At 45.4% G+C, this 288,358-nt stretch overlaps 5 protein-coding genes across 13 annotated transcripts in view; 2 read left to right on the top strand and 3 right to left on the bottom strand.

Annotated features, from left to right (window-relative positions):
- The window catches only part of LOC106573026 (ectonucleotide pyrophosphatase/phosphodiesterase family member 2), a 55,954-nt gene extending 21,440 nt beyond the window's left edge, over positions 1-34,514 (bottom strand). Inside the window, exons 1-20 of one of the 2 annotated variants that reach the window (XM_045719306.1) lie at positions 34,253-34,514; positions 33,926-34,031; positions 30,210-30,365; positions 29,730-29,855; positions 26,319-26,379; positions 26,089-26,186; positions 25,664-25,743; positions 25,409-25,528; positions 23,296-23,351; positions 19,648-19,713; positions 19,339-19,411; positions 17,249-17,357; positions 10,370-10,498; positions 9,579-9,610; positions 8,955-9,082; positions 5,058-5,145; positions 4,883-4,970; positions 4,553-4,722; positions 1,095-1,230; positions 731-870 (exon numbers count right to left, since the gene is read on the bottom strand). In XM_045719306.1, the coding sequence (XP_045575262.1) occupies positions 731-870; positions 1,095-1,230; positions 4,553-4,722; positions 4,883-4,970; positions 5,058-5,145; positions 8,955-9,082; positions 9,579-9,610; positions 10,370-10,498; positions 17,249-17,357; positions 19,339-19,411; positions 19,648-19,713; positions 23,296-23,351; positions 25,409-25,528; positions 25,664-25,743; positions 26,089-26,186; positions 26,319-26,379; positions 29,730-29,855; positions 30,210-30,365; positions 33,926-34,031; positions 34,253-34,282 (1,992 nt within the window). In that variant the 5' untranslated portion in view covers positions 34,283-34,514. The remainder of the gene's footprint in view (positions 1-730; positions 871-1,094; positions 1,231-4,552; positions 4,723-4,882; positions 4,971-5,057; positions 5,146-8,954; positions 9,083-9,578; positions 9,611-10,369; positions 10,499-17,248; positions 17,358-19,338; positions 19,412-19,647; positions 19,714-23,295; positions 23,352-25,408; positions 25,529-25,663; positions 25,744-26,088; positions 26,187-26,318; positions 26,380-29,729; positions 29,856-30,209; positions 30,366-33,925; positions 34,032-34,252) is intronic. The other variant, XM_045719308.1, reaches the window with a different exon arrangement.
- Positions 34,515-45,541: 11,027 nt separating this feature from the next.
- LOC106598295 (transcription initiation factor TFIID subunit 2) lies at positions 45,542-93,482 on the bottom strand. Of its 2 annotated transcripts, XM_045719304.1 has the most exons (27): positions 92,818-93,480; positions 92,621-92,675; positions 91,496-91,656; positions 91,024-91,142; positions 90,581-90,722; positions 89,767-89,998; positions 88,654-88,838; positions 88,145-88,258; positions 85,773-85,872; positions 83,230-83,315; positions 81,794-81,929; positions 79,891-80,045; positions 77,742-77,856; positions 77,438-77,547; positions 76,110-76,175; positions 72,989-73,090; positions 72,453-72,603; positions 63,589-63,729; positions 63,254-63,364; positions 62,859-63,052; positions 61,712-61,851; positions 54,991-55,060; positions 53,529-53,638; positions 50,632-50,864; positions 50,246-50,428; positions 47,599-47,701; positions 45,542-47,431 (listed from the first exon to the last, which is right to left on the bottom strand). In XM_045719304.1, the coding sequence occupies exons 1-27, from the start codon at positions 92,880-92,882 to the stop codon at positions 47,157-47,159; spliced, it is 3,654 nt and encodes a 1,217-aa protein (XP_045575260.1). In that variant the 5' UTR covers positions 92,883-93,480; the 3' UTR covers positions 45,542-47,156. The 2 variants fall into 2 exon arrangements, with proteins under 2 accessions (XP_045575260.1, XP_045575261.1); XM_045719305.1 differs by lacking the exons at positions 45,542-47,431; positions 47,599-47,701 and adding an exon at positions 49,784-49,837 and having other exon boundaries at positions 92,818-93,482.
- Positions 93,483-98,056: 4,574 nt separating this feature from the next.
- Positions 98,057-127,119, bottom strand: LOC106599124 (sister chromatid cohesion protein DCC1). The gene is made up of 9 exons (XM_045719303.1): positions 126,843-127,119; positions 125,837-126,008; positions 121,672-121,806; positions 120,022-120,112; positions 102,303-102,441; positions 99,380-99,432; positions 99,078-99,232; positions 98,463-98,611; positions 98,057-98,269 (listed from the first exon to the last, which is right to left on the bottom strand). The coding sequence occupies exons 1-9, from the start codon at positions 127,013-127,015 to the stop codon at positions 98,158-98,160; spliced, it is 1,179 nt and encodes a 392-aa protein (XP_045575259.1). The 5' UTR covers positions 127,016-127,119; the 3' UTR covers positions 98,057-98,157.
- LOC106572931 (DEP domain-containing mTOR-interacting protein) lies at positions 126,730-187,646 on the top strand. Of its 7 annotated transcripts, none has more exons than XM_045719301.1 (11): positions 126,730-126,748; positions 128,301-128,384; positions 128,810-128,905; positions 134,829-135,007; positions 136,564-136,687; positions 144,120-144,301; positions 154,430-154,612; positions 168,130-168,267; positions 174,935-175,005; positions 178,830-178,934; positions 183,085-187,646. In XM_045719301.1, exons 2-11 carry the CDS (start codon positions 128,371-128,373, stop codon positions 183,211-183,213), a joined length of 1,221 nt encoding a protein of 406 aa, XP_045575257.1. In that variant the 5' UTR covers positions 126,730-126,748; positions 128,301-128,370; the 3' UTR covers positions 183,214-187,646. The 7 variants fall into 7 exon arrangements, with proteins under 7 accessions (XP_045575257.1, XP_045575256.1, XP_045575253.1 ...); XM_045719300.1 differs by lacking the exon at positions 126,730-126,748 and adding an exon at positions 127,239-127,332; XM_045719297.1 differs by lacking the exon at positions 126,730-126,748 and adding an exon at positions 127,760-128,031.
- Positions 187,647-216,503: 28,857 nt separating this feature from the next.
- Positions 216,504-288,358, top strand: part of LOC106597401 (collagen alpha-1(XIV) chain) — a 260,539-nt gene continuing 188,684 nt past the window's right edge. Inside the window, 6 exon segments of the mRNA XM_045719294.1 lie at positions 216,504-216,885; positions 218,801-218,919; positions 231,788-231,904; positions 247,313-247,456; positions 251,582-251,680; positions 287,485-287,637. Of these exon segments, the coding sequence (XP_045575250.1) occupies positions 218,829-218,919; positions 231,788-231,904; positions 247,313-247,456; positions 251,582-251,680; positions 287,485-287,637 (604 nt within the window). The 5' untranslated portion in view covers positions 216,504-216,885; positions 218,801-218,828.

Genomic DNA, 288,358 nt, shown 5'->3' with positions numbered 1-288,358 from the left:
GTCAACGTTAGACCACTGCAGACTGGAGTCAACGTTAGACCACTGCAGACTGGAGTCAACGTTAGACCACTGCAGACTGGAGTCAACGTTAGACCACTGCAGACTGGAGTTAACGTTAGACCACTGCAGACTGGAGTCAACGTTAGACCACTGCAGACTGGAGTCAACGTTAGACCACTGTAGACTGGAGTCAACGTTAGACCACTGTAGACTGGAGTCAACGTTAGACCACTGTAGACTGGAGTCAACGTTAGACCACTGTAGACTGGAGTCAACGTTAGACCACTGTAGACTGTAGACACTGACAATACACTAGACCAGGTCTCTCCAACCCTGTTCCTGGAGAGATAACCTCCTATAGGTTTTAACTCCAACCCTATTCCTGGAGAGATAACCTCCTGTAGGTTTTAACTCCAACCCTGTTCCTGGAGAGTTAACCTCCTGTAGGTTTTAACTCCAACCCTGTTCCTGGAGAGATAACCTCCTGTAGGTTGGGTTGGAGAGCCCCGCTCTAGAGACTATAATTAGACCACTGTTCAAATTAGTAGTGAACATAAAGTACTGACGATGTATGTACCAGTCCATGGGTTTATCTTGAGAGGATTATTGAATGAGCTATTTTCCCTTGTCAAACATCAGTTATAAACTCAGTGTGTACAGTAAATAGCATATAGCTAATATCAAAATAAACCATGTATGAAACTTGTAAGCTGTGTCCTGTATGACATACCTGTTTGGAGACGGTATAGGACGTCCATAGGGGCATAGAGAGGGATTCACTGTACCCACTGATATAGTCACTGTGGTGTAGGATGCTGTATTTAGTACGGAACAGAACTGCAGGTCGACCATGAGGGAGGTTCTTGCTGTCTGGAAGAGAAGACAATAATCCTAAAAGCTGGTAACAAGACTCTGGAGAGGATATTCAACAGTAATATGACAAATAGGACATAATACAACCCTTTACTGACATGTCTATGTAATAACATGTTAATAACAACATTGTTGGTGCAGTAATTAGTGTTATTACACAGGTATCAGCATTACTACTACTGAGGCATAAGACCAACGATATGGACCAGAGAGAGACGTACCATCAACAGCTTGCATCAGTCTCTGATTAAGCTCTTCCACTTTGTTCTGTAAGAGACAGAGCCACAGTGACTCCAGGTTATAGCCTCTTACAACGGGGACTTTCAAAGCTCTCTGCCCCCTATTTTTTGAACGTAACTGCAAAAGATTGAAGGTGAAAATCTCTTGCAAAGACATGTATAATCTCTGCAGAAGCAAGATGACTTCACAGACAGAAATAAGAAGAAGAGGGAATCAAACAAACAAGCATGAGAACGTGTAGCAGCAGCTATGGATTACAGAGACAACAATCAGTGGCAGACACAGAAACCAGTTTAGACACGTAAAATACACAACATGTAGTAATGCCTAGTGCTACAGATGTCAGTCAGGTCATAGATCAAACACACACACAAAACAGATCAATATAATAACAAGTCATCTATTTCTTGAGATGCAGAAATCATTCTGATTTACTTTTTTGAAGCAAATATCAAGTTGATATAAAAACCAAAAGCTTCAATATCCATCTGTCTACGGCTGTGAAAGCCATAAAAATACAATCTCATTCTAGTTCTGTGGTGGGAGCCATAGAGATAAATACAGTTTCTACAGTATCCATCTCTAGAGTGAAACAGTATCCATCTCTACAGTTTCTACAGTATCTATCTCTATAGTAAAACAGTATCAATCTCTACAGTAATACAGTATCAATCTCTATAGTAAAACAGTATCAATCTCTACAGTAATACAGTATCAATCTCTACACTAATACAGTATCAGTCTCTACAGTAATACAGTAATACAGTATGAATCTCTACAGTAATACAGTAATACAGTATCTATCTCTACAGTTTCTACAGTATCAATCTCTACAGTATCTATCTCTACAGTTTCTACAGTATCAATCTCTACAGTTTCTACAGTCTCAATCTCTACAGTATCTACAGTATCAATCTCTACAGTATCTATCTCTACAGTTTCTATCTATATAGTGATACAGTATCTATCTCTACATTTCTACAGTATCTATCTCTACAGTATCTATCTCTACAGTTTCTACAGTATCTATCTCTACATGATGCACTATTGTAAAGTGGTTGTTCCACTGGATATCATAAGGTGAATGCACCAATTTGTAAGTCGCTCTGGATAAGAGCGTCTGCTAAATGACTTAAATGTAATGTAAATGTAATCAGTTTCTACAGTATCTATCTCTACAGTTTCTACAGTATCTATCGCTATAGTGATACAGTATCTATCTCTATAGTGATACAGTATCTGTCTCTATAGTGATACAGTATCTGTCTCTATAGTGATACAGTATCTATATCTACAGTGGGGCAAATAAGTATTTAGTCAGCCACCAATTGTGCAAGTTCTCCCACTTAAAAAGATGAGAGGCCTGTAATTTTCATCATAGGTACACTTCAACTATGACAGACAAAATGAGAAAAGAAAATCCAGAAAATCACATTGTAGGATTTTTTATGAATTTATTAGCAAATTATAGTGGAAAATAAGTATTTGGTCAATAACAAAAGTTTATCTCAATACTTTGTTATATACCCTTTGTTGGCAATGACACAGGTCAAACGTTTTCTGTAAGTCTTCACAAGGTTTTCACACACTGTTGCTGGTATTTTGGCCCATTCCTCCATGCAGATCTCCTCTAGAGCAGTGATGTTTTGTGGCTGTCGCTGGGCAACACGGACATTCAACTCCCTCCAAAGATTTTCTATGGGGTTGAGATCTGGAGACTGGCTAGGCCACTCCAGGACTTTGAAATGCTTCTTACGAAGCCACTCCTTCGTTGCCCGGGCGGTGTGTTTGGGATCATTGTCATGCTGAAAGACCCAGCCACGTTTCATCTTCAATGCCCTTGCTGATGGAAGGAGGTTTTCACTCAAAATCTCATGATACATGGCCCCATTCATTCTTTCCTTTACACGGATCAGTCGTCCTGGTCCCTTTGCAGAAAAACAGCCCCAAAGCATGATGTTTCCACCCCCATGCTTCACAGTAGGTATGGTGTTCTTTGGATGCAACTCAGCATTCTTTGTCCTCCAAACACGACGAGTTGAGTTTTTACCAAAAAGTTATATTTTGGTTTCATCTGACCATATGACATTCTCCCAATCCTCTTCTGGATCATCCAAATGCTCTCTAGCAAACTTCAGACGGGCCTGGACATGTACTGGCTTAAGCAGGGGGACACGTCTGGCACTGCAGGATTTGAGTCCCTGGCGGCGTAGTGTGTTACTGATGGTAGGCTTTGTTACTTTGGTCCCAGCTCTCTGCAGGTCATTCACTAGGTCCCCCCGTGTGCTTCTGGGATTTTTGCTCACCGTTCTTGTGATCATTTTGACCCCACGGGGTGAGATCTTGCGTGGAGCCCCAGATCGAGGGAGATTATCAGTGGTCTTGTATGTCTTCCATTTCCTAATAATTGCTCCCACAGTTGATTTCTTCAAACCAAGCTGCTTACCTATTGCAGATTCAGTCTTCCCAGCCTGGTGCAGGTCTACAATTTTGTTTCTGGTGTCCTTTGACAGCTCTTTGGTCTTGGCCATAGTGGTGTTTGGAGTGTGACTGTTTGAGGTTGTGGACAGGTGTCTTTTATACTGATAACAAGTTCAAACAGGTGCCATTAATACAGGTAACGAGTGGAGGACAGAGGAGCCTCTTAAAGAAGAAGTTACAGGTCTGTGAGAGCCAGAAATCTTGCTTGTTTGTAGGTGACCAAATACTTATTTTCCACCATAATTTGCAAATAAATTCATTAAAAATCCTACAATGTGATTTTCTGGATTTTTTTTCTCATTTTGTCTGTCATAGTTGACGTGTACCTATGATGAAAATTACAGGCCTCTCATCTTTTTAAGTGGGAGAACTTGCACAATTGGTGGCTGACTAAATACTTTTTTGCCCCACTGTATCTCTATAGTGATACAGTATCTATCTCTACTGTGATACAGTATCTGTCTCTATAGTGATACAGTATCTGTCTCTATAGTGATACAGTATCTATCTCTATAGTGATACAGTATCTGTCTCTATAGTGATACAGTATCTATCTCTATAGTGATACAGTATCTATCTCTATAGTGATACAGTATCTATCTCTATAGTGATACAGTATCTATCTCTATAGTGATACAGTATCTATCTCTATAGTGATACAGTATCTATCTCTACTGTGATACAGTATCTATCTCTATAGTGATACAGTATATCTCTATAGTGATACAGTATCTGTCTCTATAGTGATACAGTATCTATCTCTATAGTGATACAGTATCTGTCTCTATAGTGATACAGTATCTATCTCTATAGTGATACAGTATCTATCTCTATAGTGATACAGTATCTATCTCTATAGTGATACAGTATCTATCTCTATAGTGATACAGTATCTATTTCTATAGTGATACAGTATCTATCTCTATGGCTATAAGAGATGTGCTGTTCTGTAGCTGACCTTGTCATCACAGCTGCAGCCTAAGTCATCGGTCAGAGTAACGATGGGACCTGAGATGGTGGGTTTAGACACCTCCTCTGGCATGGTGGGCTTGTGGACCGGGCTTTTCAACAGGTGGTTCAGACTCCCATGAGTCCCGTTGTTAGGGGCAGGCTTCAGGCCAAGCAGATCTGTTCAATGAAGACGGACAATAAAGTATTGACTTGTTCTGATTACAGTAAGATCTCAAGTCAAAATGCAATACAACGTCACTGTCCATAACGTATGAGTATGGGCTGATGAATGCTACTGTATGCCTCCCTCAAATAAAAAATTATGAAGAAGCCTTACCACACATGACATTGTAAAGTTCAATGTTTTCAAAAACTGGCACTTTGGTCTTGAATTTAAACATAGGTCCATATCCAAAGAAAATAGTCTAAAGAACAGGAACAGGATGAGGTAATGATTAATCATTTATGGCAACAAGAACACTTAAATCAAGATGAGGATAAAACGAGCATACCTGCATGCTGTTTATCTTGTTGTCATAACCGTGATCTCCTGCAAAACCACATTTCCCAGGGTGCCTCTTTCCTCCTTCTGGAGACTTTCTGTAACAGACAGCATGAAACCAAAATTCCAACATCAGACAATTCATGGTTTTAATAATATTAACTATCTACAATTCCTCACCGGGATGACGACTATATGCAGCCTAAATAAACAGTCAAGGACATTGTGTCTGATTTTCATAACGTTTGATTTGATTCAAACCAGACCACACAGATTCAGCCCTACATACACAGTAACACACTGAAATCCTTATAGACCCAAGTATTACGGATTCTGTTTTTCCAAGGCCAACCTACACCACCACATTTCCCAGTAAAGCCATGTCATTGGAAAACAGACACTTTTTAATGAAGTTTGCATTAAACACTACAGTCAGTGGTGTCTGTGTAGGGGACAACCCACAAGCACGTAGAGCCTGAAATCACCAACGGCAGGGAAAACGGCAAACATTTCATTTCATTTGGGAATTTAATTTAAAAGACAGTTTTACTCTGCTAGCTGCAAAGCTGCAGAAGGGTAAGAATTTCTCACTCAGAAAGCATTAAGTTCACAACTCATGGTGCCAGCGATTTAAACTAGTCTATATCTTAGCAGGCAGGAGGAGAGATCTCAAAGATCTCTTTCATTGAGCTCTGTGGCCATGCCAACTCAAACAGGGTGACAACCCCATGGAGCAGGCTTATTCTGAACCAGCCCTCGCCTCTCTGTCTTTCAACCATTGATTTATTTTCAGTTGTCGTCCGCAACAGACAGACAGACATTACCTCATGTGTTTACACAGGGAGTGATAACTTTCCACTGGGTCTGACCAACACTGGGACTGATGATGACAAACATACAGAGTCTGTCCAGGTTCATGTTAACAGACACGGCCTTCTCCAGGAACAGGGTAAAATAGGACGACACCACCACCAATAGGACACCACCACCACCACCACCAATAGGACGACACCACCACCACCACCACCACCAATAGGACGACACCACCACCGCCAATAGGACACCACCACCACCACCAATAGGACACACCACCACCGCCAATAGGACACACCACCACCCCCAATAGGACACACCACCACCGCCAATAGGACGACACCACCACCACCAATAGGACACACCACCACCGCCAATAGGACGACACCACCACCACCACCACCAATAGGACACACCACCACCACCAATAGAACGACACCACCACCACCAATAGGACGACACCACCACCGCCAATAGGACACACCACCACCGCCAATAGGACACACCACCACCGCCAATAGGACACACCACCACCACCAATAGGACACACCACCACCACCAATAGGACACACCACCACCACCACCAATAGGACACACCACCACCACCAATAGGACACACCACCACCACCAATAGGACACACCACCACCACCACCAATAGGACACACCACCACCACCAATAGGACACACCACCACCACCACCAATAGGACACACCACCACCCCCAATAGGACACACCACCACCACCACCACCAATAGGACACACCACCACCACCAATAGGACACACCACCACCACCAATAGAACGACACCACCACCACCAATAGGACGACACCACCACCGCCAATAGGACACACCACCACCGCCAATAGGACACACCACCACCGCCAATAGGACACACCACCACCACCAATAGGACACACCACCACCACCAATAGGACACACCACCACCACCACCACCAATAGGACACACCACCACCACCAATAGAACGACACCACCACCACCAATAGAACGACACCACCACCAATAGAACGACACCACCACCAATAGAACGACACCACCACCACCAATAGAACGACACCACCACCAATAGAACGACACCACCACCACCAATAGGACGACACCACCACCGCCAATAGGACACCACCACCACCACCACCAATAGGACACACCACCACCAATAGGACACCACCACCACCAATAGGACACCACCACCACCACCACCACCAATAGGACGACACCACCACCAATAGGACGACACCACCACCACCAATAGGACACACCACCACCACCACCAATAGGACGACACCACCACCAATAGGACGACACCACCACCACCAATAGGACACCACCACCACCACCACCACCAATAGGACGACACCACCACCAATAGGACACACCACCACCACCAATAGGACACACCACCACCCCCAATAGGACACACCACCACCCCCAATAGGACGACACCACCACCACCAATAGGACACACCACCACCACCAATAGGACACACCACCACCCCCAATAGGACACCACCACCACCACCACCACCAATAGGACACACCACCACCACCAATAGGACACACCACCACCACCAATAGGACACACCACCACCACCAATAGGACGACACCACCACCAATAGGACGACACCACCACCACCAATAGGACACCACCACCACCACCACCACCAATAGGACACACCACCACCACCAATAGGACACACCACCACCACCAATAGGACACACCACCACCACCACCACCACCAATAGGACACACCACCACCACCACCACCACCAATAGGACACACCACCACCACCAATAGGACACACCACCACCACCAATAGGACGACACCACCACCAATAGGACGACACCACCACCACCAATAGGACACCACCACCACCACCACCACCAATAGGACACACCACCACCACCAATAGGACACACCACCACCACCAATAGGACACACCACCACCACCACCACCACCAATAGGACACACCACCACCAATAGGACACACCACCACCACCAATAGGACACACCACCACCACCAATAGGACACACCACCACCACCACCACCCCCAATAGGACACACCACCACCAATAGGACACCACCACCACCACCAATAGGACACACCACCACCAATAGGACACCACCACCACCACCACCACCAATAGGACGACACCACCACCAATAGGACGACACCACCACCACCAATAGGACACCACCACCACCACCACCACCAATAGGACACACCACCACCACCAATAGGACACACCACCACCACCAATAGGACACACCACCACCACCAATAGGACACACCACCACCACCACCACCACCAATAGGACACACCACCACCACCAATAGGACACACCACCACCACCACCACCCCCAATAGGACACACCACCACCAATAGGACACACCACCACCACCACCAATAGGACACACCACCACCACCAATAGAACGACACCACCACCAATAGGACACACCACCACCGCCAATAGGACACACCACCACCACCAATAGGACACACCACCACCACCACCACCAATAGGACACACCGTAGCAAAAAATCTGTGGTCTATTTCCGTTTCGAAATGAGAGAGAGAGAGAGAGAGAGAGAGAGAGAGAGAGAGAGAGACACACACAGAGAGAAAGAGAGACACAGAGAGACACAGAGAGAGAGAGAGAGACAGAGAGAGAGAGAGAGAGAGAGAGAGAGAGAGAGAGAGAGAGAGAGACACAGAGAGACACAGAGAGACAGAGAGAGAGAGAGAGAGAGACAGAGAGAGAGAGAGAGAGAGAGAGAGAGAGAGACAGAGAGACAGAGAGAGAGAGAGAACAGAGAGAGAGAGAGAGACACAGAGAGAGAGAGAGAGAGAGAGAGAGAGAGAGAGAGGACAGACATAGAGAGAGAGAGACAGAGAGAGAGAGACAGACATAGAGAGAGAGAGAGACAGAGAGAGAGAGAGAGAGAGAGAGAGAGACAGAGAGGGAGAGACACAGAGAGAGAGAGACAGAGAGAGAGAGAGAGAGAGAGAGACAGAGAGAGACACACAGAGAGAGAGAGAGAGAGAGAGAGAGAGAGAGGTATAACCTTGCAATATGCCACTTTCTCTCCACTAACAGATGGATGTCCTCTATTCTCCTGTTGTTGGCGTAGTGAAGGCGCTTGGGGAGATGCTGCTTCAGATAGGGCTTGAAGTGCTGGTCTGACTTTTTACACTGAGGAGGCAGAAGAACACGATTCCAGGTGCTCTGTAGTACAACTTTGTCACCACTATTTCATAAACTATAATTCTGGATTTTTCACCTTAACCTCTGACACCACAACACAGGTATGAATACTGGTCAGAACAATGACTTAGAGAAGACAATGTGTATGGAAATACAACGTGTATAGAGAAGACAATGTGGAAATACAACGTGTATAGAGAAGACAATGTGTATGGAAATACAACGTGTATAGAGAAGACAATGTATATAGAAATACAACGTGTATAGAGAAGACAATGTATATAGAAATACAACGTGTATAGAGAAGACAATGTATATAGAAATACAACGTGTATAGAGAAGACAATGTATATAGAAATACAACGTGTATAGAGAAGACAATGTATATAGAAATACAACGTGTATAGAGAAGACAATGTATATAGAAATACAACGTGTATAGAGAAGACAATGTATATAGAAATACAACGTGTATAATACTCACTGTAAGATTTGCAACAACAGATTTGGCATCGTCTGAAAAAAGACAAACAGTGTTCTAATTTTCTGTCGACTGTTAGGAAATGTGCCTCGTTCTGCCGTACTGAGGACGCAGTTCATAACTGGATCAGTAGGGACACAACAACCTAGTCTGGGGACGAGGAGGCGTGCTCTTCTGAGCAGAAACATACATGCTAAAGTGATGTTATTGTTTTGGTCTTGACTGACCTGGCCATGTGACCCAGTCAAGGATCAGGCCAGGGTCACTGAGATACAGTACTCTGTCTTCCTCTCCAGACTTTCCAGTAACTGGAGGAATTGGTCTGCCTGTCTAAACGCAGCCTATGAGGACCACAATGGGTCTGCCTGTCTAAACGCAGCCTATGAGGACCACAATGGGTCTGCCTGTCTAAACGCAGCCTATGAGGACCACAATGGGTCTGCCTGTCTAAACGCAGCCTATGAGGACCACAATGGGTCTGCCTGTCTAAACGCAGCCTATGAGGACCACAATGGGTCTGCCTGTCTAAACGCAGCCTATGAGGACCACAATGGGTCTGCCTGTCTAAACGCAGCCTATGAGGACCACAATTGGTCTGCCTGTCTAAACGAAGCCTATGAGGACCACAATGGGTCTGCCTGTCTAAACGAAGCCTATGAGGACCGCAATAGAAATAGGTCTCTGATTTTGTAGTTGGTTAATCCTCAATGATTTTATTAATGCATGGTCTTCAATTCAGTATTGTGTTTTTAAATGATCAATACACCAATCAAACAAACAAACCAAACGCTCACATTTGGGGTTGTTGGGGTACCTGGAGCGGATCCTGCCCAGGGAGCCGGGGATTAGTATGATGTCATCAACAGTGGACGGCATGTATGAGCTGAGGAACTCTGTCCTGTCACAGTGAGCCTCCTCCATACCTGAGGAACACATGTTCAGAACAGACTTTAAATCACTGCAGAATGAATATGAAGAAGGTGACTTGATTGTCCATAGTCAGAGAGAAATGGACATCGTCTAGAGCACGTGTCAAACTCATTCCATGGAGGGCCGAGTGACAGAGGGTTTTCGCTCCTGCTGTCACGTCCTGACCAATATAAGTTGTTATTTTCTATGGTAGAGTGGTCAGGGCGTGACAGGGGGTGTTTCTGTGTCTGATCTATCTTTTCTAGTTCTATGTTTAAATTCTAGTTTTCTATTTCTATGTTGGGATTGTTTGGGGTTGATCTCTAATTGTAGGCAGCTGATCCTCATTGCCTCTGATTAGAGATCATATTTAAGTAGGGGTTTTTCTCATTGTTGCTTGTGGGCTATTGTCTTTTGAGTAGTGTGTTGTCCTCTCTGCGTCACGGTTTGTTGTTTTCCTATTTTCAAGTTATTTGTGTATTGCATTCAGTTTCACTTTTAATAAATATGTGGAACTACGAAAACGCTGCATCTTGGTCCGCTCCTTATAACAGCCGTGACACCTGCCTTGTACTTGATTGATGAATTGGGGTCACTAATTAGTAAAGAACACCCCTCGCCTGGTTGTCTAGGTCTTAAATGAATGGAAAAACCTAAACCTGCAGACACTAGTCCCTCCATGGAACGAGTGACACCCCTGGTCTAGAGGTCTGCGGAGGACGGATTTATTCATCCCGCCCACATCCGCACCCGCCCACACCCGCTGGCTTTCTGTCCGACTCCCACCCACTAACGCAAGAACTGGTCCCGAACCCAACCGCAGTACTGCAATGTTATTTTAGGCGTATGTGACGACTCAGCTCACTTGCCAGCCATGGTCGCAGTAAATTGTGCGCCCTGTAGGAAATATCAAAATGCGCAAAAATAAGCTAAGAAATAGGTTAAATTACCAGAGATTCTCACACGGCCCATTATATTAGGCTATCAGTATCACTGGGCTATATCAGCCAATAGGCTAGATGTACATTGAAGAGACCTGAGTTGGAGATACTTGCCCTTTCTCTAGAGCTCCGTTTTCTGACCTCCCTTTTAGGAGTAGGAAGATTTTCAGACGGAGACTAATATGAGTGATCAATATTTATTTCTAGGCAATGTAGTACACTATAGACTAATGATATTTAGGAAGTACCTTTCCTTGGAAAAATAACTGATTCTCCCACCAGTGTGTGTATTGACTAGGTAGAGTTAGTGTGTATTGACTAGGGTTAGTGTGTATTGACTAGGTAGGGTTAGTGTGTATTGACTAGGGTTAGTGTGTATTGACTAGGTAGAGTTAGTGTGTATTGACTAGGTAGAGTTAGTGTGTATTGACTAGGGTTAGTGTGTATTGACTAGGGTCAGTGTGTATTGACTAGGTAGGGTTAGTGTGTATTGACTAGGTAGGGTTAGTATGTATTGACTAGGGTTAGTGTGTATTGACTAGGTAGGGTTAGTGTGTATTGTCTAGGTAGGGTTAGTGTGTATTGACTAGGGTTAGTGTGTATTGACTAGGGCTAGTGTGTATTGACTAGGTAGGGTTAGTGTGTATTGACTAGGGTTAGTGTGTATTGACTAGGTAGAGTTAGTGTGTATTGACTAGGGTTAGTGTGTATTGACTAGGGTTAGTGTGTATTGACTAGGTAGGGTTAGTGTGTATTGACTAGGGTTAGTGTGTATTGTCTAGGTAGGGTTAGTGTGTATTGACTAGGTAGAGTTAGTGTGTATTGACTAGGGTTAGTGTGTATTGTCTAGGTAGGGTTAGTGTGTATTGACAAGGTAGAGTTAGTGTGTATTGACCAGAGTTAGTGTGTATTGACTAGGTAGGGTTAGTGTGTATTGACTAGGGTTAGTGTGTATTGACTAGGTAGAGTTAGTGTGTATTGACTAGGTAGAGTTAGTGTGTATTGACTAGGGTTAGTGTGTATTGACTAGGGTCAGTGTGTATTGACTAGGTAGGGTTAGTGTGTATTGACTAGGTAGGGTTAGTGTGTATTGACTAGGGTCAGTGTGTATTGACTAGGGTTAGTGTGTATTGACTAGGTAGGGTTAGTGTGTATTGACTAGGTAGGGTTAGTGTGTATTGACTAGGGTTAGTGTGTATTAACTAGGTAGGGTTAGTGTGTATTGACTAGGGTTAGTGTGTATTGACTAGGTAGGGTTAATGTATATTGACTAGGTAGGGTTAGTGTGTATTGACTAGGTAGAGTTAGTGTGTATTGACCAGGGTTATTGTGTATTGACTAGGTAGGGTTAGTGTGTATTGACTAGGTAGGGTTAGTGTGTATTGACTAGGTAGGGTCAGTGTGTATTGACTAGGTAGGGTTAGTGTGTATTGACTAGGTAGGGTTAGTGTGTATTGACTAGGGTCAGTGTGTATTGACTAGTGTTAGTGTGTATTGACTAGGTAGGGTTAGTGTGTATTGACTAGGTAGGGTTAGTGTGTATTGACTAGGGATAGTGTGTATTAACTAGGTAGGGTTAGTGTGTATTGACTAGGGTTAGTGTGTATTGACTAGGTAGGGTTAGTGTATATTGACTAGGTAGGGTTAGTGTGTATTGACTAGGTAGAGTTAGTGTGTATTGACCAGGGTTATTGTGTATTGACTAGGTAGGGTTAGTGTGTATTGACTAGGGTTAGTGTGTATTGACTAGGTAGAGTTAGTGTGTATTGACTAGGGTTAGTGTGTATTGACTAGGGTTAGTGTGTATTGACTAGGGTTAGTGTGTATTGACTAGGGTTAGTGTGTATTGACTAGGTAGAGTTAGTGTGTATTGACCAGGGTTAGTGTGTATTGACTAGGTAGGGTTAGTGTGTATTGACTAGGGTTAGTGTGTATTGACTAGGTAGAGTTAGTGTGTATTGACTAGGGTTAGTGTGTATTGACTAGGGTTAGTGTGTATTGACTAGGTAGGGTTAGTGTGTATTGTCTAGGTAGGGTTAGTGTGTATTGACTAGGTAGAGTTAGTGTGTATTGACTAGGGTTAGTGTGTATTGACTAGGGTCAGTGTGTATTGACTAGGGTTAGTGTGTATTGACTAGGTAGGGTTAGTGTGTATTGACTAGGTAGGGTTAGTGTGTATTGACTAGGTAGGGTTAGTGTGTATTGTCTAGGTAGGGTTAGTGTGTATTGTCTAGGTAGGGTTAGTGTGTATTGACTAGGGTTAGTGTGTATTGACTAGGTAGGGTTAGTGTGTATTGTCTAGGTAGGGTTAGTGTGTATTGACTAGGGTTAGTGTGTATTGACTAGGGCTAGTGTGTATTGACTAGGTAGGGTTAGTGTGTATTGACTAGGGTTAGTGTGTATTGACTAGGTAGAGTTAGTGTGTATTGACTAGGGTTAGTGTGTATTGACTAGGGTTAGTGTGTATTGACTAGGTAGGGTTAGTGTGTATTGACTAGGGTTAGTGTGTATTGACTAGGGTTAGTGTGTATTGACTAGGTAGAGTTAGTGTGTATTGACTAGGGTTAGTGTGTATTGTCTAGGTAGGGTTAGTGTGTATTGACTAGGGTTAGTGTGTATTGACTAGGTAGGGTTAGTGTGTATTGTCTAGGTAGGGTTAGTGTGTATTGACTAGGTAGAGTTAGTGTGTATTGACTAGGGTTAGTGTGTATTGACTAGGGTTAGTGTGTATTGACTAGGTAGGGTTAGTGTGTATTGTCTAGGTAGGGTTAGTGTGTATTGACTAGATAGAGTTAGTGTGTATTGACTAGGGTTAGTGTGTATTGACTAGGGTCAGTGTGTATTGACTAGGGTTAGTGTGTATTGACTAGGTAGGGTTAGTGTGTATTGACTAGGTAGGGTTAGTGTGTATTGACTAGGTAGGGTTAGTGTGTATTGACTAGGTAGGGTTAGTGTGTATTGACTAGGGTTAGTGTGTATTGACTAGGGTTAGTGTGTATTGACTAGGTAGAGTTAGTGTGTATTGACTAGGGTTAGTGTGTATTGACTAGAGTCAGTGTGTATTGACTAGGGTTAGTGTGTATTGACTAGGTAGGGTTAGTGTGTATTGACTAGGTAGGGTTAGTGTGTATTGACTAGGTAGAGTTAGTGTGTATTGACTAGGTAGGGTTAGTGTGTATTGACTAGGGTTAGTGTGTATTGACTAGGGCTAGTGTGTATTGACTAGGTAGAGTTAGTTTGTATTGACTAGGTAGGGTTAGTGTGTATTGACTAGGTAGGGTTAGTGTGTATTGACTAGGGTTAGTGTGTATTGACTAGGTAGGGTTAGTGTGTATTGACTAGGGTTAGTGTGTATTGACTAGGTAGGGTTAGTGTGTATTGACTAGGGTTAGTGTGTATTGACTAGGGTTAGTGTGTATTGACTAGGGTTAGTGTGTATTGACTAGGTAGGGTTAGTGTGTATTGACTAGGGTTAGTGTGTATTGACTAGGTAGGGTTAGTGTGTATTGACTAGGGTTAGTGTGTATTGACTAGGTAGGGTTAGTGTGTATTGACTAGGGTTAGTGTGTATTGACTAGGTAGAGTTAGTGTGTATTGACTAGGGTTAGTGTGTATTGACTAGGGTTAGTGTGTATTGACTAGGTAGGGTTAGTGTGTATTGACTAGGTAGAGTTAGTGTGTATTGACTAGGTAGAGTTAGTGTGTATTGACTAGGTAGAGTTAGTGTGTATTGACTAGGTAGAGTTAGTGTGTATTGACTAGGGTTAGTGTGTATTGACTAGGGTCAGTGTGTATTGACTAGGTTGGGTTAGTGTGTATTGACTAGGTAGGGTTAGTGTGTATTGACTAGGGTTAGTGTGTATTGACTAGGTAGGGTTAGTGTGTATTGACTAGGTAGGGTTAGTGTGTATTGACTAGGTAGGGTTAGTGTGTATTGACTAGGTAGGGTTAGTGTGTATTGACTAGGTAGGGTTAGTGTGTATTGACTAGGTAGGGTTAGTGTGTATTGACTAGGTAGGGTTAGTGTGTATTGACTAGGTAGGGTTAGTGTGTATTGACTAGGTAGAGTTAGTGTGTATTGACTAGGGTTAGTGTGTATTGACTAGGGTTAGTGTGTATTGACTAGGGTTAGTGTGTATTGAATAGGGTTAGTGTGTATTGACTAGGTAGGGTTAGTGTGTATTGACTAGGGTTAGTGTGTATTGACTAGGGTTAGTGTGTATTGACTAGAGTTAGTGTGTATTGACTAGGGTCAGTGTGTATTGACTAGGTAGGGTTAGTGTGTATTGACTAGGGTCAGTGTGTATTGACTAGGTAGGGTTAGTGTGTATTGACTAGGGTTAGTGTGTATTGACTAGGGTTAGTGTGTATTGACTAGGGTTAGTGTGTATTGACTAGGGTTAGTGTGTATTGACTAGGGCTAGTGTGTATTGACTAGGTAGAGTTAGTGTGTATTGACTAGGTAGGGTTAGTGTGTATTGACCAGGGTAGGGTTAGTGTGTATTGACTAGGTAGGGTTAGTGTGTATTGACTAGGGTTAGTGTGTATTGACTAGGGTTAGTGTGTATTGACTAGGTAGGGTTAGTGTGTATTGACTAGGGTTAGTGTGTATTGACTAGGTAGAGTTAGTGTGTATTGACTAGGGTTAGTGTGTATTGACTAGGGTTAGTGTGTATTGACTAGGTAGGGTTAGTGTGTATTGACTAGGGTTAGTGTGTATTGACTAGGTAGAGTTAGTGTGTATTGACTAGGTAGAGTTAGTGTGTATTGACTAGGGTTAGTGTGTAGTGACTAGGGTCAGTGTGTATTGACTAGGTAGGGTTAGTGTGTATTGACTAGGTAGGGTTAGTGTGTATTGACTAGGGCTAGTGTGTATTGACTAGGGTTAGTGTGTATTGACTAGGGTTAGTGTGTATTGACTAGGGTTAGTGTGTATTGACCAGGGTTAGTGTGTATTGACTAGGTAGGGTTAGTGTGTATTGACTAGGTAGGGTTAGTGTGTATTGACTAGGTAGGGTTAGTGTGTATTGACTAGGGTTAGTGTGTATTGACTAGGTAGAGTTAGTGTGTATTGACTAGGTAGGGTTAGTGTGTATTGACTAGGGTTAGTGTGTATTGACTAGGTAGGGTTAGTGTGTATTGACTAGGGTTAGTGTGTATTGACTAGGGTTAGTGTGTATTGACTAGGGTTAGTGTGTATTGACTAGGTAGGGTTAGTGTGTATTGACTAGGGTTAGTGTGTATTGACTAGGTAGGGTTAGTGTGTATTGACTAGGTAGAGTTAGTGTGTATTGACTAGGGTTAGTGTGTATTGACTAGGGTTAGTGTGTATTGACTAGGGTTAGTGTGTATTGACTAGGGTTAGTGTGTATTGACTAGGTAGGGTTAGTGTGTATTGACTAGGGTTAGTGTGTATTGACTAGGGTTAGTGTGTATTGACTAGGGTCAGTGTGTATTGACTAGGTAGGGTTAGTGTGTATTGACTAGGGTTAGTGTGTATTGACTAGGGTTAGTGTGTATCGACTAGGTAGGGTTAGTGTGTATTGACTAGGGTTAGTGTATATTGACTAGGGTTAGTGTGTATTGACTAGGGTTAGTGTGTATTGACTAGGGTTAGTGTGTATTGACTAGGGTTAGTGTGTATTGACTAGGGTTAGTGTGTATTGACTAGAGTTAGTGTGTATTGACTAGGGTTAGTGTGTATTGACTAGGGTCAGTGTGTATTGACTAGGGTTAGTGTGTATTGACTAGGGTTAGTGTGTATTGACTAGGGTTAGTGTGTATTGACTAGGGTCAGGGTTCAAGGTGGTTGTGCAGCAGTACCGTGATCTCCCACCATGATGATGTTGACACATCGGTGGAGTTTCATCTGTTTCAGGCCGTCCATCAGCTGACCAATGATCTTATCAATGTCTTTCAGAGGGTTGTTCAGCTGCAGCACAGAACACACTGATCAATATTCACACAGCAATCACAACCATCAGGGGATATCATAGAACTATTGATCCCTATACAGATCATCAAAATACCTAATCATTATTAGACATTGAACATAACACAATCAGCAGCAGTAAAATGACAATGTGGAGGCTATATACAGGGTGTTACGGTACAGAGTCAATGTGGAGGCTATATACAGGGTGTTACGGTTCAGAGTCAATGTGGAGGCTATATATAGGGTGTTACGGTACAGAGTCAATGTGGAGGCTATATACAGGGGGTACCGGTACAGAGTCAATGTGGAGGCTATATACAGGGTGTTACGGTACAGAGTCAATGTGGAGGCTATATACAGGGGGGCAATGGTACAGAGTCAATGTGGAGGCTATATACAGGGGGTACCGGTACAGAGTCAATGTGGAGGCTATATACAGGGGGTATTGGTACAGAGTCAATGTGGAGGCTATATACAGGGTGTTACGGTACAGAGTCAATGTGGAGGCTATATACAGGGGGTATTGTTACAGAGTCAATGTGGAGGCTATATTCAGGGTGTTACGGTACAGAGTCAATGTGGTGGCTATATACAGGGGGTATTGGTACAGAGTCAATGTGGAGGCTATATACAGGGTGTTACGGTACAGAGTCAATGTGGAGGCTATATACAGGGGGTACCGTGCACAGAGTCAATGTGGAGGCTATATACAGGGGGTACCAGTACAGAGTCAATGTGGAGGCTATATACAGGGTGTTACGGTACAGAGTCAATGTGGAGGCTATATACAGGGGGTACCAGTACAGAGTCAATGTGGAGGCTATATACAGGGGGTACCGGTACAGAGTCAATGTGGAGTCTATATACAGGATGGCAATGGTACAGAGTCAATGTGGAGGCTATATACAGGTGGTACCGGTACAGAGTCAATGTGGAGGCTATATACAGGGTGTTACGGTACAGAGTCAATGTGGAGGCTATATACAGGGGGTATTGGTACAGAGTCAATGTGGAGGCTATATACAGGGTGTTACGGTACAGAGTCAATGTGGAGGCTGTATACAGGGGGTATTGGTACAGAGTCAATGTGGAGGCTATATACAGGGGGTATTGGTGCAGAGCCAATGTGGAGGCTATATACAGGGGGTATTGGTACAGAGCCAATGTGGAGGCTATATACAGGGTGTTATGGTACAGAGTCAATGTGGAGGCTATATACAGGGGGTATTGGTACAGAGACAATGTGGAGGCTATATACAGGGTGTTATGGTACAGAGACAATGTGGAGGCTATATACAGGGTGTTACGGTACAGAGACAATGTGGAGGCTATATACAGGGTGTTACGGTACAGAGTCAATGTGCTGTGCCCACTGCTGCTGTTTAATTATTTGTTACTTTTATTTCTCTATTTTTTACTTATTAACACTTATTTTTCTTAAAACTTCTTAATAAAGCATTGTTGGTTAAGGCCTTGTAAGTAAGCATTTCACTGTAAGGTATGTTGTATTCGGCGCATGTGACAAATACAATTTGATTTGAAATACAAAATCTCTAGAAAATGGTTCATCAATTCCACACTGTACAGGTCATGCATGTACATGTCTGGGTTTGTTTGGGGCCTTGCTATGGCTGGACAGTGTTTATGCTACAGTGTTGTAGATTGTTCTGTATGTAACTAGCTACATCTGGCATGAGTGCTGCTGTAGTGACTGCTGCTTAACACATACTCAGGTCCCGGTAGTCTGAACCACAACCGTCTCTCCCCCAGACCCAACCCAAGCCCTAGGCCCAGCACCTAGACCCAGCACCTAGACCCAGCACCTAGGCCCAGCCCCCAGCCTCCAGCCCCCAGCCTCCAGCCCCCAGCCCCCAGCCTCCAGCCCCCAGCCTCCAGCCCCCAGCCCCCAGCCTCCAGCCCCCAGCCCCCAGCCCCCAGCCTCCAGCCCCCAGCCCTCAGCCCCCAGCCCCCAGCTCACCTCAGTGCTCATGGGCCCCAGCTTGTGGCCAAACGTATCCGGCTGCTCGGAGTGCATGGCGTAAACATACGGCCTGAAACAACAGAGGTAGAAGGGAATCTTAGATTAGCCATGTGTATTCTACACCACCTCCAGGTCTCAAATACAGGGCTAGGATATGGGAGCAAAGTTACTTACTCAAAGTCAGATGGAGATTGCTGCTAAGCATAGAGCGGCCATCTTGGATGCATGTAGAGGATGGGGTTCACTGTTGGTATATCATTGCAGATAGTAACAGCCTAAAGAAGAGGATAAAAGAAGCTGACTTACCTCTCTCCGTCTGGCAGGTGAAGCCACTGTAGCATGGTCAGGACTCTCCTCTCCAACGGGATGGAACTGGAAAGACACATCAGCTGAGTTCATTATATGGAGGACAACATGTAGATCACTAAACAAAATTCTGGGGTGCTGTGTATCAATGTTTTACTGTGTCTGGGACGCTGTGTATCAATGTTTTACTGTGTCTGGGATGCTGTGTATCAATGTTTTACTGTGTCTGGGACGCTGTGTATCAATGTTTTACTGTGTCTGGGATGCTGTGTATCAATGTTTTACTGTGTCTGGGATGCTGTGTATCAATGCTTTACTGTGTCTGGGACGCTGTGTATCAATGCTTTACTGTGTCTGGGATGCTGTGTATCAATGTTTTACTGTGTCTGGGACGCTGTGTATCAATGCTTTACTGTGTCTGGGACACTGTGTATCAATGCTTTACTGTGTCTGGGATGCTGTGTATCAATGTTTTACTGTGTCTGGGACGCTGTGTATCAATGCTTTACTGTGTCTGGGACGCTGTGTATCAATGCTTTACTGTGTCTGGGATGCTGTGTATCAATGTTTTACTGTGTCTGGGATGCTGTGTATCAATGTTTTACTGTGTCTGGGATGCTGTGTATCAATGTTTTACTGTGTCTGGGATGCTGTGTATCAATGTTTTACTGTGTCTGGGATGCTGTGTATCAATGCTTTACTGTGTCTGGGATGCTGTGTATCAATGCTTTACTGTGTCTGGGATGCTGTGTATCAATGTTTTACTGTGTCTGGGATGCTGTGTATCAATGCTTTACTGTGTCTGAGGTGCTGTGTATCAATGCTTTACTGTGTCTGGGATGCTGTGTATCAATGTTTTACTGTGTCTGAGGTGCTGTGTATGTATCAATGTTTTACTGTGTCTGGGATGCTGTGTATCAATGCTTTACTGTGTCTGAGGTGCTGTGTATGCATCAATGTTTTACTGTGTCTGGGATGCTGTGTATCAATGCTTTACTGTGTCTGGGATGCTGTGTATCAATGTTTTACTGTGTCTGGGATGCTGTGTATCAATGCTTTACTGTGTCTGGGATGCTGTGTATCAATGTTTTACTGTGTCTGGGATGCTGTGTATCAATGCTTTACTGTGTCTGGGATGCTGTGTATCAATGCTTTACTGTGTCTGGGATGCTGTGTATCAATGTTTTACTGTGTATTACAACACCACATTTGATCCTTTCTGTTTGCATCCAGGAAAGCTGCCAGATTAGAACAATTAAAGACATTATAACAGGCCTATACAGTCCTGGGATACACCAGATTAGAACCACTAAAGACATTATAACAGGCCTATATAGTCCTGGGATACACCAGATTAGAACCACTACAGACATTATAACAGACCTATATAGTCCTGGGATACACCAGATTAGAACCACTACAGACATTATAACAGGCCTATATAGTCCTGGGATACACCAGATTAGAACCACTACAGACATTATAACAGGCCTATATAGTCCTGGGGTACATCACTCTCCTCCCCCCCTGGAAGCCTTTGAACCTCAAAGCCTCCCCTCCTGTTCCTGTCTTGTAGAGCGAAGGGCCACCAGCAGACCTCCATCCTCCAGCCCACTTGGCACAGCTGCCAACCATCAACCCCAGGGTTTACCTCTCTAACTGGGGCTTGACATGTGGGGAGCTGGGGGGTATGGAAGGGGGTAGACCTTATCCCACTAAATCACTACAGGGGGGCTTCTCTTCTTCTCGACCCCTCTGGTGTTGGTTAAGACCTCCCTGGAGTTGGTCTTAACAGAGACCTCCACAAAGCTACAACCATAACTCCCCGGCATCTCCAGACCTCATTGGTTAAAAAATACAGTCTTATACTGTACTGTAAAGTTAACCCCCCTCCTCCTCCTCCTCCGTGCCCTGGGCCTACCTCAGGAAGTGCACCTTGAAATGCACTTTGTCACTGCTTTTGAAGGAGTCCCCCAGCTGGCCAAGTTCACATGCAGGCATCCCGCTTTATGTTAATAGGCCGATTTGAGTCAAATTGCTCTCAAAACAGTTAGGGCTGTACGCCTCCGAACTGAAGCCTGCCTGAAAGGCCTCTGTGTCTTATGAATGTGTGAGGCATTGTGTTTTTTTAGCAGCCTGCATGCGTTAGGTTAGCCAGAGTACAACTAAACAAGAACACATCCATATAGTTTCCAGACATCTCCAACTGAAATCCACAACGGTGTTATGACAATATAACAGCAACACTTTGTTGTGTTTTGTCTTTGAGAGTAGTGCTGAGCCACTAGTGCTTTTCTAGGTCCATTTCCCTTCTATCATTTAAAAAAATATCACGGTTTTTCGATTTCAGTTTCGATATTATTTTTTTTTTACATTAAATGCATTATGAAATAATGACATTACAAAAAAATGTTTTTAATGGAAATTCCAAAGCCAAAAATAGCAAACATTACATTTCCAAAACATTGAAATATTCCATCGTCTCTATCAGGTCCACATAGGGTAGACATCAATTTAAAAAAAATGAAATTACTATGAAATAAAACAATATTTGTATATTACTTAGTATTTTTCATTCCTTAAAGTCATCATCTCATCTCTGCTAAGGCAGTAGCAACCAAACAGACAGACCACCTAATGTTATCTCTATCTCTCTCGCTCTCGGTGTGTTGTGTACATTCATCTCTCATGCGGTCTGTGTGTATCTAACCTAATGTAGCAGGCATAAAAGAGTATCCATCTCTGCCTGACCCAGAAAAAACAGGTGCAATGGATTATGGTCAATATAGTTAATTACCATGTTTCTGCACTTAACTAGGTTGAATATTTGCTTAATGAAAACTACAACTCCCTTCAACTCAGTGTCCCACATAGTTCTTGACTTGATTTCTCTCGTGAATGATTTTGATTTCTCTCTAGAGAAACAGCGCGTTGGGCTCACAAAACAAATTTACTAAACTGAATTCAAGTAATTGAATCGACGTTGATCAAATTTGTTGTTTAATAACCGAAAAAATTCACGAAATGTCAGTTAATCGCTAAGCACTAGAGAATTCTGAGGAGAATATTGACAGGTGATAAAGTGTGTGGGCACTAGCCCACCCCCTTGTGGCCCCCCTAAATGTGGAGTATGAAAGAATTTTTACATAACTACTTTTTTCTATCGTTCTTTTTTACATCCGTTATTAGACAGTGGCAACGATGATGATTATGAACATGGTCTTTTGCCTGTTAATGCCTACAATGCAGTGAAGAAAACAATATGACAACAATAACGTCTAATGTAACTGGCCCCTCTAACAGTACAACAGGCCCCAGCTTGGCCCCCCCCAGTTGAAATGGTCTAGAACCGCCACTGTAGGTGGGACATAATATCTTTGCATTGAGAAGAGGGGAATATGACACAAATGGCCTTGAACAGACATTTTTCAGATGTGGTGTAGAGAGAGAAAGGGGGTTGGTGGGTAGGGGGAAAGCGAGAGAGAGAGAGAGAGAGAGAGAGAGAGACAGAGGTAGACAGAGAGAGAGAGAGAGAGAGAGAGAGGTAGACAGAGAGAGAGACAGAGAGAGAGACAGAGAGAGAGAGCAAGAGAGGTAGACAGAGAGAGAGAGAGAGAGAGAGAGAGAGGGTGTGGGGGAGAGACTTACACAGGCCAGAAGAAAGTGCCAGCTTTCACCCCCTGCTTCACTGCTGTAATCCAGATCTAGGACAAGAATAAAAGGGAATATAACCACAGTAAATTATCTTTAAACTGTGATATAAGACAATATCATTTATCATGTAATGGCATATAACACCTTCTTTAAGGACAATGGGAAAATTGATTTTCATCAACAAAGGTTCTTCAAAAGCGTTTGTGACCTTAAACCACCGCAGTACATTTGCAAGGCTGACGCCATTTCCAATCCAATGTCTCAACTTGAAATGGACAGTTATTACATTTAAACACCACTCACTAGTTTTACAACATTCATGTTCAAAGCCAAGTTAAACAGTCTCATATGAAAGGAGAGAGAGAGGCAAACCTGGCCAGCTGTAAGTAAGGCCATTACTGTGCAAATAGAACACAGATGCAGACCTTCTAGAATGGAAGGAGGGCCTTCTAGAATGGGAGGAGGGGCTTCTAGAATGGGAGGAGGGGCTTCTAGAATGGGAGGGAGGGCTTCTAGAATGGGAGGGAGGGCTTCTAGAATGGCTTACAGTGCCTTTAGAAAATATTCATATCCCTTAATTTATTCCACATTTTGTTGTGTTACAGCCTGAATTTAAAAAAAAAAGGTCATCAATCTACACACAATATCCCATAATGACAAGTGAAAACAGGTTTTTAGACACTTTATAAAATGTATTGAAAATTAAATACAGGAATATCTAATTTACACAAGTATTCACACCCCTGAGTCAATACACGTTAGAATCACCTTTGGCAGCGATTACAGCTGTGTGTCAATTCTGGGTAAATCTCTAAAAGCTTTTCACACCTGGATTGTACAATATTTGCAGAATATTCAAGCTCTGAAGTTGGTTGTTGAGCATTGCTAAACAGCCATTTTCTTGCCAAGTCTTGCCATAGATTTTCAAGCCGATTTGAGTCAAAACTAGGCCACTCAGGAACATTCAATGTCATCTTGGTGAGCAACTCCAGTGTATATTTTGCCTTGTGTTTTAAGTTACTGTCCTGCTGAAAAGTGAATTTGTCTCCCAGTCTGTTGGAAAGCAGACTGAACCAGGTTTTCCTCTAGGATTTTGCCTGTGCTTAGCTCTATTCCGTTTATTTTTATCCTAAAAAACTCCCTAATCCTTGCCGATGACAAGCATACCCATAACATGATGCAGCCACCACTATGCTTGAAAATATGGAGGTTGGTACTCAGTAATGTGTTGTATTGAATTTGCCCCAAACATAACGCTTTGTATTCAGGATATAGTCAATTTCTTTGCCTCATTTTTTTACTTTAGTATCTTATTGCAAACAGGATGCATGTTTTGGAATATTTGTATTCTATACAGGCGTCCTTCTTTTCACTCTGTCATTTAGGTTAGTATTGTGGAGTAACTACAATGTTGTTGATCCATCCTCAGTTTTCTCCTATCACAGCCATTAAACTCTGTAACTGTTTTAAAGTCACCATTGGCCTCGTGGTGAAATCCCTGAGCGGTTTCCTTCCTCTCCGGCAACTGAGTTAGGAAGGACGCCTGTATCTTTGTAGTGACTGGGTGTATTGATACACCATCCAGAGTGTAATTAACAACTTCAACATGCTCAAAGGGATATTCAATGTCTGCTTTTTATTTTTACCCATCTACCAATAGATGCCCTTCTTTGCGAGGCATTGGAAAACCTCCCTGGTCTTTGTGGTTGAATCTCTTCAACTGAGGGACCTTACAGATAATTGTATGTGTGGGGTACAGAGATGAGGTCATCATTCAAAAATCATGTTAAACACTATTATTGCACACAGTGAGTCCATGCAACTTATTATGTGACTTGTTAAGTAATTTATGCCATAACAAAGGGGTTCAATACTTATTGACTCAAGACCTTTCAGCTTTTCATTTGTAATTCATTTGTAAAAACATAATTCCACTTTGACATTATGGGGTATTGTGTGGAAGGGCTGTGAAACAAAATCTCAATTTAATCCATTTTGAATCCAGACTGTAACACAACTAAATGTGGAACAAGTCAAGGGGTGTGAATCCTTTCTGCAGGCGCTGTATGACTGAACCACAGAACAGAACAGAGAGAGTAGGCCTCACCGGCTGACCTCCCCACCAACGATGATTCAGCTTCTCTCGACCCCGCAGGTTAAAGTTGGCATCAAACACAGGGTCATGCATGGAGTTGCCAACGATGCCATGGGACTCCGGGTACAGGCCCTACAGGAGGTCAGGACTGAGGTGTTAAACCGTCGGGCTGGATGTTACATTACGGCAAAATTGAAGCTAAAATGTTCAGCTGAGTTCAGCAAGGAGGAAGACAGGGAAGAAAAAGGATGATTGACCAGTACGTACCGTTGCAAGAGTATACAGATTGGGGAACGTTTTAGTGGGGTACATGGGTCTCATGTAAGGAGCATGGGTACCACAGGCTCCTAGAGGTAAAAAGGCACAGACAGATATGATGCAATGGTACGGGCTCCCGAGTGGCGCAGCGGTCTAAGACACTGCATCTCAGTGCTAGAGGCTTCACTACAGACATCCTGGTTCGATTCCAGGCTGTACCACAACCAGCCGTGATTGAGAGTCCCATAAGGCGGCACACAATTGTCCCAGCGTCGTCCGGGTTAGGGTTTGGCCGGGGTAGGCCTCCATTGTAAATAAGAATTTGTTCTTAACTGACTTGCCTAGTTAAATAAAGTTAAATAATAAAGTTTAATAAAGTGAATAGATTAAGTAGACCCAGTCAAATGAAGCCTTTTTGATTCATAATATCTTACTGAGTTTCTCGATGTTGGGGATCACTGTGCTTCCTCTCTTCATGTAGGAGGCTCTGAACCCATCCACTGACACCATGATGAGAGGGGGACGGACAAACCTGGGGACAAAACATCATGACACTATCTCTGATGTTCTTACGTTTTTTTTGTGAATCGCTGTGAAATAGTTGTGAAAGGTAAAAAAAAAAAAAATATAAAAAGGTCTTTAGTGTGTGAATATGGTCTCTTACCCAGACGGACATTCATGGCTTCTAATGTCTTCACAGTCATCCTGCAACCAAGTAGTGTCCCCTTCCAAAGAAAGTGGTCCAATTAAGGGTTCAATACAACCAATATGCAGAAACAGTTTGTGATATATTGAAAACCTAAACATAAAATGTACTATATACACAAACATCAGCCACAATATACATATTACTTGTACAACCAATACAATATGAGGGTTCAATACAACCTTCCACTACCACTGTGTAGGATACAGCCAGAGAGGTACACTACCGGTCAAAAGTTTTAGAACACTGACTCATTCAAGGGTTTTTCTTTATTTTTCTATTTTCCACATTACAGAATAATAGTGAAGACACCAAAACTGTGAAATAGCACATATGGAATCATGTAGGAACCAAAGAATTGTTAAACAAATCAAAATATATTTTATATTTGAGATTCTTCAAATAGCCACCCTTTGCCTTGATGACAGCTTTGCACACTCTTGGCATTCTCTCAACCAGCTGCACCTGGAATGCTTTTCCAACAATCTTGAATAAGTTCACACATATGTTGAGCACTTGTTTGCTGCTTTTCCTTCACTCTGCGGTCTGACTCATCCCAAACCATCTCAATTGGGTTGAGGTCGGGTGATTGTAGAGGCCAGGTCATCTGATGCAGCACTCCATCACTCTCCTTCTTGGTTGAATAGACCTTACACAGCCTGGAGGTGTGTTGGGTCATTGTCCTGATGAAAAACAAATGATAGTCCCACTAAGGGCAAACCAGACAGGATGGTGTATCGCTGCAGAAGGCTGTGGTAGCCATGCTGGTTAAGTGTGCCTTGAATTCTAAATAAATCACAGTGTCACCAGCAAAGCACCCCAACACCATAACAACTCCTCCTCAATGCTTTACGGTGGGAAATATACATGCAGAGATCATCCGTTCACCTATTCTGCGTCTCACAAAGACATGGTGGTTGGAACCAAAAATCTCCAACTTGGACTCTAGACCGAAGGACACATTTCCCCCGGTCTAAAGTCCATTGCTCGTGTTTCTTGGCCCAAGCAAGTCTCTTCTTCATATTAGTGTCCTTTAGTAGTGGTTTCTTTGCAGCAGTTCCACCATGAAGGCCTGATTCACGCAGTCTCCTCTGAACAGTTGATGTTGAGATGTGTCTGTTACTTGAACTCTGTGAAGTATTTATTTGGGCTGCAATTTCTGAGGCTGGTAACTCTAATGAACTTATCCTCTCCAGCAGAGGTAACTCTGGGTCTTCCATTCCTGTGGCGGTCCTCATGAGAGACAGTTTCATCATAGCGTTTGATGGTTTTTGCGACTGCAGTTGAAGAAACTTTCAAAGTTGACTGACTTCATGTCTTAACTTTTATGGGCTACGTGGGACGCTAGTGTCCCACCTGGGGGACACACTATTCAACAGCCAGTGAAATAGCATGGCGCGAAATACAAAACAGCAAAAATCTCATAATTTCATTTTCTCAAAAAATCAACTATTTTACACCATTTTAAAGATAAACTTCTCTTTAATCTAACCACATTGTCCGATTTCAAAAAGGCTTTACGGCGAAAGCATAAAATTAGATTATGTTAGGACATAAACTTCACAAGAAAAAAACACAGCCATTTTCCAAGCAAGGACATGCATCACAAAAACCAAAAATACAGCTAAAATATTCACTAACCTTTGATGATCTTCATCAGATGGCACTCATAGGACTTCATGTTACACAATACATGTATGTTTTAAGTCACTCTGGATAAGAGCGTCTGCTAAATGACGTAAATGTAAATGTTTTGCTCGATAAAGTTCATATTTATATCCAAAAACCCCATTTTACATTGGCGCATGATGTTCAGAAAATGTATTCCCACCAAAACTTACGGTGAATGAGCACATCAATTTACAAAAATACTCATCATAAACGTTGATAAAATTTACAACAGTTATTGAAAGAATTATAGATATACTTCTCCTTAATGCAACCGCTGTGTCAGATTTTAAAATAGCTTTATGGAGAAAGCACATTTTTCAATATTCTGAGTACATAGCTCAGCCATCAAAGCAAGCTATACAGATACCCGCCAAGTTCTGGGGTCAACTTAACTCAGAATTAGTATTATAAATATTCTCTTACCTTTGCTGATCTTCGTCAGAATGCACTCCCAGGACTCCTACTTCCACAAGAAATGTTGTTTTTGTTTGAAATACTCCATATTTATGTCCAAATACCTCCGTTTTGTTCGTGCGTTCAGATCACTATCCAAAGGCATAACGCGCGAGCGTAAATCCAGACACGAAAAGTCAAATAGTTCCATTACCGTTCGTAGAAACATGTTAAACGTTGTTTACAACCATCCTTAGGGTCTTTTTTAACATAAAATGTTGATAATATTCCAACCGGACAATAGCGTATTCATTACAGAGGAAAAAGAAAGAGCGGCGCGCCAAATGTGCCCGCACAGTAAACAACTCACTGGTCCCAGGCAGTCCACTCATTGACTGAGCTCCTATTTTCTGCCCAGTAACAGGAGAAGGATGAAACACGTTTCTAAAGGCTGCCAATGGAAGCCTTAGGAAGCCTTAGGAAGTGCAACGTGACCCCACAGACACTGTAGTTTCGATAGGGATTCAAAAGAAGAACTACAATTCTCAGATTTCCCACTTCCTGGTTGGATTTTTCTCAGGTTTTTGCCTGCCATATGAGTTCTGTTATACTCACAGACATCATTCAAACAGTTTTAGAAACTTCATAGTGTTTTCTATCCAAATCTAACAATAATATGCAAATATTTGACTCTGGGCCCGAGTTTTAGGCAGTTTACTCTGGGCACGCTTTTCATCCGAAAATGAAAATACTGCCCCCTATACCTTAAAAAGTTAAAGTAATGGTGGACTGTCGTTTCTCTTTGCTTATTTGAGCCGTTCTTGCCATAATATGGACTTGATCGTTTACCAAATTGGTCTATCGTCTGTATACCACCACTACCTTGTCACAACACAACTGATTGGCTCAAACGCATTAAGAATGAAATCAATTCCACAAATGAACTTTTAAGAGGGCACACCTGTTAATTGAAATGCATTCCAGGTGACTACCTCATGAAGCTGGTTGAGAGAATGCCAAGAGTGTGCAAAGTTGTCATCAAGGCAAAGGGTGGCTATTTGAAGAATCTCAAATATAATATATATTTTCATTTATTTAACACTTTTTTGGTTACTACATGATTCCATATGTGTTATTTCATAGTTTTGATGTCTTCACTATTATTCTACAATGTAGAAAATAGTAAAAATAAAGAAAAACCCTTGAATGAGTCGGTGTTGTCATGACAACAACAGTCAGAAGGGTTGGCTAAAGCACACGCAGCACTAGTATCAGGTTGAGAGACATCTAGTATCAGTGTCTAACCTTTACAGAGTGTTTTGTAGTTGGTACAGCAGTCTCCTTTGGCCAGACAGTCCTCAGAACAGTGACAGGCATGCTGGTCATTCCTGGTCTCTCCACAGCGCTCCTTACTGCACTCAAAACCTCCCTCTGGACACAATCAATCATTTATTCAATCAATGAATGAGAAAGGATGTTACATAGGTAACAACGACCCATTAGAACTGCATCAGGCTGTCCCATTCAACAATGAGTCAAGTTACCATAAGGTCATATACATGAGGTAGAAACTGACAGAGATGGTGATAAAGTAGGAAGTAAAGTGTGTGTTCATTTGGAACCCTACATTGATGCAATACAGCATACTGAACATTGTGGAACATGTACAACTTGGACTGGGGAGAGGGGTTGAACTGAGAGATAAGACCACCATGTTGAGGGAACATGAAAGGGAGTAGGGGGACCACCAACCCAGACAGACAGGCTGGCAGGCTTCAGGCTTACCTGTCCTCAAACAGTGCTCATCAAAATCCTGGCAGCAGCTGTTATAGGTTTTACATAAGTTGTCACAGCGGCAGTTGGGAGGTTCAGCCTCGTCCAATTCAAAGCATCTGTTCTTGCAGGATCCTGACGTGCTGATCCACGGGGAGTCTGAGGGAGCTGGCAGGGAGAGAGAGAGACAACCGTTAACATCTACAGAGGGAGATGGCAGGGAGAGAGAGAGAGAGACAACCGTTAACATCTACAGAGGGAGATGGCAGGGAGAGAGAGAGAGAGACAACCGTTAACATCTACAGAGGGAGATGGCAGGGAGAGAGAGAGACAACCGTTAACATCTACAGAGGGAGATGGCAGGGAGAGAGAGAGACAACCATTAACATCTACAGAGGGAGATGGCAGGGAGAGAGAGAGAGACAACCGTTAACATCTACAGAGGGAGATGGCAGGGAGAGAGAGAGACAACCGTTAACATCTACAGAGGGAGATGGCAGGGAGAGAGAGAGAGAGACAACCGTTAACATCTACAGAGGGAGATGGCAGGGAGAGAGAGAGAGACAACCGTTAACATCTACAGAGGGAGATGGCAGGGAGAGAGAGAGAGACAACCGTTAACATCTACAGAGGGAGATGGCAGGGAGAGAGAGAGAGACAACCGTTAACATCTACAGAGGGAGATGGCAGGGAGAGAGAGACAACCGTTAACATCTACAGAGGGAGATGGCAGGGAGAGAGAGAGAGACAACCGTTAACATCTACAGAGGGAGATGGCAGGGAGAGAGAGAGAGACAAACCGTTAACATCTACAGAGGGAGATGGCAGGGAGAGAGAGAGAGACAACCGTTAACATCTAGAGAGGGAGATGGCAGGGAGAGAGAGAGAGAGAGAGAGAGAGAACCGTTAACATCTACAGAGGGAGATGGCAGGGAGAGAGAGAGAGACAACCGTTAACATCTACAGAGGGAGATGGCAGGGAGAGAGAGAGACAACCGTTAACATCTACAGAGGGAGATGGCAGGGAGAGAGAGAGACAACCGTTAACATCTAGAGAGGGAGATGGCAGGGAGAGAGAGAGAGAGACAACCGTTAACATCTACAGAGGGAGATGGCAGGGAGAGAGAGAGAGACAACCGTTAACATCTACAGAGGGAGATGGCAGGGAGAGAGAGAGACAACCGTTAACATCTACAGAGGGAGATGGCAGGGAGAGAGAGAGAGACAACCGTTAACATCTACAGAGGGAGATGGCAGGGAGAGAGAGAGAGAGACAACCGTTAACATCTACAGAGGGAGATGGCAGGGAGAGAGAGAGAGAGACAACCGTTAACATCTACAGAGGGAGATGGCAGGGAGAGAGAGAGAGAGACAACCGTTAACATCTACAGAGGGAGATGGCAGGGAGAGAGAGAGAGACAACCGTTAACATCTACAGAGGGAGATGGCAGGGAGAGAGAGAGAGACAACCGTTAACATCTACAGAGGGAGATGGCAGGGAGAGAGAGAGAGAACAACCGTTAACATCTACAGAGGGAGATGGCAGGGAGAGAGAGAGAGACAACCGTTAACATCTACAGAGGGAGATGGCAGGGAGAGAGAGAGAGACAACCGTTAACATCTACAGAGGGAGATGGCAGGGAGAGAGAGACACAACCGTTAACATCTACAGAGGGAGATGGCAGGGAGAGAGAGAGAGACAACCGTTAACATCTACAGAGGGAGATGGCAGGGAGAGAGAGAGAACCGTTAACATCTACTGGAGATATACTCTGAGAAAACTAGGTAGCACCTTTTTTTCCTGAGAGAGTATTGCAATAGTAGCTTGGAGTACACTCTGAATCCATGCTCTGTTTCACTATTGAAAATGGATTCAGTCACTATGGATCCGAAGCTGCTACTAAGACAGTTCTATTTGGGTTAAAAAATGTCTCTACTACTCAACACTTCCCTGAGGCTGGGGAGAGGAACACTTCCCTGAGGTTGGGAGGAGGAACACTTCCCTGAGGTTGGGGAAGTGTTCTTCCCTGAGGCGGGGGAGAGGAACACTTCCCTGAGGCTGGGGAGAGGAACACTTCCATGAGGCTGGGGAGAGGAACACTTCCATGAGGCTGGGGAGAGGAACACTTCCATGAGGTTGGGGAGAGGAACACTTCCATGAGGCTGGGGAGAGGAACACTTCCATGAGGCTGGGGAGAGGAACACTTCCATGAGGCTGGGGAGAGGAACACTTCCATGAGGCTGGGGAGAGAGACACTTCCCTGAGGCTTGGGAGAGGAACACTTCCCTGAGGCTGGGGAGAGGAACACTTCCCTGAGGCTGGGGAGAGGAACACTTCCCTGAGGCTGGGGAGAGGAACACTTCCCTGAGGCTGGGGAGAGGAACACTTCCCTGAGGCTGGGGAGAGGAACACTTCCCTGAGGCTGGGGAGAGGAACACTTCCATGAGGCTGGGGAGAGGAACACTTCCATGAGGCTGGGGAGAGGAACACTTCCCTGAGGCTGGGGAGAGAAACTCTTCCCTGAGGCTGGGGAGAGAAACTCTTCCCTGAGGTTGGGGAGAGGAACACTACCCTGAGGCTGGGGAAAGGAACACTTTCCTGCGGCTGGGGAGAGGAACAGAAGGGACCAAGCCAGTGAAACATACAGTACATAATAACATGTTCCTTGTAGATTCTGGAACAAACCTCCAGCAGGAAAACCTGGGCAACGCCAGGAGAAGCACGTGGAACAATTCTGTTAAGATTCAAACTGACTTTACTGCACAGGAATAGCTGTATGAGTTAAGGCATAGAACTAATCATTTACTTCATGTCAAACCCATCCCAGACACAGTGAATGAACTGAATGAAAGGAAACAAACTACCTGAGAAAGAAAGATTACAATGTCCTTTCACAGCTGTGCCGCGAGATCTTTGGCAAGTTTCCCTACAGTATAATTCAAACCTGAGTTTTTACATGCAGACCAGGTCTGAAAATGTGGAGCAGAAACGGTTGAAAAGCTCGCTTGATATTGACACAAGGTAGAGCCGAGCAAACAAACCCCAAATATACACGAACAGACCAATCACTAATGAAAAGGACAACAGTAATAGTTTGTTACATTTAAACACTCTTTGCTTATTAGTTCTGTTTGCACTGGCAGACAGATCTGATAGAAAATGATCTGCAAATAAACTGCATTTTGAATTCCATCGCTACAGTTACCTAAGGGAACAGTAAGTTCCATATCATGTAGGTTACTCATGTTTAAAGATCATTTAGAAGGTAAATGGATTCCATGTTAGTCTACAGACTGTTGAATGATTGATTGCTTTGCCGCTAAGTCAGTTTAAGAGTTAGTTTAATGCCTCTGGAATCAAAGACAGTTTTCTGTCTGACTTGTTTAAAATGGCAAAAGGAAAGTTGGCTTTATATACATTTACAGCCAAAATACATAAAGGCTTTTTCAAAATATACTGTAAAGCTTATTTTGGTAACTAAATTAAAGAGAAAATGATTCTGCTGTGCTTGCAGCATACCATGCATAATGTTAGTGCAGAACACCTTGTCCCAATATGTCATTATACAAAAATACAAATAAATTAACAATGTAATAGACAACAATAATACCCATCAATAATAATACCCATCAACTATTGTCAGAGAGAGAGAGAGAGAGAAAGGGAGAGATGGTGGTCCCCAAAAATATATATATTTCATGCAAAACAGTTGTCCAATCTTGCTTACTGTCGGTCCTTGATGAAGCAGCTTCCTCTACAGACCTTTCAGGACGGTCATAAACATACCCCGAGCAGATATCCGAACCACAGACGATGGAGAGGACACAGAACATCTTTGAAAATGAATGAAACAACAGATAAATGATACAATTCTACAAAAGATTGTCACATAAAATGAAAGGTGAAAGATATGAGGCGTTGACGACAAGTCTCCCACCGTAAATATAGCGGAACACGCCATAACAATCCATCATAACCCAGGTATTCTCTCTTTAACATCCTACATTGTAATATCACAGAGATTCTAAACCATCTTTGGTAATTTCCATCATACCTGTTTAAATGATATCTTATATTTCCCCATTATGTCAGGTCCGTCCTACAGAATTCATGTGTTTATCTCAGTAGTCCCTATTCGGTCCGTTACCGTGCGTCCTGACTGCACCCCGACTATCACCCAGACTGAGCGCAAGAACTGTGGGGTGGCCAAGTTTTATGAACACCTGTTCATGGTGCCAAAGGGAGCTTCCTTCCAGCTCTAAATACAATAAATCAAGTAAAAGTGCTTATGTTGCCGTTTAATTTTACTGCGCGCAGTGCGCGGTAGGATACTAAACAATGAACGCAAGTGGAGACCACCCCGGTGAACGCATAACAATACCCTTTGATACTTTTCAAATCGGTCGCCACTTTGAAATTATCATCATCATCCCCTTGTACTGCAAATGATTTGGAATACAAAAGGAGAGTAAAACCTCCTTGCTGAAAGCCCTGAAAACTTCTGAGAACCAGTAATAAACGCATAATAGTCATGGTAGCCTATACGCAAAACATAAGTTCTCATTGTAAACGGAAAGGGACACATGAGGACACACACGACGCATTTGCATGAATCATGAAACCTAACAGGACCAATTTCCAAAGAACCATGATTCTCTGCTGAGTGCTGCCTGCTCCTAGTCTGCTCCAGACTGGACTGAGTTATACCCTAACTAACCCTGGAGTGAGTTATACCCTAACTAACCCTGGACTGAGTTCTACCCTAACTAACCCTGGAGTGAGTTATACCCTAACTAACCCTGGTGTGAGTTATACCCTAACTAACCCTGGTGTGAGTTATACCCTGGTGTGAGTTATACCCTAACTAACCCTGGAGTGAGTTACACCCTAACTAACCCTGGTGTGAGTTATACCCTAACTAACCCTGGTGTGAGTTATACCCTGACTAACCCTGGTGTGAGTTATACCCTGGTGTGAGTTATACCCTGGTGTGAGTTACACCCTAACTAACCCTGGAGTGAGTTACACCCTAACTAACCCTGGTGTGAGTTATATCCTAACTAACCCTGGAGTGAGTTATACCCTAACTAACCCTGGAGTGAGTTATACCCTAACTAACCCTGGTGTGAGTTATACCCTAACTAACCCTGGTGTGAGTTATACCCTGGTGTGAGTTATACCCTAACTAACCCTGGAGTGAGTTATACCCTAACTAACCCTGGTGTGAGTTATACCCTAACTAACCCTGGAGTGAGTTATACCCTAACTAACCCTGGAGTGAGTTATACCCTGGTGTGAGTTATACCCTGAATAACCCTGGTGTGAGTTATACCCTGGTGTGAGTTATACCCTGAATAACCCTGGTGTGAGTTATACCCTAACTAACCCTGGTGTGAGTTATACCCTAACTAACCCTGGTGTGAGTTATACCCTAACAAACCCTGGTGTGAGTTATACCCTAACTAACCCTGGTGTGAGTTACACCCTAACTAACCCTGGAGTGAGTTATACCCTAACTAACCCTGGTGTGAGTTATACCCTGGTGTGAGTTATACCCTAACTAACCCTGGTGTGAGTTATACCCTGAATAACCCTGGTGTGAGTTATACCCTAACTAACCCTGGAGTGAGTTATACCCTAACTAACCCTGGAGTGAGTTATACCCTAACTAACCCTGGAGTGAATTACACCCTAACTAACCCTGGACTGAGTTATACCCTAACTAACCCTGGTGTGAGTTATACCCTGGAGTGAGTTATACCCTAACTAACCCTGGAGTGAGTTATACCCTGGTGTGAGTTATACCCTGAATAACCCTGGTGTGAGTTATACCCTGGTGTGAGTTATACCCTGAATAACCCTGGTGTGAGTTATACCCTGGTGTGAGTTATACCCTAACTAACCCTGGAGTGAGTTATACCCTGGTGTGAGTTATACCCTGAATAACCCTGGTGTGAGTTATACCCTAACTAACCCTGGAGTGAGTTATACCCTAACTAACCCTGGAGTGAGTTATACCCTGGTGTGAGTTATACCCTAACTAACCCTGGAGTGAGTTATACCCTGGTGTGAGTTATACCCTGAATAACCCTGGTGTGAGTTATACCCTAACTAACCCTGGAGTGAGTTATACCCTAACTAACCCTGGAGTGAGTTATACCCTGGTGTGAGTTATACCCTAACTAACCCTGGAGTGAGTTATACCCTGGTGTGAGTTATACCCTGAATAACCCTGGTGTGAGTTATACCCTAACTAACCCTGGAGTGAGTTATACCCTAACTAACCCTGGTGTGAGTTATACCCTAACTAACCCTGGAGTGAATTACACCCTAACTAACCCTGGACTGAGTTATACCCTAACTAACCCTGGTGTGAGTTATACCCTGGAGTGAGTTATACCCTAACTAACCCTGGAGTGAGTTATACCCTGGTGTGAGTTATACCCTGAATAACCCTGGTGTGAGTTATACCCTGGTGTGAGTTATACCCTGAATAACCCTGGTGTGAGTTATACCCTAACTAACCCTGGTGTGAGTTATACCCTAACTAACCCTGGTGTGAATTATACCCTAACTAACCCTGGTGTGAGTTATACCCTAACTAACCCTGGTGTGAGTTATACCCTAACTAACCCTGGTGTGAGTTATACCCTAACTAACCCTGGTGTGAGTTATACCCTAACTAACCCTGGTGTGAGTTATACCCTGGTGTGAGTTATACCCTAACTAACCCTGGTGTGAGTTATACCCTGAATAACCCTGGTGTGAGTTATACCCTAACTAACCCTGGAGTGAGTTATACCCTAACTAACCCTGGAGTGAGTTATACCCTAACTAACCCTGGAATGAATTACACCCTAACTAACCCTGGACTGAGTTATACCCTAACTAACCCTGGTGTGAGTTATACCCTGGAGTGAGTTATACCCTAACTAACCCTGGAGTGAGTTATACCCTGGTGTGAGTTATACCCTGAATAACCCTGGTGTGAGTTATACCCTGGTGTGAGTTATACCCTGAATAACCCTGGTGTGAGTTATACCCTAACTAACCCTGGTGTGAGTTATACCCTAACTAACCCTGGTGTGAGTTATACCCTAACAAACCCTGGTGTGAGTTATACCCTAACTAACCCTGGTGTGAGTTACACCCTAACTAACCCTGGAGTGAGTTATACCCTAACTAACCCTGGTGTGAGTTATACCCTGGTGTGAGTTATACCCTAACTAACCCTGGTGTGAGTTATACCCTGAATAACCCTGGTGTGAGTTATACCCTAACTAACCCTGGTGTGAGTTATACCCTAACTAACCCTGGAGTGAGTTATACCCTAACTAACCCTGGAGTGAGTTATACCCTAACTAACCCTGGAGTGAATTACACCCTAACTAACCCTGGACTGAGTTATACCCTAACTAACCCTGGTGTGAGTTATACCCTGGAGTGAGTTATACCCTAACTAACCCTGGAGTGAGTTATACCCTGGTGTGAGTTATACCCTGGTGTGAGTTATACCCTAACTAACCCTGGAGTGAGTTATACCCTGGTGTGAGTTATACCCTGAATAACCCTGGTGTGAGTTATACCCTAACTAACCCTGGAGTGAGTTATACCCTAACTAACCCTGGAGTGAGTTATACCCTGGTGTGAGTTATACCCTAACTAACCCTGGAGTGAGTTATACCCTGGTGTGAGTTATACCCTGAATAACCCTGGTGTGAGTTATACCCTAACTAACCCTGGAGTGAGTTATACCCTAACTAACCCTGGAGTGAGTTATACCCTGGTGTGAGTTATACCCTAACTAACCCTGGAGTGAGTTATACCCTGGTGTGAGTTATACCCTGAATAACCCTGGTGTGAGTTATACCCTAACTAACCCTGGAGTGAGTTATACCCTAACTAACCCTGGTGTGAGTTATACCCTAACTAACCCTGGAGTGAATTACACCCTAACTAACCCTGGACTGAGTTATACCCTAACTAACCCTGGTGTGAGTTATACCCTGGAGTGAGTTATACCCTAACTAACCCTGGAGTGAGTTATACCCTGGTGTGAGTTATACCCTGAATAACCCTGGTGTGAGTTATACCCTGGTGTGAGTTATACCCTGAATAACCCTGGTGTGAGTTATACCCTAACTAACCCTGGTGTGAGTTATACCCTAACTAACCCTGGTGTGAATTATACCCTAACTAACCCTGGTGTGAGTTATACCCTAACTAACCCTGGTGTGAGTTATACCCTGGAGTGAGTTATACCCTAACTAACCCTGGAGTGAGTTATACCCTGGTGTGAGTTATACCCTGAATAACCCTGGTGTGAGTTATACCCTGGTGTGAGTTATACCCTGAATAACCCTGGTGTGAGTTATACCCTGGTGTGAGTTATACCCTAACTAACCCTGGAGTGAGTTATACCCTGGTGTGAGTTATAGCCTGAATAACCCTGGTGTGAGTTATACCCTAACTAACCCTGGAGTGAGTTATACCCTAACTAACCCTGGAGTGAGTTATACCCTGGTGTGAGTTATACCCTAACTAACCCTGGAGTGAGTTATACCCTGGTGTGAGTTATACCCTGAATAACCCTGGTGTGAGTTATACCCTAACTAACCCTGGAGTGAGTTATACCCTAACTAACCCTGGAGTGAGTTATACCCTGGTGTGAGTTATACCCTAACTAACCCTGGAGTGAGTTATACCCTGGTGTGAGTTATACCCTGAATAACCCTGGTGTGAGTTATACCCTAACTAACCCTGGAGTGAGTTATACCCTAACTAACCCTGGTGTGAGTTATACCCTAACTAACCCTGGAGTGAATTACACCCTAACTAACCCTGGACTGAGTTATACCCTAACTAACCCTGGTGTGAGTTATACCCTGGAGTGAGTTATACCCTAACTAACCCTGGAGTGAGTTATACCCTGGTGTGAGTTATACCCTGAATAACCCTGGTGTGAGTTATACCCTGGTGTGAGTTATACCCTGAATAACCCTGGTGTGAGTTATACCCTAACTAACCCTGGTGTGAGTTATACCCTAACCAACCCTGGTGTGAGTTATACCCTAACTAACCCTGGTGTGAGTTATACCAAAACTAACCCTGGTGTGAGTTATACCCTAACTAACCCTGGTGTGAGTTATACCCTAACTAACCCTGGTGTGAGTTATACCCTAATTAACCCTGGTGTGAGTTACACCCTAACTAACCCTGGAGTGAGTTATACCCTAACTAACCCTGGTGTGAGTTATACCCTAACTAACCCTGGTGTGAGTTATACCCTAACCAACCCTGGTGTGAGTTATACCCTAACTAACCCTGGTGTGAGTTATACCCTAACTAACCCTGGTGTGAGTTATACCCTAACTAACCCTGGTGTGAGTTATACCCTAACTAACCCTGGTGTGAGTTATACCCTGAATAACCCTGGTGTGAGTTATACCCTAACTAACCCTGGAGTGAGTTATACCCTAACTAACCCTGGAGTGAGTTATACCCTAACTAACCCTGGAATGAATTACACCCTAACTAACCCTGGACTGAGTTATACCCTAACTAACCCTGGTGTGAGTTATACCCTGGAGTGAGTTATACCCTAACTAACCCTGGAGTGAGTTATACCCTGGTGTGAGTTATACCCTGAATAACCCTGGTGTGAGTTATACCCTGGTGTGAGTTATACCCTGAATAACCCTGGTGTGAGTTATACCCTAATTAACCCTGGTGTGAGTTATACCCTAACTAACCCTGGTGTGAGTTATACCCTAACAAACCCTGGTGTGAGTTATACCCTAACTAACCCTGGTGTGAGTTATACCCTAACTAACCCTGGAGTGAGTTATACCCTAACTAACCCTGGAGTGAATTACACCCTAACTAACCCTGGACTGAGTTATACCCTAACTAACCCTGGTGTGAGTTATACCCTGGAGTGAGTTATACCCTAACTAACCCTGGAGTGAGTTATACCCTGGTGTGAGTTATACCCTGAATAACCCTGGTGTGAGTTATACCCTGGTGTGAGTTATACCCTGAATAACCCTGGTGTGAGTTATACCCTGGTGTGAGTTATACCCTAACTAACCCTGGAGTGAGTTATACCCTGGTGTGAGTTATACCCTGAATAACCCTGGTGTGAGTTATACCCTAACTAACCCTGGAGTGAGTTATACCCTAACTAACCCTGGAGTGAGTTATACCCTGGTGTGAGTTATACCCTAACTAACCCTGGAGTGAGTTATACCCTGGTGTGAGTTATACCCTGAATAACCCTGGTGTGAGTTATACCCTAACTAACCCTGGAGTGAGTTATACCCTAACTAACCCTGGAGTGAGTTATACCCTGGTGTGAGTTATACCCTAACTAACCCTGGAGTGAGTTATACCCTGGTGTGAGTTATACCCTGAATAACCCTGGTGTGAGTTATACCCTAACTAACCCTGGAGTGAGTTATACCCTAACTAACCCTGGTGTGAGTTATACCCTAACTAACCCTGGAGTGAATTACACCCTAACTAACCCTGGACTGAGTTATACCCTAACTAACCCTGGTGTGAGTTATACCCTGGAGTGAGTTATACCCTAACTAACCCTGGAGTGAGTTATACCCTGGTGTGAGTTATACCCTGAATAACCCTGGTGTGAGTTATACCCTGGTGTGAGTTATACCCTGAATAACCCTGGTGTGAGTTATACCCTAACTAACCCTGGTGTGAGTTATACCCTAACTAACCCTGGTGTGAATTATACCCTAACTAACCCTGGTGTGAGTTATACCCTAACTAACCATGGTGTGAGTTATACCCTGGAGTGAGTTATACCCTAACTAACCCTGGAGTGAGTTATACCCTGGTGTGAGTTATACCCTGAATAACCCTGGTGTGAGTTATACCCTGGTGTGAGTTATACCCTGAATAACCCTGGTGTGAGTTATACCCTGGTGTGAGTTATACCCTAACTAACCCTGGAGTGAGTTATACCCTGGTGTGAGTTATAGCCTGAATAACCCTGGTGTGAGTTATACCCTAACTAACCCTGGAGTGAGTTATACCCTAACTAACCCTGGAGTGAGTTATACCCTGGTGTGAGTTATACCCTAACTAACCCTGGAGTGAGTTATACCCTGGTGTGAGTTATACCCTGAATAACCCTGGTGTGAGTTATACCCTAACTAACCCTGGAGTGAGTTATACCCTAACTAACCCTGGAGTGAGTTATACCCTGGTGTGAGTTATACCCTAACTAACCCTGGAGTGAGTTATACCCTGGTGTGAGTTATACCCTGAATAACCCTGGTGTGAGTTATACCCTAACTAACCCTGGAGTGAGTTATACCCTAACTAACCCTGGTGTGAGTTATACCCTAACTAACCCTGGAGTGAATTACACCCTAACTAACCCTGGACTGAGTTATACCCTAACTAACCCTGGTGTGAGTTATACCCTGGAGTGAGTTATACCCTAACTAACCCTGGAGTGAGTTATACCCTGGTGTGAGTTATACCCTGAATAACCCTGGTGTGAGTTATACCCTGGTGTGAGTTATACCCTGAATAACCCTGGTGTGAGTTATACCCTAACTAACCCTGGTGTGAGTTATACCCTAACCAACCCTGGTGTGAGTTATACCCTAACCAACCCTGGTGTGAGTTATACCCTAACTAACCCTGGTGTGAGTTATACCCTAACTAACCCTGGTGTGAGTTATACCCTAACTAACCCTGGTGTGAGTTATACCCTAACTAACCCTGGTGTGAGTTATACCCTAATTAACCCTGGTGTGAGTTACACCCTAACTAACCCTGGAGTGAGTTATACCCTAACTAACCCTGGTGTGAGTTATACCCTAACTAACCCTGGTGTGAGTTATACCCTAACCAACCCTGGTGTGAGTTATACCCTAACTAACCCTGGTGTGAGTTATACCCTAACTAACCCTGGTGTGAGTTATACCCTAACTAACCCTGGTGTGAGTTATACCCTGGTGTGAGTTATACCCTAACTAACCCTGGTGTGAGTTATACCCTGAATAACCCTGGTGTGAGTTATACCCTAACTAACCCTGGAGTGAGTTATACCCTAACTAACCCTGGAATGAATTACACCCTAACTAACCCTGGACTGAGTTATACCCTAACTAACCCTGGTGTGAGTTATACCCTGGAGTGAGTTATACCCTAACTAACCCTGGAGTGAGTTATACCCTGGTGTGAGTTATACCCTGAATAACCCTGGTGTGAGTTATACCCTGGTGTGAGTTATACCCTGAATAACCCTGGTGTGAGTTATACCCTAATTAACCCTGGTGTGAGTTATACCCTAACTAACCCTGGTGTGAGTTATACCCTAACAAACCCTGGTGTGAGTTATACCCTAACTAACCCTGGTGTGAGTTACACCCTAACTAACCCTGGAGTGAGTTATACCCTAACTAACCCTGGTGTGAGTTATACCCTGGTGTGAGTTATACCCTAACTAACCCTGGAGTGAGTTATACCCTAACTAACCCTGGAGTGAGTTATACCCTAACTAACCCTGGAGTGAATTACACCCTAACTAACCCTGGACTGAGTTATACCCTAACTAACCCTGGTGTGAGTTATACCCTGGAGTGAGTTATACCCTAACTAACCCTGGAGTGAGTTATACCCTGGTGTGAGTTATACCCTGAATAACCCTGGTGTGAGTTATACCCTGGTGTGAGTTATACCCTGAATAACCCTGGTGTGAGTTATACCCTAACTAACCCTGGTGTGAGTTATACCCTAACTAACCCTGGAGTGAGTTATACCCTAACTAACCCTGGTGTGAGTTATACCCTAACTAACCCTAGTGTGAGTTACACCCTAACTAACCCTGGAGTGAGTTATACCCTAACTAACCCTGGTGTGAGTTATACCCTAACCAACCCTGGTGTGAGTTATACCCTAACTAACCCTGGTGTGATTTATACCCTGGTGTGAGTTATACCCTGACTAACCCTGGTGTGAGTTATACCCTGGTGTGAGTTACACCCTAACTAACCCTGGAGTGAGTTACACCCTAACTAACCCTGGTGTGAGTTATACCCTAACTAACCCTGGAGTGAGTTATACCCTAACTAACCCTGGTGTGAGTTATACCCTAACTAACCCTGGAGTGAGTTATACCCTAACTAACCCTGGAGTGAGTTATACCCTAACTAACCCTGGTTCTAACACTGGACTGAGTTTTTCCCTAACTAACCCTGGTTCTAACACTGGACTGAGTTTTTCCCTAACTAACCCTGGACTGAGTTTTTCCCTAACTAACCCTGGTGCTTTCTGCCTCCAGGACAGACCACAGGATTAGGCAGTCAGTGGTGGACTGGAGCGCCATTGGTTTGTTGCCAATACATATGATTGTTTTGCCATCCAGGGTTTGATGAGGGAAACAATAAAACAAATATAAAAATGTATATTGTTGCAGATATAGGAACATTCCATAGAGTAGATTATGTTCAATCTGGCAATATGATTACTGAGTTCAAATGGAAACGGAGCAAACATGACAAGAAACTCACCAATAGGGACATGAGGAGATTAGGTCAAGAACCAGAGCACTGAAAGATGTTACTGGGCCGGCAGTGAGGAAGTCGTCACTGGGCCGGCAGTGAGGAAGTCGTCACTGGGCCGGCAGTGAGGAAGTCGTCACTGGGCCGGCAGTGAGGAAGTCGTCACTGGGCCGGCAGTGAGGAAGTCGTCACTGGGCCGGCAGTGAGGTAGTCGTCACTGGGCCGGCAGTGAGGAAGTCGTCACTGGGCCGGCAGTGAGGAAGTCGTCACTGGGCCGGCAGTGAGGAAGTCGTCACTGGGCCGGCAGTGAGGTAGTCGTCACTGGGCCGGGCAGTGAGGAAGTCGTCACTGGGCCGGCAGTGAAGAAGTCGTCACTGGGCCGGCAGTGAGGAAGTCGTCACTGGGCCGGCAGTGAGGAAGTCGTCACTGGGCCGGCAGTGAGGAAGTCGTCACTGGGCCGGCAGTGAGGAAGTCGTCACTGGGCCGGCAGTGAGGAAGTCGTCACTGGGCCGGCAGTGAGGAAGTCGTCACTGGGCCGGCAGTGAGGAAGTCGTCACTGGGCCGGCAGTGAGGTAGTCGTCACTGGGCCGGCAGTGAGGAAGTCGTCACTGGGCCGGCAGTGAAGAAGTCGTCACTGGGCCGGCAGTGAGGAAGTCGTCACTGGGCCGGCAGTGAGGAAGTCGTCACTGGGCCGGCAGTGAGGAAGTCGTCACTGGGCCGGCAGTGAGGAAGTCGTCACTGGGCCGGCAGTGAGGAAGTCGTCACTGGGCCGGCAGTGAGGTAGTCGTCACTGGGCCGGCAGTGAGGTAGTCGTCACTGGGCCGGCAGTGAGGTAGTCGTCACTGGGCCGGCAGTGAGGTAGTCGCCCAGTGAGGTAGTCGTCACTGGGCCGGCAGTGAGGAAGCTGTCACTGGGCCGGCAGTGAGGAAGCTGTCACTGGGCCGGCAGTGAGGAAGCTGTCACTGGGCCGGCAGTGAGGAAGTTGTCACTGGGCCGGCAGTGAGGAAGTTGTCACTGGGCCGGCAGTGAGGAAGTTGTCACTGGGCCGGCAGTGAGGTAGTCGCCCAGTGAGGTAGTCGTCACTGGGCCGGCAGTGAGGAAGCTGTCACTGGGCCGGCAGTGAGGAAGCTGTCACTGGGCCGGCAGTGAGGAAGTTGTCACTGGGCCGGCAGTGAGGAAGTTGTCACTGGGCCGGCAGTGAGGTAGTCGCCCAGTGAGGTAGTCGTCACTGGGCCGGCAGTGAGGTAGTCGTCACTGGGCCGGCAGTGAGGAAGCTGTCACTGGGCCGGCAGTGAGGAAGCTGTCACTGGGCCGGCAGTGAGGAAGCTGTCACTGGGCCGGCAGTGAGGAAGTTGTCACTGGGCCGGCAGTGAGGAAGTTGTCACTGGGCCGGCAGTGAGGAAGCTGTCACTGGGCCGGCAGTGAGGAAGTTGTCACTGGGCCGGCAGTGAGGAAGCTGTTACTGGGCCGGCAGTGAGGAAGTTGTCACTGGGCCGGCAGTGAGGAAGTTGTCACTGGGCCGGCAGTGAGGAAGTTGTCACTGGGCCGGCAGTGAGGAAGCTGTTACTGGGCCGGCAGTGAGGAAGTTGTAAGGGTAGAACAAGGATACTGAAGACCACAGCTACACAGCCAGATCCTATCTACATTCTCCTCTGATAAATGTCCATCTGCCTTTTGTGGTGGGTGCAATTATTCAAAGGTTATGCTCTTGGTTACTACATTCTTCATATACAAAATTTCAAAGCGTAATTGCTATTATATATTGAGCGTTATTGAAGAAAAGTTCCAGGATATAAAAACACACATTCTTGACATCAGAAGCTTTATTTTCCAACATCTTCATGATAATGTAGTCCTGTCCTACCTAGAAGAAAAGGTTCCAACACAACTACAGTACATAATGAATATAAAGAACAGTTACTGATTGGGTCAGGGACAAGGAGAACACAATCTAGTTACCGATTGGGTCAGGGACAAGGAGACCACCCACAATCTAGTTACTGATTGGGTGAGGGACAAGGAGAACACAATCTAATGACTTAACAGTAAAAACAAACAGTTAAAACATGCATGGGTAGAAACTGGTATAGAACAACCCAATGACTCTTCACTATGGTCATGTCATACAGGGCAGCAATTAGGCTATTAGTCATGCTACATCCAAAATGGCACCCTATTCCCAATAAAATGCACTACTTTTCACCAGAGCCGTATGGGCCCTGGTCAAACAGAGTGTACTATATAACGAATAGGGTGCGGTTTAGAACGCAAAACAGTCATGGTCTACTGCAGGTCAGCCTAATTATTTATATTATAATTTTTATTTTGCTATAAATTCTACATCCTAAACGTTTAGAAACATCTCATTCTTGATTCTACCACCTTTGAATTGATCGGATCTCTGAATGAGAGTGTAATTTCCCCTCTTAGTTTAATTGCAGGGTTAAAGTAAACCTGTAATTCCCTGTGTCCAGGGCAACATAATAAAACACAGGGAAAGACTTGTGAGGACAGCCACTAACTGAACATGTTGTTGATGATGGTAGGAGACAGACAGGCACAGCCAGAAGTGTGTGTGTGGTGGGTGTGTCTGAGTGTGGTTAAGGTGATTGGAGACTGGGATGCTTTTAAAACCAAAGGGCTCCCTTCTGGAGAGGCACACAGGTCTGCCTCTCAGTGTGGTTAATGAAGACGTCACAGAATGTCGGTTAGGCTACACTCCCCCCCCCACATTGACTGCAAGGCCAGCCGGGAATCCACACTGAATATGGCTCCACTTTCCAAATCCAAACTAAACATAGCTCCGATTTAAACAGTGAAACATATTTAGTATGGATTCCAGGCTAGTTGACATGTAGCAAACCAGTAAGGTCTATTCAGAGGAGTTGAACCACTGACAGTTGGAGTCTAGTCTTGAGGGTGATGTTTCACAGCTCAGTCTCTCTTGCAGATAATATTGTGTTTCATAGCTCTGGACCAACCAGGCGGCAGCGCTGTGTTCTAGTCAGACATGGATGGAGACCTCACGGAGCGTCCACTAGCAGGGCTGTTACTGAAGGACCAACCAGGAGACAGAGCTGTGTTCTAGTCAGACATGGATGGAGACCTCACGGAGCGTCCACTAGCAGGGCTGTTACTGAAGGACCAACCAGGAGACAGAGCTGTGTTCTAGTCAGACATGGATGGAGACCTCACGGAGCGTCCACTAGCAGGGCTGTTACTGAAGGACCAACCAGGAGACAGAGCTGTGTTCTAGTCAGACATGGATGGAGACCTCACGGAGCGTCCACTAGCAGGGCTGTTACTGAAGGACCAACCAGGAGACAGAGCTGTGTTCTAGTCAGACATGGATGGAGACCTCACGGAGCGTCCACTAGCAGGGCTGTTACTGAAGGACCAACCAGGAGACAGAGCTGTGTTCTAGTCAGACATGGATGGAGACCTCACGGAGCGTCCACTAGCAGGGCTGTTACTGAAGGCATGGGAGTCCCTCTCCTTGTCTTTACTCTCATGTTTGTGTTTGTGTTTATGTTTGTGCTTCTTCTTCTTCTTCTTCTTGTGCTCGTGGTGGTGGTGGTGATGGTGGTGGTCACCGCTGTGTTTGGAGGAAGAGGTGGACTCTTTGCTGAAGGAAGAAGGTAAGGGGGTGACAGGCAGGGAGAGGACGGCCTGGTCCACGGCTGGAGGTTCCTTACCTGACGAGGGGAGAGAGGAGACAGGAAGAGACAGATTTAATGTACTGAATACCAATCAGCTAGAAGTGCATCAAGTTCTTCAAAAGAAGGACTAGATTGTCAAAGCATGAATGAAGCCCAGTTGTGAAGCAGTATGATAAGTGCAGGATGTTTGACGGGGTGCTGACCTGGTGTGGATGGCCTCTCCAGGATGTTGAGGTGGTGGTGGATGAACGCCTGGCTGTCATGGGGACTCTCCATGTCAATCTCATCTTCCTCCATGGTGTTGAACTGAAACAACAACATCATCATCATCATCAGTCATAACCATCTGATCTGATCTTCCTCCATGGTGTTGAACTGAAACATCATCATCATCATCATCATCAGTCATAACCATCTGATCTGATCTTCCTCCATGGTGTTGAACTGAAACATCATCATCATCATCAGTCATAACCATCTGATCTGATCTTCCTCCATGGTGTTGAACTGAAACAACAACATCATCATCATCATCAGTCATAACCATCTGATCTGATCTTCCTCCATGGTGTTGAACTGAAACATCATCATCATCATCATCATCAGTCATAACCATCTGATCTGATCTTCCTCCATGGTGTTGAACTGAAACATCATCATCATCATCAGTCATAACCATCTGATCTGATCTTCCTCCACGGTGTTGAACTGAAACATCATCATCATCATCAGTCATAACCATCTGATCTGATCTTCCTCCATGGTGTTGAACTGAAACATCATCATCATCATCAGTCATAACCATCTGATCTGATCTTCCTCCATGGTGTTGAACTGAAACATCATCATCATCATCATCAGTCATAACCATCTGATCTGATCTTCCTCCATGGTGTTGAACTGAAACATCATCATCAGTCATAACCATCTGATCTGATCTTCCTCCATGGTGTTGAACTGAAACATCATCATCATCATCATCATCAGTCATAACCATCTGATCTGATCTTCCTCCATGGTGTTGAACTGAAACATCATCATCATCATCAGTCATAACCATCTGATCTGATCTTCCTCCATGGTGTTGAACTGAAACATCATCATCATCATCATCAGTCATAACCATCTGATCTGATCTTCCTCCACGGTGTTGAACTGAAACATCATCATCATCATCATCATCAGTCATAACCATCTGATCTGATCTTCCTCCATGGTGTTGAACTGAAACAACATCATCATCATCAGTCATAACCATCTGATCTGATCTTCCTCCATGGTGTTGAACTGAAACATCATCATCATCATCATCAGTCATAACCATCTGATCTCATCTTCCTCCACGGTGTTGAACTGAAACATCATCATCATCATCAGTCATAACCATCTGATCTGATCTTCCTCCATGGTGTTGAACTGAAACATCATCATCATCATCATCAGTCATAACCATCTGATCTGATCTTCCTCCATGGTGTTGAACTGAAACATCATCATCATCATCATCATCAGTCATAACCATCTGATCTGATCTTCCTCCACGGTGTTGAACTGAAACATCATCATCATCATCAGTCATAACCATCTGATCTGATCTTCCTCCATGGTGTTGAACTGAAACATCATCATCATCATCAGTCATAACCATCTGATCTGATCTTCCTCCATGGTGTTGAACTGAAACATCATCATCATCATCAGTCATAACCATCTGATCTGATCTTCCTCCACGGTGTTGAACTGAAACATCATCATCATCATCATCATCAGTCATAACCATCTGATCTGATCTTCCTCCATGGTGTTGAACTGAAACATCATCATCATCATCAGTCATAACCATCTGATCTGATCTTCCTCCATGGTGTTGAACTGAAACATCATCATCATCATCAGTCATAACCATCTGATCTGATCTTCCTCCATGGTGTTGAACTGAAACATCATCATCATCATCAGTCATAACCATCTGATCTGATCTTCCTCCATGGTGTTGAACTGAAACATCATCATCATCATCAGTCATAACCATCTGATCTGATCTTCCTCCATGGTGTTGAACTGAAACATCATCATCATCATCATCATCAGTCATAACCATCTGATCTGATCTTCCTCCATGGTGTTGAACTGAAACATCATCATCATCATCAGTCATAACCATCTGATCTGATCTTCCTCCATGGTGTTGAACTGAATCATCATCATCATCAGTCATAACCATCTGATCTGATCTTCCTCCATGGTGTTGAACTGAATCATCATCATCATCAGTCATAACCATCTGATCTGATCTTCCTCCATGGAGTTGAACTGAAACATCATCATCATCATCAGTCATAACCATCTGATCTGATCTTCCTCCATGGTGTTGAACTGAAACATCATCATCATCATCATCAGTCATAACCATCTGATCTGATCTTCCTCCATGGTGTTGAACTGAAACATCATCATCATTCAACACCATCACAAGATTGAGCAATCACAGTGATTCACGTCAAGTCAAATACGATCAGCAATGGGACCGCGCCAGTCCCGACCGTCGACCGCGCCAGTCCCGACCGTCGACCGCGCCAGTCCCGACCGTCGACCGCGCCAGTCCCGACTGTAGACCGCGCCAGTTGGACTGTTGACTGCGCCAGTTCCGACTGTATCAGTTTAAAGGAAAGAGGTAGATTAATCCAGACACAGAGTCCACAGTGGCGCTGCTTCAGTCCTCAGGGGAGCCTGAAATGGTTCACACACACATACTAACACATGGACACACACACACACATTATTGGGTAAAGCCTGTAGTGAAAGCCCAGACAAGTAAAAGCGTCTCCCCACGGCGCTCGAGATCCTTACTCTGATCTTGAATTTTTTACTGGTGTCCTCTTCCTGCAGTACCTGGCCTGGCTCCGGTGGGGACGAGCCCAGCGGACCAACTACACTGTCCAACTTCCTCTTCAGACCCTGAGGGGGCGGGGCCACACCACTGGACATAGACACGCTGGACACTGTCTCCATGGTGATCAGGCCCTCATCCAGCTAGAGAGGGGAGGGGGAGAGAGAGGGACAGAGGGAAGAGATGGAGGGGGAGAAAGGGAAATTATGCTATAACAAAACTCAGATGAGGTTGACGGAAAAGATTTTAGGTGAAGATTTAATAAGATAAGAAGGCCCAAGTCCCCACTAAAATATATTATTATATTAAAAAGGTTAAATCATGAGTATTTCTTTTTTCTTGTTACACTGCTAGTGAAGCCCATGACAGGGATATGAACGCCCATGGTGTTGCCAGTCATCTCTGTGGTGTCTGGTCCCTGTTCAGGCTTGATAGTGGGGTTGAGGACAGCCTTCTTCTCCTTGAGGTTGAGTACCAGGCCCAGCTCGGGCAGGGGCAGGCAGGAGGGACGAGTCAGACCAAACAGAGTGTAGTACAGATTCACCGCGTCACACCGTAAACGCCAGTCATGAGACGTACCTGGGGGAACAGTGACATGGCAGGGTCTGAACACATTCAACTTTACAGCTTCATTCAGCTTCATTCAACTTTACACATTCAACTTTACAGCTTGATTCAACTTTACACATTCAACTTTACAGCTTCATTCAGCTTCATTCAACTTTACACATTCAACTTTACAGCTTCATTCAACTTTACACATTCAACTTTACAGCTTCATTCAGCTTCATTCAACTTTACAGCTTCATTCAACTTTACACATTCAACTTTACAGCTGGACAAAAGTAATGTTCAGATCATTGTAAAGTTTCACTATTGTTTTCTAACCCAAGCCAATGATAGTAATACCATTGGTATGAATGGAATCACTGATACCGTGTCAAGTTAAATCCATTGGTATGAATGGAATCACTGATACCATGTCAAGTTAAATCCATTGGTATGAATGGAATCACTGATACCATGTCAAGTTAAATCCATTGGTATGAATGGAATCACTGATACCGTGTCAAGTTAAATCCATTGGTATGAATGGAATCACTGATACCATGTCAAGTTAAATCCATTGGTATGAATAGAATCACTGATACCGTGTCAAGTTAAATCCATAAAAACCCAGGAAGCGGTTTAGGAATAGGGTCTTATTTTGTCTTAGAAAAGCTTTGAGAAAACTAGAAATGCACATTATGCACAAAACTACAGTAGCTTATTCAGTTTCCAGTCATAGTTTGTGTTATCATGTACATAACATCTGATAAAATAGAGATTAACTGGTATTAACTGGTTTAAATTGAACATAACAGATCCTCAGTTGTTTTCCAAGCCAGGTGATAATAACAGTGGTGTGAATGTAATCACTGACGTTATGGTGCTGGGAATAATAACACAAACGGCAGATTATCAACAGTTTATTACTGCGAGTCATAAACTGGGTTGGCAACGAGAACGACGTTCCACTGCCAACAGTCACAACCAACCTCAGAGCATAGAAGTACATTCAAAACATATGAAATAGTACACTACAATAACAGAACACATCTACAACCCCCCAGCAGTCCAGTAAAATATCCACCTTGTTTCAAAAAGGTGCTTATTCTTCCAAACGTTACGGAAGTCTTTCAAATAACAGATTTCTGTTGGGAAGAGCGCAGTTTACAGCTCTAACTGGTTTGATGCAACAACACATAATAAGTCCATTGGCCACACTGTCTGTCTGTCTGTCTGAGACAACACCCACCAGCTCTGCGTTTCCAGACCCCTCCTGACAGACCGTGTTTGAGCAGGTTAGTGTTCTCCGAGGCTCTCAGCTGTGTTTGACCTCATTAGAACTGTAGCCAGGAGCCCCCCCCCCCCAAGACATGGTCTACATCCCAAAATACACCCCATTCTCTGTATACTGCACTACACAGAGGCCTGGTCATAAGTAGCACACTATATATTTGGAGATTGGATGCCATTTGGGACACAACCCTATTGAGGCCCGTCCCAGCAGGTCCCTATATCCCTCAAGACATGGACAAACCTAGAAACATGATAAAACGTGATCCTTCTCTTCCCTGGGAGAGAAACAGATGTTTTACGACTGTTAAGAGAAAACGTCTCTCTCTTTGAAAAGACATTTCACAACGTTTGGCATCTTTTGAAACAAGGTTTATATAAGCCTGCTGGGGATGTCCATGTAATGTGATGCTGAACATTTGCTCATAGTTTGTTATTGTAATGTAATAATGGGTCAGACTGACAGTTGAAGTTAGGACCATGGACATAATGTAATACAGGGACGTCCAAAAGTATTGGGCCAGTGACACATATTCTGGTTTTAGCTCTGTATTCCAGCACTTTGGATTTGAAATGATACAATGACTACGAGACTATGAGGTTAAAGTGCAAACATCAAATTAGACAGTTGTGCAACTCTTACCATCACAAACATTGATAAATGACTGTTGAGGTTAGCTAATTACACACATGGATTTGATTTGTGAGCAGTAACTGTCTCTGGCACTAACTCCGTCTCTGGCTGGATATCACTCCAGGTTGGGGGTTTGACTAGCCAGGTCTGAGTGGATATCACACCAGCCCCAGGTTGGGGGTTTGACTAGCCAGGCCTGAGTGGATATCACACCAGCCCCAGGTTGGGGGTTTGACTAGCCAGGCCTGAAAGGATATCACACCAGCCCCAGGTTGGGGGTTTGACTAGCCAGGCCTGAGTGGATATCACACCAGCCCCAGGTTGGGGGTTTGACTAGCCAGGCCTGAGTGGATATCACACCAGCCCCAGGTTGGGGGTTTGACTAGCCAGGCCTGAGTGGATATCACACCAGCCCCAGGTGGGGGTTTGACTAGCCAGGCCTGAGTGGATATCACACCAGCCCCAGGTTGGGGGTTTGACTAGCCAGGCCTGGGGGTCTCTGTCTGTACTGCATCTCATCAGGTTTGATTAGTTATGTCTGATCTTAAATGGCACCCTATTTGCTACATAGTACACTCCTTTTGATCCAGAGCCAACAAGCTTTATGTGGGCTCTGGTCAAACATAGTGCACTACATAGGGAATAGGGTCCAATAGGGCTCTGGTCAACAGTGGTGCACTATATAGGGAATAGGGTCCAATAGGGCTCTGGTCAACAGTGGTGCACTATATAGGGAATAGGGTGCCATTTAAGATGTACTAAGGTCTCACCTGAGTTCATGAGTTTCCACAGCTGGTCGACCAGAGCCTCGTTGCAGAGAGGAGACTCGGCTGCTTTGGTGAAGGGAGGGTTTTTACCCAGCATGCTTAAAATCTTGTGTCTGAACGAACAGAGAGAAAGTAAAGGTTAACATCCTGTTACTTCACAGCCACAGACCATCACATAACACCTTTCCCTGACAAACCATCACATAACACCTTTCCCTGACAAACCATCACATAACACATTTCCTGGGACAAACCATCACATAACACCTTTCCCTGACAAACCATCACATAACACATTTCCTGGGACAAATCATCACATAACACCTTTCCTGGGACACACCATCACATAACACCTCTCCTGGGACACACCATCACATAACACCTTTCCTGGGACACACCATCACATAACACCTTACATGGGACAAACCATCACATAACACCTTTCCTGGGACAAATCGTCACATTAACACCTTTCCTGGGACAAATCGTCACATAACACCTTTCCCCGACAAACCGTCACATAACACCTTTCCCTGACAAACCATCACATAACACCTTTCCTGGGACAAACCATCACATAACACCTTTCTTGGGACAAACCATCACATAACACCTTTCCTGGGACAAACCATCACATAACACCTTTCCTGGGACAAACCGTCACATAACACCTTACATGGGACAAACCGTCACATAACACCTTACATGGGACAAACCGTCACATAACACCTTTCCTGGGACAGACCGTCACATAACACCTTTCCTGGGACAAACCGTCACATAACACCTTTCCCTGACAAACCATCACATAACACCTTTCCTGGGACAAACCATCACATAACACCTTTCCTGGGACAAACCATCACATAACACCTTTCCAGGGACAAACCATCACATAACACCTTTCCTGGGACAAACCATCACATAACACCTTTCCTGGGACAAACCGTCACATAACACCTTTCCTGGGACAGACCGTCACATAACACCTTTCCCTGACAAACCATCACATAACACCTTTCCTGGGACAAACCATCACATAACACCTTTCCTGGGACATGGAAAATATCCACTAATAAGGGAAACAATCAGGATGAATATATTTAGATTCAAACGGCCGAGCATTAAGTATCATCAATACATTTCCTCAGACTACAGGTCTAAATGAGTTAATCAGTTGATAAATTCACTGTAACAGTCCTTGTTTTTACACAGCACTAAATAAATAACTACCCTGTTGTCTTGCTGCCTTAAGACAAAATGTCCCCATATTTTGAAGCCAGATAAATACACGATGATGCATCTTTATGTATTAGGCAGCCAACCCCACACACACACACACACACACACACACACACACACACACACACACACACACACACACACACACACACACACACACACACACACACACACACACACACACACACACACACACACACACACACACACACACACACAGTACCTGATGTAATGAGCCGGATCATTCTGGACCATGTTGAGCAGCCACTGCAGTTCCACGGAGCTCCTGTCAACTAGCAATAAACAGCATGTTAAAACAGACCACACACACACCTCTGTCCTGACAGCCAGGTAGGCAGGCAGGGCTGTGAGATTTATAAACATAATTCATCATCAGCAGGGATTGTGTGTGGGAGTCAGAGCGTGTTGGAAAGGGATACTCTCTAGATAGGAGTCAGTGTGATGTTACTACTATAACAAGAAGGGATACTCTCTGGGTAGGAGTCAGTGTGATGTTACTACTATAACAAGAAGGGATACTCTCTAGGTAGGAGTCAGTGTGATGTTACTACTATAACAAGAAGGGATACTCTCTGGGTAGGAGTCAGTGTGATGTTACTACTATAACAAGAAGGGATACTCTCTGGGTAGGAGTCAGTGTGATGTTACTACTATAACAAGAAGGGATACTCTCTGGGTAGGAGTCAGTGTGATGTTACTACTATAACAAGAAGGGATACTCTCTGGGTAGGAGTCAGTGTGATGTTACTACTATAACAAGAAGGGATACTCTCTGGGTAGGAGTCAGTGTGATGTTACTACTATAACAAGAAGGGATACTCTCTGGGTAGGAGTCAGTGTGATGTTACTACTATAACAAGAAGGGATACTCTCTAGGTAGGAGTCAGTGTGATGTTACTACTATAACAAGAAGGGATACTCTCTGGGTAGGAGTCAGTGTGATGTTACTACTATAACAAGAAGGGATACTCTCTGGGTAGGAGTCAGTGTGATGTTACTACTATAACAAGAAGGGATACTCTCTAGATAGGAGTCAGTGTGATGTTACTACTATAACAAGAAGGGATACTCTCTGGGTAGGAGTCAGTGTGATGTTACTACTATAACAAGAAGGGATACTCTCTGGGTAGGAGTCAGTGTGATGTTACTACTATAACAAGAAGGGATACTCTCTGGGTAGGAGTCAGTGTGATGTTACTACTATAACAAGAAGGGATACTCTCTAGATAGGAGTCAGTGTGATGTTACTACTATAACAAGAAGGGATACTCTCTGGGTAGGAGTCAGTGTGATGTTACTACTATAACAAGAAGGGATACTCTCTAGATAGGAGTCAGTGTGATGTTACTACTATAACAAGAAGGGATACTCTCTGGGTAGGAGTCAGTGTGATGTTACTACTATAACAAGAAGGGATACTCTCTGGGTAGGAGTCAGTGTGATGTTACTACTATAACAAGAAGGGATACTCTCTGGGTAGGAGTCAGTGTGATGTTACTACTATAACAAGAAGGGATACTCTCTAGGTAGGAGTCAGTGTGATGTTACTACAATAACAAGAAGGGATACTCTCTAGGTAGGAGTCAGTGTGATGTTACTACTATAACAAGAAGGGATACTCTCTGGGTAGGAGTCAGTGTGATGTTACTACTATAACAAGAAGGGATACTCTCTGGGTAGGAGTCAGTGTGATGTTACTACTATAACAAGAAGGGATACTCTCTGGGTAGGAGTCAGTGTGATGTTACTACTATAACAAGAAGGGATACTCTAGGTAGGAGTCAGTGTGATGTTACTACTATAACAAGAAGGGATACTCTCTGGGTAGGAGTCAGTGTGATGTTACTACTATAACAAGAAGGGATACTCTCTGGGTAGGAGTCAGTGTGATGTTACTACTATAACAGGAACTCTCTACTCTCTCGGTAGACGGAGTGAAACTGTCTGGATGGAGGGAGATGAACATTTAGGGTTAAACCCCAGGATGTGTCCAAAATGGCATTACTTTAGTGCACTACTTCTGTCCAGAGCCTTATCTGAGGACAGCATGGACTGGGAGGTTGATTCATTAAGCAGTAAGACACCTTTGTGGTTTGTGGTATATGGCCAATACCACGGCTAAGGGTTTTTCTTATGCACGACGCATCGCGGAGTGCCTGGATACAGCCCTTAGCCGTGGTGTATAGGCCATACAACACAAACCACAAAGGTGTCTTACTGCTTAATGAATCAACCTCCCAGTCCATGCTGTCCTCAGATAAGATGCCATTCAGTCTGGATGGAGGGATATTTAGGGTCAAGGTGTTCACCCCAGAGATTAAAACAGACTGACTGGTGACAGTCTGGATGGAGGGATATTTAGGGTCAAGGTGTTCACCCCAGAGATTAAAACAGACTGACTGGTGACAGTCTGGATGGAGAGATATTTAGGGTCAAGGTGTTCACCCCAGAGATTAAAACAGACTGACTGGTGACAGTCTGGATGGAGGGATATTTAGGGTCAAGGTGTTCACCCCAGAGATTAAAACAGACTGACTGGTGACAGTCTGGATGGAGGGATATTTAGGGTCAAGGTGTTCACCCCAGAGATTAAAACAGACTGACTGGTGACAGTCTGGATGGAGGGATATTTAGGGTCAAGGTGTTCACCCCAGAGATTAAAACAGACTGACTGGTGACAGTCTGGATGGAGGGATATTTAGGGTCAAGGTGTTCACCCCAGAGATTAAAACAGACTGACTGGTGACAGTCTGGATGGAGGGATATTTAGGGTCAAGGTGTTCACCCCAGAGATTAAAACAGACTGACTGGTGACAGTCTGGATGGATGGATATTTAGGGTCAAGGTGTTCACCCCATAGATTAAAACAGACTGACTGGTGACAGTCTGGATGGAGAGATATTTAGGGTCAAGGTGTTCACCCCAGAGATTAAAACAGACTGACTGGTGACAGTCTGGATGGAGGGATATTTAGGGTCAAGGTGTTCACCCCAGAGATTAAAACAGACTGACTGGTGACAGTCTGGATGGAGAGATATTTAGGGTCAAGGTGTTCACCCCAGAGATTAAAACAGACTGACTGGTGACAGTCTGGATGGAGGGATATTTAGGGTCAAGGTGTTCACCCCAGAGATTAAAACAGACTGACTGGTGACAGTCTGGATGGAGGGATATTTAGGGTCAAGGTGTTCACCCCAGAGATTAAAACAGACTGACTGGTGACAGTCTGGATGGAGAGATATTTAGGGTCAAGGTGTTCACCCCAGAGATTAAAACAGACTGACTGGTGACAGTCTGGATGGAGGGATATTTAGGGTCAAGGTGTTCACCCCAGAGATTAAAACAGACTGACTGGTGACAGTCTGGATGGAGGGATATTTAGGGTCAAGGTGTTCACCCCAGAGATTAAAACAGACTGACTGGTGACAGTCTGGATGGAGAGATATTTAGGGTCAAGGTGTTCACCCCAGAGATTAAAACAGACTGACTGGTGACAGTCTGGATGGAGGGATATTTAGGGTCAAGGTGTTCACCCCAGAGATTAAAACAGACTGACTGGTGACAGTCTGGATGGAGGGATATTTAGGGTCAAGGTGTTCACCCCAGAGATTAAAACAGACTGACTGGTGACAGTCTGGATGGAGGGATATTTAGGGTCAAGGTGTTCACCCCAGAGATTAAAACAGACTGACTGGTGACAGTCTGGATGGAGGGATATTTAGGGTCAAGGTGTTCACCCCAGAGATTAAAACAGACTGACTGGTGACAGTCTGGATGGAGGGATATTTAGGGTCAAGGTGTTCACCCCAGAGATTAAAACAGACTGACTGGTGACAGTCTGGATGGAGGGATATTTAGGGTCAAGGTGTTCACCCCAGAGATTAAAACAGACTGACTGGTGACAGTCTGGATGGAGGGATATTTAGGGTCAAGGTGTTCACCCCAGAGATTAAAACAGACTGACTGGTGACAGTCTGGATGGAGGGATATTTAGGGTCAAGGTGTTCACCCCAGAGATTAAAACAGACTGACTGGTGACAGTCTGGATGGAGGGATATTTAGGGTCAAGGTGTTCACCCCAGAGATTAAAACAGACTGACTGGTGACAGTCTGGATGGAGAGATATTTAGGGTCAAGGTGTTCACCCCAGAGATTAAAACAGACTGACTGGTGACAGTCTGGATGGAGAGATATTTAGGGTCAAGGTGTTCACCCCAGAGATTAAAACAGACTGACTGGTGACAGTCTGGATGGAGGGATATTTAGGGTCAAGGTGTTCACCACAGAGATTAAAACAGACTGACTGGTGACAGTCTGGATGGAGGGATATTTAGGGTCAAGGTGTTCACCCCAGAGATTAAAACAGACTGACTGGTGACAGTCTGGATGGAGGGATATTTAGGGTCAAGGTGTTCACCCCAGAGATTAAAACAGACTGACTGGTGACAGTCTGGATGGAGGGATATTTAGGGTCAAGGTGTTCACCCCAGAGATTAAAACAGACTGACTGGTGACAGTCTGGATGGAGGGATATTTAGGGTCAAGGTGTTCACCCCAGAGATTAAAACAGACTGACTGGTGACAGTCTGGATGGAGGGATATTTAGGGTCAAGGTGTTCACCCCAGAGATTAAAACAGACTGACTGGTGACAGTCTGGATGGAGGGATATTTAGGGTCAAGGTGTTCACCCCAGAGATTAAAACAGACTGACTGGTGACAGTCTGGATGGAGGGATATTTAGGGTCAAGGTGTTCACCCCAGAGATTAAAACAGACTGACTGGTGACAGTCTGGATGGAGGGATATTTAGGGTCAAGGTGTTCACCCCAGAGATTAAAACAGACTGACTGGTGACAGTCTGGATGGAGGGATACTTACGGTCAAGGTGTTCACCCCAGAGATTAAAACAGACTGACTGGTGACAGTCTGGATGGAGGGATATTTAGGGTCAAGGTGTTCACCCCAGAGATTAAAACAGACTGACTGGTGACAGTCTGGATGGAGGGATATTTAGGGTCAAGGTGTTCACACCAGAGATTAAAACAGACTGACTGGTGACAGTCTGGATGGAGGGATATTTAGGGTCAAGGTGTTCACCCCAGAGATTAAAACAGACTGACTGGTGACAGTCTGGATGGAGAGATATTTAGGGTCAAGGTGTTCACCCCAGAGATTAAAACAGACTAACTGGTGACAGTCTGGATGGAGGGATATTTAGGGTCAAGGTGTTCACCCCAGAGATTAAAACAGACTGACTGGTGACAGTCTGGATGGAGGGATATTTAGGGTCAAGGTGTTCACCCCAGAGATTAAAACAGACTGACTGGTGACAGTCTGGATGGAGGGATATTTAGGGTCAAGGTGTTCACACCAGAGATTAAAACAGACTGACTGGTGACAGTCTGGATGGAGGGATATTTAGGGTCAAGGTGTTCACCCCAGAGATTAAAACAGACTGACTGGTGACAGTCTGGATGGAGAGATATTTAGGGTCAAGGTGTTCACCCCAGAGATTAAAACAGACTGACTGGTGACAGTCTGGATGGAGAGATATTTAGGGTCAAGGTGTTCACCCCAGAGATTAAAACAGACTGACTGGTGACAGTCTGGATGGAGGGATATTTAGGGTCAAGGTGTTCACCCCAGAGATTAAAACAGACTGACTGGTGACAGTCTGGATGGAGGGATATTTAGGGTCAAGGTGTTCACCCCAGAGATTAAAACAGACTGACTGGTGACAGTCTGGATGGAGGGATATTTAGGGTCAAGGTGTTCACCCCAGAGATTAAAACAGACTGACTGGTGACAGTCTGGATGGAGGGATACTTAGGGTCAAGGTGTTCACCCCAGAGATTAAAACAGACTGACTGGTGACAGTCTGGATGGAGGGATATTTAGGGTCAAGGTGTTCACCCCAGAGATTAAAACAGACTGACTGGTGACAGTCTGGATGGAGGGATATTTAGGGTCAAGGTGTTCACCCCAGAGATTAAAACAGACTGACTGGTGACAGTCTGGATGGAGGGATATTTAGGGTCAAGGTGTTCACCCCAGAGATTAAAACAGACTGACTGGTGACAGTCTGGATGGAGAGATATTTAGGGTCAAGGTGTTCACCCCAGAGATTAAAACAGACTGACTGGTGACAGTCTGGATGGAGGGATATTTAGGGTCAAGGTGTTCACCCCAGAGAACTAGGCCGTGTCTGAAATGGCACGCTAGTCTCCTTGTAGAGTGCATTCGGAAAGTATTCCTTTCCACATTTTGTTACGTTACAGCCTTATTCTAAAATGGATTAAATACATGTTTTTCCTCAGTCTACACACAATACCTCATAATGACAAAGCAAATAAAGTTTTTGAAACATTATTGCAAGTATTCAGACCCTTTGCTATAAACTCAAAATTGAGCTCAGGTGCATCCTGTTTCCATTGATCATCCTTGATGTTTCTACAACTTGATTGGAGTCCACCTGTGGTAAATTCAATTGATTGGACATGATTTGGAAAGGCACACACCTGTCTAAATAAAGGTCCTACAGTTGACAGTGCATGTCAGAGCAAAAACCAAGCCATGAGGTGGAAGGAATTGTCCGTAGAGCGCCGAGACAGGCTTGTGTCGAGGCACAGATCTGGAGGTGACCAAGAACCTGTTTTTGGTTTGTCATTATGGGATATTGTGTGTAGATTGATGAGAAAAGAAAACAATTTAATCCATTTCAGAATAAGGCTGTAACGTAAAAAAATGTGGGAAAAGTCAAGGGGTCTGAATACTTTCTGAATGCTCTGTAGTCAAGTGCACTACTTCTGGTTAGAGCCCTATGGGACTAATTCTAACCCTATGTTGATCTGGCTAAATGTAGTGCACTACATAGGGAATAGGGTGTGTCCTACCAACTTCACTACTACTAGTTTGATGTATACCTCTTGTGTAGTCCACCACAGCTTCCAGTGCTGCGACACGCACATCCACAAAGTGTCCATATTCTGCATAGGATTTAAACAGAGAGGGGTCACTGGGAATATGACCATTCTTCTGAAGCATCCGGATAGCTCTGAGACAACTGGAGAGAGGGAAGAAAGAGAGGGGGATGGAGGAGAGAGCGAGCGAGAGCGAGAGCGAGAGAGCGAGAGAAATGGAGGCGAGAGAGGGGTCACTCAGCTATAAGCCTAATCATAGTTCCTGATTTCTAACGCACCAATACACTTTAGGGTTAAAAAGATTTGGAGTTCTACAACTGGAAATCAAAGTTGCAGATTGTGCCTTGAAGGCATTTTGATTGATAAGATCATGCAGGTGGGAAAGTTTACCCTGGCACTCAACTAGCTTCCTGTACGGGACGTGTTTGGCAATATTTGGGGAGAGGGTACAAGGGCCAAAAAGCTTCCACACCAGACAGTTCAACAATGACACTTTAGGTCAACCACTATTTGGTCAATCGTTTATCGATCAACACAATGTAAAACCAGCCACTAAAAGCGGCCAATCAAAACACTGACATCAAGCACCCGCATTTACCACCACCACCATTTACCACCACCACTTACCACCACTTACCACCACCACTTACCACCACTTACCACCCACATTCACCACCATCATTTACCACCACCATTTACCACCACCATTTACCACCACCCACAGGTACCACCACTAAAAACCACCATTTACCACCACCATTTATGTTTAGTTTATATAGTATAATGTATAGTGGGTATCTATGGTAGTGATTATCTCTACCTGACAGTGATGGTGTTGTGGTAGCTGGACAGTAGTGATGATCTCCTCCAGGATGTTTAGTTTATATAGTATAATGTATAGTGGGTATCTATGGTAGTGATTATCTCTACCTGACAGTGATGGTGTTGTGGTAGCTGGACAGTAGTGATGATCTCCTCCAGGATGTTTAGTTTATATAGTATAATGTATAGTGGGTATCTATAGTAGTGATTATCTCTACCTGACAGTGATGGTGTTGTGGTAGCTGGACAGTAGTGATGATCTCCTCCAGGATGTTTAGTTTATATAGTATAATGTATAGTGGGTATCTATAGTAGTGATTATCTCTACCTGACAGTGATGGTGTTGCGGTAGCTGGGCAGTAGTTTCTCCATGTTAAGAGACCGTGTGATCTCCTCCAGGATGAGGCGTACGTCTCCGTTGAGGTTGTCCACGGTGCGCACCTCGTTACTGATGCTGATGGCCGGGGTCAGGGAGTTGGTGAGGGCATCAATCAGCTCGGCACGGTAGTAGTTGTCAGAGAACTAGGGGAAAAGAGAAAGACAACAACATTAAAGCCATTAGTGCCGGGTCAGTCTGGCCCAGTGGTCAGCACAGCCAACTCCAGAACACCATACAGGATTACCAACGATGGCGATCCCTGGTCCAACACTCTCTGAACGGTTCATCTCCTTCACCCTGTCCCCTTCTATTCATTGGTCACAACAGAACAAACCCCATCTCACCTTGTTCTTCCTGTTGTCGTTGTACTTGATGAGGTCCAGGATGAAGTTGAGGACGTCTTTGGGACAGAGGTTCTGGATGTCTCTGAGCTGAGCCATGGCTACAGGCATGGTCTAGGTATAGATCAAACACAGCTCATTACACACGCCAAAATACTGGACCACAGTATTACACATTTCTTGCAATTTACAAGGAAACTAATTCAGATTTTGTCCGCCATTGTTTCCTAAAGGTTTAGGTTCTGTGACGAAGTAAAAACCTCTACAGTGTGTAACACGTATCCCATGACTGATAAGATATTTAACAAACAGACAGTCTCGTGATCTACGTTAAATACCTTCTGTAGGAAGTAGCTCTGGAAGCTGATGAAGGTGTTGGTCTTGACGATGTTTGGACAGCTCTTACAGCAGAACATCCTGGTGAACAGAGACTTCATGGCTGGAGGACCGGTCCAGGTGCTCATCATGGAGTTGGCTATCTATGAATATTAAAAACAGGAAATACGTGATACAGCTTCCTCCTCCTCTTCTATTTGAGCTGATGTGTGACAGCTAGCTATCCTGGTGAACAGGCACTTCACAGAAGAGTGGAGTTTCACTATCTAGACACAGAAGACACTAAATAATAGACGTATTAGCTAGTAATCTAACTAGGATGACACATGACACTCTGAAGGTTTCCTAGACAAAACGTTGTGCTACTCATTTGAAAGTTAACTGCAAGGGGACAAGAGAGTGTAACTATGATTAGATTTTCCAGAGTTCAGAACAATTGGCTTCTAGCAGACTGGCTTCTAGCCTGTTACATGAGGAAGTGACAGAGCTGAGGGTCTCCCTGCTCTCTCAGCAGGATATTAGAGAAGGACAGAGCTGAGGGTCTCCCTGCTCTCTCAGCAGGATATTAGAGAAGGACAGAGCTGAGGGTCTCCCTGCTCTCTCTCAGCAGGATATTAGAGAAGAACAGAGCTGAGGGTCTCCCTGCTCTCTCTCAGCAGGATATTAGAGAAGGACAGAGCTGAGGGTCTACCTGCTCTCTCTCAGCAGGATATTAGAGAAGGACAGAGCTGAGGGTCTACCTGCTCTCTCTCAGCAGGATATTAGAGAAGGACAGAGCTGAGGGTCTCCCTGCTCTCTCTCAGCAGGATATTAGAGAAGGACAGAGCTGAGGGTCTCCCTGCTCTCTCTCAGCAGGATATTAGAGAAGAACAGAGCTGAGGGTCTCCCTGCTCTCTCTCAGCAGGATATTAGAGAAGAACAGAGCTGAGGGTCTCCCTGCTCTCTCTCAGCAGGATATTAGAGAAGGGCAGAGCTGAGGGTCTCCCTGCTCTCTCTCAGCAGGATATTAGAGAAGGACAGAGCTGAGGGTCTCCCTGCTCTCTCTCAGCAGGATATTAGAGAAGGACAGAGCTGAGGGTCTCCCTGCTCTCTCAGCAGGATATTAGAGAAGGACAGAGCTGAGGGTCTACCTGCTCTCTCTCAGCAGGATATTAGAGAAGGACAGAGCCGAGGGTCTCCCTGCTCTCTCTCAGCAGGATATTAGAGAAGAACAGAGCCGAGGGTCTCCCTGCTCTCTCTCAGCAGGATATTAGAGAAGGACAGAGCTGAGGGTCTACCTGCTCTCTCTCAGCAGGATATTAGAGAAGGACAGAGCTGAGGGTCTCCCTGCTCTCTCTCAGCAGGATATTAGAGAAGGACAGAGCTGAGGGTCTCCCTGCTCTCTCTCAGCAGGATATTAGAGAAGGACAGAGCTGAGGGTCTACCTGCTCTCTCTCAGCAGGATATTAGAGAAGGACAGAGCTGAGGGTCTCCCTGCTCTCTCTCAGCAGGATATTAGAGAAGGACAGAGCTGAGGGTCTACCTGCTCTCTCTCAGCAGGATATTAGAGAAGGACAGAGCTGAGGGTCTCCCTGCTCTCTCTCAGCAGGATATTAGAGAGAAGGACAGAGCTGAGGGTCTACCTGCTCTCTCTCAGCAGGATATTAGAGAAGGACAGAGCTGAGGGTCTACCTGCTCTCTCTCAGCAGGATATTAGAGAAGGACAGAGCTGAGGGTCTCCCTGCTCTCTCTCAGCAGGATATTACAGAAGGACAGAGCTGAGGGTCTCCCTGCTCTCTCTCAGCAGGATATTAGAGAAGGACAGAGCTGAGGGTCTCCCTGCTCTCTCAGCAGGATATTAGAGAAGGACAGAGCTGAGGGTCTACCTGCTCTCTCTCAGCAGAATATTAGAGAAGGACAGAGCCGAGGGTCTCCCTGCTCTCTCTCAGCAGGATATTAGAGAAGAACAGAGCTGAGGGTCTCCCTGCTCTCTCTCAGCAGGATATTAGAGAAGGACAGAGCTGAGGGTCTACCTGCTCTCTCTCAGCAGGATATTAGAGAAGGACAGAGCTGAGGGTCTCCCTGCTCTCTCTCAGCAGGATATTAGAGAAGGACAGAGCTGAGGGTCTCCCTGCTCTCTCTCAGCAGGATATTAGAGAAGGACAGAGCTGAGGGTCTACCTGCTCTCTCTCAGCAGGATATTAGAGAAGGACAGAGCTGAGGGTCTCCCTGCTCTCTCTCAGCAGGATATTAGAGAAGGACAGAGCTGAGGGTCTCCCTGCTCTCTCTCAGCAGGATATTAGAGAAGGACAGAGCTGAGGGTCTCCCTGCTCTCTCTCAGCAGGATATTAGAGAAGAACAGAGCTGAGGGTCTCCCTGCTCTCTCTCAGCAGGATATTAGAGAAGAACAGAGCTGAGGGTCTCCCTGCTCTCTCTCAGCAGGATATTAGAGAAGGACAGAGCTGAGGGTCTCCCTGCTCTCTCTCAGCAGGATATTAGAGAAGAACAGAGCTGAGGGTCTCCCTGCTCTCTCTCAGCAGGATATTAGAGAAGGACAGAGCTGAGGGTCTCCCTGCTCTCTCTCAGCAGGATATTAGAGAAGGACAGAGCTGAGGGTCTACCTGCTCTCTCTCAGCAGGATATTAGAGAAGGACAGAGCTGAGGGTCTCCCTGCTCTCTCTCAGCAGGATATTAGAGAAGGACAGAGCTGAGGGTCTCCCTGCTCTCTCTCAGCAGGATATTAGAGAAGGACAGAGCTGAGGGTCTCCCTGCTCTCTCTCAGCAGGATATTAGAGAAGGACAGAGCTGAGGGTCTCCCTGCTCTCTCTCAGCAGGATATTAGAGAAGGACAGAGCTGAGGGTCTACCTGCTCGCTCTCAGCAGGATATTAGAGAGAAGAGCTGAGGGTCTCCCTGCTCTCTCTCAGCAGGATATTAGAGAGAAGGACAGAGCTGAGGGTCTACCTGCTCTCTCTCAGCAGGATATTAGAGAAGGACAGAGCTGAGGGTCTCCCTGCTCTCTCTCAGCAGGATATTAGAGAAGAACAGAGCTGAGGGTCTCCCTGCTCTCTCTCAGCAGGATATTAGAGAAGGACAGAGCTGAGGGTCTACCTGCTCTCTCTCAGCAGGATATTAGAGAAGGACAGAGCTGAGGGTCTCCCTGCTCTCTCTCAGCAGGATATTAGAGAGAAGGACAGAGCTGAGGGTCTCCCTGCTCTCTCTCAGCAGGATATTAGAGAAGGACAGAGCTGAGGGTCTCCCTGCTCTCTCTCAGCAGGATATTAGAGAAGGACAGAGCTGAGGGTCTCCCTGCTCTCTCTCAGCAGGATATTAGAGAGAAGGACAGAGCTGAGGGTCTACCTGCTCTCTCTCAGCAGGATATTAGAGAAGGACAGAGCTGAGGGTCTACCTGCTCTCTCTCAGCAGGATATTAGAGAAGGACAAAACTGAGGGTCTCCCTGCTCTCTCTCAGCAGGATATTAGAGAGAAGGACAGAGCTGAGGGTCTCCCTGCTCTCTCTCAGCAGGATATTAGAGAAGGACAGAGCTGAGGGTCTCCCTGCTCTCTCTCAGCAGGATATTAGAGAAGGACAGAGCTGAGGGTCTCCCTGCTCTCTCTCAGCAGGATATTAGAGAGAAGGCCAGAGCTGAGGGTCTCCCTGCTCTCTCTCAGCAGGATATTAGAGAAGGACAGAGCTGAGGGTCTCCCTGCTCTCTCTCAGCAGGATATTAGAGAAGGACAGAGCTGAGGGTCTCCCTGCTCTCTCTCAGCAGGATATTAGAGAGAAGGACAGAGCCGAGGGTCTACCTGCTCTCTCTCAGCAGGATATTACAGAAGGACAGAGCTGAGGGTCTCCCTGCTCTCTCTCAGCAGGATATTAGAGAAGGACAGAGCTGAGGGTCTACCTGCTCTCTCTCAGCAGGATATTAGAGAAGGACAGAGCTGAGGGTCTCCCTGCTCTCTCTCAGCAGGATATTAGAGAAGAACAGAGCTGAGGGTCTCCCTGCTCTCTCTCAGCAGGATATTAGAGAAGGACAGAGCTGAGGGTCTACCTGCTCTCTCTCAGCAGGATATTAGAGAAGGACAGAGCTGAGGGTCTCCCTGCTCTCTCTCAGCAGGATATTAGAGAGAAGGACAGAGCTGAGGGTCTCCCTGCTCTCTCTCAGCAGGATATTAGAGAAGGACAGAGCTGAGGGTCTCCCTGCTCTCTCTCAGCAGGATATTAGAGAGAAGGACAGAGCTGAGGGTCTCCCTGCTCTCTCTCAGCAGGATATTAGAGAGAAGGACAGAGCTGAGGGTCTACCTGCTCTCTCTCAGCAGGATATTAGAGAAGGACAGAGCTGAGGGTCTACCTGCTCTCTCTCAGCAGGATATTAGAGAAGGACAGAGCTGAGGGTCTCCCTGCTCTCTCTCAGCAGGATATTACAGAAGGACAGAGCTGAGGGTCTCCCTGCTCTCTCTCAGCAGGATATTAGAGAAGGACAGAGCTGAGGGTCTACCTGCTCTCTCTCAGCAGGATATTAGAGAAGGACAGAGCTGAGGGTCTCCCTGCTCTCTCTCAGCAGGATATTAGAGAAGGACAGAGCTGAGGGTCTCCCTGCTCTCTCTCAGCAGGATATTAGAGAAGAACAGAGCTGAGGGTCTCCCTGCTCTCTCTCAGCAGGATATTAGAGAAGAACAGAGCTGAGGGTCTCCCTGCTCTCTCTCAGCAGGATTTTAGAGAAGGGCAGAGCTGAGGGTCTCCCTGCTCTCTCTCAGCAGGATATTAGAGAAGGACAGAGCTGAGGGTCTCCCTGCTCTCTCTCAGCAGGATATTAGAGAAGGACAGAGCTGAGGGTCTCCCTGCTCTCTCAGCAGGATATTAGAGAAGGACAGAGCTGAGGGTCTACCTGCTCTCTCCAGCAGAATATTAGAGAAGGACAGAGCCGAGGGTCTCCCTGCTCTCTCTCAGCAGGATATTAGAGAAGAACAGAGCTGAGGGTCTCCCTGCTCTCTCTCAGCAGGATATTAGAGAAGGACAGAGCTGAGGGTCTACCTGCTCTCTCTCAGCAGGATATTAGAGAAGGACAGAGCTGAGGGTCTCCCTGCTCTCTCTCAGCAGGATATTAGAGAAGGACAGAGCTGAGGGTCTCCCTGCTCTCTCTCAGCAGGATATTAGAGAAGGACAGAGCTGAGGGTCTACCTGCTCTCTCTCAGCAGGATATTAGAGAAGGACAGAGCTGAGGGTCTCCCTGCTCTCTCTCAGCAGGATATTAGAGAAGGACAGAGCTGAGGGTCTCCCTGCTCTCTCTCAGCAGGATATTAGAGAAGGACAGAGCTGAGGGTCTCCCTGCTCTCTCTCAGCAGGATATTAGAGAAGAACAGAGCTGAGGGTCTCCCTGCTCTCTCTCAGCAGGATATTAGAGAAGAACAGAGCTGAGGGTCTCCCTGCTCTCTCTCAGCAGGATATTAGAGAAGGACAGAGCTGAGGGTCTCCCTGCTCTCTCTCAGCAGGATATTAGAGAAGAACAGAGCTGAGGGTCTCCCTGCTCTCTCTCAGCAGGATATTAGAGAAGGACAGAGCTGAGGGTCTCCCTGCTCTCTCTCAGCAGGATATTAGAGAAGGACAGAGCTGAGGGTCTATCTGCTCTCTCTCAGCAGGATATTAGAGAAGGACAGAGCTGAGGGTCTCCCTGCTCTCTCTCAGCAGGATATTAGAGAAGGACAGAGCTGAGGGTCTCCCTGCTCTCTCTCAGCAGGATATTAGAGAAGGACAGAGCTGAGGGTCTCCCTGCTCTCTCCAGCAGGATATTAGAGAAGGACAGAGCTGAGGGTCTCCCTGCTCTCTCTCAGCAGGATATTAGAGAAGGACAGAGCTGAGGGTCTACCTGCTCGCTCTCAGCAGGATATTAGAGAGAAGAGCTGAGGGTCTCCCTGCTCTCTCTCAGCAGGATATTAGAGAGAAGGACAGAGCTGAGGGTCTACCTGCTCTCTCTCAGCAGGATATTAGAGAAGGACAGAGCTGAGGGTCTCCCTGCTCTCTCTCAGCAGGATATTAGAGAAGAACAGAGCTGAGGGTCTCCCTGCTCTCTCTCAGCAGGATATTAGAGAAGGACAGAGCTGAGGGTCTACCTGCTCTCTCTCAGCAGGATATTAGAGAAGGACAGAGCTGAGGGTCTCCCTGCTCTCTCTCAGCAGGATATTAGAGAGAAGGACAGAGCTGAGGGTCTCCCTGCTCTCTCTCAGCAGGATATTAGAGAAGGACAGAGCTGAGGGTCTCCCTGCTCTCTCTCAGCAGGATATTAGAGAAGGACAGAGCTGAGGGTCTCCCTGCTCTCTCTCAGCAGGATATTAGAGAGAAGGACAGAGCTGAGGGTCTACCTGCTCTCTCTCAGCAGGATATTAGAGAAGGACAGAGCTGAGGGTCTACCTGCTCTCTCTCAGCAGGATATTAGAGAAGGACAAAACTGAGGGTCTCCCTGCTCTCTCTCAGCAGGATATTAGAGAGAAGGACAGAGCTGAGGGTCTCCCTGCTCTCTCTCAGCAGGATATTAGAGAAGGACAGAGCTGAGGGTCTCCCTGCTCTCTCTCAGCAGGATATTAGAGAAGGACAGAGCTGAGGGTCTCCCTGCTCTCTCTCAGCAGGATATTAGAGAGAAGGCCAGAGCTGAGGGTCTCCCTGCTCTCTCTCAGCAGGATATTAGAGAAGGACAGAGCTGAGGGTCTCCCTGCTCTCTCTCAGCAGGATATTAGAGAAGGACAGAGCTGAGGGTCTCCCTGCTCTCTCTCAGCAGGATATTAGAGAGAAGGACAGAGCCGAGGGTCTACCTGCTCTCTCTCAGCAGGATATTACAGAAGGACAGAGCTGAGGGTCTCCCTGCTCTCTCTCAGCAGGATATTAGAGAAGGACAGAGCTGAGGGTCTACCTGCTCTCTCTCAGCAGGATATTAGAGAAGGACAGAGCTGAGGGTCTCCCTGCTCTCTCTCAGCAGGATATTAGAGAAGGACAGAGCTGAGGGTCTCCCTGCTCTCTCTCAGCAGGATATTAGAGAAGGACAGAGCTGAGGGTCTCCCTGCTCTCTCTCAGCAGGATATTAGAGAAGGACAGAGCTGAGGGTCTCCCTGCTCTCTCTCAGCAGGATATTAGAGAAGGACAGAGCTGAGGGTCTCCCTGCTCTCTCTCAGCAGGATATTAGAGAAGGACAGAGCTGAGGGTCTCCCTGCTCTCTCTCAGCAGGATATTAGAGAAGCACAGAGCTGAGGGTCTCCCTGCTCTCTCTCAGCAGGATATTAGAGAAGGACAGAGCTGAGGGTCTACCTGCTCTCTCTCAGCAGGATATTAGAGAAGGACAGAGCTGAGGGTCTCCCTGCTCCTCTCAGCAGGATATTAGAGAAGGACAGAGCTGAGGGTCTCCCTGCTCTCTCTCAGCAGGATATTAGAGAAGGACAGAGCTGAGGGTCTACCTGCTCTCTCTCAGCAGGATATTAGAGAAGGGCAGAGCTGAGGGTCTCCCTGCTCTCTCTCAGCAGGATATTAGAGAGAAGGACAGAGCTGAGGGTCTACCTGCTCTCTCTCAGCAGGATATTAGAGAAGGACAGAGCTGAGGGTCTCCCTGCTCTCTCTCAGCAGGATATTAGAGAAGGACAGAGCTGAGGGTCTACCTGCTCTCTCTCAGCAGGATATTAGAGAAGGACAGAGCTGAGGGTCTCCCTGCTCTCTCTCAGCAGGATATTAGAGAAGGACAGAGCTGAGGGTCTCCCTGCTCTCTCAGCAGGATATTAGAGAAGGACAGAGCTGAGGGTCTCCCTGCTCTCTCTCAGCAGGATATTAGAGAAGGACAGAGCTGAGGGTCTCCCTGCTCTCTCTCAGCAGGATATTAGAGAAGGACAGAGCTGAGGGTCTACCTGCTCTCTCTCAGCAGGATATTAGAGAGAAGAGCTGAGGGTCTCCCTGCTCTCTCTCAGCAGGATATTAGAGAGAAGGACAGAGCTGAGGGTCTACCTGCTCTCTCTCAGCAGGATATTAGAGAAGGACAGAGCTGAGGGTCTCCCTGCTCTCTCTCAGCAGGATATTAGAGAAGAACAGAGCTGAGGGTCTCCCTGCTCTCTCTCAGCAGGATATTAGAGAAGGACAGAGCTGAGGGTCTACCTGCTCTCTCTCAGCAGGATATTAGAGAAGGACAGAGCTGAGGGTCTCCCTGCTCTCTCTCAGCAGGATATTAGAGAGAAGGACAGAGCTGAGGGTCTCCCTGCTCTCTCTCAGCAGGATATTAGAGAAGGACAGAGCTGAGGGTCTCCCTGCTCTCTCTCAGCAGGATATTAGAGAGAAGGACAGAGCTGAGGGCAAGGTAAACACAAGGCCCTGGGGTGGACGGGTGTGTGTATATGTGAGTGTGTGTATCTAACTGTGGGTGTGGACTCTGCTTGGACTTGCCTTAAGCCTTTCCTGCCGGCTCCCACTCTTTCAACAAAGACAGCCTATCACCGGCCTGCCAAGGCTATCAGGGTTACCCGTTAACATCCTGTGGTCTGAAAGACCATCAACTAGCTAAATTCAATTCTGGAAGCCAATGAAACCTGATGGAACTCCACATCCATTTTTGATTTTAAGGAAATATGGGTTCAGATGAAAATATTATAAATGGAGGAAATCAATCAGATATAGGAGGGGGGTTTGAAGGATAAAGCAAAAAAATCCACAGGATAACGTTCTACAGGGGTTGTGGAATTAGTTTTTAAAAGAAGAACGAAGACTAGGAAGGTTAGTGGCCTAATGGCACAGCAGTCCCCTTGACTTAGAATAAAGGAATGATGTGCTCAACTCTGGATTCATCACACTAAAACCCTACCATGGTTAATGAATCAATGGAGGGATAAAGATGGATGGGTGGGTGAAGTGTACTTCTTACCTTGGCGAGGCAGAAGCAGGCCCCCTGGCGGACCTTGTAGAAACACTGGTCCTGTTCTAGGATGTCAGTGAGGGCCAGACGGGAGGCCGGCGTGGGGAACTTCTCCAGGGCTAAAATAGACTCCTCCTGGGCCACTACGTCCCGTTCGTACCTGAGGAAGATAGTTCTGAACCATGAAGAATACTTCCAGGACAAGCAAACACACCTTTTCTAGTTCGCATTGAACTTCATGTTGAAATGTCAGATCTATAGCTTGTGCAATCATTGCTCTGTGGCGTGATCTGTGGTCACGGCTCTGTGGCGTGATCTGTGGTCACGGCTCTGTGGCGTGATCTGTGGTCACGGCTCTGTGGCGTGATCTGTGGTCACGGCTCTGTGGCGTGATCTGTGGTCACGGCTCTGTGGCGTGATCTGTAGTCATCTTTGTCATGTTTGTAAATAAGGATAGTCTTTTTTAACTTGTGCTCAAGAATACATGAAGAAACAAATCCATGCAACGGCCAGTTAATAAAAGCAAACGGTGAAGAGTCCTGTACCTGAGCTGGTACTGCCACATGAAGTCTGCCTGCTCAAACTCCACCTTACGCAGGATAGACATGTCTGGATCGATCCGGATCCACAGCAAAGGAGAATCCGCACTGCGTGAGAAACAGAGTTGGTTGTTTTAGATTCTTTGTGGAACGGAACGAACGGAACACTTGTCTGTTAAGGAGGGTGGCTTGTCTGAATTCAACTGATTTGACTGAAAGTATGTTGATTATTTTAATGGCGAGATCCTTTATTCCCTCTGAGGCTAGGACGTAAACTACTGAGGCTAGGACGTAAACTACTGAGGCTAGGACGTAAACTACTGAGGCTAGGACGTAAACTACTGAGGCTAGGACGTAAACTACTGAGGGTAGGACGTAAACTACTGAGGGTAGGACGTAAACTACTGAGGCTAGGACGTAAACTACTGAGGCTAGGACGTAAACTACTGAGGCTAGGACGTAAACTACTGAGGGTAGGACGTAAACTACTGAGGGTAGGACGTAAACTACTGAGGCTAGGACGTAAACTACTGAGGCTAGGACGTAAACTACTGAGGCTAGGACGTAAACTACTGAGGCTAGGACGTAAACTACTGAGGCTAGGACGTAAACTACTGAGGCTAGGACGTAAACTACTGAGGCTAGGACGTAAACTACTGAGGCTAGGACGTAAACTACTGAGGGTAGGACGTAAACTACTGAGGGTAGGATATAGACCTGAAATTAAGTTACAGCCTGCGGTTTCCTCTGAGGGTAGGATGGACCAAATCTAAACCAAACAGAAGTGATTGACTGAAGCCAACACCTGCCACTGTTTAAACAGTGGAGAGAGAAGCAGGCAGACGACACAACACCAGAGGGGTTGTTGGAGGACTGCCTGGCTAGAGTGATGTTAAAGGTGCCCAAGACTTGGCAGGAGGGTTGCAGACAGTTGTAACTGCCTGCTGGGTTGTTGGTTAGTTTCTCACTGCTCGGTAACAGCTATAGCTGCTCTCCCCAGCTCTGTAGTATCAGTGCAGCTCTCCCCAGCCCTGTAGTATGTATCAGTGCTGCTCTCCCCAGCTCTGTAGTATGTATCAGTGCTGCTCTCCCCAGCTCTGTAGTATGTATCAGTGCTGCTCTCCCCATCTCTGTAGTATGTATCAGCGCTGCTCTCCCCAGCTCTGTAGTATGTATCAGCGCTGCTCTCCCCAGCTCTGTAGTATGTATCAGCGCTGCTCTCCCCAGCTCTGTAGTATGTATCAGCGCTGCTCTCCCCAGCTCTGTAGTATGTATCAGCGCTACTCTCCCCAGCTCTGTAGTATGCATCAGCGCTGCTCTCCCCAGCTCTGTAGTATGCATCAGCGCTGCTCTCCCCAGCTCTGTAGTATGCATCAGCGCTGCTCTCCCCAGCTCTGTAGTATGTATCAGCGCTGCTCTCCCCAGCTCTGTAGTATGTATCAGCGCTGCTCTCCCCAGCTCTGTAGTATGTATCAGCGCTGCTCTCCCCAGCTCTGTAGTATGCATCAGCGCTGCTCTCCCCAGCTCTGTAGTATGCATCAGCGCTGCTCTCCCCAGCTCTGTAGTATGCATCAGCGCTGCTCTCCCCAGCTCTGTAGTATGCATCAGCGCTGCTCTCCCCAGCTCTGTAGTATGCATCAGCGCTGCTCTCCCCAGCTCTGTAGTATGTATCAGCGCTGCTCTCCCCAGCTCTGTAGTATGTATCAGTGCTGCTCTCCCCATCTCTGTAGTATGTATCAGTGCTGCTCTCCCCAGCTCTGTAGTATGTATCAGTGCTACTCTCCCTAGCTCTGTAGTATGTATCAGTGCTGCTCTCCCTATCTCTGTAGTATGTATCAGTGCTGCTCTCCCTATCTCTGTAGTATGTATCAGTGCTGCTCTCCCTATCTCTGTAGTATGTATCAGTGCTGCTCTCCCCAGCTCTGTAGTATGTATCAGTGCTGCTCTCCCTATCTCTGTAGTATGTATCAGTGCTGCTCTCCCTATCTCTGTAGTATGTATCAGTGCTGCTCTCCCCAGCTCTGTAGTATGTATCAGTGCTGCTCTCCCTATCTCTGTAGTATGTATCAGTGCTGCTCTCCCTATCTCTGTAGTATGTATCAGTGCTGCTCTCCCCAGCTCTGTAGTATGTATCAGTGCTGCTCTCCCTATCTCTGTAGTATGTATCAGTGCTGCTCTCCCCAGCTCTGTAGTATGTATCAGTGCTGCTCTCCCTAGCTCTGTAGTATGTATCAGTGCTGCTCTCCCTAGCTCTGTAGTATGTATCAGTGCTGCTCTCCCTAGCTCTGTAGTATGTATCAGTGCTGCTCTCCCTAGCTCTGTAGTATGTATCAGTGCTGCTCTCCCTATCTCTGTAGTATGTATCAGTGCTGCTCTCCCTAGCTCTGTAGTATGCATCAGTGCTGCTCTCCCTAGCTCTGTAGTATGTATCAGTGCTGCTCTCCCTATCTCTGTAGTATGTATCAGTGCTGCTCTCCCTAGCTCTGTAGTATGTATCAGTGCTGCTCTCCCCAGCTCTGTAGTATGTATCAGTGCTGCTCTCCCTATCTCTGTAGTATGTATCAGTGCTGCTCTCCCCAGCTCTGTAGTATGTATCAGTGCTGCTCTCCCCAGCTCTGTAGTATGTATCAGTGCTGCTCTCCCCAGCTCTGTAGTATGTATCAGTGCTGCTCTCCCGAGCTCTGTAGTATCAGTGCTGCTCTCCCGAGCTCTGTAGTATCAGTACTGCTCTCCCCATCTCTGTAGTATGTATCAGTGCTGCTCTCCCGAGCTCTGTAGTATCAGTGCTGCTCTCCCGAGCTCTGTAGTATCAGTACTGCTGGCCCTGTTCCTGCCTCTACTTCACTGGCCACAGAAAACAAGCTGGAGCAGACAGTCAGTCATCAAACCAGATCAGAGGAGAGCGATCACTTTAGAGTAGACTGAACAGAGGGGTGGTCAGAAGAAAGAGACACCCTGGGCTGGGCAGCCTTGACCACTGGCACCCTGCAGACTGACTTCTGAGGAGATGAGTGAATAAGAATGGGAGCAGTATAAAGTCTTACTCCATAGCAGACAGCAGAGAGAGACAGCAGAGAGAGACAGCAGAGAGAGAGAGAGAGAGAGAGCGAGCAGTATAAAGTCTTACTCCATAGCAGACAGGTCCATGTCAACCTCCTCCCCGTTCATCAAAGGGATCTTCTTCTTCTTGTTTCTGGAGCAGGAAGAAAATAGAAACTCTAAGGAGGTGGAGATAAACTGAGGGACACTTGATCCTCCAAACTACAGCTAAGACGGCATTACATTAGGATTGATCCTCCAAACTACAGCTAAGACGGCATTACATTAGGATTGATCCTCCAAACTACAGCTAAGAAGGCATTACATTAGGATTGATCCTCCAAACTACAGCTAAGAAGGCATTACATTAGGATTGATCCTCCAAACTACAGCTAAGACGGCATTACATTAGGATTGATCCTCCAAACTACAGCTAAGACGGCATTACATTAGGATTGATCCTCCAAACTACAGCTAAGACGGCATTACATTAGGATTGATCCTCCAAACTACAGCTAAGACGGCATTACATTAGGATTGATCCTCCAAACTACAGCTAAGACGGCATTACATTAGGATTGATCCTCCAAACTACAGCTAAGACGGCATTACATTAGGCTTGATCCTCCAAACTACAGCTAAGAAGGCATTACATTAGGATTGATCCTCCAAACTACAGCTAAGAAGGCATTACATTAGGATTGATTCTCCAAACTACAGCTAAGAAGGCATTACATTAGATCCTCCAAACTACAGCTAAGAAGGCATTACATTAGATCCTCCAAACTACAGCTAAGAAGGCATTACATTAGGCTTGATCCTCCAAACTACAGCTAAGAAGGCATTACATTAGGAATGATTCTCCAAACTACAGCTAAGACGGCATTACATTAGATCCTCCAAACTACAGCTAAGACGGCATTACATTAGGCTTGATCCTCCAAACTACAGCTAAGAAGGCATTACATTAGGATTGATCCTCCAAACTACAGCTAAGAAGGCATTACATTAGGCTTGATCCTCCAAACTACAGCTAAGAAGGCATTACATTAGGCTTGATCCTCCAAACTACAGCTAAGAAGGCATTACATTAGGCTTGATCCTCCAAACTACAGCTAAGAAGGCATTACATTAGGATTGATCCTCCAAACTACAGCTAAGAAGGCATTACATTAGATCCTCCAAACTACAGCTAAGAAGGCATTACATTAGGCTTGATCCTCCAAACTACAGCTAAGACGTCATTACATTAGATCCTCCAAATTACAGCTAAGACGTCATTAAATTAGATCCTCCAAACTACAGCTAAGACGGCATTACATTAGATCCTCCAAACTACAGCTAAGACGGCATTACATTGGGCTTATTGAAATGTGTTAGTAATAACAGAAACAGATGCAAGATGCTTGAGTTTACCGTCTGCTCTTGGAGTGGCAGGGGATGTCGTGCTTCAGGCTGTTCTCTTCGATCTGTAGCGTGTGGTTGAAGGATCCATCCAGCTCCTGTACTGTCACCTTGATGGGTCCCTACAGAACAAAGACAGTGATTCACCTTACTACTAAATCTCAGACTTGGGTCAAACACAAAATGTCAAATACTTGCGGTAGCTTGATTTAGCCTTGCTGGTACAATGGAACCAATCAAATAGTCCCAAAAGTGCTAACTGCGCCCATTGCGAACACCAGTAAAGTTAAACCAACTCAGTTCAAAGAGGACCTACCACATATTTCTGTGTTCCAGAGGAGGTGTAGTCCTGTCGGATCTCCAGTTCTAGAACGTTCCGTTTCCTGTTGAAGGCAAAACTGCCAAAGAACTTCACCACCGCACTCTGGTCTCTGTGGGCTTGAATTAAGGCTAATATCTAAACTGAAACAATTCCAGTACAGATCCCAATCAGGGGTACAATGGTAGTTCAACGTAATAACTAGAGCAATCAGTGTAAATCATTAAATTACTGCAGTGTAATAACCACAGGAATGGTTTTGGAAAATGTTGGTGATATGGTATATTAACAGCTGTATAGTGGATATTAAATCATCCAAAGTCTTGATATTACATACAGACTATAAATAGACAAGCAGTGGGTGTGTCCTTTCTGCTGACTGATGATATGTATCAGTTGACAACTCTGGACATTACAGTGAACTTAGATACAAAATCAGTCATCATCTGAAAATGCCAAACGCATATATATGGTTCTTCTGTTGAAGGGTTCAATTATTACACTGCTTAAAGCAGCTTTATAACCAGGCCAGTCGGCCGTGAGCGCTCTAACCAGGCCAGTCGGCCGTGAGCGCTCTAACCAGGCCAGTCGGCCGTGAGCGCTCTAACCAGGCCAGTCGGCCGTGAGCGCTCTAACCAGGCCAGTCGGCCGTTAGCGCTCTAACCAGGCCAGTCGGCCGTTAGCGCTCTAACCAGGCCAGTCGGCCGTGAGCGCTCTAACCAGGCCAGTCGGTCGTTAGCGCTCTAACCAGGCCAGTCGGTCGTTAGCGCTCTAACCAGGCCAGTCGGCCGTTAGCGCTCTAACCAGGCCAGTCGGCCGTGAGCGCTCTAACCAGGCCAGTCTGTCGTGAGCGCTCTAACCAGGCCAGTCGGCCGTTAGCGCTCTAACCAGGCCAGTCGGTCGTTAGCGCTCTAACCAGGCCAGTCGGTCGTTAGCGCTCTAACCAGGCCAGTCGGTCGTTAGCGCTCTAACCAGGCCAGTCGGTCGTTAGCGCTCTAACCAGGCCAGTCGGTCGTTAGCGCTCTAACCAGGCCAGTCGGTCGTTAGTGCTCAAACCAGGCCAGTCGGCCGTGAGCGCTCTAACCAGGCCAGTCAGCTCTTAGTGTTTTGCTAAGCAGGCTGAGTGAGATGAAAGGACACACCCACTGCTTGATGAGGGGTCCTATGTCCTAACTATTAATCTGCTATTAGTGTTATAGTCACGTTACAACCTCTCCCTCCAGTGTTCTGATTGACAGGTTAAAGGATACACCCACTGCTTGATGAGGGGTCCTATGTCCTAACTATTAATCTGCTATTACAGTGTTATAGTCACGCTACAACCTCTCCCTCCAGTGTTCTGATTGACAGGTTAAAGGACACACCCACTGCTTGATGAGGGGTCCTATGTCCTAACTATTAATCTGCTATTACAGTGTTATAGTCACGTTACAACCTCTCCCTCCAGTGTTCTGATTGACAGGTTAAAGGATACACCCACTGCTTGATGAGGGGTCCTATGTCCTAACTATTAATCTGCTATTACAGTGTTATAGTCACGTTACAACCTCTCCCTCCAGTGTTCTGATTGACAGGTTAAAGGATACACCCACTGCTTGATGAGGGGTCCTATGTCCTAACTATTAATCTGCTATTACAGTGTTATAGTCACGTTACAACCTCTCCCTCCAGTGTTCTGATTGACAGGTTAAAGGATACACCCACTGCTTGATGAGGGGTCCTATGTCCTAACTATTAATCTGCTATTACAGTGTTATAGTCACGTTACAACCTCTCCCTCCAGTGTTCTGATTGACAGGTTAAAGGACACACCCACTGCTTGATGAGGGGTCCTATGTCCTAACTATTAATCTGCTATTACAGTGTTATAGTCACGCTACAACCTCTCCCTCCAGTGTTCTGATTGACAGGTTAAAGGATACACCCACTGCTTGATGAGGGGTCCTATGTCCTAACTATTAATCTGCTATTACAGTGTTATAGTCACGCTACAACCTCTCCCTCCAGTGTTCTGATTGACAGGTTAAAGGATACACCCACTGCTTGATGAGGGGTCCTATGTCCTAACTATTAATCTGCTATTACAGTGTTATAGTCACGTTACAACCTCTCCCTCCAGTGTTCTGATTGACAGGTTAAAGGATACACCCACTGCTTGATGAGGGGTCCTATGTCCTTCCCCGACACGTTGGAGATGGACTTGAGGAAGCTGTGGGTGGATACCAGCATCTGACTCCACATATGTGACTGGTACTTCTGTGAGGACGCTGTACTGGCCAGGCTTAGTAACTTGTTGAACACCTAGCAGATAGGAAACAGAATAATCTAGTTCATGTATCTGACTCCACATGCATCTGGTACTTCTGCGAGGACGCAGTACTGGTCAGACTCAGGAGCTGAACAGGGGAAGAGTCAATGTAGTGCTGGGAGGGGCCTGATGTAGTGCTGAGAGGGACCTGATGTAGTGCTGAGAGGGACCTGATGTAGTGCTGAGAGGGACCTGATGTAGTGCTGAGAGGGACCTGATGTAGTGCTGAGAGGGGCCTGATGTAGTGCTGAGAGGGGCCTGATGTAGTGCTGGGAGGGACCTGATGTAGTGCTGGGAGGGACCTGATGTAGTGCTGAGAGGGACCTGATGTAGTGCTGAGAGGGACCTGATGTAGTGCTGGGAGGGACCTGATGTAGTGCTGAGAGGGACCTGATGTAGTGCTGGGAGGGACCTGATGTAGTGCTGGGAGGGACCTGATGTAGTGCTGAGAGGGACCTGATGTAGTGCTGGGAGGGACCTGATGTAGTGCTGAGAGGGACCTGATGTAGTGCTGAGAGGGACCTGATGTAGTGCTGAGAGGGACCTGATGTAGTGCTGGGAGGGACCTGATGTAGCGCTGGGAGGGACCTGATGTAGTGCTGAGAGGGGCCTGATGTAGTGCTGAGAGGGACCTGATGTAGTGCTGAGAGGGACCTGATGTAGTGCTGAGAGGGACCTGATGTAGTGCTGGGACCTGATGTAGTGCTGGGAGGGACCTGATGTAGTGCTGGGACCTGATGTAGTGCTGGGACCTGATGTAGTGCTGAGACCTGATGTAGTGCTGGGAGGGACCTGATGTAGTGCTGGGACCTGATGTAGCGCTGGGAGGGACCTGATGTAGTGCTGGGACCTGATGTAGTGCTGGGAGGGACCTGATGTAGCGCTGAGAGGGACCTGATGTAGTGCTGGGACCTGATGTAGTGCTGGGAGGGACCTGATGTAGTGCTGGGACCTGATGTAGCGCTGAGAGGGACCTGATGTAGTGCTGAGAGGGACCTGATGTAGTGCTGGGAGGGACCTGATGTAGTGCTGAGAGGGACCTGATGTAGCGCTGAGAGGGACCTGATGTAGCGCTGAGAGGGACCTGATGTAGTGCTGGGAGGGACCTGATGTAGTGCTGAGAGGGGCCTGATGTAGTGCTGGGAGGGACCTGATGTAGTGCTGAGAGGGACCTGATGTAGTGCTGGGAGGGACCTGATGTAGTGCTGAGAGGGACCTGATGTAGTGCTGGGAGGGACCTGATGTAGTGCTGAGAGGGACCTGATGTAGTGCTGAGAGGGACCTGATGTAGCGCTGAGAGGGACCTGATGTAGTGCTGGGAGGGACCTGATGTAGCGCTGAGAGGGACCTGATGTAGTGCTGGGAGGGACCTGATGTAGCGCTGGGAGGGGCCTGATGTAGCGCTGGGAGGGACCTGATGTAGCGCTGGGAGGGGCCTGATGTAGCGCTGGGAGGGACCTGATGTAGCGCTGGGAGGGGCCTGATGTAGCGCTGGGAGGGACCTGATGTAGCGCTGAGAGGGACCTGATGTAGTGCTGGGACCTGATGTAGTGCTGAGAGGGACCTGATGTAGTGCTGGGACCTGATGTAGTGCTATGTAGTGTATTAATAAACTGTAGTGTTGAGTGCCTGTAGGTATCAGTGTTTAAACAACTAGACTTGACGTGTAGCCAGATGTTTACCAGAACCAGCGTGCATACTAGATGATGGATGGATTATTGATGGATTAGAAATTGCTGACCTGCAGCATGAACTCCATGCTGATCCTGTTCTCAATGAGCCTCATTACCAGGTGGGCTTTACACTGGAACATCTTGTAGTACTTCCAGGACAGGGTGTGAGGGTGCTTGATGGAGAAGTGGAGGTGAGGGGTAGGGCTAAGAGAGGGAGAGACAGAGATGAGAGGAAGGGAGGGAGGGAGAGAGGGAGGGATGAGGAGAGAGAGATGAGAGGGAGGGGGAGAGGGAGGGATGAGGAGAAAGAGAGAGAAGAGAGAGGGGGAGAGGAGGGAGAAAGAGAGAGAGAAGAGAGGAGGGAGAAAGAGAGAGAGAAGAGAGGGGAGAAAGAGAGAGAGAAGAGAGGGGAGAAAGAGAGAGAGAAGAGAGAGGGGGAGAGGAGGGAGAAAGAGAGAGAAGAGAGAGAGGGAGAAAGAGAGAGAGAAGAGAGAGGGGGAGAGGAGGGAGAAAGAGAGGAGAGATGTGAAGGATGAGGAGAGAGATGAGAGGGGGGAGAAAGAGGAAGAGAGAGGGAGGAAGATTAAAATCAGAAAAGAAAACTACTTCTCAACAACTCACTATCTTCCCTCCTTCTCCTCAACTTGTAAACTGTAGCAACTTTAAGATAAACTACAACGTGGAGTTACTAGCCAAGTCATTGACAGGCAGTACACAGACAGGCGTAAGTGTTGGCATAACGTGTAGATAGCTCTCCAAGCCCACTTCAGGAGAGGAGAGAGAGAGGTCTGATTCATGACAAACACTTGAGATGGTGCCAGCGGTTTATTGGGCTGGAATGAATAAACCCCACTCTTCACTTGTTTTTTACTCTGCAGCAGTGTTGGGAGGTGGAAATCTTCACATGGACATATAGGTTTTTAATTAAAACTAGAACACCACTTCTCTGTGAGACATATAGGCTTGTAGACCAACACCCTCAACAGCAGTAGCAACAGGAATGTCTAACCTGTCATTTACTTGCTACTAGGTGGTTTTAGACTGGTAGAACAGAAAACACATTCATCATCCTCATTGGAGCCACAAATCAAAGTGTGTTGACACTAAAAGTAAGAGGTTGTTTAAGCAATAAGGCACGAGGGGGTGTGGTATACGGCCAATAAACCACGGCTAAGGGCTGTTCTTGACCACGACGTAGCCGTGGTATATTGGCCATATATCATAAACCCCCGAGGTGCCTCACTGCTATTATAAACTGGTTACCAATGTAATTAGAGCAGTAAAAATACATGTTTTGTCATACCAGTGGTATACGGTCTGATATACCACGGCTGTCAGCCAATCAGCATTCAGGGGTCGAACCACCCAGTTTATAACAGAAAACACATTCATCACCCTCATTGGAGCCACATATCAAAGTGTGTTGACACTGAAAGTAGGTGGTTCTCGTGCAATACATCATCCATGTTAAATGACCTTTGAACCAACAGGAAGCTGCTCTCACTTGTCCTTGTCTTTGCCTCCACCGAAGGTCGGGTGTAAGAGAACTCCTCCCATCTTCAGCTCATACTCCACCATCTTGTCCAGTTCCTGAGAGAAAACCACACTTCATATAGTCATGTGTTTATTTGGCAGAGTGGGACCAGCATTACCAATATAGTCATGTGTTTATTTGGCAGAGTGGGACCAGCATAACCAATATAGACATGTGTTTATTTGGCAGAGTGGGACCAGCATAACCAATATAGACATGTGTTTATTTGGCAGAGTGGGACCAGCATAACCAATATAGACATGTGTTTATTTGGCAGAGTGGGACCAGCATAACCAATATAGACATGTGTTTATTTGGCAGAGTGGGACCAGCATAACCAATATAGACATGTGTTTATTTGGCAGAGTGGGACCAGCATAACCAATATAGACATGTGTTTATTTGGCAGAGTGGGACCAGCATAACCAATATAGACATGTGTTTATTTGGCAGAGTGGGACCAGCATAACCAATATAGACATGTGATTATTTGGCAGAGTGGGACCAGCATAACCAATATAGACATGTGATTATTTGGCAGAGTGGGACCAGCATAACCAATATAGACATGTGATTATTTGGCAGAGTGGGACCAGCATAACCAATATAGACATGTGATTATTTGGCAGAGTGGGACCAGCATAACCAATATAGACATGTGATTATTTGGCAGAGTGGGACCAGCATAACCAATATAGACATGTGTTTATTTGGCAGAGTGGGACCAGCATAACCAATATAGACATGTGATTATTTGGCAAAGTGGGACCAGCATAACCAATATAGACATGTGTTTATTTGGCAAAGTGGGACCAGCATAACCAATTCCCTATATTTGTATTTTTTATTTAACTAGGCAAGTCAGTTAAGAACAAATTCTTATTTACAATGACGGCCTACCCTGGCCAAACCCCGACGACGCTGGGCCAATTGTGCGCCGCCCTATGGAACTCCCAATCACGGCCGGATGTGATGCAGCCTGGATTCGAACCAGGGACTGCAGTGACTCCTCTTGCACTGAGATACAGCGTCTTTGATCCAGTGGAGGTACTGGTTCACTCCCTACCTCTCTGATCCAGTGGAGGTACTGGTTCACTCCCTACCTCTCTGATCCAGTGGAGGTACTGGTTCACTCCCTACCTCTTTGATCCAGTGGAGGTACTGGTTCACTCCCTACCTCTTTGATCCAGTGGAGGTACTGGTTCACTCCCTACCTCTCTGATCCAGTGGAGGTACTGGTTCACTCCCTACCTCTTTGATCCAGTGGAGGTACTGGTTCACTCCCTACCTCTTTGATCCAGTGGAGGTACTGGTTCACTCCCTACCTCTCTGATCCAGTGGAGGTACTGGTTCACTCCCTACCTCTTTGATCCAGTGGCGGTACTGGTTCACTCCCTACCTCTCTGATCCAGTGGCGGTACTGGTTCACTCCCCTACCTCTCTGATCCAGTGGAGGTACTGGTTCACTCCCTACCTCTCTGATCCAGTGGAGGTACTGGTTCACTCCCTACCTCTCTGATCCAGTGGAGGTACTGGTTCACTCCCTACCTCTCTGATCCAGTGGAGGTACTGGTTCACTCCCTACCTCTCTGATCCAGTGGAGGTACTGGTTCACCCCCTACCTCTTTGATCCAGTGGCGGTACTGGTTCACTCCCTACCTCTCTGATCCAGTGGAGGTACTGGTTCACTCCCTACCTCTCTGATCCAGTGGAGGTACTGGTTCACTCCCTACCTCTTTGATCCAGTGGCGGTACTGGTTCACTCCCTACCTCTCTGATCCAGTGGCGGTACTGGTTCACTCCCTACCTCTCTGATCCAGTGGAGGTACTGGTTCACTCCCTACCTCTCTGATCCAGTGGAGGTACTGGTTCACTCCCTACCTCTCTGATCCAGTGGAGGTACTGGTTCACTCCCTACCTCTCTGATCCAGTGGAGGTACTGGTTCACTCCCCTACCTCTCTGATCCAGTGGAGGTACTGGTTCACCCCCTACCTCTTTGATCCAGTGGCGGTACTGGTTCACTCCCTACCTCTCTGATCCAGTGGAGGTACTGGTTCACTCCCTACCTCTCTGATCCAGTGGAGGTACTGGTTCACTCCCTACCTCTCTGATCCAGTGGAGGTACTGGTTCACTCCCTACCTCTTTGATCCAGTGGAGGTACTGGTTCACTCCCCTACCTCTCTGATCCAGTGGAGGTACTGGTTCACTCCCTACCTCTTTGATCCAGTGGCGGTACTGGTTCACTCCCTACCTCTCTGATCCAGTGGAGGTACTGGTTCACTCCCCTACCTCTCTGATCCAGTGGAGGTACTGGTTCACTCCCTACCTCTTTGATCCAGTGGCGGTACTGGTTCACTCCCTACCTCTCTGATCCAGTGGAGGTACTGGTTCACTCCCTACCTCTTTGATCCAGTGGAGGTACTGGTTCACTCCCTACCTCTCTGATCCAGTGGAGGTACTGGTTCACTCCCTACCTCTCTGATCCAGTGGAGGTACTGGTTCACTCCCTACCTCTTTGATCCAGTGGCGGTACTGGTTCACTCCAAAGGTCTTCTTCAGGTACAGACCATAGATGTAGCCAGAGATCCCCTTCAGCACCCACTCATCAGCCCTACAGAACACAGACCAGACAGGTAAGGCGACCGGCCGGGCGACAGGCCAGACGACAGGCTTGGAAGTGGAAGAAAAGCAGAACAACAGGCATGCTGGCAGAACAACAATGGAATGATGTCATTTTAACCAGTTTGGCAGACGTTTAAACTTACCTTACCATATATATATATATATATATAAAAAAGAGAGAAACAATGTACTTTATTCAACCATGGTGGTTTTTAACTCACTAATTTAATGAATACTGGCCAGTAGCTTCATGAAGTGAGATGAAATCATGTAACACACAGAAAGTGCTAAACCTCTCTTTACAAGCTGGATACGAGCTCAGTTTCAGAAAACAAGCTGACTTCAATTACAGTCTTGAAAATAAATGAAACCAGGCCTGTTTGATTTCTCTGTGGTCTTACACAACTGTGGTTTTTGATACAAGCCACTTCAATAAGACTAAGTGGAGCTTCCACATCTGACTTAGTTTTAAACACTTAATAAGACAGGGGGTCCATTGTTTGCAGTGATCCTTTGAAGGCGTCGTGAAACCTCAGCCTCCCCAACTGACAGCAGCCGCACTTTTGCCAAGACACACACACCCCCCCTCGGCTGTAGACACATTGCCAAACACATACACAGATTCATCATACTGAGACACTCTCAGCTATGCCAAAGCTTTGTTCAATTTATGCCTGGTACAGAATACGATGATGAAATATCATTTCAATAATCTCTCTGTACTAGACTTCTAGAAATCTGGATAGGAACCCACAGTTACCACACTGTTCTTAGGAAACAACAAATCCAAATAACACCCGACGAGCTCCTAGGTTACCGACGAGCTCCTAGGTTACCGACGAGCCCCTAGGCCACCGACGAGCTCCTAGGTTACCGACGAGCTCCTAGGTTACCGACGAGCTCCTAGGCCACCGACGAGCCCCTAGGCCACCGACGAGCTCCTAGGTTACCGACGAGCCCCTAGGTTAACCGACGAGCCCCTAGGTTAACCGACGAGCTCCTAGGTTACCGACGAGCTCCTAGGCCACCGACGAGCTCCTAGGTTAACCGACGAGCCCCTAGGTTACCGACGAGCCCCTAGGCCACCGACGAGCTCCTAGGTTACCGACGAGCCCCCTAGGCCACCGACGAGCCCCTAGGCCACCGACGAGCTCCCTAGGCCACCGACGAGCTCCTAGGCCACCGACGAGCTCCTAGGTTAACGACGAGCCCCTAGGCCACCGACGAGCCCCTAGGCCACCGACGAGCCCCTAGGCCACCGACGAGCTCCTAGGCCACCGACGAGCCCCTAGGTTACCGACGAGCTCCTAGGTTACCGACGAGCCCCTAGGCCACCGACGAGCTCCTAGGTTAACCGACGAGCTCCTAGGCCACCGACGAGCCCCTAGGCCACCGACGAGCCCCTAGGTTACCGACGAGCTCCTAGGCCACCGACGAGCCCCTAGGCCACCGACGAGCTCCTAGGCCACCGACGAGCTCCTAGGCCACCGACGAGCCCCTAGGTTACCGACGAGCTCCTAGGTTACCGACGAGCTCCTAGGTTACCGACGAGCCCCTAGGCCACCGACGAGCTCCTAGGTTAACCGACGAGCCCCTAGGCCACCGACGAGCTCCTAGGTTAACCGACGAGCCCCTAGGCCACCGACGAGCCCCTAGGCCACCGACGAGCTCCTAGGTTACCGACGAGCTACTAGGTTACCGACGAGCTCCTAGGTTAACCGACGAGCCCCCTAGGCCACCGACGAGCTCCTAGGTTAACCGACGAGCTCCTAGGTTACCGACGAGCTCCTAGGTTACCGACGAGCCCCTAGGTTACCGACGAGCTCCTAGGTTACCGACGAGCTCCTAGGTTAACCGACGAGCTCCTAGGCCACCGACGAGCTCCTAGGCCACCGATGAGCTCCTAGGTTAACCGACGAGCCCCTAGGTTACCGACGAGCTCCTAGGTTAACCGACGAGCTCCTAGGTTAACCGACGAGCTCCTAGGTTAACCGACGAGCTCCTAGGTTAACCGACGAGCCCCTAGGTTACCGACGAGCCCCTAGGTTACCGACGAGCCCCTAGGTTAACCGACGAGCTCCTAGGTTAACCGACGAGCCCCTAGGTTGAACCAGGAGTGCTTCTTACGTTTGACGAGTGTGTGTGAGAGTGTGTGTGTGTGCGTGTGGTTTCTGTAGGCCGCTCCACCATTCCACTATACTCAGTCTGGTAGTACTCAGTCTGGTAGTACTCAGTCTGGTAGTACTCAGTACGTTACTCACCAGGACATCCTGGAGATGAAGCAGCCAAAGAACTGCTGGGCCAGGGCCTGAGCTAAACACTGTCTGGTCAGGGGGGTCTGGTCTATGATCATGGCACTGTGGAGCAGATTAGTACTGAGAGGAGAGAGGAAGAGAGAGGGAAGAGCGAGAGAGAGATGGGCAAGAGATAGAGACAAAACAAGTCAGCATTATGAAAAGTGAAAGTGAGAAATGAATGGATGAGGAGAGCTGTTCTTTGTCACCGAGGGAAACAGCAAAAGCACCTGAGGGGCAGGTCTTAACCGAGTAAATATTGACATAATAAATCAGAATTTAATTGGACCTACCAATCGACCTATTTTCAGTGACAACTCGTGGAAAATGTAAAACTTTAAAACAGCGAGAAGTTTCCACAATAGAATGTGATATCCAAACGTTGTGAAACATTGTTCAAATGTAAAATGTGTTGTTGACGGAGAGTAAAGCCACATAAAGAACGGAATTAGGACGAGACAAGAGACTGTAGCCACCTGAAGATGCTCATCGACGCGTAGGAAGACACCTGGACGTAGGCCTCGTCCACAAACACAGTCTTGAAGCAGGAGTAAGGATATCGACAGGTCAGGATCTCCTCGTAGAACTCAAAGATCTCATGCAGGTAGGACATGGAGTGTTTCAACAGGGGCAGGAGCTGGGGCAAACAGAAGTGGGTCACCTGGGAAAAGGGAAAATATCTTTAAAAGGTGTCAACGCAGCAACATTCCAGAAGTTCCCTCTGGGGGGGAATACACTTATTCTGTATCTGTTGTATTCTATTCTATCAAAACGTATATTAGAAGAGAGCCATCTTGGACAATATGTCAGCATAGCACGCCGGGTTCCTAGACTGATTCACACATCCCTGAAGCGGCTTCAACTTACAGAGTATAATGACTCAATCTCCACCTAGTGGTCGTAGGTGGAAAGGAAATCTGCTTAAATATACACACAGAGGACAAAACATTAGGAACACCGGCTCTTTCTATCACATGCTGACCAGGTGAATTCCAGGTGAAAGCTATGATCCCTTATTGATGTCACTTTGTTAAATCCACTTCAATCAGTGTAGACGAAGGGGAGGAGACAGGTTAAAGAAGGATTTTTAAGCCTTGAGACAATTGAGACATGGATTGTGTATGTGTGTCATTCAGTGGGTGAAAGGGCAAGACAAAATATTTAAGTGCCTTTGAACGGGGTATGGTAGTAGGTGCCAGGCGCACCAGTTTGTGTCAAGAACTGCAACGCTGCTGGGTTTTTCACACACAACAGTTTCCCGTGTGTATCAAGAATGATCCACCACCCAAAGGACATCCAGCCAACTTGACACAACTGTGGGAAGCATTGGTGTCAACATGGGCCAGCATCCCTGTGGAACACTTTCAACACCTTGTAGAGTCCCATGCCCCGTCGAAGGTGTTCCTAATGTTTTGTACACTCAGTGTATATATGTCAACATATTTTACCCTATATGGTTGCCTGCCTCTATTCTCTATGGGCGTCTACTAAATCCATTCTCCTTTCAGAACACCCTACTGGCTTCTACTAAATATATTGTGATGGGTAATGCTGGGTTTCTATGCAATGCTTTTCCACACACACAGTACCTCATGCATGTAGGGGTCAACCAGGATCTCAAAGGGCCCGACAGACAGTGAGATGTTGGAGGCGGCGGTGGGGATGGGGAGGACGTAGTGGAAGGTCTTCTTCCTCATGTCATGGGTGTAGACAGTCTCTACCAAGTCCCCACAGGACACAGCCACCATAGAGGCATCCACTGTGAACTCCAGCTTCCAGGTGCACAGCTCAGAGTACGAGTCCACACAGGGGAACCAGAACCTGGGAGAGGAAGACCGGTGGACAAGAGTGTAGGTAGTCAAGGAGCAAGGAAGGATGAGGCTTGTGACATATCTGATAGTATTACATGGAGGAGAATGAGAGGGAATGAAAGGTTGGATGAGGCTTGTCACAACATATCTGATAGTATTACATGGAGGAGAATGAGAGGGAATGAAAGGAAGGATGAGGCTTGTCACAACATATCTGATAGTATAATATGGAGGAGAATGAGAGGGAATGAAAGGAAGGATGAGGCTTGTCACAACATATCTGATAGAATAACATGGAGGAGAATGAGAGGGAATGAAAGGAAGGATGAGGCTTGTCACAACATATCTGATAGAATAACATGGAGGAGAATGAGAGGGAATGAAAGCGAGAGAGAGTAGAGAGAATGACAGAGAGAAAGGAGAGAGAGAACGACAGAGAGAGACAGAGAACATGGAGAGAGAGAATGAGAACATGGAGAGAGAGAATGACAGAGAAAGAGAAGAGTGAGGAAAAAGAGAGAGAGAATGACAGCCTAGACAGCACAGAGAATAAAAGTCTCAATATGACATCAATCAATGTCTCCCTCCCCACCTTGTGGAGTTCTGGTATCCGAAGGAGAAGACGTGTGCTCCTCTCTCAGCCATGCTCCCCTCTACGTCAGGCACCACAAAGTGAAGGCCTCCTTTAGGCTGGTCCAGAGAGAACTCTATGTACACCTTCAGCACATTCATCTCTGAAGACACAGAAACAGTCAATTATTTAGAGGGCACTAAGTTTAATTGTACATAAACAATACTTTAAAGCTTCTGATGCTATGCATTAAGCTAAGAGCATTGCAGGACATTAGCCTTGTTCCAGGTGTGTTGGTGCTATATAAACAGATCTAGGACCAATCAGGCTTTCAGAATACGCCTTGAACCTTTATATTCAAACCACAGACCCAAGACTCAAGTCAGATGCAACGGAGGTCAGTCATTCACCAAAGGTCATAATATAGATGAACCCAATTCAGAGACAACATTTCACTGTATTACCGTCTCCTTGCTTCCACAGCTCCGAGGGGACTTTGATGACCAGCTCGCCGTGTCCTGCATCAGGGTCCACAGCACTGACTGCTGCTGTGTAGGCACTGGAGAAATAGTTCAGGTTCCTCCTGCAAGGGACAGAGCAGAGAGAGGAAGAGGTGAGGACTTACTGCAAGTCAGTGTTATGAAAGTAGCTGTGGAATTACAGGGGTGAATCTCAAATCTCCTCCATGATTCCTCCTGTCCTCTTCCCCTCCACTTTACATACATTTATGTAATTTAGCAGGAAGTCTTATCCAGAGCAACTTAGTGTGCCTTCCACTAAGGTAGATAAAACATCCACATATCCCAGTCATTGTTTCTTGTGAAAACATCAGAAAGAAGAAAGGAGAATATTGGAGGATAAGATGTAAGATGTTTTCTGTTTCCTTCATGGAGAGTTATGAATACTAGACCATGTGTGTATGAGGACAATACTTACTGCTTGGACTCGTGGTGGCAGACCTCTAGAGTAGGGTCATTGTAAATGAATGGTGCTTCTAGGTCGTTGACTCTAACCCTGTAGATCCTGCACTGCTTGCTGTTGAGTTTGATCCGGTTCAGGTTGACCACAGTTGGGAAGATGGTCAGCTCCACAAAGCCCTGTCAAATAGAGGGGTGTGTCAGTTGACATGGATGAGAAACTAGACTGGTTCTACACGGCCAAATGACTAAGACTACATATACTTCTACTGTTGTTTTCAATGTCTCTCAGTAGAAATATGTTTGGTTCTTAGTCACGTGGCTAGGTTCTACAGATACAACAACAGGGATATATCCTACAGCTAGGTTCTACAGATACAACAGGGATATAGGCTACAGCTAGGTTCTACAGATACAACAGGGATATAGCCTACAGCTAGGTTCTACAGATACAACAGGGATATAGCCTACAGCTAGGTTCTACAGATACAACAACAGGGATATAGCCTACAGCTAGGTCCTACAGATACAACAACAGGAATATAGCCTACAGCTAGGTTCTACAGATACAACAACAGGGATATAGCCTACAGCTAGGTTCTACAGATACAACAGGGATATAGCCTACAGCTAGGTTCTACAGATACAACAACAGGGATATAGCCTACAGCTAGGTTCTACAGATACAACAGGGATATAGGCTACAGCTAGGTCCTACAGATACAACAACAGGAATATAGCCTACAGCTAGGTTCTACAGATACAACAACAGGGATATATCCTACAGCTAGGTTCTACAGATACAACAACAGGGATATATCCTACAGCTAGGTTCTACAGATACAACAACAGGGATATAGCCTACAGCTAGGTTCTACAGATACAACAACAGGGATATATCCTACAGCTAGGTTCTACAGATACAACAACAGGGATATAGCCTACAGCTAGGTTCTACAGATACAACAACAGGGATATATCCTACAGCTAGGTTCTACAGATACAACAGGGATATAGCCTACAGCTAGGTTCTACAGATACAACAACAGGAATATAGTCTAAGTGATTGTGATGAGAAACAGCATTTTATTGCGGGTTCTTGGGGGACTATAGTTAACGAATTTATTTACTACGATATACTTACAATCACAGACTTTCTTTGGAAGTTGATGTTGTTGATGCAGACAACCTGGTGAGTCGTGTAGGAATAAACATAACATATTATAGGTTAACACATTGAGATATAACGTCGCTACAGTATTATATCACGTGCCAAGTAATAACTTAAGGACAAACGTGTGTGCACAGCTAACTAAGCCAAAGGTAATAGAAAATACTTATAATTTAAAAGGCCGCGGGCTCTCAAATCCCTTGTCCTTCTTCCTGTTCATCTTGATTTCATGCATTGATACGGCATATGAATTTGATCATGTTCGTGAACTACGGGTTTGACGCGATGGTCGTGTGGATTGGAAAGTTCTTCCTGTATCCACAACAAAAGCACCAGTGATGCTCAAGGGTTTCCACGCATTAAATATTGTAAGACAACTGTAATAATGTAAGCGGCTAGCAAGCTATATTTCCAGTCCTAATAAATCCCAACGCAATGAGTTCATGCGCAGTGAATGTGACGGTTTAGCTGGTCAGTTGGCTAGTGCTAACGCTAGCTAGTCAGTTGGCTAGTGTTAACGCTAGCTAGTCAGTTGGCTAGTGCTAACGCTAGCTAGTCGGTTGGCTAGTGCTAACGCTAGCTAGTTAACAGCCAACGTTAACACAACACTTCCAGCCATTCTTCCCCGCTGGCTGTCTATGCAATGCTGTCAGTGTCTCAAACGTTTTTTCCACATATGCACGCCACCAAAGCCTATCATTCAGCTATACAAGAATCAATTCGGCTTCAAATGAGCATTTTTGTCAATGTTGAGCTATAAAAACATTCAACTACATCCTCTCCGTCCGTCCGTCCGACCGCCCAAAGTTCTTGTTCATGTTTAATGATTTTAAAATGGCGGTTGACAACCAAAAGGTGCATTACCGCCAGCAACCGGACTGGAGTGTTAATCCATTACACTTTACTGCTCGAAGTGTTGGGATTGTTGAGCGGCCGTCACTAGTTAACTTTTTTATTAATTTTATTTTACCTTTATTTAACCAGGCAAGTCAGTTAAGAACAAATTCTTATTTACAATGACGGCCTAGGAACAGTGGGTTAACTGCCTTGTTCAGGGCAGAACAACAGATTTTGACCTTGTCAGTTCAGTGATTCGATCTAGCAACCTTTCGGTTACTAGTCCAACGCTCTAACCACAAGGTTACTTGTTTCTAACTTTCTTGTTTCTATCATTGCATTGGGCTTAAAATTAACCTAAACCACACTGATAACCTTATACATAACCCTAACCTTAAATTAAGACCAAACATAAATGTTTTGTTTTCATGAATATTAACGATATAGCCATTTTACAAATACAAAAAATAAAACAAATATCTAGCGGGAACCGGTTGTGATTCGGTCAGTGCTATCTTGGTTCCTCGGGATGTCCCTACCCCATTGAATTTGACATTTAAATGGTTAAGGTTAGGTTAGGACTTTTAGAGCCATTTTCGACTTTTTAACATTAAATAGATTTGGGAATGGATGGAAAAATGAGCTTTTGGATGTCACATCCAGGCCTGTGCTTAACCTCAAGGATCATATCACCTCTACCTTACCTGACACCCTAGACCCACTTCAATTTTCTTACCGCCCTAATAGATCCACAGACGATGCAATCGCCACCACACTGCCCTGTCCCATCTGGACAAGTGGCATACCTATGTAAGAATGCTGTTCATTGTCTGTAGCTCAGCATTCAACACCATAGTACCCTCCAAGCTCATCATTAAGCTCGGGGCCCTGGGTCTGAACCTCACCCTGTGCAAATGGGTCCTAGACTTCCTGACGGGCCGCCCCCAGGTGGTGAAGGTAGGAAACAACACCTCCACTTCGCTGATCCTCAACACAGGGGCCACACAGGGGTGCGTGCTCAACCACCTCCTGTACTCCCTTTTCACCCATGACTGCATGGCCATGCACGCCTCCAACTCAATCATCAAGTTCGCAGACGATACAACAGTAGTAGGCCTGATTACCAACAATGACAAGACAGCCTACAGGGAGGAGGTGAGGGCCCTCAGAGTGTGGTGCCAGGAATATAACCTGTCACTAAATGTCAAGAAAACCAAGGAGATGATTGTGGACTTCAGAAAACAGCAGAGGGCGCTGTGACCAATAAAATTTGATTTGACATGAATGTAGTCTTGGACTGGTCATATCTGGGGTGGCAGTGGTTAGAGAATTGGACTAATAACTGAAAGGTTGCAAGTTCAAATCCCCGAGCTGACCAGGTCCAAATCTGTCATTCTGCCCCTGAACAAGGCAGTTCCTAGGCCGGCCCAAGGCAGAACAAGGCACTGTTCCTAGGCCGTCATTGAAAATAGAATTTGTTCTTAACTGACTTGCCTAGTTAAATAAAGGTTAAAAAAATATATATCTAAGTCCAATTTCAAAGTGTACATTCTGTTTGACACTAGAGGGTGCTCCACTCACTCCTCCAGCATATGGTAGGTGTAGGGATGGACTTGGTAAGGGTAAGCTATGGATGTTCTGATTGGCTGAGGAGTCGGGGCGTGTTCTAATATTCTTCACTTTTTCCATATTATGTCCCTTATTCTAAAATGTATTAAATAGTTTCCCCCCCTCAATCTACACACAATACCCCATAATGACAAAGCAAAAATAGGTTTTAGAAATGTTTGCTAATTTATTAAAAATGTAAAACTGATCACATTTACATAAGTATTCAGACCCTTTGTTGAAGCACCTTTGGCAGAGATTACAGCATCGAGTCTTCCTGGGTGTAACGCTAGAAGCTTGGCACACCTGTATTTGGGGAGTTTCTCCCATTCTTCTCTGCAGATCCTCTCAAGCTCTGGATGGGGAGTGTTGCTGTACAGCTATTTTTAGGTCTCTCCAGAGATGTTCGATCGGGTTCTGGCTGGGCCACTCAAGGACATTGAGACTTGTCCAGAAGCCACTCCTGCATTGGAAGGTGAACCATCGCCCCAGTCTGAGGTCCTGAGCAGGTTTTCATCAAGGATCTCAATGTACTTTGCGCCGTTCATCTTTGCCTTGATCCCAGTCCCTGCCGCTGAAAAACATCCCCACAGCATGATGCTGCCACCACCATGATTCACCGTAGGGATGGTGCCAGGTTTCCTCCAGACGTGATGCTTGGCATTCTGGCCAAAGTTCAGTCTTGGTTTCATCAGACCAGAGAATCTTGTTTCTCATGGTCTGATAGTTTGCCTTTTGGCAAACTCCAAGCGGGCTGTCATGTGCCTTTTACTGAGGAGTGGCTTCCGTCTGGCAACTCTACCATAAAGGGCTGATTGGTGGAGTGCTGCAGAGATGGTTGTCCTTCTAAAAGTTTCTCCCATTTCTACATATTAACTTTAGAGCTCTGTCAAAGTGACCATCGGGTTCTTGGTCACCTCCGTGACCAAGGCCCTTCTCCCCTGATTGCTCAGTTTGGCCGGGCAGCCAGCTCTAGAAAGAGCCTTGGTGGTTCCAAATGTCTTCCATTTAAGAATGATGGAGGCCACTTTGTTCTTGGGGACCTTCAATGCTGCAGAAAATGTTTGGTACCCTTCCCCAGATCTGTGCCTCAACACAATCCTGTCTCAGAGCTCTATTGGCAATTCCTTTGACCTGATGGCTTGGTTTTTGTTCTGTCATCCACTATCAACTGTGGGACCTTATATAGACTGTTGTATGCCTTTTCAAATCATGTCCAATCAATTGAACTTACCACAGGTGGACTCCAATCAAGTTGTAAAAACATTGAGGAACAATGGAAACAGGATGCACCTGAGCTCAATTTGAAGTCTCCTAGCAAAAGGTCTGAATACTTAAAGGTATTTCAGTTATTTTTAATACATTTGATAAAATTTCAACAAAAAATGTACTTTGTCATTATGGGGTATTGTGTGTAGATAGCTGAGGATTTTTTAATTTATTTAACCCATTTTAAAAATTAAGGTGTAACAAAATGTGAAAAAAGTCAAGGGGTCTGAATACTGAACAAAATATAAACGCAACATGTAAAGTGTTGGTCCCATGTTTCATGAGCTGAAATAAAAGATTCCAGAAATGTTCCTTACACACAAAAAGCTTCTCTCAATTGTGCATACGTTTGTTTACATCCCTATTGGTGAGCATTTCTCCTTTGCCAAGATAACCTATCCACCTGACAGGTGTGGCATATCAAGATGCTGATTACACAACATGATCATTACACAGATGCACCTTTTGCTGGGGACAATAAAAGGCCACTAAAATGTGCAGTTTTGTCACACAACACAATGCCACAGACGTCTCAAGCGGAGGTAGCGTGCAATTGGCATGCTGACTGCAGGAATGTCCACCAGAGATGTTGCCAGAGAACTGAATGTTAATTTCACTACCTTAATACCATAAGCTGCCTCCAACGGTGTTTTAGAGAATTTGGCAGTACGTCCAACCGGCCTCAAAACCTCAGAACATGTATAACCACGCCAGCCCATGACCTCCGCTTCCGGCTTCTTCACCTGTGGGATCGTCTGAGAAAGGTGGGAGGGGTGCTGATGAGTATTTCTGTATGTAATAAAGCCCTTTTGTGGGGAATAACTTATTCTGATTGGCTGAGCCCCTGCCCAGTCATGTGAAATCCATCGATTAGGGCATAATGTATTTCTATTGACTGATTTCCTATGAACTGTAACTCAGTAAAAAATTTGAAATTGGTGAATTTATATTTTTGTTCCGTATAAATTTAGCCAATGAAATTGTGAGAACGAAACAATTTGTTGTTGCATATTTGACAAACTGGCTTAGATTAATAAAGAGCCCTACAATAATAATAAGAGCTAGTGAGCAGGCAGACTAGTCCCAGTAAACGGCCATCTTGGATGCTGTCTCCAGTTCTTTTATGGTGACTCCACCTTCAGTTGTCACTAGTTACCACAAAGTCAAAATTGTCTAGATCGTAAAAATTAAAAATGGGGGAAAAATAAATAGGTCCTTTATATTTAGACCAAAAAAAGAAAAAGTTATGTTAAGGCTAAGATTATCAGTGTGGTTAATGTAAGATCAGATTTTAAGAAAATACCTTCTAGAAATGGGCTGTGTTAAGTCATAATTAGGACTTTGTGGCTGGGGTAGTGACAACCCGTTTTAACAATGTTTGGCCATTTTATTTAACCATCCTTTGACCCCGGGCCCCTCCCGCACAATTATTTAAAAAATATTTAGGATAAAATCATTTATGGTGCTTTTTATTTATATTTTATCCTAACCTTGTTTCCAACAGTAAAATATTGGGTTGGATAATTTTTTGTGTTCTTTTAGAAATTAAAACAAATTTTCTTTGAAAGCCTTCTTGTCACTGCCCTTCTGCCTCTTGCCACTGGAGGTCACTAAATTATCAAATTGTGACTGTGGTATTATGAATAAAGTAGAAGATATACAGTATAGGTGGGAGGAAAAACACAAAGTCGGTAATAATTACAAAAACATTAGATTTTTATTACAACACTTTAACAAATACAACAATACACTGATTCCAAACAACTTTGCTCGTCAATTAAGATATCCAAGCGTCTTCATGTTGCCACTGGCCTTCTTGAATTGAAGACTTTTATTCCGTTTTGCGTGGACAAACGAGCGTATTTGGTTAGAAGAGCTCCAGTTGTTTGCTTTTCTCCACACAAGTCCCTGCATGAAAATAACAACGATTGGTCCTCAATAATTTAACACAGAAAGCTTTCCAGATTAAGCAAGAACGTTGGACCAACACTACCTAGCTGTGTATCACACCACAAACATCTGGCACACAAGTCTAAATCTCTAATAGTCATTATTGTACAGTACAGAGACAACGGTCATTCTGATGCTCAGTTTTACTCACTGTATGTAAGGGGTGATGTCCTCCTCGGTCCACTTCTCTCTCATGGTGAAGAGATGGGTGAATCTCTCCAGTGTGTCCTCGGGAAGATCTTCCACTCTCAGCAGAGATATGGTCTCTGGTTTGGAGCTGCGGTCCACAAGGGCTAGACTCTGTATAGAAACCCATAACCATCTGGTCATATTACATCTGGATAATCTTGTAATCATGTCTGCCAACAACCATCACGTCTTTAAAATGTGTAATTACCATATTTCTAAAGCTAAAATAAAGCCTAAAACGTAAACATCCATTATGAGATATTTTGCTGTAGAATCTGAGAATAGTCTTGTCCATATGTTAAAAAAAATGTCGGTAAAGACATGCTCTGGAACTTTGACTAGTCAGTATTTTTCAACCTCCCGACTTGGACTGGATGTGTCAATGTGTAGTTCATACATGCATAATCTGCGCCGCAGAAAAACATCCTAACCTCAAATTAGCCACGAAATCCCTAATTTGAAAGCAACTGTTTTCTGGGAGCAATGCGGCGCCATTTTCCCTACATTTTCTGGACCAGGTTTAATCTGGAAAACTGGCCCATCCATCTGTGCACTGCCAGTCTGGCCCCCTCCTCACCTTCAGCTGGTCCAGTCTAGTGCCCATGCCCTCTGGGACACTTTGCTGCCACACCTCCTGGAACTCTGCCAGGTTGAACTTCACTGCGTTCTGCAGCAGCATCTGGGCTGTGGCTCTGCACACCATGTCCTCGTTCAGCGCAAAGAAAACCTCATCTGAAAAATAGGACATTTTCTATTCTGTTCAATATCAATTAAATAGCTATGAAGAGCCAAAATATTGCATGAGGTAGTTGGCTGTGTGTCACTCTACAGCACACCAAAGCATTAAAAATGTACAATAGACAGTACTTTCTTACTTACCGTTGTCCGTGTAGCGCCTTCCATAACAGTTCAAGCTATGCTCTATCATCTCCCTGGGCAGGAGAAGGGGTTTGGATGAGTATTAAAGAAAGACATGAATTCCCTACCCCACACACATGCACACTTCAATGTTGTCATGATGATTACATGCAACAGAACAGAGCTTCTGCACACTTTGGTTCAATGAACATTTAAAGATATTTGTTGTCCTGAGCCTTTAGTCAAATGTGGCCTTTGAACGAGCTTACAACATGATGACTACCTACCTACCTACCTGCTAAGTATTACAACATGATGACTACCTACCTACCTACCTGCTAAGTATTACAACATGATGACTACCTACCTACCTGCTAAGTATTACAACATGATGACTACCTACCTACCTACCTGCTAAGTATTACAACATGATGACTACCTACCTACCTACCTGCTAAGTATTACAACATGATGACTACCTACCTACCTACCTGCTAAGTATTACAACATGATGACTACCTACCTACCTACCTGCTAAGTATTACAACATGATGACTACCTACCTACCTACCTGCTAAGTATTACAACATGATGACTACCTACCCACCTACCTGCTAAGTATTACAACATGATGACTACCACCTACCTACCTGCTAAGTATTACAACATGATGACCACCTACCTACCTACCTGCTAAGTATTACAACATGATGACTACCTACCTACCTACCTGCTAAGTATTACAACATGATGACTACCTACCTACCTACCTACCTGCTAAGTATTACAACATGATGACTCCTACCTACCTACCTGCTAAGTATTACAACATGATGACTACCTACCACCTACCTGCTAAGTATTACAACATGATGACTACCTACCTACCTACCTGCTAAGTATTACAACATGATGACTACCTACCTACCTACCTGCTAAGTATTACAACATGATGACTACCTACCTACCTACCTGCTAAGTATTACAACATGATGACCACCTACCTACCTACCTGCTAAGTATTACAACATGATGACTACCTACCTACCTACCTGCTAAGTATTACAACATGATGACTACCTACCTACCTACCTGCTAAGTATTACAACATGATGACTACCTACCTACCTACCTGCTAAGTATTACAACATGATGACTACCTACCTACCTACCTGCTAAGTATTACAACATGATGACTACCTACCTACCTACCTGCTAAGTATTACAACATGATGACTACCTACCTACCTACCTGCTAAGTATTGCAACATGATGACTACCTACCTACCTACCTGCTAAGTATTACAACATGATGACTACCTACCTACCTACCTGCTAAGTATTACAACATGATGACTACCTACCTACCTACCTGCTAAGTATTACAACATGATGACCACCTACCTACCTGCTAAGTATTACAACATGATGACCACCTACCTACCTACCTGCTAAGTATTACAACATGATGACTACCTACCTACCTGCTAAGTATTACAACATGATGACCACCTACCTACCTGCTAAGTATTACAACATGATGACTACCTACCTACCTGCTAAGTATTACAACATGATGACTACCTACCTACCTACCTGCTAAGTATTACAACATGATGACTACCTACCTACCTACCTGCTAAGTATTACAACATGATGACTACCTACCTACCTACCTGCTAAGTATTACAACATGATGACTACCTACCTACCTACCTGCTAAGTATTACAACATGATGACTACCTACCTACCTACCTGCTAAGTATTACAACATGATGACTACCTACCTACCTACCTGCTAAGTATTACAACATGATGACTACCTACCTACCTACCTGCTAAGTATTACAACATGATGACTACCTACCTACCTACCTGCTAAGTATTACAACATGATGACTACCTACCTACCTGCTAAGTATTACAACATGATGACTACCTACCTACCTACCTGCTAAGTATTACAACATGATGACTACCTACCTACCTGCTAAGTATTACAACATGATGACTACCTACCTACCTGCTAAGTATTACAACATGATGACTACCTACCTACCTGCTAAGTATTACAACATGATGACTACCTACCTACCTACCTGCTAAGTATTACAACATGATGACTACCTACCTACCTACCTGCTAAGTATTACAACATGATGACTACCTACCTACCTACCTGCTAAGTATTACAACATGATGACTACCTACCTACCTACCTGCTAAGTATTACAACATGATGACTACCTACCTACCTACCTGCTAAGTATTACAACATGATGACTACCTACCTACCTACCTGCTAAGTATTACAACATGATGACTACCTACCTACCTACCTGCTAAGTATTACAACATGATGACTACCTACCTACCTGCTAAGTATTACAACATGATGACTACCTACCTACCTACCTGCTAAGTATTACAACATGATGACTACCTACCTACCTGCTAAGTATTACAACATGATGACTACCTACCTACCTGCTAAGTATTACAACATGATGACTACCTACCTACCTGCTAAGTATTACAACATGATGACTACCTACCTACCTACTTGCTAAGTATTACACCATGATGACTACCTACCTACTTGCTAAGTATTACACCATGATGACTACCTACCTACTTGCTAAGTATTACAACATGACTACCTACTTGCTAAGTATTACAACATGATGACTACCTACCTGCTAAGTATTACAACATGATGCCAACCTACCTACCTACTTGCTAAGTATTACAACATGATGACTACCTACCTGCTAAGTATTACAACAAACTACTCTCCACTCTACCATTTTATTTAACTAGGCAAGTCAGTTAACAATACATTCTTATTTAAAATGACGGCCTACACCGGCCAAACCCGGACGACACTGGGCCAATTGTGCGCCGCCCTATGGGACAGCCATAACGTTGACTAACTGCACCTACTGTGGCTCCAGACGTCCTAACTCCTCCAGACTGACACTAAGAGGGACTTTACTGAAGGACCAGGACTCAGAGTCCACCAGCTGAGTGATGTGACCCAGTAGCTTCATCTCATAGTCAAAATCCAACAGCCTCCAGTAGCCTGGAATACACAAGAGGGGAACATGTGAAAATAGCACAGGACAAACAAACACATGTGGATACACCAAGGCCAGCATGTTATTTCCTAAATAGACACAAACCACATACAGTAGATCACATATCTAAATGGAAAGTGTGAGAAAATAAACATTTGGAAGATTTGAGAATCATTCTTACCGTTGACCTCACAGGCATGAATAGTCTGTAGTTGGGCCTCCAGTTCCTCCACACTTGCTTGGATTCTTTCAAGCAGGTCTCCCATAGTGTACTGCCAAAATAAACATTTTATCAAGCAGGTCTCCCATAGTGTACTGCCAAAAGGAAAGGTTTTATCAAGCAGGTCTCCCATAGTGTACTGCCAAAATAAACGTTTTATCAAGCAGGTCTCCCATAGTGTACTGCCAAAAGGAAAGGTTTTATCAAGCAGGTCTCCCATAGTGTACTGCCAAAAGGAAAGGTTTTATCAAGCAGGTCTCCCATAGTGTACTGCCAAAAGGAAAGGTTTTATCAAGCAGGTCTCCCATAGTGTACTGCCAAAAGGAAAGGTTTTATCAAGCAGGTCTCCCATAGTGTACTGCCAAAAGGAAAGGTTTTATCAAGCAGGTCTCCCATAGTGTACTGCCAAAAGGAAAGGTTTTATCAAGCAGGTCTCCCATAGTGTACTGCCAAAAGGAAAGGTTTTATCAAGCAGGTCTCCCATAGTGTACTGCCAAAAGGAAAGGTTTTATCAAGCAGGTCTCCCATAGTGTACTGCCAAAAGGAAAGGTTTTATCAAGCAGGTCTCCCCTAGTGTACTGCCAAAATGAAAGGTTTTATCAAGCAGGTCTCCCCTAGTGTACTGCCAAAAGGAAAGGTTTTATCAAGCAGGTCTCCCCTAGTGTACTGCCAAAAGGAAAGGTTTTATCAAGCAGGTCTCCCATAGTGTACTGCCAAAAGGAAAGGCTTTATCAAGCAGGTCTCCCATAGTGTACTGCCAAAAGGAAAGGTTTTATCAAGCAGGTCTCCCCTAGTGTACTGCCAAAAGGAAAGGTTTTATCAAGCAGGTCTCCCATAGTGTACTGCCAAAAGGAAAGGCTTTATCAAGCAGGTCTCCCATAGTGTACTGCCAAAAGGAAAGGCTTTATCAAGCAGGTCTCCCATAGTGTACTGCCAAAAGGAAAGGTTTTATCAAGCAGGTCTCCCATAGTGTACTGCCAAAAGGAAAGGTTTTATCAAGCAGGTCTCCCATAGTGTACTGCCAAAAGGAAAGGCTTTATCAAGCAGGTCTCCCATAGTGTACTGCCAAAAGGAAAGGCTTTATCAAGCAGGTCTCCCATAGTGTACTGCCAAAAGGAAAGGTTTTATCAAGCAGGTCTCCCATAGTGTACTGCCAAAAGGAAACGTTTTATCAAGCAGGTCTCCCATAGTGTACTGCCAAAAGGAAAGTTTTTATCAAGCAGGTCTCCCATAGTGTACTGCCAAAAGGAAAGGTTTTATCAAGCAGGTCTCCCATAGTGTACTGCCAAAAGGAAAGGTTTTATCAAGCAGGTCTCCCATAGTGTACTGCCAAAAGGAAAGGTTTTATCAAGCAGGTCTCCCATAGTGTACTGCCAAAAGGAAAGGTTTTATCAAGCAGGTCTCCCATAGTGTACTGCCAAAAGGAAAGGTTTTATCAAGCAGGTCTCCCATAGTGTACTGCCAAAAGGAAAGGTTTTATCAAGCAGGTCTCCCATAGTGTACTGCCAAAAGGAAAGGTTTTATCAAGCAGGTCTCCCCTAGTGTACTGCCAAAAGGAAAGGTTTTATCAAGCAGGTCTCCCATAGTGTACTGCCAAAAGGAAAGGTTTTATCAAGCAGGTCTCCCATAGTGTACTGCCAAAAGGAAAGGCTTTATCAAGCAGGTCTCCCCTAGTGTACTGCCAAAAGGAAAGGTTTTATCAAGCAGGTCTCCCATAGTGTACTGCCAAAAGGAAAGGTTTTATCAAGCAGGTCTCCCATAGTGTACTGCCAAAAGGAAAGGTTTTATCAAGCAGCTCTTCCATAGTGTACTGCCAAAAGGAAAGGTTTTATCAAGCAGGTCTCCCATAGTGTACTGCCAAAAGGAAAGGCTTTATCAAGCAGGTCTCCCATAGTGTACTGCCAAAAGGAAAGGTTTTATCAAGCAGGTCTCCCATAGTGTACCGCCAAAAGGAAAGGTTTTATCAAGCAGGTCTCCCATAGTGTACTGCCAAAAGGAAAGGCTTTATCAAGCAGGTCTCCCATAGTGTACTGCCAAAAGGAAAGGTTTTATCAAGCAGGTCTCCCTAGTGTACTGCCAAAAGGAAAGGTTTTATCAAGCAGGTCTCCCATAGTGTACTGCCAAAAGGAAAGGCTTTATCAAGCAGGTCTCCCCATAGTGTACTGCCAAAAGGAAAGGCTTTATCAAGCAGGTCTCCCATAGTGTACTGCCAAAAGGAAAGGTTTTAAAAACAGAGAACTTTGACATGAACAAGAATCCATAGGTTTATTTAGTCAGTGTACAATAGAGGCGATGTTCTAGTGTGTTCTAGCCTGTCACATGTCTTCTCTTAGCGGGACCAACTTTACTGATAGTTGCTTTACCGAGGAAAAAAGTTGTACTTAATATGAATGTGACAGTCTTACCTTAAAATGAATGGACTAATTGTAAGTCTCTCTGGATAAAAGCGTCTGCTAAAATGGCATATAATATAATATAGTACAGTTAGTAAGTACCTTCCCGTCCGTGACGTCCTCCTGCCCACTGATAACTGGGCCCTCGTACGGATTCTCCATCAGAAGTTTCTTCAGCTTCTTTAGTTTGGGATGACGTTTCCTCAACTCCCAGTAACTGTTAGAAAAGCCCCAAATCTGTTAGGAAAAGGGTCATTTCTTAGTCCTGTATACATTTCAGCATATTACTTCACACTACAACATTCTGTAGGTACTGGAGAGCATTATTGGTGTGTAACATTTGGGGAAAGTCGTACAGTATTGAGAACATTGAATGATGTAGGTCAGGTATTCCCAAACTGGGGTAACGCGCAATGCCGTCGGGGGTACGCCAAAATAAAATAAAAATCCTTCACATTTTCAAACAGTACATTTATATTTTCTAAACGGGGCTATACATTTGGGTGAGGTTTTTTCTCGCCCGAGTAGCCTGGTTTCACTGGCTAAAATATAACTAACTATCTAGTGTTCAGCGAAATAACAACACAATGTCAAACACAGGTAGCCTAGTCAAATAATTAACTTCCAATCACATTAACCGGTACTCTCTCGCGCAAAACCGTCACTCTTGCGCAGACATTTAGAAACATGACAATTTGAAAAATAAGCCACGGGAGTTTTTTGAGTGAGAATAAAGACGATTTTCGAGTAGTAAGACATGTATAAAAGCAACAGATACCATTAATATGAAGGGGCTAGAAGAGTCTTATATGGTGAGCTACCGAGTGGCTAGGATAGGCAAGCCCCATACTATTGTGGAGGACTTAATTCTTCCTGCTGCTGCGGATATGGCTGGGACAATGCTTGGGGAAAAGGCCCAAAAAACTATACAGAAAATGCCTTCATCAAACAACTCTGTTTCATGAGAAAATCAGTGACATGGCAGATGTTTCGAATCAATTACTGCTTCTCATACAAGCCAGTGAATTCTATACGTTACAGCTGGATGAGTCAACAGACATGGCGGGCCGTCACAGCTCCTGGTATATGTCTGTTACGTTTATGGGGGTCAATTAAGGAAGACATCCTCTTCTGCAAACCACTGGAAACCAGGACAACAGGAGAGGATATTTTTAAAGTACTGGACAGCTTTGTGACATCAAATGGACTTCGGTGGTCAAGATGTGTTGGTATCTGTACTGATGGTACAAAAGCCATGACAGGGAGACATAGTGGAGTGGTAACGTGTGTGCAAGCAGTTGCTCCTGACACCACATGGGTACACTGCAGCATCCACCAAGAGGCTCTTGCTGCCAAGGGAATGCCCGACGGCTTGAAAGACGTTTTGGACACTACAGTGAAAATGGTTAACTTTGTTAAAGCAAGGCTCCTGAACTCTTGTGTATTTTCTGCATTATGCAATGATATGGGCAGCGACCATGTAACACTTTTACAACATACAGACTTCACTGGTTATCAAGGGGCAAAGTATTGACACGTTTCTTTGATTTGAGAGCTTAAAGTTCTTTACTGACCAAAATGTTCACTTGTCTGACCGCTTGCATGATGACGAGTTTCTCACACGACTGGCCTATCTGGGTGATGTTTTTTCTCACCTGAATGATCTGAATGTAGGATTACAGGGACTCTCCGCAACTATATTCAATGTGCGGGACAAAATTGAGGCTATGATTAAGAAGTTGGAACAAGGACAACACACAGGTCTTTCCATCATTGTATGATTTTTTGTGTGCAAATTAACTCAAGTTTACGGACAATGTCAAATGTGCGAGCTGGCTGCGCAATTACACAGGTACTTTCCCAAAACGGACGACACAAACAACTGGATTCATTATCCCTTTCATGCCCTGCCTCCAGTCCACTTACCGATATCTGAACAAGAGAGCCTCATAGAAATTGCAACAAGCGGTTCTGTGAATAAATTGTATTTAATTGGAAGCCACTGCCAGATTTCTGGATTGGGCTGCACTCAGAGTATCCTGCCTTGACAAATCGCGCTGTTAAGACACTGATGCCATTTGCAACCACATACCTATGTGAGAGTGGATTCTTGGCCCTCGCTAGCATGAAAACTAAATACAGCACAGACCGTGTGTGGAAAATGATTTAAGACAGACTCTCTCCAATACAACCCAACACCGCAGAGTTATGTGCATCCTTTCAAGCACACCCTTCTCATTAACCTGTGGTGAGTTATTCACAATTTTCAATGAACAAATAAGGTTTTATATGTAAGATGGCTAAATAAAAGAGCAAAATTATTGATTATTATTATATTATTATTTGTGCCCTGGTCCTATAAGAGCTCTTTGTCACTTCCCACGAGCCGGGTTGTGACAAAAACTCACTCATTCTTATGTTTAATGAATGTATCGTATAGTGTGTGTGTGTGTGTGGCAGGCTTACAATGATGGCACAAAACAACATTTGAGAGTGCGCTGACCCTGGTGCTTAGAGGGGGTACGTAGCTGGAGGTTGAACGTTTGAAGGGGACGGGACTATAAAAAGTTTGGCAACCACTAATGTAGGTGAACACAGTAAATTAGAAAAATATTTAATACATCACAGTGAACTCACTGTGTAATGTCTATTAGAGGTTGACCGATTAATAGGGCTGATTTCAAGTTTTCATAACAATCGGAAATCGGTATTTTTGGACGCTGATTTGGCCATTTTTTTATTTATTTTTTAGACCTTTATTTAACTAGCAAGTCAGTTAAGAACACATTCTTATTTTCAATGACGGCCTAGGAACGGTGGGTTATCCTGTTGGGTCTAGGGGGCAGCATTTGCACGTCTGGATAAAAAAAATGTACCCGATTTAATCTGGTTACTAATCCTACCCAGTAACTAGAATATGCATATACTTATTATATATGGATAGAAAACACTCTAAAGTTTCCAAAACTGTTTGAATGGTGTCTGTGAGTATAACAGAACTCATTTGGCAGGCAAAACCCTGAGACATTTTCTGACAGGAAGTGGATACCTGATGTGTTGTATTGACTTTAAAGCTATCCCATTGAAAGACACAGGGGTTTAGGAATATTTTGGCACTTCCTATTGCTTCCACTAGATGTCACCAGCCTTTACAAAGTGTTTTGAGTCTTCTGGAGGGAGATCTGACCGAACAAGAGCCATGGAACGGTGATGTCCCATTAGACACCTGGCGCGCTACTTCATGTTGGGTACCCTCGTTCCAATACGTTATAAAAGGCTATGCATTCGGTCCACCTTGAATATTATTCATGTTCTGGTTAAAAAAGGCCCTAATGATTTATGCTATACAACGTTTGACATGTTTGAACGAACGGAAATATATTTTTTCCCCTCGTTCATGACGAAGTCCGGCTGGCTTACATCATGTGCTAACGAGACGGAGATTTTTGGACATAAATGATGAGCTTTTTGAACAAAACTACATTCGTTATGGACCTGTGATACCTGGAAGTGACATCTGATGAAGAGAATCAAAGGTAATGGATTATTTACATAGTATTTTCGATTTTAGATCTCCCCAACATGACGTCTAGTCTGTATCGCAACGCCGTATTTTTCTGGGCACAGTGCTCAGATTATTGCAAAGTGTGATTTCCCAGTAAGGTTATTTTTAAATCTGGCAAGTTGATTGCGTTCAAAAGATGTAAATCTATAATTCTTTAAATGACAATATAATATTTTAACAATGTTTTCTAATTTTAATTATTTAATTTCTGACGCTGACTTGACTGCCGGTTATTGGAGGGAAACGATTTCCTCAACATCAATGCCATAGTAAAACGCTGTTTTTTGTATATAAATATGAACTTGATAGAACTAAAAATGCATGCATTGTCTAACATAATGTCCTAGGAGTGTCATCTGATGGAGATTGTAAAAGGTTAGTGTATCATTTTAGCTGGTTTTATGGTTTTGGTGACCCTGTCTTTGACTTGACAAAACATTACACACAACTCTTGTAAATGTACTGTCCTAACATACTCTAAATTTATGCTTTAGCCGTAAAACCTTTTTGAAATCGTAAAACGTGGTTAGATTAAGGAGATGTTTATCTTTCAAATGGTGTAACATAGTTGTATTTTTGAAAAATTTGAATTTTGACATTTATTTGGATTCAAATTTGCCGCTCTTGAAATGCACCTGCTGTTGATGGAGGCACCACAGGTGGCACGCTAGCGTCCCACCTAGCCCCTGCCTTGTTCAGGGGCAGAACGACAGATTTTTTACCTTGTCAGCCCCTGCCTGCTGGGGTATTTACCACGCGTACTCTACTGCTGGGGTATTGCAACGCGGTGATACTGCCTGCACCTCACTTTAAGTGTTACACGCGGTGATACTCCTCCTGCCTGCTAGTATTGCAAGCGCGGTGATGCCACTGCCTGCCTGCCTGCTAAGTGTTACTGGCAGCGGTGACTACCTGCCTGCCTGCTAAGTGTTACAACATGTTCAGGCCACCCTGCCTGCCTGCTGGGGAGTGTTACAACCTTGGGTACCGCCTGCCTGCCTGCCTTAGCTGGGGTATTGCAACACATGGTGACCACCTGCCTGCCTGCCACTGGGTATTGCAGCCTTGTTGTTTTGCCTGCCTGCCTGCTAGGTATTACCCGCATGATGACTGCCTGCCTGCCTGCTCGTGTTGCAGCATGGTGACTGCCTGCCTGCCTGCTGTAGTCCTATACTACCTACCACCCCTACCTTCTAATATTAGAGAACAACATGGCTACCATAACTACCGGCTGCTAGAAATTATTGCTTTAACATTATGACTCCTGCCTACCCACTACCACTATGCTATATATTACAACATAGATGACTACCTCACCTACCTACCTGCTAAGTATTACAACATGATGGACTACCTACCCCCTACCTCCTAATATTACAACACTTTTTGATGATCTACCATCCCCACCTACCTGCTAGAGTATTAGCAACATGATGACCACCTACCTAACCTACCTGCTAGGTATTACAAACATGATGACTACCAGCCCTACCTGCTAAGTATTACAACATGATGATCTACCCATGCCACCTGCTAAGTATTACAACATGATGACCACCCCATACCTACCTGCTGCAGTGTTACAACATGATGACATACCTACCAACCTCCTAAGTATTACAACATGATGACTCGACCACCACCACCTGCTAAGTATTACAACATGATGACCCACCTACCACTGCTAATATTACAACACATGATGACTACCTACCTACCTGCTAAGTGTTACAACATGTGATGACTACCTACCTGCCACCTGCTAAGTATTACAACATGATGACCAACTACCTCACCTACCGCTAAGTATTACAACATGATGACTACCTACCTACCTGCTAAGTATTACAACATGATGACTACCTACCCGACCTACCTGCTAAGTATTACAACATGATGACTACCTACCTACCTACCTGCTAAGTATTACAACATGACTACCTACCTACCTGCTAAGTATTACAACATGATGACTACCACCACCACCTGCTAAGTATTACAACATGATGACCTACCTACCTACCTGCTAAGTATTACAACATGATGACTACCTACCTACCTGCTAAGTATTACAACATGATGACCACCTACCTACCACCTGCTAAGTATTACAACATGATGACTACCACCTACCTACCTGCTAAGTATTACAACATGATGACTACCTACCTACCTACCTGCTAAGTATTACAACATGATGACTACCTACCTACCGCTAAGTATTACAACATGATGACTACCTACCTACCTACCTGCTAAGTATTACAACATGATGACTACCTACCTACCTACAGCTAATTACAACATGATGACTACCTACCTACCTGCTAAGTATTACAACATGATGACTACCTACCTACCTGCTAAGTATTACAACATGATGACTACCTACCTACCTGCTAAGTATTACAACATGATGACTACCTACCTACCTGCTAAGTATTACAACAGATGACTACCTACCTACCTGCTAAGTATTACAACATGATGACTACCTACCTACCTGCTAAGTATTACAACATGATGACTACCCACCTACCTGCTAAGTATTACAACAGATGACTACCTACCTACCCTAAGTATTACAACATGATGACTACCTACCTACTAAGTATTACAACATGATGACTACCTACCTACCTGCTAAGTATTACAACATGATGACCACCACCCACCTACCTGCTAAGTATTACAACATGATGACCACCTACCTACCTGCTAGATTACAACATAGATGACTACCTACCTACCTACCTGCTAAGTATTACACCACGATGACTACTCCTCACCTACCTGCTAAGTATTACAACATGATGACTACCTACCTACCTGCTAAGTATTACAACATGATGACTCACCTACCTACCTGCTAAGTATTACAACATGATGACCACCACCTACCTGCTAAGTATTACAACATGATGACTACCCCACCTACCTGCTAAGTATTACAACATGATGACTCACCTACCTACCTGCTAAGTATTACAACATGATACCACCTACCTACCTGCTAAGTATTACAACATGATGACTACCTACCTACCTGCTAATATTACAACATGATGACCACCTACCTACCTGCTAAGTATTACAACATGATGACTACCTACCTACCTGCTAAGTATTACAACATGATGACTACCTACCTACCTGCTAAGTATTACAACATGATGACTACCTACCTACCTACCTGCTAAGTATTACAACCATGATGACTACCTACCTACCTCCACCTGCTAAGTATTACAACATGATGACTACCTACCACCTACCTGCTAAGTATTACAACATGATGACTACCTACCACCTACCTGCTAAGTATTACAACATGATGACTCCCCTACCACTACCTGCTAAAGTATTACAACATGATGACCACCTACCTACCTGCCTAAGTATTACAACATGATGACTACCCTACCTACCTGCTAAGTATTGCAACATGATGACTCACCTACCATACCTGCTACGTATTACAACATGATGACTACCTACCTACCTACCTGCTAAGTATTACAACATGATGACTACCCACCACCCTACCTGCTAAGTATTACAACATGATGACTACACCTACCTACCTGCTAAGTATTACACCATGATGACTACCACTACCTACCTGCTAAGTATTACAACATGATGACTACCTACCTACCTAGCTAAGTATTACAACATGATGACTACCTACCTACCTACCTGCTAAGTATTACAACATGATGACTACCACCTACCTACCTGCTAAGTATTACAACATGATGACTACCTACCTACCTGCTAAGTATTACAACATGATGACTACCTACCTACCTCGCTAAGTATTACAACATGATGACTACCCACTACCTGCTAAGTATTACAACATGATGACTACCTACCTACCTACTAAGTATTACAACACGATGACTACCTACCTACCTACCTGCTAAGTATTACAACATGATGACTACCTACCTACCTACCTCTAAGTATTACAACATGATGACTACCTACCTACTGCTAAGTATTACACCATGATGACTACCTACCTACCTGCTAAGTATTACAACATGATGACTACCTACCTACCTGCTAAGTATTACAACATGATGACTACCTACCTACCACCTGCTAAGTATTACAACATGATGACCCCCTACCTACCTGCTAAGTATTACAACATGATGACTACCTACCTACCTGCTAAGTATTACAACATGATGACTACCTACCTGCTAAGTATTACAACATGATGACTACCTACCTACCTGCTAAGTATTACAACATGATGACTACCTACCTACCTGCTAAGTATTACAACATGATGACCACCTACCTACCTGCTAAGTATTACAACACGATGACTACCTCCTACCTGCTAAGTATTACAACATGATGACTACCTACCTACCTACCTGCTAAGTATTACAACATGATGACTACCTACCTACCTGCTAAGTATTACACACTGATGACTACCTACCTACCTGCTAAGTATTACAACATGATGACCACCCACCTACCTGCTAAGTATTACAACATGATGACTACCTACCTACCTACCTGCTAAGTATTACAACATGATGACTACCTCCACCTACCTGCTAAGTATTACAACATGATGACTACCTACCTACCTGCTAAGTATTACAACATGATGACTACCTACCTACCTACCTGCTAAGTATTACAACATGATGACTACCTACCTCACCTGCTAAGTATTACAACATGATGACCACCTACCTGCTAAGTATTACAACATGATGACTACCTACCTACCTACCGCTAAGTATTACAACATGATGATCTACCACCACCTGCTAAGTATTACAACATGATGACTACCTACCTACCTACCTGCTAAGTATTACAACATGATGACCACCTACCTACCTACCTGCTAAGTATTACAACATGATGACTACCCTACCTACCTGCTAAGTATTACAACATGATGACCTACCCACCTACCTGCTAAGTATTACAACATGATGACTACCTGCCACCTGCTAAGTATTACAACATGATGACTACCTACCTACCTGCTAAGTATTACAACATGATGACTACCACCTACCTACCTGCTAAGTATTACAACATGATGACTACCTACCTACCTACCTGCTAAGTATTACAACATGATGACTACCTACCTACCTACCTGCTAAGTATTACAACATGATGACCACCACCTACCTGCTAAGTATTACAACATGATGACCACCTACCTACCTACCTGCTAAGTATTACAACATGATGACTACCTCCACCTACCTGCTAGGTATTACAACATGATGACTACCTACCTACCTGCTAAGTATTACAACATGATGACTACCTACCTACCTGCTAAGTATTACAACATGATGACTACCTACCTACCTGCTAAGTATTACAACATGATGACTACCTCACCTACCTGCCTAAGTATTACAACATGATGACTACCTACCTACCTGCTAAGTATTACAACATGATGACTACCTCCACCTACCTGCTAAGTATTACAACATGATGACTACCTACCTACCTGCTAAGTATTACAACATGATGACTACCACCTACCTACCTGCTAAGTATTACAACATGATGACTACCTACCTACCCACCTGCTAAGTATTACAACATGATGACTACCTACCTACCTACCTGCTAAGTATTACAACACGATGACTACCTACCTACCTACCTGCTAAGTATTACAACATGATGACTACCTACCTACCTACCTGCTAAGTATTACAACATGATGACTACCTACCTACCTGCTAAGTATTACAACATGATGACTACCTACCTACCTACCTGCTAAGTATTACAACATGATGACTACCTACCTACCTGCTAAGTATTACAACATGATGACTACCTACCTACCTACCTGCTAAGTATTACAACATGATGACTACCTACCACCTACCGCTAAGTATTACAACATGATGACTACCTACCTACCTGCTAAGTATTACACCATGATGACTACCTACCCACCTACCTGCTAAGTATTACAACACGATGACTACCTCCACCTACCTGCTAAGTATTACAACATGATGACTACCTACCTACCTGCTAAGTATTACAACATGATGACTACCTACCTACCTGCTAAGTATTACAACATGATGACTACCTACCTACCTGCTAAGTATTACACCATGATGACTACCTACCTACCTACCTGCTAAGTATTACAACATGATGACTACCTACCTACCTGCTAAGTATTACAACATGATGACTACCTACCTACCTACCTGCTAAGTATTACAACATGATGACTACCTACCTACCTACCTGCTAAGTATTACAACATGATGACTACCTACCTACCACCTGCTAAGTATTACAACATGATGACTACCTACCTACCTACCTGCTAAGTATTACAACATGATGACTACCTACCTACCTACCTGCTAAGTATTACAACATGATGACTACCTACCACCTACCTGCTAAGTATTACAACATGATGACTACCACCACCTACCTGCTAAGTATTACAACATGATGACTACCTACCTACCTACCTGCTAAGTATTACACCATGATGACTACCTACCTACCTGCTAAGTATTACAACATGATGACTACCTACCTACCTGCTAAGTATTACAACATGATGACTACCTCACCTACCTACCTGCTAAGTATTACAACATGATGACTACCTACCTACCTACCTGCTAAGTATTACAACATGATGACTACCTACCTACCTACCTGCTAAGTATTACAACATGATGACTACCTACCTACCTGCTAAGTATTACAACATGATGACTACCTACCTACCTACCTGCTAAGTATTACAACATGATGACTACCTACCTACCTGCTAAGTATTACAACATGATGACTACCTACCTACCTACCTGCTAAGTATTACAACATGATGACCCCCTACCTACCCACTGCTAAGTATTACAACATGATGACTACCTACCTACCTACCTGCTAAGTATTACAACATGATGACTACCTACCTACCTGCTAAGTATTACAACATGATGACTACCTCCACCTACCTGCTAAGTATTACAACATGATGACTCCACCTACCTACCTGCTAAGTATTACAACATGATGACTCAACCTACCTACCTACCTGCTAAGTATTACAACATGATGACTACCTACCTACCTGCTAAGTATTACAACATGATGACTACCTACCTACCTGCTAAGTATTACAACATGATGACTACCTACCTACCTGCTAAGTATTACAACATGATGACTACCTACCTACCTACCTGCTAAGTATTACAACATGATGACTACCTACCTACCTGCTAAGTATTACAACATGATGACTACCTACCTACCTGCTAAGTATTACAACATGATGACTACCTACCTACCTGCTAAGTATTACACCATGATGACTACCTACCTACCTACCTGCTAAGTATTACACCATGATGACTACCTACCTACCTACCTGCTAAGTATTACACCATGATGACTACCTACCTACCTACCTGCTAGGTATTACAACATGATGACTACCTACCTACCTGCTAAGTATTACAACATGATGACCCCCTACCTACCTGCTAAGTATTACAACATGATGACTACCTACCTACCTGCTAAGTATTACAACATGATGACTACCTACCTACCTACCTGCTAAGTATTACAACATGATGACCACCTACCTACCACCAGCTAAGTATTACAACATGATGACTACCTACCTACCTACCTGCTAAGTATTACAACATGATGACTACCTACCTACCTGCTAAGTATTACAACATGATGACTACCTACCTACCTGCTAAGTATTACAACATGATGACCACCTACCTACCTGCTAAGTATTACAACATGATGACTACCTACCTACCTGCTAAGTATTACAACATGATGACTACCTACCTACCTGCTAAGTATTACAACATGATGACTACCTACCTACCTGCTAAGTATTACAACATGATGACTACCTACCTACCTACGCTAAGTATTACAACATGATGACTACCTACCACCTACCTGCTAAGTATTACAACATGATGACTACCTACCTACCTACCTGCTAAGTATTACACCATGATGACTACCTACCTGCTAAGTATTACAACATGATGACTACCTACCTACCTACCTGCTAAGTATTACAACATGATGACTACCTACCTACCTACCTGCTAAGTATTACAACATGATGACCTACCTACCTACCTGCTAAGTATTACAACATGATGACTACCTACCTACCTGCTAAGTATTACAACATGATGACTACCTACCTACCTGCTAAGTATTACAACATGATGACTACCTACCTACCTGCTAAGTATTACAACATGATGACTACCTACCTACCTGCTAAGTATTACAACATGATGACTACCTACCTACCTGCTAAGTATTACAACATGATGACTACCTACCTACCTACCTGCTAAGTATTACAACATGATGACTACCTACCTACCTACCTGCTAAGTATTACAACATGATGACTACCTACCTACCTACCTGCTAAGTATTACAACATGATGACTACCTACCTACCTACCTGCTAAGTATTACAACATGATGACCACCTACCTACCTGCTAAGTATTACAACATGATGACCACCTACCTACCTGCTAAGTATTACAACATGAGTGACTACCTACCTACCTACCTGCTAAGTATTACAACATGATGACTACCTACCTACCTACCTGCTAAGTATTACAACATGATGACCACCTACCTACCTGCTAAGTATTACAACATGATGACTACCTACCTACCTGCTAAGTATTACAACATGATGACTACCTACCTACCTGCTAAGTATTACAACATGATGACCACCTACCTGCTAAGTATTACACCATGATGACTACCTACCTACCTACCTGCTAAGTATTACAACATGATGACTACCTACCTACCTACCTGCTAAGTATTACAACATGATGACTACCTACCTACCTACCTGCTAAGTATTACAACATGATGACCCCCCACCTACCTGCTAAGTATTACAACATGATGACTACCTATCTACCTGCTAAGTATTACAACATGATGACTACCTATCTACCTGCTAAGTATTACAACATGATGACTACCTACCTGCTAAGTATTACACCATGATGACTACCTACCTACCTACCTACCTACCTGCTAAGTATTACACCATGATGACTACCTACCTACCTGCTAAGTATTACAACATGATGACTACCTCCATACCTACCTACCTGCTAAGTATTACAACATGATGACTACCTACCTACCTGCTAAGTATTACAACATGATGACTACCTACCTACCTGCTAAGTATTACAACATGATGACTACCTACCTACCTGCTAAGTATTACAACATGATGACTACCTACCTACCTGCTAAGTATTACAACATGATGACTACCTACCTACCTGCTAAGTATTACAACATGATGACTACCTACCTACCTACCTGCTAAGTATTACACCATGATGACTACCTACCTACCTGCTAAGTATTACAACATGATGACTACCTACCTACCTGCTAAGTATTACAACATGATGACTACCTACCTACCTGCTAAGTATTACAACATGATGACTACCTACCTACCTGCTAAGTATTACAACATGATGACTACCTACCTACCTGCTAAGTATTACAACATGATGACTACCTACCTACCTGCTAAGTATTACAACATGATGACTACCTACCTACCTGCTAAGTATTACAACATGATGACCACCTACCTACCTGCTAAGTATTACAACATGATGACCACCTACCACCTACCTGCTAAGTATTACAACATGATGACCACCTACCACCTACCTGCTAAGTATTACAACATGATGACCACCTACCTACCTACCTGCTAAGTATTACAACATGATGACCACCTACCTACCTACCTGCTAAGTATTACAACATGATGACCACCTACCTACCTACCTGCTAAGTATTACAACATGATGACTACCTACCTACCACCACCTGCTAAGTATTACAACATGATGACCACCTACCTACCTACCTGCTAAGTATTACAACATGATGACCACCTACCTACCTACCTGCTAAGTATTACAACATGATGACCACCTACCTACCTACCTGCTAAGTATTACAACATGATGACCACCTACCTACCTACCTGCTAAGTATTACAACATGATGACTACCTACCTACCTGCTAAGTATTACAACATGATGACTACCTACCTACCTACCTGCTAAGTATTACAACATGATGACTACCTACCTACCTGCTAAGTATTACACCATGATGACTACCTACCTACCTGCTAAGTATTACACCATGATGACTACCTACCTACCTGCTAAGTATTACAACATGATGACTACCTACCTACCTGCTAAGTATTACACCATGATGACTACCTACCTACCTGCTAAGTATTACAACATGATGACTACCTACCTACCTACCTGCTAAGTATTACAACATGATGACTACCTACCTACCTGCTAAGTATTACAACATGATGACTACCTACCTACCTACCTGCTAAGTATTACAACATGATGACTACCTACCTACCTACCTGCTAAGTATTACAACATGATGACTACCTACCTACCTACCTGCTAAGTATTACAACATGATGACTACCTACCTACCTGCTAAGTATTACAACATGACTACCTACCTACCTGCTAAGTATTACAACATGACTACCTACCTACCTACTTGCTAAGTATTACACCATGACTACCTACCTACCTACTTGCTAAGTATTACACCATGATGACTACCTACCTGCTAAGTATTACAACATGATGACTACCTACCTGCTAAGTATTACAACATGATGACTACCTACCTACCTGCTAAGTATTACAACATGATGACTACCTACCTGCTAAGTATTACAACATGATGACAACCTACCTACCTACTTGCTAAGTATTACAACATGATGACTACCTACCTGCTAAGTATTACAACAAACTACTCTCCACTCTACCATTTTATTTAACTAGGCAAGTCAGTTAACAATACATTCTTATTTAAAATGACGGCCTACACCGGCCAAACCCGGACGACACTGGGCCAATTGTGCGACGCCCTATGGGACAGCCATAACGTTGACTAACTGCACCTACTGTGGCTCCAGACGTCCCTAACTCCTCCAGACTGACACTAAGAGGGACTTTACTGAAGGACCAGGACTCAGAGTCCACCAGCTGAGTGATGTGACCCAGTAGCTTCATCTCATAGTCAAAATCCAACAGCCTCCAGTAGCCTGGAATACACAAGAGGGGAACATGTGAAAATAGCACAGGACAAACAAACACATCCTCATACATGTGGATACACCAAGGCCAGCATGTTATTTCCTAAATAGACACAAACCACATACAGTAGATCACATATCTAAATGGAAAGTGTGAGAAAATAAACATTTGGAAGATTTGAGAATCATTCTTACCGTTGACCTCACAGGCATGAATAGTCTGTAGTTGGGCCTCCAGTTCCTCCACACTTGCTTGGATTCTTTCAAGCAGGTCTCCCATAGTGTACTGCCAAAATAAACGTTTTATCAAGCAGGTCTCCCATAGTGTACTGCCAAAAGGAAAGGTTTTATCAAGCAGGTCTCCCATAGTGTACTGCCAAAAGGAAAGGTTTTATCAAGCAGGTCTCCCATAGTGTACTGCCAAAAGGAAAGGTTTTATCAAGCAGGTCTCCCATAGTGTACTGCCAAAAGGAAAGGTTTTATCAAGCAGGTCTCCCCTAGTGTACTGCCAAAAGGAAAGGTTTTATCAAGCAGGTCTCCCATAGTGTACTGCCAAAAGGAAAGGTTTTATCAAGCAGGTCTCCCATAGTGTACTGCCAAAAGGAAAGGTTTTATCAAGCAGGTCTCCCATAGTGTACTGCCAAAAGGAAAGGTTTTATCAAGCAGGTCTCCCATAGTGTACTGCCAAAAGGAAAGGTTTTATCAAGCAGGTCTCCCATAGTGTACTGCCAAAAGGAAAGGTTTTATCAAGCAGGTCTCCCATAGTGTACTGCCAAAAGGAAAGGTTTTATCAAGCAGGTCTCCCATAGTGTACTGCCAAAAGGAAAGGTTTTATCAAGCAGGTCTCCCATAGTGTACTGCCAAAAGGAAAGGTTTTATCAAGCAGGTCTCCCATAGTGTACTGCCAAAAGGAAAGGTTTTATCAAGCAGGTCTCCCATAGTGTACTGCCAAAAGGAAAGGTTTTATCAAGCAGGTCTCCCATAGTGTACTGCCAAAAGGAAAGGTTTTATCAAGCAGGTCTCCCATAGTGTACTGCCAAAAGGAAAGGTTTTATCAAGCAGGTCTCCCATAGTGTACTGCCAAAAGGAAAGGTTTTATCAAGCAGGTCTCCCATAGTGTACTGCCAAAAGGAAAGGTTTTATCAAGCAGGTCTCCCATAGTGTACTGCCAAAAGGAAAGGTTTTATCAAGCAGGTCTCCCATAGTGTACTGCCAAAAGGAAAGGTTTTATCAAGCAGGTCTCCCATAGTGTACTGCCAAAAGGAAAGGCTTTATCAAGCAGGTCTCCCATAGTGTACTGCCAAAAGGAAAGGTTTTATCAAGCAGGTCTCCCATAGTGTACTGCCAAAAGGAAAGGTTTTATCAAGCAGGTCTCCCATAGTGTACTGCCAAAAGGAAAGGTTTTATCAAGCAGGTCTCCCATAGTGTACTGCCAAAAGGAAAGGTTTTATCAAGCAGGTCTCCCATAGTGTACTGCCAAAAGGAAAGGTTTTATCAAGCAGGTCTCCCATAGTGTACTGCCAAAAGGAAAGGTTTTATCAAGCAGGTCTCCCATAGTGTACTGCCAAAAGGAAAGGTTTTAAAAACAGAGAACGTTGACATGAACAAGAATCCATAGGTTTATTTAGTCAGTGTACAATAGAGGCGCTGTTCTAGTGTGTTCTAGCCTGTCACATGTCTTCTCTTAGCGGGACCAACTTTACTGATAGTTGCTTTACAGAGGAAAAAAGTTGTACTTACTATGAATGTGACAGTCTTACCTTAAAATGAATGGACTAACTGTAAGTCTCTCTGGATAAAAGCGTCTGCTAAAATGGCATATAATATAGTACAGTTAGTAAGTACCTTCCCGTCCGTGACGTCCTCCTGCCCACTGATAACTGGGCCCTCGTACGGATTCTCCATCAGAAGTTTCTTCAGCTTCTTTAGTTTGGGATGACGTTTCCTCAACTCCCAGTAACTGTTAGAAAAGCCCCAAATCTGTTAGGAAAAGGGTCATTTCTTAGTCCTGTATACATTTCAGCATATTACTTCACACTACAACATTCTGTAGGTACTGGAGAGCATTACTGGTGTGTAATATTTGGGGAAAGTCGTACAGTATTGAGAACATTGAATGATGTAGGTCAGGTATTCCCAAACTGGGGTAACGCGCAATGCCGTCGGGGGGTACGCCAAAATAAAATAAAAATCCTTCACATTTTCAAACAGTACATTTATATTTTCTAAACGGGGCTATACATTTGGGTGAGGTTTTTTTCTCGCCCGAGTAGCCTGGTTTCACTGGCTAAAATATAACTAACTATCTAGTGTTCAGCGAAATAACAACACAATGTCAAACACAGGTAGCCTAGTCAAATAATTAACTTCCAATCACATTAACAATTACTCTCTTGCTGGAAACCTTCACTCTTGCGCAGACATTTAGAAACATGACAATTTGAAAAATAAGCCACGGGAGTTTTTTGAGTGAGAATAAAGACGATTTTCGAGTAGTAAGACATGTATAAAAGCAACAGATACCATTAATAAGAAGGGGCTAGAAGAGTCTTATATGGTGAGCTACCGAGTGGCTAGGACAGGCAAGCCCCATACTATTGTGGAGGACTTAATTCTTCCTGCTGCCGCGGATATGGCTGGGACAATGCTGGGGGAAAAGGCCCAAAAAAACTATACAGACAATGCCTTCATCAAACAACTCTGTTTCATGAGAAAATCAGTGACATGGCAGATGTTTTGAAACAATTACTGCTTCTCATACAAGCCAGTGAATTCTATACGTTACAGCTGGATGAGTCAACAGATGTGGCTGGCCGGCACAGCTCCTGGTATATGTCCGTTACGTTTATGGGGGGTCAATTAAGGAAGACATCCTCTTCTGCAAACCACTGGAAACCAGGACAACATGAGAGGATATTTTTAAAGTACTGGACAGCTTTGTGGCATCAAATGGACTTCGGTGGTCAAGACGTGTTGGTATCTGTACTGATGGTACAAAAGCCATGACAGGGAGACATAGTGGAGTGGTAACGTGTGTGCAAGCAGTTGCTCTTGACGCCACTTGGGTACACTGCAGCATCCACCAAGAGGATCTTGCTGCCAAGGGAATGCCTGACGGCTTGAAAGACGTTTTGGACACTACAGTGAAAATGGTTAACTTTGTTAAAGCAAGGCCCCTGAACTCTTGTGTATTTTCTGCATTATGCAATGATATGGGCAGCGACCATGTAACACTTTTACAACATACAGACTGCACTGGTTATCAAGGGGCAAAGTATTGACACGTTTCTTTGATTTGAGAGACGAGCTTAAAGTTCTTTACTGACCAAAATGTTCACTTGTCTGACCGCTTGCATGATGACGAGTTTCTCACACGACTGGCCTATCTGAGGGATGTTTTTTCTCGCCTGAATGATCTGAATGTAGGATTACAGGGACTCTCCGCAACTATATTCAATGTGCGGGACAAAATTGAGGCTATGATTAAGAAGTGTGAGAGCTCTTCTCTGTCTGCATTAACAAGGACAACACACAGGTCTTTCCATCATTGTATGATTTATTTTGTGTGTAAATGAACTCAAGCTTACGGACAATGTCAAATGAGAAATAGGGAAGCACCTGAGTGAGTTGGGTGCGCAATTACACAGGTACTTTCCTGAAACGGTCGACACAAACAAGTAGATTCATTATCCCTTTCATGCCCTGCCTCCAGTCCACTTACCCATATCTGAACAAGAGAGCCTCATCCAACCCAACACTGCAGTTATGTGCATCCTGTCAAGCACACCCTTCTCATTAACCTGTGGTGAGTTATTCACAATTTTCAATGAACAAATAAGGTTTTATATGTAAGATGGCTAAATAAAAGAGCAAAATTATTGATTATTATTATATTATTATTTGTGCCCTGGTCCTATAAGAGCTCTTTGTCACTTCCCACGAGCCGGGTTGTGACAAAAACTCACTCATTCTTGTTTAATAAATGTATCGTATAGTGTGTGTGTGTGGCAGGCTTACAGTGATGGCACAAAACAACATTTGAGAGTGCGCTGACCCTGGTGTTAGAGGGGGGTACGTAGCTGGAGGTTGAACGTTTGAAGGGGTACGGGACTATAAAAAGTTTGGCAACCACTAATGTAGGTGAACACAGTAAATTAGAAAAATATTTAATACATCACAGTGAACTCACTGTGTAATGTCTAGAGGTTGACCGATTAATAGGGCCGATTTCAAGTTTTCATAACAATCGGAAATCGGTATTTTTGGCCGCTGATTTGGCAATTTTTTTTTTTTTTTTTACCTTTATTTAACCAGGCAAGTCAGTTAAGAACACATTCTTATTTTCAATGACGGCCTAGGAACGGTGGGTTAACTGTCTTGTTCAGGGGCAGAACGACAGATTTTTACCTTGTCAGCTCAGGGATTCAATCTTTCAACCTTACGGTTAACTAGTCCCCCCCTTTAACCTTCACCCACCGGCGTTACCCTCTGCGAATGCAGTAAGAAGCTAAGGTAAGTTGCTAGCTAGCATTAAACTTATCTTATAAAAAACAATCAATCATAATCCCTTGTTGATGGTTGATGATATTACTAGTTTATCTAGCCTGTCCTGCATTGCATATAATCACTTAGGTACACGTTGCTCCAACCATAAACATCAATGCCTTTCTTAAAATCAATACACAAGTATATATTTTTAAACCTGCATATTTAGCTAAAAGAAATCCAGGTTAGCAGGCAATATTAACCAGGTGAAATTGTGTCATTTTGCGTTCATTGCACGCAGAGTCAGTGTATATGCAACAGTTTGGGTCGCCTGGCTCGTTGCGAACTAATTTGCCAGAATTTTACGTAATTATGACATAACATTGAAGATTGTGCAATGTAACAGGAAAAACGTTTCGTTTTCGAGATTATAGTTTCCGGATTCGACCATATTAATGACCTAAGGCTCGTATTTCTGTGTGTTATTATGTTATAATTAAGTCTATGATTTGATAGAGCAGTCTGACTGAGCGGTGGTAGGCAGCAGCAGGCTCGGAAGCATTCATTCAAAATAGCACTTTCGTGCGTTTTGCCAGCAGCTCTTCACAACACTTTAAGCATTGCGCTGTTTATGACTTCAAGCCTGTCAACTCCCGAGATTAGGCTGGTGTAACCGATGTGAAATGGCTAGCTAGTTAGCCGGGTGCGCGCTAATAGCGTTTCAAACGTCACTCGCTCTGAGACTTAGAGTAGTTGTTCTCCTTCCTCTACATGGGTAACGCTGCTTCGAGGGTGGCTGTTGTCGATGTGTTCCTGGTTCGAGCCCAGGTAGGAGCGAGGAGAGGGACGGAAGCTATACTGTTACACTGGCAAGACTAAAGTGCCTATAAGAACATCCAATAGTCAAAGGTATATGAAATACAAATCGTATAGAGAGAAATAGTCCTATAATATCTACAACCTAAAACATCTTACCTGGGAATATTGAAGACTCATGTTAAAAGGAACCACCAGCTTTCATATGTTCTCATGTTCTGAGCAAGGAACTTAAACGTTAGCTTTTTTACATGGCACATATTGCACTTTTACTTTCTTCTCCAACACTTTGTTTTTGCATTATTTAAACCAAATTGAACATGTTTCATTATTTATTTGAGGCTAAATTGATTTTATTGATGTATTATATTAAGTTAAAATAAGTGTTCATTCAGTATTGTTGTAATTGTCATTATTACAAATAAATAAAATCGGACGATTAATCGGTATCAGCTTTTTTTTTTGGGTCCTCCAATAATCGGTATAGCCATCGGCGTTGAAAAATCATAATCAGTCAACCTCTAATGTCTATAGCTATTTAGTGTGCGTGTGTAAGCACGTTAACGTAATGTCTACTGTACAGACATTCAATTCCATATTTTTTTTTTTTTTCCCCAGATCAATTCAGATCAATTCCAGATCAGTGATTTTCAAAATGGCTGTCACACAAGAAACATTCATTGTGTTCAGATAGTTGATAGACTCCTACCTGTGCATGGACCAGCTGAGAGCTGGCCTGGTTGTCAGTAGTCAGCTGATCTGGAGTCAGGCAGCCAGGCACTAACAGCAGGAGGTTTGAGGTGTCGGCTATCTTCAGGTCATAAGTCTTGTCTTCACTGCACAGGACAGCTCTCTCATCCTGGTCTCCTCTGATAACCAGGCTGCAGGTAGAGAACAAGGATAAAGGAGAGAGAATGTTGAGATCGTTGACATGTAGAGACTCAACATTAAAACAGTCTCTCTACACCTCAACGTTAAACAGACTGTTTAACAGTTGACTTGTAGAGAAAGTGGCAGCAGCTGAATGAGTTGTTTTCACCAGGGCTGAACAGCCCTCCTCCTATAGAGGTAGTAGGTGTGTAGCCCTTGACCATCACGCTCAGTTCCATTACATCACACATCAGAGTCATTGGATGAAGGGCTATTCTGAAGGAGGAGTTTAAATAAGAGACACATTAACCCACATCTCTTGCGGTACGGTTTTTTGGATTTTTTTGTTTTATGTGATATGAAAAGTAGAGGGATTTGTTTTTATAACTGTACTGCAATTGTGAATCGATTCACGTTTAGTTTGAGTATTTGGCCGTTTTTGGCTTCCGGAGCCAATTTGCCCTTTAAACAGAACATGTAAGGTCCTTGGACTAAGGAGTAATGGTAGACTCCTTAAACCTTTTGACCCATCCCTGTTTCAGTCCAACACACCTGATTCAGCTTATCAAGGTCCTGATGGGGAAGATCAATCATAGAATCAGGTGTGTTGGAGCAAATACCTGCAGACATCCGGTAACACTTCAGGTGGGTTGACAACCCACACTACATCTCTGAACCCAGAACAAAATCACGCGTAAACCAACCAGTCACCTGTGAATGTTTAGGAGACAACACGCCGCACTTGTCTAACGTAACTAGCTATGTCTATTAACGTAATTGTGTTTAATCTCCTAACTGTGTATTTATATTGAATTAGCTACATTGTAACTATGCAGATACTTTACCTCTTTCCTGCTTCTATGTGTTTACAGAGCGTGTCATCCAGTTCCATCAGGAAGTAGTCTCCGGACGAGACGCTTTCTCCAAAAGTTAAACAGTGAATTGTGTTCTGCAAATCATTCTCTTTTAGTTTGGCGATTTGTATGGTAGCCTGCACCTCTTCTAGTGTTCTCGACATTTGGCCCTAATATATGAGCTAACTATAAATTTAATGAGAAATAATCTCTTTTGTAGTGTATTCCAATCGAATGTGATCCTCGCTAGATTAATTTTCCCGCAATATATACCGGAAGTACGAAGGCATATTTGATTGACAGCGACATAGGCCAATGAAAGTCTCGATGACTTCACGTTGTCCCTCCTCCAGTACAGTGGCTGTATGTCTCCGCAGCACGCTGAGTTCACTCGACATGGGTGCACGGTGATATCACTGGAAATGATCAGATGGAACCCAACCTTCATCTGCGGTCACTGAACCTAACCATAGCGCCAAAGGTGCTGCGCTTGATTTAGGTCGCCCAGCACACCGAGTGAAGTTTGTTGACTTGAGACTAGTCCACTTATCCGATTCTGTAATATTTGCATATATCGCGCCTTCTTGGTCTACTTCCACAGTGCCCACTTGTCTTGAGCGTTTTCAATTTAGCAACTTTGTCACTATATTAAGCGAGTTTTCAGACCCCTCCAGCGACTTTTATTGGTAAAAGTTTTCAGGCTGCCTTTGGGGTTTTGACACAGAGGGTTTCTATGATTTTTGATAGCATTTTGCGACTTTTCCCACTCAATTCTTCCGCAAACAACAGCGGGAGAAGCTGTCTGTGCAACAGAAGTCACAGCAACGACGCACTCACATGCTGCGTTAACGTGCTAGTTGGAACGAGGAAACTTGGACATTTCCTGGTTGCACTCGTGTATAACTACAACCTATTAGCAAGTCGACATTTCCGAGTTTCTTAGTTCTGACTAGCACTTGAACGTGGCAACAATCAGAGAAGCATAACGTGTGGCGGAAGAGGGCGAAAACACGATGTGGGGTCCGCAGTTGTGCCGCATCAAGGCAAATTCGTGATGTGACGTCGTCGCGGAAACGGCAAAACGTAATCCAGCGTCTTTTAGCGACAAATCAAGGAGCCAATAGCAGTAATCACTGAAAAATAGTCGGCAATACTGCACGGTGTCAACGTGCTTTTCATGGTAGGATCGCGTAGTAAACAGGCAGAGGTGCGAGTGGAGCTCATTACTACTGAAGAATTATATGCACATTTCACAAGAAATCGCTGTTCGTTGAATGAAGCTTTACCGACTAGAAAATAATATGCATACATTTAGATGGTTAGCGGACCAGTTTAATTTTCAGAATACAAAAGAAGTTCAACATCAACCTTAGTGTCCCCTCTTGCGCAATAGATAGCGTCTGTCTATTTTTCACTGTGTGAAACTTGTTTTTTTTATGCATTTCTCAGATTATGCTGCTGGTTTGCAAATCTAGGACAACGTGATCTCGAGGAACAATAAATCAGCTTTTTTTTATCCATGGTGTTTGCAAGGTAAATCATTTTTTTAATGTTATGCATTTAAATGTGCAAGTAATGGTGAAATACTACATCACATGTGTGTCAGATGGCCCACAGCACGGTGTTTTACCTGTCATTATGGAGGATATGATTGCACTGTGAGCCAACGTTATTTACACCATCCCGTTTATTTCAATAGATTGTGCTGTTGATATTCTGCAATTTTTTGGGGATATACAAATGGCTGGTTACGTCACAGTTATGACACTAATACAGTATAGCAACAGTCATTAGGACAGAATACAGTGGAGCTATCCAGACGGCTTGTCAATGACATAAGGATAGGCAGCTATATATGGTGTATATATGGTGTACTGTAGCTCGTTTTCACAGGCTATGATGCCTTTGGCTTGTGTACAGTATTTACAGTGGCAGTAATATTTCCGTTATTTTAACAGTTGTAAAGAGATGGATGGTATCGGGAACACAATGCAGAAGAAGGCTGCGGAGCTCGAGCGCATGGCCGAGGTTCTGGTCACCGGAGAGCAGCTGAGGTAGGAGTGGCTGGCTCGAGCTGACAGCTCTGTGTGATGCTGTTCAAACTGTGTTGCGGCTTTTCAAACAAAGGCGTGAATTGTACCCATTCAAACCAACGCACAAATACAATACATTTTCTGCAATGCCAATGTGTATTGCGTTGTACTGCCCAAGTGCACACAATATGATCATTTTAAGTGTCAAAGGTTTTTTGCATCGTGAACTGAAAGCAATTCATTTATTCATTGTGGTGTTAATCCGAAGATCACTGCTGCTTGTTTTAGTGGAGAGAAGTAACACTTGCTATTTGTGGAACAACAGAGCACACACACACACACACCCTTGGCCCATATTAGTGGTGCCTTAAAAAGCAAGATTGAGATAGCAGTGAGTGTCAACATCAGTGAAATGACTCATTATAATTGGCATTGAAACGTTTTATCACCTGTTGGGGGAGTTGCTGTGTGTTTACAGATCTTTAGCTTCATCATGGTCAAATCACATAGGTCAGTCAATAAACTCAATGTCAGTGTTCCCTATCACGGTTAATCTTTGACCCTCTCTAAAATTGTCATTTAACTAGGGCTGTGATAATATCACTATCGCATTTTTTTCTATGGCAAAAATGAAAACAGGAAGCAGGCCAAACTCTTTGGTTCTTTTAAAAACCTGCTGTGTGTAAAATATTGTGTGCTGTAACTTTGAAAATAAATACATGTCTCTGAATAACAACGTAATGTTTTCCTAAAGAAGTTAAATCCGCTTTATGTTTCCTTGCCACAATACTAACAAGTATTCTCCCGGGCCCTACTTTTAACCTGCCACAGCATGGCACAGTACTAGTCTGGTCTAGTTGGCATGTCTTTTAACCTACCACAGCATGGCACAGTACTAGTCTGGTCTATTGCTGTCTTTAACCTGCCACAGCGTGCGCCTGTTATGTTTTTAACCTCCAGTCTAAGTTGGATGCACTCACGCGTCCGAGTACTAGTCTGGTCTAGTTGGCATGTCTTTAACCCCAACGTGCACACTACTAGTCTGGTCTAGTTGGCATGTCTTTTAACCTGCCACACTGCTAGTCTGGTCTAGTTGGCATGTCTTTCTCCCAACAAAGTAATGACCTCATGCTTAATGTAACAACGAACAGGAAGACTTGTCTCTAAATCATATCATTGACTAGAGGTCATCTGGGGACAGGCTGTCTGCCTCCCAAATGGCCCCCTGTTGCCTCTCTAGTGTATGGGAATAAGGTGTCCTGTCTTAGACATGCCGAGACAGATGTTGCTGGCTGCTGGCTAGCACTAGTAGCGCTGCCTGGAATAATTGGTCACAGCTGAACATAGTGCACCTGCCCCCTTTTGGCCCAGTTGAACAAGAGTACAAGACGTGCTGAAGATTAGCTAGTAGCTAATCGGCAGGTAGCCTAGTGGTCAGAAAGGTTGCTAGATCGAATCCCCGAGCTGACAAGGTAAAAATCTTTTGTTCTGCCCCTGAACAAGGCAGTTAACCCACTGTTCCTAGGCCGTCATTGTAAATAAGAATTTGTTCTTAACTGACTTACCTAGCTAAATAAAGGTTAAATAAAATAAACATTATAACAGGACATAAGCCTGCTTCCTTGAATTCTGTAGGGTGGGAATGGGATTTTTGACCCCTGGCTTTATAATTATAGTGAGGAAACCAAGCCATGTGGATTCATGGCAGTTTGCCCTGTGGGTTTAGGTTACTCGCTACATAGTGCACTACTTTGACGAGAGCCCTATAGGGCCTCGAGGCTCGGACTGAGCTGCCAAATCTAATCCAGGAGATGCTAGCCAGTAGTAGATTCTACAGAGACCTCTAATCCAGGAGACGCTAGACAGTAGTAGATTCTAGAGACCTCTAATTCAGGAGACGCTAGCCAGTAGTAGATTCTACAGAGACCTCTAATTCAGGAGACGCTAGCCAGTAGTAGATTCTACAGAGACCTCTAATCCAGGAGATGCTAGCCAGTAGTAGATTCTAGAGACCTCTAATCCAGGAGATGCTAGCCAGTAGTAGATTCTAGAGACCTCTAATCCAGGAGAGACTAGACAGTAGTAGATTCTACAGAGACCTCTAATCCAGGAGAGACTAGACAGTAGTAGATTCTACAGAGACCTCTAATCCAGGAGAGACTAGACAGTAGTAGATTCTACAGAGACCTCTAATCCAGGAGACACTAGACAGTAGTAGATTCTACAGAGACCTCTAATCCAGGAGAGGCTAGACAGTAGTAGATTCTAGAGAGACCCAAAAGAGCCAGAGGAGCAGCTGTAATGAACAATGGCTGTTTTGTTATCTTTCTCCATTTAACATTATAGTGAATCACCCTGATAAACACAAGGGCTATTCAGAACACGTCTTGAGGAACATGCCTTTTATTCCTAGTTGTTCTTTAACTAATCTGCCGTCTAGTGGTTGTAGTGTTGTTCATGGGTCACTCTCACTGACCAGTCCAAGAGGCTACATAACATTTGCATTACTCCGCTATGAACGTGTACTGTAGGTACACTTTGAGACAGTGTCCTTGTTAAGGTTAAAGGATCATTCATTTCGACATCTAGTTTCGCTTTTGTTGGCCAATCAATGAGTTTTGTCTTGTCTGCCTCAACCCCTCCTCTCCTGCTGGATTTAGTTGCACATCTGCTGTCTTTCGTCATCTTCGTACTGAAAGAGGAGCCAGAATACACAAGGAACCCAGAGTGTGTAAAGAGTTCTTGTTCTATCCTGTCTGTCTGCTGAGGCCTGGGACATTTATTCAACTGTGCATTGAATGACCTGGACAGACACTCCAAATCACTCAGCCCTGACTCATTTATATGACATGCACCACCTACATAACAGCCCCTTATACATACTGAGGTATCAGATTCAAAAATGGTTAATCATTCATTTTTTAAAATGTTTCAGTTAGTTAATTTGTAATGAGGACACCTGTCAAATTTTATTGGAAGTGCACCACCTACATAACAGCCCCTTATACATACTAAGGTATCAGATTCAAAAATGGTTAATCCTTCATTTTTTAAAATGTTTCAGTTAGCTAATTTGTAATGAGGCCACCTGTCATTTTATTGGAAGTGCACCACCTACATGAGGACTTCTAAATCTCTTCATCCATCCTCCTCAGACCTGTCTACTTTATCCCTCCCTCCGTCCATCCTCCTCAGACCTGTCTACTTTATCCCTCCCTCCGTCCATCCTCCTCAGACCTGTCTACTTTATCCCTCCCTCCGTCCATCCTCCTCAGACCTGTCTACTTTATCCCTCCCTCCGTCCACCCTCCTCAGACCTGTCTACTTTATCCCTCCCTCCGTCCACCCTCCTCAGACCTGTCTACTTTATCCCTCCCTCCGTCCACCCTCCTCAGACCTGTCTACTTTATCCCTCCCTCCGTCCACCCTCCTCAGACCTGTCTACTTTATCCCTCCCTCCGTCCACCCTCCTCAGACTGTCTACTTATCCCTCCCTCCGTCCACCCTCCTCAGACCTGTCTACTTTAGGGCATACAAACAGTACCAGTCAGAACCAGTACCAGTAGAAAACACCTACTCATTCAAGGGTTTTTTATTTTTACTATTTTCAAGACATCAAAACTATGAAATAACACACATGGAATCGTGTAGTAACGAAAAAAGTGTTTTCTATTGTAGATTCTTCAAAGTAGCGACCCTTTGCCTTCATGACAGCTTTGCACACTCTTGGCATTCTCTTAACCAGCTTCACCTGGAATGCTTTTCCAACAGTCTTGAAGGAGTTCCCACAAATGCTGAGCACTTGTTGGCTGCTTTTCCTTCACTATGCGGTCCGACTCATCCCAAACCATCTCAATTTGGTTGAGGTCGGTTGATTGTGGAGGCCAGGTCATATGATGCAGCACTCCATCACTCTCTCCTCCTTGGTCGAATAGCCCTTACACAGCCTGGAGGTATGTTGAGTCGTTGTCCAATCGAAAAACAAATGATAGTCCCACTAAGCCCAAATCAGATGAGATGGTGTATCACTGCAGAATGCTGTGGTAGCCATGCTGGTTAAGTGTGTCTTGAGTTCTAAATAAATCAGTGTCACCAGCAAAGCACCATCCAACCTCCTCCATGCTTCACGGTGGGAAATGCACATGCAGAGATCATCCGTTCACCTACTCTGCGTCTCATAATGACAGTGGTAGGAACCAGAAATCTCAATTTTGGACTCGGTCTTATGTCCAGTGTTTGTTTCTTGGTCCAAGCAAGTCTCCTCCTTATTGGTGTCCTTTTTAGTATTGATTTCTTTGCAGCAAATCGACCATGAAGGCTTGATTCACACAGTCTCCTCTGAACAGTTGATGTGTCTGTTACTTGAACTCTGAAGCATTTTTTGGGGCTGCAATTTCTGAGGCTGGTAACTCTAATGAACTTATCCTCTGCAACAGAGGTAACTCTGGGTCTTCCTTTCCTGTGGTGGTCCTCATGAGAGCCAGGTTCATCATAGCGCTTGATGTTTTTTGCGACTGCACTTGAAAAAGCTTTCAAAGTTCTTGGAATTGACTGACCTCCATGTCTTAAAGTAATGATGGTCTGTTGTTTCTCTTTGCTTATTTGAGCTGTTCTTGCCATAATATGGACTTGTTCCTTTACCAAATAGGTCTATCTTCTGTATACCACTCCTACTTCGTCACAACACATCTGATTGGCTCAAACGCACTAAGAAGGAAAGAAATTCCAGAAATTAACATAAAAAAGCACACCTGTTAATTGAAATGCATTCCAGGAGAGAATACCTACAGTGCAATGCTGTCATCAAGGCAAAGGGTGGCTAATTTGAAGAATATCAAATATATTTTGATTTGTTTAACACTTTTTTTGGGGGGGTTACTATATACTTCCATATGTGTTATTTCATAGTTTTGATTTCTTCACTATTATTCTACAAATGTAGAAAATAGTAAAAATAAAAAATCCTGACATGAGCAGGTGTATTCAAACTTATGACTAGCACTGTACCTACATAAGGAAACCATAACACAATCCTAATTCATCCATACACATCCTCCTCAGACCTGTCTAACTAACGCAGTACTGACAGATGTTCTACCCGCTAACACTTTATCTGAGGAACAAAACCCACTAGGTTACACAGAGGCTTCATAACACATTGATAATCCATACACACTGCACTCATTAGCAGAATGCTCTGAATATCCTCGTTACATAATTTAAAATGAAGGATATAAAACAAGTGTAACTTATTGACTTGAAAAGTAAAAAACAGCCTATACTGTGAGTCAGCATGCTGTTGTGTAACTGACTATCTAACATAACCACAGCTCAGAGGCCACCAATGTGCACCACACTGTTTGTTGGCACTTCCTCTTGGTGACAACCACCAAGAAACTGGAACATGTGCTACGAATACACAATACATGTACATGCATGTCCTTCCTGAGAGAGTGAACATGGAGTACAGACGAGTGACCGAACATCTAAAGCTATAAGAGACTGTACATACATACAGGGGGGGTGTAGACATAATATGACATTTGTAATGTCTTTATTCTTTTGGAACTTCTGTGTGTAATGTTTACTGTTCATTTTATTGTTTTTCACGTTTGTATATTATCTATTTCACTTGCTTTGGCAATGTTAACATGTTTCCAATGCCAATAAATCCCATTGAATTGAGAGGGAGAGCAGTATGTCACTAGGCTACATAATAACAAGTGTAAATACAGTTACAACACATGACGGAGAGAGAGGAGCTACACTACTGTATGTCAATAGCCTGACATTGTGGTGTTCCACAGACGATGTAAGAATAGCCTACATTACTAGCTGTAGGCCTAATCTTTTCCTGAACAAGTGTACTATAGTTACAGTATATGACGGAGGGGGAGAAGCTACAATTTGTCAATAGCCTGACGTTGTGTTTTTCAAACCACAGGCTGCGTCTCCATGAAGGGAAGGTGGTTAAGGACCGCAGGCATCACCTGAGGACGTATCCCAACTGCTTTGTGGCCAAGGAGCTGATCGACTGGCTGCTGGAGCACAAGGAGGCGTCAGACAGAGACACAGCCATCAAGATCATGCAGAAACTCCTGGATCAAAGCATCATCCATCACGGTAGGGCCTTCTGACATGACCAGACACGTCTGGGCTGTGTTCATTAGGAACCAAATGGAAGGAAACGGGGAGACATTTCCTGGACCTGTCCAATAAGAAACACTCTTTCGTTTTCCATTGCTAAGCGTTTTGTTATGGTGCGCCCTAATTAATACTCCTCTGAGCTTGGGGTTTTCTGGGAACAGCCAGATCCTGCTTCTCTACAGACTTCAAATAAAATTGTATTCATCACATGCGCCGAATACAACAGGTGTATACCTTACAGTGAAATGCTTACTTACGAGCCCCTAACCAACAATGCAGTTTAAAAAAAATACGGATAAGAATAAGAAATAAAAGTAACAAGTAATTAAAGAGCAGCAGTAAAATAACAATAACAAACCTGCTTCTCTACAGCCTTCTGACATGACTTCTATCTGGTTGTCATTCATTAGGACACTCAACAGAAAATGTTTTGCATCAGGTTTTTAGTTTTTCTGTATGCAGATTGTCCCTGCCTGTTTCAAACGTTTTGTTGTTGTTTTGTTTAGTACCTAATGTTCTTCCATTTTAATGTGAAGAGACAAATCCTCTGTCTCTCTCTAGTGCTGTTGGTTGTCTTTCTCTCAGCCAGTTTGGATGTAGCCTAGTACAAAATGTCTTGTTGGAGGTTTATGTATGTATGTATGTATGTATATACGTCAAGGATACACAGTGTATAGCTTCTGTCTGATGACCTATGAGTTTCCAGAAAGCGGAGTAGCTAACATAACACTTTAAATTCAGACCTCACCACTCAAAGATCAGCAAAGTGCTTCATTTGGCAAATTTCGTTCACTTCAGAGGATTGACTGGCACTGGGTTGTCGAGAGAAACGTAATGGCATTATTAACTACGAAGCTTTCGTGTAAACTCGCCTCTGTTTAGTGGGCTGGGATCATTAGCAGTTAGCTACTCAGCTCTGTTTAGTGGGCTGGGAAAAGATGCCATGTAGCTAACTCAGCTCTGTTTAGTGGGCTGGGAAAAGATGATGCCATTAGCAGTTAGCTAACTCAGCTCTTTTAGTGGGCTGGGAAAAATATGCCATTAGCAGTTAGCTAATCAGCTCTGTTTAGTGGGCTGGGAAAAGATGATGCCATTAGCAGTTAGCTAACTCAGCTCTGTTTAGTGGGCTGGAAAGAATGCCATTAGCAGTTAGCTAACTCAGCTCTGTTTAGTGGGCTGGGAAAAGATGATGCCATTAGCAGTGAGCTAGCCCTGTTTAGTGGGCTGGGAAAAGATGATGCCATTAGCAGTGAGCTAGCTCTGTTTAGTGGGCTGTTAGTGTGGGGATAAAGATGCCATTAGCAGTTAGCTAACTCAGCTCTGTTTAGTGGGTTGTTAGTGTGGGGATAAAGATGATGCCATTAGCAGTTAGCTAACTCAGCTCTGTTTAGTGGGCTGTTAGTGTGGGGATAAAGAGGATGCAGTTAGCTAACTCAGCTCTGTTTATTGGGCTGTTAGTGTGGGGGATAAAGATGACACAATTGTCAGTTCACTAAATGTAAACAAACATTGTTCCTCTTTTTGTGTTGCAGTTTGTGACGAGCACAAGGAGTTCAAAGACATGAAGCTGTTCTATCGCTTCAGGAAAGATGACGGGACGTTTCCGCTGGACAACGAAGCCAAGGTCTTCATGAGGGGACAACGGATATATGAAAAGTAGGTTTTCTTTCAAGTGATAATATATTAGTTTATCATTCAATGAACCCAGATTGTCTTTTGATCTGTTGATGGAGAGAGAAATTATATCCAGGGGAAAAACCAAGTAAAAAGCTTTTACTCATTACAGCTTACTCGTTATATACAATCAATGAAATATGTTCTGAACAGTTATTTTTAGGGGGTAGGCATCTTGTTTGTGTTGTTTTTACCAGTCTAGTACATGGTGTTGTTCAGCAGGCAGGCGAGAGTGGTTAGAGCCTAATAGTTTCCATAGAAACCCCCTCCTCAACCAGATAGATCTCATACAGTCACTCTGCCAGCTACAGTCATCTCTCTCTTTCTCTCGCTCTCTCTCTCTCTCATGAGAAAACAAGTTTTGATCAGTCATGGACATAAAAGTGCTGAAAACAAATTGTCTCCCTGTTTAAAAAGAAGATGGAGAACAAGCTATGAAGGATACATACTGGAGTTTTGGTGCAGGTACAGCCAACTAGCATGAAAATAATAGTGTGATATTATCAAAACAATTCGAAACAATATTTCGTCATTAATAATATCACTACATCAAACCCCAGTCGCCAAGAGGGATGAGTGGTCTGGAGTTGGCTTAGTGTGGGGTAGGCCAGTTGAGAACAAGTTCTCATTTACAGCTGCGACCTGGACAAGATAAAGCAAAGCAGTGCGACACAAACAACAACAACACAGAGTTACACATGGAATAAACAAACGTACAGTCAATAACACAATAGAAAAATCTATGTACAGTGTGTGCAAATGTAGTAAGGTTAGGGAGGTAAGGCAATAAATAGGCCATAGTGGCGAAATAATTACAATTGAGCAATTAACACTGGAGTGATGGATGTGCAGATGATGATGTGCAAGTAGAGATACTGGGGTGCAAAAAGTAAATGCTTTGTTACAATGCGTTAACTGACTACTTAAATAGTACACTCCACTCATGACAGAGACAGTTGTTATTGTTATCCCTGTTGCCCAGAGAAAGTGTTTCTGTTGTAGTTCAGTGTGTTGATTAGTTGTGAACATTGTTTGGAAGGCGGTATGTTGAAATTCACCCTCAGGCATCTTGTATTGGCTGCTACTACCTAACTTACTACGCAGTAAGAATGCAAGTGTCTCTCTTTTAGTTTTTTCTTTAAGGCTGGCCTCCCTGCCCCCTCTCCTCAGGCTGGCCTCCCTGCCCCCTCTCCTCAGGCTGGCCTCCCTGCCCCCTCTCCTCAGGCTGGCCTCCCTGCCCCCTCTCCTCAGGCTGGCCTCCCTGCCCCCCTCTCCTCAGGCTGGCCTCCCTGCCCCCTCTCCTCAGGCTGGCCTCCCTGCCCCCTCTCCTCAGGCTGGCCTCCCTGCCCCCTCTCCTCAGGCTGGCCTCCCTTGCAGTTTTACATGCCTGCAGAATGTAGGTCTAGTGCCTCTCTAGTTCAGTAATATTGTCTGTCTGTGTTGTAGCTATCTGCCAGCTCCACAGAAGCCTTCTTTGTGCCAGCTCCTGCTCCAGCTCCAGCTCCTGCTGCAGCTCCAGCCCCTGTGGTGGTTGAGCCATCCTCCCCCTGAGCTGTGTGTGGTGTAACAGGAAGACAGGCAGGGCCAGTGTTAGGGTGTATTTATGTAGTCACCATGGTAGAGGGACACACAGCCTGGTTTAGTGGAAGTATGCAGGCTACACCTCAGTCTTCACACTCACCAGACTAGAGACTGGGGCCACGATTCAAACAAGCACAGCTACAAACAAACTACCTGTGCAGTATGTGTGTGTGTGTGTGTGTGTGTGTGTGTCCTGGAATCCCTGCCCAAGTTCCCAGTACAGGAAGAGCTGTTGTATTGTTGTTGTGCACAGTCTCGAAGCAACGGGGATAAGTCAACGGGGACAATCTCAAGGCGATATTTAACCACCTTGTTTGACTGACTATTGTCTTCCTGCCTGAACAACCAGGGTGAAGATAAACTTTAGTTCCTGGTTGCCTGGTAAATGGGCCTATAGTGTTTAGAGGGTGGTGAACGAACACTTTGGAGAATCAACATTTCCTTCTCACAACAAGCAGGGTGGTCTCAGCCTGGGCGGTGGTAATGGTGGTGACTGCTTCCTCCTTCCTCCTTCACAAGCAGTTTAACCATAATGTTTCCACATGTCTCATTTGAAGGAGTTGGGAAGTCTACAGTGGTAATTAAACGTTGGGAAGTCTACAGTGGTAATTTAACGTTGGGAAGTCTACAGTGGTAATTAAACGTTGGGAAGTCTACAGTGGTAATTTAACGTTGGGAAGTCTACAGTGGTAATTTAACGTTGGGAAGTCTACAGTGGTAATTTAACGTTGGGAAGTCTACAGTGGTAATATAACGTTGGGAAGTCTACAGAGGTATTCATCTGCTTACAGTCGAGCAGGGAAGTCTCCTGTTCCAGGGTATAGTACAGTATCCATGTATCCTGTTATGTGTTGACTCATGGCTGTCACTGTCTAACTGCCCGCTTGGGATGAATAAAGTTTATTGAACGGAACAGACTGGAGTGGGAATGTGGACAGGCTTTTCTGTGGACCATTCAGTAGTGTAATCCTGCTGTGCCTGATTTGTTTTATATCTTGGTACCAGCCGGGTCAAATTCTGCAAACTTTTATTTACTGTTCTGTTGATAAGAAATACAAATAATTGTTTTGAAGGAGTTTTTGAAGGATGGAGCTCAGACCTTGGTGTGATTCAGGCACGTGTTTAATCCTGCTAGTTGGGCTGGCAGGACTAAAGCTGGCAGTCTGACAGTCACAGGAGACAGTGTTGGCACCCTATCCCCTACACAGTGCACTACTTCTGACCAGAGCTCTAAGGGCCCTAGATAGGAGTACACCAAGAGGACAAAACATTAGGAACACCTGAACTTTCCATGACAGACTGACCAGGTGAATCCAGGTGAAAGCTATGATCCCTTATTGATGTTACTTGTTAAATCCACTTCAATCAGTGTAGATGAAGGGGAGGAGACACATTAAAGAAGGATTTTTAAGATAATTGAGACACGGAGTGTGTGTCATTAAGGGTGAATGGGCAAGACAAAAGCTCAAAGTGCCTTTGAACGGGGAGTGGTAGTAGCAGCCAGGCGCGTCAAGAACTTCAATGCTGCTGGGTTTTTAATGTTCAACAGTTTCCCGTGTGTATCAAGAATGGTCCACCACCCAAAGGACATCCAGCCAACTTGACACAACTGTGGGAAGCATTGGAGTCAACATGGAATGCTTTTGACACCTTGTAGAGTCACATGCCCCAACCAATTGAGGCTGTTCTGCGGGCAAAAGGGGGTGCAACACAATATTAGTACGGTGTTCCTAATGTTTTGTAAACTTGGTGTAGGTTGTCATTTGGGACGCAGCTTGTATGTAGGATAGAACAGGTTGTGTGTCCCAGTTAAGTTCAGGACATCCATTACCATGTGATGGCTGTGGTAGCTTAACAGCAGAGCATATTTACTGTACAATCAAGGACAACTATGCCACTTTTAACATGTGGCTTGTTATTGTCAAGTATTTGGTGATGACCTACACAGTTTAGTGTAATTTTATGATTTCATGTCTGTCGACTGTTTAGTGGTGAGCAATACCGGAGATTGTTTCTCTGTGACGTTTTCAAGTAGGATCCCTGAGATGACTAATACAATAAATGATTTTCAGCGACCTATATCACCCGTCTGTAGTTTCCTGATCATCAATCAAATTCTATTGGTCACAGACACATGGTTAATCATATTGGACCTCCCCTACGATATGTTGATCTGGTTGTCTTTGTCTAACACATGGAAATATTTTAAATAGATGCTGAAAAACCTACACTCTTAGAAAAAGGGGTTCCTAAAGGGTTCTTCGGTGTCCCCATAGGAGAACCTTTTTGTTTCCAGGTAGAACTCTTTTTGGGTTCCATATAGAATCTTCCGTGGAAAGAGTTCTACCGGGAACCAAAAAGGGTTCTTCAAAAGCGTCTCCTATGTGGACAGGCAAAGAACTGTTATTGGCTCTAGATAGCAATTTTTTTTTTCTTCCAAAGAATGTATATGATATTTATAGTCAGCTTACTCCAATTTTCTTCTGTTGTTCAAGGCTCAAACTCTGAGTCCATTCGGCAAAACCACTCCCACCATCACCAATGAAGTTGCTGCTCCGGCGGCCATTTTGCCCTTTCCAAATAACCTATGTTTTCGTAGTGAATTGCTTGTAAACTTCATACTTTTTATTTTAAAGTTCCAATAGGCCCACAGTGTTGTTGGATGGATGGTTGCTTGGACATTTACAGAGGCTGTATTTGGCTGTTATCGTTGAAAACACTTTATTTCAGATGCAGCCGGTTTAGCTACTTAGTTAGCTAGCATTGCTAACGTTAGCACCAAAGATGCAGGCTGCGAAACTAGGATTCCATAGTGATTTGCCTGTAAATTTCATAAATGTTGTGTTAGAACAGGCCTACATGTTGTTTAAGACAGTCGCTAAGATGAAACACTGCCTTTATTGTTGCAAATACAATTATTTTGGATGTAGCAGTCGGGCTAGCTTGCATGCTAACTAGATACAGTAACTTATCTAGCATAGTTAGCATTTAAATAAAAATTTTTGTGTAATGCAGTTGATTGGTGATAATGACATGAACATATATTGGGCATGACTTTCATGCAAGCATATATGATTACAACCTAAAAGTAATGTGCAATGCACTCATAACTTATGACACAAGCAATATATTTAGAATAAGCTTTGTCTTGGCTTGCTAGCCAGCTATGCTTACTGCATGCAGCTAACTAAGCAGAGCATTGCATCATGGGAGGAGAATTACAGATCTTTCCAAAATGACAAAAACAAGGAATTGTGCAGTATGGCTAATAAACGCTAAAACATCAATGTGTAGCCAATCTTACAGTAGTGGATGTACACTAACAACATAATAACTGGTTATAAAGTTGCAGAGTTGTCCTGTTTAATGACTGGCCAGACCTGCCTAGGTGGTTTAGATCAGATGTGGATTCATGCTGCATTCTGAAAGGCACACTATTACTTACCTTGGTCAAAAGTAGTGCACTATATAGGGAATAGGGTGCAATTTGGGATGTATCCTGGGTGTGTGGGTCAGAGGTCGACTTGGTAATCTTTCACATGTCAAGCATCCAGACTAAGGTGAGGTTAATGGGTGGGTTAGTTGACTCAGTGATAAGGTGGTGAAACGTCACACGTCATTGCATCTTATGGAAAGAGGAATTAAGCTGTAAAGAAAGAATCAGTGCTCTGCCTTGGAGAAAACAAGCTGTACTGTAGCCTCACCATGATGACGTGGTCTGCCTTTGTCTCAATGCAAGCAGTAACATGTACGTTATAGTTCATACTGTATATTCCCATCATAGCTCCACCTGTTCCCACACGGGTTTGATATTTACCTAGTGTGTGTGTGTGTGTGTGTGTTTGCCAAACATGGCACGTGTATTCTCTGTCTGTTGGGATTCCACCCTTCTTGGGATATTTATCTTGTACCAGGATCACTCAGTAGGAGACTGCTGTGGTTAACTGACATCCATCTTGTACCAGGATCACTCAGTAGGAGACTGCTGTGGTTAACTGAACTTGTTGACCTTAAGTCCTAGTGCTCTTCCTGGAAGTTCAGCTTTATAAATAGTACAGGGGTGGCCAAGCTACCCTTCTCCTTGGGACATGGGAACTACCCATCAGCAAGGTTTTGATTCCAACCCTACGCTAACACACCTGATTTTACTTAGTCATTCATTAGCTAAATCAGGTGTTTTTGGTCGGAGCAAAAGCCTGCACAGATAACTATTTAGAAAGGGGTTGATGGGGAAAAGTCTTATTGTGTTGAATCAGGATGGAAAACAACGTACAACTGATTTACACGTCATATATAGTAGTCTGTATCTAAATCTGTCCTTCTCAACAGACTGATGATGAACACAGAGACGTCCATCCTAGCGACTAGTCTATATAAATCTGTCCTCAACAGACTGATGATGAACACAGAGACGTCCATCCTAGCGACTAGTCTATATAAATCTGTCCTCCGCTAGATCCTAGTCTATATAAATCTGTCCTCAACAGACTGATGAGGAACACAGAGACGTCCATCCTAGTGACTAGTCTATATAAATCTGTCCTCAACAGACTGATGATGAACACAGAGACGTCCATCCTAGTGACTAGTCTATATAAATCTGTCCTCAACAGACTGATGAGGAACACAGAGACGTCCATCCTAGCGACTAGTCTATATAAATCTGTCCTCAACAGACTGATGATGAACACAGACTGATGAGGAACACAGAGACGTCCATCCTAGTGACTAGTCTATATAAATCTGTTCTTCTCAACAGACTGATGAGGAACACAGAGACGTCCATCCTAGTGACTAGTCTATATAAATCTGTTCTTCTCAACAGACTGATGAGGAACACAGAGACGTCCATCCTAGCGACTAGTCTATATAAATCTGTCCTCAACAGACTGATGAGGAACACAGAGACGTCCATCCTAGCGACTAGTCTATATAAATCTGTCCTCAACAGACTGATGATGAACACAGAGACGTCCATCCTAGCGACTAGTCTATATAAATCTGTCCTCAACAGACTGATGATGAACACAGAGACGTCCATCCTAGCGACTAGTCTATATAAATCTGTCCTCAACAGACTGATGAGGAACACAGAGACGTCCATCCTAGCGACTAGTCTATATAAATCTGTCCTCAACAGACTGATGAACACAGAGACGTCCATCCTAGCGACTAGTCTATATAAATCTGTCCTCAACAGACTGATGAGGAACACAGAGACGTCCATCCTAGCGACTAGTCTATATAAATCTGTCCTCAACAGACTGATGATGAACACAGAGACGTCCATCCTAGCGACTAGTCTATATAAATCTGTCCTCAACAGACTGATGATGAACACAGAGACGTCCATCCTAGCGACTAGTCTATATAAATCTGTCCTCAACAGACTGATGATGAACACAGAGACGTCCATCCTAGCGACTAGTCTATATAAATCTGTCCTCAACAGACTGATGATGAACACAGAGACGTCCATCCTAGCGACTAGTCTATATAAATCTGTCCTCAACAGACTGATGAGGAACACAGAGACGTCCATCCTAGCGACTAGTCTATATAAATCTGTCCTTCTCAACAGACTGATGATGAACACAGAGACGTCCATCCTAGCGACTAGTCTATATAAATCTGTCCTCAACAGACTGATGATGAACACAGAGACGTCCATCCTAGCGACTAGTCTATATAAATCTGTCCTCAACAGACTGATGATGAACACAGAGACGTCCATCCTAGCGACTAGTCTATATAAATCTGTCCTCAACAGACTGATGAGGAACACAGAGACGTCCATCCTAGCGACTAGTCTATATAAATCTGTCCTCAACAGACTGATGATGAACACAGAGACGTCCATCCTAGCGACTCGGGAAGAAGAGGGTGAGACGTTTGAACGGACGCTGGTGGCCTCCGAGCTTGTTGATTGGCTGCTGGCGGAGGGAGAGATGGCGACCCGAGAGGAGGCGGAGCATCTTGGACGGAGGCTTCTAGAACACGGGATCATGCAGCATGGTGAGTGGAAGGAGCGTTTTCATCTGTTGGATTTTTTATAATATTTTTTTTTGTTGAGACATCCGAACTAACAAGGTCACGGTCAGTACCCCACCTGTCACACTGATGAAATGACATATCACTGAGTCCTGAGTAAGGTTAGTCCTGCAGTTTGGGAACCACTTCCCTAAGCGAATGTAATTATAGACCATTTTTGAAGAAGCAGTTATGAAAGATGAATCTTTGGCTCATGCTGTACTAGTGTAGTCTACTATTTATCCCTACCTGGTATTCACTGAGGATTTACATGGTAATATGGTCAAATGGTAGTTACACAATAATTACCTATCGTGGTAATAACATTTTGCACTGTTGTCAGTTGCTGCTTTAATTCTATGGCTCTGTAATTTCTAAGTTGACTTTGTTAGGTGAAAGAGGAGACTTGGAGTGTTGATGTTAACACATGGTGGGCAGTCACATTGGGTCCTCTCTTCCAAAGGGCATGCTGTAAGGATCCTATTTTAGTCAGGGAACACAGTGTCTTCTCTGGTCAGACAGGGATCAAGGGCATACTGGTATCATCATCACCCACTTGGATTGGATCTGTCCTGTTTTTATACACACACACACACACACACACACACACACACACACATTTATTTTACTATCCTTGTTGGGACCAAACAATTGATTTCCATTCAAAATCGTATTTTTGATAACCTTAATTCTTAACCCTAATTGTAAACTTAACCCACTAGGCCTAAAATTTCCACACTTGTCCAAATGTTCCTTGTTTTACTGTCCTTGTGAGGATTTCTGGTCCCCACAAGGATGGTAAAACCAAACACACACACACACACACACGTTTGAAAGTTTAGCAGAGACTTTACTTGGCTCCCAGTATTTCAGATTGACAGAAGATTGAGTTAACTTTGGAAATGTTTTCATCGCACAACCAGTTTCATAAAAAAACACGTCACATTTATCTGCGAGAAACGCGTGCTTCGTGCCCCATGATCCTCAAATGACAGACACAGGGCTCTGGTCAAAACTAGTATAGGGAATAAGCTGCCATTTTAGGATGTGCCCTGGTCTGGCTCACATGACTGACTGAAAGGACTTGTGTTGTCACGGTGACATGACTGTTTGGTCACAGTAGATCATTATAGGATGTTAGTCTCTCTTTCGTCAGAGGTCAGCTGTGGTCTGGTTGCCAAGGTCAGGAGTGGGGAGGAACACGGTGAAAGGCTTCTCTTATCAGGCCTGGTGGAATTCCTCTCTGTATAGTAACAGGACAGTCATTGGAATTAGCCCGGTAGAACACTGAGGAGGTGAATCCATCTCCAATAGGCCCTTGACTCCACTAGGAGTTAAAAGGAGGAAGTCCCAGCAGTTACTCATGTACAGGGCATGACCACCTGCATGGCTACAGAGTGAATGTTCTGAGTCTGGTGACAGTAATGTTACTGTACTACTGCAGCTTAGGAGATGTTTTCCAGCTGAGTTTTCCAGCTGAGTTGTGCTGAGAGGTGGTTCCACTACGGGGTGAATCCCTGCTCAGAGACAGATGGACGTCATGCCTCTGGTCCCTGGCCAGGGGGTTCCAGACAGATCAGCTGCTCACCTCTGGACAACGGTGTGTGAACTGACCTACATTCATACATACAGCACACACAATCCTCGACCCAGATACACACACACACACCAATCACACATACAGCACACACACACACCAATCACACATACAGCACACACAATCATCGACCCCGATACACCAATCACACATACAGCACACACAATCATCGACCCAGATACACACACACACACACACACACACACACACACACCAATCACACATACAGCACACACACACACACACACCAATCACACATACAGCACACACAATCATCGACCCAGATACATGCATACATACATGCCCACATGCATGCATGCATACATACACACATACACACACCAATCACACATACAGCACACACAATCCTCGACCCAGATACACACCCACACACACCGGTGGCATGTATTGCACACATGCGCGGCATACCAATGTCACGTGCACACCCACTAGACGCTCTCTGTCCTCCTCTCTGTCCTGCTGCTCTCTGTCCTCTACCCAGGCTGCTGCTGGAACTGGGCTTCCTCTGTGTGACAGAGACAGACTAAAATACAGCAGGGTGTAGAGCTGTTACTGAGCCAGTCAACCTCCTCTTTCTACAGGATCACCTGTCTCTATTACTGAACCAGTCAACCTCCTCTTTCTACAGGATCACCTGTCTCTCTGTCTCTATTACTGAGCCAGTCAACCTCCTCTTTCTACAGGATCACCTGTCTCTATTACTGAGCCAGTCAACCTCCTCTTTCTACAGGATCACCTGTCTCTATTACTGAGCCAGTCAACCTCCTCTTCCTACAGGATCACCTGTCTCTCTGTCTCTATTACTGAGCCAGTCAACCTCCTCTTTCTACAGGATCACCTGTCTCTATTACTGAGCCAGTCAACCTCCTCTTTCTACAGGATCACCTGTCTCTATTACTGAACCAGTCAACCTCCTCTTTCTACAGGATCACCTGTCTCTCTGTCTCTATTACTGAGCCAGTCAACCTCCTCTTTCTACAGGATCACCTGTCTCTCTGTCTCTATTACTGAGCCAGTCAACCTCCTCTTTCTACAGGATCACCTGTCTCTCTGTCTCTATTACTGAGCCAGTCAACCTCCTCTTTCTACAGGATCACCTGTCTCTCTGTCTCTATTACTGAGCCAGTCAACCTCCTCTTTCTACAGGATCACCTGTCTCTCTGTCTCTATTACTGAGCCAGTCAACCTCCTCTTTCTACAGGATCACCTGTCTCTCTGTCTCTATTACTGAGCCAGTCAACCTCCTCTTTCTACAGGATCACCTGTCTCTTATTACTGAGCCAGTCAACCTCCTCTTTCTACAGGATCACCTGTCTCTCTGTCTCTATTACTGAACCAGTCAACCTCCTCTTTCTACAGGATCACCTGTCTCTCTGTTCTATTACTGAGCCAGTCAACCTCCTCTTTCTACAGGATCACCTGTCTCTCTGTCTCTATTACTGAGCCAGTCAACCTCCTCTTTCTACAGGATCACCTGTCTCTCGTCTCTATTACTGAGCCAGTCAACCTCCTCTTTCTACAGGATCACCTGTCTCTCTGTCTCTATTACTGAGCCAGTCAACCTCCTCTTTCTACAGGATCACCTGTCTCTCTGTCTCTATTACTGAGCCAGTCAACCTCCTCTTTCTACAGGATCACCTGTCTCTCTGTCTCTATTACTGAGCCAGTCAACCTCCTCTTTCTACAGGATCACCTGTCTCTCCATTACTGAGCCAGTCAACCTCCTCTTTCTACAGGATCACCTGTCTCTCCATTACTGAGCCAGTCAACCTCCTCTTTCTACAGGATCACCTGTCTCTATTACTGAGCCAGTCAACCTCCTCTTCCTACAGGATCACCTCTCGCTCTCTCCATCTCTCTCTCTCTCCATCTCTCTCTGTGTTTCTGTGTCAATAAATGAATGCAGTGGTAGCTAGAAGGGCCATCTGCCGCACTGATTTAAAGCCTGCTGCCTCCCTTCCTCTCTCCCCCGTCCCGTCTCCTCTCTCCCCCGTCTCCTCTGTCATCCCTCCATCCACTGCTCTAAAGCAACATGAGGCTTCCCTGACCACCCACAGGGTCTCCTCTCTCTCCTCTCTCCCCTCTCCTCTGTCATCCCTCCATCCACTGCTCTAAAGCAACACGAGGCTTCCCTGACCACCCACAGGGTCTCCTCTCTCTCCTCTCTCCCCCTCTCCTCTGTCATCCCTCCATCCACTGCTCTACAGCACTGATCCAGTGTATTAAAGCAGCGTGAGGCTACCCTGACCACCCACAGGGTCGTGGACTCATTACACAGACGGCATCTGTAACAGGAGCTACAGAGTGGAGACATGGGTGATATGTGTACAGTACTTCAGTCCTGCATCCTGCCCACGCACTACTGCAGTAGGGAAGACCAGCATCAACCCTCTTAAGATATTTCATATTTTATGACTTTGAGAGCTTGAGGGCTGTTAGGTTCATACTTCCTTGGTTGACCACAACCTCAACACTATGTCACTGTAGTGGACTGTATGGTAAAAACACAGGGCTTTTCTATGGCTAGTTGGAGAGCTTTTCTCTAGTCAGTCTGAAGGAGTTGTAGATGTATTGCTGTAAAGACTGCAGCCTGTCGTGTAGTCGAAGAGGCTCAACAGAACTTCATCTGAGCGTTCAGACTCTATGTGAAAGAGTCTGAAGGAATTCCTAGGATAGGATAAAGTAATCCTTCTAACCCCCCCTTAAAAGATTTAGATGCACTATTGTAAAGTGGTTGTTCCACTGGATATCATAAGGTGAATGCACCAATTTGTAAGTCGCTCTGGATAAGAGCGTCTGCTAAATGACTTAAATGTAAATGAAGTCGGAGGGAAGCATTTAACAATGCCACCTCCTCTCTGCCCTCCTCTCTGCCCTCCTCTCTGCCCTCCCCTCTGCCCTCCCCTCTGCCCTCCCCTCTGCCCTCCCCTCTGCCTCCCTCTGCCCTCCTCTCTGCCCTCCCTCTGCCCTCCTCTCTGCCCTCCTCTCTGCCCTCCTCTCTGCCCTCCCTCTCTGCCCTCTGCCCTCCTCTCTGCCCTCTGCCCTCCTCTCTGCCCTCCTCTCTGCCCTCCCTCTGCCCTCCTCTCTGCCCTCCTCTCTGCCCTCCTCTCTGCCCTCCCTCTGCCCTCCTCTCTGCCCTCCTCTCTGCCCTCCCCTCTGCCCTCCTCTCTGCCCTCCTCTCTGCCCTCCTCTCTGCCCTCCCCTCTGCCCTCCCCTCTGCCCTCCCCTCTGCCCTCCCCTCTGCCCTCCTCTCTGCCCTCCCCTCTGCCCTCCCCTCTGCCCTCCCCTCTGCCCTCCCCTCTGCCCTCCTCTCTGCCCTCAGCTCTCCTCTCTGCCCTCAGCTCTCCTCTCTGCCTTCCTTTCAGCCCAGGCTCCCCAACCCAGTCTCAGGATCTGTCCCAAGTAGCAACCTAGACATTCCCTTTATAGTGCACTACTTTTGACCAGATCCCCATTGGCCCTGGTCAAAATAAGTGCCCCATAAAGGGAATAGGGTGCCATTTTGGACACAGCCTCAGTGTCTTGTCCTGACTTGAGCTGAACGGTGAACCTGACACTGATTCAGAGGATAATTACTGGTAATTAAATTGTTGACATGGAGAGGAAGATATCATTACGGGGACTTTGAAATGGGAATTTGAAATTAAACTGGTGAACGGCACACTAAACAAATGTACTGTGTGATTCCACTTGCTACAATAGGATGAAAAGTCCCATGTACTGTTCACCTTGTCGTCGTCGTGGTCACCTTGTCGTGGTGGTCACCTTGTCGTGGTGGTCACCTTGTCGTGGTGGTCACCTTGTCGTCGTGGTGGTCACCTTGTCGTGGTGGTCACCTTGTCGTGGTGGTCACCTTGTCGTGGTGGTCACCTTGTCGTCGTGGTCACCTTGTCGTCGTGGTTACGTGTTCAGCACTTTAATATAATCAGCTCTGGTTCTCTTGACTGTGGCACATCAGAATGTTCTCCCATCCAGGCCCAACACTGCTTATCAGTCATCAGAGCCAGCAGCGGGTTGCAGCAGGATGCTAGTGTGTGGGTACTGCTTGCTGCATGCTGGATCAGTACAGGCTCTGAGATACTATCTGTTTCCAGTGTGCTGGGCTGTGTAGTGCAGAGTGTCTGTTTCCAGTGTGCTGAGCTGTGTAGTGCAGAGCATGCGGTGTTTCCAGTGTGCTGGGCTGTGTAGTGCAGAGCGTCTGTTTCCAGTGTGCTAAGCTGTGTAGTGCAGAGTGTCTGTTTCCAGTGTGCTGAGCTGTGTAGTGCAGAAGCGTGCTGTGTTTCCAGTGTGCTGAGCTGTGTAGTGCAGAAGCGGGTCTGTTTCCAGTGTGCTGGGCTGTGTAGTGCAGAAGCGTGTCTGTTTCCAGTGTGCTGGGCTGTGTAGTGCAGAAGCGTGCTGTGTTTCCAGTGTGCTGAGCTGTGTAGTGCAGAAGCGTGCTGTGTTTCCAGTGTGCTGAGCTGTGTAGTGCAGAAGCGTGCTGTGTTTCCAGTGTGCTGGGCTGTGTAGTGCAGAAGCCTGCTGTGTTTCCAGTGTGCTGGGCTGTGTAGTGCAGAAGCGTGCTGTGTTTCCAGTGTGCTGGGCTGTGTAGTGCAGAAGCGTGTCTGTTTCCAGTGTGCTGGGCTGTGTAGTGCAGCAGAGGGTCTGTTTCCAGTGTGCTGAGCTGTGTAGTGCAGAAGCGGGTCTGTTTCCAGTGTGCTGGGCTGTGTAGTGCAGAGCGGGTCTGTTTCCAGTGTGCTGGGCTGTGTAGTGCAGCAGAGTGTCTGTTTCCAGTGTGCTGAGCTGTGTAGTGCAGAAGCGTGTCTGTTTCCAGTGTGCTGAGCTGTGTAATGCAGAAGCGGGTCTGTTTCCAGTGTGCTGAGCTGTGTAGTGCAGAGTGTCTGTTTCCAGTCTGTTCTTCTCGGGGCCTGTGTCTGTGTGACAGCAGGACAATGAGCTAAGCAGGGAGCAGGCAGGCAGGGCTCTAACCCCAGAGAGACTGCATCACCGCTGGGTTCACACTCACCATCCACACCCTGCCTCTGTCTGCATTCCTCTCCTCCGCTGGCACAGAAAATACTGGTACGAAACCAATAAGTAGCCTACTGATGTTGCTGCACTCGTTCATTGTCTTACATCAGATTCCTCCACTGATCTGTCTCGTATCTCGCAAAGGATAATGGGATGGATCAGAAGTAGTCCGGCTACGATGGGCTGCCGTAACATTAGAAAATATTACCTAGGCGACATCGTCTGCTGAACCCCATTCCTGCCTCAAAACTGTCTGAATGAATCTTAGATAAAACAGTAAATATATATATATTTTTTTAAATGTTGTGAGTAAGTCTTAGTAGCCACATTTGACATCTAGCTAATGATTATTGTGCTTAAATGAGCAGTATTTCTGAAGTTTGACTATGGGCACGAAAACTAGCATAAAACAGTCGAGCTAGTCACTAAAATGATCTTTGACTGAAACTATGCTTCTAACCAACCAGCTATCTACTTAGTGCTGCACACACAATGTTGAAATCTTCCAACAAAAGCTAGCTAGCAAGCTACTGTAGCAAGTAATGCTAATGCTAACGTTATTATGAGTTTTCATGAAAGTAGCTGTTTTTCTACCACGAGCCATTGCCGTCGTCTCCCGAGTCATCTGCTGTGCTCAGCTGACCTGAAATGACCACCACGGTGAAACATGCTGATCTATGGACTGATGTTTGATAAGTCAGTTCCTCTTCGTTGTGGGGCTCCCTGTCTACAACGCCAGGGTCATTTAAACAGGCTAAGCAAGCTTTTTATGTCAGTGAAGGAAGAGCTAGCTGACTAGCTAGCTATAACAGTTAGCTACACAGCTGATCAATGTGTGCAGGAGATAGCCACCGGTTTGTTTTAAACTATTAAATCACTGTCAACGTTTGTTATAATTTAGCTACTTAGTTTTTCTGCCTATTTCATGTAGAGTCAGATGAGAGCGCAGTGAGTTTCAAATGTTTTATATATGTTTTCATTTTTTTAATGGTGGTTGCTCTACATTCCAATTTGAGTTCCACGTCCTACAAGACAGAACGGTTGAGGGACAAGCATCGTGGAGGAGTGACGCTGTCTGACGTGAGAAAATGGCACTCGTTATGTCTAGGGGTCTTAGGCCAAGCTACGTGGTCTGTAACCTGACTTTTAAGATGTGCATCTGTGAGAAATCAGCATATGAGGACTGTGTTGTATGTACATGTCCCCAGGAGATGGCAAACTTACCTTCGGTCCAGCTCAGCCCCTTCGGTCCAGGGCCAGCTCAGCCCCTTCGGTCCAGCTCAGCCCCTTCGGTCCAGCTCAGCCCCTTCGGGCCAGCGCCAGCTCAGCCCCTTCGGGCCAGCGCCAGCTCAGCCCCTTCGGGCCAGGGCCAGCTCAGCCCCTTCGGTCCAGCCCTTCGGTCCAGCTCAGCCCCTTCGGTCCAGCCCTTCGGTCCAGCCCTTCGGTCCAGCCCTTCGGTCCAGCCCTTCGGTCCAGCTCAGCCCCTTCGGTCCAGCCCTTCGGTCCAGCCCTTCGGTCCAGCTCAGCCCCTTCGGTCCAGCCCTTCGGTCCAGCCCTTCGGTCCAGCTCAGCCCCTTCGGTCCAGCCCTTCGGTCCAGCTCAGCCCCTTCGGTCCAGCTCAGCCCCTTCGGTCCAGCCCTTCGGTCCAGCCCTTCGGTCCAGCTCAGCCCCTTCGGTCCAGCCCTTCGGTCCAGGGCCAGCTCAGCCCCTTGGTCGGCCAGTCCAAGCAGATTAGTCTTTTGTTCAAAGTGGTGACCCAAAATAAATGTATACACTAAAAAAAACTACAGAGGCGGGCCTGTCTAAAGAGGCGGGCCTGTCTAAAGAGGCGGGCCTGTCTAAAGAGGCGGGCCTGTCTAAAGAGGCGGGCCTGTCTAAAGAGGCGGGCCTGTCTAAAGAGGCGGGCCTGTCTAAAGAAATGAACAAAGACTGAGAGGCTTCTGGCCTCTCAGAATCAACTTGATCACTCGCACCTGAGGAATTATCAAGGCTGCTTGGCAGAACCCAGCAGTGACCCGGTTGGTGCTGCCACCCGGGGTTGGAGTGTGGAAGTGTGCCATGGTAGTGTGTTTGTCAATGTCCTAACACTAACCTTCGCCCACATCATAACAATACACATGCATGCACACGACAGCGTACACACACACACACACACACTGCATACTTTAAATGGCTGAACTGTAGAGCAATAGCAGCCCTGCCTGGATGGATCCACATTGTGGGTTGTTTTGGTTCAGTTGCCCCACACAATCACTGCATTCCTGGTTGATAGACTCACAGAGGGCTGGTGAGTTGATCTTTGTGGCTCAACACCATGTGCAAACGAGTCAATGGGTGGCTGAATAAACATAACCAAGAGTCACTGAACATGTTGTTTGGTTCGATTATATTTCAATTACAGTGAGCTGATATTTAGATGGTTGTGAATCAGCACCATGGCAACAAGCGTTCTGAATACACATAATCGAACCCCTTTAATCCTGATCATCCCCTTTTAGGGCACAAGGTGCCAAAACATGATCAGAAACTGTTTGGTTGTGGACCAGATTATGATTGAATCATTATGAATGTTTTGGATTGCTGATATGTGTGTGTGGCAACTATGTTTTAGACCGGGTAATTGGACTGTCACTACCAATGTAAGGAGAACACTTCCTCCTGGGATTACAAAAAACTGTGGATGAGGAATATTTCCTTACTTCTCATTTAATGACGCCAGACAGGACAATCCATCACTATAAACCACAGAATGAAAAACACTTCATACAGTCACAACAGAAGCTTCATAGCATCACAAGGTGCATCCATAACCAAACCAGGAAGTAGATCAGACCTTCTGGATTTTGAAAGTTCTATATCTTAACTTGTTTGCTGACATGCAAAACATTTTGGGACTATATCAACAATGGACTAATGAAACAAATACCAAAATATAGTTTTTGGGTGGAGTGTTCCTTTAAATCCTGAGTCCTAACCCCTTGGCACAGTTATGCAGGCTTTATGGCTTAGTTACACAAGTGACAGTCAGATTTTGATTCCTGGATGGCTTTAGTCGTATAGTCAGTCAGAGTTGGTTTCATGTCTTTCAAGGGATTTGGAGATTTAAGGGGCATTCAGAGCCCCCCCCCCCGTACTGAGCGTCAGCCAAGTGAGTGTTGGCACAATGACGGCCCAAGCTGAGAGAGGGAGAGTGTGTGTGTCCAACCCTAAGAGACTTAGCTGATTACTGGCATTGGAGGCACTGTCAGAGGTGTTCTGTCTGAGAGGAATAATTGAAGAGTTACAGGATTTGGAACTGAACTACCTCCTATTCTACAGTTACCAGGACTTACAGTCAGTAACTATAGTTACCAGGACTTACAGTCAGTAACTATAGTTACCAGGACTTACAGTCAGTAACTATAGTTACCAGGATATACAGTCAGTTATATGGAACAGTAACTGAATGATCCTAAACAATGGTTTTGTTCTGTGTTTCTCCCTGACAGTGACCAACAAGCACCACTTTGTGGATGGAGGGCTGCTGTACCAGTTCAGACTGAACTTCAGAAGGAGACGGCGTCTGATGGAGCTGCTGAACGAGCGCTGTCGTACCATCCCAGAGAGCCATGACAGCCCCTTCTGTCTCCGCAAACAGAACCCAGACGGAGGCAACACCAGCTTCCTATCTGGTAAACCTCAATGTCTAGCAATCAAATGTCTTTATAAAGCCATTTTTACATCAGGAGTTGTTGTACCCACACTATCTACTGTCACACTGGGGCTGAATCCCACTATAACCCTTAGCCCCTACTCCCTACTCACTATCTACTGTCACACTGGGCCCAAATCCCACTATAACCCTTAGTCCCTACTCCCTATCTACTGTCAGACTGGGGCTGAATCCCACTATAACCCTTAGTTCCTACTCCCTACTCACTATCTACAGTCACACTGGGGCTGAATCCCACTATAACCCTTAGCTCCTACTCCCTACTCCCTATCTACTGTCAGACTGGGGCTGAATCCCACTATAACCCTTAGCCCCTACTCCCTACTCACTATCTACTGTCAGACTGGGGCTGAATTTTACATTTACATTTAAGTCATTTAGCAGACGCTCTTATCCAGAGCGACTTACAAATTGGTGCATTCACCTTATGATATCCAGTGGAACAACCACTTTACGATAGTGCATCTAAATCTTTTAAGGGGGGGGGTTAGAAGGATTACTTTATCCTATCCCAGGTATTCCTTAAAGAGGTGGGGTTTCAGGTGTCTCCGGAAGGTGGTGATTGACTCCGCTGTCCTGGCGTCGTGAGGGAGCTTGTTCCACCATTGGGGTGCCAGAGCAGCGAACAGTTTTGACTGGGCTGAGCGGGAACTGTGCTTCCTCAGAGGTAGGGAGGCGAGCAGGCCAGAGGTGGATGAACGCAGTGCCCTTGTTTTGGGTGTAGGGCCTGATCAGAGCCTGAAGGTACGGAGGTGCCGTTCCCCTCACAGCTCCGTAGGCAAGCACCATGGTCTTGTAGCGGATGCGAGCTTCAACTGGAAGCCAGTGGAGAGAGCGGAGGAGCGGGGTGACATGAGAGAACTTGGGAAGGTTGAACACCAGACGGGCTGCGGCGTTCTGGATGAGTTGTAGGGGTTTAATGGCACAGGCAGGGAGCCCAGCCAACAGCGAGTTGCAGTAATCCAGACGGGAGATGACAAGTGCCTGGATTAGGACCTGCGCCGCTTCCTGTGTGAGGCAGGGTCGTACTCTGCGAATGTTGTAGAGCATGAACTTACAGGATCGGGTCACCGCCTTGATGTTAGTGGAGAATGACAGGGTGTTGTCCAGGGTCACGCCAAGGTTCTTAGCACTCTGGGAGGAGGACACAATGGAGTTGTCAACCGTGATGGCGAGATCATGGAACGGGCAGTCCTTCCCCGGGAGGAAGAGCAGCTCCGTCTTGCCGAGGTTCAGCTTGAGGTGGTGATCCGTCATCCACACCGATATGTCTGCCAGACATGCAGAGATGCGATTCGCCACCTGGTTATCAGAAGGGGGAAAGGAGAAGATTAATTGTGTGTCGTCTGCATAGCAATGATAGGAGAGACCATGTGAGGATATGACAGAGCCAAGTGACTTGGTGTATAGCGAGAATAGGAGAGGGCCTAGAACAGAGCCCTGGGGGACACCAGTGGTGAGAGCACGTGGTGCGGAGACAGATTCTCGCCACGCCACCTGGTAGGAGCGACCTGTCAGGTAGGACGCAATCCAAGCGTGGGCCGCGCCGGAGATGCCCAACTCGGAGAGGGTGGAGAGGAGGATCTGATGGTTCACAGTATCAAAGGCAGCCGATAGGTCTAGAAGGATGAGAGCAGAGGAGAGAGAGTTAGCTTTAGCAGTGCGGAGCGCCTCCGTGACACAGAGAAGAGCAGTCTCAGTTGAATGACCAGTCTTGAAACCTGACTGATTTGGATCAAGAAGGTCATTCTGAGAGAGATAGGAGAGCTGGCCAAGGACGGCACGTTCAAGAGTTTTGGAGAGAAAAGAAAGAAGGGATACTGGTCTGTAGTTGTTGACATCGGCGGGATCGAGTATAGGTTTTTTCAGAAGGGGTGCAACTCTCGCTCTCTTGAAGACGGAAGGGACGTAGCCAGCGGTCAAGGATGAGTTGATGAGCGAGGTGAGGTAAGGGAGAAGGTCTCCGGAAATGGTCTGGAGAAGAGAGGAGGGGATGGGGTCAAGCGGGCAGGTTGTTGGGCGGCCGGCCGTCACAAGACGCGAGATTTCATCTGGAGAGAGAGGGGAGAAAGAGGTCAAAGCACAGGGTAGGGCAGTGTGAGCAGGACCAGCGGTGTCGTTTGACTTAGCAAATGAGGATCGGATGTCGTCGACCTTCTTTTCAAAATGGTTGACGAAGTCATCCGCAGAGAGGGAGGAGGGGGGGGAGGATTCAGGAGGGAGGGGAAGGTGGCAAAGAGCTTCCTAGGGTTAGAGGCAGATGCTTGGAATTTAGAGTGGTAGAAAGTGGCTTTAGCAGCAGAGACAGAAGAGGAAAATGTAGAGAGGAGGGAGTGAAAGGATGCCAGGTCCGCAGGGAGGCGAGTTTTCCTCCATTTCCGCTCGGCTGCCCGGAGCCCTGTTCTGTGAGCTCGCAATGAGTCGTCGAGCCACGGAGCAGGAGGGGAGGACCGAGCCGGCCTGGAGGATAGGGGACATAGAGAATCAAAGGATGCAGAAAGGGAGGAGAGGAGGGTTGAGGAGGCAGAATCAGGAGATAGGTTGGAGAAGGTTTGAGCAGAGGGAAGAGATGATAGGATGGAAGAGGAGAGAGTAGCGGGGGAGAGAGAGTGAAGGTTGGGACGGCGCAATACCATCCGAGTAGGGGAAGAGTGAGAAGTGTTGGATGAGAGTGAGAGGGAAAAGGATGCAAGGTAGTGGTCGGAGACTTGGAGGGGAGTTGCAATGAGATTAGTAGAAGAACAGCATCTAGTGAAGATGAGGTCAAGCGTATTGCCTGCCTTGTGAGTAGGGGGGACGGTGAGAGGGTGAGGTCAAAAGAGGAGAGGAGTGGAAAGAAGGAGGCAGAGAGGAATGAGTCAAAGGTAGACGTGGGGAGGTTAAAGTCACCCAGAACTGTGAGAGGTGAGCCATCCTCAGGAAAGGAACTTATCAAGGCGTCAAGCTCATTGATGAACTCTCCAAGGGAACCTGGAGGGCGATAAATGATAAGGATGTTATGCTTGAAAGGGCTGGTAACTGTGACAGCATGGAATTCAAAGGAGGCGATAGACAGATGGGTCAGGGGAGAAAGAGGGAATGTCCACTTGGGAGAGATGAGGATCCCAGTGCCACCACCCCGCTGACCAGAAGCTCTCGGGGTGTGTGCGAGAACACGTGGGCAGACGAGGAGAGAGCAGTAGGAGTAGCAGTGTTATCTGTGGTAATCCATGTTTCTGTCAGCGCCAAGAAGTCGAGGGACTGGAGGGTAGCATAGGCTGAGATGAACTCTGCCTTGTTGGCCGCAGACCGGCAGTTCCAGAGGCTGCCGGAGACCTGGAACTCCACGTGGGTCGTGCGCGCTGGGACCACCAGGTTAGAGTGACAGCGGCCACGCGGTGTGAAGCGTTTGTGTGGCCTGTGCAGAGGGGAGAGAACAGGGATAGACAGACACATAGTTGACAGGCTACAGAAGAGGCTACGCTAATGCAAAAGAGATTGGAATGACAAGTGGACTACACGTCTCGAATGTTCAGAAAGTTAAGCTTACGTTGCAAAAATCTTATTGACTAAAATGATTAAAATGATACAGTACTGCTGGCTGGTGAAGTAGGCTAGCTAGCAGTGGCTGCGTTGTTGACTTTGTTTGAAAGTGTAGCTGGCTAGGTAACCTCGAACGTTTCAGTACTACACCTTATCATGATACAAAGGCAACTATGTAGCTAGCTAACATAACACTAATCAAGACGTTCCTTTGTAATGTATTTTGTTTCTACAATGCTGCTCGTCGGTAATAGTTGGCTAGGTTTGGAAATGACGTCGCGGGGGACGAAAATAGCTGGCCAGCTAACCTCGATAATTACTCTAAACTACACAATTATCAAACTATGACAAACTATGACAAAGACAACTTATTGACTAAAATGACTAAAATGATACAGTACTGCTGGCTGGTAAAGTAGGCTAGCTAGCAGTGGCTGCGTTGTTGACTTTGTTTGAAAGTGTAGCTGGCTAGGTAACCTCGATAGTTTCAGTGCTACACCTTATCATGATACAGAGGCAACTATGTAGCTAGCTAACACTAGCTAACCTGGCTAGCTAACCTCTAAACTACACAATTATCTTTGATACAAAGACAGCTAAGTAGCTAGCTAAAAAATTGCTCAGATCAAACAAATCAAACCGTTGTAATGTAATGAGATGTAATATTACCTGCGGAGCGGAGTGCAGCACGACTACTCGCTCCAAACTTACAGTAGTAGTGAATCCCACTATAACCCTTAGTCCCTACTCCCTACTCACTATCTACAGTCAGACTGGGGCTGAATCCCACTATAACCCCTAGTCCCTACTCCCTACTCACTATCTACAGTCACACTGGGGCTGAATCCCACTATAACCCTTAGCCCCTACTCCCTACTCACTATCTACTGTCAGACTGGGGCCGAATCCCACTACAACCCTTAGCTCCTACTCCCTACTCACTATCTACAGTCACACTGGGGCTGAATCCCACTATAACCCTTAGCCCCTACTCCCTACTCCCTATCTACAGTCACACTGGGGCTGAATCCCACTATAACCCTTAGTCCCTACTCACTATCTACTGTCACACTGGGGCTGAATGCCACTATAACCCTTAGCCCCTACTCCCTACTCACTATCTACAGTCACACTGGGGCTGAATCCCACTATAACCCTTAGCCCCTACTCCCTACTCCCTATCTACAGTCACACTGGGGCTGAATCCCACTATAACCCTTAGTCCCTACTCACTATCTACTGTCACACTGGGGCTGAATGCCACTATAACCCTTAGCCCCTACTCCCTACTCACTATCTACGGTCAGACTGGGGCTGAATCCCACTATAACCCTTAGCCCCTACTCCCTACTCACTATCTACTGTCACACTGGGGCTGAATCCCACTATAACCCTTAGTCCCTACTCCCTACTCACTATCTACTGTCAGACTGGGGCTGAATCCCACTATAACCCTTAGTCCCTACTCACTATCTACAGGCAGACTGGGGCTGAATCCCACTATAACCCTTAGTCCCTACTCCCTACTCACTATCTACTGTCAGACTGGGGCTGAATCCCACTATAACCCTTAGTCCCTACTCCCTACTCACTATCTACAGTCAGACTGGGGCTGAATCCCACTATAACCCTTAGTCCCTACTCCCTACTCACTATCTACTGTCACACTGGGGCTGAATCCCACTATAACCCTTAGCCCCTACTCACTATCTACAGTCAGACTGGGGCTGAATCCCACTATAACCCTTAGTTCCTACTCCCTACTCACTATCTACTGTCAGACTGGGGCTGAATCCCACTATAACCCTTAGTCCCTACTCCCTACTCACTATCTACTGTCAGACTGGGGCTGAATCCCACTATAACCCTTAGTCCCTACTCCCTAGGCTCCTCTGTATATCTGAGAAGACCGTGAAGGTTTAACCAATGTGATGATTGGTTCTCCTTGCCTTCTAAAGGCCTTGGTGGATGTTTGGCCATATTGCTTACAGACACCTATCCAATCATTGTGGACCTGAGGGAGTGCTGTAGAGTGTACAGTATGTGGATGAAGGCTGTCAGTAGGTTTGTGGACCTGAGGGAGTGCTGTAGCGTGTACAGTATGTGGATGAAGGCTGTCAGTAGGTTTGTGGACCTGAGGGAGTGCTGTAGAGTGTACAGTATGTGGATGAAGGCTGTCAGTAGGTTTGTGGACCTGAGGGAGTGCTGTAGCGTGTACAGTATGTGGATGAAGGCTGTCAGTAGGTTTGTGGACCTGAGGGAGTGCTGTAGCGTGTACAGTATGTGGATGAAGGCTGTCAGTAGGTTTGTGGACCTGAGGGAGTGCTGTAGAGTGTACAGTATGTGGATGAAGGCTGTCAGTAGGTGTGTGGACCTGAGGGAGTGCTGTAGAGTGTACAGTATGTGGATGAAGGCTGTCAGTAGGTTTGTGGACCTGAGGGAGTGCTGTAGAGTGTACAGTATGTGGATGAAGGCTGTCAGTAGGTTTGTGGACCTGAGGGAGTGCTGTAGAGTGTACAGTATGTGGATGAAGGCTGTCAGTAGGTTTGTGGACCTGAGGGAGTGCTGTAGCGTGTACAGTATGTGGATGAAGGCTGTCAGTAGGTTTGTGGACCTGAGGGAGTGCTGTAGAGTGTACAGTATGTGGATGAAGGCTGTCAGTAGGTTTGTGGACCTGAGGGAGTGCTGTAGAGTGTACAGTATGTGGATGAAGGCTGTCAGTAGGTTTGTGGACCTGAGGGAGTGCTGTAGAGTGTACAGTATGTGGATGAAGGCTGTCAGTAGGTTTGTGGACCTGAGGGAGTGCTGTAGAGTGTACAGTATGTGGATGAAGGCTGTCAGTAGGTGTGTGGACCTGAGGGAGTGCTGTAGAGTGTACAGTATGTGGATGAAGGCTGTCAGTAGGTTTGTGGACCTGAGGGAGTGCTGTAGAGTGTACAGTATGTGGATGAAGGCTGTCAGTAGGTTTGTGGACCTGAGGGAGTGCTGTAGAGTGTACAGTATGTGGATGAAGGCTGTCAGTAGGTTTGTGGACCTGAGGGAGTGCTGTAGAGTGTACAGTATGTGGATGAAGGCTGTCAGTAGGTTTGTGGACCTGAGGGAGTGCTGTAGAGTGTACAGTATGTGGATGAAGGCTGTCAGTAGGTTTGTGGACCTGAGGGAGTGCTGTAGAGTGTACAGTATGTGGATGAAGGCTGTCAGTAGGTTTGTGGACCTGAGGGAGTGCTGTAGAGTGTACAGTATGTGGATGAAGGCTGTCAGTAGGTTTGTGGACCTGAGGGAGTGCTGTAGAGTGTACAGTATGTGGATGAAGGCTGTCAGTAGGTTTGTGGACCTGAGGGAGTGCTGTAGAGTGTACAGTATGTGGATGAAGGCTGTCAGTAGGTTTGTGGACCTGAGGGAGTGCTGTAGAGTGTACAGTATGTGGATGAAGGCTGTCAGTAGGTTTGTGGACCTGAGGGAGTGCTGTAGAGTGTACAGTATGTGGATGAAGGCTGTCAGTAGGTTTGTGGACCTGAGGGAGTGCTGTAGAGTGTACAGTATGTGGATGAAGGCTGTCAGTAGGTTTGTGGACCTGAGGGAGTGCTGTAGAGTGTACAGTATGTGGATGAAGGCTGTCAGTAGGTTTGTGGACCTGAGGGAGTGCTGTAGAGTGTACAGTATGTGGATGAAGGCTGTCAGTAGGTTTGTGGACCTGAGGGAGTGCTGTAGAGTGTACAGTATGTGGATGAAGGCTGTCAGTAGGTTTGTGGACCTGAGGGAGTGCTGTAGAGTGTACAGTATGTGGATGAAGGCTGTCAGTAGGTTTGTGGACCTGAGGGAGTGCTGTAGAGTGTACAGTATGTGGATGAAGGCCGTCAGTAGGTTTGTGGACCTGAGGGAGTGCTGTAGAGTGTACAGTATGTGGATGAAGGCTGTCAGTAGGTGTGTGGACCTGAGGGAGTGCTGTAGAGTGTACAGTATGTGGATGAAGGCTGTCAGTAGGTTTGTGGACCTGAGGGAGTGCTGTAGAGTGTACAGTATGTGGATGAAGGCTGTCAGTAGGTTTGTGGACCTGAGGGAGTGCTGTAGAGTGTACAGTATGTGGATGAAGGCTGTCAGTAGGTTTGTGGACCTGAGGGAGTGCTGTAGAGTGTACAGTATGTGGATGAAGGCTGTCAGTAGGTTTGTGGACCTGAGGGAGTGCTGTAGAGTGTACAGTATGTGGATGAAGGCTGTCAGTAGGTTTGTGGACCTGAGGGAGTGCTGTAGAGTGTACAGTATGTGGATGAAGGCTGTCAGTAGGTTTGTGGACCTGAGGGAGTGCTGTAGAGTGTACAGTATGTGGATGAAGGCTGTCAGTAGGTGTGTGGACCTGAGGGAGTGCTGTAGAGTGTACAGTATGTGGATGAAGGCTGTCAGTAGGTTTGTGGACCTGAGGGAGTGCTGTAGAGTGTACAGTATGTGGATGAAGGCTGTCAGTAGGTTTGTGGACCTGAGGGAGTGCTGTAGAGTGTACAGTATGTGGATGAAGGCTGTCAGTAGGTTTGTGGACCTGAGGGAGTGCTGTAGAGTGTACAGTATGTGGATGAAGGCTGTCAGTAGGTTTGTGGACCTGAGGGAGTGCTGTAGAGTGTACAGTATGTGGATGAAGGCTGTCAGTAGGTTTGTGGACCTGAGGGAGTGCTGTAGAGTGTACAGTATGTGGGTGAAGGCTGTCAGTAGGTTTGTGGACCTGAGGGAGTGCTGTAGAGTGTACAGTATGTGGATGAAGGCTGTCAGTAGGTTTGTGGACCTGAGGGAGTGCTGTAGAGTGTACAGTATGTGGATGAAGGCTGTCAGTAGGTTTGTGGACCTGAGGGAGTGCTGTAGAGTGTACAGTATGTGGATGAAGGCTGTCAGTAGGTTTGTGGACCTGAGGGAGTGCTGTAGAGTGTACAGTATGTGGATGAAGGCTGTCAGTAGGTTTGTGGACCTGAGGGAGTGCTGTAGAGTGTACAGTATGTGGATGAAGGCTGTCAGTAGGTTTGTGGACCTGAGGGAGTGCTGTAGAGTGTACAGTATGTGGATGAAGGCTGTCAGTAGGTTTGTGGACCTGAGGGAGTGCTGTAGAGTGTACAGTATGTGGATGAAGGCTGTCAGTAGGTTTGTGGACCTGAGGGAGTGCTGTAGAGTGTACAGTATGTGGATGAAGGCTGTCAGTAGGTTTGTGGACCTGAGGGAGTGCTGTAGCGTGTACAGTATGTGGATGAAGGCTGTCAGTAGGTTTGTGGACCTGAGGGAGTGCTGTAGAGTGTACAGTATGTGGATGAAGGCTGTCAGTAGGTTTGTGGACCTGAGGGAGTGCTGTAGAGTGTACAGTATGTGGATGAAGGCTGTCAGTAGGTTTGTGGACCTGAGGGAGTGCTGTAGAGTGTACAGTATGTGGATGAAGGCCGTCAGTAGGTTTGTGGACCTGAGGGAGTGCTGTAGAGTGTACAGTATGTGGATGAAGGCTGTCAGTAGGTTTGTGGACCTGAGGGAGTGCTGTAGAGTGTACAGTATGTGGATGAAGGCTGTCAGTAGGTTTGTGGACCTGAGGGAGTGCTGTAGAGTGTACAGTATGTGGATGAAGGCTGTCAGTAGGTTTGTGGACCTGAGGGAGTGCTGTAGAGTGTACAGTATGTGGATGAAGGCTGTCAGTAGGTTTGTGGACCTGAGGGAGTGCTGTAGAGTGTACAGTATGTGGATGAAGGCTGTCAGTAGGTTTGTGGACCTGAGGGAGTGCTGTAGAGTGTACAGTATGTGGATGAAGGCTGTCAGTAGGTTTGTGGACCTGAGGGAGTGCTGTAGAGTGTACAGTATGTGGATGAAGGCTGTCAGTAGGTTTGTGGACCTGAGGGAGTGCTGTAGAGTGTACAGTATGTGGATGAAGGCCGTCGGTAGGTTTTAAGCCACATAATGAGAAGCTAATGTCAGCTAAATGAACCACCTCGTCCGCTACATTCCTTTAACATCCCCTTCAGCCGGAGCTAGCAGACAATGCAATTATATCAAACGGTTTTCCGACTCCTAATAAATAGGATCTTCAAGGTTACAGAGGAAAGTGCAGTACTGTGAGTTCCTCTGTGCTCCAGTTAGCTGGTCTCTCTTATCGTTGAGATTCTCTGGAATGAGGAAGGAACGAGGGAACAGCCCCTCCACAACCTACAGATGTATGATACCTGCTGCTGGCTTTGGTTCCTGACAAAGACATCTATGTGAGGGTTTTCTGCTAAACATATATTTTTTAATATAACTTTTATTTAACTAGGCAAGTCAGTTAAGAACAAATTCTTATTTACAATGACGGCCTACCGGGGAACAGTGGGTTAACTGCCTTGTTCAGGGGCAGAACAACAGATTTTTACCTTGTCAGCTCGGGGATTCGATCCAGCAACCTTTCGGGTTACTGACCCAACTCTCTAACCACTAGGCTACCTGCCTGCCCCTACACTCAAACCACTAGGCTACTGTTAAGAGAATTATGTTCTCAATGTTAACTTGAATTAAAATACTCAGTCTGCCATCCAGAATGTGGAAGATTCTGGTGTAATAACACAGACAGAGGACCAGTTTACAAGAATCAGAATGTTTATTCAGGACAACGTTCTACATTTCATTGTACAGAGACATCATTAAATACCAGGCTCCTTATTTACACACATTACACACTACACGAAGGAGAGTTAATTGTTCGTCCCCAGAACTCTCAACACCGTAAATTGTTACCCAGCCGACAGTTTCATATCTCTTAGATTAGGGAAACCTAGAGGGTTCAAGCTAGGTCAGGTCAACCACAGTTTAACAGTTCTTTATGTTTACTTAAACACACAGACCCCCATTCCTCTCCTATTCTAGTCAATCTCATGAGATTTATGCTCAACCCTTTAGTTACTTATGCTACAGGCTATATAGACCATATCCCTAAATTCAGGGTAGAATTATTTAATCATTTACACTCAAGCAGGAATTCCTTTAACAGCTACCTGCCGTCCCTACGCTCTAACCACTAGTCTACCTGCCGCCCCTACACTCTAACCACTAGGCTACTTGCCGCCCCTACACTCTAACCACTAGTCTACCTGCCGCCCCTACACTCTAACCACTAGACTACCTGCCGTCCCTACACTCTAACCACTAGGCTACCTGCCGCCCCTACACTCTAACCACTAGGCTACCTGACATCCCTACACTCTAACCACTAGGCTACCTGCCATCCCTACACTCTAACCACTAGGCTACCTGCCGCCCCTACACTCTAACCACTAGTCTACCTGCCGTCCCTACACTCTAACCACTAGTCTACCTGCCGTCCCTACACTCTAACCACTAGTCTACCTGCCGCCCCTACACTCTAACCACTAGGCTACCTGCCGTCCCGACACTCTAACCACTAGTCTACCTGCCGTCCCTACACTCTAACCACTAGTCTACCTGCCTGTCCCTACACTCTAACCACTAGTCTACCTGCCTGTCCCCACACTCTAACCACTAATCTACCTGCCGTCCCTACACTCTAACCACTAGTCTACCTGCCTTCCCCTACACTCCTAACCACTAGTCTACCTGCCGCCCCTACACTCTAACCACTAGTCTACCTGCCGCCCCTATACTCTAACCACTAGGCTACCTGCCGCCCCTACACTCTAACCACTAGGCTACCTGCCTGCCCCTACACTCTAACCACTAGTCTACCTGCCTCCCTACACTCTAACCACTAGGCTACCTGCCGCCCCTATACTCTAACCACTAGGCTACCTGCCGCTCCTACACTCTAACCACTAGTCTACCTGCCTGCCCCTACACTCTAACCACTAGTCTACCTGCCCCTATACTCTAACCACTAGGCTACCTGCCGCCCCTATACTCTAACCACTAGGCTACCTGCCGTCCCTACACTCTAACCACTAGTCTACCTGCCGTCCCTACACTCTAACCACTAGGCTACCTGCCGTCCCTACGCTCTAACCACTAGTCTACCTGCCGTCCCTACGCTCTAACCACTAGGCTACCTGCCGTCCCTACACTCTAACCACTAGTCTACCTGCCTGTCCCTACACTCTAACCACTAGGCTACCTGCCGCCCCTACACTCTAACCACTAGTCTACCTGCCGTCCCTACACTCTAACCACAAGGCTACCTGCCGTCCCTACACTTTAACCACTAGGCTACCTGCCGTCCCTACACTCTAACCACTAGTCTACCTGCCGCCCCTACACTCTAACCACTAGGCTACCTGCCGTCCCTACACTCTAACCACTAGTCTACCTGCCGCCCCTACACTCTAACCACTAGGCTACCTGCCTGCCCCTACACTCTAACCACTAGGCTACCTGCCGTCCCTACACTCTAACCACTAGGCTACCTGCCGTCCCTACACTCTAACCACTAGTCTACCTGCCGTCCCTACACTCTAACCACTAGTCTACCTGCCGTCCCTACACTCTAACCACTAGGCTACCTGCCGTCCCTACACTCTAACCACTAGTCTACCTGCCGCCCTACACTCTAACCACTAGACTACCTGCCGTCCCTACACTCTAACCACTAGACTACCTGCCGTCCCTACACTCTAACCACTAGTCTACCTGCCGTCCCTACACTCTAACCACTAGACTACCTGCCGTCCCTACACTCTAACCACTAGGCTACCTGCCGTCCCTACACTCTAACCACTAGTCTACCTGCCGTCCCTACACTCTAACCACTAGACTACCTGCCTGTCCCTACACTCTAACCACTAGGCTACCTGCCTGTCCCTACACTCTAACCACTAGTCTACCTGCCTGTCCCTACACTCTAACCACTAGTCTACCTGCCTGTCCCTACACTCTAACCACTAGGCTACCTGCCTGTCCCTACACTCTAACCACTAGTCTACCTGCCGCCCCTACACTCTAACCACTAGGCTACCTGCCGTCCCTACACTCTAACCACTAGTCTACCTGCCGCCCCTACACTCTAACCACTAGGCTACCTGCCGTCCCTACACTCTAACCACTAGTCTACCTGCCGTCCCTACACTCTAACCACTAGTCTACCTGCCGTCCCTACACTCTAACCACTAGGCTACCTGCCTGTCCCTATGATGCTGTTAACACGGTCGGGTTTTAAAGCTGCACGTCACTGTGTCACACTAATACATGGACAACAGGCTCTCTAGTTAAACAACTGTGGCTTTATAGAGGCTTCATAACATGTTCATAAGCACTACACATAGATGCAACTATGTTTTATCCATCTTTCATTTTCTATGTTCAGCAGGATTCAGGGTTCTCTACGTTCTTCAGGGTTCTCTACGTTCTGCAGGATATTGCAGAGCACTGATGCACATTCCACAGTGACATGATTCTTTCGACTTTGCCCAAGCGCCTGCCACAGTCTAGAGGTGTCCTGCTTTATGGAGGCAGTAAAGAGTTTACCTGGAAAGAGTGCTTTCATTATAGACTGATTAGATACACCTACACATCCTTTCACAACTAACAACACAAACCTCTGATGACAGTAATACTGCTTTTACACTGTCCTTTTCCCTTTAGTGCACTACTATTAACTAGGACCCATAAGGGTCTGGTCCCAAGTAGTGCACTGTATAGAGAAAAGGGTTCCATTTGGGACATAATTAGTGTTCGCTCTGAAATGAAACAAACGTTGAATTGAAAAAAAGTCTCTCAGACCTTCAACATTTGTTTTGACAACATCAAGGGGGAAAAATGTGCCAATGAATAAAGGACGTCTCCTCTCTCTCTCTGTCTCCTCTCTCTGTCTCCTCTCTCTGTCTCCTCTCTCTGTCTCCTCTCTCTGTCTCCTCTCTCTGTCTCCTCTCTCTGTCTCCTCTCTCTGTCTCCTCTCTCTGTCTCCTCTCTCTGTCTCCCCTCTCTCTGTCTCCTCTCTCTCTGTCTCCTCTCTCGCTGTCTCCTCTCGCTGTCTCTCTCTGTCTCTTTGTCTCTCAGTGAGTCCCACTAAAGAGATCAAGTTGATAGTGGGTATCCGTCGTAGCAGCATGAGCAGCAGCTGTGGTAGCAGTGGTTACTATAGCAGCAGTCCCACCCTCAGTAGCAGCCCCCCGGTGCTCTGTAACCCAAAGTCAGGTAAGAGGCTCTCCGTTCTCCCAGGGTGACCTTACACACACACACACACACACACACACACCACAGTCAGGTAAGAGTGTGAATAGGAGCCCTGTGCACAGCAGTGTGTCTTCAATGTGCTGGTACCCTCTCCTCCCCAAGACTGATGGTCTGAACTACTGACTATCCAGAACACATGGAAAAACACTTGGAGGGTTTTGGATCCTCACTTTAGGTAACGGTATCATGCAGATAGAACCAGGCTGTTCTGGACTGCTGTCTGTACCAGTGACTAGTGGTCACACGGGCAGAACCAGGCTGTTCTGGACTGCTGTCTGTACCAGTGACTAGTGGTCACACGGGCAGAACCAGGCTGTTCTGGACTGCTGTCTGTACCAGTGACTAGTGGTCACACGGGCAGAACCAGGCTGTTCTGGACTGCTGTCTGTACCAGTGACTAGTGGTCACACGGGCAGAACCAGGCTGTTCTGGACTGCTGTCTGTACCAGTGACTAGTGGTCACACGGGCAGAACCAGGCTGTTCTGGACTGCTGTCTGTACCAGTGACTAGTGGTCACACGGACAGAACCAGGCTGTTCTGGACTGCTGTCTGTACCAGTGACTAGTGGTCACACGGGCAGAACCAGGCTGTTCTGGACTGCTGTCTGTACCAGTGACTAGTGGTCACACGGGCAGAACCAGGCTGTTCTGGACTGCTGTCTGTACTAGTGACTAGTGGTCACGGGCAGAACCAGGCTGTTCTGGACTGCTGTCTGTACTAGTGACTAGTGCCTACAGCTACATGACATCTTGAGTCTTGGAAGAATCACACCACATGTGGTTCAGCCACGGTGCAGTGGAGCATCTCATCATCTGTAAGATGATCTCATGGCTGTATTATCTGAAGTGTACAATCTGTTTAACCCTTTAGTTTTCTATCCTGTGGGTCAGACTTCTAAACCCTTCTCCATTCTGCTGTCTTTTAGCCTAAAGATATCCAGGCTCTAGTCTTGTATAGAAGGCTGTGTTTCAGATATCCAGGCTCTAGTCTTGTGTAGAAGGCTGTGTTTCAGATATCCAGGCTCTAGTCTTGTATAGAAGGCTGTGTTTCAGATATCCAGGCTCTAGTCTTGTGTAGAAGGCTATGTACTCAGAATATTGAAAAATGTGCTTTCTCCGTAAAGCTATTTTAAAATCTGACACAGCGGTTGCATCAAGGAGTAGTGTATCTATAATTCTTTAAATAATTGTTATGTATTTTGTCAACGTTTATGATGAGTATTTTTGTAAATTGATGTGCTCATTCACCGGAAGTTTTTGGTGGGAATACATTTTCTGAACATCACGCGCCAATGTAAAATGCTGTTTTTGGATATAAATATGAACTTTATCGAACAAAACATACATGTATTGTGTAACATGAAGTCCTAGGAGTGTCATCTGATGAAGATCATCAAAGGGTAGTGCTTCATTTAGCTGTATTTTGGGTTTTTGTGACACATCTCCTTGCTTGGAAAATGTCTGTGGTTATTTTTGTCTATGTACTCCCCTAACATAATCTAATGTTTTGCTTTCGCTGTAAAGCCTTTTTGAAATTGGACAATGTGGTTCCATTAAGGAGAAGTGTATCTTTAAAATGGTGTAAAATAGTCGTATGTTTTAGAAATTGAAATTATTAGATTTTTTATGTTTTGTATTTCGCGCCCTGCAGTTCCATTGGATGTTGGCTAGGCTGGTTCCGCTAGCGGAACGTCTGTCCTCAACAGGTGTGTGTAGCTGTGTGTCAATGCTGTCTTCGGGACATTGTGTTCTCCTATTTCTCTGAACGAGAGAGAAGGATGTTGAAAGCGGCTGTTGAAAGTTGTGAGTCTGTGGGTGACAGGGTTTGAGGCCAGGGTTAGGTCAGGGGAAAGTTGTGGGTGACAGGGTTTGAGGCCAGGGTTAGGTCAGGGGAATGTTGTGTGTTTTTGTCTGTGACCGTAAACGTTTCATTAGCTAGTGTGCGAGCGTGCATGGATATTTCAGGTTAGCCACGGGGGAGTCCTGCTATTTCTTCCTGTTGAACTCTCTCCTGACCTCACCTACAACATGAGCTGAGAAATGGAAAGTGTGTGTCTACAGTATGAACCATATGACCCAATAAGGGTTGTTCTAGCAAGAGCTGGAACAGGGGAGTAGCCCTTAGTTGGCAGTCACATACACACACAAATATACACACACAGAGACACTCACTCACTGTGGGGCAGCTGGGGACTTACACCAGCAGACCTGCCTGAGGTGCTGCACTCCCCACTGAGACAGAGGGGGACTGTTTATACCGTCGCACAGCACCGGGACAGAGGGGGACTGTTTATACCGTCGCACAGCACCGGGACAGAGGGGGACTGTTTATACCGTCGCACAGCACCGGGACAGAGGGGGACTGTTTATACCGTCGCACAGCACCGGGACAGAGGGGGACTGTTTATACCGTCGCACAGCACCGGGACAGAGGGGGACTGTTTATACCGTCGCACAGCACCGGGACAGAGGGGGACTGTTTATACCGTCGCACAGCACCGGGACAGAGGGGACTGTTTATACCGTCGCACAGCACCGGGACAGAGGGGGACTGTTTATACCGTCGCACAGCACCGGGACAGAGATGGACTGTTTATACTGTCGCACACAACCCCCCACCCACTATGACAAATCCCAGCAGTCAGCACCATGACAACGGAGCGGGGGGTCTCTGCCGCGGCCATAACGGAGCGGGGGGGTCTCTGCCGCGGCCATAACAGAGCGGGGGGGTCTCTGCCGCGGCCATAACGGAGCGGGGGGGTCTCTGCCGCGGCCATAACGGAGCGGGGGGTCTCGGCCGCGGCCCCAACGGAGCGGGGGGGGGTCTCTGTCGCGGCCCCAACGGAGCGGGGGGGTCTCTGCCGCGGCCCCAACGGAGCGGGGGGGGTCTCTGCCGTGGCCCCAACGGAGCGGGGGGGTCTCTGCCGTGGCCCCAACTGGTTGGAACAGCTGGAATAAAAAGACCTTGTCACTGCCTTACACCGGGACACAGGCTTTGACCCAGAACAATACACTGATTATTCACACTGTTCATTCACAACATGGACGTTTTTAATCATATCTGATTACTCTTTTACAACCAAGTCACACTGGCACATGGAGGGTGGCATGTATATTTAGACTAGCTACTAAAGCTTACTAAAGTGATTACATAAACTAAAGCAGATGTGATTTAGTTTAACTCTGATCCTCTCAACTCCTCAGCCTTCTTGGTGAATTACTAACTTTTCACAATGCAGAGAAAAAGGTTGAGGCCGGTGTTCTCTCTCTCTGTTGTACATTTTTAAAGGAGTTTTAAACGGTCAGCAGCTGTATGGAGGAGAGGAGCTGGAAGGCCAGAGAGAGGCTGTATACAATTGTTCTGGAATACACAGGAAGTCTTTGAATCAGATTCTTGGAAAAGATGGGAAGTGGGTTTTCTCAGTAAGTAAGTCCCAAACACTGGAAGGTGAGGGTGAGCCATGCAGGCAGCTGCTCTCAACTTCCTGCCCCGAGAAGTCTGACAAGAACTGCTATTTTTCCTCTACAGCTATAGATGAGCCTTGGTGATTTAAATAGACGCTGAGGAAATGTATGTGATTAAAGTGTGATTGACAACACTTGACAAAACAAACATACTTTTTGGGGGGGAAATGTACGTACTGTGATATGTGGTTGTCTCACCTAGCTATCTGAAGATGAATGCACTAACTGTACGTCGATCTGGATAAGAGTGTCTGCTAAATGACTCAATGTCATGTAAATGAGTGTTGAGAGGGATCGCGTCTGTTTGGCGAGAGGGATCGCGTCTGTTTGACGAGAGGGATCGCGTCTGTTTGACGAGAGGGATGGCGTCTGTTTGGCGAGAGGGATGGCGTCTGTTTGGCGAGAGGGATCCCGTCTGTTTGGCGAGAGGGATCGCGTAACGTCTGTTTGGCGAGAGTCGTGAGAGGCTTAAGCCTGTAGATTACATTAGTGGTCCCAGATCACTCATCATGGCCTCATTGACTTGAGTAGGGAGGCCGTTCTTGTAATTGTATTTCTATGGCTATGGCCTCCCTGAACACAGCTCTTCTCTTCCTGTATTCCAGCTGTGGGGTGGAAGAGAATCTACATCACTGCAGTGTCCAGGGGTTACCTGAGGTCAATGTTAGTGAGTCACTCTCTAGGAAGAGAGTAACCCTTTCATACTGACTCAGTGCTGCTACCACCAAAACAAGGAATTGTGGGTGGGCAAGAGAACTGGTTTGAGTTTGAAGGCCGGACGTCGGTTATAAGGGTTGAAAGAGTTCATCTATACTCAGTGAACAGTAGCTACCTACAGTGACTTCAGGAAGTATTCAGACCCCTTAACCTTTTCCACATTTTGTTACGTTGCAGCCTTCTTCTAAAATGGATTACATCGTTTTTTTTTCTCTCATCAATCAACATACAATACCCCTTAATGAATTTTTTACAAATGTATTAAAAACAACAGAACTTTTTTACATAAGTTTGCAGACCTTTGCTATGAGACTCAGTTGAGCTCAGGTGCATCCTGTTTCCATTGATCATCCTTGATGTTTCTACAACTTGATTGGAGTCCACCTGTGGTAAATTCAATTGATTGGACATGATTTGGAAAGCCACACACCTGTCTAAATAAAGGTCCTACAGTTGACAGTGCATGTCAGAGCAAAAACCAAGCCATGAGGTCGAAGGAATTGTCCGTAGAGCTCCGAGACAGGATTGTTTCAAGGAACAGATCTGGGGAAGGGTACCAAAACATTTCTGCAGCATTGAAGGTCCCCAAGAACACAGTGGCCTCCATCATTCTTAAATGAAAGAAGTTTGGAACTACCAAGACCCTTCTTAGAGCTGGCCACCTGGCCAAACTGAGCAATCAGGGGAGAAGGGCCTTGGTCAGGGAGGTGACCAAGAACCAGATGGTAACTCTGACAGAGCTCCAGAGTTCCTCTGTGGAGATGGGAGAACCATCTCTGCAGCTCTCCACCAATCAGGCCTTTTATGGTAGAGTGGCTAGACAGAAGCTCTGTCTGTAAAAGGCACATGACAGCCTGCTTGCAGTTAATCTGGTCTGATGAAACCAAGATTGAACTCTTTGGCCTGAATGCCAAGCATCACGTCCGGAGGAAACCTGGAACCATCCCTACGGTGAAGCATGGTGGTGGCAGCATTATGCTGGGGGAATGTTTTTCAGCAGCAGGGACTGGGAGACCAGTCAAGATCAAGGGAAAGATGAACGGATGTACAGAGAGATCCTTGATGAAAACCTGCTCAAGAGCTCAGACTGGGGCGAAGGTTCACCTTCCAACAGGACAACGACCCTAAGCACATAGCCAAAACAAAGCAGGAGTGGATTCGGGACAAGTCTCTGAATGTCCTTGAGTGGCCCAGCCAGAGCCCGGACTTGAACCCGATCGAACATCTCCGGAGAGAACTGAAAATAACTGTGCAGCGACACTCCCCATCCAACCTGACAGAGCTTGAGGATCTGCAGAGAAAAATGGGAGAAACTCCCCAAATACAGGTGTGCCAAGCTTGTAGCGTCATACCCAAGAAGACTCGAGGCTGTAATCACTGCCAAAGGTGCTTCAACAAAGTACTGATTTAAAATGTCTGAATACTGGAAATGTGATATTTACATAATTTTACAAATGGATAAAAATTTCTAAAAACCTGTTTTTGCATTGTCATTATGGGGTATTGTGTGTATATTGATGAGGAAAACAAACAATTTAGAATAAGGCTGTAACGTAACAAAATCCGGAAAAAGGGAAGGTCTAAATACTTTCCAAATGCACTGTACATTCATATCCTCGACAGTACTATACTAAGTATACAGTAGCTACCTGTATTCACATCCTCAACAGTACTATACTAAGTATACAGTAGCTACCTGTATTCACATCCTCAACAGTACTATACTAAGTATACAGTAGCTACCTGTATTCACATCCTCAACAGTACTATACTAAGTATACAGTAGCTACCTGTATTCACATCCTCAACAGTACTATACTAAGTATACAGTAGCTACCTGTATTCATATCCTCAACAGTACTATACTAAGTATACAGTAGCTACCTGTATTCATATCCTCAACAGTACTATACTAAGTATACAGTAGCTACCTGTATTCACATCCTCAACAGTACTATACTAAGTATACAGTAGCTACCTGTATTCACATCCTCAACAGTACTATACTAAGTATACAGTAGCTACCTGTATTCACATCCTCAACAGTACTATACTAAGTATACAGTAGCAACCTGTATTCACATCCTCAACAGTACTATACTACTACACACACACTGAATGTCTTAAAACCAGCTCTAAGAAGCAGGGAAATTGTGTCCCTCGAGGCACAGTCATGTCACTGCATGCTTTTCTCTGTTCCTTTTAAATAAAAGTAGCCATGTTGTCCTCCTCCTGCACACAGGACAACATGAGACTACAGCTACTGCTGCAGGAGGAATGTTCAACAGTAGCCATGTTGTTCTCCTCCTGCACACAGGACAGCATGATGAGACTATAGCTACTGCTGCAGGAGGAATGTTCTGCAGCGTGTGTGTGTGTCTTATTACATTCATTATCCTCCCCAACTCGTGTGTGTGTCAGTACTTACAGTGTGTTTACCTTGCAGTGTTGAAGAGACAAGTGAGTCCTGAGGAGCTGCAGACCCCAGGAGGCCCTTACATAAAGAAGACATTCACAGTACGTCAGACACACACACACACACACACACACACACACACACACACACACACACACACACACACACACACACACGGAGGTGAGGAGGGTAATGAATGTAATGACATGCCATAGACTGTTCTCTCTGCTTCCGCACGGCAAGTGTTACCAGTGCCAAGTCTGACACCAGCAGGTTCCTGAACAGCTTCTATCCCCAAGCCATCAGACTGATAACCAGCTTCTATCCCCAAGCCATCAGACTGATAACCAGCTTCTATCCCCAAGCCATCAGACTGATAACCAGCTTCTATCCCCAAGCCATCAGACTGATAACCAGCTTCTATCCCCAAGCCATCAGACTGATAACCAGCTTCTATCCCCAAGCCATCAGACTGATAACCAGCTTCTATCCCCAAGCCATCAGACTGATAACCAGCTTCTATCCCCAAGCCATCAGACTGATAACCAGCTTCTATCCCCAAGCCATCAGACTGATAACCAGCTTCTATCCCCAAGCCAGCACACTGATAACCAGCTTCTATCCCCAAGCCATCAGACTGATAACCAGCTTCTATCCCCAAGCCATCAGACTGATAACCAGCTTCTATCCCCAAGCCATCAGACTGATAAACAGCTTCTATCCCCAAGCCATCAGACTGATAAACAGCTTCTATCCCCAAGCCATCAGACTGATAACCAGCCTCTATCCCCAAGCCATCAGACTGATAACCAGCTTCTATCCCCAAGCCATCAGACTGATAACCAGCTTCTATCCCCAAGCCATCAGACTGATAACCAGCTTCTATTCCCAAGCCATCAGACTGATAACCAGCTTCTATCCCCAAGCCATCAGACTGATAACCAGCCTCTATCCCCAAGCCATCAGACTGATAACCAGCTTCTATCCCCAAGCCATCAGACTGATAACCAGCTTCTATCCCCAAGCCATCAGACTGATAAACAGCTTCTATCCCCAAGCCATCAGACTGATAACTCGGCCTCTATCCCCAAGCCAGCACACTGATAACCCGGCCTCTATCCCCAAGCCAGCACACTGATAACCCGGCCTCTATCCCCAAGCCAGCACACTGATAACCCGGCCTCTATCCCCAAGCCAGCACACTGATAACCCGGACTCTATCCCCAAGCCAGCAGACTGATAACTCGGACTCTATCCCCAAGCCAGCACACTGATAACCCGGCCTCTATCCCCAAGCCAGCACACTGATAACCCGGCCTCTATCCCCAAGCCAGCACACTGATAAGCCGGACTCTATCCCCAAGCCAGCACACTGATAACCCGGACTCTATCCCCAAGCCAGCACACTGATAACCCGGACTCTATCCCCAAGCCAGCACACTGATAACCCGGACTCTATCCCCAAGCCAGCACACTGATAACCCGGACTCTATCCCCAAGCCAGCAGACTGATAACCCGGACTCTATCCCCAAGCCAGCACACTGATAACCCGGACTCTATCCCCAAGCCAGCAGACTGATAACCCGGACTCTATCCCCAAGCCAGCAGACTGACTCTACACACACACACACACAGGCACATACAATCATCATTTACACTGCTAATACTCTGTTTATCATATATTCTGTTGCCTAGTCACCTTACCCCTATACATATCTACCTCTATCACTCCAGTATCCCTGCACATTGTTAATATGGTACTGAACTGACCCTGTATATATACAATGCCTTCAGAAATAATTGCCTTATTCAAATGTTGTTACAGCCTGAATTCAAAATAGATTAGTGTTTTTCTCGCCCATCTACACACAATACCCCATCATGACAAAGCGAAAATATGTTTTTAGACATTTTTGCAAATTTAGTGAAAATGAAATACAGCAATATCTAATTTACATAAGAGTTCACCTTTGACAGCGATTTACAGCTGTGAGTCTTTCTGGGTAAGTCTCTAAGAGCTTTCCACACCTGGATTGTACAATTTTTTTCCCATTTCAGCTCTGTCAGGTTGGTTGTTGATCATTGCTAGACAGATATTTTCAAGTCTTGCCATAGATTTTCATGCCAATTTAAGTCAAAACTAACTAGGCCACTCAGGAACATTCAATGTCGTCTTGGTAACCAACTCCAGTGTATATTTGGCCTTATGTTTTAGGTTATTGTCCTGCTGAAAGGTGAATTCATCTCCCAGTGTCTGTTGGAAAGCAGACTGAACCAGGTTTTCCTCTAAGATTTTGCCTGTGCTTAGCTTTATACCATTTATTTTTACCCTAAAAAAACAATACTCCCTCGTCCTTGCCGATAACCAGCATACCCATAACATGATGCAGTCACCACCATGCTTGAAAATATGAAGAGTGGTACTCAGTGACGTGTGGTGTTGGATTTGGCCCAAACATAACGCTTTGTATTCTGGACATTTTTTTTCTCCGCTTTTCCCTGGCCTGTGGTTGAATCTGTTTTTGAAATTCACTGCTCAACTGAGGGACCTTACAATTATCTGTATGTGTGGGGTACAGAGATGATGTAGTCATTCAAAACGCATGTTAAACACTTATTGCACAGAGTGAGTCCATGCAACTTGTTAAGCACATTTTTACTCCTGAACTTATTTAAGCTTCCCATAACAAAGGTGTTGAATACTTATTGATGCAAGACATTCAGCTTTTCATTTTTTATTAATTTGTAAAAATGTTTAAAAACATAATTCCACTTTGACGTTATGGGGTATTGTTTGTAGGCCAGTGACACCAAATCTCAATTGAATTCCGTTTTAATCCAGGCTGTAACACAACAAAATGTGTAATAAATCAAGAGGTGTGAATACTTTCTGAAGGCACTGTAGGTTTTTACTTTCTCCTGTGATATTTTTTATAAATCCTTACGTTACAACATAATGGTAGTTTACTGGTAAAGTTTCCAGTAATTAAACCCTCCCTTTGCCACCCAAAACCACACACACGCACAAACATTCTACTGTCACCGGAAGATGGCATGGCCACATCCCACACACACTGTGGAAAAGTCTCTGGTCTGCATGGTCTGATCCAGAGGATTCTCCCCCTTACTGGGTCTGATATTCACCAGGGAACCAGGCTGAATACACTACTGATACCAGTTCATATTAGACTGGGTGGGACATAATCACTCCTAACAGACTGACTGGATTGGCTCTGGGCTCTGCATTAGATGACCCTCTTGTGTTCTGAAATGGAATGCTTGTCTGTGTAGATTCTTGGAAGCCTCATGAGAGAGCTCTAATAAGGGCTATGTTACAGCACGCGCAAACACACACACACACACACACACACACACACACACACACACACACACACACACACACAGCATACAGTGGTTTACTATCCTTGTGGGGAACAAAAACATGTATTTCCATAATCCTTACTGTAAGCCTACCCCCTAACCCTAAAATAGCCTCTGTCCTCGTGGGGGTGCAGGAAATGTCCCCTACTTTTGGGGAATTCCAGTATCCACGAGGATAGTAATATACATGAACACACACACACAGAACAGACACGCGCCGAACACACACACACACAACACAGTTAAAAACAACACTTCATGTTACTTCTGCATAACAAACATTACAGTTCCTGACAGATCCATTTTAGAGAATGATGAAACATCAAAATCATCCTACAACACTGTTGTTGCATCTCATGTCATGCCCCTGTAGCACGGTGCCAGCCCCTGTAGCACGGTGCCAGCCCCTGTAGCACGGTGCCAGCCCCTGTAGCACGGTGCCAGCCCCTGTAGCACGGTGCCAGCCCCTGTTGTTTCTAGCTCTCTACTTTGCTTTTATGCTCTTTTAAATACATTTTGACTTGAACTTGACTGCCTCCTCAGATCGTGGGGGATGCAGTGGGCTGGGGCTTCGTGGTGCGGGGCAGTAAGCCCTGCCACATCCAGGCTGTCGACCCCAGTGGTCCCGCAGCTGCAGCTGGAATGAAGGTATGTAACACACAAACACTCATACACATACCATCACACGCACCATGGCACACACACATACTCCACTGCCAGCTGGGAGTAGAGAGCACTGACCTAAACAATGGGGAGGGGAGGCGGGATGTGGGGGAGGAAGGGAGAGCGGCCAAGGGAATTAGTGAGGGAGGAGAGAGGGGGCAGGGTGAGGAGAGGGGGCAGGAGAAGAAGTGAGAGAGGGTTCAGGAGAGGAGAGATGTGGAAGAGAGGGGCAGGGTGAGGAGAGAGACCAGGGGAAGGAGTGAGTAAGGGAGGGGAACAGGGAGAAGGGGAACAGGGAGAGAGGGAGAAAGGGGGAGGAGAGAAGTGAACTAAGATAAAGGAGCCGTAGCTAAAATAACTTTAGTTAAAAAAAAAAAGCTGTTATCAATATGGAAGATATAGTATCACTTATGTCACATTTTATCACCTTAAAAACATGTGCTATGTTTCTCCCTCCGCTCCCCTTTCTCCTCATCTCCTCTCGCCCTCTTCCCCTCCCTTTCTCCTCATCTCCTCTCCTCTCGCCCCCTTCCCCTCCCTTTCTCCTCTCTCCCCCTTCCCCTCATCTCCTCTAAGTCGAGAGCAGAGCTGGCTCCATCCCATAGAAATCAAGCTGATGCAGTAATAACGGATCTGTGCAGCCAAGGGTTGTGTCCCAAATGGTACCCTATGCCCTTTGTAGTGCACTACTTTAGACCATAGACCTATGGGCCCTGTTCAAACGTAGTGCACTACATAGGGAATACTGTGATATTCTGGACACAGGCAAGTCAGTTACGCAACACTAAATGCTGTTCTCTCTGCATGGTTGTTGATGCTTCTTATATAAGCCATGTTGGTCAGACAGTCTGAAGACTTGCGTTTACTGCCTGCCTTTCCTCTGTGGTAAAACAGGCTCTGACTGAAGCCTTGCGTTTACTGTCTGCCTTTCTTCTGTGGTAAAACAGGCTCTGACTGAAGCCTTGCATTTACTGCCTGCCTTTCCTCTGTGGTAAAACAGGCTCTGACTGAAGCCTTGCGTTTACTGCCTGCCTTTCCTCTGTGGTAAAACAGGCTCTGACTGAAGCCTTGCGTTTACTGCCTGCCTTTCCTCTGTGGTAAAACAGGCTCTGACTGAAGCCTTGCGTTTACTGCCTGCCTTTCCTCTGTGGTAAAACAGGCTCTGACTCTCACGTTGATCACATGCTGCTGCCTCTTAAACAGTGGCTATCCACTCGGTATGGCACTAAAAGCGAGTCACAGCTCTTGAAGTGGCCCATAAACACTCATTCTATGGGGACCTTTGGAAGGAGATAATGACAGAGTTGACTCACTGCTTCCAAATGTTACGTCTAACGTTGCTAGAGTGGCAGTTTTATAATGTTGGTCTAACGTTGCCAGAGTTGAGGCAGAACATCTCCGTCATGGCAACCACAGCCATGTAATGCAAATAATCAGACACCACAACAGGAGACAGTAGAGGTCTGCTGAGACTCGGACCACAACAGGAGACAGTAGAGGTCTGCTGAGACACAGACCACAACAGGAGAGGTCTGCTGAGACTCAGACCACAACAGGAGACAGTAGAGGTCTGCTGAGACTCAGACCACAACAGGAGACAGTAGAGGTCTGCTGAGACACAGACCACAACAGGAGACAGTAGAGGTCTGCTGAGACTCGGACCACAACAGGAGACAGTAGAGGTCTGCTGAGACTCGGACCACAACAGGAGACAGTAGAGGTCTGCTGAGACTCGGACCACAACAGGAGACAGTAGAGGTCTGCTGAGACTCGGACCACAACAGGAGACAGTAGAGGTCTGCTGAGACTCGGACCACAACAGGAGACAGTAGAGGTCTGCTGAGACTCGGACCACAACACAACAGGAGACAGTAGAGGTCTGCTGAGACTCGGACCACAACACAACAGGAGACAGTAGAGGTCTGCTGAGACTCGGACCACAACACAACAGGAGACAGTAGAGGTCTGCTGAGGCTCGGGCCACAACGGTAGAGGTCTGCTGGGACTCGGGCCACAACGGTAGAGGTCTGCTGGGACTCGGGCCACAACGGTAGAGGTCTGCTGAGACTCGGGCCAGAACGGTAGAGGTCTGCTGAGACTCGGGCCACAACGGTAGAGGTCTGCTGAGACTCGGGCCACAACGGTAGAGGTCTGCTGAGACTCGGGCCACAACGGTAGAGGTCTGCTGAGACTCGGGCCACAACGGTAGAGGTCTGCTGAGACTCGGGCCACAACGGTAGAGGTCTGCTGAGACTCGGGCCACAACGGTAGAGGTCTGCTGAGACTCGGGCCACAACGGTAGAGGTCTGCTGAGACTCGGGCCACAACGGTAGAGGTCTGCTGAGACTCGGGCCACAACGGTAGAGGTCTGCTGAGACTCGGGCCACAACGGTAGAGGTCTGCTGAGACTCGGAGACATTTAGCTAAACAGATTCAGCAGGTACAAGATGAACATGCATTTAAAAGCAGAAGTTTCATGCTGTAAACCACCTGGATAAACATCTCAAATGTAGAATATCTTAATCCTAGTCCCAGCATAGTAACATTTAGAGTACGGCTGAATTAATCTGCTTGAGTCACCTGTCAAATGTTCTTCTATCCGTCTCCAATCATCTGGAGTGATTGGTAAAGAAAAATATAACACAGAACAATGACTTATACCCTGTAGCAGTGGTAACACAGAACAATGACTTATACCCTGCAGCAGTGGTAACACAGAACAATGACTTATACCCTGCAGCAGTGGTAACACAGAACAATGACTTATACCCTGCAGCAGTGGTAACACAGAACAATGACTTATACCCTGCAGCAGTGGTAACACAGAACAATGACTTATACCCTGCAGCAGTGGTAACACAGAACAATGACTTATACCCTGCAGCAGTGGTAACGCAGAACAATGACTTATACCCTGCAGCAGTGGTAACACAGAACAATGACTTATACCCTGCAGTTTAACATGGCTCCTTCTCTACAAATTCTCTGCAGCCTAAGATCCAGTATCTCATTCATTTCAGCCACAGCCTGGCCATGAAACAGTTAACAAAAGCTTTTTCTTAGAAATCCTCAAGTGCCCTTTTCTAGGAGTATTAACTCCTGAGTGACTGGGGCCCTCTGGGTAATGGTTGACCCGTTGCCAAGAAAAATAAGGGATTGTGTTTTGATGTAAATTGCAGCGAGGGGATGCTCTAGAATTCCTTCACTACATGAAATAAGGGCGAAGTTGACTCAATGACCTGTCATGTGGCAGCCATAGAACCATGTTGCCAAACAGTCCTAAAACATGTTTGTTTTTGCCAACACACTGACTGTTGCAATAGTGAGTCAGCAATCAAAATTAGAAAGGTGTGTTTCTGTTTAGTCCATAACTGAGCTAACTCTCCTCTCCCTTTCTCTGTGTTTCTCCCATCGAGAGCTAACTCTCCTCTCCCTTTCTCTGTGTTTCTCCCATCGAGAGCTAACTCTCCTCTCCCTTTCTCTGTGTTTCTCCCATCGAGAGCTAACTCTCCTCTCCCTTTCTCTGTGTTTCTCCCATCGAGAGCTAACTCTCCTCTCCCTTTCTCTGTGTTTCTCCCATCGAGAGCTAACTCTCCTCTCCCTTTCTCTGTGTTTCTCCCATCGAGAGCTAACTCTCCTCTCCCTTTCTCTGTGTTTCTCCCATCGAGAGCTAACTCTCCTCTCCCTTTCTCTGTGTTTCTCCCATCGAGAGCTAACTCTCCTCTCCCTTTCTCTGTGTTTCTCCCATCGAGAGCTAACTCTCCTCTCCCTTTCTCTGTGTTTCTCCCATCGAGAGCTAACTCTCCTCTCCCTTTCTCTGTGTTTCTCCCATCGAGAGCTAACTCTCCTCTCCCTTTCTCTGTGTTTCTCCCATCGAGAGCTAACTCTCCTCTCCCTTTCTCTGTGTTTCTCCCATCGAGAGCTAACTCTCCTCTCCCTTTCTCTGTGTTTCTCCCATCGAGAGCTAACTCTCCTCTCCCTTTCTCTGTGTTTCTCCCATCGAGAGCTAACTCTCCTCTCCCTTTCTCTGTGTTTTTCCCATCGAGAGCTAACTCTCCTCTCCCTTTCTCTGTGTTTCTCCCATAGAGAAATGCATGTGTAGACATGGCTAACTCCTCTGTTCCTCTCCCTCTAGGTGTGTCAGTTTGTGATCTCGGTCAACGGGCTAAACGTGCTGTCTCTGGACTACAGGACAGTCAGTAACCTCATCCTGACCGGGCCCAGGACCGTTGTCATGGAAGTCATGGAGGAAGCAGATTACTGAAGAGGCAGGCTATCATGTGGCAGGGGGCGTGGCTGAGCAGAGTAGACCCAAGGCAGACCCTAAAGACACCATAGAGATAGAAGTGCCTTTATGGAACTCTATGGGAAACTTTCTCTGGGCTTCTAACTCTATGGGAAACTCTCTCTGGGCTTCTAACTCTATGGGAAACTCTCTCTGGGCTTCTAACTCTATGAGGAATCTCTCTCTGGGCTTCTAACTCTATGAGGAAACTCTCTCTGGGCTTCTAACTCTATGGGGAAACTCTCTCTGAGCTTCTAACTCTATGGGAAACTCTCTCTGGGCTTCTAACTCTATGGGAAACTCTCTCTGGGCTTCTAACTCTATGGGGAAACTCTCTCTGGGCTTCTAACTCTATGGGAAACTCTCTCTGGGCTTCTAACTCTATGGGAAACTCTCTCTGGGCTTCTAACTCTATGGGAAACTTTCTCTGGGCTTCTAACTATATGGGAAACTCTCTCTGAGCTTCTAACTCTATGGGAAACTCTCTCTGGGCTTCTAACTCTATGGGAAACTCTCTCTGGGCTTCTAACTCTATGAGGAATCTCTCTCTGGGCTTCTAACTCTATGAGGAAACTCTCTCTGGGCTTCTAACTCTATGGGGAAACTCTCTCTGAGCTTCTAACTCTATGGGAAACTCTCTCTGAGCTTCTAACTCTATGGGAAACTCTCTCTGGGCTTCTAACTCTATGGGGAAACTTTCTCTGGGCTTCTAACTCTATGGGAAACTCTCTCTGGGCTTCTAACTCTATGGGGAAACTCTCTCTGGGCTTCTAACTCTATGGGGAAACTCTCTCTGGGCTTCTAACTCTATGGGAGACTTTCTCTGGGCTTCTAACTATATGGGAAACTCTCTCTGGGCTTCTAACTATATGGGAAACTCTCTCTGGGCATCTAACTCTATGGGGAAACTCTCTCTGGGCTTCTAACTCTATGGGGAAACTCTCTCTGGGCTTCTAACTCTATGGGAAACTCTCTCTCTGGGCTTCTAACTCTATGGGAAACTCTCTCTCTGGGCTTCTAACTCTAGGAAAGACTCAGTCAAGCTCTGCCAGCCACCACCCACTGTCTCTTTCCTATTGGACACTGCTTCCCTCTGTAGGCCTCCAATAGAACTGCTTGGAGAAGAGAGGGGACATTAGCTACTCTGTTAGATACACATCTTGTTATTGTCCTCCTGTCTCATCTGTCTAGTTGATGTTGAGACGGCAGATGGACCCTGATAACATAACAGCCCCCTGCTCCATGATTAGGGAGCTGTGCTCTGCTGTCCCCTTCTGGGTTCTCACTGTCTCCTGTGGGCTGGGCTGGGTTTCTTTATGTATTGATGGTACTACCTACCCATGTATGAAGCTGTGTGGGGAGAGACACTTCTGGACCTGTCTAGATCTGTCTTTCTCCATCCCAGGACGAGATGTGGTGAAGTTCAAGACAGACCTGAAGGAGACAGACAGCATATCATCCAGGACAGACCTGAAGGAGACAGACAGCATATCATTCGGGACAGACCTGAAGGAGACAGACAGCATATCATCCAGGACAGACCTGAAGGAGACAGACAGCATATCATTCGGGACAGACCTGAAGGAGACAGACAGCATATCATTCGGGACAGGAGTGTGAAGCATTAGCAAGTGACTGTTCAATCCGCTGCGCCACATGATAATGCAAACCACGTCCAACTAATCCACAGCTATTTGGGTGTGTAACACAGATACCAACCTGGTTACACTGTGTAGTTGTGTATAGATCACTCACTATACATTGTGGTAGTTGTGTGAAGTTGGCCTTCGTTTAACCAAGCAAACAGGGTTGAATAATGTTCATGTTTATGCAGGACTAATTGTTGTCAATGATGTGTCTTTTCCCAGTACACTTAGGGCGAGTTTCCCGGACAACAAATCCTGGACTAAAAAGTCCAAATCAACGGATAATCTCCATTTGAAAGTGTTTTTTTTTTTAAAGTCCAAGATTATTCTTTGTTCGGGAAACCGTCCCTTGAAGACAAAGTAGGTAGCTACTAGCTAGTTAATGAGGTAACACTTGACTGGATGGTTCCGTTCTACTGTCTGTAGGGCTGAATATCATGGTTATAATTACCACATAAAGGATATGACTCAGTATGTAGACAAAAAGCTTGTGCTACTAACAACTACCATCACTCTGTCATGACACAACAAACCATTACCCATCAGGCCCCTTTCCCAGACATGCTTTTTGCCTAGTCTTAGACTAGAAAGCAAGCTGAATGGAGAGTCTCTGTTGAAAGAGCTTTTTAGTCCAGGGAAACTGCTCGTAGTGATATAAATGGGGTGGTTTGCATAGTTTTCTAAGATTTATAATGTGTAATGACCGTGATGAGTCCGTTTTTCTAGCACCGGCATTGAGGCCTATGACGACACCCACCTGTTACCGTTAGCCGAATGTTAATGTCGTATATCCACTATAGTCCCTAGTCTTTCAAAAGTGGCATGTTCTACACTACCGTAAATTCTATAATATATGGATATGTTAACATATATATTTAATGTAGATCTATGTATGGATTTAGGCTGACTAAGGCACTTTAAATATGAAAATAACTGTTTGCATCAGTTTGTTTTCTAGTTAAAATGTCAAATTGTTAATGTGTTAAGACGTCACAATACTGTACCATCCTGAAACATAAACGTATTAAGAATTAGCAACCCATTTTATTTGCCATCAGACCCGATCTACTTGTATTTAAGAAGGAAACAGGGTTTTATTTCGGTAGCAAGCTGTGAATTTAAAGTAGAAGAACTATTGATGGCATGAGAAAAACAATCTATGGCAGTATTTAATAACTGTATGATAACAGAATCATCTGTAGTTCAGTGTACCAGGTCAACTGTTGTCTTATGACATCACTTCCTGGTCAGATAAAGTAGCCTAGATTCATTGTAAGATTTAATAATAAAAAAATAGCAGTACAAGCTCTATGTTCATGTTCACCTTTCTTCAATATGCGGTGTTGTTGTTTACCATAATGTCAAGCCTCAAATCATAGGTTTGGTTTTTTTTATTTGGAAAACAACAGTCACTTTGACAAGCTAGGATTCTGTCCCTTTTTTAATAATGTGCTTAAATGTGTAAAGCAACGAAATGCATAATTCAAGAAACTATGTAAGTGTATGAAATGCTTGCTTACAATCCAGGGTTCGTTTTTCAGGACTGATACAATATCATTGGCTGCTCTCACTAAGAACATTAGACATCAGTGATTGGGTGAATGGCTGCTCTCACTAAGAACATTAGACATCAGTGATTGGGTGAATGGCTGCATTGCATGAGGTTTTCTGGTATATATTTTTACCCATTTCTACTCCTCCACGTAGTTTCACTGTTGTTATGTAATTAATTATTGGTTCTGTCATACAAGGAAAGGCTTGTTGTTTGTTAAGCAAGAACTTAGAGAAAAGCACATTACGATGAGTCATTTTATACTAAAGCTGTTTTGGGTTACACTTTACTGAAAGCATCCAGGTTAAAATGCATGATAACTTGTTATTAGCATGAGCCTTTTATAATGTCTTATCAGACTTATAGAAATGCTCATCATGTATTAACACCTGTGTGCTTTAAACAGACACAATGACCAGAAAGAGCTGGAAATCCAGTCATTATTGGACTTTTAATGTGCCAAGTTATAATCTTGAAACATTTGCCTTAATAACTTTTGATTTTGCTGCTAGTCATCTAATATTTGAATATCTTCTGTTATCCATAAAGGGTTCACTATGCAATCCTCTTCCTGATCTGTCTTACTATACTAACCTTCTGCTGCTTATTTTACAGACTGATCATCTTTTATTTCTTGACAATCAGTGTTCTCTTGATACACAAGGTCTGCGTTCCAAATGGTAGTGCACTACTTTTGACCAGGGCCCAGTGGGGGGTTATATCACTATATAGGGAATAGAATGCCATTTGAGACGCAACCGAGATCTGAACAGCACATAGACTGAAGACAGAACGGATAGAGCTACAACCTGCCACGTACTCTCTGCTTCCTAGCAGGTTTTACTCATGGTAATGAATCAATGACTTTTTGATAAAAATAAAAATCTGTTTATTTTTACCAGTCAGCAGCTCATTTAAAGGGATTCATTAATCTACAGATCCTTATGTTCATTAATAATCTATGTAGATTTAATGATCTAGATGATATAGTCACTGCGTGAGCCCAGAGTGTAAAGGCTTTAATAGCAGGTTGTGTACATACATTTGATAAAATACATTGTGTGGATAAATGAATGTCAGGACAATGAGAATAAATAAGCTCACATATGGTATCACGTCTGTGTTGTGCAATGCAGCTAAAGGCATACAGTTCATATGTAAAGTTCATATGTAAAGTTAATGTGTTTAAATAAACATACTGGTTTGGTTCAAAATGTCTTTACTTATTTATGGCAGCATACTTCCTGTTAAAGTTTGGTGAAATGACCTAACTAATCATGTATTAATTAATGATTAGTAAATATTCCCAAACTAAGGCCCACTCTCAGATGGACCACTTGGTCTTTATATCAGGTGTATTCAACTCTGACCCGACGAGGTCTGGAACCTGCTGCTTTTCTGTTCTACCTAAACATTAACTGCACCCACCTGGTGTCCCAGATCTAAATCAGTCTCTGATTAGAGGGGAACAATGACTGGTGTCTCAGGTCTAAATCAGTCTCTGATTAGAGTGGAACAATGACTGGTGTCTCAGATCTAAATCAGTCCCTTATTAGAGTGGAACAATGACTGGTGTCTCAGATCTAAATCAGTCCCTTATTAGAATGGAACAATGACTGGTGTCCCAGATCTAAATCAGTCCCTTATTAAAGGGAAACAATGACTGGTTAATCCCTACCATTGTGACGCAGAGTTGTCATAATGCTTCAGTAATTGTACATTACACCAGGGGCGTCAGTAGACACAATATAAGTAACCTAATTTATGTCCCTTTAACTGCCCTGAATGCCTCTACTGATCCTACAGCTATTGTATGCAGTAATCATGTGCCTATGAACCAGATTTATACTGTTAGCACTGAGCCGATGTCCCCTAGGAGGAAGTCCACTGTGAGCAGCTCACCCTTCACCAGCATAAATAACATGAACACATCTACTGCTGCTAAGCTTCCCAGTAAAGCAATGAAACCAAGTAAGCTTACCAGAAGAAAAGTGCTCAAAATAACCCACGGTAATATATGTAGCTTAAGAAACAAGGTTCATGAAATCAATCATTTGCTAGTAACAGATGACATTCATATTCTGACTACCTCTGAAACTCATTTGACGATACAGTGGTAGCAATACAAGGTTAGAACATTTATAGAAAAGATAGAAATGTCAATGGGGGAGGTGTTGCTGAGGGTGCTAGAGTGTGCTAGACAGGCTGAAAGAACTTGACCATTCCAAAGGGACTGGCCTTGACAACATTCCTGCCAGATTTCTAAAGGATGCTGCGGTAATGATCACCCCCTGTGTAACTCACATTGAGAATCTATTGAACTTGGGTGTTTTCCCAGTGAACTAAAACTTACAAGGGTCATTCCTTTATATAAAAAAAGGGAATAAGTTGGATCATGGAAACTATTGGCCTGTCTCAATCCTGATTCAGGGTCATGGAAAAGATTGTTCAAGCAGATTGACAGTTATATTTCCTTACATAACCTATTATATGAGTTCCAATCTGGCTTCAGGAAATCCCATTCCACTGACATCTGCCTACTATATCTGACTGACCACATAAGGAAGGAAGTAGACGGAGGGACATTTTGTGGAATGGTAATGTTAGATCTCCAAAAGACGTTGGATACAGTGGATCATGAGATTCTGTTAATCAAACTAAGAGTCACGGGCTTTAACAACTCAGCAGTAAAATGGGTCAGCTCTTACCTGCAAGGAAGAAAACAGATGGTGGATGTGGATGGGACCCTGTCTAAACCCAAAATCTTGAACTGCGCGGTACTAAGGGATTGTGCTGGGTCCACTTTTATTTGTATTGTATATAAATGATCTGAAATCTGCCTCTACATGTGACATTTTCCTATATGCAGATGCACTGTTGGTTTCCCACAAAGACAACAATGTGGTTGAGAAAGCCCTCAGTGCTGAACTTCTGAATGTCAGTAAATGGCTATATGACAGTAAGATGTTACTTCACCTTGGAAAAACAGAGTCCATCTTGTTCGGGTCCAAAGTGAAACTGAGGAAATCCCCAGATTTGAAGGTGGTAGTCGGTGACATAGTAGTCGCAGCAAAAGACTCTGTTAAGTATGTTGGATGTGTGCTAGATAACCATCTGACAGGGGAGAGCATGGCACAAAACGTTATCGCCAAAGTTAACCATCAAATTAGGTTCCTGGCTAGAACCATCAAATATCTGGATAAGAATACAATGGGGACATTGGCAGGGGCTCTTGGTCAGTGGCACTTCGACTATGCATGCTCTTCCTGGTACAATAGTGCCCCCGAGATATAAAAAAATCGATTGCAGACATCTCAGAACAAATTAGTCAGGATTATTCTTGAACTTCCAGCATTATGCATCTTGACTATTCCCACTTTGAAAGCATTAGACGACTTAAAGTGGAGGAGAGAGTTGCTCGGATAAAATTGTGTCTTGTACATCAGATTGTCCACAGTAAGGTCCCCAGGTACCTATATAACTACTTTAACTTAGTAAGGGATAACCACAACTATTCAACCAGAAGGAGTGAAACTAACGCTGTTCCTTTTAGATTTAAAAGTGGTATGGAGAAAGAAACACTTTAATACTCGGCTGCCATTCTTTGGAATAATTTTCCAAAGTATTTGAAACTTATAACCTCTATATGTAGTTTCAAGATCTCACTGAAAAAATTGCTAAATAGTAGCATGTCTCAAAAGTGAGTGTTGAGATTAAAGTAGGTGACGGGGAGGGAAATGCCCGGGATAGCATATGGTCTGCCTTTTTGGTGCTTGCTGTTTATAATATTGTGATTGTCTCGTGTTTTATTTATATATATATATATATATATACTGCTCAAAAAAATAAAGGGAACACTTATACAACACATCCTAGATCTGAATGAAAGAAATAATCTTATTAAATACTTTTTTCTTTACATAGTTGAATGTGCTGACAACAAAATCACACAAAAATAATCAATGGAAATCCAATTTATCAACCCATGGAGGTCTGGATTTGGAGTCACACTCAAAATTAAAGGGGAAAACCACACTACAGGCTGATCCAACTTTGATGTAATGTCCTTAAAACAAGTCAAAATGAGGCTCAGTAGTGTGTGTGGCCTCCACGTGCCTGTATGACCTCCCTACAACACCTGGGCATGCTCCTGATGAGGAGCAACTCCTGGACAGTCTGTGGTGCAACGTGGCGTTGGTGGATGGAGCGAGACATGATGTCCCAGATGTGCTCAATTGGATTCAGGTCTGGGGAACGGGCGGGCCAGTCCATAGCATCAATGCCTTCCTCTTGCAGGAACTGCTGACACACTCCAGCCACATGAGGTCTAGCATTGTCTTGCATTAGGAGGAACCCAGGGCCAACCGCACCAGCATATGGTCTCACAAGGGGTCTGAGGATCTCATCTCGGTACCTAATGGCAGTCAGGCTACCTCTGGCGAGCAGAACGTTCTCCACGGCGTCTCCAGACTCTGTCACGTCTGTCACGTGCTCAGTGTGAACCTGCTTTCATCTGTGAAGAGCACAGGGCGCCAGTGGAGAATTTGCCAATCTTGGTGTTCTCTGGCAAATGCCAAACGTCCTGCACGGTGTTGGGCTGTAAGCACAACCCCCACCTGTGGACGTCGGGCCCTCTTACCACCCTCATGGAGTCTGTTTCTGACCGTTTGAGCAGACACATGCACATTTGTGGCCTGCTGGAGGTCATTTTGCAGGGCTCTGGCAGTGCTCCTCCTGCTCCTCCTTGCACAAAGGCGGAGGTAGCGGTCCTGCTGCTGGGTTGTTGCCCTCCTACGGCCTCCTCCACATCTCCTGATGTACTGGCCTGTCTCCTGGTAGCACCTCCATGCTCTGGACAATACGCTGACAGACAGCAAACCTTCTTGCCACAGCTCGCATTGATGTGCCATCCTGGATGAGCTGCACTACCTGAGCCACTTGTGTGGGTTGTAGACTCCGTCTCATGCTACCACTAGAGTGAAAGCACCGCCAGCATTCAAAAGTGACCAAAACATCAGCCAGGAAGCATAAGAACTGAGAAGGGGTCTGTGGTCACCACCTGCTGAACCACTCCTTTATTTGGGGTGTCTTGCTAATTGCCTATAATTTCCACCTGTTGTCTATTCCATTTGCACAACAGCATGTGAAATGTATTGTCAATCAGTGTTGCTTCCTAAGTGGACAGTTTGATTTCACAGAAGTGTGATTGACTTGGAGTTACATTGTGTTGTTTAAGTGTTCCCTTTATTTTTTTGAGCAGTGTGTATATATGTGTATATATATATATATACATACATACATACATACATACATACATACAGTTGAAGTCGGAAGTTTACATACACTTAGGTTGGAGTCATTAAAACCCGTTTTTCAACCACTCCACAAATTTCTTGTTAACAAACTATAGTTTTGGCAAGTCGGTTAGGACATCTACTTTGTTCAGGACACAAGTAATTTTTCCAACAATTGTTTACGGACAGATTATTTCACTTATAATTCACTGTATCACAATTCCAGTGGGTCAGAAGTTTACATACACTAAGTTGACTGTGCCTTTAAACAGCTTGGAAAATTCCAGAAAATGATGTTATGGCTTTAGAAGCTTCTGATAAGCTAATTGACATCATTTGAGTCAATTGGAGGTGTACATGTGGATGTATTTCAAGGCCTACCTTCAAATTCAGTGCCACTTTGCTTGACATCATGGGAAAATCAAAATAAATCAGTCAAGACCTCAGAAAAAATTGTAGACCTCCACAAGTCTGGTTCATCCTTGGGAGCAATTTCCAAATGCCTGAAGGTACCACGTTCATCTGTACAAACTATAGTACACAAGTATAAACACCATGGGACCACACAGTTGTCATACCGCTCAGGAAGAAGACGTCTTCTGTCTTCTAGAGATGAACGCACTTTGGTGCGAAAAGTTCAAATCAATCCCAGAACAACAGCAAAGGACCTTGTGAAGATGCTGGAGGAAACAGGTACAAAAGTATCTATATCTACAGTAAAACAAGTCCTATATCAACAGAACTTGAAAGGCTGCTCATCAAGGAAGAAGCCACTGCTCCAAATCCGCCATAAAAAAAACAGACTACTGTTTGCAACTGCACATAGGGACAAAGATCATACTTTTTGGAGAAATGTCCTCTGGTCTGATGAAACAAAAATATAACTGTTTGACTTATATTTGGAGGAAAATGGGGAGGCTTGCAAGCCGAAGAACACCATCCCAACCTTGAAGCACGGGGGTGGCAGCATCATGTTGTGGGGGTGCATTGCTGCAGGAGGGACTGGTGCACTTCACAAAATAGATGGCATCATGAAGCAGGACAATTATGTGGATATACATCTCAAGACATCAGTCAGGAAGTTAAAGCTTGGTCACAAATGTGTCTTCCAAATGGACAATGACCCCAAGCATATTTCCAAAGTTATAGCAAAATGGCTTAAGGACAACAAAGTCAAGGTATTGGAGTGGCCATCACAAAGCTCTGACCTCAATCCTATAGAAAGTTTATGTGGGCAGAACTGAAAAGGCGTGTGCGAGCAAGGAGGCCTACAAACTTGACTCAGTTACACCAGCTCTGTCAGAAGGAATGGGCCAAAATTCACCCAACTTATTGTGGGAAGCTTGTGGAAGGCTACCCGAAACGTTTGACCCAAGTTAAACAATTTGAGGACAATGCTACCAAATACTAATTGAGTGTATGTAAACTTCTGACCTACTGAGAATGTGATGAAAGAAATAAAAACTGAAATAAATCATTCTCTCTACTATTATTCTGACATTTCACATTCTTAAAATAAAGTGGTGATCCTAACTGACCTAAAACAGGACATTTTTTACTAGGATTAAATGTCAAGGATTGTGAAAAACTGAGTTTAAATGTATTTGGCTAAGGTGTATGTAAACTTCCAACTTCAACTAATATATATATATTAGGGATTGATTGTTTATATATTCAGGGTATGTGAGACAAGAAAGATGTATCTGTCCATAGTTGTTTATTAGGAACGGAAATTGTATTCATTATCAGATGTTGTGAAACAAACAACAATTGTGTCTGTCATTGTCTGTTGTCATTACAATTGCTGCCTAACCTTGTTGTATTCCCCCTTTCCCGCAAAAGGACCGCAATGGAAATAACCTGTTAAGCTTTATTGTGTTATCCTTGATGATTTTCTTAAATTGTATGTGGAGGCGTCACCAGCTGGAGCGCCCTTATGTATGGATTTTACAAATTGTCAAATACATTCAATCAATCACTGTAAAGATTATAGAGGATCTCATGTCAAATACTGTTAAAGTAATATGTCTACAGGTTCATCAGCCTCACCCAAAGCCCATTCTGGTGGGAAGCTGCTATAGACCACCAAGTGATAACAGTCAGTATCTGGATAACATGTGTGAAATGCTTGATAGTGTTTGTGATTTCAACAGAGAAGTATATTTTCTGGGTGATTTAAATAGTGACTGGCTTTCATCAAGCTGCCCACTCAAGAAAAAACTTCAAACTGTAACCAGTGCCTGCAACCTGGTCAGGTTATCAGTCAACCTACCAGGGAAGTTACAAACAGCACAGGAATGAAATCATCAACATGTATTGATCACATCTTTACTAAAGCTGCAGAAATTAGCTTGAAAGCAGTATCCTGATCCATCGGATGTACATCCAAGTATGTCTGACAAAATTATGAAAGCATTGTAATTTTAAATTCCATAAAGTTAGTGTGGAAGAGGTGAAACAATTATTGTTGTCTATCAGCAATGACAAGCCACCGGGGTCTGACAACTTGGATGGAAAATTACTGAGGGGAATAACAGACGATATTGCCACTCCTATTTACCACATCTTTAATTTAAGCCTACTAGAGAGCGTGTGCCCTCAGGCTTGGAGGGAAGCAAAAGTCATTCCGCTACCTAAGAATAGTAAAGCCCCCTTTACTGGCTCAAGTAGCCGACCAATCAGCCTGTTATCAACCCTTAGTAAACTTTTGAAAAAAATTGTGTTTGACCAGATACAATGCTATTTTAAAGTAAACAAATTGACAACAAACTTTCAGCACGCTTATAGAGAAGGACATTCAACAAGCACAGCACTTACACAAATGACTGATGATTGGCAGAGAGAAATTGATGATAAAAAGATTGTGGGGGCTGTTTTGTTAGACTTCAGTGTGGCCTTTGACATTATCGATCATAGTCTGCTGCTGGCGAAACCTATGTGTTTACAAGCCCTGCTATATTGTGGATAAAGAGTTAGCTGTCTAACAAAACACAAAGGGTGTTCTCCAACATAATCCAGGTAGAATCAGGAATTCCCCAAGGCAGCTTTCTAGGCCCATTACTTTTTTCAATCTTTACTAATGAATTGCCACTGGCTTTGAGGAAAGCCAGAGTGTCTATGTATGCGGATGACTCAACACTATACATGTCAGCTACTATAGTGACTGAAGTGACTGCAACACTTAACAAAGAGTTGCAATTAGTTTCAGAATGAGTGGCAAGGAATAAGTTAGTCCTAAATATTTCTAAAACTAATAGCATTGTATTTGGGACAAATCATTCACTAAACCCTAAACCTCAACTAAATATTGTAATAAATAATGTGGAAATTGAGCAAGTTGAGGCGACTGAACTGCTTGGAGTTACCCTGGAGTGTAAACTGTCATGGTGAAAACATATTGATACAACAGTAGCTAAGATGAGGAGAAGTATGTCCATGATAAGGTGCTGCTCTACCAGCACTGTCAACAAGACAGGCCCTACAGGCTCTAGTTTTGTCACACCTGGACTACTGTTCAGTCGTGTGGTCAGGTCCCACAAAAAAATATTTAGGAAAATTGCAATTGGTTCAGAACAGGGCAGCACGGCTGGCCCTTGGATGTACACAGAGAGCTAATATTAATAATATGCATGTCAATCTCTCCTGCCTCACAGTGGAGGAGAGATTGACTTCATCACTGCTTGTATTTATGAGAGGTATTGACATGTTGAATGCACCGAGCTGTCTGTTTGAACTACTGGCACACAGCTCGGTCACCCATGCATACCCCACAAGACGTGCCACAAGAGGTCTCTTCACAGTCCCCAAGTCCAGAACAGACTATGGAAGGCGCGCAGTACTAAATAGAGCCATGACTACATGGAACTCTATTCCACATCAAGTAGCTCATGCAAGCAGTAAAATTTGATTTTATAAACAGATTAAAAAAACACCTTATGGAACAGCGGGGACTGTGAAGCAACACAAACATAGGCACAGATACATACATACACACACATGATAACATGCGCACTATACACACACGTACACATGGATTTTGTACTGTATATATGTGGTAGTGGTGGAGTAGGGGCCTGAGGGCACACAGCCTGTGAATGTATTGTAATGTTTTTAAAATTGTCTAAACTGCCTTAATTTTGCTGCCTTGGCAGCAGCTAATGGGGATCCATAATAAATACAAATACTGGTGCCTCAGGTCTAAATCAGTCCCTGATCAGAGGGTAACAATGACTGGTGTCGCAGGTCTAAATCAGTCTCTGATTAGAGGGGAACAATGACTGGGGTCTGGGACTGGGAAACAATGAAGAAATGCAGTGGAACTGGCTTCGAGGTCCAGAATTGAGTTTGAGGGCCCTATGCACTAGAGATCGGAAAGGATTTGCCTAATATAAGCAATATGGTGAAACTTCCACCTAGCCTATCAGAGGGCAGGGTTGAGCTACTACCAGATTGGTTGCACTTATCAAATCCTCTCAGATCTCCACAAGTGCGTAGGGTCTAGCGGTCATCTTTGTCAAATCATATTTGCTGTACTCATCTTCAATGTTCCTGCAATGCCCCCGGGGTTTTAATGTGTAATGTACTGTATCATCAACGGGGGGCAGTGTTACACTATATTTGGTTAATATTGGTACCCTCCTTCCTCTACACGCTGATTCTCAATCAGAGTCAGACCTGGCTACAGGCCTTAAAGCTGTAGAATCCTCTCCCTACCAACTCCATTACTTCAGGATGACAGGTGACAGGTTAACAGAATACTTTATTTAGCCCTCTAGACTTGTTCCTCTGGTCAACAGTAGTCCACTATAGGGAATAGGGTATAATTTGGGACCTACCGTTGGGCTAAAATTCCAGACCTGTCCCTGTCCCACCTCTGTCACAGATCCGTAGGTAAGCCTGAGAGAGATGGATTTAACATCCCTGAGCCCCTTTACTCTCCACTAGGCAGTTGTGTAGATATGAAGGGAGTGGATAGGTGTAAACAACATGGTTCTTGTCTTCTGATAAACTGGATGTATCGCTGCCATATTGCTTTCACATGTCCAGCCCCCTTCAGATCTACAGGAGGGGCTAAGGGTCACTTTGGAATTCATTCAACGATACCGTCTGTCTCTCACTGTTTTACTCCACTGTTAGATCCATAGACCTGACAACATTGTCACCTAGCAACAGAGCCCCATTTTTATTTTACATTTTAAATTTCACCTTTATTTAACCAGGTAGGCAAGTTGAGAACAAGTTCTCATTTACAACTGCGACCTGGCCAAGATAAAGCAAAGCAGTTCGACAACATACAACAACACAGAGTTACACATGGAGTAAAACAAACATACAGTCAATAATACAGTAGAAAAATAAGTCTATATACAATGTGAGCAAATGAGGTGAGATAAGGGAGGTAAAGGCAAAAAAGGCCATGGTGGCAAAGTAAATACAATAGAGCAAGTAAAACACTGGAATGGTAGATTTGCAGTGGAAGAAAGTGCAAAGTAGAAATAGAAATAATGGGGTGCAAAGGAGCAAAATAAATAAATAAATAAATACAGTAGGGGAAGAGGTAGTTGTATGGGCTAAATTATAGATGGGCTATGTACAGGTGCAGTAATCTGTGAGCTGCTCTGACAGCTGGTACTTAAAGCTAGTGAGGGAGATAAGTGTTTCCAGTTTCAGAGATTTTTGTAGTTCATTCCAGTCATTGGCAGCAGAGAACTGGAAGGAGAGACGGCCAAAGGAGGAATTGGCTTTTGGGGTGACCAGAGAGATATACCTGCTGGAGCGCGTGCTACAGGTGGGTGCTGCTATGGTGACCAGTGAGCTGAGATAAGGGGGGACTTTACCTAACAGGGTCTTGTAGATGACCTGGAGCCAGTGGGTTTGGCGACGAGTATGCAGCGAAGGCCAGCCAACGAGAGCGTACAGGTCGCAGTGGTGGGTAGTATATGGGGCTTTGGTGACAAAACGGATGGCACTGTGATGGACTCCATCCAGTTTATTGAGTAGGGTATTGGAGGCTATTTTGTAAATGACATCGCCGACGTCGAGGATCGGTAGGATGGTCAGTTTTACCAGGGTGTGTTTAGCAGCATGAGTGAAAGATGCTTTGTTGCGAAATAGGAAGCCAATTCTAGATTTAACTTTGGATTGGAGATGTTTGACAACTTATTTTTAGCTTTTTTTTTAAAGTATACAGTATTTGGGGGGGCTTGCCTGTTTTGCATGTTATTTTGGCATTAATATGTGTCACATATCAGTTTGCAAACAATGTAAAAAAAAATGTATCATTGAGTTAATAAAGCTGCATACAAACAGGCAGCTCTAAAATGCAGGTGTTTCAGCCTTGCTCAGTGCTTTCTGTGGTGGTGGTGCAGGCCAGCAGAAAATAGGAGCATTGCACCGTGATTGGCTCAGTGTTCTGTCACTCATGGGGACGCTACGTCACCCGCCTTTAGTAAGGGTAGACTTCAAGAATGTGAGCCCAACTCGGAATTGTAAATCTTTCTCTTTCTTTGATGACAAAATTTGCCAATGTAGGACTGCCGCGCACAACAAGGGGAGTCCAAAAATGTCTTATATCCTGCTGCATAAACGATGTAATATGCCAGGGAGATATGGTCAGCCATATCAGTTAGGTTTTTTAAAAGGCTGTAAACGAGGCTGAATGAATTATTTCGCTGCCAGACAAGGCTCCGCTGATAGCCAGGTGTAGCAGTGGTAAGGATTCACTCCATTGTGCTGGAAAGAAAGCTCTGCTGTTGGGACAGCTTTATGTAGGCCCTAACAGTTTGTCACCATTATAGTGCAATTCATGTATTGTTTAGTGTTGTGAAGTGGCTTTGCTGGCATTCATCAACAACAAAAAATTGGGGGGAGTTTGCCCCACCAAGATTTACATGCTAAAATGGCCACTGTATATATATTTTTATTTTACCTTTATTTAGCTAGGCAAGTCAGTTAAGAACAAATTCTTATTTTCATTGACGGCCTAGTAACAGTGGGTTAACTGCCTTGTTCAGGGGCAGAACAACAGATTTCTACCTTGTCAGCTCAGGGATTCAATCTTGCAACCTTCCGGTTACTAATCCAACGCTCTAACCACTAGGCTACCTGCCGCCCCATATCTCATGTGATGTGGTTAGCTCAACTGATATGTTAAACACCTATACAGACGATTTTGAAGTCGAGGAGGAACTGGAGCAAAGCCAAAGGCCATCATATCATCCGTGCCACATCAGCAGACTGAAGCAACAACCCCATGGAGGAGGAGGGACTGACAGATGACCCCTGTTACATCAGCAGGCTGAGGAGGAGGGACTGACAGGTGACCCCTGTTACATCAGCAGGCTGAGGAGGAGGGACTGACAGGTGATCCCTGTTACATCAGCAGGCTGAGGAGGAGGGACTGACAGGTGATCCCTGTTACATCAGCAGGCTGAGGAGGAGGGACTGACAGGTGATCCCTGTTACATCAGCAGACAGGAGGAGGGACTGACAGGTGATCCCTGTTACATCAGCAGGCTGAGGAGGAGGGACTGACAGGTGATCCCTGTTACATCAGCAGGCTGAGGAGGAGGGACTGACAGGTGATCCCTGTTACATCAGCAGGCTGAGGAGGAGGGACTGACAGGTGATCCCTGTTACATCAGCAGGCTGAGGAGGAGGGACTGACAGGTGATCCCTGTTACATCAGCAGGCTGAGGAGGAGGGACTGACAGGTGACCCCTGTTACATCAGCAGGCTGAGGAGGAGGGACTGACAGGTGATCCCTGTTACATCAGCAGACTGAGGAGGAGGGACTGACAGGTGATCCCTGTTACATCAGCAGGCTGAGGAGGAGGGACTGACAGGTGATCCCTGTTACATCAGCAGGCTGAGGAGGAGGGACTGACAGGTGATCCCTGTTACATCAGCAGGCTGAGGAGGAGGGACTGACAGGTGATCCCTGTTACATCGGCAGACTGAGGAGGAGGGACTGACAGGTGATCCCTGTTACATCAGCAGGCTGAGGAGGAGGGACTGACAGGTGATCCCTGTTACATCAGCAGACTGAGGAGGAGGGACTGACAGGTGATCCCTGTTACATCAGCAGGCTGAGGAGGAGGGACTGACAGGTGATCCCTGTTACATCAGCAGGCTGAGGAGGAGGGACTGACAGGTGATCCCTGTTACATCAGCAGACAGGAGGAGGGACTGACAGGTGATCCCTGTTACATCAGCAGACAGGAGGAGGGACTGACAGGTGATCCCTGTTACATCAGCAGGCTGAGGAGGAGGGACTGACAGGTGATCCCTGTTACATCAGCAGGCTGAGGAGGAGGGACTGACAGGTGATCCCTGTTACATCAGCAGGCTGAGGAGGAGGGACTGACAGGTGATCCCTGTTACATCAGCAGGCTGAGGAGGAGGGACTGACAGGTGACTGATGAGATCATAGAGATACTGGTATTTCTATGGATGAGCTTTATCAGATGGAAGAAGCATCAGATTGTAAACCCTCCCACAGACTGTGCTGTTCCCCCAGATGGCTGATCTACTGTATAAACCAGGAAATTAGAGCAGGTTTGTTCAAGACGGTATGTGTGGTGGGTAGAATACCATGACAACGATAAAATAATACCACTACCTATAGCAAAAATAACAGTCTGGTGGTCCAGTCTGTAGCCTTGCCAGCCAGCCTGATCTCACCAGGTGACATGCATGGCTCTCTACACTGAAACTGATAGTGCAGCAGTAATCAGCCTGGTAATAAGAGGCTATAGATACTGATAGATAGTGCAGCAGTAATCAGCCTGGTTATAAGAGGCTATAGATACTGATAGATAGTGCAGCAGTAATCAGCCTGGTAATAAGAGGCTATAGATACTGATAGATAGTGCAGCAGTAATCAGCCTGGTAATAAGAGGCTATAGATACTGATAGATTGTGCAGCAGTAATCAGCCTGGTAATAAGAGGCTATAGATACTGATAGATAGTGCAGCAGTAATCAGCCTGGTAATAAGAGGCTACAGATACTGATAGATAGTGCAGCAGTAATCAGCCTGGTAATAAGAGGCTATAGATACTGATAGATAGTGCAGCAGTAATCAGCCTGGTAATAAGAGGCTATAGATACTGATAGATAGTGCAGCAGTAATCAGCCTGGTAATAAGAGGCTACAGATACTGATAGATAGTGCAGCAGTAATCAGCCTGGTAATAAGAGGCTATAGATACTGATAGATAGTGCAGCAGTAATCAGCCTGGTAATAAGAGGCTATAGATACTGATAGATAGTGCAGCAGTAATCAGCCTGGTAATAAGAGGCTATAGATACTGATAGATAGTGCAGCAGTAATCAGCCTGGTAATAAGAGGCTACAGATACTGATAGATAGTGCAGCAGTAATCAGCCTGGTAATAAGAGGCTATAGATACTGATAGATAGTGCAGCAGTAATCAGCCTGGTAATAAGAGGCTATAGATACTGATAGATAGTGCAGCAGTAATCAGCCTGGTAATAAGAGGCTATAGATACTGATAGATAGTGCAGCAGTAATCAGCCTGGTAATAAGAGGCTATAGATACTGATAGATAGACTCCCATGTGTTTCTTCGTTGTCATGGCAGCAGTTGGCTACAGCACATACAGAAATAATCATGTTAACAGCCTAAAATATGAAGGTAACAGTTGATAAATATACATCATGGATCTCAAACAAGCTCTTAAAGTCAAAATACCTCAGAAAACAAATCCCCTTTGATTATTCAGGAGGTTATGTGCTATAAAATCTTAAATTCTATCGTTGCCATGCAGATCTATTAACAGAGGGTCTTGGCGAACATTGTTGTTGATGTTTTTGGGGGGTTTGGCTGTTTTACAAGTGTAATACAGTCTGGCCACTCTGGCCAACAACGACCAGTAATAACATTCTAATTCACAGACTGTTTGAAAAACAAAATGCAAGCGGCTCAGTACAAGAAGCAATTATTCCTTATATGTAGATGAAAATCATTTTAAACACTTTGAAAACAAATAAAATACGTTTGTAAATAGTTATTAAGCAAAATAATATATTTATGGTCTGTCGCAAAGACAAATCCAATATGATACAAAGTGGTGATTGATTGTAATCTTTTAGGGTCAGAATGAGTGTGTGTTTTTAGGCCTGTAGGGGAAATGACCCCAATCACCTCCTGAATAACCATTCTACTTTCAAATACATTCACAAAGAGAGATCTGAATTATGAAATTATTGATTGAAGAGTGATTTAAAGCAGTTTTTGGAGGTATTGGGCGCGTTCCACACCATATTTGACCTATATCTATACCTATATCTATACCTATATCTATCCTACCCTGCCTTTCTAAGGTCTTCGAAAGCCAAGTCAACAAACAGATTACCGACCATTTCGAATCCCACCGCACCTTCTCCGCTATGCAATCTGGTTTCCGAGCTGGTCATGGGTGCACCTCAGCCACGCTCAAGGTCCAAAACGATATCGTAACCACCATAGATAAGAAACAATACTGTGCTGCCATATTCATCGACCTGGCCAAGGCTTTCGACTCTGTCAATCACCACATCCTCATCGGCAGACTCAATAGCCTTGGTTTCTCAAATGATTGCCTCGCCTGGTTCACCAACTACTTCTCTGATAGAGTTCAATGTGTCAAATCGGATGGCCTGTTGTCCGGGCCTCTGGCAGTCTCTATGGGGGTGCCACAGGGTTCAATTCTTGGGCCAACTCTTTTCTCTGTATACATCAATGATGTCGCTCTTGCTGCTGGTGAGTCTCTGATCCACCTCCACGCAGACGACACCATTCTGTATACTTCTGGCCCTTCTTTGGACACTGTGTTAACCCTCCAGACGAGCTTCAATGCCATACAACTCTCCTTCCGTGGCCTCCAACTGCTCCTAAATACAAGTAAAACTAAATGCATGCTCTTCAACCGATCGCTGCCTGCACCTGCCCGCCCGTCCAGCATCACTACTCCGGACGGTCCTTACTTAGAATATGTGGACAGCTAGGTGTCTGGTTAGACTGTAAGCTCTCCTTCCAGACTCACATCAAACATGTCCAATCCAAAGTTAAATCTAGAATTGGCTTCCTATTTCGCAACAAAGCATCATTCACGCATGCTGCCAAACATACCCTCGTAAAACTGACTATCTTACCGATCCTCGACTTCGGCGATGTCATTTACAAAATAGCCTCCAATACCCTACTCAATAACCTGGATGCAGTCTATCTGTCACGTCCTGACCAGTAAAAGGGGTTGTTTGTTATTGTAGTTTGGTCAGGGCGTGGCAGGGGTGTTTGTTTAGTGTGTTTCGTTTTTTGGGGGGGTATGTTCTATGTTAGTCTATTTCTATGTCTGTGTCTAGTTATTCTATTTCTATGCTTAGTTTACTGGGTTGACCTTCAATTGGAGGCAGCTGTTCCTCGTTGCCTCTAATTGAAGGTCCTATTTAATAGGGGTGTTTTTTCATTGGGATTTGTGGGTAGTTGTTCCGTGTGTAGCTGTGTGCCTCACAGGACTGTTTTTCGTTGTTGTTTTTTGATTAAGTGTTTAGTTTGGTTTTCCTCTAAATAAAGAAGATGAGTATTCACATTCCAACTGCGTTTTGGTCCCATCCTTACGACGAACGTGACACTATCACAGTGCCATCCGTTTTGTCACCAAAGCCCCATATACTACCCACCATTGCGACCTGAACACTCTCGTCGGCTGGCTCTCGCTTCATACTCGTCGCCTAACCCACTGGCTCCAGGTCTTCTACAAGACCCTGCTAGGTAAAGTCCCCCCTTATCTCAGCTCACTGGTCACCATAGCAGCACCAACCTGTAACACGCGCTCCAGCAGGTATATCTCTCTGGTCACCCCCAAAGCCAATTCCTCCTTTGGCCGTCTCTCCTTCCAGTTCTCTGCTGCCAATGACTGGAACGAACTACAAAAATCTCTGAAACTGGAAACACTTATCTCCCTCACTAGCTTTAATACCAGCTGTCAGAGCAGCTCACAGATCACTGCACCTGTACATAGCCCATCTATAATTTAGCCCAAACAACTACCCCTTCCCCTACTGTATTTATTTATTTATTTTGCTCCTTTGCACCCCATTATTTCTATTTCTACTTTGCACTTTCTTCAACTACAAATCTACCATTCCAGTGTTTTACTTGCTATATTGTATTTACTTTGCCACCATGGCCTTTTTTACCTTTACCTCCCATATCTCACCTCATTTGCTCACATTGTATATAGACTTATTTTTCTACTATATTATTGACTGTATGTTTGTTTTACTCCATGTGTAACTCTGTGTTGTTGTATATGTCGAACTGCTTTGCTTTATCTTGCCCAGGTCGCAATTGTAAATGAGAACTTGTTCTCAACTTGCCTACCTGGTTAAATAAAGGTAAAATAAATAAAAATAAATTTAAAAAAATAATTTTACAACGTCTGGATAGGTATTTATCACATAAAGCTAACCCAATGATATGTTACAGCAATCTGTCAGTAGAGGAAATAGTCAATGACGTGGCACGCAACCATTGGTAAGAGGTGAGTGTGTTAGGCCTGTGGGGGAAATGACCCAATCATTTCCTGTCATAACCATGACCATATTCAGACCTGGCTACCACCATCCCGAACATGACCCTATCCAGAAACATCCTTGGACCCTGGACTACTTCTGAACAATTCCTAGACAACTCCTAACTCCAATCATATAGCCACTAGACAACTCCTCCAATCATATAGCCACTAGACAACTCCTGCTATCATATAGCAACTAGACAACTCCTATCATATAGCCACTAGACAACTCCTATCATATAGCCACTAGACAACTCCTCCTATCATATAGCCACTAGACAACTCCTATCATATAGCCACTAGACAACTCCTCCTATCATATAACCACTAGACAACTCCTCCTATCATATAACCACTAGACAACTCCTAACTCCTATCATATAACCACTAGACAACTCCTCCTATCATATAACCACTAGACAACTCCTATCATATAGCCACTAGACAACTCCTAACTCCTATCATATAGCCACTAGACAACTCTTTCTATCATATAACCACTAGACAACTCCTATCATATAGCCACTAGACAACTCCTCCTATCATATAACCACTAGACAACTCCTCCTATCATATAACCACCAGACAAGTCCTATCATATAACCACTAGACAACTCCAATCATATAACCACTAGACAACTCCTCCTATCATATAGCCACTAGACAACTCCTATCATATAGCCACTAGACAACTCCTATCATATAACCACTAGACAACTCCTATCATATAACCACTAGACAACTCCTCCTATCATATAACCACTAGACAACTCCTCCTATCATATAACCACTAGACAACTCCTATCATATAGCCACTAGACAACTCCTAACTCCTATCATATAACCACTAGACAACTCCTATCATATAGTCACTAGACAACTCCTCCTATCATATAACCACTAGACAACTCTTATCATATAACCACTAGACAACTCCTCCTATCATATAACCACTAGACAACTCCTATCATATAGTCACTAGACAACTCCTCCTATCATATAACCACTAGACAACTCCTCCTATCATATAACCACTAGACAACTCCTATCATATAGTCACTAGACAACTCCTCCTATCATATAGCCACTAGACAACTCCTCCTATCATATAACCACTAGACAACTCCTATCATATAGCCACTAGACAACTCTTAACTCCTATCATATAGCCACTAGACAACTCCTCCTATCATATAACCACTAGACAACTCCTATCATATAGCCACTAGACAACTCCTCCTATCATATAGCCACTAGACAACTCCTCCTATCATATAACCACTAGACAACTCCTCCTATCATATAACCACTAGACAACTCCTATCATATAGCCACTAGACAACTCCTCCTATCATATAACCACTAGACAACTCCTACTATCATATAACCACTAGACAACTCCTATCATATAACCACTAGACCACTCCTATCATATAACCACTAGACAACTCCTCCTATCATATAGCCCCTAGACAACTGTCACGTCCTGACCAGTAATAGGGGTTATTTGTATTGTAGTTTGGTCAGGACGTGGCAGAGGGTATTTGTTTTATGTGGTTCGGGGTGGTGGTTTGCTTAGAAGGGTGTTTGATTTATTATTTCCGGGTTTTGGGTTATGTTCTATGTTTTTTTGTATTTCTATGTTCTCTCTAGTTTAGTATTTCTATGTTAGGTAATTGATGTTGGACTCTCAATTGAAGGCAGGTGTTTGTAGTTGCCTTTGATTGAGAGTCCTATATATAGCTATGTGTTTTGTTTGTGTTTTGGGGGAGATTGTTCTGTGTATAGCCTTGTGCCTTACCAGACTGTTATTCGTCGTTGTGTCTTTTTGGTGTACGTGTTTATTTTGGTTTTTCCTTCTTTGTCCTATTAATCAAGAAGATGAGTGCACATTTCCCTGCTGCGTCTTGGTCCGCTTTATCCGACAATAACCGTTACAACAACTCCTATCATATAGCCACTAGACAGCTCCTATCATATAACCACTAGACAACTCCTATCATATAGCAACTAGACAACTCCTCCTATCATATAACCACTAGACAACTCCTATCATATAACCACTAGACAACTCCTATCATATAACCACTAGACAACTCCTATCATATAACCACTAGACAACTCCTATCATATAGCCACTAGACAACTCCTCCTATCATATAGCCACTAGACAACTCCTATCATATAACCACTAGACAACTCCTCCTATCATATAACCACTAGACAACTCCTATCATATAACCACTAGACAATTCCTATCATATAGCCACTAGACAACTCCTCCTATCATATAACCACTAGACAACTCCTATCATATAACCACTAGACAACTCCTCCTATCATATAACCACTAGACAACTCCTATCATATAGCCACTAGACAACTCCTCCTATCATATAGCCACTAGACAACTCCTATCATATAACCACTAGACAACTCCTCCTATCATATAACCACTAGACAACTCCTATCATATAACCACTAGACAACTCCTCCTATCATATAGCCACTAGACAACTCCTATCATATAACCACTAGACAACTCCTCCTATCATATAACCACTAGACAACTCCTATCATATAACCACTAGACAATTCCTATCATATAGCCACTAGACAACTCCTCCTATCATATAACCACTAGACAACTCCTATCATATAACCACTAGACAACTCCTCCTATCATATAACCACTAGACAACTCCTATCATATAGTCACTAGACAACTCCTCCTATCATATAGCCACTAGACAACTCCTCCTATCATATAACCACTAGACAACTCCTATCATATAGTCACTAGACAACTCCTCCTATCATATAGCCACTAGACAACTCCTCCTATCATATAACCACTAGACAACTCCTATCATATAACCACTAGACAACTCCTCCTATCATATAACCACTAGACAATTCCTATCATATAGCCACTAGACAACTCCTCCTATCATATAACCACTAGACAACTCCTATCATATAACCACTAGACAACTCCTCCTATCATATAACCACTAGACAACTCCTATCATATAGCCACTAGACAACTCCTCCTATCATATAACCACTAGACAACTCCTCCTATCATATAACCACTAGACAACTCCTATCATATAACCACTAGACAACTCCTATCATATAGCCACTAGACAACTCCTCCTATCATATAGCCACTAGACAACTCCTATCATATAGCCACTAGACAACTCCTCCTATCATATAGCCACTAGACAACTCCTCCTATCATATAGCCACTAGACAACTCCTATCATATAGCCACTAGACAACTCCTCCTATCATATAGCCACTAGAGAACTCCTCCTATCATATAGCCACTAGAGAACTCCTCCATCATATAACCACTAGACAACTCCTATCATATAACCACTAGACAACTCCTCCTATCATATAACCACTAGACAACTCCTCCTATCATATAACCACTAGACAACTCCTCCTATCATATAGCCACTAGACAACTCCTATCATATAGCCTCCAGTATTTATGCTGCAGTAGTTTATGTGTCGGGGGCTAGGGTCAGTCTGTTACATCTGGAGTATTTCTCTTGTCTTATCCGGTGTCCTGTGTGAATTTAAATATGCTCTCTCTAATTCTCTCTTTCTCTCTTTCTGTCTTTCTCTCGGAGGACCTGAGCCCTAGGACCATGCCTCAGGACTACCTGGTATGATGACTCCTTGCTGTCCCCAGTCCACCTGGCCGTGCTGCTGCTCCAGTTTCAACTGTTCTGCCTGCGGCTATGGAACCCTGACCTGTTCACCGGACGTGCTTGTTGCACCCTCGACAACTACTATGATTATTATTATTTGACCATGCTGGTCATTTATGAACATTTTAACATTTACTTTGACCATGTTCTGTTATAATATCCACCCGGCACAGCCAGAAGAGGACTGGCCACCCCTCATAGCCTGGTTCCTCTCTAGGTTTCTTCCTAGGTTTTTGGCCTTTCTAGGGAGTTTTTCCTAGGGAGTTTTTCCTAGCCACCGTGCTTCTTTCACATGCATTGCTTGCTGTTTGGGGTTTTAGGCTGGGTTTCTGTACAGCACTTTGAGATATCAGCTGATGTACGAAGGGCTATGTAAATAAATTTGATTTGATTTGATTTAGACAACTCCTCCTATCATATAGCCACTAGACAACTCCTCATATCATATAGCCACTAGACAACTCCTCCTATCATATAGCCACTAGACAACTCCTAACTCCTATCATATAGCCACTAGACAACTCCTATCATATAGCCACTAGACAACTCCTATCATATAGCCACTAGACAACTCCTATCATATAGCCACTAGACAACTCCTCCTATCATATAGCCACTAGACAACTCCTATCATATAGCCACTAGACAACTCCTCCTATCATATAGCCACTAGACAACTCCTCCTATCATATAACTACTAGACAACTCCTATCATATAACCACTAGACAACTCCTATCATATAACCACTAGACAACTCCTATCATATAACCACTAGACAACTCCTATCATATAGCCACTAGACAACTCCTCCTATCATATAACCACTAGACAACTCCTATCATATAACCACTAGACAACTCCTATCATATAACCACTAGACAACTCCTATCATATAACCACTAGACAACTCCTCCTATCATATAACCACTAGACAACTCCTATCATATAGTCACTAGACAACTCCTCCTATCATATAACCACTAGACAACTCCTATCATATAACCACTAGACAACTCCTCCTATCATATAACCACTAGACAACTCCTATCATATAACCACTAGACAACTCCTATCATATAGCCACTAGACAACTCCTCCTATCATATAACCACTAGACAACTCCTATCATATAACCACTAGACAACTCCTATCATATAACCACTAGACAACTCCTATCATATAACCACTAGACAACTCCTATCATATAACCACTAGACAACTCCTATCATATAGTCACTAGACGACTCCTCCTATCATATAGCCACTAGACAACTCCTCCTATCATATAGCCACTAGACAACTCCTCCTATCATATAGCCACTAGACAACTCCTCCTATCATATAACCACTACACAACTCCTCCTATCATATAGCCACTAGACAACTCCTCCTATCATATAACCACTAGACAACCGTGGCTTGCTAGTTGCTATTTAGGGTGACACACCCAGCAGTTTGGTCTCTTCAATATTCCGAATAACTCTCCTATCCTTTCTATATCTATATGAAGTCCCTACACTCCAACCACCTCGGGTCTCTTGGCCCTCCCAGCCATACGGGAGGGCAGCTCCCTCTCAACCCAGTCCAAGCTCTTCTCTGTCCTGGCACCCCAATGGTGGAACCAGCTTCTTCCTGAAGCTAGGACAGCAGACTCCCTGCCCATCTTCTGAAAACATCTGAACCCACCCTCTTCAAAGAGTATTTTAAACAATCCCACAGCACCCCCCCTCCCTATAATTATAATAATTTATACACTGTAAATTGACAACAACTAAGACCAAAAAGAGATTATATTTGAGAAGAACAATTATTTCCTACCTTGATGACATAGAGACACCATCACGGCTTATTTTTTATTTGTGGGAATACTTGGGAACAGATTTCCGAAATTAAACTAATTAAACAAATGTAATGAATTCCTGGTGATTATACGATATTTTTTGCCCCAAAACAAAACAAAAATTACAATATATGTATATATATATATATATATATATACATGACCAAAAGTATGTATATCATTTTGTTGTTGTTGTTTGTGGACAGGAGCTGTGTCTACACAGCTGCATTCCCCAGCACCAAGTCTTCCTGTTGAAACACATCCTCCTCCTCTTCAATAGAAGTCAGTAAAGTGTAAACTTCAGAGAGCTTCCTTTGTGGGTTCTGGCTGCCTCCCCCTGTATATATACCTCACTAGTTACACTAACCTGAACACACTGACCCGACTCACTAGTTACACTAACCTGAACACACTGACAGACTAACTAGTTACACTAACCTGAACACACTGACCCGACTCACTAGTTACACTAACCTGAACACACTGACAGACTAACTAGTTACACTAACCTGAACACACTGACCCGACTCACTAGTTACACTAACCTGAACACACTGACCCGACTCACTAGTTACACTAACCTGAACACACTGACCCGACTAACTAGTTACACTAACCTGAACACACTGACAGACTAACTAGTTACACTAACCTGAACACACTGACAGACTAACTAGTTACACTAACCTGAACACACTGACAGACTAACTAGTTACACTGACCTGAACATACTGACCCGACTCACTAGTTACACTGACCTGAACACACTGACAGACTAACTACTTACACTAACCTGAACACACTGACAGACTAACTAGTTACACTAACCTGAACACACTGACAGACTAACTAGTTACACTAACCTGAACACACTGACATACTAACTAGTTACACTAACCTGAACACACTGACAGACTAACTAGTTACACTGACCTGAACACACTGACAGACTAACTAGTTACACTAACCTGAACACACTGACATACTAACTAGTTACACTAACCTGAGCACACTGACAGACAGCTCTGTTTCTTCAAACCCTCCACTTCATCTAAGAGGTGTATTCATGAAACTAAACCCCACTTTAATGGTTGTTTGCTTTGTTACAGCATGCATGCAGCAAACTCACACACCGAGGGCTACACAGAGGCCCCGACCCTTGAACCCAGGTCCGGCCAGCTAATTACAAGATGGAGGACAAATATCAGGGTTGTGTCGTGGAGCTAAGTGACTATAGTGTCCAGACCTAATGATAAGGCCACAGTTAATCGTTATTACCCGTCTTCACCAGGCTTGTTATTTAAAAGTAAGACGTTGAGAATGTGAGAGAGCTAGCCGTTCCAGAGCCCCAGGGCTGAGTCCCTTTATGTAGAGAGCTGGCCGTTCCAGAGCCCCAGGGCTGAGTCCCTTTATGTAGAGAGCTGGCTGTTCCAGAGCCCCAGGGCTGAGTCCCTTTATGTAGAGAGCTGGCCGTTCCAGAGCCCCAGGGCTGAGTCCCTTTATGTAGAGAGCTGGCTGTTCCAGAGCCCCAGGGCTGAGTCCCTTTATGTAGAGAGCTGGCCGTTCCAGAGCCCCAGGGCTGAGTCCCTTTATGTAGAGAGCTGGCCGTTCCAGAGCCCCAGGGCTGAGTCCCTTTATGTAGAGAGCTGGTCCGTTCCAGAGCCCCAGGGCTGAGTCCCTTTATGTAGAGAGCTGGCCGTTCCAGAGCCCCAGGGCTGAGTCCCTTTATGTAGAGAGCTGGCCGTTCCAGAGCCCCAGGGCTGAGTCCCTTTATGTAGAGAGCTGGCCGTTCCAGAGCCCCAGGGCTGAGTCCCTTTATGTAGAGAGCTGGCCGTTCCAGAGCCCCAGGGCTGAGTCCCTTTATGTAGAGAGCTGGCCGTTCCAGAGCCCCAGGGCTGAGTCCCTTTATGTAGAGAGCTGGCCGTTCCAGAGCCCCAGGGCTGAGTCCCTTTATGTAGAGAGCTGGCCGTTCCAGAGCCCCAGGGCTGAGTCCCTTTATGTAGAGAGCTGGCCGTTCCAGAGCCCCAGGGCTGAGTCCCTTTATGTAGAGAGCTGGCCGTTCCAGAGCCGCAGGGCTGAGTCCCTTTATGTAGAGAGCTGGCCGTTCCAGAGCCCCAGGGCTGACTCCCTTTATGTAGAGAGCTGGCCGTTCCAGAGCCCCAGGGCTGAGTCCCTGCTGGTATTCTATTCTCTTTATGCTGCGTTATGTTTAACCAGGACCCATAGGGCTCTGGTCAAAAGCAGTGAACTACAGTACCCTACAGAATAGGGTGCGATTTGGTACGCAATTCCAGACATACTGTAGACACTCTGACAATGGAAACAGTTGTCACTTTGATTGAACTGATGTGACTGTCATCCATACTGTGGAAATGTACTGACTCAGGGATCTGCTCAGCTGTTTACATAATCAATACAGCATATGAACAACAGTCAGGTCAATACTCTAGGTGGAAAAGACAACGGAAAATATGTCCTGTACATTCTAACCCTTGTAAAAGAGACCCCCCCCTTTAAATAAAGGTAAAATGTGCATACCAGAGATTGTAAAAAACTAAATTGTGTGTTTCCCTGTACAGGCCCCGGGACATACTGTTACTGGTCCTACGTCCTTCCCTGGGGAAGACAAGAAGAGGACAGGAGATGGACATTGGGCATTTCTATTGACCAGGACTCATACTGTATGTAACCCAGTGGGAAGCAGCATGACAACGATGTGACAAGGATGTGACATAATAATCTGACTGTAAAATGGAAAGGTATCTGGGAATGAGGACAAGAAGGGAGTGTGCGAGTGTGTGTGTGCATGCGAGTGTGTGTGTGCATGTGTGTGTCCGAGTGCTTGTGTATGTAAGAGTGTATGTGTGTGTGCGTGTGTGCATGTGAGTGTTTGTGTGTGTGTGCATTCATGTGAAATATTGAAATGATTGTTTGTCACACATTTCCCACAAAAACAATCTTACACTTCACATTCAGTTGTATAGTTTCTCTCCGATGCTTCAGAACAGCAGTTTGAATAAGAAATCAGAATAGCCTACGGTATCGAGACAGACTGTTGAATCCCAATGACCTTTAAATTGTTTATGACGGAGACAGACGGCAGAGAGAGAGCCATATGGTCGAGGCTCAATGAACTCCGTATCAACTCTAAGGTTGCAATCCAAATGGCATCTTGTTCCCTACACAGTGTACTACTTTTAGGGCTCTGGTCAAACCTAGTGCACTATGTGTAGGGAATATGGTGCCATTTGGGACTCAGAACTAATGCATTTATTCATTCTATATTCGATTCTGTTCAGGGAGGCGGGTTCATGCGGAGTGCAGATCTGTTGTCCGACTCGATTCCTGGGGTCCTGAGAGGAGCTGTCACTCAGGGTCCGCTGGGAACTGAACGAAAGGAGGCACTGAGCTCTGAAAGAGAGAGAGAAGAAGAGAGCGAAATAGAGAGGAGAGAGAGGAGAGAGAGAGAGAGAGAGATGCTTAGCTTGTTGAAATGTAGTTGGGTACTTTGAGCCAAAGGTTAAAGTTAAAGTTTTTCAATGCAACATTACTTAGAAAGGCAGAAAGATATCTCACTTTCGTATAGAATTTATTCAGAAAGTTAACAATTGGTAGGCTTTTCTCGTTGGAGTCTAATGTTGTGCTGCATGTACAGTAGTCCAGAACAGGGAATAATGTATTATGTGTAGAGGGCCCAGGAGAGATTGAGAGCCTAGTATCCGGCAGTACAGGGCTTGGATACGGCAGACAGAGACCTGTTGTTCAGACAGTGCAGGGCTTGGATACGGCAGACAGAGACCTGTTGTTCAGACAGTACAGGGCTTGGATATGGCAGACAGAGACCTGTTGTTCAGACAGTGCAGGGCTTGGATATAGCAGACAGAGAGAGACCTGTTGTTCAGACAGTGCAGGGCTTGGATACGGCAGACAGAGCCTGTGTCAGCAGTGCAGGGCTTGGATACGGCAGACAGAGACCTGTTGTTCAGACAGTGCAGGGCTTGGATAACAGAGACCTTGTCGACCAGGCTATGGCAGACAGAGACCTGTTGTTCAGACAGTGCAGGGCTTGGATACGGCAGACAGAGACCTGTTGTTCAGACAGTGCAGGGCTTGGATATGGCAGACAGAGACCTGTTGTTCAGACAGTGCAGGGCTTGATCGGCGACCTGTTGTTCAGACAGTGCAGGGCTTGGATACGGCAGACAGAAACCTGTTGTAGAACAGGCCAGGACAAACTTCACACAGATTCTTTCAAAGCTCAAACGCTCCAGTTCTGTTTGAAGCTACCTAGCTGTGATTACTGCTCTGTTTTCTACTGTGGTGGTCGACTGCTTGTGTTTCCAATTTAGTAGAAGTTGGATGAGACCCTGCAATTGTACATGTCATTTTTATCTGAAGGAAATAAGGCTGTTACAACACAACTGGTATCCAATACACACATACAAAATGGGAACGTTCTTGGGGGGCTGACTGGATTTAGGGGAAATATCTGTTACTGTCCACTAAAACGTACTTGATATGTTAGCCCCCTCTCTCTCTCTCTCTCTCTCTCTCTCTCTCTCTCTCTCTCTCTCTCTCTCTCTCTCTCTCTCTCTCTCTCTCTCTCTCTCTCTCTCTCTCTCTCTCTCACTCTCTCTCTCTCTCGCTCTCTCTCTTTTCTCTCTCGCTCTCTCTCTTTATCTCTCTCTCTCTCTCTCTCTCTCTCTCTCTTTATCTCTCTCTCTCTTTATCTCTCTCTCTCTCTCAATTCAATTCAAAGGGCTTTATTGGCATGGGAAACATATGTTAACATTGCCAAAGCATGTGACATAGATTATAAACAAAAGTGAAATAAACAATACAAAAAATGAACAATAGACATTACACTCACAACAGTTCCAAAGGAATAGAGACATTTCAAATGTCATATTATGTCTATGTACAGTCTTTGTGGGTCTGTGTGATCTGAGGGAAATATGTGTCTCTAATATGGTCATACATTTGGCAGGAAGTTAGGAAGTGCAGCTCAGTTTCCACCTCATTTTGTGGGCAGTGTGTACATAGCCTGTCTTCTCTTGAGAGCCAGGTCTGCCTACATCAGCCTCTCTCAATAGCAAGGCTATGATCACCGAGTCTGTACATAGTCAAAGCTTTCCTTAAGTTTGGATCAGTCATAGTGGTCAGGTATTCTGCCACTGTGTTCTCTCTGTTTAGGGCCAAATATCATTCTCGTTTGCTCAGTTTTTTTGTAAATTCTTTCCAATGTGTCAAGTAACTATCTTTTTGTTTTCTCATGATTTGTTTGGGTCTAATTGTCTCTCTCTCTCCCAGCACCCCCACACAGACAATCCATATATTCAGCAGCATCTCATTGCAGTGTGATAGTGTTGAAAGGAACTGATTCCTACCCAGCAGCCATTGGATGCTCCCAGCCTAGTCAAAGACAGGTGAAATGACATCATTGGGACTGTCATACCATCTGGTTTACCCTCTCTCTCTGGGAGCAAGGGTCTGGGTTTCCCTCTCTGGGAGCAAGGGTCTGGGTTTCCCTCTCTCTCTGGGAGCAAGGGTCTGGGTTTCCCTCTCTCTCTGGGAGCAAGGGTCTGGGTTTCCCTCTTTCTCTGGGAGCAAGGGTCTGGGTTTCCCTCTCTCTCTGGGAGCAGCTGGGAGGTCTGGGTCTCCCTCTCTCTCTGGGAGCAGCTGGGAGGTCTGGGTCTCCCTGTCTCTCTGGGAGCAAGGGTCTGGGTTTCCCTCTCTCTCTGGGAGCAGCTGGGAGGGTGTAGGTCTCCCTCTCTCTCTAGGGAGCAGCTGGGAGGGTGTAGGTCTCCCTCTCTCTCTGGGAGCAGCTGGGAGGGTCTGGGTCTCCCTCTCTCTCTGGGAGCAGCTGGGTGGGTGTAGGTCTCCCTCTCTCTCTGGGAGCAGCTGGGAGGGTGTAGGTCTCCCTCTCTCTGGGAGGGGCTGGCCTGGGAGGGTGTAGGTCTCCCTCTCTCTGGGAGCAGCTGGGAGGGTGTAGGTCTCCCTCTCTCTGGGAGCAGCTGGGAGGGTGTAGGTCTCCCTCTCTCTGGGAGCAGCTGGGAGGGTGTAGGTCTCCCTCTCTCTGGGAGGGGCTGGCTGGGAGGGGAGAGGTGTTAGGAGGACAGACAGACCAGAATAGTGCACTACATAGGGAAAAGGGTGCTCTTTTGGTTCTGATCAAACGAAGTGCACTATATAGGAAATAGGGTGCCATTTGGGATGGTCTATGGACAATGGATGGGAGGTTTGTAGGGAAAGAGGATGAGGGGCATTGATGCTACAGTACAGCTGGTGTGGAGTGGAGTTTATTCCAGAGCCGCAATGCTGCACAATTTACTATTACCCACGTTTCAAATTACGCTGTCCCAAAAGACAAGTCAACTAAAATAAGGCCCTATTCCTAGGGAATTTTCAAATGTTCATTAGATATTACGCAACAGCCATTCAAGGCACAACTTAGCGTAGATGTATGTTTAAATGTATAGTCACTTGGTGCGGTCACAGCCTCAGAGCACCAGAGAGCGCGCAACAGAATGTGTCGAAGCACCTGCTCAGCTTCCACCATTCCAATCCAGTCGGTGTCAGACATAACAATGCTGTGACAACTAACGATAGAGCTGAATTACCATTTCATGAGTGTTAAAACCTACATTCGGTTACAAGTCGTTTACTTGACAAGTCCTGTCGAGGGAAAGTGCCTGAGGGTTTTGTCGAATTCCACCCTCCCGTTTTGCTCCGTCCTTCTGTTCCGCAGCAATTGGTCGATTTCTTTTCTTTTTTCCCCCGTCAGTCCACAGGATGAAATGAGGTGAAGGAAGGAGAGAGAGAAGTAGAGGGGGATGAATAGCCGAAGGGATGGGTGAATAACGACGCAAGAAACAGCCACCCCCAGTTTTAGTGTGGACTGACTGACGGAATAGTTGACTGAGAGAGGCTGAAACAAACCAGGGAGACAGACACACACTCTGGGGATTGAGAGGATCCGTGGGAAATAGGAGCGTTTAGGATTTGATGATTTGTGAGTTATGGATTGCTATTTCATTAATTCAGTATGGAATTTGTTTTGTTTGGAGTGCTTAGCCTTTATTTATTATGGTCCTTTACTCCACGCTCTCAAAGGCAATCAAGTGGATAGGTTGACTTGATCAAGTATACTGATAAATGACCAAATGAATTGTAAACGAATTGAAAGTTGTAGAATTGAACTAAACTTGTGGGAATCTTCTCATCGGTTTCCTGTCGGGTGCACAAGTTAACGATGAACTTCTGAACTAGGCACTGTGATAGTTGCACAACTGGGGTAATCTAAGCCATTCAAATGTTTTTGTGTGTCTATAAATCAAGTCAGAAATTATTTTGATGTATTACTAACTATCATTATTATGGTCTTCGTGGAATTTCATTGTAAATACAAAAAAAAGAAATATGTTTATTTTCCGGTTGTTTCCAGGGGCGACAAGGTGCGTTTTGTCCCTATCTCATCTTCTATTGACGTGTAGGCTACATAGTTCAGCTTGATGAGGTGTATTTTGATTGGACAGCGTTTAGGGATTACTACTTCACGAGTTTCATCAGCAGTTTCAGCTTTCAAACTGAATGTGCTGATTCATGTATACTTCTTCATTTGAAGAATAATTGGCCATAAGGGTTTACAAGTAGGGAAAAAAACATCCAGTGTTTGTCAGCAAATAGTTACTTCCCATTGAAACAAACTGGTTGAATCAACGGTGTTTCCCGTCATTTAAACAACGATAAATAAATGTGATAACATTGAAACAACGTGGGAAACTGTCATCAAACTGTAAAAAAAAACATATCCCTTTTTCACCCAACTTTTAACCTAAATCCAATGACAACATATTTTCTTGTTTTGGTTCAATTGTATTGCATAAGTATAGCAAATAATAGTTTTGAAGAAAACATTTTATGCTTTTGCTTGTATAAAATAGTTAAATGTCTAAATTATATCTCTGTCGTGAAGTCAATGTCCAGGCTTAGTTTGATGGACACAGATGCCAGGATTATGCTGTACAGTATCTCTCTATATAAAGATACATTTTGACACATTATTCACTTATATGTCATTTTCAGCCTACTGCCCTACAGCAGTCCTATGTGGCAGTATTGTACTAGCTTCCTCCATTCCTGTGCTGCTGTTACAATCTGCCTGTCTCGTCAAAGCCTTAATGATGAGTGACAGACAAGTTGAGCTCTGCTTGTTCTCAATGTCAACAATGGCACTCAAGAAATGTTCTCTTGGGCCTGTCCGTCAAAATGTAACAAAGTCCTCTACTGTTCTGTTTCCAACTTCCCATTCTCAAAGTGACTCTGATCTTCCCCTTTTTCCCCTCACTCCCTTCTGCCTGCCCCCACTTGAGACAGGCTGGGCCTCGACACTGAAAAGCCCTATAGCTATGGACGTCTGTTACTACTCAATGCTGGTCTCTCTCTCTGTCTCTCTCTCTCTCTCTCAATTTCAATTTTCAATTTAAGGGGCTTTATTGGCATGGGAAACATATGTTTACATTGCCAAGGGAAGTAAACACTCTCACTCTCATACACTCTCTCTCTCTCTCTCTCTCTCTCTCTCTCTCTCTCTCTCTCTCTCTCTCTCTCTCATTCACTCTCTCTCTCATTCTCTGTCTATCTGTCATTCTCTCTCTCTCCCCCCTCTCTCTCTCTCTCCCTCTCGCTCTCTCTCTCTCTCTCTCTCTCTCTCATTCTCTTTCTTTCTCTCTCATTCTCTCTCATTCTCTGTCTCTCTGTCCTTCTCTCTCTCCCCCTCTCTCTCTCCCCCCTCTCTCTCTCTCTCTCTCTCCCTCTCTCTCTCTCATCATTATTCCTAAAACCTCTTTCTAGCGCTCTCCAAAGCCCACAGCTGTGGCAGTCAGGCAGTGTTAAATAGTCTGTATTTTTCCTCCTCTCCCCGCTAGGTGCAGAAGGAGCATCACAGTTGTAAGGATGCTGATTGTAGGACTCCCAATAAGGACATGGTGTCCTCTGCTCTTCCTGGTGTTGGCTGTACATTTCCCAGCCCCTGCCCAGGGTCAAGGTAAGGACTACACTGTGACTGGATGATTACCCAAATGCTTCCGTTGGTGGTCTCCTCTGTCAGTTCCTCTTTTGATGTGCAGATTTGGTCCCATTTCATTCCATCTCTTACTGTATGTGGACATGCCATTTCACCCCACACCATGTCTTTGTTTTACATTCAAATAATACCATTTGATTCTAGTTTTGTGTTTGTTATGCTTTTTCATGTTTTTTGTTGTTGTAAAGAATATTATTTGGGTGTAATCATATACATTTTTACATGGAGCATAAACCGAGCCTTATAATGAGATATAAGGTCCAGTCACAGAAGCACATCTGATTGCTATCATGCTTAGCTGGGCTGCCGACTTGATATCCTCAAGATGATTCTTTAATCAGTCATCTATCATGCAACAACCTTCACCTGTGGTCAATGGAAGAACCCTGTGGAGCTGGTCTCGTTTGGTCTGGTCTTGGAGACAAACTGGGTTTAAATACTATTCGCAATTATTTCAAATACTTTTTTTTATCTGTGCTTGATTGAGCCTGCCTGCTTTAATTGGGCAATAGAATAATCTCAAAATGGCAAACCCTCAAACCCATCTGGCACTCTAGGCAGACTCAGTCAACCCCCCCCAAATAGTTGAAAGATTTTGAATAGTATGTGAACCCAGGTCTGCTGTGAGCGGATCGGAAAGGGAGAATATTCAGGATCCTATCTGAGGGGGGGTACATATGATAACGTCCTCCAGGGACACATCAACATTTAATTGTCTTGGCTGTGTGCTGCTTGGATGTAGCTCAGCTAAACATTCCATCCAGGCCTTGGAGTGAAATGATCCCGATGGCCAGAAGTAAAGTCTGCGTCCCAAATGACACCCTATTCCCTATGTAGTACACTACTTTTAACCAGGGCCCATAGGGCTCATAGGGCTCTGGTCAAAAGTAGTGCACTATATAGGGAATAAGGTGCCATTCGGGATGCAGGCAAAGTAAAGCATCTGGTGCCGGAGTGGAGGCTCTGTGGACTGGTGTGGAGCAGACCTGGGTTCATCTGGTGTGGGAGTGGAGGCTCTGTGGACTGGTGTGGAGCAGACCTGGGTTCATCTGGTGTGGGAGTGGAGGCTCTGTGGACTGGTGTGGAGCAGACCTGGGTTCATCTGGTGTGGGAGTGGAGGCTCTGTGGACTGGTGTGGAGCAGACCTGGGTTCATCTGGTGTGGGAGTGGAGGCTCTGTGGACTGGTGTGGAGCAGACCTGGGTTCATCTGGTGTGGGAGTGGAGGCTCTGTGGACTGGTGTGGAGCAGACCTGGGTTCATCTGGTGTGGAGTCGAGGCTCTGTGGACTGGTGTGGAGCTGACCTGGGTTCGATTAGTATTTGTTTTCTTTCAAATACTTGGAAAGTTCAGTTAAGCTTGTCTGGCGCAGTGGAACCAATGGGATAGCCCCAACTCCCAAGAGTGTCATCCCTGTCCATCTGGTAGTCCAGGCAGGCTCAATCAAACCATTAACAAATACTATTTGAACCCAGGTCTGGTGTGAAGAGGGGGATTTCTGGCTCCTGTCTGTGGAGGGTGTATATATAATGTATATCTGGTCTGCATGTCTCTCCCCCCACGGCTACTGACTCCTGTCTGTGGAGGGTGTATATATAATGCATATCTGGTCTGCACGTCTCTCCCCCACGGCTACTGACTCCTGTCTGTGGAGGGTGTATACATAATGTATATCTGGTCTGCACGTCTCTCCCCCCACGGCTACTGACTCCTGTCTGTGGAGGGTGTATACATAATGTATATCTGGTCTGCACGTCTCTCCCCACGGCTACTGACTCCTGTCTGTGGAGGGTGTATACATAATGTATATCTGGTCTGCACGTCTCTCCCCCACGGCTACTGACTCCTGTCTGTGGAGGGTGTATATATAATGTGTAACTGGTCTGCACGTCTCTCCCACACGGCTACTGACTCCTGTCTGTGGAGGGTGTATATATAATGTATATCTGGTCTGTACGTCTCTCCCCCACGGCTACTGACTCCTGTCTGTGGAGGGTGTATATATAATGTGTAACTGGTCTGCACGTCTCTCCCCCACGGCTACTGACTCCTGTCTGTGGAGGGTGTATATATAATGTGTAACTGGTCTGCACGTCTCTCCCCCACGGCTACTGACTCCCTGTCTGTGGAGGTGTGTATATAATGTGTAACTGGTCTGCACGTCTCTCCCCCACGGCTACTGACTCCTGTCTGTGGAGGGTGTATATATAATGTATATCTGGTCTGCACGTCTCTCCCCCACGGCTACTGACTCCTGTCTGTGGAGGGTGTATATATAATGTATATCTGGTCTGTACGTCTCTCCCCCCACGGCTACTGGCTCCTGTCTGTGGAGGGTGTATATATAATGTGTAACTGGTCTGCACGTCTCTCCCCCCACGGCTACTGACTCCTGTCTGTGGAGGGTGTATATATAATGTGTAACTGGTCTGCACGTCTCTCCCCCACGGCTACTGACTCCTGTCTGTGGAGGGTGTATATATAATGTATATCTGGTCTGTACGTCTCTCCCCACGGCTACTGACTCCTGTCTGTGGAGGGTGTAATAATGTGTAACTGGTCTGCACGTCTCTCCCCCACGGCTACTGACTCCTGTCTGTGGAGGGTGTATATATAATGTGTAACTGGTCTGCACGTCTCTCCCCCACGGCTACTGACTCCTGTCTGTGGAGGGTGTATATATAATGTGTAACTGGTCTGCACGTCTCTCCCCCACGGCTACTGACTCCTGTCTGTGGAGGGTGTATATATAATGTGTAACTGGTCTGCACGTCTCTCCCCCACGGCTACTGACTCCTGTCTGTGGAGGGTGTATATATAATGTATATCTGGTCTGCACGTCTCTCCCCCACGGCTACTGACTCCTGTCTGTGGAGGGTGTATATATAATGTGTAACTGGTCTGCACGTCTCTCCCCCACGGCTACTGACTCCTGTCTGTGGAGGGTGTATATATAATGTGTAACTGGTCTGCACGTCTCTCCCCCACGGCTACTGACTCCTGTCTGTGGAGGGTGTATATATAATGTGTATCTGGTCTGTACGTCTCTCCCCCACGGCTACTGACTCCTGTCTGTGGAGGGTGTATATATAATGTGTAACTGGTCTGCACGTCTCTCCCCCACACCTCTCTGCTCGGGTCAAGCTAGGCCACTTACCATTTCCTGTATATATAATACACTGGGAGGTCCATTTGTTGCAAAAAGAAGAGATTTTAGGTTATTTGAACCCCCCGTCACCACTGTCTTTCATCTCCTATTGTAGTGGACACTGGACACAACTAGCTGCTACAACCTGTAACAGCCAACCTCTACCTGTCTTTGGGCCCCCCAGTGTGTTGTCTGGTCAGGCTCTGGGGTCAGTGGCATGCTGTTTCATATGACAGAGTCCTTCACTAATGATTCTCTATTGATTCCATGTCTGACTGTATGGGTCAGCTTCGTGCTGTTCTCCAAATGGCATCAGATTAGCTTTTAGTTACCTAATTAGAAAAACAAGGTGTTTCATTTCAACGTGTTAAAATCTAGATTGGTGAATTTGTATGTGTAGGGAGAGATGCTGATGAGAGTGTCAGAAAAACAGTTCAATAAAACCAAACAGATTGTTGTGTTTTCAATGACCTACACAGTAGAGTACCCTCTTACAATAAGAGGCTCCAAAAGGGTTCTTCTGCTGTCCCCATAGGAGCACCCTTTTTGGTTCCAGGTAGAACCCTTTTGGTTCCAGGTAGAACCCTTTTTGGGTTCCATGTAGAACCCTCTGTGGAAAGGATTCTACATGGAACCTCAAAAGGTTTACCTGGAACCAAAAGGGTTCTTTAAAGGGTTTTCCTATGGGGACAGTTCTCAAAGGGTTTTCCTATGGGGACAGTTCTCAAAGGGTTTTCCTATGGGGACAGTTCTCGAAGGGTTTTCCTATGGGGACAGTTCTCAAAGGGTTTTCCTATGGGGACAGTTCTCAAAGGGTTTTTCTATGGGGACAGTTCTCGAAGGGTTTTCCTATGGGGACAGTTCTCAAAGGGTTTTCCTATGGGGACAGTTCTCAAATGGTTTTCCTATGGGGACAGTTCTCAAAGGGTTTTCCTATGGGGACAGTTCTCAAAGGGTTTTTCCTATGGGGACTGTTCTCAAAGGGTTTATTCCTATGGGGACAGTTCTCAAAGGGTTTTCCTATGGGGACAGTTCTCAAAGGGTTTTCCTATGGGGACAGTTCTCAAAGGGTTTTCCTATGGGGACAGTTCTCAAAGGGTTTTCCTATGGGGACAGTTCTCAAAAGGTTTTCCTATGGGGACAGTTCTCAAAAGGTTTTCCTATGGGGACAGTTCTCAAAGGGTTTTCCTATGGGGACAGCTGAAGAACCCTTTTAAGGTTCTAGATAGCATCTTATTTTCTAAGAGTGTAGAGTGTAGAGGGGTCATAATGGCCTGTGTTGTTAATGCTACTGTGTTAATGTTCATTTTAAATCCATGTCTGGGGTTTCATTTAGGCCTGGATGAGTAGAATGAAGAACATATTGACATTCTATGTAAACCTAATTCACATTATCCAAAGAACTCTTGGTCAATATCTCTTCTCTAATCCCCACATTTGTAGTATTTAACATGACAGTACTCTTAACCAACTTTGACTGAACGGCACCGAATGTATACTGCAGCCTCATTCTCCACGTGGTGTGATCGAGGACTAGCAGAACAGTCTTAATATTTAAATACCCTCAGCAGGGATTTACGCACCATGCTGGTAACAGATACATGTTCAAAACAGATGAAGCGAGGCCTTAGTCAGGTAGGTGAGCAGCGTGCCGAGAGAGGGAAGACAGACAGACAGACAGACAAACAGACAGACAGACAGACAGACAGACAGACAGACAGACAGACAGACAGACAGACAGACAGACAGACAGACAGACAGACAGACAGACAGACAGACAGACAGACAGACAGACAGACAGACAGACAGGGTAAAGGGCTCAGAGGATTCAGGGATAAGTGCTATCTGCCACAACAGAAGACTCCTCACATGGAGGAGAGGAGAGGAGAGAGGGATGAGAGGAGAGGGATGACAGGAGAGAGGGATGAGAGGAGAGAGGGATGAGGGGAGAGAGGGATGAGAGGGATGAGAGGAGAGAGGGATGAGAGGAGAGAGGGATGAGAGGAGAGGGATGAGAGGAGAGAGGGATGAGAGGGAGAGGGATGAGAGGAGAGAGATGAGAGGAGAGGGATGAGAGGAGAGAGGGATGAGAGGAGAGAGGGATGAGAGGGATGAGATGAGAGGAGAGAGGGATGAGAGGAGAGAGGGATGAGAGGGATGAGATGAGAGGGATGAGAGGAGCGAGGGATGAGATGAGCGAGGGATGAGAGGAGAGGGATGAGATGAGAGGAGAGAGAGATGAGGGATGAGATGAGTGACAATGACATGCTGATAGACAAGGGTGGAACAATGACATGCTGGTAGCCAAGGGTGGAATAATGACATGCTGATAGACAAGGGTGGAATAATGACATGCTGATAGACAAGGGTGGAACAATGACATGCTGATAGACAAGGGTGGAATAATGACATGCTGATAGACAAGGGTGGAACAATGACATGCTGGTAGACAAGGGTGGAACAATGACATGCTGATAGCCAAGGGTGGAATAATGACATGCTGATAGACAAGGGTGGAACAATGACATGCTGATAGCCAAGGGTGGAATAATGACATGCTGATAGACAAGGGTGGAACAATGACATGCTGATAGCCAAGGGTGGAATAATGACATGCTGATAGACAAGGGTGGAACAATGACATGCTGATAGACAAGGGTGGAATAATGACATGCTGATAGACAAGGGTGGAACAATGACATGCTGATAGACAAGGGTGGAACAATGACATGCTGATAGACAAGGGTGGAACAATGACATGCTGATAGCCAAGGGTGGAACAATGACATGCTGATAGCCAAGGGTGGAATAATGACATGCTGATAGACAAGGGTGGAACAATGACATGCTGATAGACAAGGGTGGAACAATGACATGCTGATAGCCAAGGGTGGAATAATGACATGCTGATAGCCAAGGGTGGAATAATGACATGCTGATAGACAAGGGTGGAACAATGACATGCTGATAGCCAAGGGTGGAACAATGACATGCTGATAGCCAAGGGTGGAACAATGACATGCTGATAGCCAAGGGTGGAACAATGACATGCTGATAGCCAAGGGTGGAACAATGACATGCTGATAGCCAAGGGTGGAATAATGACATGCTGATAGCCAAGGGTGGAACAATGACATGCTGATAGCCAAGGGTGGAACAATGACATGCTGATAGCCAAGGGTGGAACAATGACATGCCGATAGCCAAGGGTGGAATAATGACATGCTGATAGCCAAGGGTGGAACAATGACATGCTGATAGCCAAGGGTGGAATAATGACATGCTGATAGCCAAGGGTGGAACAATGACATGCTGATAGACAAGGGTGGAATAATGAAATGCATCACATCATGAAGGAATCCCTCTCACAGCTACTGTATTCATCTGTGGAAGCCTCGACTCACAATAGTGTTCCACTGTTCCTCTAGGAATCCTCCACACCCTCATCCTCACACAGAGCAAATGGACTTTATCTTCGCTGCTGCTCCCGGGTGATCTATCAGGGAATGAGCGGAGGGTTGCTGCCATCAATATCTCAGGTGCCACATACTGCCGATGTTCCCTTGACAGGAATGTAACCCCTGCTGCAGCCTCTCCCACCTTATGTGTGTATATTAGCGCGTTGACAAAAGCAGAAGACTAATGTCTATCTGGACTAATAAACATCCTATCCTCCGTCAACTCAATTCATGTGCAGTGACTCAGACAGTACAAATGGAAAGTACTTAAAGATGGGAATTTATGAATTTGTAGCTACTTCTGGCCAGGCAGGTGGTGTTAAATACCTCACATTAAATTCACATCTAGTATCCAGTCATTATTTAATTGTCATTTCTGTTTCCCAGGTGGTGTTAAATACCTCACATTAAATTCACATCTAGTATCCAGTCATTATTTAATTGTCATTTCTGTTTCCCAGGTGGTGTTAAATACCTCACATTATATTCACATCTAGTATCCAGCCATTATTTAATTGTCATTTCTGTTTCCCAGGAGGTTTTAAATACCTCACATTATATTCACATCTAGTATCCAGTCATGATTTAATTGTCTTTTCTGTTTCCCAGGGGGTGTTCTAGACCTGTATAACTGTTTAAGGTGTCACCAAATGTCTCTATTCATTACAAACCTATGTTGATACACACGGTTAGATAAAACACTAGAGATCACAGCATATGTTCAGGTTATGGACTGAACAGGAATTTCAGGATATATTTACTCAGCACACATTTATAAAAATGTAAAACTGAAATATGACATTTTCATAATAAGTATTCAGACCCTTTATTCAGTACTTTGCTAAAGCACCTTTGGCAGCAACTACAGCCTCGAGTCTTCTTGGGTGTGACGCTACAAGCTTGGCACACCTGTATTTGGGGAGTTTCTCCAATTCTTCTCTGCAGATCCTCTCAAGCTCTGTCAGGTTGGATGGGGAGCGTCGCTGCACAGCTATTTTCAGGTCTCTCCAGAGATGTTCGATCGGGTTCAAGTCTGGGCTCTGGCTTGGCCACTCAAGGACATCCGTGCTTCTACACCTGCATTGCTTGCTGTTTGGGGTTTTAGGCTGGGTTTCTGTACAGCACTTTGAGATATCAGCTGATGTAAGAAGGGCTTTATAAATACATTTGATTTGATTCAGAGACTTGTCCCAAAGCCTCTTCTGCATTGTCTTGGCTGTGTGCTTAGGGTTGTTGTCCTGTTGGAAGGTGAACCTTTGCCCCAGTCTGAGGTCCTGAGCGCTTTGGAGCAGGTTTTCACCAAGGATCTCTCTGTACTTTGCTCCGTTCATCTTTCCCTCGATCCTGTCTAGTCTCCCAGTCCCTGTCGCTGAAAAACATCCCATAGCATGATGCTGCCACCACCATGCTTCCCTGTAGGGATGGTGCCAGGTTTCCTCTAGACGTGATGCTTGGCATTCAGGCCAAAGAGTTCAATCTTGGTTTCATCAGACCAGAGAATCTTGTTTCTCATGGTCTGAGAGTCCTTTAGGTGCCTTTCGGCAAACTCCAAGCGGGCTGTTATGTGCCTTTTACTGAGGAGTGGCTTCCGTCTGGCCACTCTACCATAAAGGCCTGATTGGTGGAGTGCTGCAGAGATGTTTGTCCTTCTGGAAGGTTCTCGCATCTCCACAGAGGAAATCTGGAGCTCTGTCAGAGTGACCATCTGGTTCTTGGTCACCTCCCTGACCAAGGACCTTCTCCCCCGATTGCTCAGTTTGGCCAGGGGCGGCCAGCTCTAGGAAGATTCTTGGTGGTTCCAAATCTCTTCCATTTAAGAATGATGGAGGCCACTGTGTTCTTGGGGATCTTCAATGCTGCAGACATGTTTTGGTATCCTTCCCCAGATCTGTGCCTTGATACAATCCTGTCTCGGAGCTCTACGGACAATTCCTTCGACCTCATGGCTTGGTTTTTGCTCTGACATGCACTGTCAACTGTAGGACCTTTATTTAGACAGGTGTGTGCCTTTCCAAATCATGTCCAATCAATTGAATTTACCACAGGTGGACTCCAATCAAGTTGTAGAAACATCTCAAGGATCATCATTGGAAACAGGATGCACCTGAGCTCAATTTCAAGTCTCATAGCAAAGGGTCTGAATACTTATGTACTTAAGTTATTATTATACTTTTTTATGTATACATTTGAAAAAAATATCTAAAAACCTGTTTTCGCTTTGTGATTATGGGGTATTGTGTGTAGATTGATGAGGAACAAATAATATGTAATACATTTTAGAGTAAAGCTGTAACATAACAAAATGTGGAAAAAAGTCAAGGGGTCTGAAAACTTTCCGAATGCACTGTATTTACTGAACACAGAAACAACCCCCAGATGAATTCCTATCAGGTTTATAGGAGATATTTACTGAACACAGAAACAACCCCCAGATGAATTCCTATCAGGTTTATAGGAGATATTTACTGAACACAGAAACAACCCCCAGATGAATTCCTATCAGGTTTATAGGAGATATTTACTGAACACAGAAACAACCCCCAGATGAATTCCTATCAGGTTTATAGGAGATATTTACTGAACACAGAAACAACCCCAGATGAATTCCTATCAGGTTTATAGGAGATATTTACTGAACACAGAAACAACCCCCAGATGAATTCCTATCAGGTTTATAGGAGATATTTACTGAACACAGAAACAACCCCCAGATGAATTCCTATCAGGTTTATAGGAGATATTTACTGAACACAGAAACAACCCCCAGATGAATTCCTATCAGGTTTATAGGAGATATTTACTGAACACAGAAACAACCCCCAGATGAATTCCTATCAGGTTTATAGGAGATATTTACTGAACACAGAAACAACCCCCAGATGAATTCCTATCAGGTTTATAGGAGATATTTACTGAACACAGAAACAACCCCCAGATGAATTCCTATCAGGTTTATAGGAGATATTTACTGAACACAGAAACAACCCCCAGATGAATTCCTATCAGGTTTATAGGAGATATTTACTGAACACAGAAACAACCCCCAGATGAATTCCTATCAGGTTTATAGGAGATATTTACTGAACACAGAAACAACCCCCAGATGAATTCCTATCAGGTTTATAGGAGATATTTACTGAACACAGAAACAACCCCCAGATGAATTCCTATCAGGTTTATAGGAGATATTTACTGAACACAGAAACAACCCCCAGATGAATTCCTATCAGGTTTATAGGAGATATTTACTGAACACAGAAACAACCCCCAGATGAATTCCTATCAGGTTTATAGGAGATATTTACTGAACACAGAAACAACCCCCAGATGAATTCCTATCAGGTTTATAGGAGATATTTACTGAACACAGAAACAACCCCCAGATGAATTCCTATCAGGTTAGTGATCATATCTATTTCTCTGACCTAAAGGTTTCCCTCTATCCTTCAGCGTTTATTTATAGCTTGTGCCAGATTGTATATAACCTTACATGCCTATATTCTTCATAATAAACAGCTTCAAGTCCCTATATGTTAGATACTGTAGTAGATTCATAGATTTATAGGCATGTAAAGATTACATTGGTACCCATTCTACTCCTTGCAAGGAGAAACAAACACCACTGTGTTTGTTGGCCTGGGCATAGAGCCTTGTCTTTTCAACTTCTCAGTGTCTTCTCAACTTCTCATTGTCTTCTCAACTTCTCATTGTCTTCTCAACTTCTCATTGTTTTCTCAACTTCTCATTGTCTTCTCAACTTCTCATTGTCTTCTCAACATCTCATTGTTTACTCAACTTCTCCTTGTCTTCTCAACCTCTCCTTGTCTTCTCAACTTCTCATTGTCTTCTCAACTTCTCCTTATCTTCTCATCTTCTCATTGTCTTCTCAACGTATCATTGTCTTCTCAACCTCTCCTTGTCTTCTCAACTTCTCATTGTCTTCTCAACTTTCCATTGTCTTTTCAACTTCTCATTGTCTTCTCAACCTCTCCTTGTCTTCTCAACTTCTCATTGTCTTCTCAACTTCTCATTGTCTTCTCAACTTCTCATTGTCTTCTCAACTTTCAACTTCTCATTGTCTTCTCATCTTCTCAACTTTCCATTGTCTTCTCAACTTCTCATTGTCTTCTCAACTTCTCATTGTCTTCTCAACTTCTCATTGTCTTCTCAACTTCTCATTGTTTTCTCAACTTCTCATTGTCTTCCCAACTTCTCATTGTCTTCTCAACTTCTCATTGTTTTCTCAACTTCTCATTGTCTTCTCAACTTCTCATTGTCTTCTCAACTTCTCATTGTTTTCTCAACTTCTCATTGTCTTCCCAACTTCTCATTGTCTTCTCAACTTCTCATTGTTTTCTCAACTTCTCATTGTCTTCTCAACTCAAAAGGTGGGAATGTAGTAGTGTGGTTCTGGTGACTAGTTTGTAGTTCAACTAACAGAATGTAGACCAAGTGAATGGTGAAAGTGCTATGCACCAACCTTATGAATAGTTCTGTGTCAGTCTCAGGTAGTATTATTTCACCGTACTACTGGAATAATGTCTGTCCATAGTTGGGAAAAAAGGACTACCACTTTACATTTGGTTGTTCTTAATGGCTACAAGAAACACCATGCTGTTACATGGTACTAAGAAGTAAGAGCAACTTCATGTAAAAAAAGTCTCATTCTCTTCCTCATAGCAGCCTGCGTATAGAAACGCCAGATAGCATCAATATCTAGCTATAGCCTAGAGAATGTCTTCCACTGACTGTTCTTTCCATCGGGACAGCAGGTGAAGCTGATTGATTCTCCATCAACTGAGAGATCAAACATTTACTGACTCTTAACAGTCTGCAGCACCTGTCTTTTTGAAAGGAAATGTCGATGCTGTCATCGGCTTAGAAATGCTAGCCTGGAATCCCATCTGATTTGCTCTGTTTCACAATTATTTTACATGAAACAAAGTTTATCAGTTGGGATTTCAGGCTCTAAAATGCCCCCTCCCCTTCTTACTAGGTAACAAATTGTGTCTCAAAAAGTAAAAGAATATGACTGACATTTAAGAACCCTCTTTGTCTATAACTGTTTGTTGTGCAATATGTTATTGGACAACAATATGTTATTCTACAACAATATGTTATTTTACAACAATATGTTATTCTACAACAATATGTTATTCTACAACAATATGTTATTCTATAACAATATGTTATTTTACAACAATATGTTCTTTTACAACAATATGTTATTGTACAACAATATGTTATTTTACAACAATATGTTATTCTACAACAATATGTTCTTTTACAACAATATGTTATTTTACAACAATATGTTATTTTACAACAATATGTTATTCTACAACAATATGTTATTTTACAACAATATGTTATTTTACAACAATATGTTATTTTACAACAATATGTTATTTTACAACAATATGTTATTGGACAACAATATGTTATTTTACAACAATATGTTATTTTACAACAATATGTTATTCTATAACAATATGTTATTTTACAACAATATGTCATTTTACAACAATATGTTATTTTACAACAATACGTCATTTTACAACAATATGTTATTGGACAACAATATGTTATTTTACAACAATATGTTATTCGACAACAATATGTTATTTTACAACAATATGTTATTCTACAACAATATGTTATTTTACAACAATATGTTATTGGACAACAATATGTTATCCAATATGTTTTCCAATATGTTATTGTGTTATACCAGAATGGGTTGTCTTTGTAGATGTCTGTTCAATGTCTGGGTGTGATTAACCTGGCTGATGTGTAGTTCTGTAGTGGCACTAACACCTGCTGGGGATTGTATCTGTGTGTGATGAACCTGGCTGATGTGTAGTTCTGTAGTGGCACTAACACCTGCTGGGGATTGTATCTGTGTGTGATGAACCTGGCTGATGTGTAGTTCTGTAGTGGCACTAACACCTGCTGGGGATTGTATCTGTGTGTGATTAACCTGGCTGATGTGTAGTTCTGTAGTGGCACTAACACCTGCTGGGGATTGTATCTGCCTCCCAAATCACACCCTATTCCGTCTGTGGTGCACTACTTTCAATCAGAGTCCTATGGGCCCTGGTAAAAAGTAGTGCACTACCCTATAGGCCCTGGTCTGTATTCTGTATTCAACATATTAATCATCAATACACAAACTGTAACTGAATGAGTCAGTGTTAATGATAGTCTATTGTTGTTCTGTTTCAGTTCCAGCTCCCAGAAGATTACGTTTTAAAGTGCTGGGTACGAGCAAATTACATGTATCTTGGAAAGAGCCGAAAGGGAATGTCGACGGCTATAGAGTTTTATACCACAGTGAACCGGGTAAGATATCTAATAATCTGTCTATGCCTTTAGTTGATGTACACATTCTATGGTATATAGTCCAGAATAGTCGAAGCTCAATCAGTCTGGTCCCGTGCTGTATGGGCTGTATCAGTCTGGTCCCATTCTGTATCAGTCTGGTCCCATGCTGTATTGTTCAGTCTGGTCCCATGCTGTATGGTCTGTATCAGTCTGGTCCATGCTGTATGGGTCTGTATCAGTCTGGTCCCATGCTGTATGGTCATCAGTCTGGTCCCATGCTGTATGGTCTGTATCAGTCTGGTCCATGCTGTATGGGCTGTATCAGTCTGGTCCCATGCTGTATGGGCTGTATCAGTCTGGTCCCATGCTGTATGGTCTGTATCAGTCTGGTCCCATGCTGTATGGGCTGTATCAGTCTGGTCCCATGCTGTATCAGTCTGGTCCCATGCTGTATGGTCTGTATCAGTCTGGTCCCGTGCTGTATGGGCTGTATCAGTCTGGTCCCATGCTGTATCAGTCTGGTCCCATGCTGTATGGGCTGTTCAGTCTGGTCCCATGCTGTATCAGTCTGGTCCCATGCTGTATCAGTCTGGTCCCATGCTGTATGGGCTGTATCAGTCTGGTCCCATGCTGTATGGTCTGTATCAGTCTGGTCCCATGCTGTATGGGCTGTATCAGTCTGGTCCCATGCTGTATGCTTATCAGTCTGGTCCCATGCTGTATCAGTCTGGTCCCATGCTGTATGGGCTGTATCAGTCTGGTCCCATGCTGTATCAGTCTGGTCCCATGCTGTATGGGCTGTATCAGTCTGGTCCCATGCTGTATGGGCTGTATCAGTCTGGTCCCATGCTGTATGGGCTGTATCAGTCTGGTCCCATGCTGTATGGGCTGTATCAGTCTGGTCCCATTCTGTATGGGCTGTATCAGTCTGGTCCCATGCTGTATCAGTCTGGTTCCATGCTGTATGGGCTGTATCAGTCTGGTCCATGCTGTATGGGCTGTATCAGTCTGGTTCCATGCTGTATGGTCTGTATCAGTCTGGTCCCATGCTGTATGGGCTGTATCAGTCTGGTCCCATGCTGTATCAGTCTGGTCCCATGCTGTATCAGTCTGGTCCCATGCTGTATGGGCTGTATCAGTCTGGTCCCATGCTGTATCAGTCTGGTCCCATGCTGTATGGTCTGTATCAGTCTGGTCCCATGCTGTATGGGCTGTATCAGTCTGGTCCCATGCTGTATCAGTCTGGTCCCATGCTGTATCAGTCTGGTCCCATGCTGTATGGGCTGTATCAGTCTGGTCCCATGCTGTATGGGCTGTATCAGTCTGGTCCCATGCTGTATGGGCTGTATCAGTCTGGTCCCATTCTGTATGGGCTGTATCAGTCTGGTCCCATGCTGTATCAGTCTAGTCCCATGCTGTATGGTCTGTATCAGTCTGGTCCCATGCTGTATGGGCTGTATCAGTCTGGTCCCATGCTGTATCAGTCTGGTCCCATGCTGTATCAGTCTGGTCCCATACTGTATCAGTCTGGTTCCATCCCACCAAACTGATACAGGATGGGACCAGACTGATACAGCATGGGACCAGACTGATACAGGAGGGGACCAGACTGATACAGGAGGGACCAGACTGATACAGCCCATAAAGCATGGAACCAGACTGATACAGCCCATACAGCATGGGACCAGACTGATACAACATGGAACCAGACTGATACAGCATGAAGGAACTGATACAGCCCATAGAGCATGGGACCAGACTGATACAGCATGGAACCAGACTGATACAGACCATACGGAATGGTCCCATGCCAGTCTGGTCCCATTCGTTGGGCTGTATCAGTCTGGTCCCATGCTGTATCAGTCTGGTTCCATGCTGTATGGGCTGTATCAGTCTGGTTCCATGCTTTATGGGCTGTATCAGTCTGGTCCCCTCCTGTATCAGTCTGGTCCCCTCCTGTATCAGTCTGGTCCCATGCTGTATCAGTCTGGTTCCCATCCTGTATCAGTTTGGTGGGATGGAACCAGACTGATACAGCTGTGGGACCAGACTGATGCAGCATGGGACCAGACTGATACAGCCATGGAACCAGACTGATACAGCATGGAACCAGACTGATACAGACCATACGGAATGGTCCCATGCAGTCTGGTCCCATCCTGTATCAGTCTGGTTCCATGCTGTATCAGTCTGGTTCCATGCTGTATGGGCTGTATCAGTCTGGTCCATGCTGTATGGGCTGTATCAGTCTGGTCTTATGCTGTATCAGTCTGGTCCCATGCTGTATCAGTCTGGTCCCGTGCTGTATCAGTCTGGTTCCATTCTGTATAATCTGTATCAAAATCAAATCAAATCAAATTTATTTTTATATAGCCCTTTGTACATCAGCTGATATTCTCAAAGTGCTGTACAGAAACCCAGCCTAAAACCCCAAACAGCAAGCAAAGCATGTGAAAGAAGCACGGTGGCTAGGAAAAACTCCCTAGGAAAAACTCCCTAGAAAGGCCAAAAACCTAGGAAGAAACCTAGAGAGGAACCAGGCTATGAGGGGTGGCCAGTCCTCTTCTGGCTGTGCATGGTGGATATTATAACAGAACATGGTCAAAATGTTAAAATGTTAAAATGTTCATAAATGACCAGCATGGTCAAATAATAGTAATCATAGTAGTTGTCGAGGGCGCAACAAGCACGTCCGGTGAACAGGTCAGGGTTCCATAGCCGCAGGCAGAACAGTTGAAACTGGAGCAGCAGCACGGCCAGGTGGACTGGGGACAGCAAGGAGTCATCATACCAGGTAGTCCTGAGGCATGGTCCTAGGGCTCAGGTCCTCCGAGAGAAAGACAGAAAGAGAGAAAGAGAGAATTAGAGAGAGCATATTTAAATACACACAGGACACCGGATAAGACAAGAGAAATACTCCAGATGTAACAGACTGACCCTAGCCCCCGACACAAACTACTGCAGCATAAATACTGGAGGCTGAGACAGGAGGGATCAGAAGACACTGTGGCCCCATCCGATGATACCCCCGGACAGGGCCAAACAGGCAGGATATAACCCCACCCACTTTGCCAAAGACCAGCCCCCACACCACTAGAGGGATGTCTCCAACCACCAACTTACCGTCCTAAGACAGGGCCGAGTATAGCCCACAACGATCTCCGCCATGGCACAACCCAAGGGGGGGGGGGGGCGCCAACCCAGACAGGAAGACCACGTCAGTGACTCAACCCACTCAAGTGACGCACCCCTCCCATGGACGGCATGGAAGAACACCAGTAGGCCAGTGACTCAGCCCCTGTAAAAGGGTTAGAGGCAGAGAATCCCAGTGGAAAGAGGGGAACCGGCAAGGCAGAGACAGCAAGGGCGGTTCGTTGCTCCAGCCTTTCCGTTCACCTTCACACTCCTGGGCCAGACTATACTTAATCATAGGACCTACTGAAGAGATAAGTCTTCAGTAAAGACTTAAAGGTTGAGACTGAGTCTGCGTCTCTCACATTGGTAGGCAGACCATTCCATAAAAATGGAGCTCTATAGGAGAAAGCCCTACCTCCAGCCGTTTGCTTAGAAATTCTAGGGACAATTAGGAGGCCTGCGTCTTGTGACCGTAGCGTACGTGTAGGTATGTACGGCAGGACCAAATCGGAAAGATAGGTAGGAGCAAGCCCATGTAATGCTTTGTAGGTTAGCAGTAAAACCTTGAAATCAGCCCTTGCCTTAACAGGAAGCCAGTGTAGGGAGGCTAGCACTGGAGTAATATGATCAAATTTTTTGGTTCTAGTCAGGATTCTAGCAGCCGTATTTAGCACTAACTGAAGTTTATTTAGTGCTTTATCCGGGTAGCCGGAAAGTAGAGCATTGCAGTAGTCCAGCCTAGAAGTAACAAAAGCATGGATTAATTTTTCTGCGTCATTTTTGGACAGAAAATTTCTGATTTTTGCAATGTTACGTAGATGGAAAAAAGCTGTCCTTGAAACAGTCTTGATATGTTCTTCAAAAGAGAGATCAGGGTCCAGAGTAACGCCGAGGTCCTTCACAGTTTTATTTGAGACGACTGTACAACCATCCAGATTAATTGTCAGATTCAACAGAAGATCTCTTTGTTTCTTGGGACCTAGAACAAGCATCTCTGTTTTGTCCGAGTTTAAAAGTAGAACGTTTGCAGCCATCCACTTCTTTATGTCTGAAACACAGGCTTCTAGCGAGGGCAATTTTGGGGCTTCACCATGTTTCATCGAAATGTACAGCTGTGTGTCGTCCGCATAGCAGTGAAATTTAACATTATGTTTTCGAATGACATCCCCAAGAGGTAAAATATAAAGTGAAAACAATAGTGGTCCTAAAACGGAACCTTGAGGAACACCGAAATTTACAATTGATTTGTCAGAGGACAAACCATTCACAGAGACAAACTGATATCTTTCCGACAGATAAGATCTAAACCAGGCCAGAACTTGTCCATGTAGACCAATTTGGGTTTCCAATCTCTCCAAAAGAATGTGGTGATCGATGGTATCAAAAGCGGCACTAAGATCTAGGAGCACGAGGACAGATGCAGAGCCTCGGTCTGACGTCATTAAAAGGTCATTTACCACCTTCACAAGTGCAGTCTCAGTGCTATGATGGGGTCTAAAACCAGACTGGAGCGTTTCGTATACATTGGTCCCATGCTGGTCCCATGCTGTATCAGTCTGGTCCCATGCTGTATCAGTCTGGTCCCATGCTGTATCAGTCTGGTCCCATGCTGTATCAGTCTGGTCCCATGCTGTATGGGCTGTATCAGTCTGGTCCCATGCTGTATGGGCTGTACACAAGTCTTCTATTGCTCTGCTGCTACGTCTTCTATTCCTTAGAATAGAAGCACCAAATACAAAAGGTGTTGACCTTACCGTGAAATGCTTACTTACAAGCCCTTAACCAACAATGCAGTTCAAGAAATAGTTAAGAAAATATTTAACAAATAAACTAAAGTAAAAAAAACAAGAAACACAATAAAATAACAATAGCGAGGCTATATACAGGGGGTACCGGTACAGAGTCAATGTGGAGGCTATATACAGGGGGTACCGGTACAGAGTCAATGTGGAGGCTATATACAGGGGGTACCGGTACAGAGTCAATGTGGAGGCTATATACAGGGGGTACCGGTACAGAGTCAATGTGGAGGCTATATACAGGAGGTACCTGTACAGAGTCAATGTGGAGGCTATATACAGGAGGTACCGGTACAGAGTCAATGTGGAGGCTATATACAGGGGGTACCGGTACAGAGTCAATGTGGAGGCTATATACAGGGGGTACCGGTACAGAGTCAATGTGGAGGCTATATACAGGGGGTACCGGTACAGAGTCAATGTGGAGGCTATATACAGGAGGTACCGGTACAGAGTCAATGTGGAGGCTATATACAGGGGGTACCGGTACAGAGTCAATGTGGAGGCTATATACAGGGGGTACCGGTACAGAGTCAATGTGGAGACTATATGCAGGGGGTACCGGTACTGAGTCAATGTGGAGGCTATATACAGGGGGTACCGGTACAGAGTCAATGTGGAGGCTATATACAGGGGGTACCGGTACTGAGTCAATGTGGAGGCTATATACAGGGGGTACCGGTACTGAGTCAATGTGGAGGCTATATACAGGGGGTACCGGTACTGAGTCAATGTGGAGGCTATATACAGGGGGTACCGGTACTGAGTCAATGTGGAGGCTATATACAGGGGGTACCGGTACTGAGTCAATGTGGAGGCTATATACAGGGGGTACCGGTACTGAGTCAATGTGGAGGCTATATACAGGGGGTACCGGTACTGAGTCAATGTGGAGGCTATATACAGGGGGTACGGGTACCGAGTCAATGTGGAAGCTATATACAGGGGGTACGGGTACCGAGTCAATGTGGAAGCTATATACAGGGGGTACGGGTACCGAGTCAATGTGGAGGCTATATACAGGGGGTACCGGTACCGAGTCAATGTGCGGAGGTACAGGTTAGTCGAGGTAATTGGTACATGTAGGTAAGGGTAAAGTGACTATGCATAGATAATAAACAGAGAGTAGCAGCAGTGTAAAAACAAAGGGGGGGAGGGGGTGTCAATGTAAATTGTCGGGGTGATTAGTTGTTCAGCAGTCTTTTGGCTTGGGGACAGAAGCTGTTAAGGAGACCTAGACTTGGTGCTCAGGCACAGCTTGCAGTGTGGTAGCAGAGAGAACCATCTATGACTTAGGTGACTGGAGTCTTTGACAATTTTTTGGGCCTTCCTCTGAAAACGCCTAGTATATAGGTCCTGGATGACAGAAAGCTTGGCCCCAGTGATGTACTGGGCCGCACGCACTACCCTCTGTAGCACCTTACGGTCGGATGCCAAGCAGTTGCCATACCAGGCGGTGATGCAACCGGTTAGCATGCTCTCAATGGTGCAGCTGTATAACTTCTTGAGGATCTGGGGACCCATGCCAAATCTTTTCAGTTTCCTAAGGGGGAAAATGTGTTGTCATGCCCTCTTCACAACTGTCTTGGTGTGTTTGGACCATGATAGTTTGTTGGTGATGTGGACACCAAGGAACTTGAAACTCTCTACCTGCTCCACTACAGCCCCGTTGATGTGAATGGGGGTGTGTTCGTCCCTCCATTTCCTGTTGTCCACGATCAGATTTGTCTTGCTCACATTGAGGGAGAGGTTGTTGTCCTGGCAGCACACTGCCAGTTTGCAAGCCCTGTCACATGTGACGAGCGTCAGAGCCGGTGTAGTAGGATTCAATCTTAGTCCTGTATTAACGCTTTGCCTGTTTGATAGTTCGGGATTTCTTATAAGCGTCCAGATTAGTGTCCCGCTCCTTGAAAGCGGCAGCTCTAGCCTTTAGCCTGGTGCGGATGTTGCCTGTCATCCATGACTTCTGGTTGGGATATGTACGTACGGTCACTGTGGGGACGAAGTCATCGATGCACTTATTGATGAAGCCGGTGACTGAGATGGTATACTCCTCAATGCCATTGGATGAATCCCAGAACATATTCATGTCTGTGCTAGCAAAACAGTCCTGTAGGGTAGCATCCGCATCATATGACCACTTCCTTATTGAGCGAGTCACTGGTACTCCCTGCTTTAGTTTTTGCTTGAAAGCGGGAATCAGGAGGATAGAATTATGGTCAGATTTGCCAAATGGAGGGTGAGGGAGAGCTTTGTATGCATCTCTGTGTGTGGAGTAAAGGTGGTCTAGAGTTTTTTTTTAACTCTGGTTGCACATGTGACATGCTGGTAGAAATTAGGTCAAACGGATTTAAGTTTGCCTGCATTAAAGTCCCCGGCCACTAGGAGCACCGCATCTGGATGAGCATTTTCTTGTTTGCTTATGGCCTTAAACAGCTCGTTGAGTTTTTATCTTAGTGGCAGCATCGGTTTGTGGTGGTAAATAGACAGCTCAGAAAAATATAGATGAAAACTCTCTTGGTAGATAGTGTGGTCTACAGCTTATCATGAGGTACTCTACTTCAGGCGAGCAATACCTCGAGATTTCCTTAATATTAGACATTGCACACCAGCTGTTATTGACAAATAGACAGACACCCCCCACCCCTCGCCTTACCAGACGTAGCTGTTCTGTCCTGCCGATGCACAGAAAACTCAGCCAACTGTATATTATCCATGTCGTCGTTCAGCCACGACTCGGTGAAACATAAGATATTACAGTTTTTAATGTCCCGTTGGTAGGATAGTCTCAAACTGAGATCATCCAGTTTATTCTCCAGTGATTGCACGTTGGCCAATAGAACGGATGGTAGAGGCGGGTAACCCAGTCGCCGACTAATTCTCACAAGGCACCTCAATCTCCGCCCCCTGTATTTCCATATTTTCTTCATGCGAATAACAGGGATGTTGGGCCTGGTCTCGGAGAACCACTATATCCTTCGTGTCGGACTCATTAAAGAAAAAGTATTTGTCCAGTTCGAGGTGAGTAATCACTGCTCTGATATCCAGAATGTCTTTTCAGTCATAAAAGACGGTAGCAGCAACATTATGTACAGAATAAGTTACAAACAATGCAAAAAAAACACAAAATAGCACAATTGGTTAGGAGCCCGTTAAACGGAAGCTATCCCCTCCGGCTCCATTATGAATGAACACATGATAATGAATGAACACAGGGTAATGATAATGAATGAACACAGGGTAATGATAATGAATGAACACAGGGTAATGATAATGAATGAACACAGGGAAGAGTTGGCTAAACACACTGGACCACAGAAGATATGCTTTGAAAAAGAGGCTTATTTGATCTTGAGTAAAGTTAAACACCCCATACAGCTGAATGAATGAATCTTGACACCTCCTATTGCCATTGACAACAGTGAGTTGATAAGACAGCACCAACAGTTGTGGGACCCGGCTTAGAGAGTTTTAGGGAATATTTACCCTGTCTGTCTGTAAGGAAGGTCAGTGTTGTCTAACAAAGCCTGTCAGACATCTTGGATTAAACAATGAGGACAGAGATAACATCAACACACACACGTCCACCCTCCCCCAAACTGCTGTTCAGTGAAAAGTAATTCTGTGGTCTATTGACCAGCCCCTCTGGGCCCCCTCCCTTTGTTAAAGACACAACACAAGAATTTGTCCCGATGTGTCGTTGAGTGATACTGGACTTCATCCTGGGAGATCACCTATGCGTTAGTTAATAAAAAGAAACCATTTTTTTGTTATTAACTCAATGCACTACTGTTAAATGAGAACAGAGAGATTATTATTACAAATCCACTTCAGTTCCAATGTTCCCTAACGTTCCACCTCGGGGAAGCCTACCGTCTCTGTTTGACTAATTACAGATGCTGGGGTTGGAGGAGGACAGGTGCGGGTTTGGGTTTCAGGGCTCAACATATACGCTTGTCTGCTTGCCCGGGGGCAAGTGAAAAACATTGTTGTACAAGCAGATTATAGATTTAAGTTGTAAAACAAAAATCACAACATCAAACAGTTAGGCTACTTTAATCAGAATCAGATCAAAGTGTCCTCTGGATGCGATGTTTTGCTCACTGTCCTCCCAATCTCTGCAGAGCGCATCGGACTATCATTTCTGTCGGCCTGCATTGATCGGCACGAGGGGACTTTCAATCATCTAGTTGCTAGATGTGTTTTTGAGATCAAAGCAAGCCGTGTTTGCACATTTGTTGATTTATAGTTGCTAGGGAGTTATTTGCCTGTTTCTAGCAGATTTTAGGTCAGCATGGTGTGCATCACCTGGATGTGTGGCAGTGGGTCATTGAGAGAGAGAGAGAGAGAGAGACACACACACACACACACACACACACACACACACACACACACACACACACACACACACACACACACACACACACACACACACACACACACACCTCGAGATTTCCTTAATATTAGACATTGCACACCAGCTGTTATTGACAAATAGGCATGTGAATAACAGGGATGTTGGGCCTGGTCTCGGAGAACCAGTATATCCTTCGTGTCGGACTCATTAAAGAAAAAATCTTTGTCCAGTTCGAGGTGAGTAATCACTGCTCTGATATCCAGAATGTCTTTTCAGTCATAAAAGACGGTAGCAGCAACATTATTTACAGAATAAGTTACAGGGTGTGCAGGGTGGCCAGCCCTCCTCCTGGAGAGACCAGGAGAGATACTGGGTGTGCAGGGTGGCCAGCCCTCCTCCTGTAGAGACCAGGAGAGATACTGGGTATGCAGGGTGGCCAGCCCTCCTCCTGTAGAGACCAGGAGAGATACCGGGTGTGCAGGGTGGCCAGCCCTCCTCCTGGAGGGACCAGGAGAGATACTGGGTGTGCAGGGTGGCCAGCCCTTCTCCTGTAGAGACCAGGAGAGATACTGGGTGTGCAGGGTGGCCAGCCCTCCTCCTGTAGAGACCAGGAGAGATACTGGGTGTGCAGGGTGGCCAGCCCTCCTCCTGTAGAGACCAGGAGAGATACTGGGTGTGCAGGGTGGCCAGCCCTCCTCCTGTAGAGACCAGGAGAGATACTGGGTGTGCAGGGTGGCCAGCCCTCCTCCTGTAGAGACCAGGAGATACTGGGTGTGCAGGGTGGCCAGCCCTCCTCCTGGAGAGACCAGGAGAGATACTGGGTGTGCAGGGTGGCCAGCCCTCCTCCTGTAGAGACCAGGAGAGATACTGGGTGTGCAGGGTGGCCAGCCCTCCTCCTGGAGGGACCAGGAGAGATACTGGGTGTGCAGGGTGGCCAGCCCTCCTCCTAAATATTATGTCCTACATGTCTGAAGGACAGGTGGCTAAAAATGTTAGTGTCAAGCACTGGGTTTGTATCAGCCATCAGCCTGCCTGGTCTCCTGTTGAGCTCTGTGTCTCTGGGTCTAATTAGGTATAATACTACTCCTGTTGAGCTCTGTGTCTCTGGGTCTAATTAGGTATAATACTACTCCTGTTGAGCTCTCTGTCTCTGGGTCTAATTAGGTATAATACTACTCCTGTTGAGCTCTGTGTCTCTGGGTCTAATTAGGTATAATACTACTCCTGTTGAGCTCTCTGTCTCTGGGTCTAATTAGGTATAATACTACTCCTGTTGAGCTCTCTGTCTCTGGGTCTAATTAGGTATAATACTACTCCTGTTGAGCTCTCTGTCTCTGGGTCTAATTAGGTATAATACTACTCCTGTTGAGCTCTCTGTCTCTGGGTCTAATTAGGTATAATACTACTCCTGTTGAGCTCTGTGTCTCTGGGTCTAATTAGGTATAATACTACTCCTGTTGAGCTCTCTGTCTCTGGGTCTAATTAGGTATAATACTACTCCTGTTGAGCTCTGTGTCTCTGGGTCTAATTAGGTATAATACTACTCCTGTTGAGCTCTCTGTCTCTGGGTCTAATTAGGTATAATACTACTCCTGTTGAGCTCTGTGTCTCTGGGTCTAATTAGGTATAATACTACTCCTGTTCAGACCACTCACCTAACCCAGTGTCCACTGTTTATCATACTGACTGGGAGAGAGACCATTCTCCTAGCCCAGTGTCCACTGTTTATCATACTGACTGGGAGAGAAACCATTCTCCTAGCCCAGTGTCCACTGTTTATCATACTGACTGGGAGAGAGACCATTCTCCTAGCCCAGTGTCCACTGTTTATCATACTGACTGGGAGAGAGACCATTCTCCTAGCCCAGTGTCCACTGTTTATCATACTGACTGGGAGAGCGACCATTCTCCTAGCCCAGTGTCCACTGTTTATCATACTGACTGGGAGAGAGACCATTCTCCTAGCCCAGTGTCCACTGTTTATCATACTGACTGGGAGAGAGACCATTCTCCTAGCCCAGTGTCCACTGTTTATTATACTGACTGGGAGAGAGACCATTCTCCTAGCCCAGTGTCCACTGTTTATCATTCTGACTGGGAGAGAGACCATTCTCCTAGCCCAGTGTCCACTGTTTATCATACTGACTGGGAGAGACCACTCACCTAGCCCAGTGTCCACTGTTTATCATACTGACTGGGAGAGCGACCATTCTCCTAGCCCAGTGTCCACTGTTTATCATACTGACTGGGAGAGACCACTCACCTAACCCAGTGTCCACTGTTTATCATACTGACTGGGAGAGAAACCATTCTCCTAGCCCAGTGTCCACTGTTTATCATACTGACTGGGAGAGAGACCATTCTCCTAGCCCAGTGTCCACTGTTTATCATACTGACTGGGAGAGCGACCATTCTCCTAGCCCAGTGTCCACTGTTTATCATACTGACTGGGAGAGAGACCATTCTCCTAGCCCAGTGTCCACTGTTTATCATACTGACTGGGAGAGAGACCATTCTCCTAGCCCAGTGTCCACTGTTTATTATACTGACTGGGAGAGAGACCATTCTCCTAGCCCAGTGTCCACTGTTTATCATTCTGACTGGGAGAGAGACCATTCTCCTAGCCCAGTGTCCACTGTTTATCATACTGACTGGGAGAGACCACTCACCTAGCCCAGTGTCCACTGTTTATCATACTGACTGGGAGAGCGACCATTCTCCTAGCCCAGTGTCCACTGTTTATCATACTGACTGGGAGAGACCACTCACCTAACCCAGTGTCCACTGTTTATCATACTGACTGGGAGAGACCATTCTCCTAGCCCAGTGTCCACTGTTTATCATACTGACTGGGAGAGACCACTCACCTAGCCCAGTGTCCACTGTTTATCATACTGACTGGGAGAGCGACCATTCTCCTAGCCCAGTGTCCACTGTTTATCATACTGACTGGGAGAGACCACTCACCTAACCCAGTGTCCACTGTTTATCATACTGACTGGGAGAGACCATTCTCCTAGCCCAGTGTCCACTGTTTATCATACTGACTGGGAGAGAGACCATTCTCCGAGCCCAGTGTCCACTGTTTATCATACTGACTGGGAGAGAGACCATTCTCCTAGCCCAGTGTCCACTGTTTATCATACTGACTGGGAGAGAGACCATTCTCCTAGCCCAGTGTCCACTGTTTATCATACTGACTGGGAGAGAGACCATTCTCCTAGCCCAGTGTCCACTGTTTATCATACTGACTGGGAGAGAGACCATTCTCCCTAGCCCAGTGTCCACTGTTTATCATACTGACTGGGAGAGAGACCATTCTCCTAGCCCAGTGTCCACTGTTTATCATACTGACTGGGAGAGAGACCATTCTCCTAGCCCAGTGTCCACTGTTTATCATACTGACTGGGAGAGAGACCATTCTCCCTAGCCCAGTGTCCACTGTTTATCATACTGACTGGGAGAGAGACCATTCTCCTAGCCCAGTGTCCACTGTTTATCATACTGACTGGGAGAGAGACCATTCTCCTAGCCCAGTGTCCACTGTTTATCATACTGACTGGGAGAGAGACCATTCTCCTAGCCCAGTGTCCACTGTTTATCATACTGACTGGGAGAGAGACCATTCTCCTAGCCCAGTGTCCACTGTTTATCATACTGACTGGGAGAGAGACCATTCTCCTAGCCCAGTGTCCACTGTTTATCATACTGACTGGGAGAGAGACCATTCTCCTAGCCTAGTTTCCATATTAGGAAGGTGTTCTTAATATGTTGTACTCTCAGTGTATTTTGACACATTGGTTATGGTTACATTATAATGATTTCCTTTTGTCAATTGTTTGATACAATGGTTATATTAGACTGATTTCCATTTCCAGAACTTCTAATACCCTTTAATTAAAAGTGCAATTTCTCTGATCTTGATCGTGTTGTTTCCTGCTGGTGCTTCAGCATTAACAGTAATCTGCTAAGTCATCACTTCTAAATGCTAGGTCCATCCCCTAAATCTCCCTCCTCTGTTCTCTCTTTCTCTCTGTCTCTTTCTCCTTTTCTCTCTCTCCATCACTCTCTCTAACTCTCTCTCTTCGCCCCTCTCTCTCTCTCTATCTCTCTCTCTGTCTCCCTCCTTTTCTCTCTCTCCATCACTCTCTCTAACTCTCTCTCTTCACTACCCTCTCTATCTCTCTCTCTGTCTCTCTCCTTTTATCTCGCGCCCCTCCTCTCCCTCAATCTCTCTCTCTCTTTCTTCACCCCCGCCCCTCTCTCTCTATCTTCCCCCGATCTCTTCTCTCTCCCTCTCCATCTCCCCCGATCTCCTCTCTCTCGCTCCCTCTCCATCTCCCTCCTCCCTCTCTCTCCCTCTCCATCTCCCCCTCCCCCCCCCTCTCTGTCTCCCTCTCCCCCTCTCTCTCTCTCCCATTCCATCTCCCCTCTCCATCTCCCTCCTCTCTCTTTCTCCCTCTCCATCTCCCACTCTCCCCCTCTCTGTCTCCCTCTCCCCCTCTCTCTCTCTCCCACTCCATCTCCCCCTCTCTCTCTCTCCCTCTCCCCCCGATCTCCCCCCCTCTCCTCGTTTAACACATCCATACCCATCCTTCGGCAGTGTTCTGTGTGAAAGTGCTGCTGATTAAGCACAGTTAGTCTCTTCCTATTGATCGCTCAGGCCTGTAGGATTTAAATCATCCTAATTGGTCAATAATGTGAACTGCTGAAGCTCTGAGCTATTTTACTGCTGAGGGAACTGAACGTGGAGCCGTACGTGCGGCATGTGGAGAGAAGAAGAGGACGAGGAGATGAGAGGAGTGAAGAGGAGGGAAGAGAGGAGGAGAAGAGAAGATAAAAGGGGACAGGACAGGAGGAGAGAGGAAAGGTCCTGAAATCAAGCCCCAGCATGTTGGCTGACTGGCAAATAAGCTGGTTTATGCAAATTAAGTTTGACTAAACAAATGGAAAACAATTTACTCTTAAAGGCACTTACTCAAAATGGGTTAACTGACTAAATGGATCTGAAATGATTCAGCTTTGTCTGGATTTGTGGTTGACCACGATTCACCTGAATATGACGGTGAAGGAAAACGTCTCGGTTAAATTCACCTGAATATGACGGTGAAGGAAAACGTCTCGGTTAAATTCACCTGAATATGACGGTGAAGGAAAACGTCTCGGTTAAATTCACCTGAATATGACGGTGAAGGAAAACGTCTCGGTTAAATTCACCTGAATATGACGGTGAAGGAAAACGTCTCGGTTAAATTCACCTGAATATGAGGCTGAAGGAAAACGTCTGGTTTCAATAAAGAAGTCACAGACCATTTGGAATTTCTGATATTTTCCGTTTGTATTCGTAGTAGATTTCATAATGGGCAGAACCTCAGGGCAGAAAGATCCAGAGCCCAAATGTTTAAAAGATCAGATTCTGTAAAATATGTGTCTCATATGTAGCTGTCCTTAAGCTTTAGAGACAATGCTGAGGTGTGCAGCTTGAGCTGTGAGGGATCGCTTATGGTTGTCACACACACACACACACACACACACACACACACACACACACACCCTACTACCTCCACAAGAATCCTCATAGTGCACTGCTTCACACAACAGCCTGGACATTGAGACTCCTGGAAAAGCTTGAATGGGAAATTGATGCATTGGAATGCTTATCTGAGTCTACATCCAAAATGGCACCCTCTTCCCTTTATAGTGCACTACATTTGACCAGAGCCCTATGGTGCACTATATAGGACAGGGTTCCTCAACACCTGGTTTTATTTGGCCAACCAGGTCTTTTTTATTTGTATTTTACATGTTCTATTGTTGGATATAAAATACTGCAAAATTCAGCTCCAAGTGATTTTAATTTTGGAGAAGTCCAAGTATTCCCACGCATAACAGAGACATGTAATCATATACAAATGTAAGCAAGGTTTGAAGTGATTATGTGTTAGTCAAACATGTCTGGGGTCACATTAGTTTGGGCTTCCTGCAGTCAATTTGCAGTCTACAAATTATTTGTAATTATGTTCTGGCCCCCATACCATCTGCTCATCTAGTTGATGATCCTGATATAGGGAATAGGATGGCATTTTGGACGCACACTAGGTCCCCACCCTGATTTCTCTCTCCAATCTCCAACAGACAAAGAGAAAAAGGAGCTGCGCGTTTCGAAGGGGGATAATAAAGTGGTGATACAGGACTTTGATGCCATGAAGGAGTACCACGTCAGGGTTCTAGCTGTGAGAGGGAACCAGCAAAGCAGAGCACTACAAGGGAAGTATGCAGGTATGTATCAGTCTGATTCTATGTCATTTTGTTCCACTCATAGAATGCAGGTATGTAACAGACTGGTTCTGTGTCCTTTTGTTCCACTCATAGTATGCAGGTATATAACAGACTGTGTCACGATTGTCGTAAGAACGGGACCAAGGTGCAGCGTGTGTAGAGTTCCACATCTTTATTCCAAAGTGAAACTTCAAGCAAAAACAAATAAATCAAATAAACAAACAACTAAACGTGAATTCGTGGTGCACAGGCACCAACACAAAACAATATCCCACAAACACAGGTGGGAAAAATAGCTACTTAAATATGATCCCCAATTAGAGACAAAGATTACCAGCTGCCTCTAATTGGGAATCATACAAAACACCAACCTAGAAAATATAAACTAGAACACAACATAGAAATATTAACCTAGACTACCCCCTAGTCACTCCCTGACCTACTACACCATAGAGAAACAAGGGCTCTCTATGGTCAGGGCGTGACAGTATCCCCCCCAAAGGTGCGGACTCCGGCTGCAAAACCTGAAACCAAATGGGGGGTTAGGGGGGTAACTAGTGTCGGTGGCGGCTCCGGTGCGGGTTGTAGCCCCACCCCAGACCCCGGATCCGACCATGGCGCCGGGCTGAACGTCATGCCTGGACTGGGCACCGGCGCAGAGGAGGGCTCCGGCCCTGGAGCTGGGTTGGACGCCGTGCCTGGACATCGGCGCAGAAGAAGGCTCCGGCCATGGAGCTGGACTGGACGCCGTGCCTGGAATGGCCACCGGCGCAGAGGAAGGCTCCTGCCTTGGAGCTGGACTGGACGCCGTGCCTGGAATGGCCACCGGCGCAGAGGAAGGCTCCTGCCTTGGAGCTGGACTGGACGCCGTGCCTGGAATGGCCACCGGCGCAGAGGAAGGCTCCTGCCTTGGAGCTGGACTGGACGCCGTGCTCGGACTGGGCATTGGCGCAGGGGAAGGCTCCGGCCATGGAGCTGGAGGTTCTGGACCGTTGACCGTAGCTGGAGGTTCCAGACCGTGAGCTGTCGCGGGAGGTTCCGGACAGTGGACCGTCGCGGGAGGTTCCGGACAGTGGACCGTCGCGGGAGGTTCCGGACAGTGGACCGTCGCGGGAGGTTCCGGACTGGGGACCGTCTCCGGAAGCTCTGGACTGTGAATGCACATTGGAGGCCGAGTGCGTGGAGCCGGTACAGGTGGCACCGGACTGGTGAGGCACACAGGAGGCCTGATGCGTGGAGCCGGCACAGGTGGTACCGGACTGGTGACACACTTCAGGGCGAGTGCGAGGAGCAGGCACAGGACGTACTGGACTGGGGACACGCACTTCAGGTCGAGGAGCAGGCACAGGACGTACCGGACTGGTGACACACTTCAGGCCGAGTGCGAGGAGCATGCACAGGACGTACCAGACTGGGGAGGCGCACTGGAGGCCTGATGCGTGGGGCCGGCACAGGTTGCACCAGACTGGTGACACGCTCTTCAGGGTGAGTGCGAGGAGCAGGCACAGGACGTACCGGACTGGGGACACGCACTTCAGGTCGAGGAGCAGGCACAAGACGTACCAGACTGGGGACACGCTCTTCAGGGCGAGTGCGAGGAGCAGGTACAGGATGTACCGGACTGGGGACACGCACTTCAGGGCGAGTGCGAGGAGCAGGCACAGGACGTACCGGACTGGGGAGGCCCACTGGAGGCCTGATGCGTGGGTCCGGCACAGGTTGCACCGGACTGGTGACCGGATCCTCTGGTCGAATGTTGAGCATAACACACTTGCACAACATCTCTCTCATCTCTCCCCATGTGGTCTCTGGCTCTTCCCTCTGCTCATCCGCCTGCTCCATGTGCCCCCCCCCAAAAACAAAAATCTTGGGGTTTCTGTGGCCGTGGTCTGACGACATGCTCCTCCAGAGTTTGCCATTCGGGCTCTGACACTCTCCTCGGCTCGACCGGCCACCCCTTGTGCCCCCCCCAAAAAAAGTATTGGAGTTGTCCTTGGGCTTTCTGTGGCCGCGAACCCCGGCATCGTCGCCTTCCTCCATCATTACCTTCTGTCTGCCGCCAAGGAAGGGTCTCGCATCCACCCATCACTTCTTCCCATGTCCAAAACCCCTTCACCTGGTGAACACGCTGCTTGGTCCTGGTTTGGTGGGATATTCTGTCACGGTTGTCATAAGAACGGGACCAAGGCGCAGCGTGTGTAGAGTTCCACGTCTTTATTCCAAAGTGAAACTTCAAGCAAAAACAAATAAACAAACAACTAAATGTGACTACGTGGTGCACAGGCACAAACACAAAACAATATCCCACAAACACAGGTGGGAAAAATAGCTACTTAAATATGATCCCCAATTAGAGACAACGATTACCAGCTGCCTCTAATTGGGAATCATACAAAAACACCAACCTAGAAAATATAAACTAGAACACAACATAGAAATATTAACCTAGACTACCTCCTAGTCACGCCCTGACCTACTACACCATAGAGAAACAAGGGCTCTCTGTGGTCAGGGCGTGAAAGACTGGTTCTGTGTCCTTTTGTTCCACTTATAGTATGCCGGTATATAACAGACTGGTTCTGTGTCCTTTTGTTCCACTTATAGTATGCCGGTATGTAACAGACTGGTTCTGTGTCCTTTTGTTCCACTTATAGTATGCCGGTATGTAACAGACTGGTTCTGTGTCCTTTTGTTCCACTTATAGTATGCCGGTATATAACAGACTGGTTCTGTGTCCTTTTGTTCCACTTATAGTATGCCGGTATGTAACAGACTGGTTCTGTGTCCTTTTGTTCCACTTATAGTATGCCGGTATGTAACAGACTGGTTCTGTGTCCTTTTGTTCCACTTATAGTATGCCGGTATATAACAGACTGGTTCTGTGTCCTTTTGTTCCACTTATAGTATGCCGGTATGTAACAGACTGGTTCTGTGTCCTTTTGTTCCACTTATAGTATGCCGGTATATAACAGACTGGTTCTGTGTCCTTTTGTTCCACTTATAGTATGCCGGTATGTAACAGACTGGTTCTGTGTCCTTTTGTTCCACTTATAGTATGCCGGTATATAACAGACTGATTCTGTGTCCTTTTGTTCCACTTATAGTATGCCGGTATATAACAGACTGGTTCTGTGTCCTTTTGTTCCACTTATAGTATGCCGGTATGTAACAGACTGATTCTGTGTCCTTTTGTTCCACTTATAGTATGCCGGTATGTAACAGACTGGTTCTGTGTCCTTTTGTTTCACTAATTTCTGAATAGTAAAATTACTTTAAATAGAAACCTCACATTCATAGCATTGCTTTTGAAGAAAGAGCGTTCTTATACAACAGTGAAAACACAAAAAATGAAAATACATATATTCTGGAATGAATAAGTAGCTTTTTATACAGTCAATAACATGTCAATGCCCTCCTCCCCAAATCCTGAGGTTCTATCTGAAACCTGACAGAGGCTCTACTAAAGTAGATTCCATTGAATGCTGTCTGGCTGGCCTGGCATCGTGACTTTCTGTGCTGTGATGGGGGAGGAGGAGTGGTTGTTGAAAGAGCAGAGAGCCTTCAGGTTTTTAATGGATCTCTTCACTGTAAGGTTTGGGTTTCTGCCCTATAGAGTGAATGAGGGTTTTAATGGATCTCTTCACTGTAAGGTTTGGGTTTCTGCCCTATAGAGTGAATGAGGGTTTTAATGGATCTCTTCACAGTAAGGTTTGGGTCTCTGCCCTATAGAGTGAATGAGGGTTTTAATGGATCTCTTCACAGTAAGGTTTGGGTCTCTGCCCTATAGAGTGAATGAGGGTTTTAATGGATCTCTTCACTGTAAGGTTTGGGTCTCTGCCCTATAGAGTGAATGAGGGTTTTAATGGATCTCTTCACTGTAAGGTTTGGGTCTCTGCCCTATAGAGTGAATGAGTTTGGTTTTAATGGATCTCTTCACTGTAAGGTTTGGGTCTCTGCCCTATAGAGTGAATGAGGGTTTTAATGGATCTCTTCACTGTAAGGTTTGGGTCTCTGCCCTATAGAGTGAATGAGGGTTTTAATGGATCTCTTCACAGTAAGGTTTGGGTCTCTGCCCTATAGAGTGAATGAGGGTTTTCATGTATTTCTCTACTCTCTGTGCCTCAGCTGAAGACCTGGAGGGTGAGGGAGCAGAGGGTGAGAGCACATTGCCTCTGAGACTTGATGACACCGGAGGGACTGAGGAGATCAACGAGATATCTGGAGGTAAGACTGACTGGATGGATACCTGGTCTGACTGACTGGCTGTTTAGCTAGATGGCTGGTGGTCTGGCTGGTTGCCTGGTTTGGCTGGCTGTCACTAGACTGTTAATGTCACTGCGAGACAGTGGGTAAATGACTCAATATGATGCAGTCTCTCTCTCTCTCTCTCTCTCTCTCTCTCTCTCTCTCTCTCTCCCCCCAAGCTGGCTATGAATATCTGTCTGGTTGTTCGGTTGGCAGACGAAATGCTCCTTTTTATCACTGTGAAATATTTGACCCTCTTTTCCATTAAATGTGAGAATAGGACGGAATGCCTTTGCTTTGGTCTTTATGGGTTCTAGAATGTTGGCAGTGTTCTATTTAACTCTGATCTGTTTAGCATAATATGCAGGTTGGCTGGATGGACGGGGAGAGACCAGGGTTCTAATCTAGCCAAAAAGACACACAACAATTTCGATGTGGCAGGCAGACTCTTCAAATTGTACTGGTGATTATGTGTTATTATAATGATTGTTTTTAAAGTATTGAAAGTCATTTCTGCTGTTACTCAGATCATGGCGTATACAGAGAGGTCCATGTTATTATAGGGTACGAATGGAATGTGGGTTTGTGGTTTGAGGTCACTACTCAGTAAGGGGGCAAGTGATTTGGGGTGTTGTTTGAACGTCTGTGGTATTATCGTTGGAGGAATAACCGTCTGTATCCATCACTATGTTAAATGTTGAGTTATTTTCAGAAGCTAACGGCTGTACTGCTCAGTAAAGTTCTAGACCAGGGGTGTTACAACCTGAGTCTGGAGGGCAGGACAACTGTCTGTCCCAGGTCTAAATCAGTCCTTGATTAGAGGGGAAGAGTTTAACATCAGCAGTGGAACTGGCTTCAGGTCCAGATTTTCTGTTCTGTCCTGCCTTCAACAGGGAGTTGGACTGGCCTGTTGGCTGATGACTCTACCACTAGATCCCAACAGTGAGTTGGACTGGCCTGTTGGCTGATGACTCTACCACTAGATCCCAACAGTGAGTTGGACTGGCCTGTTGGCTGATGACTCTACCACTAGATCCCAACAGTGAGTTGGACTGGCCTGCTGGCTGATGACTCTACCACTAGATCCCAACAGTGAGTTGGACTGGGCCTGCTGGCTGATGATGCTCTACCACTAGATCCCAACAGTGAGTTGGACTGGCCTGTTGGCTGATGACTCTACCACTACATCCCAACAGTGAGTTGGACTGGCCTGTTGGCTGATGACTCTACCACTAGATCCCAACAGTGAGTTGGACTGGCCTGTTGGCTGATGACTCTACCACTAGATCCCAACAGTGAGTTGGACTGGCCTGTTGGCTGATGACTCTACCACTAGATCCCAACAGTGAGTTGGACTGGCCTGTTGGCCGATGACTCTACCACTAGATCCCAACAGTGAGTTGGACTGGCCTGTTGGCTGATGACTCTACCACTAGATCCCAACAGTGAGTTGGACTGGCCTGTTGGCTGATGACTCTACCACTAGATCCCAACAGTGAGTTGGACTGGGCTGCTGGCTGATATGCTCTACCACTAGATCCCAACAGGGAGTTGGACTGGCCTGTTGGCTGATATGCTCTACCACTAGATCCCAACAGTGAGTTGGACTGGCCTGTTGGCTGATGACTCTACCACTAGATCCCAACAGTGAGTTGGACTGGCCTGTTGGCTGATGACTCTACCACTAGATCCCAACAGTGAGTTGGACTGGCCTGTTGGCTGATGACTCTACCACTACATCCCAACAGTGAGTTGGACTGGCCTGTTGGCTGATGACTCTACCACTAGATCCCAACAGTGAGTTGGACTGGCCTGTTGGCTGATGACTCTACCACTAGATCCCAACAGTGAGTTGGACTGGCCTGTTGGCCGATGACTCTACCACTAGATCCCAACAGTGAGTTGGACTGGCCTGTTGGCTGATGACTCTACCACTAGATCCCAACAGTGAGTTGGACTGGCCTGTTGGCTGATGACTCTACCACTAGATCCCAACAGTGAGTTGGACTGGCCTGTTGGCTGATGACTCTACCACTAGATCCCAACAGTGAGTTGGACTGGCCTGTTGGCCGATGACTCTACCACTAGATCCCAACAGTGAGTTGGACTGGCCTGTTGGCTGATGACTCTACCACTAGATCCCAACAGTGAGTTGGACTGGCCTGTTGGCTGATATGCTCTACCACTAGATCCTATAAAAGGAACAGGGTACCATTTGGGATGGGGACATTCTCTTCCCTTTGACGTCTCCCCTGGGGCGGTGGCCAAACTGAATGCCTGATAGAAACGACATCAGAAGGACCTGAATCATATGAAAACTCTTCAATGGGGGAGAAAAGCCTCTAAAGGTGTGCTTGATTATTTTCCACCACGGCCGGTAGATATGCTTCTCAACTCTGCATCAAATAGGATCATTAGCTAAGGTTGATGGTGAGTTGTTTATGATGCATTCCTCTGTTCAAACTGAGATGTATATTATTAACGGAGAGCAGGTTTAGGTGTACATCTCTACAAGATATCAAATAGGACCCAGTCACCTTGACATGGCTCAGGACTTGTTCTTGTGTGTCTGTGAAGACAGACAGGAAGGAAGGATGATTATCTGAGAGGGTAGAGGGATGAGAGAGGGTAGAGGGATGAGAAAGGGTAGAGGGATGAAAGAGAGAAGAGAGAGGGTAGAGGGATGAGAGAGGGTAGAGGGATGAGAGAGGGTAGAGGGATGAGAGAGGGTAGTAGGTAGAGGGATGAGAGAGGGTAGAGGGATGAGAGAGGGTAGAGGGATGAGAGAGGGATGAGAGAGGGTAGAGAGATGAGAGGGTAGAGGGATGAGAGAGGGTAGAGGGATGAGAGAGGGCAAAGGGATGAGAGAGGGCAAAGGGATGAGAGAGGGCAGAGGGATGAGAGAGGGCAGAGGGATGAGAGAGGGCAAAGGGATGAGAGAGGGCAGAGGGATGAGAGAGGGCAGAGGGATGAGAGAAGGAAGAGAGAGGGTAGAGGGATGAGAGAGGGTAGAGGGATGAGAGAGGGTAGAGGGATGAGAGAGGGTAGAGAGAAGAGGGATCAGAGAGGGTAGAGGGATGAGAGAGGGTAGAGAGAGAGGTGTAACATCCTATCCTAACATCTCCAAAGCAATTGATTTGAGACCCCAGGCTCAGAGCTAGTTAAAACTGCTCTGGGCAGGCTAACACACACACACACACACACACACACACACACACACACACACACACACACACACACACACACACACACACACACACACACACACACACACACACACACACACACACACACACACACACACACACACACACACACTGGAGCTAGTTAAAACTGCTCTGGGCAGGCTAACACACACACACACACACACACACACACACACACACACACACACACACACACACACACACACACACACACACACACACACACACACACACACACACACACACACACACTGGAGCTAGTTAAAGCTGTCTCGGAGCAGGTCTTTGTCTGGGCCTGCAGTAAAACCCTTCAGGGGTCAGAGGTCGTGGCAGTCACATATTACCCAGCTATTAGAACGCTGGGTAATAGCAGAGGACAGAGAGGCCTGATAATGGGGCTGTGCTGGGCTGACACTCTGGAGGCCAGAACACTAGAGGTCCAGAGGGGAGGGAGGGATGAATTTCAGCTTCCGGAAAATACGTATTTTTCAATATCCGGAAAAGATGCCTTTTCAGCGTACTGGAAAATACGTCTTCTTGACATCTTTTCAATGTCATTTTGCTTACTGGGACTATTATAGTTTTGCGGGGGCGGCAGAACAGCAAGGACCCGCCCTGACTGAGTGATGACGCCCCAGCTAGCCTAACAAGTGGACTGGCAGACTGTGAGAGAGAGAAAAAAATAGAAGATTTGGCATGGGTCCCCAGATCCTCAAAAAGTTCTACAGCTGCACCATCGAGAGCATCCTGACCGGTTGCATCACCGCCTGGTATGGCAACTGCTAATCGCCGAGAGAGAGAGAGAGAGAGAGAGAGAGAGAGAGAGAGAGAGACAGTGAGCTAGAGACAGGGAGATAGTGAGCCAGAAAGACAGTCAATCGGAGAGACAGTAAGCCAGAGAGACAGTGAGCCAGAGGCAGAGAGCCAGTGAGCCAGAGACAGTGAGTCAGAGGCAGAGAGCCAGTGAGCCAGAGGTAGAGAGCCAGTGAGCCAGAGACAGTGAGTCAGAGGCAGAGAGCCAGTGAGCCAGAGGTAGAGAGACAGTGAGCCAAAGGCAGAGAGCCAGTGAGCCAGAGCCAGAGAGCCAGTGAGCCAGAGCCAGAGAGCCAGTGAGCCAGAGGTAGAGAGCCAGTGGTAGAGAGCCAGTGAGCCAAAGGCAGAGACAGTGAGAATGCTAAGGTCTCACATGGACACGCGCTAGGGGTGTGACGATGACATTTTGGGTAACTATTATTGTCATGGAAATAGCCATGGTTATTGTCATCATTTAATTTTCCTTGTTTTACTATCCTTGTGAGGACTTCTGGTACCCACAACGATAGTAAAACACACACACACACACACACACACACACACACACACACACACACACACACACACACACACACACACACACACACACACACACACACACACACACACACACACACACACACAGGAAAGTCAGGAGCTGATAGAGGTAGATGGCTGTTCCTCAGTCAGAGGAAAGGCTGGAGCTGATAGAGAGAGATGGCTGTTCCTCAGTCAGAGGAAAGGCTGGAGCTGATAGAGAGAGATGACTGTTCCTCAGTCAGAGGAAAGGCTGGAGCTGATAGAGAGAGATGGCTGTTCCTCAGTCAGAGGAAAGGCTGGAGCTGATAGAGAGAGATGGCTGTTCCTCAGTCAGAGGAAAGGCTGGAGCTGATAGAGAGAGATGGCTGTTCCTCAGTCAGAGGAAAGGCTGGAGCTGATAGAGGTAGATGGCTGTTCCTCAGTCAGAGGAAAGGCTGGAGCTGATAGAGAGAGATGACTGTTCCTCAGTCAGAGGAAAGGCTGGAGCTGATAGAGAGAGGTGGCTGTTCCTCAGTCAGAGGAAAGGCTGGAGCTGATAGAGAGAGATGGCTGTTCCTCAGTCAGAGGAAAGGCTGGAGCTGATAGAGAGAGATGGCTGTTCCTCAGTCAGAGGAAAGGCTGGAGCTGATAGAGAGAGATGGCTGTTCCTCAGTCAGAGGAAAGGCTGGAGCTGATAGAGAGAGATGGCTGTTCCTCAGTCAGAGGAAAGGCTGGAGCTGATAGAGGTAGATGGCTGTTCCTCAGTCAGAGGAAAGGCTGGAGCTGATAGAGAGAGATGGCTGTTCCTCAGTCAGAGGAAAGGCTGGAGCTGATAGAGAGAGATGACTGTTCCTCAGTCAGAGGAAAGGCTGGAGCTGATAGAGAGAGGTGGCTGTTCCTCAGTCAGAGGAAAGGCTGGAGCTGATAGAGAGAGATGGCTGTTCCTCAGTCAGAGGAAAGGCTGGAGCTGATAGAGAGAGATGACTGTTCCTCAGTCAGAGGAAAGGCTGGAGCTGATAGAGAAAGATGGCTGTTCCTCAGTCAGAGGAAAGGCTGGAGCTGATAGAGAGAGATGGCTGTTCCTCAGTCAGAGGAAAGGCTGGAGCTGATAGAGAGAGAAGGCTGTTCCTCAGTCAGAGGAAAGGCTGGAGCTGATAGAGAGAGATGGCTGTTCCTCAGTCAGAGGAAAGGCTGGAGCTGATAGAGAGAGATGGCTGTTCCTCAGTCAGAGGAAAAGCTGGAGCTGATAGAGAGAGATGGCTGTTCCTCAGTCAGAGGAAAGGCTGGAGCTGATAGAGAGAGATGGCTGTTCCTCAGTCAGAGGAAAGGCTGGAGCTGATAGAGAGAGATGGCTGTTCCTCAGTCAGAGGAAAGGCTGGAGCTGATAGAGAGAGATGGCTGCTCCTCAGTCAGAGGAAAGGCTGGAGCTGATAGAGAGAGAAGGCTGTTCCTCAGTCAGAGGAAAGGCTGGAGCTGATAGAGAGAGATGGCTGTTCCTCAGTCAGAGGAAAGTCAGGAGCTGACAGAGAGAGATGGCTGTTCCTCATTCAGAGGAAAGGCTGGAGCTGACAGAGAGAGATGGCTGTTCCTCAGTCAGAGGAAAGGCTGGAGCTGATAGAGAGAGATGACTGTTCCTCAGTCAGAGGAAAGGCTGGAGCTGATAGTGAGAGATGGCTGTTCCTCAGTCAGAGGAAAGGCTGGAGCTGATAGAGAGAGATGGCTGTTCCTCAGTCAGAGGAAAGGCTGGAGCTGATAGAGAGAGGTGGCTGTTCCTCAGTCAGAGGAAAGGCTGGAGGTGACAGAGAGAGATGGCTGTTCCTCAGTCAGAGGAAAGGCTGGAGCTGATAGAGAGAGATGGCTGTTCCTCAGTCAGAGGAAAGGCTGGAGCTGATAGAGAGAGATGGCTGTTCCTCAGTCAGAGGAAAGGCTGGAGCTGATAGAGAGAGATGGCTGTTCCTCAGTCAGAGGAAAGGCTGGAGCTGATAGAGAGAGATGGCTGCTCCTCAGTCAGAGGAAAGGCTGGAGCTGATAGAGAGAGAAGGCTGTTCCTCAGTCAGAGGAAAGGCTGGAGCTGATAGAGAGAGATGGCTGTTCCTCAGTCAGAGGAAAGTCAGGAGCTGACAGAGAGAGATGGCTGTTCCTCATTCAGAGGAAAGGCTGGAGCTGACAGAGAGAGATGGCTGTTCCTCAGTCAGAGGAAAGGCTGGAGCTGATAGAGAGAGATGACTGTTCCTCATTCAGAGGAAAGGCTGGAGCTGACAGTGAGAGATGGCTGTTCCTCAGTCAGAGGAAAGGCTGGAGCTGATAGAGAGAGATGACTGTTCCTCAGTCAGAGGAAAGGCTGGAGCTGATAGTGAGAGGTGGCTGTTCCTCAGTCAGAGGAAAGGCTGGAGCTGACAGAGAGAGATGGCTGTTCCTCAGTCAGAGGAAAGGCTGGAGCTGATAGAGAGAGGTGGCTGTTCCTCAGTCAGAGGAAAGGCTGGAGGTGACAGAGAGAGATGGCTGTTCCTCAGTCAGAGGAAAGGCTGGAGCTGATAGAGAGAGATGGCTGTTCCTCAGTCAGAGGAAAGGCTGGAGGTGACAGAGAGAGATGGCTGTTCCTCAGTCAGAGGAAAGGCTGGAGCTGATAGAGAGAGATGGCTGTTCCTCAGTCAGAGGAAAGGCTGGAGCTGATAGAGAGAGATGGCTGCTCCTCAGTCAGAGGAAAGGCTGGAGCTGATAGAGAGAGAAGGCTGTTCCTCAGTCAGAGGAAAGGCTGGAGCTGATAGAGAGAGATGGCTGTTCCTCAGTCAGAGGAAAGTCAGGAGCTGACAGAGAGAGATGGCTGTTCCTCATTCAGAGGAAAGGCTGGAGCTGACAGAGAGAGATGGCTGTTCCTCAGTCAGAGGAAAGGCTGGAGCTGATAGAGAGAGATGACTGTTCCTCAGTCAGAGGAAAGGCTGGAGCTGATAGAGGGAGATGGCTGCTCCTCAGAGAGACTGTATAGAGATTAAATGCATCCCAAATGGCACCCTATTCCCTATATAGTGCACTACTTTTGACCAGATCCCTATGGGCCCTGGTCAGAAATAGTCCACAACAAAATGAAAATGGAGCCATTTGGACCGGAGCCATAGAGTTCTCCTGGGTGACATTGCATCTGATCTGACCAGGAAGAGGACACGGCCTTGTCCGTTCACCCACAGATAGTCCTGGCCTGGCTGGCCTGCTGGCTGATATAGACATGGAATAATAATGTGGGATTTACACCACAGCAAGGTAATCATATAGCTGCATTCACATCAGATGGGTGTCTGGTCACTGTGGTGTCAGATTACACATTATTGATGATGATGATGTTCTGAATGTATTAGGATTGATTTGTCATCACTGTGGGCATACATGAGATAGTTGTACACTTTATCCCTGAGGTTGAAATGGAATAATATAGGAATGTACTGTAGCCTATATAGCTCCTTACCAAGGCTGTGAGTCATGTGTTAAATTATAGCTGCAGTACAGCACTTTTACCAGTACTTCCTACTTCCTACACTGACATTCAGACTCAAGTGTTTGTTCGAGATTTTATTTCATCCCTGTGGGAACAAAAGTCTTGAAATTCCCTCTTAATCTCCATCTGACTGAACAACAGAGTGTTCTGAGTTTAGTTTCAGTGCAGATTAAGTCAGAGTGTTGGCAGCACTCCACACTGTAATCACTAACACCATATGGCAAACACAACCACAACTCACAAGTCCCAGATCTACAGTCCATACCCAGTACTGAAATAGCATTATCAGTTACAACATGTTGTTGATGTGGCTGTACTATTTTATTAACATTGTTGTAATAGAGTATTACTGCCATATATATTAAGCATTGTTGTAATAGAGTTATACTGCCATATATATTACACATTGTTGTAATAGAGTATTACTGCCATATATATTAAGCATTGTTGTAATAGAGTTATACTGCCATATATATTACACATTGTTGTAACAGAGTTATACTGCCATATATATTAAGCATTGTTGTAATAGAGTTATACTGCCATATATATTAAGCATTGTTGTAACAGAGTTATACTGCCATATATATTACACATTGTTGCAACGGAGTTATACTGCCATATATATTACACATTGTTGTAACAGAGTTATACTGCCATATATATTAAGCATTGTTGTAACAGAGTTATACTGCCATATATATTAAGCATTGTTGTAATAGAGTTATACTGTCATATATATTAAGCATTGTTTTAACAGAGTTATACTGCCATATATATTAAGCATTGTTGTAATAGAGTTATACTGCCATTTATATTACACATTGTTGTAACGGAGTTATACTGCCATATATATTACACATTGTTGTAACAGAGTTATACTGCCATATATATTACACATTGTTGTAACAGAGTTATACTGCCATATATATTACACATTGTTGTAATAGAGTTATACTGCCATATATATTACACATTGTTGTAACAGAGTTATACTGCCATTTATATTACACATTGTTGTAACAGAGTTATACTGACATATCTACTATATTCCTCTCTTTTTCATCTGAACAAAACTTGCTACTGCACAATGGCAGCCACCCAGGGAGTATCAGAAATGGGCTAGTCCCAAATGGCACCCTATTCCCTATATAGTGCACTACTTTTGACCAGAGCCCTGTGGGGACCCTATTCCCTATGTAGTGCACTACTTTTGACTAGAGCCCTGTGGGGACCCTATTCCCTATGTAGTGCACTACTTTTGACGAGAGCCCTGTGGGGACCCTATTCCCTATATAGTGCACTACTTTTGACCAGAGCCCTGTGGGACCCTATTCCCTATATAGTGCACTACTTTTGACCAGAGCCCTGTGGGGACCCTATTCCCTATATAGTGCAGTACTTTTGACCAGAGCCTGTGGGGACCCTATTCCCTATATAGTGCAGTACTTTTGACCAGAGCCTGTGGGGACCCTATTCCCTATATAGTGCAGTACTTTTGACCAGAGCCTGTGGGGACCCTATTCCCTATATAGTGCAGTACTTTTGACCAGAGCCTGTGGGGACCCTATTCCCTATATAGTGCAGTACTTTTGACCAGAGCCTGTGGGGACCCTATTCCCTATATAGTGCAGTACTTTTGACCAGAGCCTGTGGGGACCCTATTCCCTATATAGTGCAGTACTTTTGACCAGAGCCTGTGGGGACCCTATTCCCTATATAGTGCAGTACTTTTGACCAGAGCCTGTGGGGACCCTATTCCCTATATAGTGCAGTACTTTTGACCAGAGCCTGTGGGGACCCTATTCCCTATATAGTGCAGTACTTTTGACCAGAGCCTGTGGGGACCCTATAAAGGGAATCGGGTGCCATCTTGATTGCACACATTGTGCTTTTTGTTTCTTTGACACCACATCAGAGAGACATCTTACTGAATAACTATTCAAAATACTGTCAATTTGTCCTCAGTTTTGTTGATAGTCTTTGCAGAGTTATTGGAGGTAGGAGGGAGGGAAGGAGGTAGACAAAAGGGGGACAGACTGTTATTGTTTTTGTTAGAAATTGACTGGGTAATTGGTTCAGGATCAGTATTTGGGGGGAGCTGCTGGACCTGGTTAATGTTTGATTGAATATCTGTGTGTGTGTGTGTGTGTGTGTGTGTGTGTGTGTGTGTGTGTGTGTGTGTGTGTGTGTGTGTGTGTGTGTGTGTGTGTGTGTGTGTGTGTGTGTGTGTGTGTGTGTGTGTGTGTGTGTGTGTGTGTGTGTGTGTGTGTGTGTGTGTGTGTGTGTGTGTGAAAATAGGACTGCAGCCCTCCCAGGGCGAGCCTGTGGGATTGGGATACCAGTGATGTGATCACTGTAGTAGTAAGGATTGTTGTCTTGAGGGGTGACTACAAACCAAATGGAAGCTGGGAAGTTGTTATTCTGGTCATCAGCAAATTGAATCCACTTAAAAATGATTGTGATATTGAGATGCAGAACTGTACATCTCAAGCCCTGACAACATATTTATTGATTTGGATGAGAGGTAAAGCTACTCCCTGTTCTGTTTGTCTGTTGCAACCTGAATGGCAGAAATCATGTGGTAATCTAGTTTTTAGCAGCGAGCTGAAACTTTTCTCCGTTGAAATATTGAATGAAATACCCACCCGGATGTAGCTTCTCCAACATCCAACAAATCACTTCTGATGTACCGTGCTAATGTTGTCCCACTGTCAATGGAACAGGAAGCTAAAATATCCTTCTCCATGATCTATCATGTGGAAACTCTTCTAACCCTTATGGATAGTAGTTATACAGCTGTGGAGCTAACTAGGTGTTTAGGGCCTCCTAAACACATGACTCCATCCATTAATGAGGACATAGAGATCTAATAGATGACTCCATAATGACCTCTTTCCTTAACTCCACACACACACACACACACACACACACACACACACACACACACACACACACACACACACACACACACACACACACACACACACACACACACACACACACACACACACACACACACACACACACAGTTGATGGGGGATAGGGTGGATTGTTGAGACAAAGGGCGATGGTTTCTTCTCCACAATCAGTAGCAGTGTGTGTGGGGAGGACAGAGAAACCTGTAGAGGCTCTTATATTTATAGCCCAGTTCATTTCTAACATTATCATTTATTTAGTCTCTCCCTGATCATGAATTGTCTCTGACAGCTAACCACAGCCCAGCTCAGGGTTTAACCAGCCTTCTGAGAGCTAACCACAGCCCAGCTCAGGGTTTAACCAGCCTTCTGAGAGCTAACCACAGCCCAGCTCAGGGTTTAACCAGCCTTCTGAGAGCTAACCACAGCCCAGCTCAGGGTTTAACCAGCCTTCTGAGAGCTAACCACAGCCCAGCTCAGGGTTTAACCAGCCTTCTGAGAGCTAACCACAGCCCAGCTCAGGGTTTAACCAGCCTTCTGAGAGCTAACCACAGCCCAGCTCAGGGTTTAACCAGCCTTCTGAGAGCTAACCACAGCCCAGCTCAGGGTTTAACCAGCCTTCTGAGAGCTAACCACAGCCCAGCTCAGGGTTTAACCAGCCTTCTGAGAGCTAACCACAGCCCAGCTCAGGGTTTAACCAGCCTTCTGAGAGCTAACCACAGCCCAGCTCAGAGTTTAACCAGCCTTCTGAGAGCTAACCACAGCCCAGCTCAGAGTTTAACCAGCCTTCTGAGAGCTAACCACAGCCCAGCTCAGAGTTTAACCAGCCTTCTGAGAGCTAACCACAGCCCAGCTCAGGGTTTAACCAGCGCTCAGACAGCTAACCACAGCCCAGCTCAGGGTTGGCTTGGACCCTGGCCCAGCTCGTACCCTGGCCGTGGGTAGTGCATTGCAAAGGGAATAAGGTAGGACGCAGACCATAGCAACGTGACAGGAACACTATATATGTGATGGGACTGAGACTGATGAGGCTACAGAGAGAGAGAGAGGAGTCTGATGAGGCTACATAGAGAGAGAGAGGAGTCTGATGAGGCTACATAGAGAGAGAGGAGTCTGATGAGGCTACAGAGAGAGAGGAGTCTGATGATGCTACAGAGAGAGATAGAGGAGTCTGATGAGGCTACATAGAGAGAGAGGAGTCTGATGAGGCTACATAGAGAGAGAGAGGAGTCTGATGAGGCTTCAGAGAGAGAGGAGTCTGATGAGGCTACAGAGAGAGAGAGAGGAGTCTGATGAGGCTACAGAGAGAGAGAGGAGTCTGATGAGGCTACATAGAGAGAGAGAGGAGTCTGATGAGGCTACAGAGAGAGAGAGAGGAGTCTGATGAGGCTACAGAGAGAGAGAGGAGTCTGATGAGGCTACATAGAGAGAGAGAGGAGTCTGATGAGGCTACAGAGAGAGAGAGGAGTCTGATGAGGCTACAGAGAGAGAGAGGAGTCTGATGAGGCTACATAGAAAGAGAGAGGAGTCTGATGAGGCTACAGAGAGAGAGAGAGGAGTCTGATGAGGCTACAGAGAGAGAGAGGAGTCTGATGAGGCTACAGAGAGAGAGAGTGGAGTCTGATGAGGCTACAGAGAGAGAGAGCAGAGAGAGAGAGGAGTCTGATGAGGCTACAGAGAGAGAGGAGTCTGATGAGGCTACAGAGAGAGAGAGAGAGGAGTCTGATGAGGCTACAGAGAGAGAGAGAGGAGTCTGATGAGGCTACAGAGAGAGAGAGGAGTCTGATGAGGCTACAGAGAGAGAGAGGAGTCTGATGAGGCTACAGAGAGCGAGAGGAGTCTGATGAGGCTACATAGAAAGAGAGAGGAGTCTGATGAGGCTACAGAGAGAGAGAGAGGAGTCTGATGAGGCTACAGAGAGAGAGAGAGAGAGAGAGAGGAGTCTGATGAGGCTACAGAGAGAGAGAGAGGAGTCTGATGAGGCTACAGAGAGAGAGAGAGGAGTCTAATGAGGCTACAGAGAGAGAGAGAGAGGAGTCTGATGAGGCTACAGAGAGAGAGAGAGGAGTCTGATGAGGCTACAGAGAGAGAGAGAGGAGTCTGATGAGGCTACAGAGAGAGAGAGAGGAGTCTGATGAGGCTACATAGAGAGAGAGAGAGGAGTCTGATGAGGCTACATAGAGAGAGAGAGGTGTCTGATGAGGCTACAGAGAGAGAGAGGAGTCTGATGAGGCTACAGAGAGAGAGAGGAGTCTGATTAGGCTACAGAGAGAGAGGAGTCTGATGAGGCTACAGAGAGAGAGAGAGGAGTCTGATGAGGCTACATAGAGAGAGAGGAGTCTGATGAGGCTACAGAGAGAGAGAGAGGAGTCTGATGAGGCTACAGAGAGAGAGAGAGGAGTCTGATGAGGCTACAGCGAGAGAGAGGAGTCTGATGAGGCTACAGAGAGAGAGAGAGAGAGGAGTCTGATGAGGCTACAGAGAGAGAGAGGAGTCTGATTAGGCTACAGAGAGAGAGGTGTCTGATGAGGCTACAGAGAGAGAGAGGAGTCTGATGAGGCTACATAGAGAGAGAGGAGTCTGATGAGGCTACATAGAGAGAGAGGAGTCTGATGAGGCAACAGAGAGAGAGAGGAGTCTGATGAGGCTACAGAGAGAGAGAGAGGAGTCTGATGAGGCTTCATAGAGAGAGGAGTCTGATGAGGCTACAGAGAGAGAGAGGAGTCTGAAGGCTACAGAGAGAGAGAGAGAGTCTGATGAGGCTACAGAGAGAGAGAGGGAGTCTGATGAGGCTACAGAGAGAGAGAGAGGAGTCTGATGAGGCTACAGAGAGAGAGAGGAGTCTGATGAGGCTACAGAGAGAGAGAGAGGAGTCTGATGAGGCTACATAGAGAGAGAGGAGTCTGATGAGGCTACAGAGAGAGAGAGAGAGAGAGAGAGGAGTCTGATGAGGCTACAGAGAGAGAGAGAGGAGTCTGATGAGGCTACAGAGAGAGAGAGAGGAGTCTGATGAGGCTACAGAGAGAGAGAGAGGAGTCTGATGAGGCTACATAGAGAGAGAGAGGAGTCTGATGAGGCTACAGAGAGAGAGAGAGAGGAGTCTGATGAGGCTACAGAGAGAGAGAGAGAGGAGTCTGATGAGGCTACAGAGAGAGAGAGAGGAGTCTGATGAGGCTACAGAGAGAGAGAGAGGAGTCTGATGAGGCTACAGAGAGAGAGAGGAGTCTGATGAGGCTACAGAGAGAGAGAGGAGTCTGATGAGGCTACAGAGAGAGAGAGAGGAGTCTGATGAGGCTACAGAGAGAGAGAGGAGTCTGATGAGGCTACAGAGAGAGAGAGAGGAGTCTGATGAGGCTACAGAGAGAGAGAGAGAGGAGTCTGATGAGGCTACAGAGAGAGAGAGAGGAGTCTGATGAGGCTACAGAGAGAGAGAGAGAGAGGAGTCTGATGAGGCTACAGCGAGAGAGAGGAGTCTGATTAGGCTACAGAGAGAGAGGAGAGAGGTGTCTGATGAGGCTACAGAGAGAGAGAGGAGTCTGATGAGGCTACATAGAGAGAGAGGAGTCTGATGAGGCTACATAGAGAGAGAGGAGTCTGATGAGGCTACAGAGAGAGAGAGGAGTCTGATGAGGCTACATAGAGAGAGAGAGGAGTCTGATGAGGCTACAGAGAGAGAGAGGAGTCTGATGAGGCTACAGAGAGAGAGAGGAGTCTGATGAGGCTACAGAGAGAGAGAGAGGAGTCTGATGAGGCTACAGAGAGAGAGAGGAGTCTGAGGCTACAGAGCGAGAGAGGAGTCTGATGAGGCTACAGAGAGAGAGAGGAGTCTGATGAGGCTACAGAGAGAGAGAGAGGAGTCTGATGAGGCTACAGAGAGAGAGAGGAGTCTGATGAGGCTACAGAGAGAGAGAGGAGTCTGATGAGGCTACATAGAGAGAGAGGATTCTGAGGCTACAGAGAGAGAGTGGAGTCTGATGAGGCTACAGAGAGAGAGAGAGGAGTCTGATGAGGCTACAGAGAGAGAGGATAGTCTGATTAGGCTACAGAGAGAGAGAGAGGAGTCTGATGAGGCTATAGAGAGAGAGAGGAGTCTGATGAGGCTACAGAGAGAGAGAGAGGAGTCTGATGAGGCTACAGAGAGAGAGGAGTCTGATGAGGCTACAGAGAGAGAGAGGAGTCTGATTAGGCTACAGAGAGAGATGAGTCTGATGAGGCTACAGAGAGAGAGAGAGAGGAGTCTGATGAGGCTACATAGAGAGAGAGGAGTCTGATGAGGCTACAGAGAGAGAGAGGAGTCTGATGAGGCTACAGAGAGAGAGAGAGAGAGGAGTCTGATGAGGCTACAGAGAGAGAGAGAGAGGAGTCTGATTAGGCTACAGAGTGAGAGGTGTCTGATGAGGCTACAGAGAGAGAGAGGAGTCTGATGAGGCTACATAGAGAGAGAGGAGTCTGATGAGGCTACATAGAGAGAGAGGAGTCTGATGAGGCAACAGAGAGAGAGAGAGGAGTCTGATGAGGCTACAGAGAGAGAGAGGAGTCTGAGGCTACAGAGAGAGAGAGAGGAGTCTGATGAGGCTACAGAGAGAGAGAGAGGAGTCTGATGAGGCTACAGAGAGAGAGAGAGGAGTCTGATGAGGCTACAGAGAGAGAGAGAGGAGTCTGATGAGGCTACAGAGAGAGAGAGGAGTCTGATGAGGCTACAGAGAGAGAGAAAGGAGTCACAATATCTGCCATTTCATTTCCAGCAGTATTTCCCCAGTATGTCTGTTGGGTGCGCACATTTGTCTATCATTCACTTTGTGTAGCCAGTTAGCGATCATGATAACTGTCTTCTGGGTAAACAGAAGACAAGATGGCGCCGGAAGAAATGGCAGCTGTTATACAGGCGCCCAACCAACTGTGCTATTATCTGGTTTTTCATGTTATTTGTAACTTATTTTGTTCATAATGTTTCTGCCACCGTATCTTACGGCAAAAAAGAGCTTCTGGATATCAGGACAGCAGTCACTCACCTCGGATTAGATTTTTTCTTCAACAAGCAGGATGCACAGGATGTACTTCAGACACCCGACAAGGCCTACATCCCCGTTATTGTCAGGAGAAAGAGACGCAGGTATAGAGGACACAGGACGGGGTGCTTCGTAAGGATCCGCCAACAGCGAGTGGGAAATCTGCCCTTACCATCAGATTACTTGCCAATGTACAATCATTGGACAATAAATTAGATGAGGTACGATCACGAATATCCTACCAACAGGACATAAAAAACGGTAATATCTTATGTTTCACCGAATCGTGGCTGAATGACAACATGGATAACATTCAGCTGGCAGGGTAAGATGAGGGGGGGGGGCAGGCAGTCTGTGTATATTTGTTAACAACTGCTGGTGCACGAAATCTAAGGAAGTCTCTAGATTTTACTCGCCTAAAGTAGAGAATCACACTATTTGCCAAGATAGTTTTCATCTATATTTTTTGTGGCTGTTTATTTACCCCCACAGACAGATGCTGGCACTAAGACCGCACTCAGTCAGCTGTATAAGGAAATAAACAAACAGGAAACCACTCACCCAGAGGCGGCGCTCCAAGTGGCCGGGGACTTTAATGCAGGGAAACTCAAATCATTTTTACCTAATTTCTATCAACATGTACTCCACACACAGAGACGCATACAAAGCTCCCCCTCGCCCTCCATTTGGTAAATCTGACCATAATTCTATCCTCCTGATTCCTGCTTACAAGCAAAAATTTAAATAGGAAGCACCAGTGACTCAGTCTATAAAAAAGTTGTTAGATGATGCAGATGCTAAACTACAGGACTGTTTTGCTGTCACAGACTGGAATATGTTCCGGGATTCTTCCGATGTCATTGAGGAGTACACCACATCAGTCACTGGCTTTATCAATAAGTGCATCGATGACGTCGTCCCCACAGTGACTGCACATACATACCCCAAACAGAAGCCATGGATTACAGGCAACATTCGCACTGAGCTAAAGGGTAGAGCTTCAGCTTTCAAGGTGCGGGACTCTAACCCGGAAGCTTATAAGAAATCCTGCTATGCCCTGCGACAAACCATCAAACAGGCAAAGCGCCAATACAGGACTAAGATTGAATCGTACTACACCGCCTCCGACGCTCGTCGGATGTGGCAGGGCCTGCAAACTATTACAGACTACAAAGGGAAGCACAGCCGCGAGGAGCCCAGTGACACGAGCCTACCAGACGAGCCAAATCACTTCTATGCTTGCAATCCACGAGGTTCTGCAGGCCCCCCACCCGACGCCTAGAGTCCAGGATGGAACGTATTGTGTACGCCGGGGCTCCCTCGATGTCCAGGGGGGGCGGAGGGACCTCCCGCACCTCAACGTCCTGCAGTGGACCAGCTACCACCGGCCTGAGAAGAGACACATGAAACGAGGGGTTAATACGATAGTAAGGGGGAGCTGTAACCTATAACACACCTCATTTATTCTCCTCAGGACTTTAAATGGCCCCACAAACCGCGGGCCCAGCTTCCGGCAGGGCAGGCGGAGGGGCAGGTTTTGGGTTGAGAGCCAGACCCGGTTCCCTGGCGCGAACACGGGAGCCTCACTGCGGTGGCGGTCAGCGCTCTCCTTCTGCCGCCCACCGGCCCGTTTAAGGGATTCCTGGACGGCTCTCCAGGTCTCCTTTGAGCTCTGCACCCATTCTTCCACCGCAGGAGCCTCGGTCTGGCTCTGATGCCATGGTACCAGGACCGGCTGGTAACCCAACACGCACTGAAACGGCTACAGGTTCGTGGTTGAGTGGCGGAGTGAATTTTCAGCCATCTCGGCCCATGGGACGAACCTCGCCCACTCTCCTGGCCGGTCCTGGCAATATGACTGCAGAAACCTGCCCACGAAGACGTGTGTAAACAGGGCCTCCGCGGTCTGTAAGGCCGTAGGAAGACCGGTAAAGGGAGGAGACGGCAGGGCTTAGATAACTGATCCACAACAACCAGGATTGTGGTGTTCCCCTGTGACGGAGGAAGATTGGTGAGGAAGTCCACCGACAGGTGGGACCAAGGCCGCTGTGGAACAGGGAGGGGCTGTAACTTCCCTCTAGGCAGGTGTCTAGGAGCCTTACACTGGGTGCACACCGAGCAGGAGGAGACATAAACCCTCACGTCCCTTGCCAACGTGGGCCACCAGTACTTCCCTCCAAGACCCCGCACCGTCCTATCAATACCCGGATGACCAGAGGAGGGTAGCGTGTGAGCCCACCTGATCAATCTATCGCGAACACCAAGTGGGACGTACCTCTGACCAGCTGGACACTGTGGTATAGTAGGTTCTAACCTTGATGCCTGCTCGATGTCCGCGTCCACCTCCCATACCACCGGTGCCACCAGACAAGAGGCCGGAAGTATGGGGTTGGGATCGATGAACTGCTCCTCGGTATCATAGAGACGGGACAGTGCGTCGGCCTTAGCATTACGGGAACCTGGTCTTTAAGAGATGGTGAAACAGAATCTGGTGAAAAACATCGCCCACCTTGCCTGACGCGGATTCAGTGTCCTCGCCGCCCGGATGTACTCCAGATTACGGTGGTCAATCCAGATGAGAAAAGAGTGTTGCGCCCGCTCAAGCCAATGTCTCCACACCTTCAGAGCTTTTACCACAGCCAGCAACTCTCTGTCCCCCACATCATAGTTTCGCTCCGCCGGACTGAGCTTCCTTGAAAAGAAAGCGCAGGGGCGAAGCTTAAGGGGCGTGCCCGAGCGCTGTGATAGCACGGCTGCAACAGCCTCGAACGCGTCCACCTCCACTATGAATGGCAAAGAGGGATCCGGATGCGCCAACACGGGAGCATCGGTAAACAGAGCCTTCAGACGACCAAAAGCTCTGTCCGCCTACGCCGTCCACCGCAAACGCACAGGCCCCCCCTTCAGCAGTGAGGTAATGGGAGCAGCCACCTACCCAAAACCCCGGATAAACCTCCGGTAGTAATTGGCAAACCCTAAAAACCGCTGCACCTCCTTTACCGTGGTCGGAGTCGGTCAATTACGTACGACCGCAATGCAGTCACACTCCATCACCACCCCAGATGTGGAAATGCGATACCCCAGGAAACAGACCGCTTGTTTGGAAAACACACATTTCTCGGCCTTGACGTATAGCCTGCGCACCAGAGACACATGCGCGGCGTGTGTAGCGGAATAGATCAGAATGTCATCGATGTACACCACCACACCCTGCCCGTGCAGGTCCCTGAGAATCTTGTCTACAAAGGATTGGAAAACGGCTGGAGCATTCTTCAACCCATATGGCATGACGAGGTACTCATAATGGCCAGATGTGGTACTAAACGCGGTTTTCCACTCATCTCCCTCTCGGACACGCACCAAGTTATACGAGCTCCTGAGATCCAGTTTTGTGAAAAAGCGTGCTCCGTGAAATGACTCCACCGCCGTGGCGATGAGAGGTAGCGGGTAACTGAACCCCACTGTGATGGAATTTAGACCTCTATAGTCAATGCACGGACGCAGACCTCCCTCCTTCTTCACAAAAAAGAAACTCGAGGAGGCGGGTGACGTGGATGGCCGAATGTATCCCTGTCTCAGAGATTCTGTGACATATGTCTCCATAGCCACCGTCTCCTCCTGTGAATGGGGATACACATGACTCCTTGGAAGTGCAGCGTTAACCTGGAGGTTTATCGCACAATCCCCTCGTCGATGAGGTGGTAATTGGGTCACCCTCTTTTTACAGAAAGCGATAGCCAAATCAGCATATTCGGGGGGAATGCGCACGGCGAAGACTTGGTCCGGACTCTCCACCATCATCGCACCGATGGAAACTCCCACACACCTACCTACCTGAGCATTCCTCTGACCACCCCTTAAGAGCCCCCTGTCTCCACAAAATTTTGGGATTGTGATAAGCCAACCAGGGAATCCCCAGCACCACTGGGAACGCAGGAGAATCAATGAGGAATAAACTAATCCGCTCCTCATGACCCCCCGCGTTACCATGTCCAGTGGAACCGTGGCCTCCCTGACCAGCCCTGACCTGAGTGGTCCACTATCTAGGGCGTGCACGGGGAAGGGTTGGTCCAACTGAACCAAGGGGATCCCTAACTTACTTGCAAACCCACGGTCCATAAAACTCCCTGCTGCGCCTGAATCTACTAGCGCCTTATGCTGGGAATGAGGGGAAAACTCAGGAAAAGAAACCAACACATACATATGGCCAACAGGGAGCTCTGGGTGAGCCTGGTGCGGACTCACCTGAGGTGTCCGAGTAGTGCTCTGCCTGCCCTCTCAACTCCCAGACGAGCTCCTCCAGCACCGGTCAGCAGTGTGCCCTCTCCGACCACAACTGGTGCAGGAGGAGGCTTCTCCTCCAGTCGACCTAGCTGCAGCACCCCCGAACTCCATGGGTGTCGGAGCAGGAGTGCTGGGAGGTGGAATGAACAGGACCCGATCAGGACGCCCACAAGCAGCCAGCAAGTTGTCCAATCTGATGGACATGTCTATCAGTTGGTCTAGAGTGAGGGTAGTGTCTCGACAAGCTAGCTCCCTGCGGACGTCCTCTCGTAGGCTGCACCCATAATGGTCCATCAGGTCCCTGTCATTCCACCCCACGCCAGGGTCCGGAACTCCAGCGCGAAGTCCTGTGCGCTCCTCGTCTCCTGCTTCAGATGAAACAGACGTTCACCCCGCCGCTCTGCCCTCTGGTGGATGGTCGAACACAGCCCGGAAGCGGCGGGTGAACTCTGGGTAATGGTCCCTCGCCATTACCCAGACCCTCCCAGACCGCGTTGGCCCACTCCAGGGCTTTACCCGAAAGGCAGGAGATGAGAACGTTAACGCTCTCCTCTCCCGAGGGAGTCGGGTGAACGGTCGCCAGGTAAAGCTCCAACTGGAGCAGGAACCCCTTACACCCGGCAGCCATCCCATCGTACTCCCTCGGGAGCGCGAGCCGAATCCCGCTGGGGCTGGGCGTCGTCGGAGAGGGTGGTGGTGCAGGCTGGAGAGTGGCTGAAGACGGGGTAGGGAGACCGCTCCTCTCCCATCTCTCCATTCTCGCCAACACTTGATCCATAGCCGTCCCCAGACGGTGGAGAACGGCTGTATGCTGGAGGACACGCTCCTCCATGGACGGGGAGGGCGCGTCCGCTCCTGCTGACTCCATGTTTTCGGTGCGGGATTCTGTCAAAGCTCCCTAGGAGAAGGGGGTGTGAAGTCAGGCGCAGGAGAGTAAATAATGTAGAGATGGCGTTTATTCAAGAGTCCATTATTAGCACAGGCACAGGACCAAATACAGCAGCCCACTAAATGATCCGGAACACAGTCCAGAAAAATACAATGTCTAAACTAACAAAATAAAATGCAACCCAAACCAACGACAGGTACACAAACAATCCCGCACGAAACCACACTGGTAGGGCGAGATTAAATACCCCACTAATGAACCTAAACTCTACACAGGTGAAACACAAGACAGACAAAACGAAACGAAAAGGGATCGGTGGCAGCTAGTAGACCGGCGACGCCGAGCGCGGCCCGAACAGGGAGAGGAGCCACTTGTTGTATTCGGAGCGTATGACAAATAAACTTTCATGACTTATGTAGAAGCCAAAACATCGCTAGACCAGCACATTCCTCTCTCGCAAAATGCGCAATTTAAAGGGGTATTAGACAAAAAATGTGATTTAAGCATTAACGTGGACTCAGAACATTGACGTGGACTCAGAACATTGACGTGGAATCAGAACATTGACGTGGACTCAGAACATTGACGTGGAATCAGAACATTGACGTGGAATCAGAACATTGACGTGGAATCAGAACATTGACGTGGAATCAGAACACTGACGTGGAATCAGAACACTGACGTGGAATCAGAACATTGACGTGGAATCAGAACACTGACGTGGAATCAGAACACTGACGTGGAATCAGAACATTGTCGTGGAATCAGAACATTGACGTGGACTCAGAACATTGTCGTGGAATCAGAACATTGTCGTGGAATCAGAACATTGACGTGGAATCAGAACACTGACGTGGAATCAGAACAATCCATTTCATTGTTTCTCTATTGTCACAGGCCGGCTCATAGCCTGTGGCCAAAATGAGGGGACATCAACAACAGGTATAGGCCAATCAAAAAGGTTATTCATTATAAACCAAAAACGATTAACTTTAAACAAAGAAAAAGAAATGAGGTGTGGAAATGTCATAATGTAGGGTGTATGTAAAGTGCAGGGATGCATGAATCTGTGTATGTGAACATGACTGAGTGGAAACTACAAACAAAACAGGATCATACCTGGAGGAGCAGAGAGAGAGAGAGAGAGAGAGAGAGAGAGAGAGAGAGAGAGAGAGAGAGAGAGAGAGAGAGAGAGAGAGAGAGAGAGAGAGAGAGAGAGAGAGAGAGAGAGAAGTGGTTAGTGAAGCAGTTTAAATACCAGGTGGCTCCAATCACTAACGACCCTCCTCTGCCTGCAGGAGGAACCGCCCCTGCACTGCAGAGGAGGGGCCGTGACACTATAAATACATGTAACTATGAGGGTGAAAAACTGAAAGAAATCCAAAACCAGGAGCAAATAAAACCTAGAAAACAGAATTCTGGAGAAAACACAAAGAGAAAGCTTATTTTAAAGCTAAGGAAAAATGTATCAGTAACACGCCACGTTTCATCATTTAACAGTAGTTCTCATGGTAGAAAAGGTTGGAGAACCCTGACCTAGATATGCTGTGTTTCATCAGGTTGGAGAACCCTGACCTAGATATGTTGTGTTTCATCAGGTTGGAGAAGCCTGACCTAGATATGCTGTGTTTCATCAGGTTGGAGAACCCTGACCTAGATATGCTGTGTTTCATCAGGTTGGAGAACCCTGACCTAGATATGTTGTGTTTCATCAGGTTGGAGAACCCTGACCTAGATATGTTGTGTTTCATCAGGTTGGAGAACCCTGACCTAGATATGTTGTGTTTCATCAGGTTGGAGAACCCTGACCTAGATATGTTGTGTTTCATCAGGTTGGAGAACCCTGACCTAGATATGTTGTGTTTCATCAGGTTGGAGAACCCTGACCTAGATATGCTGTGTTTCATCAGGTTGGAGAACCCTGACCTAGATATGTTGTGTTTCATCAGGTTGGAGAACCCTGACCTAGATATGTTGTGTTTCATCAGGTTGGAGAACCCTGACCTAGATATGTTGTGTTTCATCAGGTTGGAGAACCCTGACCTAGATATGCTGTGTTTCATCAGGTTGGAGAACCCTGACCTAGATATGCTGTGTTTCATCAGGTTGGAGAACCCTGACCTAGATATGCTGTGTTTCATCAGGTTGGAGAACCCTGACCTAGATATGCTGTGTTTCATCAGGTTGGAGAACCCTGACCTAGATATGCTGTGTTTCATCAGGTTGGAGAACCCTGACCTAGATATGTTGTGTTTCATCAGGTTGGAGAACCCTGACCTAGATATGTTGTGTTTCATCAGGTTGGAGAACCCTGACCTAGATATGCTGTGTTTCATCAGGTTGGAGAACCCTGACCTAGATATGTTGTGTTTCATCAGGTTGGAGAACCCTGACCTAGATATGTTGTGTTTCATCAGGTTGGAGAACCCTGACCTAGATATGTTGTGTTTCATCAGGTTGGAGAACCCTGACCTAGATATGCTGTGTTTCATCAGGTTGGAGAACCCTGACCTAGATATGTTGTGTTTCATCAGGTTGGAGAACCCTGACCTAGATATGCTGTGTTTCATCAGGTTGGAGAACCCTGACCTAGATATGCTGTGTTTCATCAGGTTGGAGAACCCTGACCTAGATATGTTGTGTTTCATCAGGTTGGAGAACCCTGCCCTAGATATGCTGTGTTTCATCAGGTTGGAGAACCCTGACCTAGATATGCTGTGTTTCATCAGGTTGGAGAACCCTGACCTAGATATGCTGTGTTTCATCAGGTTGGAGAACCCTGACCTAGATATGTTGTGTTTCATCAGGTTGGAGAACCCTGACCTAGATATGCTGTGTTTCATCAGGTTGGAGAACCCTGACTTAGATATGCTGTGTTTCATCAGGTTGGAGAACCCTGACCTAGATATGTTGTGTTTCATCAGGTTGGAGAACCCTGCCCTAGATATGCTGTGTGTATCTACTGATAAATAGGCTGTGACATTTGAAATGTATGTAGTTCTGTCTTTGAGCTGTTCTTGTCTGTTAATGTTCTGTATTATATCATGTTTCATGTTCTGTGTGGACCCCAGGAAGACTAGTTGCTGCTATCGTAACAGCTAATTGGGATCCTCATAAATTACCTTCATCTGTCCATGATGAGGAATGGGTTGCATCCCAAATAGAACCCTAGTCCCCTGCACACTGCACTCATTTTGACCAGGGCCCATTAGGGCTGGTCAAAAGTAATGCACTATTCAGAACAGGGTACCATTTGGGATGCATCCCATGGAGGCCGGGTGAAGGTGAGGGTGCAGGTTTGATTTTGGGCAGATTTTTAGTGATGGTCGTTATCTTGCCATTCTGTGTACAAGGACTCATTAACACAGAGGTCAATTAGAATCATGGTTTAGATTGAGATTCCCCCGTCCTTCTCCTTCCCCCTCTTCATTTTCTCTCCTTCTGTTAAGCCTCCCTGTCTCAAGTGTTCTAAACCAAACCATTGAATAAATACAGAGCAGAAACTCTGCTTCAGTTATTACTGATTACAGGAAATGACAGTTAAAGGTGGCTCCCTATCTCTTCTGATATTTAACACGTTCTCTCCTGTTCAGTTTTGTGTTTTGTTTTCCCCTGCTTTAGCTATCTGGAAGGTTTGTATGATGAATAGAACGTTTTTTTTTAAATCTAATGTAAATACACTTCAAAAGTGGCAAAATACATTTTCGGTTGAACAGGGTTTAGTGTTTCGGCATCTGGGCAATCAGTTTTTTTGATCATATTTCTAACATATATCAGGTTCCTGCTACTTCACTCTGTAAATATTTAAGTAGGACATGCATTGACTGAGAACTGAGTTTCCCCCTCAACCTGCAATCCTTTACCACACCTTACTGTGGGGTGTTAACTAGCTCTGTTTGGGATTACACTGGAGCCATAGAATGAGGAGATTCAGCTCTGTAACTGTAGAAGTGCAAACGATGCATTTGAAGGGTGTGTGTGTGTGTGTGTGTGTGTGTGTGTGTGTGTGTGTGTGTGTGTGTGTGTGTGTGGGGGTGGGGGTGGGGGGGTCTATCCAGGGTGTCTATGGGAAAATCAAAAGAAATCAGCCAAGACCTCAGAAAAAGAATTGTAGACCTCCACAAGTCTGGTTCATCCTTGGGAGCAATTTCCAAATGCCTGAAGGTACCACGTTCATCTGTACAAACAATAGTACGCAAGTATAGACACCATGGGACCACACAGCCGTCATACCGCTCAAGAAGGAGACGCGTTCTGTCTCCTAGAGATGAACGTACGTTGGTGTGAAAAGTGCAAATCAATCCCAGAACAACAGCAAAGGACCTTGTGAAGATGCTGGAGGAAACAGGTACAAAAGTATCTATATCCACTGTAAAACGAGTCCTATATCGACATAACCTGAAAGGTCGCTCAGCAAGGAAGAAGCCACTGCTCCAAAACTGCCTTAAAAAACCCAGACTACAGTTTGCACCTGCACATGGGGACAAAGATCATACTTTTTGGAGAAATGTCCTCTGATCTGATGAAACAAAAATAGAACTGTTTGGCCATAATGACCATTGTTATGTTTGGAGGAAAGGGGGAGGCTTGCAAGCCGAAGAACACCATCCCAACCGTGAAGCACGGGGGTGGCAGCATCATGTTGTGGGGGTGCTTTGCTGCAGGAGGGACTGGTGTACTTCACAAAATAGATAGCATCATGAGGCAGGAAAATTATGTGGATATATTGAAGCAACATCTCAAGACATCAGTCAGGAAGTTAAAGCTTGGTCGCAAATGGGTCTTCCAAATGGACAATGACCCCAAGCATACTTCCAAAGTTGTGGCAAAATGGCTTAAGGACAACAAAGTCAAGGTATTGGAGTGGCCATCACAAAGCCCTGACCTCAATCCTATAGAAAATGTGTGGGCAGAACTGAAAAAGCTTGTGTGAGCAAGGAGGCCTACAAACCTGCCTCAGTTACACCAGCTCTGTCAGGACGAATGGGCCAAAATTCACCCAACTTATTGTGGGAAGCTTGTGGAAGGCTACCCAAAACATTTGACCCAAGTTAAACAATTTGAAGGCAATGCTACCAAATACTAATTGAGTGTATGTAAACTTCTGACCCACTGGGAATGTGATGAAAGAAATAAAAGCTGAAATAAATTATTCTCTCAACTATTATTCTGACATTTCACATTCTTAAAATAAAGTGGTGATCCTAGCTGACCTAAGACAGCGAATTGTTACTAGGATTAAATGTCAGGAATTGTGAAAAACTAGTTTAAATGTATTTGGCTAAGGTGTATGTAAACTTCCCACTTCAACTGTATATGTCTAAATCTCTTCCTCCGCCTTTCTGCTTACTTGTCTGTGTCTGGTCTGGGTCTGGGTCTGTGTCTGTGTCTGGTTCTGGGTCTGGGTCTGGGTCTGTGTCTGGTTCTGGGTCTGGGTCTGGGTCTGTGTCTGTGTCTGGGTCTGGGTCTGTGTCTGTGTCTGTGTCTGGGTCTGTGTCTGTGTCGTCTGTGTCTGTGTCTGGTTCTGGGTCTGGGTCTGGGTCTGTGTCTGTGTCTGTGTCTGTGTCTGGTGTGGGTCTGGGTCTGGGTCTGTGTCTGTGTCTGTGTCTAGGTCTGTGTCTGGGTCTGGGTCTGGTCTGGGTCTGGGTCTGGGTCTGGGTCTGTGTCTGGGTATGTGTCTGGGTCTGGGTCTGGGTCTGTGTGCTCGCTGGAGTGAAAAAAATAACAAATGCCAACTGTATTTTTGTTCATAATGAACGACAAGCTGGAAATGGTGGGTGAGACGGCAGAACCGTCCCAGGGCATTCATCTGACTCCCAACCAACTCAACCCCAGACCTCTGGATGGGAGTCATTCATCTGACTCCCAGTTACAAATTACTATATAGTCAATCTGATCCACAGTGAAATGGAGGTCACCCATAAATCATTCTAGTGTGTCTGGGAGAAAATGTTGTTGATAAAATGAACTGGTAGGGAAAGAAAAAAAAACTGCATCTCAAATGGCACCCTATTCTCTTTATAGTGCACTACTTTTGAACAGAGCCCATGGGGATATGCAGGACCCATAGGGATCAGATCAAAAGTAGTGCTTTATATAGGGAACAGGGTGCCATTTGGGATGTATCCTCACAGTGGAATGCCCTAAAACACATTAACGGGTAGTGGGTCCCTCCTCTCGCAGAGAAAACGTGCTATCGATGAATTCTCCGGGTTTAACAATCATTTAGCGTCTACAAATGTACAGTAGGATCTTAATTTGATCACTCTTTCGTTGCTGAGAATTTTCCTGGATTCTGGTCCTGCTGTAGCAAACTGGCTCAAATGAAGATCCTACATCTGTAGTGAAAGAAGAAAAGGTGGATTGCATTGCCAGGGTAGAGCTATAAGATAGACCAGTTGATGGGTTTTCCAGGAGGGCAGAGACTGAGACCTACTTTCAACTGAGAGGAGAAGAGAGGAGTCTCGTCAGTCAGTGTCTTTTTGACCCTGGGAAAAGCATGAGAGAGAGAGAGAGAGAGAGAGAAAGGAAAAGAGAGATAAATGGATATGGAGGGAGAGGGTAAGAAAGAGAGAGAGAGAGACAGACAGACAGAGAGAGTAATCAGTCTGTTTTCAATTAAACTGACTCTAAAGACTCTAAAGAGCAGGAATCTGGTCGTGGGCGGCTTCAGGCCCCCTCACACTGATGGACTGGGCTCACAGGCATTTGTCACCAAGCGAAAAATTACAAAGTCTGAAGTGACTAGACTGGTATCTGTGTCTGTGTGTAATCTCTGCCAGGATCAGGATGTGAGAGGGCTTTGTGTTCCATGTGAGAGCTGCCGCCAACACAGACACGTTCATTATCACTTTCACACAGTTATAGATTTTCTGTTTGTCTCAACCACCATACCACAGAATTCAATTCAATAGTCTTCCACCAGAGAGAGAGAGAGAGAGAGAGAGAGAGAGAGAGAGAGAGAGAGAGAGAGAGAGAGAGAGAGAGAGAGAGAGAGAGGGAGAGAGGAGGAGGGAGAGGAAGAGAGTGAGAGGAAAGGAGAGAGGAAGAGAGTGAGAGGAAAGGAGAGAGGAAGAGAGGGAGAGAAAAGGCGAGAGAGAGAAGAGAGAGAGAGGAGAGAGAGAGAAAGGAGAGAGAGATTTTTTATTGTTTATTTCACTTTTGTTTATTATCTATTTCACTTGCTTTGGCAATGTAAACTTATGTTTGCCATGCCAATAAAGCCCTTTGAATTGATTTGAGAGAGCGATAGAGAGAGAGAGAGAGAGAGAGAGTGAGTCAAACCATTAAAGGACAGAAATATGTTATTTTTCCTTGACCGTCTGACATGGTCTGAAAGTCAAGTGTGTGGACTATGTCATATTGTCTGCCTGGACATTTTGTTTGGATTAAGTATGCGTTCTCTGCCTAACAAAGACGGCCTTTCTTCAGACACTGCATTGATTTAGCAGTGGGACCTGTTGCTGAGCTGATGTCACTGACATAGTATCTCACACACACACACACACACGCACGCACGCACGCACGCACGCACGCACACACACACACACACACACACACACACACACACACACACACACACACACAGACATACACACACAGACACGCACACACAGACATATATACACAAACACACACGCACGCAAGCACAGACACACAGACACACACACACACACACAAACACACAGGTAAACACACACATACACACACAAACACAGTATCTGTGGTATTTATTCAGCCAGGTCAGAAAAACATCTGTAGGTCTGGTATGAAGGAGAAAGTAGCCGTTATAAAATGATCTAAAGAGGATGGACAGATCTCTGTCTCTCTCTCTCTCTCTCTGTCTCTCTGTCTCTCTGTCTCTCTGTCTGTCTCTCTGTCTCTCTCTCTCTCTCTCTGTCTCTCTCTCTCTCTCTGTCTCTCTGTCTCTCTGTCTCTCTCTCTCTCTCTCTCTCTCTCTCTCTGTCTCGCTCTCTCTCTCGTTCTCTCTCTCTGTCTCTCTCTCTGTCTCTCTCTGTCTCTCTCTCTCTGCTCTCTCTCTCTGTCTCTATCTCTCTCTCTCTCTGTCTCTCTCTCTCTCTCTCTCTCTCTCTCTCTCTCTCTCTCTCTCTCTCTCTCTCTCTGTCTCTCTCTCTCTCTCTCTCTCTCTCTGTCTCTATCTCTCTCTCTCTCTCTCTCTCTCTCTCTCTCTCTCTGTCTCTCTCTCTCTCTCTCTCTCTCTCTCTCTCTCTCTCTCTCTCTCTCTCTCTCTCTCTCTCTCAATTTCAATTCAATTCAAGGGGCTTTATCGGCATGGGAAACATATGATAACATTGCAAAAGCAAGTGAAGTAGATAATCAAAAGTGAAATAAACTATAAAATGAACAATAAACATTACACTCACTGAAGTTTCAAAAGAATAAAGACATTACAAATGTCATATTATGTGTATATTTACAGTGTTAAATAAGTGTAAATATGGGTTGTATTTACAATGATGTTTGTTCTTCACTGGTTGCCCTTTTCTTGTGGCAACAGGTCACAAATCTTGCTGCTGTGATGGCACGCTGTGGTATGGGAGTTTATCAAAATCGGTTTTGTTTTTTAGAATTCTTTGTGGATCTGTGTGTTCTGAGGGAACTATGTGTCTCTAATATGGTCATACATTTGGCAGGAGGTTAGGAAGTGCAGCTCAGTTTCCACCTCATTTTGTGGGCAGTGTGCACATAGCCTGTCTTCTCTTGAGAGCCAGGTCTGCCTACGGCGGCCTTTCTCAATAGCAAGGCTATGCTCACTGAGTCTGTACATAGTCAAATCTTTTTATTTTCTTATGATTTGGTTGGGTTTAATTGTGTTGCTGAGCCCCAGGACCAGCTTGCTTAGGGGACTCTTCTCCAGGTTCATCTCTCTGTAGGTGAGGGCTTTGTTAGGGAAGGTTTGGGAATCGCTTCCTTTTAGGTGGTTGTGGAATTTAACATCTCTTTTCTGGATTTTGATAATTAGCGGGTATCGGCCTAATTCTGCTCTGCCTGCATTATTTAGTGTTTTACGTTGTACTCAGAGGATATTTTTGCAGAATTCTGCATGCAGAGTCTCAATTTGGCATTTGTCCCATTTTGTGAATTCTTGGTTGGTGAGCGGACCCCAGACCTCACAACCATAAAGGGCAATGGGTTCTATAACTGATTCAAGTATTTTTTGCCAGATCCTAATTGGTATGTTGAATTTTATGTTCCTTTTGATGGCATAGAAGGCCCTTCTTGCCTTGTCTCTCAGATCGTTCACAGCTTTGTGGAAGTTACCTGTGGCGCTGATGTTTAGGCCGAGGTATGTTTCGTTTTTTTGTGTGCTCTAGGGCAACGGTCTAGATGGAATGCGTATTTGTGGTCCTGGCGTCTGGAACTTTTTTGGAACACCATTATTTTGGTCTTACTGAGATTTACTGTCAGGGCCCAGGTCTGACAGAATCTGTGCAGAATATATAGGTGTTGCTGTGTAATCTGAGGGAAATATGTGTTTCTAATATGGTCATACATTTGGCAGGAGGTTAGGAAGTGCAGCTCAGTTTCCACCTCATTTTGTGGGCAGTGTGCACATAGCCTGTCTTCTCTTGAGAGCCAGGTCTGCCTACGGCGGCCTGGAATATATAGGGTGTGCAGGGTGATTACGTGGTCTGTCGTACCATAATTTTGTAAAAAGCCTATTTGACATTTGCTCTGTACATTATTTTCACTGAGGAAATGTATGAGTCTGCTGTTAATGATAATCTCTATCTCTCTCTCTGTCTCTGTCTCTCTCTATCTCTGTCTCTCTCTCTCTCTGTCTCTCTCTGTCTCTGTCTCTCTCTCTCTCTGTCTCTCTCTCTCTGTCTCTCTCTGTTTCTATCTCTCTCTGTCTCTCTCTATCTCTGTCTCTATCGCTCTCTGTCTCTGTCTCTGTCTCTCTCTCTCTCTCTCTCTCTCTCTCTCTCTCTGTCTCTGTTTCTCTCTATGTCTCTCTCTCTCTGTCTCTCTCTGTCTCTCTCTCTCTGTCTTTCTGTCTGTCTCTCTTTCTCTGTCTCCTCTCTTTCTCTCTCTCTCTCTCTCTCTCTCTCTCTCTCTCAATTTAATTCAAAGGGCTTTATTGGCATGGGAAACATGTGTTTACATTGCCAAATCAAATGGAATAGACAGTAACTTAAGTCATCATCTCCAGTCATTATTTTAGGTAAAAATTATATTTGTCTGGACCTGTTTGTGGTGGTGTGGAGAGTTGTGTTATTGTCTTGTCGTGGTGGTGTGGAGAGTTGTGTTATTGTCTTGTTGTGGTGGTGTGGAGAGTTGTGTTATTGTCTTGTTGTGGTGGTGTGGAGAGTTGTGTTATTGTCTTGTTGTGTGGAGAGTTGTGTTATTGTCTTGTTGTGGTGGTGTGGAGAGTTGTGTTATTGTCTTGTTGTGGTGGTGAGGAGAGTTGTGTTATTGTCTTGTTGTGTGGGAGAGTTGTTTATTGTCTTGTTGTGGTGGTGTGGAGAGTTGTGTTATTGTCTTGTTGTGGTGGTGAGGAGAGTTGTGTTATTGTTTTGTTGTGTGGAGAGTTGTTATTGTCTTGTTGTGGTGGTGAGGAGAGTTGTGTTATTGTCTTGTTGTGTGGAGAGTTGTTTTTGTCTTGTTGTGGTGGTGTGGAGAGTTGTGTTATTGTCTTGTTGTGGTGGTGAGGAGAGTTGTGTTATTGTTTTGTTGTGTGGATAGTTGTTATTGTCTTGTTGTGGTGGTGAGGAGAGTTGTGTTATTGTCTTGTTGTGGTGGTGAGGAGAGTTGTGTTATTGTCTTGTTGTGGTGGTGAGGAGAGTTGTGTTATTGTTTTATTGTGTGGAGAGTTGTGTTATTGTCTTGTTGTGGTGGTGAGGAGAGTTGTGTTATTGTTTTGTTGTGGTGGTGAGGAGAGTTGTGTTATTGTCTTGTTGTGGTGTGGAGAGTTGTGTTATTGTCTTGTTGTGGTGGTGAGGAGAGTTGTGTTATTGTTTATTGTGTGGAGAGTTGTGTTATTGTCTTGTTGTGGTGGTGTGGAGAGTTGTGTTATTGTCTTGTTGTGGTGGTGAGGAGAGTTGTGTTATTGTCTTGTTGTGGTGGTGAGGAGAGTTGTGTTATTGTTTTATTGTGTGGAGAGTTGTTATTGTCTTGTTGTGGTGGTGTGGAGAGTTGTTATTGTCTTGTTGTGGTGGTGAGGAGAGTTGTGTTATTGTTTTATTGTGTGGAGAGTTGTTATTGTCTTGTTGTGGTGGTGTGGAGAGTTGTGTTATTGTCTTGTTGCGGTGGTGTGGAGAGTTGTGTTATTGTTTTATTGAGTTGCGTTATGACATAGCTCAGTGAAACTATAATATGGATTCCTGTGGGTCAATCTCTCACAACTCTACATATTAATATTCCAGCGTGGACACAAGAAGCCCACACGCCTGTAGCATGATCTCAGATTCCACTCCAATGTGGCAGCAAAAATATTACATCCGTTTTCTTTATATTAATATTTTGTTTTTATGGTGGAGCTTATGTGCCTGAGCCCCACCACTCTAATGACTAGGCCACATTTGGTTTTGGTAAAACTTGACATCAAATAACCTTTTTCTGAATGTTCTGTAATGGGTTGATAATTACTTTACAGGCTGTTATTATTAGTGTAATACGGGACCTAACGGGGGCCTGTAGTTAGTCAGCTCTCCTCTTGCCATTAGGTCAGCCACTGTCTTCTGTCTGTCTGTCTGTCTGTCTGTCTGTCTGTCTGTCTGTCTGTCTGTCTGTCTGTCTGTCTGTCTGTCTGTCTGTCTGTCTGTCTGTCTGTCTGTCTGTCTGTCTGTCTGTCTGTCTGTCTGTCTGTCTGTCTGTCTGTCTGTCTGTCTGTCTGTCTGTCTGTCTGTCTGTCTGTCTGTGATGTGTAGGCTGGGGCCGTGCTACTGGGAGCAGTGATACACTGAAGCCATCAGCTGCTTTGCTCTTTCATGTGCAGCTCAAACAGGGTCCACACACTGAGGCTTTCAATTGAGAGCCAGCCAGCCGGGGCAGAAAACCAAGGGTAAACTTCTGACTTAACTTAAGTGGCTTTTCTTCAGGATCCCTGAAATTAGGACATGTAGGAGTCTCACATGCCTCAGCTTTGACATTGGGATTCTGCTGTGTCATGGTGATGGGGACTCATGACAACCACGGTTTTAGTTTAGCTTGTCCCCTGCAGGTCTTTACTCACTACTCAATGTCCTCTAGAGGGTTTCACTTTAACCTGGGGGGTTCCTTTGATGTGGTGACTGTAGGAAGAGGTGGAGGGAGGGATGAATGGAGGGAGGCAGGCAGAGACTACAGACAACTCTCAACACAGTGGGTGGTGGTGTTTGTTCTGCTGAAGTAAATAAAAGAAAAGCTCCCATAACAACTCTCTCCTCTCCTCTCCTCTCCTCTCCTCTCCTCTCCTCTCCTCTCCTCTCCTCTCCTCTCCTCTCCTCTCCTCTCCTCTCCTCTCCTCTCCTCTCCTCTCCTCTCCTTTAAAATGATTGTTCAGAGAATCAAAGGCAAATTTAAACAAACCTGAGCCAGCAAGGTAATCCTCAGAGGACGAACATCAATAAATGAATCTTTAGATAATTCATTACTATTACAAATGACAAAACTCCATTATTTGAATGTAGTTGTTTTATAATTCCTCCAGAGTTGATTGTTTGATGTCTGGAAGGTGTTTGAACTTCACAGAACATCCATCACTTCTATCACTTCACTGCTGGAAGGTAATACAGCACGACTGTCTGCACTGCCCCAATACAATACATTACAATACAATTACCATACATTACATTACCATACAATACAATACATTACAATACAATTACCATACAGTACATTACCATACCATACAATACAATAACAATACAATTACCATACATTACATTACCATACAATACAATACATTACAACACAATTACCATACAGTACATTACAATACAATTACCATACATTACATTACCATACAATACAATACAATACAATACATTACAATTACAATACATTACAGCCTACCTATAGCAGTTAATAGACATTTACAACACCAGGTTTTACCATACAGTACATTACAATATAATTACTATGACATTATGCATTCACTACTGTAATCTAATACGTCTGCAAATACATTACAAATAATATATTACCATGCAATACAGTGCATTACAATACATTGCATTACGATACAATACATTACCATACAGTACAATACATTACCATACAATACAATACATTACAATACAATACATTACAATACAATTACCATACAGTACAATACAATACAATACAATACATTACAATACAATACAATACAATACATTACAATACAATACAATACAATACATTACAATACAATACAATACATTACAATGCAATACAGTGCATTACAATACATTGCATTACGATACAATACATTACCATACAATACAATGCAATACAATACAATGCAATACAATACAACACAATACATTACAATACAATACATTACAATACAATATTTTACAATACAATACATTACAATACAATACAATGCAATACAATACAATACATTACAATACAATAGAATGCAATACATTACAATACAATACATGAACATACAATACATTACCATACAATACAATGCAACATAATACATTACAATACAATGCATTACATTATAATACAATACATTGCCATACAATACAATGCAATACAATATATTACCATACAATGCAATGCAATATATGGCAATGCAATACATTACACTACAATACAATACATTACAATACATTACAATACAATGGCGTATGTTAAATAGAGGAATGTCTTGAGAGAGGGGATGGGGTAGTCCTCTACACTGCAGTTGTAGTCCTCCCTAAACCTGATTTATTGACTGCTGCGGAATCCTTCCATTAACCCAGTGTGTTGGAGTGTGTGTGTGTGTGTGTGTGTGTGTGTGTGTGTGTGTGTGTGTGTGTGTGTGTGTGTGTGTGTGTGCGTGTGTGTGTGTGCGTGCGTGCGTGCGTGCGTGCGTGTGTGTGCATGCGTGTGTGTGTGTGTGCGTGCATGTGTGTGTATGTGTGTGTGTTTAACAACTAAAACTCTTATCTCTCCCAGAGCTGGCGTCTAGAGAGGTCGTTTTCCCACGCACTCTAAGCTGAAGTCTGCCTGGTCTGGACAGCGTCCCACCGTGGTAGAATCTCTTCTACAGCCTTTTTCTGCTTCTTCGTTCTCAAAAACAAGTGATGTTAAGAAACACCACTTATCTGGGATGATACAGCAACAGCATTAGTGTTACTAACAGACTGCTTAATGTCTCTGACCTTTACATTATGCGTCTGCTGTGTGATGTCATTTCTGTCTCTCTGTTCTATAGTGTGAATGTTCAATAAAAACTTACCTTGAAAAATACCATCTGGAAAGGTTTCTTTCTTTCCCATATTTTGAAGTACATTTTGCATTAATGTTGTTGTCTTGGACCAAATCTGCACACCAAAAGTCTCCCGATATTCACGGTGTCATTCATGGACTCTGACCGAATGTTTCCTCTACTTATCTCCATTCTTGGCATATTGTTTTCTGATGTCATTTTCTCCCGCTGTCTGGTTGTCCTGCAGTGGAGCTGTTTGTCTGTACGACTCAGGCCATAGCTGACATAGTGATCCATGTTCTCCTGTATTACCCTCTTTCCAGCAGATCCTTTTGTCTGTACGACTCAGGCCATAGCTGACATAGTGATCCTGGTGGATGGATCCTGGAGCATCGGCAGGCTCAACTTCCGCTTGGTCCGCATGTTCCTGGAGAACCTGGTCAACGCTTTCAGCGTCGGGATCGACCAGACCAGGATAGGTAAGCAGTAGCATCACTGTCTGTTATTGACCAGGATAGGTAAGCAGTAGCATCACTGTCTGTTATTGACCAGGATAGGTAAGCAGTAGCATCACTGTCTGTTATTGACCAGGATAGGTAAGCAGTAGCATCACTGTCTGTTATTGACCAGGATAGGTAAGCAGTAGCATCACTGTCTGTTATTGACCAGGATAGGTAAGCAGTAGGATCACTGTCTGTTATTGACCAGGATAGGTAAGCAGTAGCATCACTGTCTGTTATTGACCAGGATAGGTAAGCAGTAGTATCACTGTCTGTTATTGACCAGGATAGGTAAGCAGTAGCATCACTGTCTGTTATTGACCAGGATAGGTAAGCAGTAGGATCACTGTCTGTTATTGACCAGGATAGGTAAGCAGTAGCATCACTGTCTGTTATTGACCAGGATAGGTAAGCAGTAGTATCACTGTCTGTTATTGACCAGGATAGGTAAGCAGTAGCATCACTGTCTGTTATTGACCAGGATAAGTAAGCAGTAGGATCACTGTCTGTTATTGACCAGGATAGGTAAGCAGTAGTATCACTGTCTGTTATTGACCAGGATAGGTAAGCAGTAGCATCACTGTCTGTTATTGACCAGGATAGGTAAGCAGTAGCATCACTGTCTGTTATTGACCAGGATAGGTAAGGAGTAGGATCACTGTCTATTATTGACCAGGATAGGTAAGCAGTAGGATCACTG

This window comes from Salmo salar, chromosome ssa05 (assembly GCF_905237065.1).
Source record: "Salmo salar chromosome ssa05, Ssal_v3.1, whole genome shotgun sequence".
NCBI classification, from domain to species: domain Eukaryota; kingdom Metazoa; phylum Chordata; class Actinopteri; order Salmoniformes; family Salmonidae; genus Salmo; species Salmo salar.
The sequence above is the reverse complement of the archived record's forward strand: the minus strand, read 5'-3'. Positions and strand labels throughout refer to the sequence as shown.

Bases quoted from the DNA above. Each gene is read 5' to 3' on its own strand.
- LOC106598295 (XM_045719304.1), bottom strand. From the start codon at position 92,882: ATGCATGAAATCAAGATGAACAGGAAGAAGGACAAGGGATTTGAGAGC. The intron at 63,365-63,588 runs GTATTTAACGTA...ATCTATACCTAG, and splicing joins AGAGCTACTTCCTACAGAAG to ACCATGCCTGTAGCCATGGC. The intron at 61,852-62,858 runs GTAGAGATAATC...CCCTCTCTCCAG, and splicing joins CGCAACACCATCACTGTCAG to TTGTCTCAGAGCTATCCGGA.
- LOC106572931 (XM_045719301.1), top strand. The intron at 135,008-136,563 runs GTAGGGCCTTCT...TTTGTGTTGCAG, and splicing joins TCAAAGCATCATCCATCACG to TTTGTGACGAGCACAAGGAG. The intron at 168,268-174,934 runs GTAAGAGGCTCT...TTTACCTTGCAG, and splicing joins GCTCTGTAACCCAAAGTCAG to TGTTGAAGAGACAAGTGAGT.
- LOC106599124 (XM_045719303.1), bottom strand. From the start codon at position 127,015: ATGTCGAGAACACTAGAAGAGGTGCAGGCTACCATACAAATCGCCAAA. The intron at 121,807-125,836 runs GTAGGAGTCTAT...TTTTCCTAACAG, and splicing joins CTCAGCTGGTCCATGCACAG to ATTTGGGGCTTTTCTAACAG. The intron at 99,233-99,379 runs GTAAGTAAGAAA...CCTATTTTTCAG, and splicing joins AAGGCGCTACACGGACAACG to ATGAGGTTTTCTTTGCGCTG.